The sequence below is a fragment of the Cupressus sempervirens genome, chromosome 3 (genome assembly GCF_028749045.1).
Source record: "Cupressus sempervirens isolate cs-2001-9-10 chromosome 3, ASM2874904v1, whole genome shotgun sequence".
Lineage (NCBI taxonomy): Eukaryota > Viridiplantae > Streptophyta > Pinopsida > Cupressales > Cupressaceae > Cupressus > Cupressus sempervirens.
Genome location: NC_143120.1, coordinates 122,279,873 through 122,568,230, shown reverse-complemented (window position 1 = coordinate 122,568,230; position 288,358 = coordinate 122,279,873). Strand labels below are relative to the sequence as shown.

General features: G+C 34.4%; 4 protein-coding genes and 1 pseudogene across 7 annotated transcripts; 3 read left to right on the top strand and 2 right to left on the bottom strand.

Moving 5' to 3' along the window:
* Nucleotides 1-80,566, top strand: part of LOC149565081 (protein CTR9 homolog) — a 172,429-nt pseudogene extending 91,863 nt beyond the window's left edge.
* Nucleotides 80,567-98,971: 18,405 nt separating this feature from the next.
* On the top strand, nucleotides 98,972-242,776 carry LOC149565077 (nuclear pore complex protein NUP54-like). Of its 4 annotated transcripts, none has more exons than XM_089817011.1 (9): nucleotides 98,972-99,456; nucleotides 100,298-100,351; nucleotides 100,869-100,928; nucleotides 101,062-101,172; nucleotides 140,795-140,860; nucleotides 140,980-141,066; nucleotides 241,729-241,830; nucleotides 242,049-242,180; nucleotides 242,315-242,776. In XM_089817011.1, exons 1-9 carry the CDS (start codon nucleotides 99,079-99,081, stop codon nucleotides 242,414-242,416), a joined length of 1,092 nt encoding a protein of 363 aa, XP_089673137.1. In that variant the 5' UTR covers nucleotides 98,972-99,078; the 3' UTR covers nucleotides 242,417-242,776. The 4 variants fall into 4 exon arrangements, with proteins under 4 accessions (XP_089673137.1, XP_089673136.1, XP_089673139.1 ...); XM_089817010.1 differs by having other exon boundaries at nucleotides 242,037-242,180; XM_089817013.1 differs by lacking the exons at nucleotides 140,795-140,860; nucleotides 140,980-141,066 and having other exon boundaries at nucleotides 242,315-242,534.
* Nucleotides 194,232-230,977, top strand: LOC149565080 (uncharacterized). The gene is made up of 5 exons (XM_089823335.1): nucleotides 194,232-194,319; nucleotides 194,459-194,691; nucleotides 194,807-194,959; nucleotides 195,101-195,219; nucleotides 230,801-230,977. The coding sequence occupies exons 2-5, from the start codon at nucleotides 194,628-194,630 to the stop codon at nucleotides 230,975-230,977; spliced, it is 513 nt and encodes a 170-aa protein (XP_089679461.1). The 5' UTR covers nucleotides 194,232-194,319; nucleotides 194,459-194,627.
* On the bottom strand, nucleotides 233,019-233,928 carry LOC149565079 (uncharacterized). Its single transcript, XM_089823334.1, has 2 exons — nucleotides 233,698-233,928; nucleotides 233,019-233,555 (listed from the first exon to the last, which is right to left on the bottom strand). The coding sequence occupies exons 1-2, from the start codon at nucleotides 233,926-233,928 to the stop codon at nucleotides 233,139-233,141; spliced, it is 648 nt and encodes a 215-aa protein (XP_089679460.1). The 3' UTR covers nucleotides 233,019-233,138.
* LOC149565078 (uncharacterized) lies at nucleotides 233,925-234,805 on the bottom strand. Its single transcript, XM_089823333.1, has 3 exons — nucleotides 234,508-234,805; nucleotides 234,240-234,392; nucleotides 233,925-233,932 (listed from the first exon to the last, which is right to left on the bottom strand). Exons 1-3 carry the CDS (start codon nucleotides 234,719-234,721, stop codon nucleotides 233,925-233,927), a joined length of 375 nt encoding a protein of 124 aa, XP_089679459.1. The 5' UTR covers nucleotides 234,722-234,805.
* Nucleotides 242,777-288,358: the final 45,582 nt, after the last annotated feature.

Below are 288,358 nucleotides of genomic sequence, written 5' to 3'. Positions count from 1 at the left end.
TTATAAAAGGAAGACAATCTGTTCGCCAATAGATTTTTGACAACTCTACTACGAAAGTATCAAGAAAAACACCAAATCTTTCAAATTGATAATAAATCATAATGTTTCTTCCACATAACAATGTTATACTTATTTTGCAAATAGATTTAGGTTTCATGGATAAACAAGAAGATAAAATCTCTGACCTAACTTCTATCACCTAGAAATATCGACAAAGAAATAAACCATTCCAATAAGTTCTTAGAGTCTTAGAGAAAGAAGAAGAATGTGTTGAGAATTTATGAGGTTTACCTATAGTTCAAGAAGCAACAGTAGTGGATTGACTCGCCTAGGCCCCAACAAGACCTTGAACTAACCTAACATATCCAAGCCTAGCTGATAAAAGATACACGAGAGGAGAGAGAGAGACAAAGAATTTCTTGATGAAAACTTTGAACCTTTCAAAAATCTAAACTTCCTTCCTGATTTTGACACACTAGAAAAAAGAAGGAGCAAATCTTGCAAATAGACCTACTTCTCCCTTGAAGTCTTCTTCTATATCACCTCTTGTGCAAGATTTGATTCCTCCAAAGACTTTAATACCCTCTTATATTAACATCCAACCATTAAATTTCAGATTTACAAATATGGTTGTTAATCAACCTTGGGGGAAAAATATAGATCCTCTAAACCTAGAAGTGAATCCTACTGCATTGCCAAAGAGTACAATTAAGATTTTACCCAAGTTTAGTAGTGATGGAAAAATCTCTACAAATGATCATCTGAGCACTTTTCACACAACATGTGTGTTGGAAATGTAATATAGACTTGGTGACTGAGAGGGGACAGGTGAATTGGGAACCAATAAAACTTTAAACTTAGCTCACCAATTAAACCATCACCACATAATCTGATCTAGTTACATGCATAAAAGAGTGAAAGTAATAAAACATTCATAACACTTTGACACAAGATATGGTAACCTAGAAACCTTCCAAAATAGAAAGTAAAATTGGGGTGGGGATAATACCCACAAGCTTTACAGGTGCAATTAAAAGTTGGCCTATTAAGGCTTACAATTGATCACTTCTGGTGATTTGCCCTATTAGGAGCAATAAGGATTGTTAGGTCCACTTCGTTAAATGATTTACAAACATAAAATGAAGTATGCACTACTATCATCAGAATTGTGATGGTTTCCCATCACCTAATCAACAATACCAAGAATTGGCTCCTATTAGATGGGCTTTAGATTTTTGGAGTCACAAATTGCAATCATGACAAGCTTGTGTGTCACAATTGCGATGGCTTTTGGTGTCACAATTTAGCAAAAGGTGAGTCCTAGAGTTCATTATCAAATTGTCATAATTGTGACAAGCCACTGTCACAATTACAACATCTGACATTTTCAGTCCTCTGTCACAATAGCGATGCCCTTGCTATACAGCCAACGATCATCCATCGAAAAGGCCATCATAAGTGAGACAGACTGCGATAGTAGTTTCATGGGTATGACAACTATCTATTAAATTTTTCCATCATAGTTGTGATGAGTATGAGATGGAAATGTTACTAGTGTGATGGCTAAGTTTTCACAATTGTGACAAATTGCTATAATATTAAAAAGAATTCCAAGATTTTGCATCATCTAATCATGGTTTAGTAGCTAGAACTTATATCTAGAATGTAGTTTGTAAGGCTTTTCAAAAATTCTTATCTAGATAAATTCTTGAAGGATTGATATTCTTAATCATGCTATGTATACTTTAATTTCATTGTAGGTAAAGTATGAGAATACTTTGAGAGTATGCTTTAGTGTTTATGCATTGTGCAAGCTAAGATGATAATCTAGACATCTCACTGGATGGACTTAGAGCCAATGTTTGTGGTATCTTTTAGTTGAATCCAAACATGCAATATATCATAACATATGCATATGAGGAAAATGATGTTGTGGAGGAGGACCCTTCAAACCTTGCTTCTCATGAGGAGGGCAAACCAAAAAATTGAGCAGAGAATTAGATGGTTCCAATATTCTTCCACTAGGAAAGGGAGTATTTATAGGAAGAAAAGGAATTAGGCAATCCATGAGAGGGAAGTTTGGTGGAGATATTGATGGAATATAATTCATGATGTATGGAACATAATTTATTTGTAGTTGGAATGGAGCTGGAATAATATTGTATGATATCAACGAGGTTGCATTCATTGCTGGAGGGGTAATTGGGAAAGTGTATGGGTGTGGAGGGAGAGTCATGTATTGTTCTACAAGAGGAATAAATTCTTGTGCCCATGGATTCAAATTTGTGGTCATGATTTTCTACACTTGTTGTGCCTCCAATATTCCTCCAAATATATCTTTATAAGGGCAATGATAGAACGAGAAATCTGATTTTGAAAGTCGCAGTAGGGATAAATGTTTCCAAGTGGTCTTTTAGCGGTGCTCTACCTATTTGCATGTCAAGTCCTCAATAAAATAAGGTTGCACAAAAAATGTATGTTGAATCCATGACTTCCTACATGGAGAAATAATCATGACATTAGGATTCTTATCTACAGTAATATAAAAAATTAATGGAAATGCAACACTATCTATGAAATGCTTGAGCAGAAGTAGTATCAATTGGACAACTTAGAAGAATGTCAAACACAATCTCCATGAGAGGGGCCAAAGAGGAAACTGCATGACCTACACTAAATAATGTACGTGTGTGATCAACATGGTAAAATGTATTTCTAAGGTAGAAGATAGTAATTTTTTTCCATCATTGTCTTTATAAAACATGAGGTGTAGGTCTAAACAACATACTAAAATGTATAGGACACTTAGTAGTTTTTTTTAATCATTCTCTTTATAAAATATATGTTTTAATTGGCTTCTTAGTCATGGGTGTATCCTCAAGAGTTGAGTGAAATATTTGTAATGTGACATATTCTTCAGATGTTATCCTTGTGGTATCATTCAATGTTTGTTATTTCTCATGTCTAGACACATGATATTGTGTTGTATTTACTTATCTACACATTTCCCAAGGGATCTACCACACCTTTTTATAACTTAACATTAGTTTTATAAGGTCCTTTTGATGTGGTGTAGCTTCATTCATGTAGCACAAATTTTCTCCTTCTGAAGCACACACCATTTGCTTTCCTACAAGTCTACCCAATATTGCAAACATCCTTAATTTCACAAGGTCTACTTTAACTATTTTCTTCTAAATATATCTTAAGTACTAAATATACTAACATATTATGATTATGATCTTAAAAAACTGCTTAATAACTCACAACATTATGTAGAAGATCACATGTTTCAAGAGCCCGTTGTGATGGTTCCAGTTGTTTCTATCTTGGTTCAAGTTCCTCTTCTTGTTGTTGATGGTGTTGCCAGAGCTCCTTTCCTTGGTCCTTGTGATGTCATGTCCACTCTTCCTATTGGTGTTTCAATGGGGGATATGTATTTCCCTTGCTCGTCTCTTTCTTGGAGGTTCCTCTTTCTAATATGGTTTTGGTTGCAATCTCTGTTGGTGTGGTTGTCCCTGTGGTTGCTAAGATTTGAACTCTACAAGCATGTATATTCCATCTCTGAATTAGTATGTTCTGACAAGGCTCATCAAACAGAACACAGATCAAACTAATATTCAACAAAGATTAATTAAAATCATATCACAAAGAATAATTAGAATGCAATACTCTTATTTCAGTACTTAGCCAATGGAGAAAGTGGTATCCCAAGGACTGAAAATGTCTAAATTATCATATGAAAAGGGAACAAGTGCAATATTGTGAATATCTTCTTCAAGTTTATACATATATGTTGTACTAAAGCTAAATATTTGATAAAAATCAATCATCTATTATAAGATATTAAAAAGACATATTAATTATATTAAACATAACTTGAGCTTCTTTACATCTCATACTGTAGTTATTAATTCTAATAAAAAAAAATCCATGGAAGACACTATGATACTAAACATTTAGAGTTTCTTAAGTAAAATGATTTTACTTCCATGCTTACCATAATATATATGACAATTCAGTCCAAATCCTTCAAAAAGCCTGCAAAAATAAATGAATTTAATCTATAGAGATAAGACATAAAGGCAAGTACCTACATACAAAGTATTTATCAAATGCAAGCCTTCCAATGGCCATGTTCTTTCATGCCCCTATATACAAGAATGGATGTCGACATGATAGTTATCTTTATATATATTTAAATATGTTCATATATAGAGGAATGAATTTTGATATGATAGTTGTTCATATATATATATATATATATATATATATATATATATATATATATATATATATATATATATATATATATATATATATATATATATATATATAGAGAGAGAGAGAGAGAGAGAGAGAGAGAGAGAGAGAGAGATGAATTTTAACATGATAGTTGTTTATATGTATAAATATGTTTCTTGACAAAACCTTGACAAGGAAATTTTGTTGCATTGAGTTTGATGTTCAAAATAAGTAGAAATAATTTGAGAATAACAATCACAGAAGTTGATTGAGCAATGTTTTTTCTCAATTAGATTGTGTAACAGTTTAGCTTGGATAAATATATCAGATTGCATTCAATAATCCAACATTATGATAAGAATATTAATGATTTGTTCATGAATTGAAGTGAAACAACAATCTTTATATGCCCAAGAAGAAGATTTTTTGTAATGGACCCAATGGATAATATCGGTGTAGTTGTCCCCATTAAGAATGCAGGAAGATTCACGTTCAAGAATTGGGGATTATGCTATGCAAAAGAAAGAGTCTTATAAGGGTGGATGGAGAATTATGCCCTTTATTGTGGGTAAGAAACTATATTCTAACTTTTCCTAATGCATTTTTCTTTTGATTGTATTCAAATTGAAAAGATGTAAAATAAATTTACAAACCCAAATTAGGTCTATATTTTTTCCCCAGCACACAACTTGGGCATTTATAATTAAAGAGTGGTCATTGTGGTGTTTTTATTTGGTATGAAATGAGAGTTGTGAAAACCTTGCAATGACTTGCGAATTGACCAAAGAAAAGCATGAAATATCATAAAATATTAAAATGAAAAGGAGAACTTGGCATTTGGAAACAATAATTGAAATATAAATGTTACTTGCTTTCTCCATTAAGCTTTGCATGTCATATAGAACACACAATGCAAGTCCATTCTGAAGGGACTAGTGTTTCCTACTATCAAAAAAATGAAACATAGGTTCAAGTACACAATGTATTGTGGTGGCCTTTGCTAATTTGGCCATATTTTGAAGACAAATATTTGACCAGACTTTAGGATCCTTTTCTTCCTCCCTGTAATATTATTTAACATATCACCACACTCAAAAGAAATAATGAGAATAGTTCATGAATCATTGCATACTTTAGAATGATCTAATATCATTTGTTTCCACTATTCAAATTCTTCTTCATGTCTCCTAATTTACAACAAAAGTTATCAAATGTAATCGAACATGAATGTAGATAAATAGGAACAATAGAATACCTTAGAGAGGAATAATTTGAGGTAATCTCATAGAAATCTATTCTTTTGAATACTTCATATATTGCAACTAAATTTCATAAATAAATGAGTTTGACTATGGTGTCCTTCTGCATTGCCTGAAACCAAGGGATTCACACAATTATTTGTCGTGCAATCATATGTTAATGTTGAGGTTCACTTGATTTATACAATAGTTTAATATTCTTGACTAATCAGGGCCAACCACATGAAGGTGGAAGCTCATTTGGCCCCACACCGCCCCCCACCACCAACATCTACATTTCCCATCAACATCTAAAATTCATTCATTCTATTAATAAAATGTAACATTCATGAATTATCACATGATAACATTCATTAACACATTAGTTTCATTAGAACATTCACATTAACATTCAAACATAAGATTCATTAGAACATTCAATAGAACATAAATAAGACATCTATACATAAACATTAGTCATTATCAAATAAGTTACTAAATAAGTTAAATAAGTTAACATGAATCATAACTTTTTCATGTACCATTATTAAATTGGTTGTACTTAATGTTGCTATATGCACATATGGTTTTGAAAGAAACATTTGGTGTAATTAGTGTTTATATCTGCACATATGGATTTGAAAGAAACATTTGGTGTAATTAATTTGTGTATATCTACAAAAATATTGGACATGTTGTACTTAATGTTTATATTTGCACATATGATTTTGAAAGAAACATTTGGTGTAATTAATGTGTATACCCGCAAAAATATTGGACATGTTGTACTTAATGTTTATCTTTGCACATATGGTTTTGAATTTTTTTTGGTGTAATTAATGTGTTTATCTACAAAAATATTGGACATGTTGTAGTTAATGTTTATATATGCACATATGGTTTTAAAAGAAATGTTTCGTATAATTAATGTGTATATCTACAAAAATATTGGACATGTTGTACTTAATGTTTATATCTATGCATATGGTTTTGAAAGAAAAAATTGGTGTATTTATGCCTCTTCATTTTTATTTTGTTCAAGGGAATCCCATCAATGGTAATAGAAAATAAGAGTTTATAATTGTTCAACAAAATTAATGTTTTACAAGAAAATGCACCTGAAGAATTGTTAGCTCAAAAGAAAGAACATGGTGTTGATATTAGATCTACCTTGATAAATCCTAATGGGTTGGGCTATTATTATTTGTCCCCATCACATTAACTTTGATAGCCATGCTAGAGAGGTGACCTCACCTAGTTCATCTTCATGATTGTGAGTCCCTAATCATGATCTTGGGTGCTCAAATTAATATCCAAGACATTTGCACCATAGGGCCCTATTTGATCATCATTTGAAAGGGCCTCAATGTTGACCAAAAAATATGTCTCAATATGTTTAGAGTTTTAGAGGTAATTCCATTGTGGTAGAGACTTCTACAAGGGAATGCTCCTTGTGATTATCTCATTTACACAGAAGTAGAACTTGCTTCTTCAATTCCTTTCACTTAACTCTTCACTGAAGTTATTCTTCAACATCCTTGGCTTCCATTGTTGGGCCAATGTATCTTAGAAACCAAAGCCATGTGGTTTCAACCATAATAGTGAATATGTTGTAAATAGAAAATTAATCATATTATTATCCAAATCCTTTATCTTAGGAAATAATATTGTATATAGAAAAATTTGTAGATGTAAGGAGAGGTATCCGATGAAAATCAAGAGTTTCTATAGGAACAAGTCTTTATTAAACCCCGGTGTCTGATGCTTGATGTGGACATTGGTTCTTTATTAACCCCAGGTGTCTAATGTAAGATCATCTTGGGTCTTTGAGAAATCTTGTATCAACCAAAAATATTTCTTATTTTCTGTACCACTTTGTTGTTTGTGACTTAGTCGTTGCTGCTATGGTTTCATGTTGTGTGTGGTTACCATGATGATGGGGATCTATCCTTCATCCTTCTTCTAAGAGTGCAAGTATTAATTGTTTGCATTTCTTGAGTATGAACCGTTCTTTGTGGTCTTTGTTCCTATATTTTCCTTCTAACATGGAGTGTTGTTTCTTTTGGTGCAATTTCTTATGTTAACATGACATTTTTCAAAGTTAGGATCTGAGTCCTATGACACGTGTTGATCCACCTATGAGTGCTCAAATATTTATGTTTCATTTAGTGTTGGTTTTGGTTTACTCTTCCTAGGCTAGACCTATATATAATTAAATGCTTGACTAGCCGACTAGTGGCTTAACTGGCTATATAAGAAGCTTGGCTAGAGATAGAAAGCAGTAGGGAATGATATAAAATATATAGAGAAGAAGGATAGGATGTGAATTTGGATTCTAACTTCATGAATTCCTTGCATATGGTTGAAGCCTAAAAGGCCTCACATTCAGGAATGTTGATAAACTTCTTTTAATTATTACACCGGTGTGGCTTCCAATTGCCTAGTCTTATACGGATCTTGTTTCCATTGTTTCATGTGATATTTATACTGCTTCTATGTGTAACTCTGAGCAAGGATTGTTGTATGTTTAAGTTTGAGTTTTTAGTTTTAATATACACCGTCCTTGCATCATTTTCTAAATTGCCTAAATACATGTTCTAAAAAATTCTCGTGCATAAAAGTTCTACGATGTATGTTTTTGCTCCCACCATATAGACCATTGCAACAAACATTGATGCAATGTCAAAGGGAACTCTTTATTTTCAAGATTAAAAGTGAACTCCTTTCCTAGTTTTTGATAAACTACTCTTAGGACCAAAAAATACATAGACAACAACATTCCTTGATTATGATTTCTACTATACACCCATCAAATACTATTTCATGTAGGTCCATGAAGCTTAATAATGATTTCCATACTTGGACCTAATTTAAATTGATCCATATTATATTGATATAGATCAATTGTACATTATACAGATATCTTGACTAAAATGGAAAAAAATGTGAAACAAAACCCAAAGAATTGAAAGTATAAAAGATAGTCCAAACTAACTTTTAAATAAAGTAAAATCATTTCCTATAAATATGGATGATTATCCAATAATCTTAATACACACAATACCTTCATATCTAATGTAGGGCATAAAGATAAATAATCTCTATGAGAAAAGTATATTGAAGGACAAGAAGCATTAACCATTTCTAGTGTATACTAAGGGTTTTCACCCTCATGATAGACCAAAAAAAGGGGAAGGTTTCTAGTCTAGGATGCAAAAATCCCCATGTACTATCCAAATTGATCTATTATGAATATTGATATTTTTATCATTCGGTCAATATGGTCCATGATGAAGAAAGGAAAAACTTAAAGAATAGATTCTATATGATTAAAATAATAATAGAAAACTATCATCTAACTCTAAAAAAATCAAACATCAAAGAGACTAAACTTAAAATCTATACCAGAAGATAAGCTAGAAACATAGAAAAAATGACTCTTAGTGAGAGAGAATACATTGAGATATAATGAGAAATATCCAAGGGCAATCATTTTTGAGGAGATAGTTATGTTTAGGAGTACTAGTCTCAAACATATGACATCACTAGAAATAATTACCCTTAACTATAATGCACAAGATTATGTTGTTTCTTCTAAATGATGGAAAGATAATGCTTATCTTAGAAGTTGAAGCCATGTGGTTTCAACCATATATGGTGAGTACGTTGTAAATAGAAAATTAATAATATTACTATCCAAATTCTTTTTCTTAGAAAATAATATTGTATATAGAAAAATTTATAGATGTAAGGAGAGGTATCTAATGAAAATCAAGAGTTTCTATAAGAACAAGTCATAAAGATAAGGTTCCTAATCTAATATGAAGTTTTCCCTATCAATAATTGTATTAATCCTTTGAATTGAAAGTTTCAAATTAGAAATAATTATCTTCCAACTTGAATTAGAATAGAACCTACCAAAAATTAGATTATGTGTTAAAAACCTATAATACACATGATCTAAATTATACCCTTTATTGTTCATTTTATTGTACCTAATATGATGATAATTCTACAAGAATTTGTAATCAACCCAACTAATCAACAAGTAGACCAATTTAACTAGGTTATGGCTTGTTTCTTTCTAAAAATATCCACTATGATATGTTTTTGTAAAATTTCTTGCGAACTCTACCCATTTTTTGTGGTCTGCATTATTTTTGTGCAAGATCTTGAGGTAAGTCACTTGCCATAGGTTGAGTGAGTTTTATTGTTTTATTATTTGGATTCTAGAATATGTATGCAGCTGGATCATTTTTGGTAAAGCTGATTGTTCATTTTATTGTACCCAATTTGATGACAATTCTATAGGAATTTGTAATCAATCCAACTAATTAGCAACTAAACCAATCTAATTGGGTTATGGCTTGTTTCTTTCTAAAAATATCTACTATGATATGTTTTTGTAAAATTTCTTGTGAACTCTGCCCATTTTTTGTGGTCTGCATTATTTTTGTGTAGAATCTTGAGGTAAGTCCCTTAGCACAGGTTGAGTGAGTTTTATTGTTTTATTATTTGGATTCTGGAATATGTATGCAACTGGATCATTTTTGGTAAAGCTAACTATTCATTTTATTGTACCTAATCTAATGACAGTTCTACATGAATTTGTAATCAACCCAGCCAATCAGCAACCAGATCAATCTACTTGGGATATGGCTTGTTTCTTTCTAAAAATATCTATTATGGTATGTTTTTGTAAAAAAATTTGTGAACGATGCCCATTTTTATGGCTTGCATTATTTTTGTGCAGGATCTTGAGGTAAGTCGCTTAGCACGGGTTGAGTGAGTTTTATTGTTTTATTATTTGGATTTTGGAATATGTATGCAGCTAGATCAATTTTTCTATTGTGAGATAATATGTAATAAGTACCTTAGAATAGATACTTATGACTACATAAATAGATACATGTTTAGAAGGAAATATAAAGACATAACATGTTTACAAATAAAAGGAAAAAACATTTACATATGTACCTCTTCTCACCCTTGAAAAAAATCACAGAGCAAGGGCACGTAGATCACAAGGGCATGTCATGACAATGAAATCATAGAGCAAGGGCACGACATGACAATGAAATTATAGAGCAAGGACACAATAATGAAATGTAGAGATCAAAAGGGCACAACAACCAAATGCACTGATCACAAGGGCACGACAACATTCACATCTCTCCACCCTCATTTGGGGCTCTCCACCTCTTTCATGCACAAATCTCCACAATCAAAACAAATAGAAAATGATTTATGTTGTATTTTTTTTTGTTTATGCTTGCGAGGGTGTAACAATTGTGACTCCAATGTCTCTATTACAATGATGTCGGGGAGAATTGCAAAAAAAAAATGGAAATCATCATAAATTACACCATCGTTGCAAATTGTCATCACAATTTGATCGCAAATGTTGTAGTGATGCACTTTGCTTGGAGATTTTGAATAAGACCGTTAAGTCAACCTTGTGAAATGATTTTACTGATGCACCTATTAGGATGAACCAGTGGCTAATCTCTGATCTACAACTTTGATTTGGTGAATGAGATTCCTTGAATTACAAAGATCCCTTGACTATGATAGATAAGTCACTACTTTTCCATATACTGCTTGTAGCCTTCTTCAATTTGTACTCATCTACTTCTTACTTATTCTCATACATTCTATATTTGGATATGATACAATGTATTACATATATATTAATCCACTCAATTACCTTTTGGAGTCAGCTAAAATACGAAATTCATCATAATTCACAAAGTCATCCCATTTCTATAACTCGGGTTCTGAAGATAACTTGGTGATGTTCTAAACTTGGTAAACACTATCAATACTTGATAGACTTTAGCACTCAATTGAAGTTGAAGCTCGGTCCATATTGATCACTTTGAGTAGCAAGAACTTCATCAACATTGTATGATTTAGTGAACACTGAGAAACTTGGTAGATATTGAATTACTGAGTTGATACTGCATGGCTCGATCAACACTAAATTCACTTTGTTAACACTACGATCTCGGTAGACACTGTTATATTTGTTCAACACTGTAGAGCTTGGTTAATACTAAGATCTTATTCACTTACACTGGAAAGCTTGGGAGACTCTTCTACACTGGGGCAATACTATAAACTATCTTAGATGCTCAGTAGATACTATGAAGCTCATCATGAACTGTAGTCTAATTGATCATCTCAATAGCAACTAAAACCAACAAACTAAGTGTTAAGTCACTAATAGACAAATTGACCTTAATGTCAACAATGTGGTGTTATTAGTGTATCTACTTAGGAGATAGTAGTGAAACTTTTTGTCTAGACACTCACTAATGCAACGATAGACTGGTTCAATAATTTACCTCAAGCTTCCATAAGCAATTGGAATGATATAAAAGTAGCTTTTGAAACTAGATTTAAAACTCCTAATAATGAATGCATCCTATTACTTGAATTAAGTTAGTTGAAAAAGGAAATTCATGAACCTATGAGGGAGTTTGTAGCCAAGTTCAATAGGTTGTTGCAAAGAATTCTTGTAACCTCCTGACCTAATGGTGAAAACCAAAATATTTTCTTTCTGAATGTTGTTCCACCAAACATAAGTTTAAATTTGCTAAAATATGCAGTAGTTGATCTAGCCGCTACTTAGAGATAGACAATTTAGTTGGAAGACACATTAATTACAACAGGCAAATGGAAGAGAGAAGTGCATTCATCTAGGTTTTCTTGTACATCTACTCCTATAGACCCTCTCATGTAGAGGTTAATGAATGACATGACCATGCTTAAATGACAACAAAATAAAGATGGCATGCCATAGTAGTCTCCTTACCAAAGCATTATTCAGAGACAACACAACTCGACCCATGGAAAGACTACTTTTCTGACCGCACCTCAAAAAAGGTTACAAATCAAAGAATTTCCCAAAGAAACTATATTTTCTTTTCATCTAACCATGGATCATGATGGTCGAACATATCCTAATTTGTTGAGATGCATTCAAATCAATGCAACAAGGGATGTCATCATCGGAGAACACCTAGTGGAAAATGAATGAACAAAAGCTAAAAACTCTAGATTTTATTTCTTGGAGTATGAATCTGACTTAGATAGAGAAGGAGATATTTTAGTAACATTACAGGACCCTGCATGTGTCATTCTTATGAGAAATCAAAGGGGTCAGAAATTTAACATAGGTGCTAATGTTGCTGGCACAAATTATAAAGGGAAAGATCAGATACTCAATGATCCCTCCCCAAATACCAAAAGTTCACATTTTAGGATTTTGTCTAAAATGGAATCAAACACCAATCCTTCTATCTTTGACATTGTTGAATTATGAAAATCATCCACCATCTCTATTTCCCTAGCTAAATATTTATGGATGAATCCTAAAGAACTGGACAAACTAGTTCAAAATGTGAAAAGGGAACACAGTTCTCCCAATTCAATGAACCCAATACAGCTAAAGTTCCAACAACCCTTGACAATACTACTTTCATATTTGAAGCTGCACGACAAGAATATAATAATGAATCTTGTATCCATGCAGTGGAAAGTGAAGTAGAAGAAAAGAAACCTAATTCTTTTACATCTCTTTTTTATTGAATGACCAGAAGCTTAGCAACCGCATTATAGACTTAGGAGCCTTTGATAAAATTATGCCTTCCCATGTTGCTAAAGCTCTTGATTCCCCCCTTACAATAACCTTTGGATGATGTTATTCCATGGATGGGAAACAAGTACCACCCATGTGACAAGTTAAAGATGTGCAAGTTGTTCTTGCTGCATGGCTGAACAAAAGGTTAAAATTGACAATATTGGTGTCGATATCCCTACTAACTATGGAAAAGATATGGGAGGAGAGATCAAAGTAAATTGGTTAGAGGCACTGATCCTAGGGGGCAAGAGGAGGATCAAATTGGAAACAGAGCCAAAAAATAAATATACTATGGTACCTTCTGACAACGCTAAAGCTTAGATGCTATATGAAGAATTTTAATTTGGGAATTATGTGACTCTTTCTAATAATGAACTTGAAGCAATTTCTAATGACTCTATATCAAAGAAATTATGGACAATGGAGTTTAATGGTAGTTATTCCAACTTAGGATCTTGTGCTAGGGGTAGTCATGATCCCTTTTTAAGGAGAGTCTTTTCCTTTCTCTTTCAATTAAATTTCAATAATAGTAATAATATAATGGAATACGAAGTGTTGTTGTTGGGACTACAAGAAGCCAAGTAAAAATGACTAAAAAAGTTGATAGCTAAAGGTGATGCTAAATTGATAGTAAAGAAAGTAAGAAACCAATACTCTATCAAGAATGATAGGTTAAAATATTATAGGAATTTGGTTTGGGATGAACTAGAATCTTTCAATGCTTTCTCAATTGAAGTTTTTCTTCAATCTCAAAATTTGAGCCGACTCTTTAGCAGTTTCTACTTCATTGCTCCTACCTCACTTTGCTTTTAAAATCAATGCCTATAAAATAGAAATGATATATAGACCAAGTGTACTAGATAATATTGATTATTGAAAAGTTTTTTGACAATGAATCATAGTTGAATAATTTTATTGGGTGCATCCAAAACTTTGCTAACTTGTACTTTGAAGGTTTTGAAGTAGAGGAGAAATATGTTGGTGAGAATATTAGTGAGTCTAATGAAGTGATACGATTGAAAGGAAAAAAATCCCAAAGGGATTAGTTCCTCTTGAACACCTTTTCTAGAGGAAAGATGATAGCACTATTAAGAGAGACACAACTCATATTGAAGTTTTGAAGGAATATGATAAATTTGATATCGACAAGGAAGGTAACCCCAAATGGATCTTAACTGGCAGGACCTGCTCCACAAGGGAGAAATACAATCTAAAAATAATGTTGGTAAGATACAAAGTTGTGTTTTCTTGGGGATATGAGGACCTAAAGAATTTTAGGAATGGAGAGTTCAGACATCATATACCTTTGAAACCTTATACAACACCATATTGTCAAAAACTTAGGAACTATAATCCAAAGATATCCGAAGTCATATTGAAGGTGGAGAAGATGATAAAGTCTAGAATCATCTAACCTATCCATCATTTAACCTAGATAGATAATATTGTGCTTGTAAGGAAGAAAAATGGAAAAAATAGAATTTGTGTAGATTTTAGAAATCTTAACCAGGCCAGCCTAAAAGATAATTATGCACTTCCAAAAATGGAGCATGTTTTGCAAACTGTAGCTTGATTTGAAGGTATGACAATTCTCAATGGCTATTTAGGAAATAGCCAAATAAGTGTATCTCAAGGAGACTAGCATAAAATGGCCTTCATCACACCTTGGGGCACTTATTCTTAAAATATAATGCCTTTCAAACTAATTAATGTAGGGGAAGCATTCCAGAGGGAAATGAATTCTTCATTTAAATATTTGCAAGAAAAGATCAATGTGATTTATCTGGATGACTTGACTATCTATTCCAAGAGAAGAAAACATCATTTAAGAGACCTTGAAGCAGTACTATAGAGGTCTAGACAACATGGTATAGCTTTAAATCCTAGGAAATTAGTTTTATTTGTAGAGGAAGGTAAACTTTTGGGACATATTGTTTCAAAAAAGGGGATAAGAATTGATCCTGAAAAGATTGAAGAAATTCAACAACTCTCTCTTCCTACAAATAGGAGTGATCTAAATCCTTCTATAGTCAGTTCAATATACTAGAGTTCTCAAAAAGAGTAAGACACACGTTGAGTATGATGAGTGAAAAACATCCATTCACATGGCTTATAGATGGGAAGAAATCTTTTGAAGATATCAAAATTTCCATCTCCCAACCCCCGATGGTAGTCAGCTCTAACTTCAGGAAATATTTTATCATATATTGCTATACTTTAGAACACACCCTGTCAGGCATCTTGACTCAAAGGGATGACCAAGATGAAGAAGTTCATATCGCCTTTATGAGTGTACCTCTAAAAAAAATGAGCTAAATTATTCTCAGGTTGAAAAATATGCATTTTCCATAGTGAAAGGAGTCAAACAATTCAGATATTTCATCCTACATTCACATTCAATTGTATATGTGCTAGAAACTATAGTTAAAAGTGTGTTCACTCAACAAAAAATCAGAGTTAATAAAAAGGCACTATGGATAGCTAGGATCCAAGAATATGATCTCACCATTAAACCTAATAACTTGGTTAGAGGGTGGGGATTATGTGGATTAATAGTAGAAAATAAGGAATTGATGCAAGAAGGTGCACATGTTGTTCCAACGGTCTTACCAGTCAACTCAACTAATTCTTGGTTATCGAATGTGGTGTACAACCTAACTTATGGTGAATGTCCTAAAAACTTGAATTACAAGGAGAACCACAACCTTAGATTAGAGGAGGCCAAGTATGCGATCTCACCAAGAATGTTGTACAAAAGAGGAATTGATGGAACATTCCTAAGGTGTGTTGAAAATGAGCAACAAGGAAAATTATTGAAACTATATCATTCTAATGTTTGTGGTGGGTATTTCTAATCTATGGTAATGACTTTCAAAATCCTTAGGAATTGTTTCTATTAGCCAGGAATGTTCAAAGACTCTTACTAATACATCAAGAACTATGAGAAATGTAAATTGTTCATTGGTCATCCTCAACTTGCAGCTTTACCCCTAAAACATGTGGTGATAGACAAGCCTTTTTGATAGTGGGGCATAGATTTCATAGGACCCCTAAACCTATCATCTAGTGTCAGTCATATTTATATTCTAAAAATGACTAATTATTTTACCAAATGGGTGGAGGCTATTCCTACAAAGTAAGCAAATTGTCAAGTGGTGTGTGATTTCCTAATGAATTTTATTTTTGTCAAATTTGGAATCCCTCGAAAGATAGTTGTAGATAATATCACATATTTATCATCTAAAGAAATTTTTATGTTCTATTATGAGCATGGAATATCTCTAGCTCACTCTTTAGATTACTTTCCTCAATGAAATGGACAGGAAGAATCCAACAATAGAAATTTGATCACAATAATGAAGAGATTAGAGAGTGACAATACCCAAAATTGGCTAAAGAAATTACATGAAGCATTGTGGGCTGATAGGATTACACCAAAAAGAGCTATTAGAATGACACCTTTTGACCTAGTCTTTGGAGTAGGAGCATAAGTGTCCTTACCACTGGAACTGTCAACTGCAAAATTACAATCAGTGATTGAAGATCCACTTTTTCATCACTCTTTAGAGAAAAGAGTAATGTACCTCAGAAAACTTGAAGAAGAGAGAGATATGTTGGTGGATCATATCACTGAACATTAGATGAAACTAAAAAAATATTTTTGACATGAAGATCGGGCTTGCAATTTCATGAAAGGTGATGCAATTTTTTGTGGGATATGAGAAGAGAACTGAAGGGAGCACATGACAAGTTTGATTCTTTGTGGAAAGGTCCTTTCATCATCTCAAAGCTCATTCGCTCAAATTCTTTTTTCTTGGTTTATCCAGATGGTACCCCTCTTCCCTTAACCTAATATGGGTAGGACCTAAAATGGTACCCGTCTTCCCCAGTCAGAGCCCATGTTAGTCTGAGTTTTTGAATCATCATTATTAATTCTCTGGCTACATCATTGAACCTAGTTTTCCCCTTTGATCATTTTCTTCTCCATTTCTAGAGTCTACCTTCGATAAAATGAATTGGTCTCCATAAGGTATTACTTTGGTTTAGATGTATAGAGTTGAACTCTATTGTGAAGTACTTATGGTCAAGTATTTTGAACTACTTTAAAACTCTTTGAACCAAGGTTAAAAGTAGTTCAAACCAGTTCCATCAAAAGTTTTGGATTAAATTTTGTTTTGCGGGTGAGACCTACCAAAGATGTCATCATATTACATCTGAACCAATTTGAACCACTTTGTACTGAAGTTCAAAGAGGTTCAAAGAAGTTCTAACATTGAAAATCAGTACCATAAATTAAAATCATTTGATAGGATAGTTGTCTCAAAAGTGTGAAAGGTGGCATCCTAATGATGATGTAAAGGCCTCCTTAGAATCAATACTACTGGGTAAAAATGATGAGTTGGTGGTGTAAGTGGGAAAGCTAAATCTTTTATCAAAGGCTAAATTTAGGTTTTCAAAAGTATATTAATGATGATGACACTTTTCTCAAATAAGCATTTAATAAAATGACATCATGACTTCTTGAAGTGTGTGTACTGGCCCACAATAATCTCATCATTAAAGCATAATTATTTAGTGGTACTTTCCCCTGGTATGTAAGTCTTTCTTAAGCCAACTTTGAGATTATTTTCATTTTATTCTATAAAAAATGAAGAGAAAAGCGACAGGCGAAGAAAGAGAAGTATTTTGGGTTACAGGCGAGGGTTGCAAACTTTTCCTTTCTACTTCTTAAATATCATTTTTCATCAAAGAGGGAAGATTTACAAAGCTCATTTTTATGTTGAGGAAATGAAGTTTGTTATGCACTTTTTTGGAAACACCTCTAGTCTTGAATGCCATCTACTTGTAATTTTTTATACAAATTTAATGGGATTCAAGATTGAAAATTTACAAAAGAAGTTTTCAAAACAAGTAGAGGTTAAAGGATGTCTTGAAGTTTTAATGAGCGGGATCCTTGAAGTAATCGCCTTCCCTCCTACATTGCTAAGCCCAAAATTATTCCAATATTGTCTAGATCATTATGATATAAAAAATAAGAGCACATTGAATAAAAGTGGTGAGCCCTTGCTTTCCATTAATAGGAAGACCATTTCATCTATTCTAAAATTACCAGAATCTTCCTTTGCTAGCTTTAGCCCCGCTCAATCCTTGGTCCAATTCAGAGAAGACCCTCCAAAATATTGTAATTAGATGGCTAGGAAGTGGATAGACACCTCTTATAGAGGAGGTTCAAGACTACCTAAAGTACTCACTAAGGATCACATGAAGCCTCATATATATGACTTGATAATTTTGTTGCACATGCCTAAAGGGTCAATTGATGTTCTTTTTGTCAAAGAATGAATGTTTTACTATATAGACATTGTTTTGACTAGTAAACAATTCCTTGATTGGGTCGAGTTGATAGCCAACTCATTAGGGAACCAACTTAGGCATTCACAAGCCCCCAAGAAAGAATTTTATATGTTTTCCTATTTAACTTACTCTCTTACACGAATGTGTGGTCTCATCACAATTCCTCATGAACCTTGGAGTGAAGATATAACGGTATATCAAAATTTCCCTTTGTTGAGGAAAGACAGAGTATTGGAGGATTTTGGGAAAGTGCATGATGTCTTTCTAGGAAATTTTCATCTTAACCTCACTAAACCTCAATGCAGAGGATTTCCGTAGAATCACAAGTGTTAGTTCAAAGCTATGGAATTTTCTAAATCCAGTTTCCTAGGTTCACCTACTTGAGAATAGGAGGTTTTGAGGAAGATAAAATCAAATTACCAAGGTTTTCTATGGTTAAAGATAACCTTCCTAATGAAAAATGGGAGTTTGTATTCCCAATTAAGCTTGGTTCCCTAGCTTACAATACAATGATCAATGCTTCAACAATCGAGAGTGATTTATTGAACTTCAATTTAGGATTCTATCATGAAAGAAGGGGTTTCGATAATAAGAAATTTGCAAAACTAGTTCTTGGCCTGGGAGACGAGATTCAACCAATGCATCACCTTGAAGAATTATGGGATGACTATAGCAATGAACAAGATGTCTCCAAAAAGAGATCACTCAAGGCTGAAAACTTCTCAAATTGCCTCAGTGATGTTGATCTGATTAGGATCTAGGACTATTACAGAGGAATGCTAACTAATTACATAAAGTTAATTTAAACCTTTAATGAATCAAATTAACATAATTGAAATAAGAGAACAACAAGATTAAGCTGATAAAAGAGAAATTGAGAGAAAGAAGACGCAAACAATTTGATCTCGGAGTTCATTCGTATGGACTACATCTCCGGGTCCTGCTCCAATAGGGGGACCGATCCGATTAACTCCAATATCAGGTACAATTGTTTACAAAATCACTCCTTTCAATTACAACAGCATAACGCTATTCCAAAGTACAGGACTGATCACATCTCCCTTACTCTCAGCACTTGGACGTTCTCTCCACTTTCTGAATGCTCCCTAAGAGTCTCCTAACCCCCTTTTTTATACAAAAAATTAGCCAAAATAAGGCTATAACAAAATTTACAATAATAGGTCCTTCAATTAATTTCCCCCTCGGAATAACCCTTTAGCCATTTTAAAAAGATTTGGCTTTTACCAATTTTGGGGTTAAAAATAACAAAAAAAACCTTATTTTACTAAGGTTGGCGGGATTGAGATAAGAAATAAATAAAACAATGCGCATTCTTATCTCCAAGCACTAAAATATGCGCAGTGGCGGGTAACCATTTTGAATGGCCGGTGGTGGGCGGTTCAAACCCCACCACTGGCGGCCTTTGTTATCCGAAATTAGCGGCTAAATAGAGTCAAATACAATATCGTGCATTAATATCATTGAATGTGGCTTGCGTTCAGTTGGTTATTGGCTAAGCTTTGAAGACTAGAGGTCAAGGTTTCGAATCCCATGAAATTTTTTTGCCATCCGCCGACTTGGCTAAAGAACGAGGTCATGCTGACATCATCTCCATTTATACTTCTTTGTTGATTTCAAACTGCCATATCTTTTACATACGGGCTCCAAATTTGATGAAACGAACGCCGCTAGAAATCTCTTGACGAGATCTTCAATTGAAATCCATTGTTGTGCACTTTGTAGATGATTATTTTTTTTACCTTTTTTATGATCTCCGTACTCAATTTGACCAACCTTTGACTAACTGTAACTTTTGCATATGGACTCCATTTCTGTCCATTCAAATTGCATTGGATTTAGAATTTTGAGAACTTTAACTTGATGCTGATTATTGGAGTTTTGGAGATACTTCAATTTTGACGAAAGTATCCCCCGAATCAAATGTTAAAATTCAAAATAGAAGGGCTTGTTGAAGATGATTCAGAAGTCATGGAACCAATTTGCAAATAAGTGATTGAACAGGTTCTTCTTGAGATCAATTGGTATAGAGATGAAGAAGATGACATAAACCTTAGGTCTAGGTTTATATAGGAATACATAGATAATTGGTTGTAAGAGAAAATAACCAAATCACCCAATCCGATGCAAATTGGAAAACCTACAAGGGTTTTTCTTCTCTAAATCTTTTATTTTTGACATTCCTCTTTCATTTTATGATGCAAGTTATGTTTCTATAGTTAACAAGAAGAAAGGACTAGCACCATCAAATCATCTGACAACTCCTAGAATGAGGTCTAAAACTATGCCTATGGTGTTGATCTAGACAATAGTTCAAGAGCATGATCTTATGGATTTAGAGATGGATAAGGAGGACAACCTTACACTTTTAGACAATCAAGATATGGACACATAATTGGTGGGCATTGCAAATTTGATTCAACTAGGCTCAATGACTCCCACTAGGCAATATGAAGGGGTGATAGTCACAAGCACTATTCCTCCCTATTTATCTAGCTTGGTGAACAAGAATCGTAGCCTCAAGCATGTTTTCATGCCAGTTAATGACATGGTCACCAAATACACCACTCACTCTCCTAAGAACAAGAAGGTGAAAAATAATGCTCACTTAATAAAATATCCTACCATAGCGAAAGTGGTTGTGGAGATAGCTACTTACAGACAAAAAGGAGGCACACATGAAGTAGAAGCCAAAGACTTTGAGGTTACAACCATGGAATTGGGGATCCTCTGCAGGGATATGGTTAATCATATTTTTAAATTCTCATCTAACCACATGTTATATCAGTCAGAAAAAGATAGCCAAGAGAAAAGAGAACTGAAGAGGTTGGTCATTATTATGGCCAAATACATCAACTCCTTGATGAATGTTGAAGCATTGCTCTTAATCTAGGTTCCCCAATTGTTACCCCAATTCTTCTGATAGCCAATGATTGGTCAAACAAATGCATAAAGGAAATTTATTTTTAGAAGTAATGAACAACTGTATTGGTTATGTTATAGAAGAAGGAGGTAGATTCATTCTACATTATACCACTACATATGTAGATGGGGAGGTTCTATTCAGAGAAATCCAAACCCTTATGCCTATGTGGGAAGCAGATGAAAGCCAATATCGAGTACTAGTCTTTCAAGTGCAAGAGGTTAAGAAGTATGGAATAATGAAATTCCTCTCTAAAAACCCCATGAAAACCTTGGACCCTTGCATGCTTTTCATATTGAAAAGCAACATGATTTGGAAGGTTTCCTTGTATAAAACCTCCTTAGAAGAAATGTGATCGATTGAGAACAAAATCAAGGAAATGCAAAGGGGGTCTTGAAAGACATGTAGATAATCAATCATACTGGTATTTTGTAGTTCAAGGATAGAAATGTTGATTCATAAACTTTAATAAAAAGTTTCCAAGATGCCATGTTGAAGATTAGAGACAATGAAACCCCTACTCATCAAAGTTTTACTATGGTGTCCAATGTGGAATCTATATTGTACTTGAATAGAGAACTCTTGCCCTGATAGAGAAAAAGGATTAAAGAAATTATGTGGCAAAAAGATGCTTGCAGATCAAAATTACTCAACTTGAAGAATCTGCATTGTCATATCATCTAGGAGTTTGTCAGCAACTTTCAGAGTTGAAAATTGGTTAAATAGGCCACGTCGGAGGATGATAAACTTTATGAGGAGAATTAGTTGCATAGCAATTATCTTTTTGAAGCTTTCTTTTCAAAAAGTGTTTTAACTAGTTAAGTTTGATAACTATTTTGTAAACAAGATGGTTGGGCCTCTCAAAATTTGAAACTATATATGCTGGAGCATAAAACTAATTAAGGGTTAGCTTTTAGATAGAAAAATATAGTCTTAATAGTGTGTAAAATTTTATCTTTTTGATAGTAATCAGTGGAAAGTAAAGAGGATAATTTGAATGTTGGTTTTAAGATTTTCAGCTTGAAGGTGTACATTTATATATCTTTTGATACATATTATAGTTTGAGACTTTGTATTTGAACTTTGATATGATGGTTACTTTGTGGATCATTGTGTCAATTATTATATGATATTGATTACTATTTTTGAATTATCATTTTTTGTTGTCATGTAATTTGATGCATTTAGAGTATCTCAATTTTTTCCAAGGTTCTTTTCAACTCTGAGAAAACTGCATTCCTTAGTCTTTGCATTTTTTTGTAAATTTTGAATTTATCCTCCATCCCTAAGAGTATGTGAGAGATCCTTAGGTACTTTCAAGTAAAAATATGTTTGCATGTTTATCTTTCTTAAAATCTGAATTCATTGATAATCTTATTAGAGGGAGTTGTACCTCACAAAATTCAGAGGGAGATGATTAATAAACATTTATCCAACTATTGTGAACTTCATTATTTTCTTATCCTGGGCATAGAGAAAATTATTAAATTTAATAAAAGAAAGACAATCTGTTTGCCAACAATATTATAATTAGAAATCTGGATGATAAATGAATAAAATATAGAATACTAAACATAGGACCAAAAAGATATATAAAAACAACACATGTCAGTTTGAGCATACAAAAAAATAGTGGTAGGAATGAAAAATAATAAAAAGGTCTACATTATAAATAAGACAAAGCTTTGCCTATGCATAATTTTCAGATGAGATGTATACTTTTAAAGGGTTTTGTTCCCTTAATTTTGTAAAATGATTTACAATCAATATATTCATTGGGGTATGCCCCTTTTAACTTGTAATAATATAGGACATATGTCCTAGGCTAGACTGGAGGTTTTCTTCTCCATTCTTTCCTACCAGTGCCTGCTTGAATAGAGTTAGCTATTGTAAACCTTTTCAATTTCTATAAAATTAATCAAGGCCTTGGTTGTTCACCGATTAAAAAAAAAAAAAAGGTTTGCATGAGATGCGTGGAGTAGGGTCTCATTCCTAAGAATAAATTTCATTCGTCTTCACTGAAGTGACATGAGATGTGTGTCTTATTTATTTCAAAGTGGAATCAAGTGCATGAGTTCAATAGCCATTTTGAAGCCAAGAAGAAATAATTAGACATCTAGATGATAAATGAATATGTTTATAAGAATAGACATAACCACTTCAAACATACACTATCAACGCTTCTTATTTGATTACAAAACTTACCTCTCATAAATCTGCAAATACAAAATGGAATCAGGTGTACAAGTAATTGAGTACCTAATCTTAGTATCCATTTTAAAGCCAGAAAGAAATAATTAGAAAGCTAGATGATAAATGAATATATTTTAGTTTTAAATAACATTTTTATCTAGTGTCATTTACAATCAATGTTAGATTTGCATAAATAAGAAATTGAAAAATTATGTCAATGATTGATATAAAAACACTTCATTTACAAAAAAAATTAGTAACATAAGAACATTTAAAAAAATAATAAATAATTTAATACTATTATAAAACTTTTAAACAAAAATTATTTCAAACAATGCATATGTAAAATTATTAATTGTAATCATATAATAATATATCAAAATATTAAGAAGTAAATATTATTATATAAAATGATGAACCATAATATTTAATTTAATAAGGCAAGTGCCTACAACACAATGGTGAATTGTGAGCCTATCATGTGGGAGGTCTTCGGTTCGAATTTTCTCAAGCTTAAAACATACTAACAATTAATGTAAACAACTAATAATAAATCATAAATAATCTAGGCTTTAGTCCATGCCCTATAATTTTTATTATTATTAATAATTATAGGTGAATATACCATGTGTTATATTTAATAATATTAATAATATGTTAGTACCAATATGAACCCATTTTTAAAACTTCAAGTGCAGAGTCTTGAACCACTTTGAACTGAAGTTCAAAGAAATTCAAAGTAGTTCAACGGTTCAAAATGATTTATTTTACAGGTTCAGCACAAGCAGAATTCAGAATGGCCCTAAAGGTTAAAAATGCAATGATGCAAATGCTCAATGTTCAAGCTAGAATTTGAAGCTCAAAGGTTGAAGATATGAATCAGTTTGAGAGTAAAGGTCCAAAAAGTCTAGAATTTAAGACACAAGTTCAATGAATTTGATGTTTCATAGGTTCAAGGAGCTCAAGTAGAAGCAGATTCAATGTAAAGGTTCAACAGTTCAGAGTTTAGGTTTGAAACATGACATGGTTCAAAGTGGTTCAGCAGGTTCGATGGTTCAACAATATTATATACCTCCACTCAGTCTTAATAACTTTTGACTTGGACATAATTTTCTTGATCGCTCCAGTCAAGTTGTGTGAAATTAGGATCTCTCCAACATATCCAAAAATGAAAGAAATCCAACAATGGAATAATTAGTTATGGCCCTTGCACCGAGACCCATTTGACTGTCAAAACAAATCCGCCCAACAACAAATTTTTATTATTATTTTGGACTCATTTATTCATTTTCCACTTTTCCAAATATGCTAAGATGACATTTGATTTAGTGAAAAATCTTTAAAAACTGAATGTCACAAAAATCAAAGAAAATCTATCAAGGAAGGTGAAGAGAAACAGTTTCAAGATTCAATTAGGGAAATTGAAAAGCCATGGGAAGTGAAAAGATAGTAGCAAGACAAAGGGATTCCATCTTTTCTCTCAGAGGCTGTAGAGTGTGAGCTACAATAAAGGGAGAAGTTTTCAAAGTTACGCCATTTTTTTATGAAGGCTATATCAGGTAGAGCAAGTTTCCATTTTCCTGTTCTGAACTATGTGTTAGCAATAGGAGAATTTTGATTTGTTATAGCTTTCTTTAATGATTATTGTAATTGAAAATGCATAATAAGGTCTTTGCATCTCTTATGCTTTAGGGAAGGGAGACTTGAAAGTTTATTGTATGTCAAAACTTTGAGTTTGAGCGATCCTCTTTCCACTAACTGTGAACTTTGTGTCACTTTAGTTTTCTCTAAATGTGCTTTTACCATCATTGTTTCTTGTATACATTGTCTATTTCTACACTTTCTCAAGAAGATGGAAAATGTATTTCTTGATTTCATCCTTTGTAGCATGTTGGGGTGAATGAACTTTATGTCATTTACCATTTATTTTCTTGTAATTGTTTAGTTTTCCCACATCTACTTTGTGTTTACAAGTAGATGTTTGAAATCCTTATGTGCTTTTTGGTTAAAACCACCCATAATCAATTTGTTCTATATCTTACACGAGGTGCTATACCCAATAAAATTCAAAGAAAGGTTATCAATCCAATGATAACCTATCCAACTGTTGGTGCTGATTTGTCCTCTCACTTGGGTATTTAGGATCATATTGGCACACATTTTCTTGTAGGACAATCTGTTCACTAACATAATAAAAAAGATAATTTGATATAATTAATATATTTTTAAAATAGTATACATTATTAGTAAAATATATAGTATAATGTAATCATATTATTTATATAATTATTAATTATGAAGGGCATAACTTTAGAGAAGAAATTGTTGGAGTAAAGCATTGATTTAATTTCATTTATTAAATGTGCTTTATTCCCTTCTTAAGATTTTACTTTATGCACCTTTTTCATCTCTATTTAATAATTAATTAGTAATTATTAAATAGCTTTTTCTTTTTAGGTTACCCTTTTTCTAGTTTTGATCTCCTTTTATAAGGATTGATCTTTTGTAATTTTGATTATCTTTTCCATTTTTGAAAATACATTAGCATATTTTTCAAAGCAAAACCCTTTGCCTCCTCTTGTCTTTTTCTTCTATGACAGGCTTTTGCATGTAGGTATTTGAAGGCTTTGTGGATTTGTGTTGATCAAATCCTTCATGGTATCAGAGCTTTGCAGCTTCTACATGCTTCAGTGGTGTTCTACATGATCATCTTCATTCCTATCTTCTGGGACATTCCCTAGTTCAGAGGCTTCTTCAGTCCTTCACTAGTTTCTTTCAACATGTTTTCCATCTCTTTTTGGAGTAGCATTTTTCCCATTTGGTTTTCTCTATTTCTCCTCTTTACAAAGATTTGGTTGTGCTTGGGTACCTCGTCAAGCTTTGTTTATCGGGACCCATTTCTACTTTCAGTAGTAGTTTCTAGGTTTTAAGCTACTCCCTAAGTTTATCTTAAGGGGGGGTGTTAGAGTAATTAGATATTTCCTAATTAACTCTAGTTGCTTAAGCTAAATCTTAGGCATCTAATAATTAATTAATTTTATTAATTATTATGATGCAACCTAGGTTACACCTTTTTAGGGTTTCGATCTCCTTTATAAGGATGATCTCTCATTGTAAACATTAACTTGAGATAATTCCTTTTTGATAATAGCAATCTCTTTTTTGCTCATCAAGAATGTCTCATCTATGGCTCTGGCAATTCCTACCTCCATAGATTTTTTCCTCTCTCTTCTATAATAGGTGTTTTCATGCAAGTGATTCTTGGGAGCTATGGGGTTGATCGTGCATCAACTTCAACATGGTGTCAGGGGTACAGTCTTACGATTCGGAAGGCATATCTTGATCATCCAATCTTTGATTTGGGAATTCTTTATATCATTGGAAAGCTCTTTTCAAGCTCTATCCCATGATGTTAGTTGTTTTTCCAAATTTTGCTCCAAGTACATTCTATTCAGTCTTCTGTATTTTTGCATTCTAGAGGATAACTTGGTTGTTTCAGGTCCAGGGATCGATTTCTTTGTTCTAGATGATTCATCATGACTTGTACTATCTTTTGTATTAGTCGTATGGCTTTTCTGAACTTTGTAGACACCATTTGTATTCATTCTTGCAAACACACTAAGATAAAGTGTCATACTACATATGTATTTTTGTTTCAATTGTTTGCCTTTGTTTTCCTTCTAATTTGAGTAGTGTCATCTATGAACACTCATATAGATTACTGTATTCTTGGGATTCATTATATCTTGTGCCTTATTGTACATGCACTACTCTGATAAAGTGCCATGGGGGGTTGATGTTTTGCCTTTGTTTTCCATCTTCCTTTGTCTAGTGAGTGTCCCTTCCGTGACATTAGCCTCATGATGTGTCTAAGATTGATCACCTTAGTACACACTTATGTACTCTTTTGAGCATCTTGATCATGGTTCCTTGACATGCAACTCTTTTGGCCTACTTTTCTAGTTTCCTATCACCTCACCCTTATCTGCATTAGGGGGGATTCTATTGTTGTTTCTCATGCTTCTTTGGTTTGATTGATCAACTCTTCAGGCTTTGGTGTTTGATGCCATCTGTATCTTTGAGTTTAGTTGTTTGCCTTTGTGTGCTTCCTAATTTGATGCAGATTTTAGTCTTCTCTACCCGGTTAGGTTCTATTTCAGTGCAGGTCTTTCAGATTAGCTATTACTTTTGACAAAGCTTTGCAGCTTCTACATGCTTCAGTGGTGTTCTACACGATTATCTTTGTTCCTATCTAATTGTGGAGCTTTGCCTAGGTGGAGGAGAAGCGGCAGTCAGACGTAGGAGATGATGGAGAAGGAATTTTTGGATTTTTTTTTTAGATTGATACATGTTTTGGCATTTGAAGTCTATTGATGATTTCTATCTTCTGAGGGCATAACTTCTTCATTATAGTTCCATTTGTTGGGTGATGCGACGCGCTCCCCTGCCCACAAGTGGTTAATTATGTGGTGTTCCATGTTCACTAACAGTCATGGCTTTTGGTGCAACGGTAAATGGGCCCTATAATTGGTATCAGAGCTTGGTTTTGGCCTGGTCATGGGTTCAAATCTCCTCGGTGCCATCCTGACCCACGTAAGCACCTGGTATGCGCATCGAGGGGGAGATTTTTGGGTGATGCGACGCGCTCCCCTGCCCACAGGTGGTTAATTATGTGGTGTTCCATGTTCACTAACAGTCATGGCTTTTGGTGCAACGGTAAATGGGCCCCACACCATTTTTCAATCCAAAAAAAGCATCGAAAAACTCTTTTTGAGAACTTTTCAGATTCTTAGTCTTTTCACCAGTATTTGGCACCCAATATTTTTGATTTGTATTTGAAGCTTTTTTGCTCTTATCTCATTTACACAATCTATTTGTAAGTTGCGGTTCAGTTTATTGCATTGAGGGGGGGGCATTTTTATAGTATTTTCTATTATTATATAAGTATATTAGAAAACAAAAAAAATCCTTTTCTAAAACAATGGCCAAGACCACTTCTTCTCTAGAACTTCTGACCCCTCATAATTATCACACCTGGAAGACCTCAATGACTTGGCTTCTCTAGTCAAAAGGGTTGTGGTCATGTTTAGATGTCATTTAGCCTGTTCTTTAGAGGCCTTTTGAAATCATGTAGCATCGAAACAAGATGGATGAGGCAATCAGATTGATTGCATTACAGGTATCAGATAGTTTACAATTTCATTTGGATGGGTGTAATACTCCTTTGGCTATGTGAACCAAGCTTGAGGGCTTGTTTGGTACTGTGAATGAGTTCAGGGCACTTCAAATAGAGACAGAGATTACAACACTTGCACCAGATTCCTTTCTGACTATAGATGACTTCTTGATGAAGTTTACTCAACAAAGATCCTTGTTGTAGAGTTGTGGAAAGATGAAGACTGATACTGAGTTCATCTCTTTGATTCTCTCAAATCTTTGAGGGAATTTTTAGATATTTTCTTCCACATTCTATTCCACCAAAGATGCTTTGGGGAATAGATTTTTTATGCCTTCTTTTCAGGTCTTTTGTGATCGCTTGACTAGAGAGTAGTCAAAACTTACACAGTTCGATACTATGACTGGTTCTAAGACAAAGGCATTGGTAGCTCAGACATCTACAGGAAAGCCAAAGCAAAAAATGAAGCTTAAGATAGATTCAAAAAGCAATGAGAGTTCCTCCAAGCCTCCTCCCAAATCATATGCTCAGAAATCCTCTTAGAAGGGTAATACTTCTAAGTCTAGTGAGTCTTCCTCCAAGACTAAGAAGTATACAGGTGAACCTTGCAGTTTTGTGGCAAGGAAGGACATCCAGTTTCCAAGTGTTGGAAATGTCTTGAGTCATTAGAGGAGGCCATGTAGTAGTCCAGTATTGCTTCTTTGACGCCTCCACCTTCACCTACAGGGAAAGGACATGCTCTTTTTGCATGCGCATTGTCTTCTCTAGCTTCTTGGATTCTTGATTTTGGAGCTTCTCATCATATGAAACACTCACCTGATTTGGTTACCTCACTTGATCAGAGTGTTACTACATAGATTGCAGTTGGTGATTCTTCTCAGCTTTCAGTCATAGGTTCAGGAACTATCTCTTTAGAGGGTGGTTCACTACAAAATGTTCTCTTAGTTCCAGCCATTTCTATGAACCTCTTGTCTGTCTTTTAGATTTGCCATTCAGGCTCTAGAAAGATAGTTGAGTTCTCACCACATGATGTGGTTATTCGAGACCTCCATGATCCTGATTTGGTTATTGCTACAGGGAGTGTTGATCTTCAGTCTCACTTATATCAATTTGATGGCTTTGAGAGCTCTGATTCTACAGGTGTCTCTCTCATTGCTCATGCAGACACAGTAATCAAACTTTGGCATGATCATTTTGGCCATGTCAATTATAGATATCTATAGAATATGATTACACAGGAGCTAGTGATTGGGTACCTTAGATCTCTTGTACTGACGGTGTGTGTCAAGGTTGTGCACTTGGAAAACATCATAGAGATCCTTTTCTGATAGGTGTATCCACACGTGCTAAGGCACCATTGGAGTTGATAGATATTGATCTAATGTCACTTCCCACTCGATGTTTTTTTGGTGCTCGATATGTGTTCACCTTTATTGATGACTTCTCCAGATGCACATGGGTGTACTTTTTGAAGTACAAGTCTGATGTCTTTGATTCATTTTGAATCTTTAAGACTTTTATGGAGAAGTAGTCTGGTCTTTCAGTTAGGCGTATCCACACTGACAATGGGGAGGAATATGTGAATTAGTCTTTCAGAGATTTTTGTACTGAGCATGGTTTACAACATCAGTTCTTTATTCCCCATACACCTCAGCAAAATGGGGTTGCTGAGAGAAAGAACAAGACATTATGAGAGATGGCCAATTGTATGATACAATCTCGTGCTATGAGTTCTTCATTTTGGGTTGAGGCTATCAATTGTGCCAACTATATTCAAAATCAGATGCCTCATAAGGCATTGTGACATATGACTCCTGAGGAGGCTTAGACTCATGTCAAGCCTGATGCTTCTACTTTTCACATTTTTGGTAGTGAGGCTTGGGCATTTATTCTAGATGCTCAGTGGAAAGACATGGAGAAGAAGAGCTAACCACTCATTTTTGTTGGCTATTGTGAGGATGTGAAAGCATACAGGTTGTTTGATCTTGATTCTAGAGATATCTTGTTTCGGCAAGATGTTCAATTTGATGAGTGTTATCCTTCTATGGATCCTCCATCTACAAATTCTTCTTCACTACCCAGTACTTCATCTATTCCTCTATAGGATTATGCCTCCTCTAAGGAAGATCTTGAGATTGATCCCCCTTTGCCTCCTCCACCAGATGTTCCACAAGTGCCCAAGTGGGCTCATAATATTGTTGATGCAGTTGGACCTCTGGTAGGTGATCCTACAGATGTTTGTCATACTCATTCTCAGACTATAGGTAGTGGCCTTTTGAGTCATTCCATTTTTGATGATCCTCAAAAATTTTCATAGGCAACAAGACACTCAAAGTGGGATAGGGCTATGGATGAGGAGTACTCTTCTTTGATGAAGAACCACACATAGGATCTTTGTCCTCTTCTGAAAGGAAGAAAGTTGGTTCGGTGTCATTGGGTGTACTATACCAAATATGCTGCAGATGGTTCTATAGATAGGTACAAGTAATGTCTTGTTGCAAAGGGTTTTTCACAGGTTGAGGGTATTGATTACTCCAAGAGCTTTGCCCCTATTGCTAAGATGAATTCTATTCACCTTGTACTCTCTCTAGCAGCTTCACAGGGATGGACAATTTTTCAGATGGACGTGAAGAGTGCTTTTCTACATGGAGACCTTCATGAGGAGATTTACATGGAGCAGCCTCATGGTTTTGTACAGAACTCTTCATTGGTAAGCTGGCTTAGGAGGTCTTTATATGGTCTCAAACAGGCTCCTAGGGCTTAGTATGAGAAGATGGATTCCTTCTTGCTTGCTTCACAATTTACTCGATGTCATTTTGACCCTACAATTTACACTAAGCATCATGGGGCTGACTTATTGATTCTTGTGCTTTATGTTGATGACCTCATCATCACAGGAAGCTCAGTCTCCATGATACAAAGTGTTCAACATGCATTGAGAGAGCAGTTTGAGATGACAGATCTTGGACTTCTGCACTATTCTTTGTGCCTACAAGTCATTCAGTCTTCAAATGGGATAGCCATACTCCAGTATAAGTATGCTCTTGATATGCTTCAGAGATTCAACATGCTTGATTACAAGCCTACCCTTACACCTTTTTAGTCAGGTCTTGTTTTATCTACTACTTGCTATACTCCTACAGTGGATTCCACTCTATACAGATAGCTTGTGGGTAGTTTGTTGTACCTGACACACACACATCCTGATATTTCCTTTGTGGTTGGACTTGTCTCTTGATTCTCCCATAATCCTCGTGAGAGTCATTGGTAAGCATCCAAATGTATCTTAAGGTATATTAGAGGTACAACATGTTATGGCATTCACTACACATTAGGGGATCCTCACATTGTTGGTTTCACAGATTTAGATTGGGCTGGTGACATTGATGATCGCAAGTCTACTTTTGGTTTTTAATTTTGTCTTAGTTCTGGTCCTATCACATGGTATTGCAAAAAGCAGCATGCTCACACATTATCATCTATAGAGGCAGAATATAGGGTAGCTGTATTAGTTAGTTAGGAGGTTTTGTGGTTTCGACAGTTGATGACAGATTTTGGATTTCCTCTTGATAGTCCCACCTTTCTATGGTGTGACAGTTAGAGTGTTATACACATTTCATGCAACCCTGTTGAGCATCACAGACCAAGCACATTGAGCTTCACATGCACTTCATCAGGCATCTCATTCAGGATGGTGCCTTGAGCTTGGAGTACATTCCTACTGCTGAGCAGGTTGCAGACATCTTCACTAAACCTTTTGCATCCCCGTGGTATCTTTAGCTACATTATATGCTTGGGGTGAAGGAAGTTGTCCTTGGGGGGTCTCAGTGATGAGTCCTTCCTTCCTTCTTTTTATTGCTATCTCTTTTTGGAGTAGAGTTTTTCCCACTGGGTTTTTTTTATTTCTTTATTTCGTAGAGATTTAGTTGTCATTGGGTACCTCATCAGGCCTTGTTGTCAGGAGCCAAGTTTTCTTTAAGGTTTGCATTGTAGTTTCCTTGCTCTTTCTACATTATTTGTAGCTACATTGTTGTTCATCTTAAGGGGGGGGTGTTAGAGTAAAGCGTTGATTTAATTTCATTTATTAAATTTTCTTTATTCCCTTCTTAATATTTTACTTTATGCACCTTTTGTATCTCTATTTAATAATTAATTAGTAATTATTAAATAGCTTTTCCTTTTTAGGTTACCCTTTTTTGGGTTTTGATCTCCTTTTATAAGGATTGATCTTTTGTAATTTTGATTATCTTTTCCATTTCTGAAAATACATTAGCATATTTTTCAAAGCAAAATCCTTTGCCTCCTCTTGTCTTTTTCTTCTGTGACAGGTTTTTGCATGTAGGTATTCAAATGCTTTGTGAATTTGTGTTGATCAAATCCTTCAGATATATATATATATATATATATATATATATATATATATATATATATAAACAAACAAACATTGAGAAAGAATCATGGAAATATGGAAGAAAATACATGCAAGTAGTCTACAATTGTAGAAGAAAAAATTATACTAATATAGATCCCAACAAGGGATATTATAGAAAGAAAGAGTATGGATACCAAGGTAGTTGAACTAGAAAAGTATATATCCAACCATTGGGATATTAGATCACTAAAGAGCTGCTTGAGGGTTATGTGAAAGTGATGCTAGAATTAGAGAGAGATCCTACTTGTGAGAGATGAGGCACATGCAAAGAAAAATCAACTAAAATTAGAGAACAAATTTATAATGGGACTAGGAAAAGAAAAGTTGAAAAGATGGTGGAAAACATTATTAAGGAACAAAGTATGAGTAAAGAGAAGTGGCAAAAATCCATAAAGATGACAAGTGAGATACATGCTAGGGAAAAGGTTGAAGCATCAAGAAATGGACAAATGAAGGAACCTACCACATAGAGAATTATCACACAAGGAGTAGCACCGATAGAAGACATCAAGGATGATGATGACATTGAGATTACTAAAGTACAAATTATTCCAGAGACTCAGACACCTAGAAGATCTACAACATCTTCTCTTGCATTCAAGAAGGATAATGAGCCAAATATGGAAACCAAAAGATCTAAAAGATGAGTAGTAACAATAGAGAAAAATATTCACAAGGAAACAAAGAGAACTACTAGGTAGAGGGCTAAGTATCATGGTCCTAGTTTCAAGAAACAAAAGCTTGCAGTCAAGAAGAAAGGCCCAAAGGACAAGGAAAGAGAAAAAGATGATAAAGAAGAGGTTATAGAACACTAAATAGATGAACAAATGACAACACAAAAACTTGCAGAGATGGACTTAGAAGCTGAATGAAATTAGTAGAAACTAGATCTAAATAAGGTAACCACAAGGATTAAGCATGATGATAATTTAGACCATGTAAAAAAGTTTCATTGGACGTATGATGAGGATCAATAGAGGTAACTTGAAAAATCTATTACAAACTATTTATTGAAATTTAAGAAGAATGTAGTTGAACTTAAAGGGAGTATTATGGGAAACGTTTTTGGAAAATCGGAAGAGAGAAGATTGCGAGCTATTGGAGAAGATAAAAATATGAGAGAAGATACGTTTGGAAAACTATGTACACTTATCATTTATGATGCAATTGGTGCTAGAGCACCTAGAAGATTTGAAGGCCACACAAAGGCACTAGGAATGGAAGAAGGTTTGAGGACATCTATGGAGTTTAATTGGGAATTTCTAAGGTCAATATGGCCATTTGTAATAAACATTTTGATATGGAAATTCTAGATTCCAATAGGCACTATGGACCTACCTTACAAATTTGTTTGTAAGGGAGGCCAATAGTGCCTAATTGGAATCTAAATGATTAGAGGGGTCCTAGGTAGGATAATTAGATCGTCAGAAGAAATTAGAAGCAAAATTGATAATTTAGAATCCAAGTAAAGAAATAAAACAAAGGTTAGAAATTTAAACTTTTGAATCCTAACATTTATTTAAATTTTGGAGGAAAAGTGGATCAAAGAACTTAAACAAGTTTGGAATGGCTTCTAACTAGCTTGGATCAGTTACTAAAGTTGAGGGACAACTTATATATTCGGGTTAAGGCATAGGAACAATAGGGTGATTGTTGGAATACTCTAGAATAACTGGGAAGGGGGGGTGAATTAGTTATCCAAGGTCTAGATGTATAAATAAAACTTTTCACAACTTAGTGAACCCATAAAACATTTATACTCATGCATGTATCCATAAGATTATGCAATCACTTAAAACTTGTAGGTTACTATCAAATCAACTTGCAGTAAAGTAAATCATGAATCATAATAGATTCATCAACACACTTAACATAATGATTTATGTGAAAACCAAATTTGGGAAAACCCACCAGTAACATGCTACTATTTTCACTCTTCTGAAGTGATGCCCTGTGAAAAGCCAATCCTGTTAAAGGTTACAATACACACTATTAAATGTGACCTTGTTAAAGGATTTCAATCACCCTGTTAGGATTGAGCCTTGTTAGAGGACTTTCAACCATCCACTTGGAATGTCACCTGGTTAAAAGATTTACAAATGACTGTTAGGTCAACTTTACTCCAAAGGACTTACCCTAGACTAATACAATTGTTAGAGAGTACCAGTAAGGTTTTGATCTAATACAACTTACAACTTCACTTGCAGATTATAGATCTTTGTTCAGTCCTTAATTCTTCTTGGCCTTCATACTTTGTAGCTCTAATAGCTTGTTCACCCTTCAAGCATTCATCTTCTTAAGCCTTCTTTCTTAACATGCCATTGCAAACTCTTCTCTTAGGTCACTAGATGAAGCAAAACCCTTGGCTCCTTGTCTCCCTTAGGTTCTTGCACATGACAACCTTGGTTCATGACCAACCATTCCTATAAATGGGAAATTAAGATCTTTTGCCACTCATTCTCCATTGTCCAATTTAGGCTTCAGATGGATTAGGTAGGATACAATGTATCTACTCCATATCTCATATCTCTTCTAGAAACTTCTCCTAGTATCCACTTTGAATTCACCTAAAAATAGTTTAGCTTGAAATTTGTGCAATCAGCTGATCAACCTTATCTTCTAATTGGTTCACATACTCCAAGAAAATAAACTTGTTGGTTTAGATTCATCAAATCCATGATCTTTTAAATAATGCATCAACTTGACATTATCATGCTTCTGATGCTCAACACATATTGCATTGCTCGACATCCATTGTGAAATCACTCGGCACAAACTAAAGTTTACTGGTGCTCGACATCAACTAAACTTTACTCAACATCCATTGTTGGCATACACTAGAAAAAACTTTTACTCGGCTCCAACTGATTTTCTACTTGGCTTGCACTAACTTTTCTCAACACCTACTATCCACTCAGTCAAGCTTGGTAGACAAACTTTGTGTAACTTGTTCTTCTAATCTTTCTTAGTGTAACCAACTTTTGTAACCTTAAGTAGATTATCAATACATCATATCATCACTGTCTTAACTAATTCTTGTACTTCATTACACAATCATAACTCAGCCTTTCCTCTAGGTGCTATTTTTACATCTTTTGATCAAATCCTCTTCATCAATCAAATAAGTGATAGTGCTTGAATCTTATAAGTAGATGTCTTACAGCAAATAACAGGTTTGACATTAGTGGCAAAAAAATGATTGAAACAAAAAATATTCTTCAACAATCTCCCTCTTTCAATCTAGTTTCAACAATCTCTCAAAAATGATCTTTTCAATCAAATCTCAACAGTGATATGGTGGATCAAGATTTTGTATGGATAGAAAATTGAAAGTGAAATAAAAGTAACTATTTTGCATTCTTCCTTGTTGATGGTTGTTTTATTTTTCATTCCATGACATGTTAATGAACTAATTACATTAGTAGACCTTTGTAAAGGCCTTGTGAGTGATCTAATACCCTTAATGTTTAATTGGTTTATTGGCTTATTGACAAGTTTAAGGAATTTGTTCTTTTCTTACCAGTTTTGAGTTTCTACATGGAAAAATGATCATTCCATGAATCTATGAGTTTGATCCTCATGGAATTATCATGTATTAACATGTAAACTGTGTAACTACCATTATTTTTGTAAAAAGTATTGAAGAAGTTGGTGTTTACCATATGTTTTGGTGTTTGAAGGAACATAGTCTAGTTGTAAGGGTATTGCAATAGAAATTTTATCCATTGGAGGGATAGATTTAATGATTCCATATGTTCCCACATGTCAAGGGGATGATAAATCCACTCTTGGCTAGTTGAGACGTGACTAGGAAAAGAGAGATTGAGAAAACCCTAGTTTTAGTGAGGGTTTGTGAAGGAATTTGGGGATTTTGGGTTTAGAAAGCTCATAGGCTCAAACTAAGTTGATTTCCCCCTAATTGGAAACATAAAAATGTACTAACCAAGGTTACAAATTCATAGGATGAGTATGTGATAGCGTCTCTTTGTAAAAGTTCATTAATTAATCATGAACTCTAATATATAATATATTACTTAAATAATGATCAATACATTAAGATCAGAGGTGGATTTATAATTAAATTTAGATTTCAACTTAATTTACTATTAGAGCCAAGTCTCAATTTTGTTGGGTAAGTTTCAATTTATCTAGGGTAATATTGTGATTTGAAACATTAATTCAAAAAATACAGTATAATTATATTTAATATATATACAATAGATTATAAATTAATAATTTCAAAAATTTCGTGGTCCCTTTCTTTAATGATGAACTTAGATTAAATGTACATTCTAAATTGAAATTTTTCCTCTCTTTCATGGCATTCTTATTACTTTTAGGGTCCATTTGGTTGTTGTAATAAGAATTGGGAATTAGAATTGAAAACATGAATGAGAATGGGGATTGAGAAAGGGAATAAAAAATTGCAATTCCCATCCCATTTGGTTAACTTGGAATTTGACTGGAAATATGTTAATTCAGTGTTTGGTTGTACAAAATTGAAATTGTAGTAGAGAACATGAATTTAATCTATTTAAACATTTTTTGAACAAAGAGTTACAATCGTGAAAATGTTGCCATTCAAACAAATGATAAATTGATATGTCATATTAAAAAATCTCTGAAATTGCCATGAATTTGAAACATTCAAGACGGTAGAAGCCTAGCTAAAGAAATGTTTGTCGATTGATGAAAGATTTGGATTGTTTGCCCTCTTTTCTTGATGAGTAGAGTCCTTGCTTTTTGTGAAACATCAATCTCCATTTGAAAAAAATATACAGAGCTCATCTTACAGAATGACGTAGTTTAATTCTCTATTTTTCATTTTTCGCAATGACAGAATGGTGTCCAGTGGGAGGATTTGTGCTCCTAAATGCAACCTCTAATTCTTCATCGGTAATGCACCTTCTCATATTAATATTGATGTTGATGGGTCTTTCCACACAACTACAACTCGAACATTTTGGCAAGCCGTGGAAGAGATCTTTGTCAAATCTAACAATCATCTTGATATTTTGCATCATGTCTTGTTCCTCAAAGCACAGTAAAAAATCTGGTTTATAAGCTAAAAATTCACAATGCAGAAGAAAATATGTGCAAACTGATATTTTGCTGGAAAATGCAACAGCCAGATTATCATCAGCGAAAGAGGAAGCCGACGTTATCTCTTCCCCAATCTTGAAATACTCATTTGTATAATTTTCTAAGAAAAAATCGTTGACAACAAGTAGGGGTTCTTAACAGATTTACAAAAGCAAGTGTGGTAAAAGAAAATGGGATATTGATTGATCATCTTCATAAGAGTCCAAGAATAGCGTAATAAAAAAAATCAACTCAATTTGAATTTGCTATTCATTCTTATGCTAACTAAATCAACAAACTACCATGGGTTTCAATGGACACAAACTTGGGTTTCAACTATTACTGCCCTCCTATGGCCTCTGATCGCTCTACCACGTATTCAAAAAAATATTAAATTTGGAAAAGTCACATTGAGAACAGGAATAGCCATTCCAATAACAGGTATTTTTGGGAATGGATAAAAACTCATTTTGGGGCTAAAATGGGAATACGTATTCCTATTTCCCATTCCAGTTCTACGCACCAAACAAAGAATACAAATCATATTATAATTTTCAATTACTAATCTAGTTGTATTCAGACAACCAAACAAAAGCTCAAAGAACTCATTAACTATGATTATTAATAAAAAGTAAGAATTGTTATCTTTAGAAAAGTAAGTTGTTTATATATATTTATTTTTATTTTTATAATGATATTTCTAATAGAAAAATATAAAGAGAATATAGAAACATCTTAATTATAATTTAGAAAAATAAGAGGTAACTATTTTCTTATTTTTTTATTTTTATTTTTTGTTTAGACTGCAGGAATCGGTGCAACACAGCCCCCCTATAAATTGCAGTGTGCTGATAAACTTTTTAATGTGACCGGTAGCGCTGGCGCGACACGCCCACCGATACCACGAGGACGGGGGAGACTATAACCCATGACCAACCCCCTACAACAACGATTTTTTAATTTTATTGTTCTACTAAATCGACTTATATACACTTTTGTGACTATTTATATTCTTTGTAACTTCTAAAAAGAAAGAAATTAAAAAAAAAAATTCTAAAAAATAAATTGAAAAAGTAAATCCAAAAAAGCAAAATGCCACTTGACATATTTAATATTGATTTTTGTCTATTTTATATTTGAGAATGTTATTTAACATTTATTTTAAGTTTGAATTTAAAAAACTATTGTGAATATCATTTGTCATTTTCTATTTTAATTTGACTTTTCAGTTTTATACTTTAAATATGTCATTTGTCAATTTATTTTTTATTTCCGTTTGTTAATAATTATGATTGTCAAATGACATTACATATTTTAATTTATTTTTTAAAGTTTATTGAATGCCAAATGGCATTTGCTTATTTAAGTTGATTTTTTAGAATAAATTTGTTTGCAACTCCCTCAAATTTACTTTCTATTTCTATTTGTTAATCATAATGATTGTGAAATGACATTTGCTATTTTAAATTGAGTTTTAAAAATAAATTTTGATTTTAACTTCCATCAAATTTATTTTCTATTTCTATTTGTTAATAATTACGATTGTCAAATATCATTACATATTTTAATTTGATTTTTAACAATTTTGTGAATGCTAAATGATATTTGTCATTTTAAATTAATTAAAAAATAATAATTGTCAGTAACTCCCATCAATTTTTTTTCTTTACACAAATTATTCCTTGGAATATTCTCATGTTGGATTTGCTTATGCTGTTGTATATGCCTCTCCGCATAATTATAATTGATATTATATGAGGTGAAAAACTATATGGAAAGGGTAGATGGGATATCTATACGATACGATGTAGGGTAGCCATTCCATCAAAGATTTCTATGACCAATTTCAACTTTACCCCTTATACTGTCAAGATTGTACGTTGAACTCGTAAACTCATTTAAGCCCATTCAAGTTCGTGAAAAGCCAAAAACAATTAATTTTATGTTATTTTATAGTTACAATATATCATATACTTATACATTAACCTTCTGTTATAAAATATAAATTTTATAAATATTTGTAAACAATTATATATATATTATAGATATTTGCAATATATTATATACTTAAATATCAAATTTTTATTTAAAAATTATATATAATATAAATAGTTGTAAACATAAATATATATAATAAAATGCACTTGTATGTTAAAAATACATGTTCGTTCCAAATATTTTTTTGTCCCCTTACATATCTTAACTGAATAAATTAATAAGTATTTAGATCTAATATTGTTATTATTATTATTAGTTCCTTATTTAATCGTTCAATGTATTTAAAAACTATTATTATATTTTAGTTGTCCAATGAGAAACAAATATTTTTCAATATGTTAACTTTTTATATAGTTTCAATGTTTTTACACATTCTAATTTCCCAAATTACTCATTTTCTAAAACTCTATTGGTTGTGCTGGAAAAAGGCAAGGAAGAAAATGAAATTTTGATTCAAAAATCACCCAAAAATTTTAATAGCTTGTTATGGAAGCCTCAGTAGCATCTGGCTTGTTCTAGAAGCCTCCATTACTTCTAGAAATGAATGATGGCATCACTTGCAATTGTTGTTGCACATTAAAATAAATATCATCTAGCCTGTGGCAACATAGAGAAGACACTCTTCTTAGCAATCTTTCATGGCTACCAAACAAAACTTCAACGAAGTAAAGGTTTTTTCATGACATGATGACACTAAATTCAAACAAAAAACATGGTGGATGATTTCAGCCAAGATAGTGGAGAAATTCAACCAAAAAAAATGAGGCGATCACCTAAACAATGGTACACCAAACAAAATTTCTTTACTTTCAAGTTTTTCCCTCTTAATGAAATTAGTTTATGTCCTGTGATGACTTATACAATTATTGTGTCTACCCTTACCAAACTCATATCCAATTAAATTGCGGTATTTTCAAACAATGTTGTCACGTCCAAGAGTATGTAATTGTTGGAGTCCTTCTTCGACGAAGTGTGAAAATTAACTATTGTAGTCACTGATTATTGATCTCTTGTCGTAAATGATTATTAAACTGCCAAAAAATAAATTCACAGCTTAATATTGAAAAATAACACAACTACAACTTCACCAATAAAAATATGAAAAGAAATTCACAACATAATGAACACAATATTTTTAGACAATTTTTTTTTGGAAAAACCCCTAAGGGAAAACTAGTTCTATAGATGAGGAATTATATTAAACTTCAGCAAATCAAGAGATACAAAATTCCTTGCCTCTCACTAGCAGAACTCCGACAACCTCCTAATTTCTCCCGCTAATATTCCCCACTACTATTCTCACGCTAACACTGCACCCTTGCTAACACTGCAAGACAATTTTCTATCATTACAAAATGCTTTCCCAAAAACTTGTCTATCCAAATGACCCAATGACCCCTTTTTATACTACTCTGTTAGAAAACCAATAGCCAAGATTAAATCAAATCAAAGGCTAAGATTAAGACAACTCAACAGCCAATGATAGAATTGGTTGCAAGATGTCCAAAAGGGAATCACTAAATTAGTAAATAATTATCCTTGCATAACAACCATTTACTTATTATCGGCAAGTGGACAAACAGATGTCCAAACTACCCATAACTAATGTTGTTATTTTTAGGTAAGGATGAATAGTTTTCCAAGCTACCCATAAATACTTCTGCTATTTTTGGGTCAAAAATAGCAATTGTCCAACTAACAATCATTAACACTCCCTCTTAGTGAGGAAGTTGTTTTGCATGACACCCAACTTATCTATGAAGAAGTTAAATTTGGCCTTCCCCAAAGCTTTCGTCAGAATGTCTGCTACCTGCTCATCTGTAGGTATGTATTGTAGCTAAACTCTACCTCATTGTACACAATCCCTAATGAAGTGATACCTAATATCTATATGTTTAGACCTATCATGAAGCACTAGATTCTCAGACAACTTGATGCAACTCTAATTGTCACAATGTATCACAGTAGTCTCAACCTTCTGACCAAACAAGGCTACTAACAACTTTCGAAGCCAAATAGCTTCACATGTTGCCATGCTAGCTGCTATGTATTCTACTTCTTTTGAACTTAGAGCCACAAACTTCTACTTTTTGTTGAACCAATATACAACTCCTGACCCCAAACTAAACCAACACCCTGAAGTGCTCCTTTTGTCCATTGTACTTACTGCCCAATCTGCATCAGTATAGCCTATCAACTTGATAACGTCACATTAGACATATCTGATCCCATACTCAACTGTACCACACAAGTAACACAATACATGCTTTGCCACCATCCAATGCATTCTCTTTGGTTCAACCATGAACTGAATAAGAGAGTTTACTGCAAATGCCATATTTGGCCTAATGTTGACCAAATACATAAGTGAACCAATCAACTATCTATATAAGGTGGGATCTATATCCTTTTCGTTAGATGTATCTACCTTCCTCCAATTCATGATCATGGGTGTAGATATGGCTTTGCAATCCTCCATCTTGAATCTCTTCAAGATTTCAATGCAAGATTTCCCTTTACCAAGGAAAATCTCTCCATTAGTCTGCCATACCTCCATGCCTAGAAAGTAGTGCATAAGTCCCAAATCCTTAGTCTCAAACTCTTTAGCAAGGTCCCTCTTGCAATCCTCTATGAGCCCTAGTGAACCTGTAAGAAAAAAATTGTCTACATAAAGAACAAGAATGAGAATCTCACCCCTAACCACCAAGTAGTAGAGGTTAGCATCTGCTTCACTCCTTACAAAGTCCATTCCCTACAAGTATGTATCAATGCGCTCATACCATGCTCTAGGAGTCTACTTCAATTTGTACAAGGCTTTCTTTAATCTGCACACTTGGGTCCCTTTGTTGTGTGCTACAAAGCCTTTGGGTTGCTCTATGTATACCTCCTCTTTTAACTCATCATTAAGGAATGTTGTCTTGACATCTATTTGATGGATCTACCATCCCATCTGTGCTGCAAATGAGATCATAGCTCTTATAGAAGTATACCTAGCCACTGGAGCAAATGTCTCCTCATAGTCTATTCCATCCTTTTGAGAGAACCCCTTGGCCATGAACCTCGCCTTGTATTTCTTGATGCTACCATCTACACCATGCTTTATCTTATAGATCCAACGTGATCCAACTACTACTCTATCTATTGGTCTAGGAACTACCTCCCACACATCATTCTACATGATTAAGGAATACTCCTCAACCATAGTATCTCGCCATACCTGATGCTCTACAACCTCTTGATAGCTAGAAGGCTCACTATCTACCAAATGACTAACTAATGCCACATAGTCATTGAACTTGGTTGGTTGTCTCCACTATCTAGTACTCTTCCTAGGAGCTCCCATAAACTCCTAAGTATCCCTTTGTGTATCTGAAACCTTATGGTTCCTATTGCCAACTATAGAGGATGAAATGTCAACCTCTAAATCCTCTAGATGCATATCTTGTTGCACCTATTGCTCCATACTTTGTGAATCTTCACTACCTAAGCCTACACTTGTACTGGTAATTGTACTTGAGATTTGATGCCCTTGGCTTGGCTTTGAGCTTCTGATGGCTACTCACTCTGATCATCTGTAGGCAAATATCTAGATCTCCTGAATTCCTTGTCCTCCATGAACTTGACATCATGTCTAACAATAATTCTTTTAGTCCCTGGAATGAAAATCCTATATGCCTTCAAGGTCTCACTGTAGCCAACAAAGTACCCCCTCTCTGTAGTTTGATCTAACTTCGTACATGTATCTCTAAGAATATGACAATATGCCAAACTCCCGAATATCCTAAAGTGATAAACATCTAGCTTCTTTCATATGAAAGCCTCCTCTAGTGTCATCTTCCCTAGGACCTTCTGTGGAACTCTATTCTAAATGTAGACTGTTGTAGTACATGCCTCTGCCCACAAGTAACATGGCATGTCCTAGTCATGTAGCATAGCCCTTGCTACCTCCAATATAGAACAATTCTTCCTCTTAGCAATTCCATTTTGTTGTAGATTGTAAGGAACAATCCACTCTCTCTTGATTCCTTCTCTAGTACATAACTCCCAGAAGACATTCCCTTTATACTCGCCTCCATTGTCTAACCAAAGAACCTTTATCTTCCTTCTTGTCAAATTCTCCACAAGAGCTTTGAACTCTTGGAATCAATTGAAACCCTTATCCTTGGTCTTCAAGAAGTATATCCAAGTCTTCCTGCAGAAGTCATTAATAAAAGTAACATAGTATTCATATCCTATGAGAGATTTCATCAAAATTGATCCACAAACATCTGAATGTACTAGATTAAGAACATCCTCAGATTTGGTGTCACTCCTTGGAAAAGATTCTTTTTCAAACTTCCCCAACACACATCACTTACATACATCATCATGCTCTGTGCTAACCTCTAGCACACCTATCACCATCTCACGAAGCAATTTAAGTGCTCCATGATGAATATGGCCCATCCTCCTATGCCATAGCTCTCCAAGATCTCTAGGATTATTGTTTCTCATGAGTGCCTTAGGAGTATCAAACTATAACCTATAAAGGCAACCACTCCTAACTCCAATAGTTATGGGTGATTTACAATCCTTGTGCTTAATCAACACATTTTTCCCTCTAAAGAGTACATTATACCCCCTATCCTAAAGAACATATATAGAAATCAAATTCATACCTAAACCTAGAACATGCAACACATCATGAAGTGAAATTACCTTTCCATTCTCCCTTTGAAATTGAATAGTCCCTTTCCCAACTTGGTTAAGTTTGGACAGGTTTTGAATAGATATCTAGATGTTGGTGTCCTCCTTGTAATTGGGGAAGTACTCTCTAATTCTTATCATATGAAATGATGCCTCAGTATCTATATACCAAACACACTGTGAGGTTAAGCTAACCATACAAGCTATGAGTACAAACTCATCTTCCATTCTACTAGAGAGTTCTTTCGCACTTGCTGAAGCTACCACCTGCTTCTTACCCTTCTTCCTCTCTAGGAAATCACTGACATAGTGGCCAAACTCATGACATCCAAAGAGCTTGACCTTAGAAAGGTCCTCCTTCTTCTTCTCACTTTGTGAATTCAATCCTTTCCTAGATCCCTTCTTTGCTTTCCCTTTACCTGCTAGGGAAACGTTTTCTTGTTCCACCTCACTTTTCTGACTCTTGTTGGCCCCATTGAGTGGACTTAGTCTAAACTCCTCCTGAGTGAAATTAGTCCATAGTCGATCCCAACTCAGTAAAGTATCTCATCCACTGACAACTTGAAAAAAGACACTCCATTGTTTAGTAAACCCATTTAGGGCTATTCTCACTAGCTTGTCATCACTGGGACTATCTCCAATAGTTGCTAACTCGTCCTTGACACGTCTAAGCTTGGTGAGGTAACTTGTAACATCTTCTCCCTAGTTCATCTAGGTATTCTTTAGCTTCTCTCTGAGAATCATCTTCCTATTGGTGGTAGCATTTTGGTACAGATTCAGAATGACTTACCACATCTTATTTGTCGTATCTAGCTCTGTGATATGTGGAACAATATGATCCTTAAAACCATCAAGGATAATCCTCCTCACCTTGGCATCATCCTTCTTATGTGCTACAAGCTATGTTGCATCTATTGGTATAGGTACAACACTGGTAGCATGTTCCTTGATACCATTCTCTTCCAACAATAAAGAAATTTTGGCCTTCTAGACACCAAAATTTGAGGCACCATCCAATCTATCTTGATCTCTCAAACTAGTTGAAGCCATCTCAAGGGATTAAAGCAACAATAAATCTAAAGAGATCAAAATTTCTTTCCTAAGGCAAAACTATTCTACCCTCAATAATGCTCTGATACCATGTGAAAATTAACTATTACAGTCATTGATTATTAATCTCTTATTGTAAATGATTATTAAACTGTCGAAAATAAATTCATAGCTTAATATTGAAAAATAACACAACTACAACTTCACCAATAAAAATATAGAAAGAAATTCACAACACAATGAATACAATATTTTCAGACAAATTGTCCCTGGAAAAACCCTTAAGGGAAAACCACTTCTATAAATGAGGAATTATATTAAACTTTAGCAAATCAAGAGATACAAAATTCCTTGCCTCTTACTAGTAGAACTCTGACAACCTCCTAATTTCTCCACCAATGTTCCTCACTGCTATGCTAACACTGCAAGACAATTTGCTATCACTGCAAAATGCTTCTCCAAAAACTTGTCTATCAAAATGACCTAATGACCCCTCTTTATACTACTCTATTGGAAAACCAACGGACAAGATTAAATCAAATCAAAGGCTAAGATTAAGACAACTCAACAACCAATAATAGAATTGGTTGCAAGGTGTCCAAAAGGGAATCACTAAATTAGTAAATAATTATCCTTGCATAACAACCATTTACTAATTCTCATCAAGTGGACAAATAGCTGTCCAAACTACCCATAACTAATGTTGCTATTTTTAGGTAAGGAAGAATAACTATCCAAGCTATCCATAAATACTAATGCTATTTTCAGGTTAGAAATAATAGCTATCCAACTAACAATAATCAACACAAAGTGCTCAAGGAAAGCCCACTTGATTGTTAGTGGTAGTAGAAAATCCCTCTTTAGAAATAGTAGTGTTGATAACTAAATCATGAGTAACACTTGCAAATTTATTCTTTAAGTGTTCTATGGTTCAAGTCTAAGAATATAACTAAATAATGTGCTACTAGAATCAACACAATCCTCCTGCAGATCATCAACGTTTGTTTTTTTTGTTGCTTTAAATCAATCTGAGCTTGTAATTCATTTGTGACCCTGTAGTTTATCTTTTTTATTTCTTGGTAAAACTAGATACAATACTAAACACATTGGCTCCAAAATCACTATCAGGACCCTTCTTTGAAACATTAATGCCTGTGATGGATGCCATCGAACCACTGTTAGTGCTAGAGTCTCCAAGAGCACTTGTGATGCTTTTGTAAATATGAACATAGATTTGAATACAAAAGAAATGTAGCAATTTTTTTTTCAATCCTTACAAGTCCATATTGGCAAAGCCATCCTTAAAAAGAAGGCAAATCAACGTCTTCAAATCTGGCATAACATATTTGTCACTAGCTGCAAATATATCCATTGAGAATGGTCAATTTAATCCACTATAATAAAACTCTAAAAATTAAAAAAACAAACTTACTTTTAAGTCCACAAACTAATAAAAAACTGAAGGTATTAGCAATAAATTTTTATCCTATACAGCCTAGACCAAAAGCTTCCACAAGATTTCTCCTTTCTTGCAGTCCTATGCTAAATTTGAAAAATCTACAGTTTAACAAATGATCAAACTATATTACTCCATGACAATCTTCTAGGGTAGAATTCATAGATTCTTTCCAAAAATCCATTGCTTCTAGTGCTCCAATGTAAGATTTTTTAGATTTTCCCCCATAAATCAAAAGTTGTCATATGTAGGCTGAGGCAAGGTAATGTCTTTGTAACTAATATTGTTGACTCTACATGCAAACTTGGTGAGAAGCCTATGAACCTTCAGGTAATGTTGGTAGGGCTGCCTCTATGGCTAATTCATCCATAGACAAATTGTGGGGGGCATCATTGGTTGCTTGGCTTAGGGAACCTTGCATATTTCCTTCATTTCCATCACACCTGAGCAATGGAATATAGTGGTTGACACTTCTTATAGAACCTGCCTTAGTGGAAACTACCACTATAAGGAAAAATGGGAGAAAGAAAGAAGCAAAGGCGAGCACATGAAACAATTTTGTTAAAGCCCTATAGGGGCAAGAGCCAATGCCCTTCCTTCATTGGAGATCCCATTCCAGAGCCAACAACTACCCTAGGCACATATTGATATTGAGTCCCAAATATAGTGGATGACACTTAGAACAAAATGAAAAAGCTTAATTCAAAAATAATTTCTGGTTGTATTTCTGAAAACATCATAACTTTTCTGCAACAACTCCATATACTGTAAACTGGCATTCATTCAAATTCAATTGAGTCTCTCTATTTTCATTCTATCATCTATGATAGATGCTTTCCACCATTAATTTTAGTTCTCCCATTATAATATAGATTTCACCATTTTTTGCAATGGATGTAGACAATATGAACAATCATTCATTTGAGATGCCAAATTTATAGATATCTACATTGGACCTTTTCCAACCAACAAATGGAACTTTAACTTGCTAACCTTTTCCTCCATTTTCCACCTTATTCCCCCTTGTGGTAATATCCTCCACATCTTGGGCATCGTGACACTATATTAGAATAAATGTTATATATATTAAACTATATGCTATGCAATCCAACCTATATACAAAGAAAATTGTAATACTTTACTTTTGATTAATGTTATATTTTATAAAATAATCTCATTTAACATTAACATTAATGAGAGATAAAATTAAGATTAAGATTTTAATTAAATTTAAAAATATAGTTGTTAATTTCGATTTTTTTTGGATCCAAGACCTCTCCAATGAGAGGTTCACAATTTACCAATGCATTGTAGGCTCTTACCTACTTGTGTCATTATTATTTTATCTTAGTTTATCTATTACAAATGAAATTAATAGACATAAATTTACAAATTATAATTGTTAATTTTTTTTAAAACAAGTGCCACATAGTGGCTAGTATTTGTCGATTATAGTTATAATATTTAATATTAAAATTTAATTTTAAAAATATAGTATAAAAATAAAATTGATTATACAACTTTAGTATACAAATGAAAGCAATGAAAATGTCAAAATATAATATAAATAAATAAAATAACATTTACTTAATATTTAAATCTATGCATAAATAGTAAAAAGTAAAAAGTAATAATTAACTTTGTATTAATGTCTCACTCCAAAATGGTGAAAAAAGAAAGAAATGTGAAAAAAAAAAAAAAAAAATTTGTGAAAATCACTCTTGAGTAGATAAAAAACCCTTATGCGGTAAAATTGAAATATCTAGACATGGCAACAAAACATCAACACTAGCCACAAAACTAGTTGGAAGGCAGGCACTCCCCTACATTCCAACTAGGAACAAATTCGATGCATTAATAGTTGACGATTGGATGAAAAAATCTGAACGAAAAATGGCGAAAGAGTTTAAAGCTTGATCAATTAAAGAAGAGCCTAGAACCAGATTTCCTTCTCAATCAAGGATTAGAAATTTGAAATTATACTAGTAAATTTAGGCTTGAATTTCGACGCAAAAAGGTCAAAATTTTGACAAGAGTAGGTCGATAAGGCGACCAAGCTTGTCATCGGTCTTTTTTGGTCAATTTTTTGCCACATACATTCCACATCAAAATTTTGACAACATAAAGGTCGAATTACCGACATGAATTTTGTCGCTGTCCCTGGTCCAAGCTGAAGTGATATCACCTCATTTGCCAGCGGTGCTCGTTGAAATTTTGACATAAACCTTCACAATGGTGCATCGAAATTGTGATGAATCCAATTTACATTTCTCCTCCAGTAGCATATACACGATGCCAAAGTGGGCTAGTTTTGCGTTGAAATTTTGACCAAAATATTGCATTTTTGCCGAAATTGCGACGAAAGCATTTTACATTTTTTCGCCGTTGCCATACTCGTGATGCCAAAGCGAACTAGTTTTGAGTCAAAATTTTGACCAAAATATTGCATTTGTGTCGAAATTGAGATGAAATATGTAGAAATTTTGACGAGCTATCCCATTTATTGTAAAAGCTTTGCTCTCATAGGAGCCTTCTAAACTGCACAAAACTTGATTCTAAAGCATAATTGCTCGGTGCATGAGAGTCAAGGTATCGTGCACATTTCTACCTCCACACCATTGTTTGGTTTGTCACATGATTTATTTCATACAAAATAATGGGAAGGAGGAAGAAATGTGCATGATATCCTGAGTCTCCACCGAGCAATTATGCTTTACAACTCAAATTTTGTGCAGTTTAAAAGGCTCCTATGAGACCAAAGCCTTTGCAATAATTGGCACAACACCTCTAAATTTTGATTCCTGCAGGGAAGAATAAAATTAGGAAATAATTATTTATCAGGAATGAAAGCCAATAATTTCATCTATTTTTCAAACAGATAAACATGACAAAAAAAACTTACAGTCCCAATCACATCATCATAAGAGCGCATATATAACTATAACTATGTCTAAAACCAACATAATTTACAAATATCCACAATTCAAATATTATCCTTTTATGTTTTCTTTAATGCAAAGTTTTAAGTCAACTATGTTATCACCTTGGATGTAATACCAAACTGTCATTAGGCTAAAGACTGCAGCAAAATTTACGATTTACAAATGCAAGGAGAACTACCCAACCAAAGTAGAAAATGACATGAAAAGTTAACAATCTATCAATTAACAATCTAGATGAAATATTTCTAGCAATTGAACTGTACATTATAGAAACAAAAAATTGCCTTAAAATTGACACCTCACTAGTTGTTCATCTGCATCCGTAATGGCTTCACAAAAGTTGAAAGCTTACGATTTGTCAACAACACAAAAGGCACTCGTAGTTCAGCTGCATCAATAAAACTAAAGTAATTCAATTGCACGGTGAGGGCAAGAGACTGTCAATATCGATTGTGGAGTTGCAGATAGGTAAGCCATAAACATAAAAAGGTAGTACAAGATTTTAATAGCAATTGTGTTTATTTTATTGTTTTACTGGATGAAAAATTTAGTGCTAATGTGTGCTATTTGTCTTGTTAGGTGTGTTAATATTTGATTCAGTTTAGTTTGGATCACTTTTCAGTTTATTATTCTTGCATATAGTTATTGCATTTTTTTGCAACTAGAAAGAAAGATTTAGTAAACTAACTGAACCTTTCATAAAATGATGAATTACATTGATCCTTTAGAAACTCAATAATTGCAATTAAATAGCTGAAACTTGGACATCATGTATCATTCAGGGATTGCAAATGGATTTATAAATTATTCTAAAATATTGTGCTTGTAGAAAAACACAAGAAAAGATGTGTAGTCAATAGACACTTAATAAAACTGATTTAAGTGCAAGTACTATGCAACCATTGAGAAATCCAAGTATTCTTAAGGGTTGAGGGTAGTAGGGAGGAATTATGTATGTAGTTAAGAGTAGTGCAACATAGACTGGTTATGAGGGGCACTATGTTATACAAAGTTCTACGTTACGAGCACTTTGTGGAATAAGCAATGACAAAGAATTAGGGCATCATTTTAGTATTCTAGGTGGTACTGCAAAATTGCTAAAATTGTTGCCACATGGTCTAGAGAGAGAAAGAAATTCCACATCATTCAATCTAACCTTAGTTCTCTTTTGAAACTCTGAGTGGATTTGTGTGTTAAAGCTTTGCTAGCATTGATTGTAATAGCGAGAATGGATATTCAAAGACTATTGCAATGAAGGAAGTATGCTAGTAGAGATACAAATGGTTTTGGGGAATATCAATGAAGATGGAATACAAGCCTTACGATCCTCTCAAGGTGATGGGATTGGGCCTTAAACTCATCCTGTACAATGCTTGAGCATATCCCGGTGTAGCTCCAACAAACCAACCAATTGATCCATACTGCATCTGAAACTCATACCTACAAAATCAACATTATAATGAATCATTCAACATTGACACAAGCCTTAAGAAAAATAGTGTCACAAATTATTGATTCTTCAAACTAAACCTAATAAGAAATTCCAAATAGGGGCATAAATAATTGCAATAAATTGTAGGAACTATTTCAGCGCAAATTTGTGACTTACAAGTAACAAGCTAGTCAGTTAGACAAATCATGTATTATAATTTTATGAACTTTGTTGTTCAAAATTTTGTTGTTCAATAGTTTCTTGGTTAGATCAACATTTTAAATCATACACTATGATCCATCATCAAAACAAATGAGTCAAAAATTTAATTATATAAACTTTTGCAAGAGATTTTGCATTACCTGCATTTCTCTGGGAGTTTAAGCTTCTAGAAGTTGAACCAAGAGTCACCAATTTCTGCAATGACAACTGTCTCATTTGATAGCATGGCCTACAAATAAGAAGTGTTTACTCATTAATCTATATGAACAACAACAAAACCAAGGATTGAAGTACCGACTGAACCATAAGTCATTTTATGATATGTAGTGATTCTCAATAATTTTACCTGGATGTGTTTGAATAACAATTTGACTCTAAGAGCCTCGTTTGGAGCACCTTTCAAGGGAACACCATGAGGCACAAATATATGCTAATAATTATCGAATGCCATTGTAATGTGCTTCAACTTCTTTGCGATGGCTTCTAAGAAGTCTTTCATTAATATACACCCAAAAGTAGGTCCATTTGTGATAGTTACCAGATTAGGCTACACAATTATAGCTTTCTCCTTCTTCAAGAGTAATGAATATCCCATTGAGCTATATTCATAAAAAATGGGCCCTGCAAATAAGTAAGCATCTACAAACTCAACTATTTCAGCACAGAATATAGTATCGGCTACACCCCAGTAAGTTTAGTAACATTGCATCTCGTAGTTCATCTTGCAAGAACAAGAAACTTAAATGATAAAAAATAATTCTACGGATAACATGAAAATAATTGTTAAAAGAATGAGGCCAATTTTACACATAATAACCAAAGTTTCCACCCATGAGAAAGACATGAAATCTTCTTGATCCATTTTCCAATTGTGTTTATACAATCCTAAAAATTCACTTTGATAGTTTTGACTAATTATTGTAGGAAGAATTTTATTTGCTTCATCAAATGAGTGTATATTGTAGTCTTAGCTTCTTGTATTTTTCAAGATAGTATCATTACTTGTCTAGTATTGTTCAATCTGAAAGGATGATATTGATATGTTGTTTTTCTATAACAGCCAAAACAAGGGGTTGTTAACCTTTACACAAACAAGGGATGAAAGCATAAACATAGGGCATCAACAACACAAAAAAATAAACCTTTACCTATGCACTTGCACAAAAGTCTAAGCAATGCTATTGTTAGGATTGCAACAAAGGAAACCCCACTACAACCTGTCAACAAGGCCCAAGAGTGATTATTTTAGAGTCAGCATTTTCAGTAGAATTTTGTTCAAAAAAGAAGTGGGAGTAGTAACTTCAACAACATAGGCCACAAGGCTAGCGGGCATCGCACCTGAAATACGGTCTAACATCCAAAATTATGACAAGAATGAAAGCGATAGAAGTCTAGCTCAGACCAGCATCATGAGAAGCATCAATATAATCAAAAAAAGTTTCTTCTTCATTAGAAAACAAGTCCTCAAAAGGAAAATCTAAAACAGAATCAGAAGCTCTAATTGCAAATGGTCATTTTCCACGGCCCTCCATCAAGTGACAGCACCTATCCAACACAAAATGACAATCATTAGGAATGTATCCTATAGAGATGCAATCTCTACAACAAAATGGAAAACCCTCATATTCAATGCTTCACTCGTGGCCTCTCATCAACCATGATTGAAGTGGAGAGATCTCTATTTCAACTAGAATACAAACATAGAATAGCCCAAAATTATACTAGATCCATCCAATTTTAGGAACTAGCAAAGGGAATTTCACACCATTTTCCATGTTGATGTTGAGATATAGACCTGTGCAATCCAATCTCCCAAGGAATAGACAGCACCACGTATCACCATCTTTGCCAAAACAAGATTTGTCATAAAGCGATGTTAGAATAGTTACTAAAATGGTCATAAATTATGTTGTTATAGTAAAAGAATACTTTAACTTAAGAAAAAAAACTATACAATATTAAAACATGATATTGTGCTTTAAAAACTAAAAAGGTACCTGTAACGAAGAACTTCATTTTGACTTGCTAATTGGTTGTCACTATTAACTATAAGCTTTCAGATTAAAGTTTGAGCTTCACTTGGTTTCGAGAAAAGTTAAATATTCTCTACTTAACAAGGCCAACCACGTGAAGGTGGAAGCTCATTTGGCCCGTCCCCCCCCACCCCCCCTAACATCACTCTAAATTCCCTATTAACATTTAATAACATTCAATTCATCCATTTTTGAAATATAACATTCAATCATTATAATCACATGATAACATTCATTAACATGTAAAATTCATAAACACACAACATTCATGAATAATTCAAAAGTAAGTCATTCATGAATAATTCATTAACACGATATTCATTAACACCCAATATTAATGAATAATATTCATTAACACCCAATATTAATGAATAATATTCATTAACACAATATTCATTAACAATATTCAAGAGTAAGTCATTCATGAATAATCATATCTTTTTTGCTTTCTTGCCGTATCTTTTTTTCATAAAATTTCTAAGAGGAATATCAATGTCCTCGTCATCCCCATTAACATTTAATAACATTCAATTCACCCATTTTTGAAATATAAAATTCAATCATTATAATCACATGATAACATTCATTAACACATAAAATTCATAAACACACAACATTTGTGAATAATTCATTAACACGCAACATTCAAGAGTAAGTCATTCCTAAATAATTCATTAACACCCAACATTAATGAATAATATTCATTAACACAATATTCATTAACAATATTCAAGAGTAAGTCATTCATGAATAATCATATCTTTTTTGCTTTCTTGCCGTATCTTTTTTTCATAAAATTTCTAAGAGGAATATCAATGTCCTCGTCATCCCTCTCCTATACTGGTTCTAACACATGTCTCCTCCTCATTCGTTCAGGAACATCATGAGGCCGTTGCACCAAAGGGGGGTCTACTGCAATAACAAGTACTCCATGAGTTAAATTCGCACCATTTTATATTAGTGAATTATGAGTTTTTATTTAAGTAAAAGAACTATAAATCAATAAATTAATTTAAAAGAACAAAACATAGATTTTCTTTACTTGAATGTGTGACATGATCTACCTGCTGATTAGTCTGAACATCCTTCGACACTCATTCAACACAACATGATTCTATATATCCTCAACACAAAAGGGTTACACCAAGTTCAATTAAAGATGTTAAATTGTATTAATAATTATATTATTAGTTTTAAATAACAAATGAGCACCTCCATTGATAGTACAATGCACATCAGGGGCTTCATGATGCTACGTATGATCTATGTCACGATTAACAGGCTACATTGCAATGTCATGCACATTATTATCAAATAAATTGTTGCTCAAGTATTCAATTTCTAATATATATGTTGGCATATTTACCTATGCACATGATGCAGGAGACTGTTCGGTTGGGACAATGGAAGTTTGCCGTAGGCATTCAGCCACCGCTGCATAGCCTTGCTTGAAGGCAATTTTTTTGTGTTCTTCTGTGGCCTCCAGATTAAAATCAGCACCCTGCATTTTTTTATTAATTAACAAAATTATTTTCATTTTATAAATCATTTTTCTTTTCAATTCATTTATTGCTACTTACAATGCGTGCTTTGATTTTCGAATATCCCCCAGAGCCAAGTCTGTGCTGCCCAACCTTTTCCATCCTCACCTTTGTTGCCTTTGATGTGTCTTGCAACCTATGAAAAGTTTGAAATATGTTAGATGATATAGATATAAAGATCAATACTAAATAGTGGATTATTATATGGTATGAAGGTTTTAGCATAAAGTAGCATGTTCCACCAAAAATATGAAAACAAGGAAGAAATTATAGCATCATACCTTTAATTGACATGTGTAATCATGCTATTTATCCATGGAGTTCATGCTAAGTATTTATCCATATTCTAACATGCCTCTCCATAAAATTACACATCAATTTCGACAGTCTATATTATCCATTGTCACACAAAGTAAACGATAAGCTAAAAGTTGAAACAGCTAGTAGATTTTATAGATTAAATTGTTATCCCTACATTCCACACTCAAAGTGTTTTTATCCCCAAGGCTGCAACAGGTATAAACTTGAGGGCGAATGTCAGATTTCAGATTGTTTTAGTAGCATTCCTTTTTACCCATAGTTGAAAAGTAAGTATTTTTTTGTTTTCAATTTAAAAGACATCACCTTTGTGCATCAAGTGCTTCTTTAGCCTCCACATTGCATGGAACTAATTTTATAAATGGTGGTTGTAACTGAAACAAAATCCCCACTGATTTGCTAAGATAACTAGCAACTAACAGGAACTACCTAGCATTGTTCCAGCAGAAGACTCACGACTTAAGATTTGTCTTAATCTATGCTAATTTTGATTGCTTCTAGCAGTGGAGCACCATTCAGAATGTTTGAGAAGATCAAAAACGTTACATCATAGTTTGGAGGATGTTTCATATAGTCTACATCCACAACAAATGATTTAAAAGATGACACTTGGATAGAAAACTGTTTAGATAAGCTTCAACTATTCTTAAAAGTCACACAGTAAAAGAAGAATTAAGGATCAAAAAAAATAAAAAGTCAACTTTAACACTTTTACTATAGAAATTAAGAAAATTAGTATGAGAAGGAATTGTCACAAGAACTACCAGTGGCCATTATAATGGTCTCTCCTCCCTCAAAGGATGTTCTTGTGGTTGTTGAACATCAGGGTGTGGTGCCTGACTAACTACCCCTATAGGATCAGTTATATGAGGAAATGAATGTGTGGCCAAATGTGTGAAGAACCTCCTTATAGCAATATCGTGAGAATGCTCGAAATAACAGAATACAAAGTGATAGCAGAACTCAGAATGAATCTACTGATCGCAGGCCACTTCGAGGGGGTAACCTCCTTTGAGCAAGCTCAATACAATAAATTCGTCCGTGCCCATCAAGGGCCTCAACCTATTCTTATATACTGAGTACGATCTAGAAAAGTAATACTACCTATGCATGTGGGATAATAAAATATACTCACGGGACGACTTACAAAGCATATGCGTCCAACAACACTACTCTAACAAAATAAACAGAAGGAACACACAGGTTCCTAACATCCCCTCTCCCTTAGAAAAAAGCTTTGTCCTCAAAGCTTAAGGTGTGGAAATTGTTGTTGAATCTGAAGAAGGGGTTCCCAGGTAGCATCCTCTGGTTGCATGCCATGCCACTGAATCAAGACCTCAGAGATGGAGCGAGAGCGAAGCTGGCGAGTGCGCTGGTCAATGATTGCCACCGGCTCCAGGATAATGGATCCTTCCGTATCCATTTCAGGGAGAGTAGTTTGTGCTCTGACAGTGGTACCCAGAACTTTCTTTAGACAAGAAACATGAAAGACTGGATGAATGCGGGAAGAAGGAGGAAGTTCCAGTTTATAAGCAACTGAACCAATCTTCTACAGAACCTTATAAGGCCCATAAAATTTTGGGGCCAGCTTATGACGCCCTTTCAGCTTTAGGGAGGATTGTTTGTATGGCTGTAGACGAAGAAAAACCATATCCCCAACTTGAAATGAGCGCTCAGAACGGTGTTGATCTGCTTGCTGTTTCATCCGATTACGGGCCATGTGAAGATTATTCTGTAAGGTACGAAGAATCTGATCCCTGCTGCGGAGAACTATGTCAACTGCCTGGACTGGTGAGCTGTTGGGAGTGTAGGGAAGGAGCACTGGAGGTGTCTGACCATAGACTGCTTCATATGGAGTCATTTTAGAGGCAGTGTGGTAAGAGGTATTGTACCACCATTCAGCTAAAGGGAGCCACTTGGCCCAGTGATGTTGCTGTTCGAAAGTGAAGCAACGAAGATAAGTTTTCAAGCATTTATTGACAATTTCAGTTTGACCATCAGTTTGTGGGTGATAGCCCAAACTCATCTTCAGTTTGGTGCCAGTTTTTTGAAACAGTTCAGTCCAAAAATGACTGGTAAAAGTTGCATCACGATCAGAGACAATGGAAGAAGGGAGTCCATGAAGACGAAATATCTGGTCCATGAAGATTTGTGCAACAGAGGAGGCAGTATAGGGGTGGCTGAGGGCACAAAAATGACTATATTTCGAGAGACGATCAACCACAACCAAGATCACTGTCTTGCCACCGGATTTAGGAAGCCCTTCAATGAAATCCATAGAAATATCAGTCCAAATCCGTGTAGGGATGGGCAATGGTTCGAGCAAGCCAGGAAGGAGGGTCGTTTCACCCTTGTGGCGTTGGCAAGTATCACATTCAGCCACCATCTGTTGAATCGTCTGTTTCATCCCTTTCCAAAAGAAGTTTCTCCTTGCTCGCTCATAAGTTTTGAGGAAGCCTGAGTGCCCTGCTGAAGGAGAAGCATGGAGTTCATAAAAAATAGCCTGATGTAGAGCTGGGTTCTGAGGAAGCACTAGCCGACCCTTGTATCGAAGAGAAGCACCATCCCAAGAGTAATGTGGTATAGCAGAAGGATTATTGGCTAGCTGGTGAATGATTTGAGATAAAGAAGAGTCACTGTCATAGCCCTGCTGAACAGACGCTAACCAATTGGGAATGGGCATAGAAATAGCGAAAAGGGAAGCTTGATTATCAAATGTGCGAGAAAGAGCATCTGCCACAATATTCTCCTTACCCTTCTTGTAGGTGATCTCATAATCATACCCCATGAGTTTGCTGACCCATTTCTGTTGTGTAGGAGAGGATACCCGTTGTTCCAGGAAGTATTTCAGACTTTGGTGATCGGTTCTGATGCAAAAATGACTCCCTAAGAGGTATGGCCGCCACTTCTGTACAGCATGCAAAATAGCCATCATTTCTTTTTCATAAGTAGAGAGGGCTAGATTCTTACCAGAGAGGGCTTTGCTAGTGAACGCAATAGGATGGTCATCTTGCAGGAGAACAGCACCCAATCCATTGCCGCAAGCATCACTCTCAATAGTGAAGGGTTTGGAAAAATCTGGCATCGCGAGAACAGGTGTACTGCACATAGCCTGTTTCAGTTGTTCAAATGCAGTCTCAGCAACAGGGGTCCAGGAGAAGGCATCCTTTTTTAACAAAGCTGTCAATGGTGCTGCAATTTTCCCGTAATCTTTGACAAACTTGCGGTAGTAGCCAGTCAACCCCAAAAAACCCCGAAGGCTCTTGAGAGTGTTAGGATGTGGCCAAGTTTTCATGGCATCTATTTTTGTAGGATCCACCCGCACTCCATGGTGTGCAACAATATGCCCGAGATACTCCACTTCCTCCTGGCCAAACACACATTTAGATAGTTTTGCACAAAGTTGATGATCAGAGAGAAGTTGCAAGACAAGCTCCAGATGATGGAGATGCTCAGCCCAAGTTTTGCTATATATGAGGATATCATCAAAGAAGACCAGAATGAATTTCCGGAGGTATGGTCGAAATATGTTATTCATCACTGCCTGAAATGTTGAAGGAGCATTCGTGAGGCCAAAGGGCATGACTAAAAATTCATAGTGACCATCATGTGTGCGGAAGGCAGTTTTAGGTATATCCTCCTCATTAACCCGAATTTGATGATACCCAGAACGAAGATCTAACTTGGAGAAAAAATGAGCCCCATGAAGTTCATCAAGAAGTTCATCAACAACTGGAATGGGAAACTTGTCCTTTATAGTGAGATGATTAAGTGCTCGGAAATCAATGCAGAGTCGCCATGACCCATCTTTTTTGCGAACAAGCAGAACTGGAGAAGAAAAGGAATTGGTACTAGGGCGAATAATACCTTGCTTCAGTAAGTCACGGACAAGTATCTCGATTTCGGTCTTCTGATGAAATGGGTAGCGGTAGGGCCTGATGTTGGGCAGAACACTGCCAGGAAGGAGCTGAATACGGTGGTCCTCTGGACGAGAAGGAGGTAATCCCACAGGTTCAGCAAATACACCAGAATACTTGTCCAAAATGTGTTGGAGATCGGCAGGAGTGCTAGAGACTGCTGATGGCTGCATCTGAATGGAATGGAGCTGAGCGATGACACCATGTGAATTCTTCTTAAGAAGTTTTTCCATACGGTGTGAACTGATGATGCTGAGAGACCCTGGTTGTAAGCCTTTCAAAGTGTGTTGGTGCCCCTCGGCTAAAAACTGCATCCAAAGTTCAGCAAAATCCCAGAGAATGGGGCCAAGAGTGCGTAACCATTGGGCACCCAAAACCACATCACAGCCACCTAAGGGTAAGGCAAACATGTCAGAGCGCATGTTATAATCTCCAATAGAGAGACGCACATTGCGACATTTCCCTTTACAAGGTAAAGTGCCCCCATTGGCAATCATGACTTCAAAGCTAGAGCAGGGATGGATAAAGCAATCAGCCTGTTTGGCTATTCGTGGATCAATGAAGTTATGAGTGCTACCAGAATCAATGAGTATAGTAAGAGGGATCTTCTTGAAGAAACCCTAGACCCGCATGGTTTGTGGAGTAGTGACTCCTACCAAAGCATGGACAGATATCTCTGGTGGAGCTTCTGGTGAAGGAGGTTCAGGCTGGTGAGGCTCAACCTCATCATCCACTGTTTCCTGAGCATCTACATATTCTTCCAGTTCCGGTGGAGAATCCACATCCAAGAGATAGAGATTTTGTTGAACACATCTATGGCCCCGAGACCATTTCTCATCACAATTATAACAAATCCCTTTGTCTCGCCTGACTCGCATCTCTGTTTCAGACAAGTGCTTAATCGGAGTAGTTCTGGGAGCTGGTATGACTGGAGGGTTGTGAGAACCTGTATTTCTGAATGGAACAAAATTAGATCTGGAGCGTTGTAGAGCACTAATCTTGTCTTTCGCTAACTTAGCCAACCCAAGGGCTTCCATCATTGTAGTAGGTCGAAACATTTTGACTTCTGAGCGAAGTGCATCCTTCAGACCACTGACAAAACAACTATGGAAGAATTCATCAGACAAGCCCTCTGTGTAATTAGCTAATTTTTCAAACTCTGTCTGGTATTCTCTTACAGTGCCTGTTTGATGCAGTTTAGTGAGTGCTCCTGTGAAATCATCAAAGGAACTAGGGCCAAAGCGCTCCAAAATGAGGGTGCACAATTCTCTCCACGTTGGGCCTACATTAGCCTTGATGTACCAACGGAACCATTGAAGAGCTTCATGTTCCAAATGAAAAGATGCAAGGGGGACTTTGTGGTTATCCAAAGTATTATGCAAGCTGAAATACTGCTCTGCCCTATAGATCCATCCAGTCGGATCAGAACCATCGAAGCGTGGAAAATCAAGCTTTGGTCCACGGAAATTGCCAGAAGAGGACCCAGTATCTCCTGAATGGTTTCGGCTCATGGCTGACTGCTGAAAGTTAAGACCCAGAATTTTGTCATCCAGATCTTGAAGTTTGGTTTTGAGGGATGCAATTTCCTCTTCCATGATTTTTGCTCCTGTACGCGTAACAACCATAAAGCAAGGTTTTTTTTTTTTTTTTTTTTTTTTTTGGAATGGGTAGAAGATGAGAAACAAAAACTTTTTTAGTTACGGCAAACTTGGATTTGGGTAAAACTCATATAGGAAATGGGTGTTCGACGGGTGGTGGGAGACTATCTCGGGACAAGGGAAAAAGAAAAATGAGGGTTTCAAGGGTAGGGAGGTGAAATGAGGCGAACAGTCCAAGAGGGATAAGGGAGCAAAATGAGGAATTGAATCTTGTGGCTCAGTTTGGTGGCGATTGGATGAGAGGTGAAAAAGATAGGGCAAACCCTAAAATTAGATAAATGAGGGATTTAGGGCTTTGATATGTAAAATTTGGGGTTGGGTTGCCAAGGAAGGAAGTATGCGAAATGATATTGCAGACGTTCTGCGGAAGTATGAGCAAAAACAGAAAGCAAACAAGGAAGCTACGACTAAAAAACAGAAAAATTTTTACTCTTTTTTTTTTTTTTTTTTTTGAACAGTCGACTTAGAAAAATTCACTCACAGACAGAACAACTGAAAAGAGTTATTGCAATAACAAGAGATATTAGAAGTGAGAGGAACCTGAAGGCCACGACAGAAAAAAAATTTGATGTAATTTCCACCCAGCGAGCCCAAGAGAGTGCTCTGATACCAGATGTGAAGAACCTCCTTATAGCAATATTGTGAGAATGCTTGAAATAACAGAATACAAAGTGATAGCAGAACTCAGAATGAATCTACTGATCGCAGGCCACTTCGAGGGGGTAACCTCCTTTGAGAAAGCTCAATACAATAAATTCGTCCGTGCCCATCAAGGGCCTCAACCTATTCTTATATACTGAGTACGATCTAGAAAAGTAATACTACCTATGCATGTGGGATAATAAAATATACTCACGGGATGACTTACAAAGCATATGCGTCCAACAACACTACTCTAACAAAATAAACAGAAGGAACACACAGGTTCCTAACAAAATGCTCTATGTACTAGGGAGTGACATCGTCATTCACTACATCTAGAAAGTAGTCCCACCTATAAATAGTAAGGCCACTAACATCTTCCATACATCTAATTGGGTCCAATCTAGGAGAACAACCTTTCTTTACCTCCTTGGTGAAGCAGGTGTAACTACAGTACTCCTGTGATATACTGTATTGATAGTTGAACTGTCTCTAGACATGGGTTAGCGGAAATCTCTCTATCTTCAATGAAGAATGGCCATTCAGTGGCTAAGATACCAACATGAATCCTAGCTAGGAGAAGACATCATCTTATGGCTCTATGCCTAGCCATGGTCTATAGGTAACATACATAATGTCATCCAAATGAATTAGTCTCAAATAGTTTGTCTTACCTAGTGTAGGCTAGATCATCTCTCCACAATACCAATAAATATAAATCTACAAGTGTTGTTTTTAGTCCTCAAAGATAGGAACATGATTGTTGTCATTAACTTGTGTTTTTGGCATTGAACGTGATGCTTATTACTTTTAGGAGACTGACCATTAGTAAAATTCTTGCAAAGTTTTTCAAAAAAATTGTACTTGTCATTACAATTACTAAATATCATTTATCACCTATACTACTAACACATACAATTATGGTACATGTAGTTGAGCATTACTATATTTTGAAGACATAATATAGCTATATGTGAAGTTATAAGCACACTATTTATATCTTATGTAGGATTTATGCCCAGATTGAGATATATACAGTTGTGTCAGCATTGAGATTGAGATTTATAAGCAATTGTGTTAGCATATGAATTTAGGATTTATAAGCAGTTGTGTCAGTTATATCTTATGTAAGATTTATGCCAAGATTGAGATTGAGATTTATAAGCAATTGTGTCAGCATATGAATTACATACCTTTAATCAATAGATAGATTAAATTGAGCTAGTTGAAATTGTTGATACTGAAGTTGAACCCTAAATTTGCTCATTAATGTACTAGTAGTTAATACTATTGCATATCTTTTTGGATTTTCTGGTGTACTTTCTTCTAGATTTTCTGGTGTACTTTCTTTTGGACGTTCCCTTTTCTCCTTTACATCCAAAATGAACTCATTCCAGTCACTCACTGAAACAAAGGGAGGATGCTCGTACTTTGGGTTTAGGATGAGGCTCTTTCTATATGTGTCCCTCACAACCTTAAGATGTCTAGAAGCTTTTTGTAACAATTTCTTATGATCAAAAATATTACTACCAAACTCATGCTCTATATCTTTGATGAGCTCATCTTTTAATTTTTGATCTTGGTAGTTCCACCTTTTAAGAAAAAACACAAAATTGTTAGATATAGCTAGTATAAGAAAAGACCTGAATGAAAGGAAAAATGTTGCACCAATTAATGATATGAAAAAAAATAATGGGATAAAATTAGTTCAGTTATGATGTTCCACCTTTTACATATGGTGGGCCCGAATCTTTGCAGCATGAGGTCATAAAGCCTCCTATAAAATGTATCATTTCCTGCAAAAAATGTCATGGGATAATTAATAGTAAGAACCATTAAAATGAATCATGCGAAGAATACTTTTTATAGTGAATAAAAAATACATAAAATGAGATACATTTCATCTTTTTAGTGATTTATTTCAGGGTTGGAGGATCAACTCGACCAAAATTGACCAAAAAAGAAGTTTGGAAAAAAATTTAAAATGCCTAAAACCATTCAAACTCTACCAGGGTTCTATTGCTGATGTTCTGAAACTAAAAAATGTACTGTGACTATATTAATTAGTATACCTTCAAAAAAATATATAGTGCATAATACATATAACTTGCCATGACCTTCATTTTTTGTCATTCTTAATTGATGATGTCACTGATCATACTTGGGATATTATGGAAAACAAATATTGCTAAAATAGACAGTGAAGCTGAAAGTTAGCACTCTAAAACTCTAACAGGCAATAGCAATGATGTGGGAAATCATTGAAAACTGAACATTGAATATGAAAGAAGACTCCCACTTTTGGTTCTCTATACAGAAATTGGTTAGTATCTTCTACTAAAAGAATGAAATTGCAATGTACCGAATTACTAAACTAGAGAATTACTGGTATAAACAAAAGGTTGTTGATAATTCAGATGATCCTACCAAACCACTTCCTATCATGTTTACGTCTTGCAAGAAAATCCTTATTACAATATAAAACAATATTATTTAAAGTACCTGGAATCTTAGGACATTTCAAAGGCATTGATTCATCATCTTCAATCAACAACAATGTCTGCATAGCTCTCGTGCTAGAAATACGGGTAGCTCCAGGAAATGACAGTGAATTATCACCAATACATGCACTATGATCCACATTTGGCAGAGTACCAGACGGTGCATCTCCTACCACAAAAAAAATAATACACTATGTGATGCACCCAAGATTAAAGTACATATTATCAACTCATAATTAACACAAAACCAAATATAGAAAAACAAGGATTTACCAGCTAGACGTCCCCTTGTTGCCGACATTGCAGTCGAAAATCTCATACGAGCGTCCTTCAACCTCTTAGGAGTCTCCTGCACTGGATGACTTGAACAATACATTGTTAGCAAAGACATTCTGAAATAATAAAAGTAAGAGTTAAGAAGTTTTGAATGTTTGAAATAAAAAATTCCTTCTAACTTGTCAACTAAAAGATTATTTTACCAGTGGTAGTTGGAGCTCTGCTACTACCGGCCTCACCGCGTTGTCCTTGACCAAGTTGTGGATCAGTTGCCAAAAATTCTTGTATAACAAGAATTTAGTAGTTAAAGTTTCTTACAACTCTTTAAAAAAATTGCATCAATAAAGTATTTTTTCCAATATTACATATTTTACTTCACAACATAAAAGATTATAAAATACAAATCTTTATTAAACTTTTCTTATAACTAAATATTCATTGGAGCTTACTTCATAACGATGAGCTTGCGCTCTCAAATCTGATAGCCTCTTCATCATCTCCTCAGATTCCATATTTGCCTCATCCAAAATTTTCATTGCTTCTAAATTAATTTTTTAAAATTTTTTCTTCAACATTTTTATGAAATCGAGAGTTTCAGCAATATCCTCATCAGAAGGCGTAGCTAGTGGCTCTGCACTTACTGATACTACTTTACCCTTATCCTGAACATCAAATTGTGAGAAAAATATTAGTAAAACTATCATAAAAACTAAAAAACCGTAAATAAAATAACGTAATAATATAACATTTTTCAACTATCTAATTTGTACAATTTCAAAAAGGTTTACCCTCATTGAAGAAGGGGTGGGAGTAGCATCTTGGTGACCTCTATCATCTATCAGATCTATATCGTCCTGTCACAAAGATTAAACATAAAAAAATTAGCTAACTGAAAGCAATAAACAGCAAAAAAAAACTTATTAACAAAATGGTAAATAGTACTTACACCGTAAATAAAATAACATAATAATATAACATTTTTCAACTATCTAATTTGTACAATTTCAAAAAGGTTTACCCTCACTGAAGAAGGGGTGGGAGTAGCATCCTGGTGACCTCTATCATCTGTCAGATCCATATCGTCCTGTCACAAAGATTAAACATAAAAAATTCAGCTAACTGAAAGCAATAGACAACAAAAAAACAACTTATTAACAAAATGGTAAAGAGTACTTACAACCCTCATGATAGTAACTTTGTTTGTATCTATGCGATTTAAATGGTAATCGATTAGCAGTTCTTCCCCTGCACTTATTGATTTTATTGCACAAACAAAAACTTCATTCCTCTCACGTGCCTCAAATATGCAATTGGGTTGCTTACTAGTTGAAGAAGGTCGCGTACTATTTATAAAACCTGCAATATTACCTATTGCTTTTGATCTCCCATCAATGTACATAGCAAATCTTTTACTTTGATCATTTTTTTCGTTGTATATAATTAGCTGATACCCCATACCTATGCATACTTTTTTTATACCGAACAATCTGCATCCAATCATTGTAATTGTAACATGGACCGACATACTTGAACAATTCGACAACTTTGTTGTAACCTACCTTTATCCCATCCATGGAAAATAGGCCCAAACCATGTAATGAGGATGGAGCAATGCGATATATCCTCTCATTAACACAAAAATCTGTGTTAATTGGAGGTAGCTCATTGGGTACCCATTCTTTCTCAATGTGTGAGTACCGAAAGGGCACCTTGATGTCGCCTTTGGTCTCATCATCGTAAGAACATGACCCCTCATCAGCAAGGAAAAATTGCATGCATTTATCAATCTTTTTTCTATTCTTTTAACCTCTAGTTGATCTCCCTATTTTAGTCTTACTACATGTAGAGCTTTCATCTACCAGTTCCCCATTTCCCTCATTCGATGTAGATAGATCCGACAAGTACCTATTTGGTGGGTCCTACAATCCATCAAATGGAAAGTGAGTGACAAATATAAAATGTAGTAAGTTGAAAGTGATTATACAATTATATTTCTATATGGACCTTCTTTGTCTATATATACATTATATGATTATATAACATGTCTATTTATAACATACGTGCTCAATGATAAACAAGAAGAATATAAGAAAATTATGTATATTTATTGACTTATACCTGTTGATCCATGCCATTGTGCACAATCCACACTAAACGGGTCAAATTTCCTGTAGTCAATTGATTGTTTGCAAAAAGGGCAACAATCAGACACAATATAAACATTGGTAATTATAAATAACAGATGTTGTAATCATTAGAAATGAAAACAATAAATATGTAATCAAATTTCTTGAATATGTTAATCATTTACTTTAAGTTAGCTAAAAATTACATGATACACGTTTGCTACAAATAACTTAGAAGACAACATGAACAATAGGCAACATTGCAAACATGAACAAATTTCCCTTATATATGGAATGCAAGATTGTCAATAGAAGGGGTGACGATGTACTTGTAGTCAATTGACTGTTTGCAAAAAGGGTCATAATCAGACACAACATAAACATTGGTAACTATAAATAACATATGTTGTAATCATTAGAAATGAACACAATAAATATGTAATCAAATTTCCTACATATGTTAATCATTTATCTTAAGTTAGCTAAAAATTACATGATACGTGTATGCTACACATAACTTAGAAGACAACATGAACAATATGCAACATCATAAAGATGAACAAATTTACCTTAATATATGGAATGCAAGATCATCAATAGAAGGGGTGACGACATTTGTAGTCATTGATTATCTTCTTCTTCTTCTTCTTCTTCTTCTTCTTCTTCATCATCATTGCCATCATCACCATCATTATCGCCATCATCATCACCATCATCACCACCATCATCGCCATCATCACCATCACCATCATCATCATCATCACCATCATCATCATCATCATCACCATCACCATCACCATCATCGTCATCACCATCATCTTGATCTTCATCATCTGCTTCTTCATCATCTTCAATATCTTCTTCTTCCATAACATTATACTTTATCGGCCTTCCTCTTGGATCATGTCTAACAACAAATGACCAACCCTATTTATTTGGAACCTTTGAGTAAGACACTTTCTCACATTGGCTTGAAAGAACATAGGGCTCATCTCCAACTGGCTCAAACGACCTTGTATTGATCATTGTAAATCCATTATCATGTTGAATAACCGTTCTATCTGGATCATTTTGATTTAGTTGTAACCTGTACCATTTGACGATGGATAGAACTACTTTGAAGGTGTTAAATTCACACTCAATTATATCATCCAAGATGCCATAGTATTGATTTTGATATTTTTGAGGATGTATGTAGTTTCTAGATGATATATTGGTGACCTCGAAAACTACAGTTATCCCAGAATCACAAGTTTTCTTTGTGTCATCCAACATTTTTATGCGGAATTTGCGGCCATGATAGTACATAGCTTTGTGGTGCTTGACCTGCAATTTTTGAAGTGTATGTAGATTATTTGCATCATGAGTTGATACGAAACATACATCGAGTTATGATCATTAATAAATTTCTACGTACCTCTCCACCTCTTAAACCCTTTACTAGATCAACTACCATCAGCATAACTTTGGAATCTCCATTACGATGAGCTTCTATAACCAATGAAGCAACACCTTCCCATGTTAATGAGCAACCATTTTTTTGACATCGTTCAATCCATTCTGTCATCCAATCAAAGATTGTTCACAATATACAAATGTATTGCATCCCACTCTCGACCACCTGTTTCAAAAAAATACACCAATTAAAAATAACTTATATTGAAGATTTATATGAATTAATTAACTACAATAACATCTTAGATTTACCTCTCACTTTCCTCGATCTAAATTTTCCCATCAAGTACTCCCCTTCGAATTTATTAATTGAGTTGGGATCCCAAATACGATCTACATGGATGCTTGTTGCAAACTTAGGAAGATATTTAGTAATGTACACCATGGTCTAGTATAGCATATATCCCTCCACCATAGAACCCTCGAGATTTGCTCTCTGTCAAACCAAGCCTTTCAAAAATTTCAAGTGCCTCTCAACCATCCACATTGACCTGGTTGGTACAGGTCCACACAATTCAATCTCCTCAACTTGATGTATGAGGTAGTGTTCTTGTGCATTGAAAAAAGTTGGAGGTAGACACTTTTGCATTTCACACATCAGAAGAGGAATTTTTCTCTTCCAATATTTTATATCTTCTTTATTGATTTCTTTAGATGACAACCACCTCATGTATTTTCCAAGATCATATATAACCTGTTTGACATTGTTGGCAAAGTGGTGTGGGAGAGATAGAGGTAGAATGTACTACAATATTTGTAAAATGATCTTGTCAATATTTTATAAAAGAATGCAATTGAAACTACATGCAGTATATAAATATATAGTGAATACAAAATAACATGAATTACCTTAATAAATGTATCCCAATCATGTGTTTTCAACCCTAGCCCAAATTCACTTTTATTTGATATGACATTGTTTATGTTCGCAGCAAATCCTGTGGGAAATCGTATTTTTTTTATGACTTCTTTTATAGCATTGCTTTGCTGCTATGACAATAACCAACTAAGGGCACTTGTATCAATCCGGTCTCCATTGTTATTTGGTCGAATCCCATTTTTCATTGCATGGTTGGATTCTTCAATGTCACTACAAGTTTTGAAAATTTGATCTTTGTCACGCCTTCCATCCAAGATTTTCCATAATGTCTCTGCTACATTCTTTCCAATATGCATAGGATAACACAAATGCACAATTGGGAGTTGCTCATAGTATGGCAACCTAGTAAATTGTGTAGGATAAATTTTTAGTCCTTTTGGAAGTTGGACATTGATGTCTTGACGACCTTCACAACCATCAATCACATCATCAGTAAACAAAACACAATATCGAAATATAAATTTGAAACAAAAAGCATCAAATGGAATGACATTACCTCGATGATTTATTTTATTGTATGCCAACTTCCATAGGCGAGGTGTCATTCTCTGTGGCTTTGACGTAGTCTCTTCTAGACCATTGAAAAGATGTTTTTTGATAATTTGGTACTTATGATTTCTGTGCAAAAAGTGTCTATTCTCATCAAACACCTGCTTTCTTAAACTTTTTGAATGATGAGATTTCGTCTTTGGACCACAAACTGGACATGCAAATTTACCCTTTATCTGAAGACCTACAAGATCGTGTATAATTGGATTAAATGTGTTAAATTTGACATACCAAAAAAGAGGTGTCAAGAAGAGAACATACCACAAAAATGTGTTAGCCCATGGGCATCGTGTATTGTCCATACAAGCATTGCATGAAATTGAAATTGTCTTTGTCCTATTGGTCTACAAATGTCATACATAGTAGCCCCATTCCATAACACCACCAGCTCGTCGATAAGGGGTTCAATATATACGTTGATATCTTTGACTTGGTACTTACCTAGTTGAATGAGAAAAAAACATTACATAATTATTTTGACCATTTGATGGATTAGTAATAATAAATTAATTTAGATGACCACTAAATCAAAAAATACTTGGAACAATCAGTGTGAACATTATGTGCTCTCTCTTTATGGACAACCAAGGAGGTATGTTATTGCTGATAACAAAAACAGGCGACACTGAGTAAGTAGATCTCATCTCTCCATAAGGATTGACACCGTCTGCTGCCAATGAAAGCTTGAGATTACAAGGTTCTTCTTTAAAGTGTCGCCATTTTTGCTCTATTTTCTTAAATGCCAAACCATCTGCAGGCATTAACATAATGTCATCTTGACTTCTATTGCGTGCATGGTAATCCATAAATTGTGCCAAGCTATTGCACTTGAATAATTGTTGCAGACGTGGAATAATGGGAATATGCCAAAGAACCTTGCGTGGTACCTTTTTTGTTAATCAATTTGATTGATATCTACTGATATGACAACTAGGGCATTGTGTTGCAAATTCATGCTATTTATGATATATAATATGATCGTTCGGACATGCATCTATTGTTTGATACTCCATTCCAATTTCTTTCATGATGGCAGATAGTTCTCAGTACGAGCGAGGTAGAATGTTTGATGGTGGTAACAAACACTCACCTATCAACCTACGACCAAAAATATAATTTCTTAATTTAAAGAATATTAATTGCTACACGAACCCAATGTTAATTGTAAGGGAACTACGAGTAAAATAATGAAAGAAGATGGCATACATTAACATACGTGTCATTGCTACATTGGATAAACCATTCATAACCTTCAAGTTCACCAATAGCAATACAACGGCAAGAAGAGTTGTTTTGGAGCCTTCATATAGGGACTGGTGTGCCTTCTCAAGTAAAGGTACATCAAACTCTGCATCATCATTACCATCATAATCATCATCATTATCATCTTGATCATTGTGATCATTTTGATCATTGTGATCTTCATCATCCTGATCTTCTTCCATGGTATCATTACCTTCTACTTCAATATTCACACCTACATATTCCCTCGTTTATCTGAATTGTCATGGTCCATAACATGAAACTCAAGGATGTTGATCTATATGAAAATGATGACCTTATATTAACCATGACCATGATGTCATCATCAAATCATGTCTTATGTAATTTATAAACTATTAAAATACATACCAAAGGGCGATACTCGTTTCCCCCTTCAATGTGACCATGTTGCCTACAATGTTGCTCAGTTGTTGTGATTAGATATCTTTGAGTCTTTAAGCCCTTACACATTTTGCAAGGACAATAACATTTTCCATCACCTTTTCTTTTTAAGTTAGACCACAATCTAGCAATTGTCTCCCTATTTTTTTTGCGTTGATATTGTCAGACATGGTCTTTCTTGAATGGAATGACTCGTTGGTGGAAGAAGGATGATTTGTTTGCAACCTGCAGATGGAGTAGTAAGAGGAAGACACATATAAAAAGGAGTTAGGTCTCTAAACCAAGTAGGAGTTAGGACATGCTGGAGTGGGGTCAGCCCAAGATATTTTGGAATCTTGAAGAACCTGGTAAAAGGTATCTGGAAAGGTGAAAATAAACAAGTATTTTTACAGCTACAAAGGAGGAATCAAGAGCATTATAAATAATGAAGAAGAAACTTAAATCCATACAACTTCACCTCTATTTACAATTTGACCTTTCTCCAAGTGAAATATGACAATATACAAAATTTCCAATCACATTTTCACTTTAAAAAGAACACCAAATATACCTTTGCTACAATATCTTCTTCAAATTCTTCGCTATCAGATTCTTCAAAATTGCAAGCTCCTGTGCAGAAAAAAGATGAGATGTAATAAGTAATATTTGATGGGCAATATTTAAACAAATCAACTATCAAAAAAACAATTTATGAAATTCAGTTGCTTTATTATGTACTGAAGACTTGGCAAGATGTTCTTAAGTCTATCTATAGAATGCCTCTCTGCATGGTTGTTTGCAAATAGTCTAGTATGGTGCCACTTTTGAACAACAGAAAATATCACTGGGGCTGGTAATTTGGCTCAAGAGATGCACAAGCCTGTTGACCCCACAGAACTTTTAGTTCATCATATAGCATTCAGGTGTCTTCTTTAACAAAATCCAAAGAGAATACAAACAAACTAATGAGCCGTGTCTATCTCAATTGAATAGCAAGTACTATAGTGAGTATTAGGAAACTGACCTTGCGAATAGCATCCAGTTCATAAAGTATTAGGAAAGTGACCTTGCTAATTAGTTTAACATAGATTGGTGAACAGAAAATTCATAATAAAAATCTAATTTTTTTCCACACTTGTTCAAACCATATAATGAAATGACAAAAAATGAATTGTATACAAAGACTGTATTGTAGCCTATCCAAGTTGAAAGTGAATAGATGACCTTTATGGGGTGTTGTACCAAGTGGAGCAAGTATGTGAGAGCTTGAAGATGAAGGGCTCCTATTTTGGGGCCAATATTTGGTGGTTTCGAGGTGCCTAGGGAGAACCTTTGATGCTAAGTCTTAGTTATGTAGACTTGGCGAATCTGGTGAGCTTTCTACGAGTTTGTACCTACTGTATCAGCAGCCACTATGCCCTATTCCATACCTTTAGTATTATGATTGACATCAATTATAAGTGTGCATCCAGATGTTAGCTACAATTGATTGGGGTGGCTTTTAGTGTGTATCAGTCTAATTTGACATGTGTGATGGCAGTATCAACATGTTATCAACATCTTACATTATTTAGAAGAGGTGTAGTTCAGTGGGTAAATGTTCAGTCGTTGTGGGAATGGTATTCTATGCTTTCTGTTAGGTTAATTTGTGTTGTTGCAGTAGTCTGATTTTACAATTTGAATGTTGTATCAGTTCGTTTCAATAATGTTCTTGTTATTTTGCTATATTGTAATGCATCTCACTATAATATCCCCTTTTTGACATGACATTCAATAATAAAAATAAAAAGTAAAAATATAAAAAATTAAAATAACATGTAATATAATTATAATTTAATTAATTTTAGTGAATGATAAAAATGAATGCAAGAAAGAGTTATGAGTATTGAAGGATTAAGATATAAAGGAGAGACCATTCTATGAGAAGAGAACATGAAGGAAGCAAACAATCATTTGGAAATAAATTATTATTTCGTGAGGCAGCAATGAAGGGTGGCGACTCAATTCCTTTTGAAGGGTGGCAATTCTTTTATAAATAAAATATAAAGGGAAGATCAACAGAAATTCACCATCAAATGTCATTTCATTCAACTAGATACAAAATCAGAAATCCATTCAAGAATCAATTTATGCAATCATTACACACCAATATATCAAATCAGTATTCATTCAATCATCACTATCAACATTTGTTAAATCATCAATCCTGAATCCATCAAAGTAAACCATTCAATTGTCCACCTATCATCAATTGGGAATCAAATATCAAAATAACTAAATAATCAGACCAGCAAGCAAACGACCAGTCACTTATACAGGCAAATATCAACTATTGGAGTAACAACCATTCTAGCATCCAATCATTTAAATATTTATAATTAAGACATCAATTGGTTAAGCATCCACCCATCAATCCTTCAAGAAACGATAATAAAGAGAAATCAGACAATTGACAATGATCTATCAAATACATCAAGATATCGGTTTTGAATTCTAGTTAGTACTTGCAAACTGGACAGGTTCTGGGCCCATAGGGTAGGCTAAGGATTTGAGGCAATATTTATGATACATATTCCACAAAAATTAGCATAATTGGTATAAATACTAGGTCATTACTGCAGAGCGTAAAAATTGGTTGATTAGGACATTTAGCAATTCCCGATTTGGGTACTCCATTTAAAGTTGTTTAAATTGTTTTGTCCAATGTAGGTTGATGCTTTTTAGTTTCAACATTGAAACCCAAAGTGTCATATTTGGTAGGCATGTTTGTTCTTATAGCCTTAAATTCATTGACTGTGATTTTAAGAAAAATCTATGGCGAGACTTATTTTTCAGATGCATGATGAGAAATGATTTCCACATTGAAAAGTTTTATGAGAATTCCTAGGTTCAACAGCTATGTCTTTTCTAGGGCTTATAGCATCTCTTCTTTTGAGCTTATGCAAGTGACAAAGTATGAGAAGGGTAGACTTTAGCAATGGCTATTGCTTTTGTTATTATTCCATTGTTTATTATTTTTCTTATCTCATATCTATGTTTATTTTACATTTTTTTCATTTCCACGTAAATTGTGGCCTGAGGGGCCAACCCTTTTTATATTGATTTAAGAAAAAATATCACACATAAGGGTGCATCTATAGCTAACTACTTAACATCTAGAATCATATTAACAAAAAGGTTCATATTCATTCTTAAACATATAAAATTGCACATCAGCATAGCCACCAGGGCTAGCCTCCAAAAGCAATCTAGAAAATTTCCACTATTTAGAAGGGTGACAAGAATCATAGTCCATCTTGCAAAAATCATTTTCCAGACCGATACACAGGCTTTCTCAAGAGTATAGAGAATAGCCCAAGCTTCCATCTAATTTTTAGAATGAGTACTTAAGGATTTAGAAAAGAAAAACTTAAACAGGGCTTAAAGTTCCACTACTAGTACCACTCATTCCTGTTGGACGTGGATTACTCCTTGAAAACCCATCTATATTGATTTTGAGGGAATCATTTGGGAGGGGAGACACTAACCTAAATGGTTCACTTTCTTGACTTGCTAAACTCTGGGACCAAACCTATTTTGTGAAGAAAGAGAAAAACATTGATCCAAGTGATTACCAATGTGGAGATCCAAATGAACAGTTGACTAAGATAGCTCTTGTTTCGACAGACCACCCTCTCATGAAATGTCATTCATATTATAATCTTGCACGATCTTATCATAGCAAAGGTGATTATGAAATTGTTGGCCGCTACTACATGGCATCAGTCAAGGAAAGCCAGAAGCCACAAGATTTTGTGTTGCCATACTTTGGGTTGGGACAGGTTAAATGAAATTGGGAGATCTTAAGAGTTCTCTCTCAATTTTTGAAAAGGTTCTGGAGGTTCACCCTAAGAACTGTGAGAGCTTGAAAGCTGTAGGGCATATATATGCTCAACAAGGGCAGTGAGAGAAGGCTTTGGAAATTCTAAGAAAGGCAACTTGCATAGATCCACATGATGCTCATTCCTTTATTAAGATGGGTGAGTTATTGATATCATCAGACCCCAATGCAACCTTAGATTCTCTTAACACAGCAAAGTCTCTTCTGAAGAAGAGAAGAGAAGATGTACCCATTGAATTGTTAAACAACACTGGGGTTCTTCATTTTGAGCGTGATGAACTAGAGTTGGCTCAGCAAACTTTCATAGAGGCATTAGGAAATGGCGTTTGGGTTGAATTCATCAATAAAAGCACCAGTATCAATTTTGAAGTTTTTCCTATGTGTTTAAAGGACATGGAATTCTTCCATCAACTAGAAGAAGAAGGTGTTTCACTTGAGTTTTCGTGGGATAAAGTGACAACACTATTTAAATTGAGTTTCTTTTTAAATACTATTTAAATATAATTTAAAATATGAATTTATCCATGAGAAATCCAATGAATAGGTGCTCCTGCATCATAGATGGAGATGCTGATGCAATGTATGATGTTATTGACATCCCTCTTAGCGCCCTAGTCCACCAACTCATACATGAAACCATGGGACAACCAAGAAAAAATGTTGGATTTAAAAGCTTTTTCGATCGGTTATTAGGAGCATGAACAAGGTCTGCATGTCAGATTCGAATGAAGCCCTAAGATTCATTCAAAGCCCCCACACCAATATCGACATGGAGGCTTCGAGTGAAGCCCCTTGGGACCTTCATTCAAAGATTTGGCTTCATTTGAAGCCCCTAAAATTTAGCTTCCCCACTTTCCATCTGATTTCTTCATTATGGAAAGTGGGAACCATTATTGTGGCCCTACCCAGGAACAAAATTTTATCACCTAATTTTCCTTTTGTTGACTTCAAGATCTTTCTATGAAGAAAATAAAATAATAACTAACATTTTCTATGTTTCAAACTTCTATGTTGACTAAAAAAAATCTGCTAAAATAACTTTATTTGACAAATTCCATTAAAAAATTATAACCTTTTTCAACCTAGACTTATATTAGACATTTTATAAGTTACACTAGATTAACATGTTTAAAAGTAACTACACATATCTAAATGTGTGCATTACATAAGTGTGCGATAAAAATATATATGTATATTTCAATCTATCTTGACATATGTTCATAATCACTCGTATGAAAAGGAATGTATTCAAATATTTCAAGCTCATCTTTTTCATTTGGCTCCCCAAAAATGTGCATACAAGTAACAAAATATTATAGAAAGTCAAGTATTCAAACTATTTGCTAAATGTTACAAGAGAACGATAGATCGTTCATTGTTGAATATATAAAATATTTCATATACCATAGAATAACTATTTTATAAATGAAAACTTTCATACATGGGATGAAGCATTCTGGTTGTTTGAAAGTCTATTGGACATTGTGAGCTTGCATAAAAAATATCACAATAGTCCTTGAATGCTTGAATGTTCTTTTTTCACCTATAAGTAGTGGTGAATATAGAAATAATGAGACATTTTATTTAATCTACTATATGGATTTGAAGCAAACAAAATTATTATAGCAACTCAATGCAATGGGAAATCAATATATTTAATTTAAAATTGTCTAAATGTGTTCATACAAAAACTATAAATGATTATCCCTATTTAATTGATCTTTATATATTCCTAGTTTTTCAGCTAATGACCAGCCAAATGAAGCCCATAAAGACAACAAGACACAGTTTATACCCAAATTAGCATTTTAGAATATTATGAGTGAACCACTTTTCTTTCTTTGTAGCCTATTTTATCTTGGAAATAGGATACCAAATCATGTTGTTATCCTTGATTTATAATCTTATCCTAGTTGATATTTTCTAACAAAAAATTCAATAATCTATTTAGATAACTTGTCTTTTATAGTGTTAACTCTCCAAAAATACATTTAAAAAAAATATATATATCTTCGAACTCAATGGAAAGCTCATGATTCAACTACCTCTTGTCTCCTATTGAGGTATTTTGGGGATGATATAATAAATAATTCATTCCATCCTACATTGGTAATACTTCTTATTTGGTGAATACATCATTTCATCAAAAAGACTCTTTGTGTGGTGAACCTTTAGTATTTTACCTATACAATAGATAGATCAGAAGCAACAACATATTTAAATAAACTAAATATCTCTAGAAACATATATGTATATATGTAATAATGTAAATCAAATCAATTTGGAATATTTTCAAGATATAAGTTAAATTCTCATGGATCATTTAGAAGTCATATGTCACAAAAATCTTCAAGTGGGTTACAATTTCTTATTTTTGAAAAATAAATCAAATATTGAATAAATTTGAACCTAAGATTTATTTAAAATAATTTTAAGACATATATTCAATAAAAAAATAAAAAAATAAAAGATAATAGAACTATATCATTGAACATAAGAGGAACAAAATTTCATCACTTGATTTTCCTTTTGTTGACTTCAAAATCTTTCTGTGAAACAAATAAAAAACAAATAACATTTTCTATGTTTCAAACTTCTATATTGACTACAAAACATCTCAAATAACTTTATTTGGTGAATTCAATTTAAAAGATTAGAACCATTTTCAACATAAACTTATACTAGATTTTCAATAATTTTCAAACTTCTATTTTGACTACAAAAGATCTCTTGGAATATAGATCATCCATTGTTGAATATGTAAAATATTTCATATACCATACTATTTAATCTTGCCAGGCTGTTTGAACAGCTACATGACACAGAAAAAGCAAATATTTTGTACAGGCTAATATTGTTCAAGTTTCTTGATTATGTGGATGCATATCTATGACTTGCAGCCATGGCCCAGGCTCGAAATGAGATCCAACTAAGCCTAGAATTGATTGGGGAGGCACTTAAGGTGGATAAAACCTCAATAAATGCGACTACCATCCTTGGTAACCTGGAACCGAAAACAGATGACTGGCTTAAAGCAAAAGAAACAATTAAAACTGCACAAAATGTATCAAATGGTAAGGATGCTTATGTTGACATCTCTCTTGGAAGCTGGAATTATTTTGCAGCTTCACGCAATGAGAAGAAGGATCCAGATGCTGAGGGAATACATCTTGATAAGGCTACTGAACTATAGTGTAAAGTGTTGGCTCAGAGACCTGGAAATGTCTATGTTGCAAATGGGGCAGGCATTGTGCTAGCCGAAAGGGGTCATTTTGATATTGCAAAGGAAATTTTCACACAGGTTCAAGAAGCTGCAGCAAGAAACATCTTTGTTCAGATGCCTGATGTGTGGGTAAATCTAGCACATGTTTATTTTGCACAAGGACAGTTTGGGCTTGTAGTGAAAATGTATCAAAATTGTTTGAGGAAATTGTATTTTGGCACTGACACCCAAATTTTATTATATTTAGCTCGATCACATTATGAAGCAGAACAGTGGCAAGATTGTAAAAGAACATTATTAAGAGCAGTACATTTGGCACCCTCAAATTACATGTTACGCTTTGATGTTGGTGTTGCCATGCAAAAGTTTTCAACTTCAACACTTCAAAAGCAAGAACGTACTACTGATGAGGTTCATCAAGCAGTGTCTGAATTAAAGAATGCACTTTGTGTGTTTAGCCAACTGTCAGTAGTGCCAAGCCCTCATACACATGGCAGGTTTCAAGGATTAATACAGGTCACCCACGTTGCAGCCCTATATGATTGCTTTCACAACCTGTCATCTCCGTGCATTTTTTCTATATGTATGCTAATTTGATTTAAGGAACTGTTAGGCTATGTAATTGTATGATTTGATCATGAGCAAAACTTTGTGGAATAATGAAATATGATACAAGAAACAAGCAATATGCACTATGTTTCAATGAATTTTTAAAAATGTCAAGGTTGATTTTGCAAGATGAGCATCATAGAACTTTACAAAATTATGAAGACAAGGCAGATTTTGTGTTGCTGAACAAGAAAGCATATTTCTAACTGAAGTATTGACATAAAAAGTTTAGTAACTATCCTAGAAAGTAATCTTGATGAAAGAGAGCATATTCTTAAAGTAGTGGCTTGGTAGAAATTCATTAAAAGTGTCCATTAAAAAACACATTACAGCCTGAATATGTCAGTATATGGCAGAGAGTTTTACATGGCATTCCTGGGATAATAAAATAGTAGTCAAGCCCTATTCAAGAATGAAAAAGCTTGTTATTTTCCAAGGAGAGGACTTCTATCAAGACGAATAATTAAATGTGGAGTGCACTTTGTAATAGACACAAAAGATTGCATGAAAGTTGTGAAAGGGGTGCAGAAGATGCTCACTTTTTCCTTGCAGAGTAACAAGTAGTTGGTGTTGCTATTTCTATTAGTGTGAATTATGCAAAGTAGCCAATTGCATTTGATAAGAAACTCAGTGTCAATTCATACGACATCCATTTCAAAGGAAGAAGACCTGATAAAGATAAGGCTCTTCAAGCAGTCAAAATTCTAGAACCCTACACAGTCGAGAGAAGACAGAGTGTGCAGAGTTTCCCCTAATAGTTGAGATCATGAACATAATCCAAATAGGTAGTTTGTGGAAAGTCACATAGTATGAGTGAAGAATCTAATGAGATGATAGACTGCATATCATAAAAAGTGGAAAAAAAAACCCCAAAAAAAACTTTAAAATACCATGTGATCGGAGCATGAAGGAGGTGGCAAGAACAAGAGCTAAAACAAAAGGGAAAGCACAAATGGAAGTCTACAATCATAGCAATAAGTCGCAATAAAGTTTTATTACAATGTTCTACAGTCAAACGCACCCGTCAATGATCTGTAGCAGACATGCCCTTGTGCCCTTTTTGATGGAGACCGGACTTTTTTGCTTCCCTCGTGCCAATGTTGATGGAGATCAGACTTTTTTGCTTCCCTTGCACCAATGTTGATGGAGATCGGACTCGCAGCTTCCCTCGCGCCAATGTTGATGGAGACCGAACTCGCAGCTTCGCCAAATGAAATGTGAATTACATTTTTGCTTGCCCTTTTTTTTTTGGTTTTATGTTGCTATGTGTGTCAGAATTCTGACATAATTAATTTGTTGCAATTGCGACCAACACGGGCATGTTATTAAAAAAAAACAAAATTTTTCTTTATAACGTGACCAACCAACCCATTTTAAAAACTTGGTCGCAATTTTTGGTCGCGATTTAGGGTGAAATGCACTAGTCAAACATCACTTTGTCGAACCAGCAAAAATCCAAGTGTTTCGACAAAAACCTAGAACACCCAAAAAATCTATGGGGTTCAAAACCCTAATTTGACTTCATTTGGAATGTAATGCAACCATTCAAAAATCATAGAATAATGAGAACCAATAGGAATGGAAGACCGTCATGAATAAAAAGAGAATGAGGCGAATGTATAAAAATCAGAATCCAATAATAGACAAAAGGAACAAAGGCATTACCCAATGCCTTAAAGACTAAGAAGTATTTTTCTCTAAAACAAAATACCCTAGTAGAGTAGAACTAACAGCTCCAGAAAAACAAAGTAGGAATCCAATTCTATTCCCCCGAATTTTTGAACCAAACAACATACCTATTGGTCATACCCTAGCGCAGACTTGGGATCTTGCAAATAAGCAAGAAGCTGATGAGTCTAGGCAAAAAAATATGGAATCTATCTAGCCAAGAACTAAAGCAAGATCGAAATTAGTCTATATACCACCCCATCGAAAGATGAATAACATATCAAAAAAGCTAAGTGAAGGAAAAAAACCTAAAGCAAGCAACTTTGTGGAGGAGAACTATATAGACACCATATTCATCAATAATTCACACAACGAAGCTAAATAGAAGGAATGTGCAGAAAAAGGTGTTTAACTTCACTGGAATGACCCAAATAAATATAAAGTCAAGCTGGAAAGGTATTTAGCAAAAATCTTCCAAGCATAGGTAAGTACCATATTATCTCATGATAAGCATTATTGGTTTTTACAATGTCCAAATATAGAATCTAGAAATGAAAATTTGGATTTATCAAACTATTATTACAAAGGATATCATATAGATTTCCAAGAATGGAAAACAAATTTCAACATAAATGATAATAAACATAAACAGGAAACCAAATGGATGGAATGTGTAAACATACCACTAGAACTAAATGAAAACCACATTCTAAAAAGAATAGGTCAATCTTTGGGAACATTAATAGGGTTGGAAACAAAAAAACATGAATCACATAAAATTAGACTTCTAATAATAAACAATCATAAAAACTCTATAAAAAAAGAAAATTATAACAAATAGATCAATATAAAACTTAATATTTACTAGATATACAAGAGATATCAACAAGATAATAGGAACTGATTTCAAGAAAACAACAATAAAAAATAACATTAAGAAGTTACCAAGGGCAGGCAAAAAAAAGGATAGGAGACTTGAGAAAAATAGGATAATAAGGTCACCAAAAAATGTGAGAGCCAAAGATGCAGGAAAAGCAAAAGGAGAGCAAGAAACCCAAATTGAGCATGTAGAAAGGATAGAAGAGGCAGAAGAAGGATTGATGACAAATAAAAACCATCAACATTCACTTGAAATATACAGGAAATGTCGAGATTGTAAAATGGAGTTGGATTCAATAAATGAGATTAAAAGCAATATAAAAATGATAAAGAAGCTCACTCATGACATCTTGCTATTACAAAATGAATTGGAAGACCAATACATCATAGCAGAAGAAAATCATATAAAACATAAATGAAAAGGTATTTTGGAGACTGAGGCAAAGGAGATACCAAACAACAGTAACATACATTTTACACAAGCAAAGCAAGAAATCAGCAATAACCAATTAGGAAAAGAAAACCACTAAGAAGTGGAACTAGAACAAGGAAGCATCCTAGAAAAAGATCAAATAATGAGGCAAACAGAGCAAAATTTATGCATCCTACTAGTAGACTCAACCGAATGGAGTAACATAACCATCAGGAAAAAGGCAAAAAAGAAGAGCTATAAATTCTAGTAGACACCAAGTAAAGGTAAGGACACATTCAATCAGGATGAAGAGGAGTCCAGGAAGAAGCCAGATATAGGTAAAGAGGCATCATAAATAGAACATATAAGAAAGAAAACAATTATGCAAGAAGATGAATAGGAAAATCAAGCAATGGAAGGGAAGCATTTGCACTCTTGGTGGAAAACTCAACTACGAATAATGAAATAAAAGAAACAAGGCAGGAGGATTACAGACAAAATCCATAAGCAGAAGAGGATCTAATGAATAATCTACTTATTATCAAAGAAATCCTAGCAGAGGATCCATAGTGACTAGAAGTATCAGAGATAGCAACAAAAGTAATCAACCAAACAAGGTTGGAAAGCTTGTGCTTAGCAATGAATCAAGAAGGCATAAAGACACCTATATGTGGTAAGCAAAAATAGAAAAGAGGATGAAAAAAATTGAAAGAATTGAGAGAAGCAACAAGGTAGGTAAAGGATCAAACTAAAATAAAGGAAATTTTGCAAGGAGGGAAGGGATCACCACATGGAATGCTAGGGGCCTAAATGCCCCTAGCAAGAAGCGCTTATTAAAGCATAATCTAACAACTTTTAATACAAAGATTCTATTAATCTAAGAAACAAAACTAAGTAAAGAAGAAGGTATTAGACTGGGACAAAGACTAGGAATATGGAAATTAGAATTTAAACCATCGCAGGGAGCCTTAAGAGGGTTGGGCATTATTTGGAATAATCATAAAGTTAATGTGGAAAATGCTATTTCCCACTCAAATTGGATGGGAAACAAAGTGTCTAGCAATAAAAAAAACCTACAAATGACAATAATCAATGTCTATGGACCCATAAAAATAGCAGAAAAATCAATAGTCCAAAGTGAGATAACCAACTACATCAGAACATTATAGGAAGAAAACATCATTATTGGAGGCAACTTTAATGCAATTTTAAAGAAAGATGAAAAATATGGTGGAGTTAAAACAATGCCTAGAGCTATAGAAGATTTCAAAGAATGGACAGAAAAGAATTCTCTCATAGACATTCTAGCATCTAATGGAATATATACTTGGAATAATAGGAGAAAAGACTTCAACTACATTGCAAAAAGACTAGATAGATTCTTCTTCAAAGGATAATTAAATAAGTTGAATAGAGAAATCAAGGTAGAGATATTACCTATGGTAGGATATGATCATTTTCCAATAAGAATCAAAATCAAAGAACAAACTAAACCAAGCAGAAACCCATTTAAATGTGAAAATATGTGGTTCATGGACAATTTTTTTGTGAATAATATAAAAAACTGGTGGCAAGAAGAATAATTTCAAGGATCTAAAATGTTTTTCTTTGTATCCAAACTCAAGAGCTTAAAAGAAAAAATTCTAAAATGGAATAATACACAATTCAAAAATATCTTCAAAGAAAAGATAGATATTGAAGAGAAATTGGAAAAATTAAATAAAGAAGTTATAAAAAATAGAATGAATCATGAAACCTACCAACTTGAAAAAGAATACCTATTAAAACAAGAAAAAATACTAGGTAAAGAAGAAATATTCTCGAAGCAAAAATCTAGAGAAAAATGGCTGGCAAAAGGAGACCGTAACATGAAATACTTTCATAATAGTACATTGCACCATAGGAACTATAATGTAGTGCCTGCCCCTAGTTCACATTTCTGTTATCATTGTCAATTTCCTTAGGCTGATTTTATGCATTGATTAGTTTTAGAGATACTGGATTTGCAATATTATGATATTATTTCATGTCTTGAATTTCAAATGTATCAGTTATTATTACTTAGTTGATTTCATTCATGTGTTGTTAATGATATTTTGATGATTCCTAGTTAGTAAATGCGGTTTCTTTCCTAAAAATGTTAACATGATGTCTTTAATGATGATTATGTTGTATTGATAGAGATGCATTATTATATGTACGCATTTGATCTTAGATTTGTGATTCTTATACTTACCTCATACTTGCATGTGTATGGTGCGTGTGTTGTTTTATCTTTCTGTCTGACGTGTTTGATGTGGTTAAGGGAGGGAGTCGTAGTCACCTGCTAGTCGGGATCTACACAATGAACCACTCTCCACCATTGTCTATTTAGCTTAGATATATTATATACATGTACATGCTCGTCTTTTATGCAGGATGCAGGTACCGGGCATCGACTTCCCTGAATTGCCAGGATGAGCGTGCCCTATTACATATACTCAAATGGTGAGAATGGGACGATAATGATCAGGTCCAATGCTAGCCATAGCCTAAAATACTTGTCTTGCAAGGAGGACTCGTAACAAATTGTCTACCGTTTTAAAACCCATGAGTATTTTGTGCATATTTTGTTTTGGGAGTCTTTGATGAATTTTCTATTAATTAAGTCTAATTTAATGGAAATTATTATGACATTTTAATATTTAATTATATTTAATTAATTGAGAAATTAATTAAATATAAAGAATTGAATTTGAAGATAAAAGTTTTAAGAATAAATTTAGAACGTGATAATATTTATTTAATTTAATAATAACATATTTAGAGTTCATTTTTAAATAAATGCTAAATATTATTGTTATTCAAGTTAATAAATATTTATCAAATTAAATGTTCAAAAATAAATTAAGAGGTGAAAAGATATTAATTTATGAAAAAGATCTAAGTTCGCATGAATGAGTTTAAAATATAGAAAAATAATTAAAAGATAAATATGTGCACTTAATAAAGATATTTTAAAGTGCGCATGAGATTTAAAAAGTTAATAAATTAATTTAAAAGTGAAGTCAAGTGGAAAATTTAAATAAATTAATTTAATAATTCACTTAAAGTGCATGAAGGAATAATAAAAGGATATTTTAATTAAAAAGGAAATTAATTGTGCATGAAAGAATTAATTTAATTAATTAATTATAATTTTAGAGTTGTGGAGACAGAAACCCTAAAAGGTAATTAGATTATATATTAGAGGGTTTTGGAGTCATTATTACACACACAGGTTTCAGGGAACACACTTTTGGAAGGGGAACAAAGGAATTTTTCGTAGCTTGAAGGTTTTCACTTGCATAGGAATTTTCATCTAGCTGTCAGAGTTTAGCATCAGTACGAGGTAGGGTTTGAAAACCCGTGAATACATTTTCAATTGGAAAATATCTGTTTGCTCTGTGTTTGATTGGGTGGTTGAAATTATGTCTGTCGTCTTGATTGTTTTCTAGATCTGATTGATTGTAATTAGTCTCTCATTATTTTGTAGAAGAAAATTTAAAGAGAAAATGAAATTGGTTCTCTAGATTAAAGAACTTATTGTATTTAATTTGGGTGGGTCTTGAAGTTAAAAGGATATTTAAGAATTTAAAAAAAAATAAAAAATTCGATTGGTTGTTCAAATTTTCTTTATCAGATTAATATTGAAAATTATTATTTAAAAATAAAATAGATGTTCTATTTAAAATAAAAAAGGAGAATTGGTTTAGTAGCTTAAATTTTATTAAAAATAAAATTTAAAATAATATATATTTTATTACATTTGAAGTGGATCAATTTTAATATAATAATAATAGTAATAATCAATTAAGGGAGTGTTAGAAAGAATTTTAATGAAATATATATATATATATAAAGAATTAATTAAAAATATATATATATATATATAACAATAAAACAAAACTTACCATTTTAACCCTATGGTCTTTCCACATGCTACGACTGTACGTACCTGCGTATTTAATATAGTCACACGGTTTGGGCTATTAAAAGCCTACGACAACCTTATTAAGGTTGACTGCATGGCTATATAAAGCCAGCGACTTTATAATATAAAGTGCTATGTTTATAAAAAATTTATTATTATCATTTTATTAAATTTTAATTAAATTAAACTTTTAAATTATTACATTTATATTATATTAATTTTAAATTATTAAATGTAAATTATATCAAATTTAAATTGTTAAATTTAAATCATATTAAAAAAATTGTAAACTATTAAATTTAAACTATATTAAATTTAAATTATCAAGTTTAGATTATATTAAATTAAAATTATTAAGTTTAGATTTTATTGAATTTAAATTATTATTGTTAATAAATTTATTGATAAATTTTATTAGCATATAATAATTTAGCAATTTAATTAATGATAGTAATGTGGTTATTACTTTATTTTAATTAAATAGAATCCGAGTATGTTAAATAATGGAAATTATTTAAGAAGATATGAAATGATTTTTATTAAATGACTGGAACCCTTTGTTTTCCACGTGCTTAATTGGGGCTTGTGGTGTTTTTTTTCCCCTTCTTCATGACAATTTTATTGAGTTATCTTTAGCAGGCCAACTAGGCGTACACCAAAGGCTTTTGTGATTCTTTTATGATGTTTATTTGTTCTGGATGTTGTAATGGGCTTATGTTTTAAGCTGGAAATTACATTTATGAGATATGCTTTGTGGAACAATTATGTTTACTTGGGTTGGGAGAACCAGCTTACTATCAAGTTGCTTGTTAAGGAACCGAATTTGATCTTTATGGGTGTTGTGGTATGGGACACAACTGTGGATTTATGTGCTTAGGAGAGGTTGTCTAGGTACATGACTTTGGGAGTGGCTTGCATAGGGGTCCGGGACCCAAAGTGGTTAGTGCCAGGGTAACCTAATGCAAGTTATGTAATAAGTGATAATCTAGTAATTAAAATTTATTGGGGGGGGAACACACTAAAAAGATAAGTTAGAGATATTTGACCCAACCATGCCTTGAGTGCTTGTATAGACTAAGGATGGGAATGGGATGAGGGCCTCGTCTTCTTGAGAGGGCTTTCTAGTTCCACATGTGTGATGTTGAGGGTTCGGGGTTCAGAGTAACCAGTCTAGGGTAACTCAATGCTTGAGGGTCCGAAGTCTATTAAGAGATCAGTCCAGGGTAACTCAAGCAGCCATGTGATGACATTCCCTAGTATGTAGCCTGAGTCTCCCCTGTAGATTTTTGTACCCCTAGTGGTGTACTTATTGTTGGATGTGTTTATTACTTTCATTGAGGATGATTGGTGATTCATGGATGATGTACTTTTGACATGTGGTTATTGACTTGAGGAGGATATCTTTCGTTGACTTTATCTTATGATCTTGGTATTTGGTTTATACTTGGTTTGTGTATGATGTTGGTTATGTGGAGTTGGTATTGGATTGAGAGTTCTTACTTTTGGATTATTTTATCTTCTTGAGTAGCATGTGTTACCTTTGAGGTAGTTTTGGCTATTAGGGGTACCTTGCCTAGGAATGTTTTATGTTTGATTTTCCGTATGAGGATCGTTCATTATCTTCCCTGCATGGTGGGAGTGGAAGCCTGACTAGGTAACCAGGCGGTCGGGAGGTAGTGTCTTCTTACCATTTGGGCTCCCCTTCACATTGCTAGCTGTTGGATGTTCGTTGCAGAAGATGTACCTTTATCATTCTTATTTCTTATCTTAAAGACTTCTTTTCAGATGATGTATATATGTTATCATGTATTCTGATGTATTGTATTTATTCTCACATACCCTGCGACATGTGCAGTGGATGTTAATAATTGGATGTACTTTCATTGTATTGTTTATACTTATGCATTTGCTTATGTGATTAGGTATCTGTTATTCCTTTATGATCTTGAGACATTGTACTTGGAACTTAAACTAATTAGTTTTAAATTATTAAATGTGACTCAACGTAAAGGAACCCTTGAGGAATTGAAACTAAATCTGTAATTGATTAAGTGTATTTGATGTGTATGTTCATATTGCTTCCGCATTAATGTTATCTTGATGTTGTTTAAACTTTTAAAAAAAAAATAGTTAAGTAAACATTGTAACATATTAGGTTTATTTCTCTTGGGTTCCCGAGCGGGGCGTTACATATAATAACATATAAAAAATAAAAGATAAGCAAGCAAAATCCACTGATAATCCAAATAACATAGCAAATATCTTCGTAGAACACTTCAAAGATACTCTCAATAATTATGAAGCATCCAATAGGATCATGTAGCAAGAATTGCTGATCATTACACCTGAGGATAACAAAATTCTTAACAAACCATTTACGCTACAAGAAATCAAAACAACCCTCTTTAATATCAATCCTGATAAATCTCCTAGACTCAATAGATTTCAAGCATTCTTCTTTCAACAATGTTGGGAGATAATAGGAGAAGATTTATGGAAGCACTAGAAGCAACTAGGAATGGAGGGAAACTTCTAGAAAAAATTAATCAACCTTTTTAAACCTATTACCCAAGAAAAACAAAAGTGTAGAACCATGAGATTTTAGACCTATAGCTCTCTGTAACACTATTTACAAGGTTTTCTCCAAAATGTTAGCTAATCATCTTAAAATCCTTCTTCCTAAGCTCATATTAGAAGAACAAACTGGCTTTGTACCAGGAAGATCTATCTTAAATGGCATCTCAATCGTCCAAGAAACAATGCATTCAGCAATAAAAAATAACGAAGCATGTATGCTACTAAAACTAGATATTCAAAAAGCTTACGATAAAGTGGATTGGGGATTCCTATGCAGATCTCTTGAAGCTTTTAGTTTTTCAAAACAATGGATAAACATCATCTTTCAATGTATTTTTACCCCAAAAATCTCAATCCTCATTAACGAGACACTAGAAGGATTCTTTAGTATTTCAAGGGGGATCAAACAAGGTGATCCTATCTCTTTTTTTATTTTATTTTATCATTATGGCTGAATCCTTCGGTAGATCAATCAAATCAACATATTTCCAAAATGAGATTATAGGAGTAAAAGTCACCAATAATGTAGAAAATACCACTCACCAGGAATTTGTCATTGATACAATTCTTGTTGGAGTAAGCACTAAAACAAAGATGGAGAACTTCAAAATTATCCTCAACAATTATTCTGAAGCTTCGAGCCAAAAAATCAATGCAGAAAAATTGGAAATATTTTTCCTAAATACTACAACGGAAAGAGAAGAGTATATATGCAATAGATTTGGATTCAAAAAGGGTACATTCCCCTTCAAATATCTAGGAATACACTTGGAAAAAGGGAATCAAAGAAATCATGATTGGAAACAAATACTAGAAAAAATAGACAAACAAACTGAAGCCTGGAAAGGAAAATGGCTAACCAAGGTAGGAAACGTGACAAAAATCAAAGTAGTGCTATCAGCCTTACCTACTTATCACTTTTCCTGCTTGCAACTACCAAAGAACACAAATAAAAAAATTGAAAAAAAGTTTAAAGATTTCTTTTGGAATGGTTTAGAAGACAAAAAGAAAGTAGCATTAATCAGATGGGAAAAGATATGCAAACCTAAAGAAGCAGGAGGTCTAGGAATCAAAAACCTAGAATGACAGAATGAAGCCCTGGGAGCCAAACAAGTTTGGAGAATTTATCAAGAAAGAGACAACAAATGGGCAAGAATTCTTTATAATAAATATTTAGAAATGGAGGAAAGCACCTCAATATTTAGAACTAGGAATCCCCCCAAAAGTTCGGTGGCATGGAACTTTCTTGTGAAGTGTCGCCCCCTCAAGACCAAATACATAACTCGAGATGTTGGGAAAGGAGACAAAGCATTATTTTGGGAAGATTCTTGGAATGGACATCCCCCCCTTGAAAACTCAGGCTTGAATCATAACATCATTTAAAGAACAAATGGGGATTCAAAGTTAAATATTACATCACAGTAACTCAATTCTCTACAAAAACCTCCTAGGAATGGAAATCCTTATCCAATTGCGGTTTGAGTCAGATAGATCAAGAGATCCTAGAAGAAATTATGAAAGATAGGCCGATTAAAGTTGAAAACAGGGAAGATAGGCTAATATGGGCAACATCCAAAGATGGAACTTATAAAGTCAAAGAAGGATATAAACAAATAACTAATTCATAGGAATGGGAAGCATTAAACATCCCAGTGAACCTATGTTGGGATCCAGTAGGGCTTCCCAAAGCTAGCATCTTTTTATGGGCAATCATCCAAGAAAGAATCCTCATAGAAAATAGAATAAGAAAGATGGGAATAGAAGGACCATCAAGATGTATTCTATGCAACAAAGAATTAGAGACTTCTAAACACCTCCTTTACCAATGCAAGTTTGCGAATGAATGTTGGACCTGGCTAAAGTCAAAGCTTAATTGGATAGCCCCTCTTCTAGAAAGTTAGCAAGACTACATAGCCGGATGTCCAAAACACATTAACAAAAGTGTATATGGAAAACTATGGAATATCACCCCAACAATCTTAGTATGGGAAATATGGAAAGAGAGAAACAGATGGATTTTTCAAGATAAAGAACTTAATTCACTAACACTTTCCAACAAAATTGAAGCAAATATTGTGGAAGTTACGAATAGTGATTTAAGAAAAAAGATGATAGAATAAGGCTCATTTACCGATTGGGATGCCAAAATAAAAAAACAATGGGATCTTTTAATAAATCCATGCCTAATATACAAGAAGAAGTACAAAATGGCTAGGAAAGAATGCAAATGGATACCACCCTCGAAAGGATGGAAGAAACTAAACTTTGACAGGGCCTCTAGAGGAAACCTTGGCAAAGTAGGAATATGATGTATACTTAGGGAAGAAATGGGCAAATGGATCATGAAAAGAGAAAAACCATTGGGAGTGCCGTCAAACAATATGGCAAAAATGGAAGCAGTAGAAGAAGGTCTTAAGATATGCATAAAGCTAAGAATTAAAATAATTATAATCGAAGGAGATTCACAGATAGTCCTAAACGCTCTTAGAAAAGGAAAAACTCCAAATTGGATTTTAAACTCTTGATTGGAAGTTACCTTAAAATTATTGGAAGAATTCAAAGAAATAAGATTTTCTCATATTTTTAGAGAAGGTAATAATGAAGCAGATCAACTAGCAAATGTAGGTATGTAGATGGAGAACACATATTAACTTTTAATGATAGTTAAATCACAAAATATCAATAATTAAATACTATGTTTCATGATTTCTCTAATCAACACATTTTTTAGCACTTGCCTCTATGATTACACAAATTTAGCCTCTTGAAGTTTAATCACCAAGTTGACACTTCAATGATGACCTAGAGGGGAAATTATCATCAGACAAACTTAGACATGGCGTCATTATGAGATGTTCTAGATCCTTCACTCTAGGGGTATATTAGATCATTCTTGAAACTAGCCTCCTCATGTCTACTCCCACCCTTTCAGAAATTAGGTCAGTATAGCCTTTGCATTATGGATACCAACATATGCCTATATAATGCCTTTGAGAGTAGAACGATGGCATTCTATGGTTCGGTCAAGCTAGAAAGATGGAATTGACTATTTTGACCAATTGATGACATGAGCAGGGTAGCTGTTAGTAGGGCCCTGGGAGAAGGTGTATTAAATTATGAGCATTCATGTTGAATAAAGAGTGATATATTAGGGCTTTGGATAGGATGTTTAGCTAGGGCGGTAGTAGCTAAATAGGACATTTTCAAATTAAGCCTCAATATATTTGACCCTAGTTGGTTGGTAGGATTGGAGGAAGTTTTCTTTAATATTGATGACAAGCTTAAAATTTCCTTGCCAGAGGCCCATACGAAATATGAATTAGGTAACCTCGAACTCATAAGAAACCCAAAACGCCCCTACTTGGTGATTCAAGATAACATTCTCTTTTACAGAGAATGGCCAAAAATGAAGGCAAGTGTACATTTTCTTCTACAGTGGAGAGAAATCATCGAGGACCCAACTAGAGATTGACTCCTGAACTATCTTCAAGCTTTTGACACCTACATCCACCCAGAGGTGAACTTTTTCAACTTGGACGCTATTGAATTCTACCTTCCTAACTATGACAGGTCAAGTAGAGCGAGGAACACATATGAATTTCCTCCAAGTTCAAGGGCAAAAAATCTGCAAGAAGCCACGAAGATTATCATGTTCTTCAACACACGGAGCTAGGCAAATTAACAACCAGTGGGTGTCTCAACATCTTTGCCATGTTTTCATTTTTCCCTCTTTCAAGAATATAGACTTGTAGATGATTATTCTATAGTTTATTCAAGTTTTTGAGATGTGTTTGTTACTACCGTGTCAACGTATATGTATTATTTTAGACATGAAATGATTGCATTTTGTCCCGACATTTCATATACTGTATAAAGTCAAAAAATTGTCAAAATAGGTCGTTTATTACTAGCTAGGATAGCTTTTTGGATTTTTTGGAATGTAAGCTTGTATTACAATACCTCAGACTATATTAATATGAAAACTATATTTTACAAATATTGTCTCAAAATCTATCTTCAACTGGCATGATTTCTAGCAAGAAAATCTTTAGTAGCGATTAAGTTTATTATCTTTTAACTGAAACACGTTTATTTTTTCTTGAGTTTAAAGGCAAAGATTCGACATGAGAGAACAAGATTTAATGATAATTAAAGACTCAAAGAATTAAAATCAGAAAATGGGTATATTTTTCAAATTAAAATTTAGTTTTTTCTTTTTCAACACCTCCCAATGCATATGAGTGAATACGTACTTTCAAATTTAACTACAAATGCATTTAATTAAGTCAAATATTTAAATTCTCTATTTATAAGAAAGTTAGGAAAGCATGGAACTGCCTAAATTCGGGCACTCAATTTCATATTATTATTAGATATTAAATCAACTTGGTTCCCTTGTGACTAACCCCTCTTTGGCTGTAATAATTTGGTTTTGATTAGATTTTATTTTAGGATTAACAATTAACATTGTATGGTGACTAGTTTGTGGTGTTCTTTGTAAGTAATGAAGATAATCCAATGAGGTGGCAATCCTCGGAGTATAGGAGAAATGTAAACTTTAAAATCCATCAAGAATAAATGCAAACTTTATAATTTGAGATGCCCATTTGTTTGTATTTTTACGAGGGTATGCCCCTTTGATTCATGTATAATAAAGGACTACGGTCCTAGGCTAGATTGGAGGTTTTCTTTCTCCGTTCTTTCCTACTAGTGCCTGTCAGAACAAAGACTTTTGTAATACTCATTAATTTTAATATAATTTATGGCCTTGGTCGTTTACCAATAATAATAAAAAAAAACTTTGTATTAATATTATGAATTCAAAAGTAATATTATAATAATACATCAAAATAATATTTATAAAAAATATATTTATGTAATAGTGAAAAATAGACAAGTTTCAATATTTTTTCATAACATTATGGAAATTTGAATGAGGAAGTGGATGCAAACAAATTGGCTTAAAAATCATTAGCTTTCCATAAAATCTGTCCATAAGATGTCAAATTTTTAACCAATGAGAGTGAAGAAAAAATATTGTTTTCATTTGTTATTTAAAAACTGTACACATTACTTTAAAAAATAATTTAAGAACTTAATTTTTTTTTAAATAGTTCATTCTAATTAATTAAAATGAACTTGGTTAATAACTAGTTAAACCAAACTAATTACAATACTATGTGCCTATGGACAAATACTAAAAATAAAAAAATATTATAATTATAATTATAAATAAATAGTTGCTTTTAAAAATATGATAGTAATACTTATAATTAAAATTACATTATTCCAAATAAATGTTATCCAATCATGCTTCATATCTCTTACATCTATATATCTCTAGGGCTCACTAAAAAAAGGCTGTATGAATATTGGGATCTAGGAAAAAATGTCATCCAAAAAAAATCATTTAAAAGATAAATAGTGAATAATTTCTTACAAACATATTTTTGTGTTTATTAGTTTCCTCTTGAACTTTTTGAGAGATTCCATTTAATTAAGTCGATAGGCTTATTTATTGTGGACACAATGGTTAGAAAACTGTCATACATCAGAATAGTGTCTGATGTTGGATGCTGCCAAATTGACAATTTTTGGAAAAGTTTGAAATTATGTCTATTTGATCATTGTTTGATGTGGATTCAATTCCATTATGTTGAACACAAAATTCGGTCATTTATGTTCTTAAAGGTTGTTAATAATTTTAAAGAAATCGTTATGAACGAGGATTGAGTAAGAAAGCTCAGGAAGGAATTGAGTCAATAGTGATTGCACCGGGGGCATGCAATTTGGGAAGTTAAAAAATTGGAGTTGCCTCCATGGAAACATAGAAATTTTTTCTTTGGGAGTTGGGGTTGAAGATACAATAAAAAACACATGGGAAAAAACATGGAAAACTGGAGGCAACGGATAGACTATAGAAGGGTTTTGGAGAAGTGAGTTCAATAGGAGTTTGGATAACAACACTTCTTTTCTAGGTTCCTCTTTTAATGCATTGGTAGATTATCTCATGAACTACTAAGCTTTATGAATGTCATTGCAAAATTTTGCATGATGAAAGCTCCTGTTTTCCCTTGAAACATTGTTGTGTTGCATTGAAACTAGATTAATACATATAGATTCTTGTTTAGAAAGAAGCTAATAGATATGTTAGAAAATTGATTCTTCCTATGAGAACACTCTATATTCATTAAGCTTTTTTCTTTTCTTTTCTTACTATTGCTTCTAGAATAAGAAGTTGACTTTAGCTTAAGAGTGATATTGAATTGTTTTTCCTTCACCAACTTAATGAGTTTGTCAAAAGTCTTGCATCAAGTTTCTTAAAAAAAACTTCCTTCAAGATATGGCTATGTTGTATAACTTGGATTCGTGCATAGAATCATTCACTGGTTCTGAAAATATGTTGAAATAGAATACTTGCTATAACATCCAATTGAAAATGAAATCTGAGACATTGATGGTGAATGACAGGTCAAGTCTATACACCCCCATATGTTTGAACAATAAGTCTTGTGCATAATGACAAACTTGTAACTATCATTTGGCACATCACAATGTATTGGATAATGAGATGAGGGATAAAAAATATTCCTTACACCTTATTAAAGTACAACCCAACTGAACCGTGGAATGTGTAGCAATTCACAAATTTAAATAAATAAATAAAACATTCTACTCAAACCACCACTATATTAGAGAGATGATAATGTGTTTGTACTATATAAAACATTGATGCAAAAGATCTCTTTAACAACTACTTTATGATTGTAGTAGTAAACTTTCAAACTCTGGCATTGAGAGTTATCACTTGTATATATTACCTGGCTTGAAGCCACATGTGGCACTGATAACTAAAACAGAAAACCCTATCAATAAAAAAATAGATGTTTGTCAATAATTGTGGATAAGTCTTTGCTACATGTGGTGTTCAATCCGATTGGGGTGCTCAAATGGTGTATAATCAAGCAATTATCTAACAAACTTGACCATGTTTTAAATGAACCTTTGGACTCATCAGAACCGTATGCACAAAACTTGCATTAGTAAATCCTATGTTTTTTAATTGAGCATTGTGAACAGTTTAGTAGAAGAAATGAATATCATTAGAGCTTGAGTCAGCCAAATCCTTCACAAGCCCGACAAATCATTCTTTCATGTGAAATTCAATGAGCTATATATATTATATCTTGTGTGAACTTTAGAGATGCCTCCTTTGTTCTTAGGAAAATGTGATCGCTAATTGTTTAGAAGTGAGCCCTAGAGGTTTTGTTGCATTCTTTCTTTAAGTGACAATTTTGTAATATTTGAGAGAAGAAAATTTTACAATCCAAGTGGAGATGTTTTTTTTCCAAGATTGGTGTTCATTTTCAAATGCCCATAGGGCTTCAAATGCATTAAGTTCTTAATTATAACTATTGTGTTCTATTTGAATTGATCACTTCTCAACTATTTCCAGAATTATGTTTGATGGATTGATACACTAGAGAATCAATTATATTTCATTAAGGAGAATGAATAGTCTACCACGACTTAGATATGAATATAGACTTCTCAAAGCTAGGTGTTCAAATCTAAATCTAGCTATGTGAGGTGTTAGCTTCCAAGAAGTGTTTTTCTTTGAAAAGCAACAATTTGATATATCATAGTTGCTGATAAATATTCACATGAACTGCAGTAATATTCTCATTTAGTTCAAATAGATGCAATGAATGTACAATCTATTTTTACAATACATATGATTGGATGGTGCATAATGAGGCTGTACTTATTTATGAGTCATTACTGAACATGGATTTCTTCTTCCTTGAATGGGTACTTTCTTTTAATTACATTGATCTATTGAATGTAGATAAGTACATTCTCTAATTTTTATTGTATTATATGAGTAGAGGTTTTGTTGTCATGAGTGCATTTTAGACTCCTTAATGGGATGAGTATAATACGACCTATCAGTGAGGGGTAGAAATGGATACAATGTGCTTTGTTTATTTTTGTGTAGCTCATATGCACTTACAGGCTTGCAACATTGTGTGGACTCTGACCATTGTTTGTCAATAATACAAGTCTTAAAATGATTAAAAAGGAAAACAAAATAGAAAACAAATCAAACTGTAGCTAATTTGTTTTGAATTTGAAATTTAAAAAATAATATTACAACTTCAAACCTAATAACAACTATACAAATAAAAATATTTTAAAAGTGAAAACCTTAAACCTAAATATGTGACCTAAAAATATACAACAAATACCAATACAACAAGCCCCACGTAAAACCAGTTTATTGGAAGACTTTAAGCAAGGACATGCTTATATGAAAATTCACGGTACCAAAGAATCTAAAAGTAAGTTGTTGTGCACAAATGTATCGTATTTTTATAGATTTATGATGAACAACATCCATACAATCATCACAACAATTAATAACGACAAAAAATGATTTTCCTCCTTTTGGTGCAAGTGCTAGTTATTAAAAACTATTTTCCATCTTTCCAAAACATCTTCATGTTTCTAGTCATGTTGCAAACTTAGTCATGTTAGGAACCTATGCCAAAATTCTTATATATTGAGATAATACTTGTATATTTATAATTAATCATAGCTTACAAAGTTAAATTTAAACAATCATAAATATTTTTATTTTTGTTTTTCACTATCGATTATTAGTTTATTTTAAATATTTGAGTTAAAGTAATTTGTAACATCTTTTTTTTTTTTCATTTGTGCAATATATTTCTATTTTTCATGCATAGAATATAATCACAATTAAAAGGCTGATTAATATAAATATATATTATATTTCATGCATAATAAATATGTTAAACAATATAATAATAATAATTTAGTCGATAGGCTATTTGTGGGAACTTTGTTCCTGGAAATTAAATTTTTGACAGAAAATTTGCAAGTTGGCCGAGAAAGTTGTCAGTTTGGCTGAAAAATTGAAAATCCTTACTGTTAATTATTTATTGGCAGTTTTTATCTCCCTCCAATTTTAACTCTTGTTTAGATATTTATTAGTTGTTATCTTCACTTTTAACTATTGTTTTTCTTTTTTTATATATTAGCTGTCATCTTCATATTAGCTCATGTTGTGATCTATTCATTTAACTTTTGATTTTTAAAATTGATTTAGATTTTAGTTTTTAAATTATTTTAATTTATTAGTTTAATTTTTTCTTTAAATATATATTTTTTAGTTTCTATAATTTATTTAGTCAATAGAATATTTGTTAGACAATTTTTTTTTTGTTATTTTGCTTATTAATTTTTCATAATAGATTTTTTGATGGATTTTTTTAAATGACTATTTGTTTCATATTTGATAAATTTAATTTAATTAAATAATATTTATTAATATATTTAAAAGATTTTAGTAAATATTATGTTATTTAAATTAAAAATTATTAATAATCTAATTTGTTCACATAAGACTATATTTTAAATATCCACTTTTAACTATTTTTTTCTTTTCTTATTTATTTAAAAAATAATTACTTGTGATCTCCACATTAAATTATGTTGTGATCTCTATTTATTAAACTTTTGATTTTTTAAATTGATTTAGGTTTTAGTTTTTAAATTACGTTAATTTTTTTTTATATATTAGGTTATTTTTTCTTTAAATATTGTTTTTTCAATTTCTATAATCTATTTAGTCAATAAAATATTTGTTATCGTTATTTTTAATACTTTTTTTGTATTTCTCTTATTAATTTTTTATAATAAAATTTTTGATGGGTTTTTTTTAAATGATTATTTTTTTCATATTTGATAAATTTAATTTAATTGTATAATTTTGAAATTATTGAACATGTTTCTTAATCAATATTCAAAATTTCTAAATATTGTAAATTTTATATTGATTTTTAATCTTCAACTTTTTTATTTTTGTATTTTCATTTAAAAAAAAAATTTATATTATTTAATATTCATTCTACTTTTTTTTCTTAAATCTCATCTCTTATCGACCCACTCGTTGCATGTACAAAAGCATACGACTGGTAGTAATAAAAAATATTATCATACTAATAATAATAATAATAAATACTATCGTAATAATAATAATAATAATAAATTAGTAACTAATACTGATTCATATCTAGGTCCTAAAACAGAGCTCAACCACCTTGCATGAAAATCACATTCCCATTCCGTCTCCCAAGCTCTGTTTTATGGTCCTGCACGCGCTACCCCTGTCAAATTCATTCTTTACCATTTTGATTTCTCCTTACTTGTTGAGCAGTCATGTTCGGGGGTTTTGGAAGTAGCACCTCTTCTCCTGCGTATTTCACACCAGCTACAGCATTCTCAACTGCTAATCCTTTATCAGCCACTACTTCTGCATTTGGAACCCCATCAACAATATTTCCCTCGTCTCCATCCCCATTCCCTTCTTCTTCGACCCCTCATCCTTCTTTTGGCTCAGCATTACCATCACCCAATACCAATACTCTGTTTGGACGACCTCCTTTATTTGGCCAACCGAGTGCCAATGCAGTTCAATCTCAATATGGACCCGCTACTCAACCAACATTTGGGCAACTAGTACCGCAATTCAACAACATGTCTCAGATGGCACCCATTGAACCTTCATCATTCTGTCTGCCTGATAAAGATATCCAGGTATGCAAACCTTCAATATGTAGGTCATATGCTAACGGTTAATTGTTTTACAACTCAATTGCATCGTGCTTCTGGGTTCGTCATATGAATGTTTCAAGGCAAATGTTAATTATTTTCATTTTCAAAACTTATGAATGATGTGCTTCTGGGATTTGTCCATTGAGAGTGTAATCTTTTGACCCTTTGGGTGCAAACGATGTCCAATGGACTCAAAATGACCTTTCGGTGCACCCATCTTCACTGAACTAATTTAAAAAAAAAATAAAAAAAAAAAATTTGATGACCACCTTCTAGATACACCTCCATTAAACTTTAAATTCCGATATTTTTTTAGGGGACTTGAAATGTACAGACCTTTCCAATCTACCCTCTTACCATTTTTAATGGACTGTAAACTTGGTAAATTTAAAATTGTCCCAGAGTGATCCTGGAAGCACATTTGAATTCAGCGGTATGAGTTTTTTCTAGGTCACACCAATTTACTAAATGCTAACCTTCTCGTAGAAGCCTAATAGCGAACATCCATTTTCTTCCATTTTACCTTATACATTATTTTCAAGTTTTATACTCTATTTCCTTCCAAGTCTGGCAGTACAACGGGAGTGTTGAGTTATTTATCTAACAAAAAATATCATGATAGATTTTGGAGTACGAGTAGAAAGGTTCATGTTTCTATATGTTTGTTTATTCTTTTGTTTATGAGGAAATGTTCCTGCAATTTTAACGGACTGCGAGAGCTTCAAGTCTGATCAGCTCTTTGATACCACTATGGCAAGAGTTCCTTCTTCTTTCCAGTCTTTTTGAAGGTAGACAAATAATTTGAAATTAAAAAAAATTGCAGGCAATTTTGGATTCATATAGACACGAGCAGGAGAATTCGGGCAACGATTTCAAGGTACTCTTTACTCGAAAGTTATTACGATGGATATGTAATAAGCATTTGTTAATTGCAGGTAGAAGCCAAGCAGGAAATATTTTTTTATACTATAAAATTTCCCACATTGACAATTTTAAATCTATCTAAAACAGCCTGCACAATAACTTTGAATTCATGCCAGTCCTAATAAATAAGATGAATACCCATTTAAATACCAAGCTATCCCGTTTGCATATAATTACAGAGAGAACCCTATTGCAAAATTTGAAGGACTTTGTAAAGCTTTCAAACAAGAATGTGGCGAATTTTTCTATTTGAGAATACCATGCCTCTGTCAAGCGGCCCTGTAGCTTGAAATCACGCCAAGATAATATTTTTTACAAAAGACTCATACAGATGCATAATCAAATGGATTCTTCTTCCAGCACTGATTCTTGTTAACTAAAGTTGATCTTTTCTCATGCTTTCCTTAGACTGGTTTATGAGTGCAACTGCAAATGTATTGTGATTTTCATTCTTTGTAATTATGTTGCAGGGTTTAATGTTTAGTGTGGTTGATCCATCTATGCGTGTCAAGCCAGTTGGTGTATCTGATGTAAGAGCATCACAAATTCTTCTCATTTGCTTTTGTTTTATTGATATCTGACGTATTGTATGTAATAATGCAAAATATCAGACAGAACGATGGAAATATTTTCTTTTTTGACTGTAAAGATTGCTTTCCCCAGGAAATGTGGAGAGAAGCAATTGATAAAATCGAGATTATGGACAGTCCTGATCGAGAGAAAATATGGCCAGAACTTGTACAAGGTTTTAAAGGTCTTTCAAAGAGGTTGAAGGTATGACATTTAATGTTTCTTATGGTAGTTCGTATGTTTTGAATATCTGATCAGTAGAAGTTGCATCAAGTAGCTTTTAGGAGTTACCATGAAAAGTAATTTACACAGAAAATGGATAATTGTGTCTGCAAAAGTGTTTGACTGCACACTTAAAAATATGCACGAAGGCAGAGAGAATTGTGCACGTCAGAAGCAAGTTGAAGAATTAAGAAGATTTGTTTTGACAAAGGTTGCTCAATATTTGCGCTATTTTTAATATGAAAATCCACTGAAGTATAATTGATATTGCATGAGAATCATAGCAGACTGCAAAAGAATCACAACAGGAAAGAGCATTAAAAACAGAATCTACCTAATATTAGAAACATTCTAATACCCTCCCCTAATGCTCAATCTGTCAATAACACCAATAGCCTCCCTGAATTTTACAAATTTATCAGAAATGAGAGACTTGGTGAAGATGTCAGTGGACTGCTCTAAGGTAGGAACATACAGCAACTGAATAGATTTGTCTTCAACCAGCTGACAAATGTAATGACAATGTGTTTTGACATGCTTGGTTCGTTCATGGAAGACCGGATTCTTGAACAGTTTGAGCACTCCCTGATTGTCACAGAATAGAGGAGTCGGTCTTGATTGAGGAACATGCATATCTGCAAGCATCCGCCGAAGCCAAACTGCCTCACAAGCTGCTTTAATTGCTCCTCGATACTCTGCTTCAGTGGAGGATAGAACCACTACCTGCAATTTCTTACTCGTCCTTGTGACAGCACCGGACCCCAAATTGAACACATATCCAGCGGTAGACTTACGATCATCAATAGAACCAGCCCAGTCTAAATCTGTGTAGCCACATAGTGTAGGATCAGAACTCTGAGTGTACAGGAGACCATAATTAGGAGTACCACTAACATAGCATAGGACATGCTTTGCAGCTGTCCAATGATCAGCCTTTGGCACTGTTGTAAAACGGGATATGTAGCTTATCGCAAAACTAATGTCAGGTCTGGTGGTGGTAAGATAAATGAGGCTGCCCACTAGTTGTCTAAACAAAGATTCAACCACGATAGGTGAATCACATTGAGCTGATAATTTGAGCCCGGGTTCCATAGGAGTGGGAGGAGGTTTGCAATCCTGCATTCTGAACCTGTCCACAAGACTTTTGGCATACTTGGACTGAGAAAGAAAGATACTATGTTCAGTCTACCAAACCTCAACTTCAAGACAATAGTGCAAGAGTCTCAAATCTGTCATATCAAAGGTGCAACACAAATCCTGTTTGATTTTAGTGATCAAATGTGCTGAACATCCAGTGATCATCAAATCATCCATATAGACAACTATAAACAATATATCATCACCTACATGTTTGATATATAGATTTGAATCCAACGGACTCCTCTGAAAATCATGATCAGTTAGGTATTTATCAATTTTCATGTACCAAGCCTGAGGGGCTTGTTTCAAACCATAGAGAGCTTTGACAAGTTTACAAACCTTGTGTTCCTGACCAACAACCTTAAATCTAGAAGATTGCATCATGTAAACCTCTTCCTATAAGTCACCATTCAAAAAAGCACTCTTAACATCCATCTGATGAACTTTTCAACCAAACTGAGCTGCTAAGGCAAGAACAAGCCGTATGGTACTCATTTTAGTTGTAGGAGCAAAAGTCTCCTCATAGTCAATACCTTCCCTTTGTGAGAACCCTTGAGCAACAAGACGAGCCTTATACTTGTCTAAGGTTCCATCAACTTTGTATTTTACCTTGTACACCCATTTGCAACTAACGGGCTTCTTCCCTACAGGAAGATCAGATAGGACCCAAGTGTGATTTTTCTTAAGACTTTGAAATTCAGCTTCCATAGCTTGTTCCCACTTAGGGGTACCTTTAGCCTTGGAATAGGTCTGGGGCTCATAAACACTATGAATGTTAGCCATAAGAGAAAAATTAACTGCAGGTTGTTGTTTGCTCTTATTTCTAGAAACTAATAGTTTTAACCCACTATTTGGGCCGGAGAGTAGAAGAGCCAATCCCTGGAGGAGGTTTAGGAGCAGCAACACGGGCAGGAGGAGGATCATGTTCGGGGGCCTCAATAGGATCAACATCAGGTGCCCCGGGCGAGCATTGTCTATATCATCCCTCTCATCAGGTGGTGCTAAAGGAAGAGGAACACTGTGAGGCTGTTCCTCAGAACATTGTTCAGAAGAAGACAAAAAAGGTCCTTGAGTTTCATCGAAAACAACATCACAACTAAAGATAAGATGATCAATGTCGATATCTATCAATCTGTAGGCCTTATGGTTGTCACTATGCCTTGTCATCATGAGTCTTTGACTCTTGGAATCTAATTTGGAGCATTTAGCATTAGGAATCCAAACATATGCAAGAGAGCCAAAAATCTTCAGGTGGCTGATCTTGGGCTTACGACCATACCACAACTCTTCTGGAGTTTTGTTCTTGATAGCCTAAGTAGGGGAACGATTACGAAGGTAAACAGTAAACACTGAATCTGACCAATACTTATTAAGAACACTCTTGTGTTGTAACATAGAACAAGCCATCTCAACAATCATACAATTACGATGCTCAACAACACTGTTTGCTGAGGAGTGTAGGGTGTGGTGAACTGACGTTTGATGCCATGTTCAACACAAAAATTGGAGAATGCAGTAGAACAAAATTCCCCTACATTATGTGTTCTAAGAGAAATGATATTGCAGCTAGACTTGTTTTCAACCAAAGACTTAAAGTTCTGAAATGTACTAAAAGCATCTAATTTTTGTTTAAGAAAGTACACCCACATCTTTCTACTAAAATCATCAACAATAAGAAAAAAATATTTGCAACCAATAACTGAAGGTGTATTCATAGGACCACAAATATCAACATGAAGTAATTGAAGTACTTGAGATGAGCTCCAAGAATCTCCATCTTTGAAGGGAGTCCAATGTTGTTTGCTAGCTTGACAAGCATCACATACTCCAAGATGTTGCATTTGAATCAGAGGTAGGCCAAAAACAAGTTCCTCCTGGGACAACTGAGAGAGATACTGGATGTTGAGATGTCCATATCACTAATGCCACAAAGTACTGAGAGATAAATCACGAGTTTCCATAGCTATTTTAGGAGAATCATCAATGTCAGTAAGCCGATATAGGCCATGATCCTCTAGACTAGTAGCAATAGTAAGAAAATTTTCTCGATTAATAATGGAACATTTGTGGGCACTGAACACCACATCCAACTGGGGAGAATTTCTCATGATCCGACTCACAGAGAGCAGATTGAGTGCCATACCAGGAATGTAGCATACATTGAGAAAGATGAATTGACACCCACGAGATTGTATCTGAACATTTCCTTTGCCAATAATTTTGAACTCCTCTCCTTTGCCAAACACAACTAAATCATTTTAGGGATAGAAGTCTGTAAACTAGTCATGCCGATGAGAAAAATGACGTGAAGCACCAGAGTTGATATACCAAGTAGACAAGCAGGCTAAATCAGAAGGGCTTTTAGTGTTGGTGTAAATAAGTATTTACTTATTACACTTACTTAAGTTTACTTAGGTTAATGCATTATTTTATTATTTATTTAGGTGAGACACTTAGGAGTTTGTGTACCCTCATGAGTTACGCAACTCTAATTATGCACATGGTGTCTCCAACATAGGAGTTTGCATCATTGACTGAGTTGTCATGATGACAACACAATTATCTGCACTCCTTATTTAGCACATGTTGTCTACACCACTGATTTGTGTGCTACACCATTCTAGGCTTATCGTCACATCATCGCACTTAATTCCATGCTTAATGGAGGATAACCCATATCTGGTGGACATGTGCCTAGTTGTATGACTTATCATGTTGCTGACTTCTATGCATTCTAGAAGCTCTCCTGAGGCCTTTATATATAGGCACTCCTAGTGTACTCTCAAATTGGCATATTGAATGAATATCGTCATTCTGATCATACTCTCTCTATTTTGGTCTACTGTGTGCTTGTGTTGAGTTCTTTAGTTCTTGGGTGAATTCTGGCCTAAGCCAAATTCTTACATTTAGCCATAAAAGAATAAAAAGCAAACTCCTTTTTCTTAGAATGTTTGGCAACATTTGCCTGTTGAATTGACCCTCCTAGCTTCTTTTGTTTAGAAGCAAGTCACTGACGACAATCTTTCTTCAGTAATGACACTGAACACTCTTCTGCTGAGAACTGCCTGAGGATTGATGTGAACTGCCCTGTTGTGATGATTGAGAAGACTAAAACTTAGCTGCAAAGGCTTGTTCTGACGAGGATGAGGAAGCATGGCTACCAAACTGCCGCTTCCAGTGATCCTGCTGTAGAAGTTTGGTGCACAACTCTGAGAATTTCAGATCAACATTAGTTGAGGTAATGTTGAGAGTCTCTATGAAATGCTCATAAGATGTTGGTAGACTTTTCAGGGTAATAACTACCATATCTTCTTCCTCCATCTTTTGACCAATGGCTTCAAGCTGATCATGAATGTCCTTAATCTTTGTGAGATGCTCCTGTAAGGACATACGTTCATCCATCATGATGGATAATAATTGGTTCTTTAGAAAGAATGTGTGACTCTTGTCGGATGTTTCATGCAACTCCTTCAAATATTTCCAGATGTTTGTAGCCGACTTACCAGAGGGAATTTGAGGTAACTGATCATTTGTGACAGATAGCTTGAGAAGCAAAACAACTTCTCGATTTTGATTATCAAACTTATCCTGATCTATTTGAACGGAGGTCCCATTGGGAGTGCTAGCGAAGGTAGGATGTGATTCTGTGCCTAGAACAAGCGCATCTAGACGATGGTAATCAAAGATGGTTAACATTCGTTGCTTCTAGGTGTTGTAATTGGTACCATTAAACTATCGACTGTTTTCCAGCATCAGGTTGGTCAAAGATGCCATTTGCATGGATTTCGAGGTAAATTTTAGACTAACCCAGAAAGATCCGACAAGTACCCAGAAGACTAAACAAAAAATCCAGAAATAATCTAAAGTCAGAATTCAAATCTACTGGCCTGAAAATTGAAGCATAGAAAATGAGGTACCCAGAAAATTCTAATGAAGACCTAGATAAGATCTCGAGAAACCTACCACAAATATGTTATCAAAGAATTTTAGGATCCTGAAAATTAGGGTTTAAAAAAATGGCTTGTTTAAGAGAGAACTACGAACAGGAGCCCGAAAGTTGCAGAATAGCTGCCTTTAGAGATGTGAAGGTCAACCAATTCCAAGAGAGCCCAGTCACTTGTAGAGCCAAGAGAAGTCACTTGTAGAGCCAAGAGAATACAGGTCACACTTGAAGACAAGCAAGCCACAAACATAGAAGAACAGGTCGTAGACAAAGTGTGAACGTAAGAAACTTAGAACACAGGTCCCACATCAAAATGTGACAATAGCAGATGCATGACCAAAGTGCTGTGAACGAAAAGGGCAAAGAACAAGAACTGTCCCGAAAAAAAAATCTTTGCGATTTTTGCAGTCTCTCTCCCAGAGGGAACAATTTCAAAAAAAATTGCACAGATAATTTCAGGAAAGAATTATAATTTTCTTCGAGAAAGTTTTAACCTTGCTCTGATACCATAAAATATTATGAACAGAATATTTTGTATTAAATTTACAAAGAGCCAGACACTCATATATACAAAACCAATGTTACAATAAATAACAACTATCTAAAGATAGATAGATTGCATGAGAGTCATAGCAAACTGTAAAAGAATCACAGAAGGAAAGAGCATAAAAAACGAAATCTACCTAATATTAGAAACATTCTAATAGATATCCCGTATTGTTTAAGTATTAATCTAAGAAATAGTGCCTGGTTATCATGGAAAAATGGTCATGTTCTACATATTGTAATAACTTAAGTAAACAAGCTGCATCATCCTTTGTTTTGTGTTCCATGGGCGTGTGTCACTTGGGTCCGGGCATTCCCCAGGGTTGAGGGATATCATTGACTTACTTGATATTCTAGAGACTTGGGATTTAGAAGGAATCTTCTCTTTTTCAAGATTGGACTGCCTGCTTCATTTGGTGTATATAATTAAAAAGGCAATTTGTAAGGAAAAATTTGCTAAAAAACCCCTAAAATGTGAAGGGTGGAGGATTGCCATTGGAAATTCATCAAATTATAAATATTTATTAAATTGTTGCTAGTTTTAACAACGGTCCCATCACCATCCCTTGCCATTTGTGAACCCATTCCCATCCCCTCATTCACCCATGTTAGAAACTTGTATAACCACTATCCTTAGTCCACATTCACCAGCTTATGAATCAGCTTCCATAGGTGTAATGTAAGGGATTTCTAGCGGTTCTATTTGCTGGAAATAAACTAGAAAAGAAACTGAGAAAAATATTTATCCTGGGAAAAACCCTCTTCATAAAGGACACAACCCAACCCACTAAAACTTGCAAAATCATTATCAAATAAATTTTACAGAGCTCCAGATATCAAAGTTTTCCAAACACCAAAAGAAAGAGATTGAAACAATTACAAAAATATCAATTAATCATTAAAACAATCGATAGAATTCAAGTAATCGATTGAATCATGAATGAATTGATGAGAAGTTCTCAAGAAGAAAACAAAAACTCAGTGGCCTTAAATAGAACCTCTAATAAATAGAGTTCAAATACAATATCTGAAAATATGATTAATAATAAGATTGTTTTTAAATCTGGAGCTAAGCTAAACACGATATGAATGAATCCTATAGGATATCGCACTTCCAGAATATCAAATTGATTCTATATTAGAGGACAATCCCAACGTTTCTTTTCAACCAAAATCATCATGTGCCTCTAGCTCGGACATTAATGATTTGTTATGCGAACATTGCTTCCAACATTATGTGCTTCCAGCTTGGATGTTCGCATTGCGTTAGAATAAGAGTGCTGCCTTGATTCTTAGAACACCTGATAACTGATAGGCTCCTACATGAGATGACTTCTTATCTGGCATCAACTATACAACAGTGTCTTGACTTTACTGCACTAGCATTCTCATAACTGTCGATGAGAAATATAAATTGCAAGATGTGTTGGAGATAAACAAACTTACACTTGTCTCCAATAAGTTACTGGAGTTCTCAACCAATAGGAGACATTAGATATACACATTCAACTATAGAGAAAATTGATTAATTCAATTTCAATTAAAATCAACCCACTAATACTTAGAGTTTCATATGAGCTATTTAATTTAACACTCCCTCTTTGCGAAAATGAAAATCAGCTAAGTAATCATGCATTCACTCAACATGACATCATAAGTACATTTTACTTATAGTTGAAAATCATGGAATCACTCAACATAATAGATGGAATAATTTATTTCCAACCAATAATCTTGGAATCACTCAGCATGATAGATTTGTAAGAATCATAGGTAAGCCTTTAATCATGGACTCTCTCAATGTGATGTCATCATGGACTCTATCAACATGAGGTTCACTTCCCAGAGTGAAAGAGTTATCACCTTTGGTAATGGCTTTTTGAGAATATCAGCAGTTTGTTCATCCGTGCTGATGTATTTCAGCTCCACAACCTTTCGAAGCGGTATGTCTCTTAAGTAATGAAATTTGATTTCTATATGCTTGGACTTGTCGTGAAAGATAGGATTGATAGAAATCTTTATGCAGCTCTAATTATCACGAAAATTTATTGCAGAGTCCAAGGATTCTCCAAATAATCCACTGAGAAGCTTAAGAAGCCATACAACCTCTCAAGCTGTTGTACAAGCTGCCACATATTCAGCTTCAGCTGTATTTTGAGCAACACATTTTTGCTTCCTGCTACACCAAGAAATCATAGTAGACCCAAGGCTGAAACAAAAACCTATCGTACTCTTTCTATCTAGAATGCATCCAGCCCAATCAGAATCAAAAAATCCATAAAGCTGAAGATCGGTAGAGCATGAAAACTTCAATCCGTACTTTAGAGTGCCCCTAACATATCTAAGAATGTGTCTAGCAGTGATGAGATGAAATCTTCTTGGCTCACACATAAACTGACTCAACGTGTTAACTACATAGCATATGTTAGGCCTTGTGCTGACAAGATACATGAGAGAACCAATCAGTTGTTTATAAGGAGTGCAATCAATCAAATTAGAATCAACAACAAATTCTTGAAGTTTCTTCAAATTTGCCTCAATAGGAGTCACATTTGGTTTGCAATCAAGCATACCTCTTAAAAATATCTACAACATACTTACCTTGGCTAAGAATAATCTCATTAGACTTTTGCCAAATTTTCAATCCAAGAAAGTAATGCATTAAACTAAGATCTTTCATCTCAAATTCAGAAGTCAAGTCTTTCTTACATTTGTTAATCAACTCACCATCACCAGTAGTAAAGAGATCATCAACATAAAGAACTAAGATCAGCATAAGATCATTATACCTTTTGAGGTGCATATTTGGATCAGCTTCATTTTTCATAAATCCCAAGCTCAAAAGATAACCATCGATGCGTACATACCAAGCTCGAGGAGCTTTCTTAAGACCATACAATGCCTTTTTCAGCTTGCAAACATGGGATTCTTTGTCATGAATTACGTGTTAAAAATTGGGCCCAAAAATCAAAGAAGATAACCAACAGTAAGAAAGAGACAAAACTGAAACAAAGAACCCCAAAAATAACTTGGGAAAACCCTTCTAGAATGAAGGGGAAAAACCCAGCCACACAACAATATAATATCATTTTATTGATAATAAAATTCAAGTGTACAATGCCTATCGCTTGATGTGATATAAATAACTTAAGGAGAGACTCTTCAGATTCCAACTGAAGGTCTTTCCAAATTCCCAAAGCGAGACTCTTTAGTACAATTACAATAAGAACTCTTTGAATTTCCATGCCTCAATGCATGTCGAATGACACATGTCATTACATTTAATGTTATAATTTAAACATAAGTGTCCTTTTCAATTGAAGGTAACAATAACGGTAATAATGTCCATATTTCTAGAGATAAAGATCTCTATTGTAGCTACCATCTTCAACACTCCCTCTTAGTGAGAGAGAAATCTTTAGCTGAACAATCACACATGACTACAACCAAAATGTTAATGATGAAATCGCATCCATATATACTATAAGACTTGAGCAAACCTGTAACAATTACTCATATTCATGGAATCACTCAACATGAAAACCTATAACAATTACTCATATTGATGGAATCGCTCACATGAAATCCTATAACAATTACACATATTCATGGAATCACTCAACATGAAAAGCTTTGTACGACTCACATCTAATCCTTTAATCACAAACTCTCTCAATGTGAATTGTCATGGAATCTCTCAACATGACATCCAACTTCCATCGCAGAATCTTTCAACTTGATGACATCGTGGACTCTCTTAACATGATGTTCACTATCGCATAGTGAAAGAGTTATCATAGCTGATCTTACAATCTCATTTATTCACACAAGAATATAACTAGGATTACAAAAGACAACACTTAGTTCCGTTTTAGTCTCAAATTTTCACTAATTCCATAAGCATTACAAGCATATATGATAATGAAGGAGATTCCATAAGCATTCCCTACAGGATGATATGCTACAAGAAAATGTCTTTAAAAGGTGAATGCATTTCTTAAAGATGAACGGCTACAGTGACTTGCCATAATGCAATAAAAGTATAACTTTTATGATGGAGTTTACAGGCAATGCATTTAAAAGCCACAGATACAGCATGAAAGAATAATAACAGATCTGATTTCTGAACAACATGGCGGCATTAGAAGACAAACTCAAGAGAAAACTGAATCAGCAGCATTGCTTCCGATCTGTCCATGGAAAACATATCAGCAAATACATAAGGAAAACATAGCTGATATAGCAATTTTAAATGCTGGAAATGCTCACTGATGCTGTTCAAAACTTGAAACAACTACTCAAAGACTAGAAAATATGCTATAGAGTCTAAATCAGAGAAGGGATTTTGGATGGGGCAAGTTGTAGATACTTATGTGGATTTAAATACTTTTAAAGCAGATCAAACATTTTCTATCAGCTGTGAGTAAGCTTTTTCAGCACACAGATTGTACTATAACCATAATTGGTAGTTCAAGATATGTAGATTTGCCAATATTCAAAATGCAATTGTTGTAACAAATACAAGCAGAGGAGATATAGAAAATCTCATCACAAAAACAACTTCCAGCAAAACCCATGGCGGATTCAAACAAAGAAAACCCTGCAGACGGCATTAACATTGTATATTTGACCATGGAAATACATATAGATTCATAGAACAGCAATGAAATCTAAGCAAAACCCCGAACGAGTTCCATATATGCAGCAATCTCCAACATTTTTTCATGGCGGCTTTAGACCGGTAAGCTCAACAATGGAGTTTTCAAAACCAGAATATCAATGTATTTCATGTTGCCATAAACAATCAACAAAACAGTTAGCAAAACCCTCAATACACAAGTTTCCAACCAGCAAAATCAAAATGAGAGCAAGAAAACAACCAAATCTTACCTCCATGATTTAACAATGGCGGCAACAGGTCATAAAACTTTTTTTTTGCAGCTCAAAACTCCAACATGTTTTCATGGCGGCAAGATCCAAAAGATGAACAAAACAAATGCATCCGAACAGCAAGCTATTCTTGCCATGTTTCCAGCGAGCTCAACAATGGAGCAACAAATGGAGCAACAAAAACCAGTAAAAGCATCTGAACAGCAAATGCACATGGCGGCTACAAAAAAAAAAACCAGGAAGCCCTCGTTTCTTCCTTTCTCCATTATTCTGGACCCTTCGAATGCAGATGTAAAAAATGAAAATCTATTAGGGTTAAAACATATATTGTGCCCCAAGTTCTTTTTCATTTTCTTTTGAAATTTGTGGGGTAATATATGGGATTTTTATCCCTTTTTATGGTTTTGTTTGTATTGAATAGTGAAGGGGGGTTTTATGAAATGCCTTAAGATATGGATATTTAACTTTTTTTGCATTAGTTATAATATTGTAAAGGAGAAATATTAAGATGATGAATTATAAATCATTTAATGTTTTTTCTATTTTTAATGCAAATTAAAAGATTTTATTTTTCTTCTTTGCAATAAATCTAATATTGTAAAGAATTAATATTTAATGATAAATTATAAATCATTAAATGTTAATTCTGATTTTTAACAAATGCAAAAAGAAAATATGACTCATTATATCCCTATGTCATGGTCTTTTGGAAATATCTAGAAGGTCATAGAGGTCTGGGTCGATTTTGATTTTGTCAGGGCAGTTGAAGGGTCTTTATTGCATTTTGAAGACTTTTGGGGTGGTTAGAAGTGAGTCATAGGTCTCATTATGGGTGAGTAAAGTCTTAGGAGTTATGAGACTTGATGTTTGGAAGTTTCCAACCCCTTTTTCCAGGCTTTTCTTTTTGCATTCAACCCAAGCTGGGTTTGTACTTAAGGAGTTTTTCAACTCATTGAAAAGGGGTTTTGATTTTATGCATAGAGTTTCGGTGACTACTTCTGAGTCCTGGACTATATTTTCAAAGTTTGTAATTCATTTTTGGAGATACAATACAAGTGACAGCAAGGGTGATTATGCTATTTTGGGTGTTCATTATTAAGCCTTCTTTTTTTCTGCAAATTCTGTGTGCATTTTTGAATGATTTGATAAGATAACTTGTGAATGTTTTCATTATTCCTTGTCTTTCTGTCTCATTCCAGGACCTTTGTGTAGAAAAGTAAGTTTGCTTGCAGATTATAATATGTGTTTTTATGTGAAATTAATCAAAGTGAGGTATTAGTTTATTCTTCTTTTTGTAGTTTCAGTGCTGAGACCTTATTATAAATCATTTGTGCAAGCTTTTACAGGAAGTCGTGCTTTATGTGTATTTCTCAGAGCTATATAATCCTCTCTGTCAAGTGTATTCGGGTCTTCATAATCACTTTGGTGTATCACCTCCTTTTTTTAGTCTAAGCTTTAGGTTTTAGGTTTATTTTCTGCAATTTCTTCCCTTTTCCCTCAAGTTTTTCTTTAAGTTTTAGAGGTTATCACTGAAAGATTCAATAGGAGCCGGCCTAGAATCCGGAGGTTTCGTTTCATTGTCCAGTTTCACATAGTGAAATGAATCCCATGTTAAGTAAGGATTACTGAATGTTTCCAGTTTAGTAAAGAGTGCAAATCCTGAAACTTAACATCATCAATTTACAAAAAAAATCATTTCCTCCCTCTTTTCTTAGAAGAGTAGCAAGAACTTGATCCTCCTCATAATAAGAGTTACGTGAATTTCCTCTGGCCTCCAACTTGCATTCTTCTTGAATGCAATCAGATCTTAATCTATCAAAATTTGGAAGCTTGTTCCTACCACTGATACTTTGAATGAATGATTCCGAAGAAAAAAACAATGGAGTCTCCTTTGCCGATTTTGATACGAAGAAGTTGCATTCGAAGAGCCAAGGCTCTGCTAGTGTTATTAAACTCATACATGTTGTGAAGGTAGTCATACATTTCCTTAGTAGACTTCAGCTTAGAGATTGTAGGAACTAGAGGATCTTTCATTGAATCAATAATGATCCTTTTTGCCATTATTTGATTCTTCTTCCAGGTTGCCTTTGCTGCATCATCAGTTGGCTCTGTAACTTCAAACTGCACATAATCAAGAAGATCATTTTTCGTCAAGAACCAATAAGATTCTTGACTTCCATGATACAAAACTTGGGGCTCCCTCCACTCAATCTTCAACCTTAAGGTCTTGCACCATCATGAAAATTATGAACTTATAGGCTATGACCAAGTGAAAGTTCTGGTTCAAGCTAGAAGACATGAACCTAGCTCTGATATCATGTTGGAAATGAACCAGAAAAGAAATTGAGAAAAATATTTAACCTGGGAAAAACCCTCTTCACAAAGGGAAATAACCCAATCCACTAAAAGAACTCCAGATATCAGAGTTTTCCAAACACCAAAAGAAAGAGATTGAAACAATTACAAAGATCTCAATTAATCATTAAAACAATCAATAAAATTCAAGTACCCTATTGAATCATGAATGAATTAACAAGAAATCCTCTAGAAGAAAAAAAAACTAAGTGGCTTTAAACATAAGCTCTAATAATTAGAGTTTAAATACAATATCAGAAAATATGATCAATTCTAAGATCGTTTCTAAAATTAGAGCTGAGCCAAACATGATATGAATGAATCCTATAGGATATTGCACTTCCAAAATATCAAATTGATTCTATGTTCGAGGACAATCTATGTTAGAGGACAATCCCAACATTTCTTTTCAACCGTAATCATCATGTGCATCTAGCTCAGATGTTAATGATCTGTTATGCGAACGTTGCTTCCAGCATTATGTGCTTCCAACTTGGACGTTCATGTTGCTTTAGAATAAGAGTGTTTCCTTGATTCTTAGAACAGCCGATAGCCGATAGGTCCCATATGAGACGACTTCTTATTTGGCATCAGTTATACAATAGTGTCTTGACTTTGCCGTGCTAGCATTCTCATAACTGCTGATGAGAAATATAAATAGTAGGATGTGTTGGAGATAAACCAACTTACACCTGTCTCCAATAAGTCACCAGAGTTCTCAACCGATAGGAGATGTTGGATATACACATTCAACTATACGGAGAATTGATCAATTCAGGAGATGAGTTAGAAATAATTTCAATCAAAATCAACCTAGTACTACTTAAAGTTTCATATGAGCTATTGCATTTAACACTATTAAACAAAGACTTATGGTTAAATAGGTTGGTTTGGTCTATCAATTAATGTGAGTTTGTGATACTAAACCACAAATCATGGTTGATTTGGAAGGGTTATTATCTTGGATGACATGTCACATGATCATTCAAGAGATGATATCATAGGATTGAATCTATGAGTGTTCCATCCATTTTAAAGTGTTCAAGGTCATACATAGTTTTTAGTGATTCTTAATCTTGTGTTTATTGAGTTTGGTCTTAGAAGATTCCAATTGGAGATATGATCATAGTGGAATATTCTAAAGAATTTGAAATTGTACTTAGTTTATACAATATTCACCTTTCTTTTATTAAACTTTGGGCTTTGAAGACTCCATAAGGAGATATGATCCTAGTGGGTTATTCAAAAAAATAATACAATTATGTGGCCAAGTTCATTCGCCTGGCCTATGGTGCTGTCAACTCGTATTGTCTACAATACCCCTGATCACACTTTTGAGATTTCTAGTATCTCCAAGATCATCCATCCATCTCTGTTATTTTCTGCACACACTTTCCTAGTGTGCAAGATGGCATGATGTCACCTAAGAGTTCACTAAACCCTTTGCAAACTTTTTCATCATCTTTGTCATGGTTCTAGGCATCAACAAATTGAAGAAAAATAGAAAGAAGAAGATTCCACAAGGGATCTTTACAAAACCATCTAGCAAAATACAAAAAATGGAGCCACATATCTATTTAAGCATCACTGTCAACAACTTCAGTCTTCTTAAAGTTACCTTTGGCCCTCATAAAGAATCTAAAAAGGTTGAGATTTATCCATTACCAAATCTATCCCATTTCTCACCTTCCAATAGTAAACTTCTTCCAAGGACCATTAACTAAGAAATTGGTTGCTTTGAACAATTCCCTAGAATATGAACAAAGGATGTAACATTGGATTTCATGGCGAAACAAAGAATCCACCTAGCCACTTGATTCAACTTCTAGGAGGATTCTTGAAAGTTCCCACTATGAAGGGAGACTAGAATAATATTTAGTCTCACATATTATCTTTCTCTATCACATTGCATAAGCTCTTTCAAGAGCAAAGAGAATAGCCCAAGCTTTCATCTAAATATTAGAGTGAGTTCCCATATAAGAAGAAAAGAAAAACTGAATAGAGCAGTCATGACAATATTACCAATTTTTGCTGACCCAAACTCACTACTTGAGGACTCATCCATATTAATTTTAAGGAACATGGAGAAGAACACTTACTTGGATGGTTGACCTTACTAGCTTTTTGAACTCTACAACCCAACATGGGCTTGTGAGGTAAAAAGGAAGGATAACTCCATTAAGAAGAACAATTGACGACAAGAGAAACATAGCACTGGACCAAACATAGGAGAAGTACACAACTACTACAAGAAAACTAGATCATCATTATCTAGAAAGAATAAATTCCCACAAAAGAATTTAAACTTTAACTTCACAATTAGATCAATCACAAAATTTAGTCATACTGGTAAAATACTACGTACCCTGGGGATGCATCCCCACCCGAAAAGCCAAGGTTTCTGAGATGGGGACATCCCAGAGATGGGGGAACGGGTATGGGACATCCCCTCGCTGTCCCCAGTCAGGAAAAAAATGTAGGAGACATCCCCGATACTTGGGGACTTCTAGGAGGAAAATAGAAAGGGGATGTCCAAAAGTCCCCCGACCATATTGGAGATGGCCAACTCTCCCCATTTTTTGTGAAGCTTAACTTTTAAAAAAAAATAAAAGGCTTTATTTTTTTTGTCCCTACTTCCTCATCCAATGGGCCCCACCCCTCCAAATGCCCTAAAAGGTCAAAAACAACCTCATTGTGGTTGTTTTGACATTTGTTTGGTTTTGCCTAATGTTGGAGTGTGTTGCAACATGTTGGGGTTTTCATTTTGCAAGAAGAGGACGTTGTTTTTTTGCTTCCATGGTGGCAGAGGCAAAATAGGAGCAACAATCTACTTCATTTTTCTATATTTTGTTCTCTATGTTGAACTTGAATATGATGATGAAACTTTATGGCAACCCTCTTGCCTTTGGACATATTTAGATTTCCAGATTTTTATGATATTTTTCACTGCTAAACTTATATTTAAATATTTTTGTTCACATATTGATATGCATATTATTTCCTAGGTGGCGTTCAAATGGCTTATGTTAAGGTTCTATAATGTTTAAATGACATGCTTTGTGCTGAGTTTCATATGAATAACATGTATATTTGCAAATTTGAGTGTATATTTTAAAATTTCCCTATATATATAGCCGTCCCCGTTTGCCATCCCCAAAATCGCCAAAAAAATTTGCCATCCTAGAAACCTATCCCGCCGTCCCTATATCAGAAATTTGGGGGAACATAGGTAAAATACAAGGACAATTCATCTAAAGAAACTAGAAGACACCTTTCATTTTAGCAAAAAGAAAGAAGTAGAAGGGATACAATCTCTCTTCATTCTTTGGAGATTAAAAATAAAACATTTATATCAGCTAGAATTTCTTTAATTTAAATTTCTTTAAGTTTGACCTTTGGGAGAATGTCAATCAAAGGAACTTTATATTTAATTAGGTTTTCTATTGACTAATTTGTAAGATAAGAACTATACTATTATAAAAAGCTGAAGTACACTATATATATATACCTATATACCCATTAAAAAAATTACAATGCTTATCAATGAGAAGTACAAAAAACATAAGTAAACTTGCAAAGGACATTACGAATCAAACCATAACTTCCCCTTTGGGGACATTACAACAGGTTATATAGAAGCAACAATTTGGATGTTACACTAATTCCTTCTCTTATGAACATGTTGCTGTTACAACAAAAGCCTTAGCTAAGCATAAAGGTAAACCTCAATCCACCTAATAGAAAGGGTCAAGTAAACTTCCAACTTCTTCTAAGAAGAAGAGTGTTTGGTGTAATTATTGTCACTAGTATGTTCACTTGAAGGTAGATTGCAAGAAGCTGTTGGCCATCACACAGTCTTCGTAAAAAGAGTCTCAATAGAAGGCCCAAGCTTCTACACATTCTAATCAGAAGGAGCCTACCTCCTATGTGTTTATGGCCAAATGGCCATCAAATCATGATACATCCTCAACCTGGTACATTGACTACAGTGCCTCTCAACATTTCACACATCGTCGAAATGGGTTCATAGAGTTCACGCCTTTCTCCTATTCAGTTGTTTTGGAGGAGAGGAGCATATAATTGTCAGTAAAGAAAATGTACAGATTTCACTTTGTGGGAGGGATTTGACATTTCTCAACGTGTACTTTTTCCTAGGCATGAAGCTAAATCTACTATCTGCCAATCAAGTTATGCTTAATTCTCCTTAGCTCAATGTTGTTTTTAGTGCACACAAGTGTACTTATGTTGACATGGAGTCTCATTCTACAATTGCAGTTGGCCAATATTCATAGTATTTTGAGCCCTAGACATATTCTGAGACTAAGTATACCAAAGTGGGAACATGCAATGACAACTGAATATTAGAGTCTCATGAAGATCAACACTTTGGTGTTATCCGATCTTCCAACAAGGAAGGAACCCATTGGCCTCAAATGGGTCTATAAGGTCAATTATAAGGCTGCTGGAACAATTGATAAGTTTAAGGCATGACTGATTGCTTAATGGTTCTCACAGAGGGAGGGCATAAACTGTGAAGAGACATTTTCTCCACTGCCAAAATGAATACCATTCATCTTGTCTTATCCCTTTCAGCACAATTTGGTTGGCACATCCATCATATGGATGTAAAGAGTGCTTTTGTGAATAGTGATTCATAGGAGGAGGTTTACATGACACAACCTCCAGGTTTTCAAGTTGTAGGTAAAGAGAATTAGGTCTACAAATCAGTAAAAAAATTTGTATGGCCTCAAACAAGCACCTTGTGCATGATACATCAAGATTGATAAGAATTTGGTTGATCAATAGTTTCAACACAGTCCTTCAAATTCTAATTTGTAAGTTAAGCATGTTGGTGGTTATTACAAAATAATTGGTCAATATTTGCTTGTTATTAACAGAAACCGTGACGTCTATATATACAAAAGAACAAAGTGACATTTCCTTAGGAAACAATCGTAAAGAATAGAAACATTCTATTCTAGCTAAAAGAAAGCTAAAAAAGCTAATAGATAACTATAGCTAACTAAATATTAGAAACATTCTAATATTTACAATAGATTACAAATAACTTACCATTAACTAGTAATAGAAGTTTATTTATTATCATAATAGTGATGAGGTTCTTATTCTTGTTATTTATGTTGATAATTTGATTATTACAGGTAGTGCATCACATTTAGTTGAGAAGGCCAAGCAGAATTTGTGTCGCACATTTGACATGACATATTTGGGACTTCATTATTGTCTTGGTCTAGAAGTTTGGCAAATAGATACTTCCATTTTCATATCTCAATCAAAATTTGCCATATTTATTTTTGAAAAAAAATCAGATGCAGGATTGCAATCCCATTTCTACCACTATGGAGAAAGGGATGAAGCTTTCAACTAATTCAAATTCACAAGTAGAGATGAGTCAACACTCAAACAACTATCTATCTCATTGCCATTAGACTTGACACCAACTATTATGTTGTTAGTTACATTTCTCGCTTCATGACAACCCCAAATGATGAACTTTGGGTTTGCTCAATTTGTGTGCTGCAATAGGTGAAGGGGACTCTTGATTTTGGCATTCTACATGGCAGAAGTCAAGATCCTTAACTTTTTGGTTATATAGACTCATATTGGGGAGGTTTTATTGATGATTAAAAGTCTACTTCTAGGTATGTTTTCAGTTTGGGCGTAGGTGCAGTCACATGGACTGATAAGAAGTAGTAGGGAGTTTCTCTCTCATCTACTAAAACTAAACATAAAGGAATAGTTTAGGTAGCTTGTGAGGCAATTTTGCTTTTCCGGATGTTTGCTAACTTGCATATGCCTCAAGTAGGCCTTACTCCCCTTGCTTGTGATCATGACAGATTTCTGAAGTTTGCCAAGAATCTAGTCTTCCATGAACTAAGAAAGCATGTAGATTTTCATTGCCACTACATGTGCCAGCTTGTCAAAGATGGAACTATTGGACTAATCGCCAACGTTTCCCTTTTGGAGTTGTAACATGGCTTAATTGCCTCTTGTGTTCTACAAGACTAGTGTTGTATCAGGCATTGACAAGGAGATCGTTTGGTGCAATGACAACCCTAGCTTGTAACAAGTGGTATTAGAGCTTGGTTATAAGTTTGAATCTCCTTGGATAACGCGAAGGGGGGGGGGGGGGGATTGTTGGACCAATTGCCAATGTTTCCCTTCGGGATTTGTGTCATGGCTTAACCACCTCTTGTGTTCTATAAGTCTAGTGGTTGTATCGGGCATTGGCAAGTCGATCTTTTGGTGCAATGAAAACCCTGGCTTGTAACGGGAACTATGATGTTGCAGCATGCACACACTAAGGGCAACTCTACAAACATCCTCACCAAGTCTCTCAATCTAGAAAAGCTAATCAAGTCTAGGGGGAAACTTAGTGTAGTGATAGAATAAATTTTAAGAGAGAGTATTAGAATATTTCTAGCTAACTATATTTAGCTAGATCTAGTTAATGGTCATTTGGGCCTCCTTTTTTGTTTTCTCATTTAGTTTTATTTACAAATCTTGTCTTAATTAAGACAACTTTGCATTTTTGTTCATGCTATTATTGGCATTTGTAAACTCTATTTAAGACTTAATTGATAATACAGTTATTATCCTATTTTTAATAATTATAGAGAAGTACAACAGGTAAGCTCAAAACTTTAAATATAAGTCAAATCATGATGTGACAGTTGTGTACCTTTCCCCCCAACTGAAAGGTTGACATGTGTCTACACATTTCCCACAATGGTGGTAGGGAACACATAGGATGAATTGCTATGCAGTATATGCATAATAATTATACAAAATGAAAATAAATATCTCATGTAATCAATATACGAAATACTGGTGTACATACCTTGTTGTGTAATCAATGCTGAGTAGTTCATCATTAGCTAAACTGTTGCACGCTAACGTGGTAAAATGAAAAGGTGAATGTGAAGTGGAATGATTATGAGATGATTGTGGAAAGAAGTGTAGTGACTTGAATGGAATGGTAGGGTGAATTTACTGATGAAGAATTTAACTTCCAAACAAAGTGGAAGTTTTTATTATGACCACTTGCATGTATCCAACTAGGCAAAAGGTGTCTTTTAAGTCTACATTTTGCTGCTGCAGAAAGTTCAGAGATTAGGACATCGGTGAATTGTTGCAAGAATAAGCAACTTGTTCTATAACTTCAAACTATGACCGTTGACCAGAAATTAGAATTGAACCAGATCTATTGTTGAAAGATGCACGGCTTCATTTGGAAAAAACTTCAGCTAGCTCATAGGAGCCAAGCCAATTTGGTTTGTAGCTTACCCATATTGTCCTTATACCTAGAATCATATAGAAAAACAATCTCCTATGTTGAATTTCTTCTCTCTGATGTATTTATCTTGTCATTTTATCCTCTGGTTTTTTGGACAACTTTAATGTGGTGGAGCAATTCCTTTCTTAATTCATCCAAGGCATTGAGTTGCATGGGTCTGTCCTGCTGGTGTGAAAAGTCCATATCTAGCTCAAGAGTTGTCCTTAGTGTTTTATGCTTAAATTCAATAGGCATCATTGATGTCTTCCCATACAACATTTCAAATGGTGTAAATACTGTTGCATTCTTCCAAGATCTTCTTTAATGTAGATTTTATGTGTTTACATTTAGGATCAAGTCTCTTCATGTCATGATAATCCCATGTAAATGGTTTTTCATGATTTTGAAGTAATTGCAACAAAGATGTATGCTTTCCCTCATTCAGCTTGTTATTGATGCTCAAACACATGCCTTGTGACAACTCTACTTGCTTAGTTAACTCAACCATTGAGGTCTCACTTATGTAGGGTATTTAGACTTCATGTGGCAGCAGTATATGAATCATATCCGTGCTTGCCAGAAAGTTAGGTGAAAAAAAAAGCAGGAAGAATTGTTTGCAATGGTTATAAAAGGTGGACTAAAGGGGTTCTCATCTCCTCCATAGTCATTTTGAATGATGTTAGAGAGTACCTCATCCTCTTCTTGCAACTGAAGGAAAGGATCCCTTGTTATCATCATGAGTTGTGTTACTGCATAAGCTTTCTTTGTTTCTTCTCCTATATCAGACCAAACTGGTTGTCCCAAATCAGGTTTGGGTTATGATGGTGGATACAGGGAAAATTTCTTAGCATTCAGGACATTTGAATCCTAACCTACAACCTATAAAGGCATCTATTGTAGCTGAGTAGAATCTTCCTAAGGTAGTAGGATAACGTCCTAGATTTTCCTTATGTGAAAGAATCATAAACTAAAAAGGATTTTCCCATGTTTCTATGGTCTTTGCAAGGTCTTCTACCATCCCATTGGGTTTAATTGTGGAGCTATCTGCAGGCTACAGGATAGTGGGTGTAGGACTCAAATTGGTAATATTTAAATGTTGCATGATTTCCTTTTTCATCCCATTGATGGAAGCTCCTAGATTTATTAAGGCATTTTGAAGGTTAAATCCATTAATGACAACTCCAACTACAAGGCTACCTGGGTCAGAATACTCAGGAATAGTTACCTTTCCAAGCATTATGTCTACTAACTACTCTACTGCATGAACTATCTGAGGGTCCTTTTTCTTCCTCCTAGTTTCTTTAAGCATGCCTCTTTGATTGTTTTTCTGTATATTGGGACATCTTTGATGACTTGAAACATATCTGTCTTGACACAAATATGATTCAACTGATCTATAAAATCAAAGCTTGACCCCTATTTTCCTTTGGGAACTCCCACTTGTAACCTTTGAGGGAATGATGGTACTGCATCAAGATTTTGGGATTGTTATGGCTCATTTGACTGACTTGGTTGAAGAGCTTGATTAGGAACATTATTGGACCTGTCCTTTTCTGTAGGTAACTGTATTATGATTGGATTACATAGTGTTAGTATAGTTGTACTAGACCTAAGGTGTATATCAATAATACCAACAACATGTGCAAGATACTGGTTTGAACCAGCTGAATAGATAAGCTACTATTGTGGCTTATTCTTAGGATTAGGAACAGGTTGTGTTGGATTTTGAATAAGCCTAGGTGAGTTAGCATTTTGACTTGGAGGCATTATAGCTTGGTGTTGAGGTTATAGAGGAGGTTGCATGTAACCAGTAGGTTGGTTTGGCCATTGTTGACCTCCCCTCCATTGGAATGCTCAATGCAAATTCCCTTGAGGTGGTTTCCATTAGGGTTTCTGCCACTAAGGGGTTTGGTAATTAGGCCATTGATTTTGGGGATTGTTCCAATTCTAAGGTGGATAGCCTCCAAAATTTGAAGTATATTGGGGTTGCTATTGAGCCACTGAGGCAATTAGGCCATTGATTTTGGGGATTGCTCCAATTCTGAGGTGGATATTCTCAAAATTTGAATTATGTTGGGGTTGCCACTGATTGTTAGGCATATGCATAAGGGCTAGTAAAAATAACAAGCCTTGTGACATATCTTATCTTGGAGCCCATGGACCTTCTATGAACAATGAATTTGATGTTCTCCCTCTACTGGCTTCAACTCAGTTAGTACTTGCTCACTCTCTATGTTTTCCACCATCTTGCACTGTAGTCCTTTTGTCTATAGTGGGGGCAATATTCTGCTAACATTGCTTTTGCTTCCTGATGCTTCCTTTTGTCTTGCATTTTGTCCAATTGGGTAGCCATGTTGTTTATGACTTCTTACTTGAAATCTAAGAACAACTATGTGATTTTTGTCCTTGAAACCCCATTATTTGTTGACTTGCCCATAGTAGGCTAATAGCCTCTTCCTTTCTTAACAACATCTCTAGAATAGTTCTGGCATAGTTTTTTGATGTGATTCCAAGAATATTGTGTAATATCTCTTCCTCCCATTAAATCCATGCTTCTACACAACCTTCAATTATCTCTTTGAGGAAGAGTAATTTTTGAAAATCTTCATGAAGTTGTGGTGTAGGGACTTCAGCACATTAAACAAGAACTTTGAAATATAGTCCTCGAAACTCTTATCTTCTTTTTTCTGTGTTTTGGAAATTGTTATCCCCCCTCATATCACTTCCTTTGCAATACATTTTATACTTTTGGAGGAATATTTCTTTCATTTCATCCCAAGTAGTAACAACATTCCTTCCTAAACCCATAAACCATCTCAATATTATTTCTTTTAAAGTGGTACGAAACTTGAGCTTGTGGGTATCATAGTATAGTCATAGCTTACACAGAGAATATCAAATTCAAAGAAGAAGGTATCTTGGTGTTCTATTACTAAACCATAAAACTTGGGAAGGATCGATGCATGGATATTCTTTAGGTTATTGGTATCATTTTGGTCAATCATGGGGAATCCAAAAGTTAGGTGATTAGACCTACTCCTAGCCATCCCTGCTTGCTATTACTAGAGCAAGGGTATGATCAACAGGATCTCGGTCACTTGGTTCTTCCTCTATGAAAGAGGAGGCTGTAGTGTCTAATTTGAAAAATGCATTAGCATAAGGGTTTGTTTTCCCTTCTTCCTCTTCATCCTTTGGCTAATTGAAAAGGTCACCAAGGTGGTTGTCAGGATAAGGGTCATTAGGAAAGAATCTCCCTAAGGCATTTCGGGTGCAAATTTGACCATGTGTAGATTTTTATTAGTTGAGAGATTTTCTTGCCAAACATGAATTAGTGCTCAAGGGTGCCTATTGGAACTTGTGGATGATTTTGTCTAACATCTAGTTATTTTAGCATTTTCACCCCTCTTTCAAGAACAATTAGTAGTTTATTTACATTTTCCATCTCTAGGTGTGATGAGATACAATTAGAGAATCTCCCATGCTTAGTGGATTTTCACATCCTCTCTTCTTATGGATGCCTTTTTGAAGATATGATCAAACCCATTTTCAACATTTCTTCCTCTCAAACTTGGGTGCTAACTAGAGGTGTGAAGGATTCTTAACATTGACAACTTTTCCTTGGCACCTATGAGCTAATGTTCTAGGATGCATAGTGGCTATGCAAAAGGATTTTGCACATGGAACAAATTTCCGCACCATGGTGAAGTTGACACTCTTGGGTGCTCCTGGGGGTGGATGGAGGAATTTTCATAACTTTTCTTTTACTTCCTTTCTCCTTGGATCAAAACTTGACCACTTCTTCAAGTTTTCACCTATTCTTCCTTCCCAACTTGGGCGTTGATGACCTTGCATTCTTTGGACTTATTGGCATTTTGTGCTTTTTCACTTTTTAATATTTTTCCAATGTTATTTTTTCTCTTAGGTGCTATTTTGGAGATATGACTAGCAGACATAAAGCAATCAAGCTCATATCCAACATAAAGTCACAAGTTTGCAAATACAAAACTTAGAGTCACCTATATGATGTTTTTGCAATCTTAGCATATGAGGGATCTTCTCTCAAAAGAGGATAGAGTGTCCTTTCACACTTTATTCAGTGATGGTGTAATCATAGAACACTCATCAACAATACCATATAAGAAAATTTGAGCGGTCAAAAAAAAGTTGGAACTCAGAATACTACACAAGATAATACTTTTTTTTAATATTCAAATACATAACACTTAGATAGGAGTTCAATCTCCCACGTTTTAGGAATCAAATCCTACCAATATAAGTTCTAACAATTCACGTACCTATAATCTCTCATACAACTAATAATATATATTTTCCTATATTCTAACAAACCAAACTATTATATTTAAACAATAATATTATGTTGTTTGTTAACAACTTTATAACTATTTTAAACACCTATGTGAACATTAATTCCCGACAGATTTCATGGCAGTGATTGCAACACATTGTCAAATAGTGTTTAGTTGTTATTAAGAGAAAACACTTTGGTAACTGGGTCCAAGTTGTTACATACCAATTTTTTGTCTTTTAAAGTAATCATGTAATTGCATACATTTCATGTGACGAGTAGTTAGTTAAAATCAGTTGAATGTTATGATCATGGGAAATGGATAATTGTTTGATTCTCGTGGAGATGACTTGTTAGTTGTTAGTTACAAGATAATTGAGAATGATTAATATTTTCTTTTAAAAATAAGTTGTCAATGATTTTGGTGGTTAGCCGTAATGATAATTATGAAATACTTTTGTTTACAATTGAGAAATATGTTATTATCATGGAAATATATATTTTTTGAACGCAAGAGCAGATGAAGGGGGAAGCATTGCTAAATGGGATTTAAGGAATGGGGCACCAATTAAGTCCATCGTCAGACCATCAGGTATTGGTTCTATCTTGGTGAAGGATTTAACGGCTAGGCAATAGGGTATACCTTGGACAGTCATGAGCTACCCGGTCGGGTTTTAAAACAAGAGAAACATTAAACATTTAATGACACAAGAGAACTATTACCTTCTTTTTATTTTTTTGAGGCAGTGGAGTGGTCATCAGATTTAACTCTATATATATATTGACACCATGTTATTTTTGTTTTGCTAACATCTACAAATTACACCTACACGTATATATACATATATACATGCATGCACGATCATTATATTGATAAAAAAGAATTATACGTGCTCTCATAATTACACACGCATATACATATGTATATGTGTATGCACAATTATGGGTAATTTCAATAGCATGATGCCAATATACATATATACACACACATATATGTTATATAACCTTGAGAAATATAATCTTGAAGTCTTTATTTTGGCTCCATGACGATGAGAAAATGCCACCTTTTATATTGGTCATAATTCTTATTTAAATTTTCAAATGATTTGAGGAGTTTTTGTAACCTATGATGGCTTGATCGACACTCCTTTGTAACCAATGGAGCATGTGGAAGATACTATTTCAAATCCCGCGGCTAAGGAGAAAAAGCTCTTGGTGATTCCACTTTTTTCTTTGCATATGATTTCTTTGAGTTAGTAGCAAGTGATCTTCCTTATTTATGACTCCTTTCGGAGACTCATCATCATTCTTTTTTCATATCTCAATACCGCAACTGCAGTGTTAGTCACGCCATTGTCAGTAGTACCAAAAGCTCTTTCATGTGTTGAAGCTGTGTTGTCAAACCACAACAATTGATCTCAACCATCATTTTTCAAGTCATGAAATCATTACTCAAGTTTCCTTTCATATTCATATATGCTATGTCTTTTTCGAAATGTTTTGAAAGATGATTTTCCATTGCGGAAATGAATGAATGCTATGGTAATTTATATCCACGATCATGGATGAGGATACCAGCCATAACCAAGGCTCAAGAGTGTATTGAACCTTGAAAACATAAGAAGTGTTTCTTTCTTATTTTGGTTCCTTTTATCCATACATATTGGGTGCTAACACAAACCCGCACATTTAGGCTCGGAACCAATTCCATTGTAATTATTGAGCAAACACTTGTAAAATAAATAATCGTTTATGATTTACATAGAGATGGTTCCTTTATTTTTTTATGAGGCATATGTCTGATTTATACAGAGCTATTATCCATATACAGATTGAGATAGAATTAGATTGGTGTTGATAAATTTTGATTGATAAAACTGGATGCATATACCAGAAAATTTTGCAGGATGCACCCAAGATTAGTAGAGTCAAACATAAATGGGTGAAGAGGAGAGGTATCTCTGCAAGAACAAATTGAATGTTAGTAACGAAATTTAATGAACACTTAAAACTGCTAAGACTGAGTCAGCTCATGGTTGTCCAAAGTATATCTAGTTGTCGAGTGGTGGTGATCGGGCTATTTATTTGCCCATCTAAATCCTTGGTCAAGGTAGATTAGAGACATTCTTACCGCAAATGATCACTTGAAGTCAGGGTGCTAGCTGGCAGAGGGAAGGTTGATGGAAGAATTCCATAGCCTTGTCTGTTACTTAGCTGACACTTTAACACCGAAATGCTTGGGTGGTAGGACTATGGTGCCCCAAGCCTAACCTTGAGGTAGGGACGGGCCTTTCTCATATGAGATTGTGTAGGGATATGTTAAGGTCCATGGTTGGGAGGTTAAGCCTAAGTCAATGCTTCTCCTCTTTACCAGATGCCGAGGCTTGCATAACACGTTGAGAGTTATTTTGATACATGTATGATTCCTAATCTTTGCTTGTACTTACTTTTCATGTACTTTTGAAATGCATGTTCGTTTATGTGGTTATTTATTAAGTTGCTATCGAGTGTAACTGTGGAAGTTAGTTATGGGAGTTAAATTAGTTTTCTCCATGTGAATTTGAAATTTAGTAGCTATTTTATCTTGTGAAATGAAATCAATTAATAGTTATTCTTGAAGGGAGTAATGCATATACCATTTTTTTATGTCATTTTGTTATGAAAATTAGTTATTCATTCTTAGATTATGATCTCTAAACTTCTATCCTATGAGAAATGGTATGTTACATATGGTATTAGAGCCTAGTTTCAACTCTGAAACTCGGGCTGATCACTTAATCACTAGGAGAAACTGAATTTCAGATTTAAAATGTCCCCCCCCGCAAGAAACCTTGGCACCCCATATTCTTTTATCTAATAAAGAACATGCCGAAGTATGACTACTCCTATTGTTCCACACCGCAAGATGATGAAACCCTAGCACAGGCAATGCAACAAATAAAGAAAGAAAGGGTCAGATGAACTCCTGCCAAGAAGGCAATATTGAGAAATAAACTTATCGAGGCATGGAATGCCTGACAGACTGGTCCTCTCATGATTTTTCATAACACATGTATAGGGCAAGACAAGCCCAAGGTTGAAATTGAACAAAATGCCCAAGATTAGGGTACTTGGATTGTAATTAATAATTCCTTTTTGTATTGCCCTCAGTAGAGGAAATTTTTGATGTAAATGAAGTTACAGATGTAACCAGCAAAATTTTGTTGAGTATAAGTGATTAAACAATTAGCAAAACATTTTTTGTTGTCTTTTGCATCCTATACATCTAAGTGTAAGCATGATATTGATGTAAGGAAATTATGTACGTTACAAGAAACTTAAAAAACACACACATAGGAAATATGGACAGCAATGGAAACATAGTAGACAATGAAGTAAACAATGACATCAATCCTTAGATTCCCTTAGATCTATTGCTTTAGATCTTGCAAGCCACGCAAATGAAGCTGGAAACCATGGAAAAGAAAATGAATGAAATGGTAGCCTAGGTCAGGTGAGGCCAAGAGGAGACACTCCTCACTTCCACCTAGAGCTGAACTTGAAAATTATGGTCATAGTGAAAGAGGCGCTCAAGCCTCACTCACCCAAGTTGAGAAATAGAGGAAACTAGAGATAGTTAGTGACTTGTCCTCAAATATTAAAAAGATCAAACCACCTAGGTTCCCGGGCTCTGAATCTGGGGAAGATGCAGAAGCTTGGTTAACTAAAATGGAACAGTATTTTGAAATCAAGAGTTTCTTCAAAACTTCTAAAGCAGTATGGGGAATATACCACCTTTTAGGTGAAGCAACTACTTGGTGGGGAAAAACTAAGAATTCAACATTAAGACAACTTAAGTTACATGGCACTAGTTCATCTCTATTTTTTAGAACCGAGGGTTACCCAATACCTTCTATGATAAAAAATTGTTAGACTTTCAGAACCTTAAGCAAGGGGATTTAATTGTACACAAGCATTGGGAAAGGTTCACTCAATTGCTGAAGTATGTACCCCTGTATCAACAAGATAAGAACCTAAAAGTTAGAAAGTTTGTTATGGGTTTGAACAATAGGATCGGGGGAGCAGTGGATACCCTTGCTCCATGAACTATGGAAAAAGCTCTTAAAAGAGCCGTTCATCAAGGTACAAAATAAAAAGGGATCACTCTATTTGGGACAAGAAGAGGAAAACTAGCTGGAACACAAATGGTTCAGATTCAGGGTCGCATAAGAAGCATTTTAAGAATCTCAACACCTGTAAACCAAAACACAAGGGAAATAGTGGTAAAGAGTTCAAGGGTAACTCCAATTTCAAAGGGGTAACAAAGAAAATGAAAAGAAAGGACCACCTTCTGGGTGTTTCACATGTGGTGGGTACCACTATGCCAACAAGTGCCCTAGCAAGCCGAATACCAATCAACCACCTCAACCCCCATTACCACCACAACAGACCATCTATCAACAGAGGATTCATGCAACATTGGATAATCGATAGGCATAACAACAGCTGGGTCCGATAGAAACTTTGGGTAAGATCTACGGAAACCCTAATTTCTATACTGATCGATATAGGGGCAACTGAATGTTTTATATCCCCAAAACTATTGAGTAGATTTCTTAAGAGAAATAATTTTATGGAAAAACCATGGACTATTGAGTATGCGAACCAGTCGAGGGATAAGGTAGAGAAGTGTTTGTTTGAGGCTTGGGTTGACTTTCCAAACTTCTATACATACGTGAATATGTATGGAGCACCTCTTGGATCCTATGACATTGTCATGGGTATAAATTGGCTTAGTAAACATAAGGCTAAGGTGTATTGTTTTGGTAAGACCATAGAATGTCTAGATGATTGGGGAAATTTTGTGAGCATTAAAGGAATTTTTAATGAAATTAAACCTTGCTAGATCTTAGCTATGCAACTTAAGAGATGTAGTAGAAAGGGGTGTGAGATCTTTGCAGTTCAGATGGAAAATTCAATGGAATCATAAAAGAATATTTACCTGAGTTTCGACAGTCTAGAGGATGGCAAAATTAGAGGAAAATTGAAGGAATCCTTTGAGAATAAGTATCCATACCTCAAGGAATTTTAGGATGCATTTCCAGAAGAGTTCCTGGATCTACCACCATTTAGGGTGTTCCATTCTACTATAGATCTGGTACCTAGGTCAGAACCTATATCAAGAGCACCCTACAGGATGACCACTATCGAATTAAAGGAACTTCAAATGCAACTCTAGGAACTATTGGATAAAAAACTTATTCTGCCCAGTGTCTCATCTTGGGGAGCTCTAATATTGTTTGTTAGGAAGAAGAAATGGACCATGAGATTGTGCATAGATTATAGGATGCTTAACAAAGTTACCATCAAGAATAGGTATCCACTTTCCAGAATTGACGATTTATTTGATCAGATGAGAGGTGCAATTGTATTCTCCAAGATCGACTTAAGATTTGGCTACCATCAGCTTTGCATCAAGGATGAAGACATCTATAAAACTGCCTTTAGAACTCGTTATGGCCATTATGAATTCACCGTACTTCCCTTTGGGCTAACCAACGCCATGACAACTTTCATGAACCTTATGAATAGCATTTTTCAAGATTATCTGGACAAATTTGTATTAGTCTTCATTGATGACATTCTCATTTACTCTCAAAATGAGGAGGAACCTCAAAAACACCTAGAAATAGTTTTGCAGAGATTGCGGGAACATAAATTGTATGGAAAACTATCCAAATGCTCTTTTTACCAAAAGGAAATTTAGTATCTGGGACACATTAATATTAAGATAATATCTTTAATATCTTTATTAAGATATTATCTCCTTAGTTAAATACTTTCTATAATGGTCAACTACTTGTTTGTAGTCCATCTTTCAGTCTGGATAGGAATGTTTCCTATCCTGTCTTCAGTTTTGTTTCTAATTTTGTCTTCGGTCTACGTTGTTTCTTTTAGAAACAGTTTCCTTGAAATTCTTTATAAGGAACACATTTGTTCCTCTATTAATAAATAAATCATCCAAAAATCCGTTCATCTGCCAACTCTTGAATCTTGTAACATGGTATTAGAGCTAATACTTCAAATTTTTTCAAAAATTCTATAATTTCTTTTTGAAATTATTTGCTTTGAAATTCTTGAAATTATTTTTGCGATTTCTCCAAAACCCGACTAGGGTTTTCCGTTTTTGTGAAGGATTCGTGTGTTTCCTATCCTTTTCTAGGGTTTTTTAAGAAGAAAACGTCTGTTGAAAATCACAAATCTAGTGATTTTTTCTGCAAATTGCACCCTCAAATGCATCTGCAAATCGTGAGCTCCAAAATCGCATATGATTTCAACACTCCCAACTTTCAGTTCAATGTTTTCTGCACACCACGGGCATTTGTTCCACATTGTTGAAGGGGCGTCGTGCTTTCTCTGCAAATCATGGACATTCCAAAAATAAATGCGATTTCAGCATGCAATGTCTAATGAAACTCACGTTTTCCTGCTATGAATGGTGTCGTTTTTTGCTTCATACAACCTAGCCGCTCCTCTGTGCAATCAAATTTTCCTTTTTTGGGTGTTTCTTTCTCAACAATCTGCCATGTTTTTGCAACTATCGACCTCCATAGCTGCCGATTAGGGTTTTTTTGAAACCCTAGTTTTTGACCTCGGAAATTTTTTGTGATCACATATTCTTTCTAGGTTTTTTGAGATCTCAAATGGGTCTTCATCAGATTTTTGTGGGTGCCTTCTTTTCCGTGCCTCAATTTTTGAGCCTACGTATTTGAAATTTGACTTTAGATTCTTTTTAGGTTTTTTATCAGTTCCTCTGGGTACCTGCCAATTTTTTTTGGGTCAGCTAGGAATTTGCCTTGGAATCTGTGCTTGTTGAATTTTAGTCTTGAAGTTTGTACCTGAATTCTTCGAAATGGCATTTTTGACTAATATGATGTTGGAGGGTAGTCTACGATTCAATGGGCACAATTATAACCACTGGAAGTAGCGCATGTTAACCATCATCGTCTGGATGAGCTTGTTCTAGGCACAAAGACTCGTTCGAACTCTGACCGAGTAGAACAACACAAGTTGTCGAGCTTCCTGATCAAGGTGAAGGTGCATTTTTCGCCTTCTGAATCTGTTTTTGTTTTTTGGGTTTGTTGATTTTCTCCTTAAAAATCATTTTATATTGTCTGTAATACGCAAGGTTGCGTGAGATTCTGGGTTTTACCCTTTTTTCCACAAAAATGAAGTTTTGTAATTGCAATTTGTTTTGAATCATTGCACTCTTCTGGCAAAGCTTCTTGGTTTCAACATTCTATAGATCCAGGGAGGGTCTCAGTTATCACAAAATGTTCTGACATTCGTATGTTGACCATTAAGAGAGGCTATTAAGATAATATCTTTAATATCTTTATTAAGATATTATCTCCTTAGTTAAATACTTTCTATAATGGTCAACTACTTGTCTATAGTTCGTCTTTCAGTCTAGATAGGAATGTTTCTTATCCTGTCTCTTTCATCTTCAGTCTAGATAGGAATGTTTCCTATCTTGTCTTCAGTTTTGTTTCTAATTTCGTCTTCAGTCTACATTGTTTCTTTTAGAAACAACGTCCTTGTAATTCTTTATAAGGAATACATTTGTTCCTCAGTTAATAAATCATTTGGAAATTCATTAATCTGCCAATTCTTGAATCTTGTAACACATTATATCAGCTCAAGGAATAGCTGTAGACCCTGCTAAGATCAAGGCAATCCAAAATTGGCCTATACCTAGAAACATGACAAAGGTCAGAAGCTTTATGGGCCTAGTAGGTTTTTAGAGAAAATTTGTTAGAGATTTTTCCAGGATAGTATATCCCATCACTTCACTCCAAAGGAGATGAATGAAGTTCAGGTGGACTGAAATATGTCAAACAACTTTTGAATATCTAAAGGAAAAGTTAACAACTACACCGATACTCAGAGTACTTGATCCATGTCATATCCCCATTTTAAGATAGAATTTTAATAATAATTGATAATACAATGTTATTAAATAAATAATGATAATAAAGTTATATTAAAATCAATACTAAAATATAAAACTAGGAAACAATAATTATTTAATCTATATTATTAATGAAATAATATTTAGTATGATATTTTAAATAATTAAAAAATAATAAAATTTCAATGAGTAAATAAAGAAATAAAATTAAATACAAGAGACAATATTGTAGAAAATATGTTAACTTTCTAAATAGAATTTAATAATAAATAATAATAAACACAAATAAGTTAGTAAATAAATAATATAACATAGAATAATATAAATTAACTAAATCTAATGAAAAGACAAGAGATGTTTAACAAATAGACATGACTCCTTAAAATTAAGATATAAAGGGGAGGACAGTTTATTTTAGAGAGGGGAAAAAAGAAGAGGAGAAGAGAGTTAAAAAAGGAAAAATGGAAGAGGAAAGAAATATGAAGAAAATAAGGAAGTGACTTTCTCAAAAGGGTCATAATTATAAATAGTTGTGACTCTTCAAAAATATTGTGATTATAAAATGTTGGGACTTTTCCAAAGGATTTTATTTATGAAGTGTTGTGACTTTTCGAAAGGATTATAACTATGAAGTGTTGTGACTTTTCAAATAATTTGTATTGTGAATGGTTGTGACCCTTGGAAAAGAAGAAACAAAAAATATCTATTGTCCTTTCCTTATAAATTAGAAAATGAAGAATTTTAGAAAGTAAATAGAGAGTTGAGATAATTCTAGAAGGAATATTTCATTGAAGGGAGAACTAAAGATAGAGCCACATAAACCAAGTAAAGCAGAAGGTAAGAAAGGTATATTTATAGATTATATTTGTTTAATTATATTTATGAATTTATTTATATTAATGAATCATACTTGTGGATAATATTGTGTTAACCTAAGGGGTTAGCACCATGGATATCAATGAGACTCGAAGCATGGAGCATGTGAGATATTAAGATCTCAATTGTCCAACATGGCCGAGAATCCAAGTGAACTCGAATCATGGAGCATGTGAGATATTAAGATCTACATTGTTTGCCATGGCCGAGAATTGATATCAAAGCATGGAGCATGGAGATATTAAGATCTCCATTGTCCGCCATGGCTGATAATTGATGTGCTAGAATATTTTGATGTTGTCAACATATGCATATGTGATTAGCCTTGGATAAGGGATGCCTGTTTAAGAAGAATCTTAAGGGGTGTGCTCTCGAGAAGACGACGAGGTAGCTATGAGCTAGGAAGCCCGATTTGGAGACATCCTTAAGATTGGGGTTAAATTAGAGGGTAGAATAATATAGTTAGTTTGTCATTGTTGTGATTCTAACCATTATTTTGTAGGTATTACTTGTTCCAAACTAACCCTAATAGTGGGGACATTACAATCCACAAGACCAATTCGTAGTTATAACAGATGCATCTGAGGAGGGGTTAGGAGGTGTATTGATGTAGGAAGATCAAGTTATTGCCTACAAATCCTGGAAGCTGAAAAATTATGAACAAAACTATGCCCTGCATGATCTGGAATTAGTAGCCATTGTTCATGCCCTCTAGATGTAGAGGCACTGTTTGATAGAAAGACCATTTGAACTCCAGTCAGATCACCACGACCTGAAATATATATTTACCCAACCTAACCTTAACACTCGACAAAGAAGATGGCTAGAATTTCTAGTAGATTATGATTTTGAGATTAGCTATGTTAAGGGAAAGGAAAACAAAGTAGCAAATGCATTGAGCCGGGGAAGGCATATATCAGCTATGATAGCAATAAATATCGGGTTCAGGGAACAAGTATTGCAACACCTATTCGTCGATGAATTTTGAGGCTAGCCAAGAACTTCACAGAGATCCTCAAAACCCCAGGTATGGAGATTACCAATTGGAAGAGGATGTACTTTTGAGATACAGAGGTGGGATGTATATACCTAAGGTTTCAGAAGTCCGAAGAATGATTTTAAGAGAATTCTACATAGCCTTATATTCTTGACATCCTGGGGTGACCAAGATGTTGGTAGATATAAAACCCTTGTATTTTTGAAAAGGAATGAAAAGAGAAGTAGCAGAATACGTAGCAGGATGCCTCGAGTGTTAGAGGTTCAAGGCTGAACACCGTTATCCAACAGGATTATTGCATCCGAATGAGGTTCCAGAATGGAAGTGGTAGATAATTACCATGGATTTTATTTAGGGGCTACCCATGACTCAAAACAGACACAACACTATTTTAGTAGTTGTAGATAGATTAACCAAAGTAGCCCACTTGATACTAGGTAATTTGACAGATGGAGCACAAGAGATTGCAGAAATTCATCAGAGAAATTTTTAGACTTCATGGAGTTACAGAAAAGATTATATCCAACAAGGATGCTAAGATAACATCTAGGTTTTGGAAAACTTTATTTTTCACCTTTGGGAACCAAGCTAAATGTCAGTTTTGCTTACCATCTAGAAATCGAGAGTAAATCAAGTTTTGGAAGACCTCCTAAGAGTGTCCTGTATGGATCGACAATACCAATGGGAAATGTATCTTTCCTTAGTAGAATTTTCCTATAACAACTCTTATCAATCTGCTATCAAGATGGCACCCTTTGAGGCCTTATATGACCGAAAATGCAGAACACCTGTAAGTTGGAACCAAATTGAAGATAGAATTATCATTGGGCCATAAATGCTATTAGATATGGAAGAACATGTAGTTAAGATCCATTAGAGGTTGAAAGAAGCAAATGATAGACATAAGAGTTATGCAAATGCTAAAAGAATACCTAGAGAGTTCTCAGTGGTGGGAAAGGCTCTATTAAAGGGAAAACCACAAAAGAACACTATCAAGTTCGGAAAGAATGCCAAGCTGGTCCCAAGATATGTGGGACCCTTTGAGGTGTTAGAAGTTGTAAACCTGGTAGCCTACAAGATTGCACTACCTCCAACCCTTGCCAAGATGCATGATATATTCCATGTATCATATCTTAAGAAGTATATCACCCATCATGAGCATATAGTTGATTGGAACCTTTTGTAGGTACGAGACCAAGGGGTGGTGGAAATAGAGCCGCTCAAAATACGCGAGGTGCATAAGCTCTGCTTACAAAATCGAGACATAACTTAGTGCGAGGTCTAGTGGGACTAGTATACTTAGGAAAATGCTACTTGGGAAGATTATGATGAGATCTTCCAGAAATTTCTCCATTTCTTCTCCAGGACTGAAACATTAAATTTTGTTGACTATCATTTAAAACTATGCTTTTTTTACTTAACTAGAATTCTGGTTTTTGTAAAGTTCATCGGGGATGATGAAACACAAGGAGGAGGGTATGTTACATCCCAATATTTTTTCTCTTAAAGTAATTATGTAACTGCATACATTTCATGTGACTGGTTGTTAGTTGAAATCAATTGAATGTTATGATCATGGGAAATGGAAAATTGTTTGATTCTCATGAAGATGACTTGTTAGTTGTTAGTTACAAGATATTTGAGAATGATTAATATTTTCTTTTGAAAATAAGTTGTCAATGGTTTTGGTGGTTAGCCATTATGATAATTATGAAATACGTTTGGTTACAATTGAGAAATATGGTATTATCGTGGAATATTTTTTTTGAATACAGGAGCTAACGAAGGAGGGAAGCATTGCTAAACGGAATTTAAGGAATGGGGCGCCATTTAAGTCCATCGTCAAACCATCAGGTATGGGTTCTAACTATCTTGGTGAAGGATTTAATGGCAAGGCAATGGGGTATACCTTGGACAGTCATGAGCTACCCAGTCAGTTCTAAAAACAAGAGAAACACTAAACATGTAATAACATAAGAGAACTATTACCTTCTTTTTATTTTTTTGAGACCGTGGAGTAGTCGTCAAATGTAACTCTCTATAGATATATATATATATTGACACCATGTTATTTTTGTTTTGCTAAAATCTACAAACTGCACCTACACACACACACACACACACACACACACACATATATATGCACGATCATTATATTGATAAAAAAGAATTATACGTGCTCACATAATTACACGTGTAGGTACATATGTATATGTGTACGTAGAATTATAGGTGATGTCAATAGCATCATGCCAATATACATACATACATACATACACACACACACACACACACACACACACATATATATATATTTGTGTAATATAACCTTGAGAAATATAATCTTTAAGTCTTTATTTTGGCTCCATGACAATGAGAAAATGCCACCTTTTATATTGGCCTTCATTCGTTTTTAAATTTTCAAATGATTTGAGGAGTTCTTGTAACTGATGATGGCTTGCTCAACACTCCTTTGTAACCGATGAAGCATGAAAAATATATTATTTCATATCCCACAGCTAAGGAGAAAAAGCTCTTGGTGATTCCACTTTTTTCTTTGCATATGATTTCTCTGAGTGAGTTAGCAAGTGATCTTCCTTATTTACAACTCCTTTTGGAGACTCATCATCATTCTTGTATCATATCCCGATACCGTAACTGTAGTGTTAGTCATGCCATTGTCAACAGTACCAGAAGCTCCTTCACGTGTTGAAGTTATGTTGTTAGACCATGACAACTACTCTTAACCATCATTTTTCAGGTCATGAAATCATTACTCAAGTTTCCTTTCATATTCATGTACTCTATGTCTTTTTCAAAATGTTTTGAAAGATGATTTTCCATAACGGAAATGAATGAATGCTATGGTAATTTATATCCATGATCATGGATGAGCATACTAGCCGTAACCAAGGCTCAAGAGTGTATTGAATCCTGAAAACATAAGAACTATTTCTATCTTATTTTGGCTCCTTTTATCCATACATATTGGGTGCTAACACAAACCCACACATTTAGGCTTGGAATCAATTCCATTGTAATTATTGAGCAAACACTTGTAAAATGAATAATTGTATATGATTTAAATAGAGATGGTTCCTTTATTTTTTTATGAGGCATATGTCTGATTTATACAGAGGTATTATCCATATACCAATTGAGATAGAATCAAATTAGTGTTGATAAATTCTGATTGATAAAATTGAATGCATATACCAAAAAAATCCCAGGATGCACCCAAGACCAGTAGAGTCAAACATAATTGGATGAAGAGGAGAGGCATCCCTACAAGAACAAATTGAATGTTAGTAACAAAAGTAATGAACACTTAAAACTGCTAAGACCAAGTCAGCTCATGGTTGTCCAAAGTATATCCAGTTGTCAAGTGAGTAGTGGTGATCGGGCTATTTATTTGCCCATCTAAATCCTTGGCCAAGGTAGATTAGAGGCATGCTTGCTGCAAATGATCACTAGACGTTAGGGTGCTAGTTGACAGAGGGGAGGTTGATGGAGGAATTCCATAGCCTTGTCTTCTACTTAGCCGACACTCTAACACCAGAATGCTTGGGTGGCAGGACTATAGTCCCCCAAGCCTAACCTTGGGGTAGGGAGAGCCTTTCTCATATGAGATTGTGTGGGGATATGTTAAGGTCCGCAGTTGGGAGGTTAAGCCTAAGTCAATGCTTCTCCTCTTTGCTAGAGATCCGAGGCTTGCACAACACATTGACAGTTATTTTGATACATGTATAATTCCTAATCTTTGCTTGTACTTACTTTTCATGTACTCTTGAAATGCATGTTCGTTTATATGGTTATTTATTAAGTTGTTATCAAGTGTAACCTGTGGAAGTTAGTTATGGGAGTTAAATTAGTTTCCTCCATGTGAATTTGAAATTTAGTAGTTGTTTTATGTCATGAAATGAAATCAGTTAGTAGTCATTCTTGAAGGAAGTAACGCATGTATAACTGTTGTTATGTCATTCTGTTATTTAAATCAGTTATGCTTAGATTATGATCACTAAACTTCCAGCCTATGAAAATTGGTATGTTACAAAAGTACTTTATGGTAAAGAAAGTACCAAGAACATGGCACACCATGATCAATTATTTCTTTGATGGCTTTAAGTTTAGGGTTGTTTTGATCCCTATCTTCAAGTCAATAGTTTGATGGATGATACAGTCATTCTTATTATTTACTTCGATGAGTTAATCAATTTTACAAAAAGGAACCAACAATATGAATAAAGATGACTTCAGATTTATGCTTTTCTTTTGACATAGATTTAGGTTGGATGATTACAGATTTATGCTGAACGACATGTATTTAGGTCTCTCTCCCTATCATTTAGGGTTTAACTTCTTACAAGTATGTTATGTATGTAACTTTTCCAGAACCAAATATCTAAGACAATTACTTGAGAAACACAAGCTGGTGGATTCTTAGACTCAATAGCTTCTCTTCAGTAGGTCAATCTTTTATAATATTGACCTAGGCAGCCTAATTTATTTCTTTAACTAGGTCTGACATTTCCTTTGTTGTTGCTGTTTTAGCACATCTCTTGGTAAGCACAACACCAATCATTAAGGGAAGTAAAGAAGATCTTTAGATATGTTAGAGGTACAGGATTCAGATTTTTTTGAACAACTAGTAGGTTAAAAGATCTATGGTAAGTCTTATTATGGGTGCTGTATCTGCATAAGCAAGAAGCAATAGATTGCATTCTTTAGCACATAAACTGTGTGAGACGACTTTGGCTGCATGGAGCTGGTTTGACTAAGGACAATCTTGGTTGATTTATGGGGACATCAAGAGAAGCTTACCGGAAATTTTATGGTAAATAGGGTTTGTTCCAGTTTGTAAAATAAATACGTTTTTTACGCGTGTATCAAAGTGTGCAGAGGTTTTCCATTTTCTTTATTTATTGGTTGAGAAAGTTGTGAATGAGCTGATGTACTGTCTAGCTGAAGAGCAAGCATTAGAAATGTTTACCGAAGACCTCTTCATAAAAATTAACATATACTACAAAAAAACATTGGAATAGTAAAAAATGCATGATATTCAGACATGACATCGTGCTATACAAAACTTAATTATCGGGAACGGTCTGTCATAAATTATAATCGGTTGCCATCTTTCAATTTTTTAGTTTGATGGGTTAAACAATTTTTTTTTTCTGATCTAATTGCTGAAAGCATATAAATCCTCCTCCTTTTGCATTTTCTCAGTTTCAGTGTTTTTTCCTACAAATGTTTGCATTGTTTTTTATCAATGATTAATTTATTGTGAAAATGTGATAAGACAGTTGCAAGATGAGGCATTGGCCCTTGATGCTCAAAGACTTCAAGCCACACAAAAAAGTGTGAAACTGGTGAGTCTCATTTTATATTGGAAATCAGGTCGCTCTAAATTGATTTTCTGCATTACCACGTAGTTTGGTTATGTTATGGTTCTAACATGGGATGCCTACTTGAATGAGATATTGCACAGCTTGAAAGATATTTTCAAGTGGAAACTATGCCTTGCATTCAACGTCTAAGGCAACAGGAACAATTAATACAAAGGCGCCTTTTGAGGGTGAGACTGAGATTGTCTTATTATGTTTTTGTTGTGTTTTTTTCTATATAAATGGAGCAGTTATAACAATACAAGAAGCATCAACTCCATACCCAGATAAAAGTTCCATAATAAAACGACCAAAGAAATTAACAAAGCAGTTCAACATCTAAAACCAACAAACATGGAACTATTGTATTCCCACCAATGTCATTACACTGCACTCATGCTGATCCAAATCATAGGTACAAATAAAATGATCTGCTATATTATCTGTGTTGAAGTCTTTCACAGCAGTTCAAATCTGTTCCTTATGGTTAGTTCCATTCTATCCTCCTCTGGTCTGTCAATATCACGGGTCTTCATTTATCATTTAGAGCAGCCAGTTCTTTCTTGTTTAATTTTTTTCCTTGTGGCCAAAAATTAGCTTTTTTAGCCTTCCTTTCATAAACAACTAACAAGGCCTTCCTCAAGCAAGATCAGGAATCTCTCTTAAGAATTTCCAGAATCACGGTGACCTGCAACAAAATGTTCATAACTATAAGGGTAACATGGCATTGATTTCTCAGGTTGTGCAGGAGTAACATGGCATTGATCATGGTTCAAAGTCTTGCAAATTTTTCATTAGATTTAGAAAAAATATTATTTCAAAATGCATATTTTAAAATATCAAGGCAGCCTATTACAAAATCCTCAAATTTTGAATATTCTTTTGGCACTTGGGAATAATCGTCTGTCATTTATGTCTTCTATGGAGTGATCTCTTTTGAATTTCAAACTATCAATGTTTTGCTGAATAAAATTGAATGATTCATCACTTAGGACATTTTCCTCTATGATCTCCCTATCATCAAGCTTTGCAATCTCCTTGAGGAATTTTATTTGATTCTCATAGATGGGGAGGTCATTCTTCCATTGAGCAGCCAGTATGGCCATTTCTACCTCAATATTTTTTTTTGTTCATATACATCAAAAACCTTAATCAAGAATAATCTCACCTTACCCAATTTTTAGGAGGTCCAATAATCCAAAACTAGTTCGTTACCCTTCATGGCATACAAGGAATCTACTTTTGTCTTGGGATGAGGGCAAGGACACTTGTCCTAACAACTTGAGTGGCTAGTGGATTGATCAAGTCTTTGAAAAGATGCCTAAATTGCTCCGAGTACCATTTCATTTTCTTCTTTGACTAGTGAACCTTTTGCATTCTCGACTTAATTGTTTGTGTGGCAGCATTAAATGTAGTTAAGCCACCCAACCTCTTATGCTTTCCAAAATTTATTCCCTATCATCTTTATCCATAGTAGGGGTGCCTATGTTAGCCATTGCTTTCCCTTTATCATTCCTCAAGGTAACTATTACCTAAATTTTCACTCCCTAGCTCATTTCAGGTAGAGTCATAGTTATGCCAATCAATGGTGCATTTTTTGTTAGAACAAAACACAAGACTCAGATTTGCAGCAAATTGAAGGGTTACAAAGCAACAAGGATACATATGCAATACATCATTTTGGTCATAAAAGGGAATAAAAATGAAGCAACAACTACAAAATTTACCATCAATAGTAGTGAAGTAAAGGAAGTATTTAGAAGCTTCAAATACAATTAACAAAAGTACATCTACAACAGCTGTAAAAGGAAGGAAGCCGAGTTTTTCTTGTATAAAACTTTACCCCAAGGTTTTAGATTTAAAGAGAAACCAACAAAGAGCTTCTAGATTTCTAGAAACGATAACAAGCTTCAGATTTTTTTTCTTTTGTAAGTTTGTATTGTATTTGTTTTTTATAATATTTATGAATGATAAATTATCAAAATATGGAAATTGACTTTTAAAATAAATTTTTATTTTTATTTTGTATCATTTAATAAAAAATTATTAAATTATTAAATAATTTATAATCTATTATTTTTAATGAACATTATTATATTAATAATATTGTTGAAAAAGAGCAAATACAACATGTTGACTCTTTCCAAGATGCCAATTTGTCCAATTAGCTAGATGAAGTACAATTGTTTTTGTACTTCAAGAAGTATTGCACCCGTTGGTGAAATGTTGGTTATTTTTCCATCTCCTTATAGTTGTCCATGAACATGGTTTTCATTGGAAATTGATTAGAAAAGGCAACTATTTTTCACAACCAGTAAATGGTTTTGTTTAGCATCTTGTTGCTGGTTAGGATAGAATAACTTAGTTTTCAGTTTTCCCAAAGTTTTGTCTAAGCGCAATAGAGTAGTTTAGTTGTAGTTTTCCCATTTTCAATAAGTGTTCCAAGTCCCAGACCTGTTCAGGTTATAAAGGGAGTTGCTTTGTTCTAAAAATGAGGAAAAGTCATGCTCCATAGTTGTTTTAAGTATCTACAAACACAAAGCAATCCTTTCCTAATGGTCATACATACACCTATAATTGGTGATAATGAAGTTCAATACTTCAGTGTCACAAATCATAAACATACATTCAATCAGTAGGGAAGGGTTATTTTGCATCCACAGTCTGAGTTTCAAGTTCAATCACATTTTTTGCTGACTCTATACTCAATGAACTGTTATAGGCTACTGATCTTGATGTCTAGCGGGTAGACATATAACAAATGTTGCCAAAAATGTTACCTAAATTTTCACCCCCAAGCTCATTTTAGGTAGAGTCATAGTTATGTCAATCAATTGTGCATTTTTTGTTTGAAGCAAATACAAGAGTTAGATTTGTAGCAAATTGAAGGGTTACGAAACAACAAGGATACATATGCAATACATCCTTTTGGTCATAAAAGGGAATAAAAATGTAGTAGCAACTACAGACTCTACCATCAATAGCAGCGAAGTATAGGAAGCATTTAGAAGTTTTAAATACCATCAACGAAAGTACATTTGCAACAACTATAATAGGAAGGAAGTAGAGTTTTTCTTGTATAAAACTTCACCCCCAGGTTTCAAATTTAAAGAGAAATCAACAAAGAGCTTCCAAATTTCTAGAGACAATAACAAGAAGCTTTAGATTTTTTTAAATTTTTGTAAGTTTGTATTGTATTTTTTACAATATTTATGAATGATATTTTATAAACCATTAATTTGATATTATTAAAAAAATACAAAATATAAAAATTGACTTTTATAATAATTTTTTATTTTTATTTTGTATCATTTAATAAAATATTATTAAATAATTTATAATCTATTATTTTGTGTTCCATGGGGATGTCCCCTGGGTTTTTGCCCTCGTACTTGTACCAGGTACGAAATGGGGACATGGGTACACCTTTTGGCTGTCCCTCGTGCTGTGCCAAATGGCCAATTTCGGGTACCGTCCTCGAAATGCAATTTGGTGATTCCCAGGAAACTCGGGTACAACAATTCGTACCGAGGATGCCATTCCTATCCCTCAAGTGCCATCTAAACCTCGTTCCGTCTCCTTTTTCCCAGCACACAGTTAGCGGTCAAAAAGGTTTTAAAAAAAATATTTTTGGGCTGTGTCTCCCATTTGCGTGGGCCCCACATGGACGTTAGCTATCAATAAAATAATGCAAACCCTAATTTGGCTTTAAAACACAAAAGACTCAAGTCTTTTCTTCATTTGAGTTATTTGCAAGTTGGGAAGTGGAAGAGGAAAATAGTAGTAACCAAAGAGGAGTGCATTTTGGAGGTGCAAGAGGAGGTTTTGCCTTCATTTCTTCTTCATTTGAGGTATGTTTTTTTATTTTATTTTTGTTTGATTCAAACTTTATTATTGTTTGTTGCCATTTTTCATTTTTTCCAATGACATAGAGAGGGCATGTTGAACGGATATGTTATCTCTAAAAGTTGCACCTTTGACTAAATTCGAAAAACCCAGTCACTTCGAGAAACATGGAAACACTCTTGGATAGTGGGTGTACCAGAAATAGGAGTGAATCTTCAGATTCTAGGTTGGCTCCTTATGATGCTTCACCTATTTGCTCTTCAAACATAACTTAAAACTTGGGAGGAAAAGAGATAGAAGGATAAAAAAATTAAAATTTTAAGATTAAGGTGATGCACCAAACTTGAAATGAGATTGAGATTTTGAACACAATGAAACCTTCTTGAAACAGTTCAAATATGACATAATTCTGATAACAATTTACTCATTTTGCAGATGCAACAAACTAAAGGATTCTCACTTAGGACTCAAGATGAATCAGAATAATGACAACAAATCGATACCTTTCATACAACAAGATGGAACTCAGAAAAGGTCTTCAAACAACTGCTTCATTCAAATTTTCAAAGGTTGATATATAACATTTCCATACTTGTTACAAAGCAATCTGTACTCAAACTATGAAGGATTCAAGAAGAAATCATAACAATAGCCCTTTTACCAAAAACTCATAACCCTTACAAATGAGCCTCAAGCTTATGCTTTTTCACTTTGATTGCTTCATAAATGCAAACAACCACTGGGTCAAATTCAGCCTTCGAGGCCAATTTTGAGCCCCTAAAAAGTCTTCAAAAAGTGTAAAATAGTACCCCAAAAGTCATGGTTTGAAAATATCAACATAAAGACCCCTCACAAAATGCAGTCATATCTCCAAAAAGGCTCCCGAAAGTCTCCTTGAAATGCAATAACTCTTCAACTGACTTCCCATCCCATCACTATAACTTTGGACAACTATAATAACTCTAAAAAATATCCATGCTTGACTTCTAAAAGGTAAAAATAAATATCTTATATTTTATCACACTTAACACTTATTAATAATATTTTATATATAATTCATAATTCATACAATCTAATAAATATTAATTATACTAATAACATTTATTAAGTGATAGGCTAATTCACTTTATAATATTATTAATCTAATTGATATATATTAGAAAGTAAATTATAGATTATATAGTAAGCATTAATAAGTGAAAATATTATTATGATTACAATATTTATATTTTATTATTATTTTTAATAGATATCAATTAGATTAATAATATCATTAAGTGGATCAAGAAACCATTTAACAATATCATTAATACAATTGATATATATTAAAACAAATAATATTATATAAATATTAAAATAATAATAAAAGTGAAAACATAATAAAATATTTACAATACTTTTAAAAGCTTAGGAAAGGATCCTAAGACATTAAAAGGCTTTCAAACTTGGCATATTCCAAATGTCATATTTGACATGAAAAGAAGATATCCATGAGCATGAGAAAATGGGACTTAGGAAATAAAACATTTTCCATAAAATGCAAAGCTTATTCATGAAGCTTCTAGGGTCTTTTGGTACCCTAAAATGAGTATTTGATTTTTCATTTTTAACTTTGAGGAAATGTTGAGCTCTGCTGCTGCCACTACCATGAGAATTTTAGTTGGAGTTTTATACAAATTTGAACAGCCTTTCTAGGCACTTTTTCCTGTGATTTTCACTGTTGTTGTGACCAATATCATTCGCTTCCATCAGTTTTTTACGTGCTAGGCTGCCATAGAAGGAAAAGAGGGCTTCAAATTGAAGATTTTCTTGGTGTTTGTTGGCTCGAATAGCAAGTTATTTCTGCATTTTTCTTGCTTTCGCTGTTGTTGGGACCAAAATACCATTCATCTTTTTCATTCTTTTTCTATTGAGCCACCATGAATGGAAGAAAATGAGAGTTTGAAGGTCTTCTGTCTTAAATGTTCTAGCATTTTTTGCTGGTCACCATGAAATCAGAGCTCTTGTACTTGGCAAAACACAAAAACACATTTTTGATTGGCATAACTATGGCTCTACCTGAATTAAGCCGGGGGTCAAAAATTAGGTAATAGGAAACATTGAAATGTTTTTTTTCCCCATAACTTGCAGCAATATAATACATTGTATAATCCAAGGCAAAAACATGAGTAGCAGTGAGAGTGAGGGGAGTAGTGATAGCGTGGATGTTGCCATGCAAGAAACTCATGTGTCACATTTACAAAGACTAAGAAAAAGACCTAGCGCAGCCATGGATGATTCTTCGTTTGAGCATAATATAGATGTCCTTGTGGAAGATGCAATGCCTAATCTGTTTGAGTGCCCTTCCAAAGTCCTAAAAAAAATGCCAAAGGTCCATTCGACCCTAAGATACCTCTCCTACAATTTGTCACAAAACTAGACGACAATAACAAGAAAAATTTGGGGTGTAGTAAGGAATGGAAATGCCATATATGTAAGAAACATTATTTTGGGAGCTACACAAGAGTATATTGTCATCGTTTATGGATAGGTGGGCAAGGGGTGAAAGGTTGCAAAAAAATTAAGGATGATGAAAAACATGAGGCCAATAGGTTGCATGTAGAGGGGGAGTTATTGCAATTAAGGGGTTCTATAGGCACCACACCCACACCCTCATTTACTCCTACACTCACTCCCACTAGCACTACTAGTAAAGGGAAAGGCCAAGAGAGATACCAATGTGGCTGATTTACTTAACATACAAGCAAAAGAGAGAGCTGAAGAGTCCATTGGCATATTTCTTTTTGCTCACGGTATACCATTCAATGTTTCTCATTCTTCATTCTATAAACAAATGTGCAAAGATATTTATGCTGCTGGTCCCTCATTTGTACCACCAAGAGAGACTAAATTACGCACCACTATCCTGAATAAAGAGTACTCAAAAGTAAACATTTTGGGGGAGGATATGAGAGAAACATGGATGAGTGATGAATGTTCTATCATCATGGATAGTTGAACCGATATCAAACATTGGCCACTCATCAATCTTATTGTCACTAGTACAACAGGAGCCTATTTTCTTAGAGCCATTGATTGTTCAGGAAAAAGAAAGGATACATCCTTCCAATTTGAGATTTTGAAGGATGGTATAGAAGAGGTAGGGGCTTCAAATGTTGTGCAAGTGGTCATTGATTCAACCCAGGTGTGCAAATCAGTTGGATTGATAGTAGAGAGCACCTATAGACACACTTTTGGACCCCATGTTGTGTACATGCATTGGATAACACCTTGAAGGACTTTGGGAAAATTGATTGGATAAAGGCTATGGTGTCCGAGGCTAGAGACGTGCAAATGTTTATTTGCAATTATGACACATCTCTTGCATTATTTAGGGCATTTTCCAAAAAAAAAAATTTCAAGCCTGTGGACACTAGATATGCTAGCTACTTCATTTTGTTGGAGAGGATGCTTGAGGTCCAAGAGGCCTTACAATCCATGGTGGTCAATGCAAAGTGGAATAGATGGCATGAATCAAGCACCCTAGATGGAAGACTTGTCAAACGAAGAATCCTAGATGAGAATTGGTGGACCACAATGAGGTAAGAATCTTAAATAATTGACATCATAATTGTTATTGCTGATTTAATAAAAATATTTCTGATTTAAGAACTTGCTGATTTTTTTTTAAATATGATGTTTCTCACTTGCAATTTTCTTTCATTTGCAGATACATTTACTCCTTCATTGACCCTATTGTGTAGGTCATTAGATATGTCGATGTTGACTCTTCTAGCCTTGGAGAGATTTATGAGACCTTTGATAACATGCTTGGGCAAATCAAGCAAGTTATTAAAGAGAAGAAATCTACTTTGGAGTTCTATGAGGAACATCTTAAGCCCATTGTAATGAAAATGTTGACCACTATGAACACCCCACTACATATGGCAGCCTATGTAGTCAATTTAAAATGGTATGCACCAAGGCCTAAGAGAGTGCCTCCATCTAGTGATGAGGAGGTGAGTTTAATTTATGTTTTTGATTTCTGATTTTATAATATGTTTTTAAAATTTTGATTTTATTTGTAAAGTTTATAAACTCTAAATTCTAAATTTTTGTTTGTTCAAAATAAGTGAAAGAGGGCTTCTTCAAGGCCCTTCCAAAAATGTATTATGCAGAGGATGCTACAAAAATTCGGGGGCAATGGCTTGACTTTGCCAATCTTTGTGGTCCAACATTTGGTAGACTAAAGGCGAGGACTGATAGAGCTACATTATCTCAAAGGGACTTTATTGGATGGTGGACATGGCATGGTAGAGATGTACTTGAGCTAAAAGGTCTTGTCATTCGTCTTCTCTCACAAGATGCGAATTACTTTGTTGTAGAGAGGAATTGGTTTGCATATAGTTTCATCCAATCGGTTAAGAGGAACAACCTTACCTGTAGAAAATTAGAGAAGCTTGTGGTTGTTCACAGTGTATTGTGACTATAAGAGTGATAGAGTCTTGAGTATTGACAGACTTTGGCACTATGTTGGAATGTTAATCTTGAGGATGCGTTGCAAATTGATGAGGGTGACACACCTCCAAGGCTGCTTGGTCTTCCATTGGATGGGGACTCTTTGCCTACCCCTACTAGTGATTTAGAGGAAGAGACTGGCGTTGATCTTGATTTAGATATAAATTTAAATTCCTAGAGGACAGCTATATATTTGGCTTTTTGCTTTGCAGATACTCGGATGCATTATTGCTTTTGATTATTATGGAGTTGGACATCTCATTTACACTTCTAGTATTTACTTTCATCATGTCATTTTGACTTCATGCATGATGATGATGCATTGATGCTTGGAGCCTTTGGGCATTTTTGCTAATTGTATGTGATATTCGGATATATCATATATTATATTCTTATTTTGATTTTAAAAATGTAATCTTGATAGTTTTCAATTTCCATGTATTGATCTTCTAAAATGTCTTTGAAGCTATGATTCTATGGTGAATGGTTTATCGATGTTATGATATGTATATTTGAATTATGTCTCTAAAGTCTAGTACTCTATATATAAAAAAATTTAAAATCCCCTATATTACATAGCCGTCCCCTGAGGTCCCATCCCCAAAATTTTGGCTTCGACCCATACCTGTACCAAAGACACATCTCCATCCCCTAAAATGTCCCCGTCCCAGAAACTCCGTGGAGCATAGATTATTTTTAATGAACATTATTCTATTAATAATATTGTTAAGTAGGCAAGAGCCTACAACACAACGGTAACTTGTGAGCCTCTCATGTGGGAGGTCTTGGATTCGAATTCGTTTAACACATAAAAATAATTAATTACAACAAAACTCAATAATTAATCTAGGCTTCGGCCGTGTACTGATCCCAAAAAAATAAAATGCTAAGTGATTTAATTATCACTCAATAAATATTATTAATATAATTAATTTTGTTTAAATAATAAATAATAAATTACCTAATAATTGTTAAATAAACATATTAATTATTTTATAGTTCATTATTTAAGTGATATTTATTAAGTAAATGAATTATAAGTTATTTGATAATTATTACTTTAAGTGTAAGATAAGAATTTTTTTAAATCTCTAAAAGTCAAACAGGGATATTTTGGAGAGTTATGGCAAGGTGTCGAAGGTCATATTGATGGGATTTGAAGGTCAAAAAGTTATTACTTTTCATAGGCTTTTTGTGGGATATTTTGAGAGATAAGAATGCATTAAGGGGTCTATATATTGATATTGTTGAGGCATGACTTTTGGGCCATATTTACACCTTTTTGAAGACTTTTTAGGGGCTCAAAATTGGCCTTGAAAGCTGAATTTGACCAAGGAGGAGTTGCTTGCATGAATGATTTAGTTGGATGGAAAAAATGCATAAGTATGAGCTAAAGGCTCATTTGTAAGGGGATTTCGTTTTGTGTAGATTGGGGACTTGTGATATATTCCAATGCTTCTCCTCATTCTTGCTTTATTTCTTGTAACTCACTTTGGGACATGCAAAATTATAACACCTTTGAGCAGTAATACAAACTGTATGCTTTCTCATTTTCTATTTTATTGCATACTTAGTGTTGATGCAAGTTCATGTGATGTTCTGTCCTTGGATTCCTATTGCATATTGGTGCCTTTATGCTGAAAGATACAATTCCTTGTAGGTTATAAGTTGTGTTGGTCCTAGGAATTAGTCTTAGTGTATGAGAAAATCTTTCTCCTCCTAAGGGTTGATCTTATTAAACTATCTTATAAATGTTTTATGCAAAGACCATGTTATTAGGTTGTGCACTAAGGTTCTTGTATTATCAGTTTTTGGTGTGTGTTGGTTATTTGTTAAGGCTCAAGGATACTTTTTCATGCATCACCATAGTTTAGATTTTGTTTTTGTTATCCTTCTATCCCTTTTCTGCAAATTTTTTTTAGTTTTAGGACTTAAGGTGAAGTATCATAAGGAACCGGCGTAGAATCTGAAGATTTATTCCAATTTTGTGTAACCCACAGACCTAGGAGTATTTCCATGTTTCTCAAACTGACTGAGTTTTAGAACTTAGTCCAGGTGCAACTTTTTGAGATAGCAATAACAATTAAAGTCCTTTCTTTCTTAGTCTTCTTTGAGGTGTCAACTGTGGTAATAATATCTTGAAATCTGATTTTATTTACTATTGATTTCTTTCTCTTATCAAAATTGACTGCAAGCATTGAAGGTGTGGAAGCTTAACATTTAAAGAAGGGGCCGCTGAGGTAGTGGCATTATCTTAAGCCATTTCTCCATTTAGTACCATTAAATCTTTTGCATTTTACTCATCTCGTGTCACCTCTTTCTTAGGCACTTATTCTTTAGTATGAGTCTTTGCCTCTTTTTCCCTTCTTTCCCTTATTGTTATTTTGCTGATTGGATGAATTCTGCTTGTTCTGCAGTGAGTTCCATTCTAGAATTGTCAACATTTTCCCGAGTTTCTTTATCTGCCTCTTCATCCTTATCCTTCTCACGAGTAGGATTGTAAAGCTCCTTTTCTTCATCATCCTTACCTATCTCAATTATTTATGATAGCCCTATGTCATACCCCTTCCTTTTCATCTCATATATGAGCTCAAAATAGGGTGAGCCAAAGACTTCTTTACTAAGTTCAAGCCAGGGAAGAGTTTGGTTAGGCTTAGTTTAATGGGGGGTAGATGGTTTCCCTTTTTCCTAGTAGGCTTCACCTCTTCATTAGACTATGTATCCTCTAAGTCTTCTCCATCATTTGACTATATACTAAATCTAGTGTCTCTTGAGGAGGCCACAATTGTTGTTTAGGTGGATGCTTCTTGTTTGTGGTAGTGGGCTCATGTGGTGGTGCAATAGGGGGTTTCCTTATCTTGGGTATGTTATTTTTGTTGTTCCCCTTCTTTGAGAGTTAGGCGCGTTACCAAATTTTCACCTGCCGGCTCAATTGGGCAGAGCCTTGTGTTTCAAGTCGTGGAGGTACATTTCAAACTTTCTATATCATATGCCATCCAATATTTGAGCCATTGATAACAAAGCTATTGCATTTGATGAAGCAAAGATTACAATGCAAAAGAACATACTGAAGATTCTTTTCTGAAAATGTAATATGCTTTATATTTATCAAAATGTTCAAAGGTTTCCCACAAGCTTTGAAACTAGCTAAAGGACAAATCAGAGCTTGAATTTCAAAAAAACATAAATGCGTGTGAAAAAAGAAAAGGGCATAAAGAGTCATAGGGGTCAGTCATTGCTTGAATGACTGGCTATGTTGCTGCTCGCTTTGACCATGCATGCTCTGGATGCCATACTGCTCCTGTTTTCCCACGTTCTAGTGCCAAATCCTACAATCATAACAATGAATGGAGTTAGATCCAATGGATCCAATCAATGCCTAGCCTATCTCATCATTATACGCCACACATGCATCTATATTCCCAAACACAAACCCTAATCTGCTCTCTAGCTAGTTCGTCCTATATAGTAACAGATATCTCAGCTTGTTAAAAAGAGACAAAAATACAAATTTTGAAATAACCAAGGCGCTGAAATCTGAGAACAAAGTGAAATATTGAGAAAATGCAACAGCCAAATTCATTTGAAGGCATTTGCAAGTTATCAAATTATTTATGCATTTAGCAGTCATAGATTTGATCAAAATATCCAAGGAATTTCAAAGTGATGAGCAGCAATGTTTTTGGTATGTCATATAACAGCAGTGATAGAGTAATGTCATCACCAAAAGCACAAGGAAAGGAGTAAATTCGTGCATTCAAACTCATAGATCTGAACAATAAGTTGAGATATTTATTACATGGTAATGCCATAAAATTCGAAGTATGCAATATAAATGCATGTAAGCATGAATGGTTTTCATTTTAATGTCACAATCTGCAGTATAAAGAGAAAAAGATCATATGGAAATAAATGTAATGTCCCCATTTTAGCAGTTGACCAAGTGTGTGTGCGTTAGCCTTGTTCTACATGGTCCCGAGGGCTAACAAAGGGTTTAATGGGATCCTGGAGTGTTTTGGCCTAGTCATTTCCAGTTTGGGCCAAAACGAAGTTGATTTACTCAGTTTCAGGCATACTTACTATTTTTAGTACGTCGGCAGGACACAGTGCAGGTCAATTTTGGTGATTGGATTCGATACTCCTCGGTGAGAGCTTTCCGATGAGCTATCACTCGCATTATTCGGAGTCCGATTGCTAATACATTTTAATGCCTGAAGTTTTATTAAAGTAACGTCTAATTTAATTGTAAAATATTAAAGTGTTACTTTAATATTTATTTTATGGTGATGTGTACCCAAGGGAGACATAAGGGGTATTTTAATATATGTTTTATATATTACACATCTTTTATCCCACATTACCCATATGAATTGAGCGGACCCTTGGAAATAGAATAAAAGGAAGCATTTGTGGCTTCATTAGGCAGGTTGAATATGAGAAGAAATTGGTGTGTGAGTTGCAGCTCTGTTCTTGGCATTTGAGGATGTTTATCCTCTCTTGTAACATTCTAGACGTCATTCCCTTGGGGTTTGGCCTTTGGAATTCTTTGTTATCGGCTTCATTATCAGGCAGTTTAGTTGCATTTCTGGCTACAGGCGGATTTGGTATTTTGCTCATATCTTTTTCACTACTTGTCCGACGCTTATGCCGCTTTGAAAGAATGATATTACAAAGGTAGTGGACTGATTGAAGGACAAAGTACTGTAGCAGCAAGTTCGAAAGCATGTGCTGGAGTATTATGTCAATAATGCTGAAGTAATTAGTGAGTTGATAAATCTGCCATGTATTTGGTTTTATGAATTCTGAAAATAACATTTATTTGGTTGTAGTTCATTTCCACTTTTGCATATTATTGTAGTTTCTTTCTTGTTTATGTTGTATGATACCAATTCCATGCACAAACACAACAAACAAATAAATGTTTGATTTCTGGAGTTATAAGGGGTTTAAAACATTAAACGGAGAAATAAGAGGTTGAATGCAAACTGTTTGACATAATTCCTTTCAGCAATTCGGTTTAATTTTTGGGACATTTAGGGGTGCCCATTACAGTGGTATCAGAGCTATAAGTCCTGCCATCCTGTGGAGGTCTTATAGGGAATTTGGAATAGCCAGATAGAGGGAAAAAGTGTTTGATGAAATGTCAAAACACTAAAATCAGAAATAAGTAAAAAACACAAGCTAAGCATTTATGTTTGAGCATGCGACAGGGGTCTTATAATTTCCGCGATACCAGAGCAAGACAAAATGGGATTTCAAACTTGCAAAGCAAACAGTCTAGTACGTCCGTGCAGGTGGACATTGAATCCAACCATACAGACATAGAGGAGAAATTCTTTGATCAGGACAATAATATGGGTGATCGAGATGACAGGAATACAGGATTAGGCGGAGGTGGAAATGCTGGTCCAGATCAGGGGGAGGTACTGTTCAGACAGTTACTGGATACATTAGAGCAGGGGCAGCGTATGCAGCAGGAGCAGAATAGGCAAATGGACATGATGTTGCAGCTCATGGCTAGACAGATGGGTGTCAATATTAATCCAGGTGATGCCAACAACAGAAACAATAACAACGGGGGAAACAATAACCATGGAGTCCAAGGCAACAACAATGGTCCTGAGAATAACATTAATGGTAATAATGGACATGTCAACAATGGGAATGAGGCTGATAACTTTAGACACGTTGCACGCCCAGCGCAGACTGCGAGCTCGAGACCTCTTCTACCCACTTTCCCACCCAGAGATCTGGTTCAACCAGTAAACGAACTGCAGATTACCGAGTTACAGGATCAGTTCAGGAGGGACTGGGAGGCTAGTGGACCGGAGTTTTAGGCGGATATTTCTCTTAGAAATTATATGGACTTGAGGATGAGACACATGCCTAAAGCAGGAGGGAGGAATCAAAACTTTGAGCTGAGGAAGAAAGTTGGAAAACTTTCTTTACCTTATTATGATGCTTCAGGGAAGATGACTGCACAAGCTTGGGTGCAGAAGGTAGATACATACTTGCAGCTAAATCCTATGCCTGAGGAGGAGGCTATCAAGTATGCGGCTATGCACTTGGATGGCGTTGCACATGAATGGTGGCATCATGGCATGGTGACTTTGGGGCATAATCAGATTACATCCTATGAGGAATTCACCGAAACATTGATTGAGAGATTTGACACTAAGGATCCCGAGTTACATTTCAAGGAGCTAGCACAGTTAAAACAGTCAGGTTTTGTGGATGCTTACATTACCGAGTTTCAGTGCTTGTCTGTACTTGTTACTGATATCTCTCCTAGGAGATTGGTGGTGTTATTTTGTGATGGTCTTGCTGATCCATTACAAGGTTGGGTGAAGGGACATGATCCACTCACCTTAGCTGAAGCAACTAAAAAGGCACAAGATTTAGCCCCTTCGGTATACAAAGGAAATAACCATTCAACAGATTCTTCCTACCGTAAGGACAAAGACAAAAAACCGTTTCAGAAAGAGTATAGCAAACCCAAAGAATGATCAAAAGGACTAGACAATGAAACCTTGAATGAACTTCGAAAGAAGAAGCTGTGCTTCTATTGTAGAGAGCCTTGGGACTTATCTCATAAATGTTCTCTCAAGGATAAGGAAAATTAAATGGAGTATTTTTCAGCAGAAGAGTCAAAGTCAGAAGGGGAGGATCAGCACTTCGATTCAGATGAGGGTAACACTATAGAGGAGAGCAACATTCCTAAGGATGATAGATCGTTGGCACGCTTGACAGGGGCCCAAAAGGCAATCACATTTAAGGTCAGGGGTACTATCCAGGGGCAGAAAGTGATATCTCTTATTGACACTGGGGCTACACATAATTTCATAGATGCATAGTTGGTAGCCAGGAGAGGGTTACAGACAGAGGAGCATGATGGGTTTAGAGTCATGGTGGCTAACAGTGATAAGTTATTATGCACTCAGAAGATATCTAATCTTCGCATCAGGTTTGGAGATGGCTACGAGTTGGAGGATGAGTTCTATGTTGTGGATATGGGAGATTATGATGTCATCCTCGGCATGACATGGATGGCTTCACTAGTTGAGTTCACACTCAATCTAGCGAAATTGGAGATGAGATTCCAGCATGAGGGCAGAACTATGGTACTTAGAGGACTTTCAGATGGAGGTTGCAGAGTAGTGTCCTTGAGGAGAATGGAGAGACTTTTTCGTCATGATGACATAGAGTGGGCGGCAGAGTGCTACATTATGCCAACTTCACCAGAGCTACAAGAAAAGAGTCATCCACCAAATATCCAGAAGATACTTGATAGACACGCTAAAGTATTTAGCGATATTCCTCATGGGGTTCCTCCTAACGGAGGGATGGAACATGTTATTGAGCTCGAGGAGGGAGCCAAACCAGTTATGATTACTCCCTATCGTCATCCTAAGAAACACAAGGATGAGATAGAGAAGGCGATTAAAGATTTGTTGGAGATGGGGCATATCAGGCCCAGTAAGAGCCCCTTTGCTTCAGTAGTAGTATTGGTAAAGAAGAAGGATGGGACGATGCGCATGTGCATCGATTACAGGGCACTGAATAAGAAAACAATTAAAAACAGGTATCCCATTCCTAGGATTGATGAGCTGATTGATGAGTTGCATGGGGCATGCTTCTTCACCAAAATTGATTTGCGATCCAGATACCATCAGATCAGGATGAGAGCAAAGGACATTGAGAAAACAGCCTTCCGATGTCACTATGGCCACTTTGAGTTCATGGTTATGCCATTTGGTCTAACCAATGCACCTGCTACATTTCAAAGTTGTATGAACTAGGTATTCAGGAAGCAGCTGAGGAGATTTGTCTTGATCTTCTTTGATGACATCTTGGTCTTCAGTAAGACTTGGGAGGAGCAGTTACATCATCTGGAGGAGGTGTTATCTATTCTGGAGAGAGAGTCATTGTATGCCAAGGAATCTAAATGTGAGTTTGGCATGATTTAGCTCCTTTACCTTGGGCATATCATTAGTGCAGATGGCGTTTGGGTTGATCCCGAAAATATTAGAGCTATTGTAGAGTGGCCTACTCCCACAAACCTTACACAGCTTAAGGGATTCTTTGGTTTATGAGGTTTTTATAGGAGGTTTGTTAAGGGATTCTCACAGATTGCTACACCCTTGACAAATCTTACCAGGAAAGGAGCCTTCTTGTGGACAGGGGCAGCACAGAGGTGTTTTGAGCATTTCAAGCAGGTAATGTCTTCATGTCCAGTTCTAGCTCTACCGGATTTCACGAAGCCTTTTGAGCTTCATTGTGATGCATCAGGTGATGGGATTGGAGCAGTATTGATGCAGGAGAAGCATCCCATTGCATTCGAGAGTAGGAAGTTCCGGGGAGTTGAGAAAAGTTATTCTATCTATGACTGGGAGATGTTGGCCATAATGCATGCATTGGCCAAGTTTCGATCATATTTGGTAGGTGGACGTTTTGTGATCAAGACTGATCACAACAGTATTAAATACTTCATGAGCCAGCGTGATCTTAATGACCGGCAACAAAAATGGGTGACTAAATTGCAGGCTTATGACTTTGACATAGAGTTTGTCAAAGGTAAGAAAAATGTGGTGGTTGATGCCTTATCTCAGAGACCTCACTTATGTGCTCTGGCAGAGATTTCAGGAGATTGGAGAGATCGGATTATAGCAGAGTATGTCGGAGTTGCTTGGGCTTCTGGATTGATTTCAGGTACCATACAGGATGATCGCTATGAGGTGATAGATGGATTGATCAGAGTTCAGGACAGGGTTTATTTGATTCCGTCATCACATTTGAGAGAGGCGATACTGAAGGCATTTCATGATGCGCCCACAGCTGGACATCCGCAGGTCTTTAAGACCTACAGGCAGATCCGAGAGCGGTTTTCATGGAAAGGGCTCAAGGATGATGTTTAGAGGTATGTCAGGGAGTGTGTGGTTTGTCAACAAAATAAGGGAGAGCACACATTTCCTGCAGGTTTATTACGGCCCTTGCCCATTCCTGATAGGAAATGGGAAAGTATTTCAATGGACTTCATCACTAGTTTACCATGAGTGCAGGGAAGGGATTGCATCTTTGTGGTGGTGGACCGCTTGACGAAGTTTGCTCACTTCTTTGCTATTCCGTCCACTTACACAGCAGCACAAGTGGCAGATCTTTTCTTTAGAGAGATATTCAGGTTACATGGGCTACCTAGATTCATTGTCAGCGACCGAGATAGTAAGTTTATGAGTGTTTTTTGGCAAGAGTTGTTTAGGTTGTGTGGTACAGATCTTACACCTAGCACTAGTTATCATCCGCAAACAGATGGGCAAACAGAGATTGTGAATAAATGGGCGGAAGGATATTTGAGGAACTATGTAACTACACAACAAAAGGCTTGGATCAGATGGTTGCATATGGGAGAGTATTGTTATAACACCACTTATCATATGTCCATCAAGATGACTCCTTTCATGGCACTCTATGGTTATGAAGCACCTAGCTTCATGGATTTAGTTTTGGGGTACAGTAGAGTGCCCAAAGCCAAAAACTTATTGCTCAAAGAGAATATACAACAGGCCCAGAATCAACAGAAATTGTATGCTGATCAGCACCGAATAGAGCGTAGCTTCGAGGTAGGGGATATGGTTTACTTGAGGCTACAACCATATAGACAGTCATCGCTCAAGAAGAGCGGAGCTGAAAAGTTGAAACCTAGATTTTATGGTCCCTACAGGGTAATTCGCAAAGTGGGCAAAGTCGCCTATGAGCTTGAGCTTCCAGAGGGCAATCGAGTGCACAATGTGTTTCATGTGTCTAGGCTTAAGAAAGCCATTGGTCAGAGTGTAGTGCCTTCTGTAGATTTACCCCCTTTGGATGAGGAGGGGAAGCTTGTGTTAGTACCCGATGCTATTTTGGACACTAGAGAGAGGAAGCTTAGAAACAGGATAGTGAAGGAGTATTTGGTCAAATGGAAAGACCTGCCGGAGGAAGATTCTACATGGGAGAGTGAGCAGGTTATTCAGCAGGCTGGACTGAGATTGCTTGAGGACAAGCAATTTCAAGGGGGGCGGACTGTAATGTCCCCATTTTAGCAGTTGACCAAGTGTGTGTGCGTTAGCCTTGTTCTACATGGTCCCGAGGGCTAACGAAGGGTTTAATGGGATCCTGGAGTGTTTTGGCCTAGTCATTTCCAGTTTGGGCCAAAACGAAGTTGATTTACTTAGTTTCAGGCATACTATTTTTGGTAAGTCGGCAGGACACAGTGCAGGTCAATTTTGGTGATTGGATTCGATACTCCTCGATGAGAGCTTTCCGATGAGCTATCACTCACATTATTCGGAGTCCGATTGCTAATACATTTTAATGCCTGAAGTTTTATTAAAGTAACGTCTAATTTAATTGTAAAATATTAAAGTGTTACTTTAATATTTATTTTATGGTGATGTGTACCCAAGGGAGACATAAGGGGTATTTTTTATATATTACACATCTTTTATCCCACATTGCCCATATGAGTTGAGCGGACCCTTGGAAATAGAATAAAAGGAAGCATTTGTGGCTTCATTAGGCAGGTTGAATATGAGAAGAAATTGGTGTATGAGTTGCAGCTCCGTTCTCGGCATTTGAGGACGTTTATCCTCTCTTGTAACATTCTAGACGTCATTCCCTTGGGGTTTGGCCTTTGGAATTCTTTGTTATCGGCTTCATTATCAGGCAGTTTAGTTGCATTTCCGGCTACAGGCAGATTTGGTATTTTGCTCATATCTTCTTCACTACTTGTCCGACGCTTATGCCGCTTTGAAAGAATGATATTATGAAGGTAGTGGATTGATTGAAGGACAAAGTACTGTAGCAACAAGTTCGAAAGCATGTACTGGAGTATTATGTCAATAATGCTGAAGTAATTAGTGAGTTGATAAATCTGCCATGTATTTGGTTTTATGAATTCTAAAAATAACATTTATTTGGCTGTAGTTCATTTCCACTTTTGCATATTATTGTAGTTTCTTTCTTGTTTATGTTGTATGATACCAATTCCATGCACAAACACAACAAACAAATAAATGTTTGATTTCTGGAGTTATAAGGGGTTTAAAACATTAAACGGAGAAATAAGAGGTTGAATGCAAACTGTTTGACATAATTCCTTTCAGCAATTTGGTTTAGTTTTTGGGACATTCAGGGGTGCCCATTACAATAAAGGAGCTTTCAGATTCATGGGAAAGACGCAACTTTTCTTTTTTTCCTCAAAACATATTTGCCTAATATCTCCAGATCTGAGAAATGAATAAATATTATGGTTGCAGCCAAAAGGTAAAAGAGAATGAAGATATTTTTCTTCATTATGATACAAGAAATTTCCAGATTTTTGAAAAGAGGTAAGAACCATATTTTTTCTTCATTTTAATACAAACCTCAGATTTTGTAAAAAGGGAAAAGATTAGTAGAAGCACAAAGCATATCATGATAAGATGAGGAAAATGAGTAAGGAAATGTCATAATCTTCAGCCAAAAATGCAGAGATAGATCTGCTATTCAAACCCAAAAGTATGCATTAAAAAAATGGTGCTTTCCAAGTGTTACTAAATTTCTACACATGTTGAAATTTAGTTTTGATTGCAAAGGTCTCATACAATTACATAAACATTTTACATCTTAATTCAGTTCGTGCATATTGAGATCAAGTTCATTTTGTGCCAAAAGACTAGTTAATGTCCTTGTATTATTCATCATAATAATACAATTGATAGTGACAATCATTGAACAATGAAATGATTTAAAAGATGAAAGTAACATGTCTCTCACACAATTGACTGTGAGAGTAGCCCCTAGACTGCTGCTACGAGTTCCTACTTTTTGAAAATAAATAACATGATAGAATTAAAGAGCAAGGAAAGGGTCATGGGCACCAGTCATTGCCTGTAATGACTGGTTGAGTTGTGTCTTCTTTTTTCCTTCTGATTGCTGTCCCGCATCATGTTCCCTCCAAGCTTCCAAATCTTGCATCATAAGAGGGAAGATGTTAGATCCAATGGATCTAAGCAATGCTAGTATCTCACCCTTCCATCACTTTCAAATTCCTAAGATGCTACGCATTTACATGAAATAAGAACACATACCAACAGTAAGGGAAGCAAGCAATCATATCAAACTCTTTATTACTAACGTGTTTGTTCACTGTGCAGCATCCTATTTCTAACAGATACGCAAATATAACAGTAGGCTCCCACAAGAGTTTTTGAGCCCGACGTATTCATTAGAAACAAGACATATGAGGCTGGTCAATTTCAGGCCTTAACATTTATACAATAGAGAAGATAGCAGTTAGAAGTAACCAAGAAACGTGATGAGTACAACTTCAGGACCATCTAAAGATAGATTTGAAAGAAAGGGAAAATTGAAAGAAGAATCAAAGGAAGATACCAGATATGCATACAAGGTGTTTTTTATACATCCAAAGATACAATGATATGTAAACAAGTGGAGAACCCTTTCAGAAAGTGACCAGCAGTGTATATATTAAAAATGCAAAGTTATCAACAGGTAGACGAAACAGTTTAGAAATGCATTTAGGTTCCTATGCTTGTGTAATTTATATTTGATAATGTGTTAGATATCTTTCACATCTAAAAATAACAGAGCTACAGTCACAAAATAAGCGAAAGAAGCATAGCGTAAATAAGGAAAGTTTTAGAATGAATATCAAAAAGCATGATTGTTGCAGTTGACAATAACATTTAAAGTTGCTGATCTGAATGGAAGGAGAGATATAATTGTAATTCAAATGGTGTCACCAGCAAAGGTCATTGTCTAAACATATGGTTATGAATAGAAGACAAGGGTTAGAGCTCAGCCTTTTAATAGAGTCAAAGAGACACAAATACAAAATCTGAAATAACCAAAGCATTGAAACCTGATAACTAATCAAAGCATATAGAAAATGCAGCAACCAAATCCACTTGAAGGCAAATATTCCAAATCAGGTGGTTTATGATCACGCACAAGTAACAAAGGATATTCGAAAATGACAAAGTATGGATTGGGCTACAAAAGCTTTAATGGTACTGATGCAGATGACATTCTGTGTCATTAAAGGTATTCACATCTCAAAAATCAGATCTTTGAACCAAATTATATGCTGCTACAATGGCATTGTTTCTAGCACTTCTAAGTCTAGAGAATGAGTAATTGCTTTTATGATAATCAGAGGAGAGTAACTGCTACAAAACGTAAAAAAAACATTGATGAACATGAAGCATGCAAGTATATGCAAAGAATGATAGAGTACATATACAGATCTAAAAAAATAAAAGCATGAGAAAGAGACGTGTATCTTGCCAACAACAAATAATGCAATCATTCAACATTGTCTCATAGCAAGGCACATAAAGTTTTAGAATTTTCCTCCATGGCTGCAAAAAGTTACTTCAAAAAGCCAAACCATCATATTGTCATGGAAGAGGGCAACTGATAAGGTTATCTCCAAAACCAAGAATGAAACAATGGTGAAAGATGGAGATAGAATATCAAAGGAGCAAAGCTACAACCTGTAGAGATCTTACTATATGAATTTTGCTAGACATAGTGAGATCGGAATACATTAAAATGCAAAGCTCTATGTTCGAGCATAGATAGATCCACTAAAAAATCTATGATGCAAGACAAAATAGTAAATGCTTGCAGTAAAATTCAATCAAGGGAAGGAAACAAGTTTTTCTTATTTTCTTTCAAAGCATCCTTGCCTGGCATTTCCAGATTTTGTGAGAAGAAAAGACTGAAGAGATTTGTGTCATACCACAATGAATTTACTGCTGCAGCAAAAATGTGCCCAGAAAATGCTCGGGTTCGAACCCTAGAGGCTCCAAAAAAGCTTTAGCGACTTGTTCTCTTTTCCTTTTACAGCGGCCATCGAATGGAAAAGAATAGATTTGAAGGAAAAGGCAGAAGAAAAAGGGGCAAAAAACACACAGCAAGATCACCTTTCTTTCATGGAAAACCATCATTTTCTTCCATCATGGCGGCCCAACAGGTAAAAACAATGAAACAAATGAATGGCTTTTGTTTGCAGCAATAGTGAGATCACAAGAAAGTGCCTAGAAAGTCTAGATTTGAACCATAGGGTGTCATCACACAGGCTCCAGCAAACCCTCATTTTTTGTCATGGCAGCAATAGAGCCTTCTCCAAATAATGAAATGCATTAATGTAATTTTAGGGTTTTCATTTACTTCTAGAGGCTTCCTCTTTCAATTGGCATTTTGTGAGAGATATTTTTAAATATATCCTAAGTCTTCTTTTCCTATCCCGTGGATGTCCCTTACGAATGCCTGACATGGCCTTTCAAAACATTACCTTTTATAAGTTATATGGAATACCAAATATTCTTGCCTAGGCTTATTAAGGTAGAACGAATATTTTAATCTTATCACTTTTAAATATTTATTATACTATTTATTATCTTTATTTTTATTTTTTATGTATTGATTATATTAATGAGATTATTAAGTGATGGTTTTAGAGTCACACTACTAATATCATTAATCTAATCAATATTTAAAATAATAATAAATAATATAATAAATATTTTCATCCTTTGATTCTTATATCACTTATTAACAATATTACATAGTCTATAATTCATTTATCTTTAATATATGTTATCAATTGTATTAATAATGTTATTGAGCGATTTAACTTATCACTTAATAATACCATTAATATAATAATCATTTATATTATAAATAAATAAACAAATAAAGAATTATGGATTCTTTATTATTATTATTAAATCTGATATAAGTATCAAAGGCTTTTATTATTCATTTATCTAATAAATATTTTAATATTGACTAGATAAATGAATTACTAATCATTTTGTGATAAAAGATTAAGATATTTTCTTTAGCTTTAAAGTCAAAGCACGATATTTTGACAGAGTTATTGGTTAGTGAACTTATTACATTTTAAAGATTTTTGGGAGTCATTTTTCGGATAAGATTGTATTTATGAGGGGCAATTATGATGATATTATTAGGCCATAACTTTTGGGCAATTTGTACCCATTTTTGAAGTCTTTTTATGGGCTCACAAAGTGCCTTTTTGACTGAGCTCACCCAAGGAGTGGGTATTTTGCATTTATGATGCAGTTGGCTGTAAAATGCATAGGTATTGAGCTTTGGGCTCATTTGTAAGAGGTTCTGATTATGCAAGTAAACTTTTGTGATATATCTTTGTCCCTAGTATTACTTTTGCAGGATTTTGTATCTCAGTTTGGAAATTAACTACATAGTGACTGAATCTCTTGGAGTAAGTCTTTTTACAGTTTTAACCTTCTTTTCTTTCTGTATCTTTTTGTTCAATACATGATTGATAAATATAATCTGTGAATTTATCATTCCTCATTATTTTGTCTCAGCTAGTACCTTTTTGTAGAAGTATATGTTATTTGGAGGTCATAGTTTGTGTCCACAATATTGTTAAGTAAAAAATCTTTTTCTTAACTATTATTTTTAGGAGTTGATTGTGAAATACTCATGCAAGCCTACATAGAAGAGAAGTTTCACTTGCAAGATATAACCTTGCAAAATTGAAAACAGTTACCTATTGTGTTGTCATTTTTGGTGTATCACCTTCCCAGTTTATAAGTTCTTTTCATTTTCCTTCTATTTCTTTTCCTCCCAAGTTTTAAGTTTTTTTTGTTTGAATAGAAAATAGGCAATTATCCTTAAGGAACTAGCCTAGATCTTAGAGATTCACTCCTATTTCTGGTACACGCACCACCCATGAGTGTTTCCATGTTTTTTCAGAGTGATTGAGTTTTAGGATTTGGTCAGGGTGCAACTTTTAGAGATAACACCAAGTTCAAAATGTTCAGCTAAAAGCTTCCATCAAGGCACCATAAATGGCAGATTGAAAATGAGCAAGGAAAGATCTGTTGTAGCAGCCAAAAATGCCCAGTAAATCCTTTTTCTCATTCATGACGGCACGTCTAGATTTGATAGTGGAAAGTGCTCGTAATCAAACATGAAATTGCAGGAAAAGACACAGGAAGAATGCCCAGAAAATGTGCAGAAAATCTCCATATTTTCCCAACAAATGTTATTGGTTCTTCTTCCCATGGCGGCATGCTGGAAAGTGTAAGTAAAAATCCAGCAAGACCTCCATTCTTTTCCTCTCAAACCCTCATCTTCTCCCTTCCATGGCGGTGGCTCAAAGCAAGGGCAAAAAATGAAATGATAAATGAAAATAGTGAAGGGTTCAATCCCTAATATTTTCCCCAGCCATGTGATGTGAAAAAGAGGCAAATTTGCCTTGTAAAATATTTTCTCAAAAGCCAACCTATCATGCAAATGGGAAGGAAACTTATTTTGCCTTCAACTCCTTTTAATTTCTTTCATCTCCTTCATACTCACGTGAGTGATTTTTTATAAAGCGAAGAGTCAAAATGGTGTTTTTTGCCCACTTTATAAATGTAAGCAATATTAATTGAAGTGATGAAATTATAAATCACTTTATTAATGTTTTTCTTTAAGACCTAAAAATATTATCATTATTTTTATAAAATAAAAATATTTAATATTTTTAATATAGTTTAATATTTTTAATGAAATTATTAATATAATAAATATATAGAATATGTTAATATTAATTGAGTGATTTAATAATCATTTAAAATAACATCAATATATTTAGTATAAGTTATTATAATTTCTCAAATAAATATTAAAATATATTGAAAATTATTATCTATTTTTATGTTTTAAAATTGATAGATATTTTTGGTAAGAATGGCAAGGTGATGTGGTGAAAGTCAGTTGAGGAGTTATTAGATTTCAAAGAGTTTTGTGGGTCTTTTTGGACATATGACTATATTTATGAGGAGCCTTTATGATGATATTATTAGGCCATGCCTTTTGAGGCCAATTGTACACTTTTTGAAGAATTTTGAGGGGCTCAAAATTGGCTTTGAAGGTTGAATTCGACCAAAGAGTGGTTTTTTGCATTTATGATGCAGCTAGGTGTGAAAATGCATAAGTATGAGCTTGAGGCTCATGTTGTGGAGGTTCCAATTTTTATGCAAATGCAGTTTTTGAGTGATCTCTTTGAGTCCATGATATTTTTGCAGATTACTTTGTAACTAGTTTGATGAATGTTATTGTGCTACCTTTGGAGTTTGTATAAAGGACAATTTGGAAGCCTTTTATGTGTTCACTTTGCTGTGTAAGACAATGATTTGATGTAATTTGTGTGATTTGTTATAAATCCTTGAGTTAATGTCTCAATTTTAGCATCTACAAATGAATTTTGGAATACCCATATAGGTTGTAAGTTGTGAAATTGTGCTTCATTTCAGGTTGTTAACTGTGAATATTATTATTCTTGTTAGCATTTTGTTTGAAGCCTATCCTTCTTATAAAGCGATTATATATGATTTTTTTATAACAATATTGTGCTAGTATCAAGCTGTTTAAGAGAGCCTTCATCGTGCCAGTTTCAATAAACTTCTCATTTCAATGTTTTGGTGCATCACCTTAAGTTTCAGTCAAATTTATCATTTTAGTAATTCAATCTCATGCAATAAATCCTTCTTACCCTTTTCCAACCAAGTATTTTACATTTCTACGTCAATCTTTAAGTGAAGCATCATAGGAATTGGTCTAAACCTGAAGAGTTACCCCAGTTTTGGGTAATCAATAGATCCAGGAGTATTTCCATGTGTCTCTGAGTGACTAAGTTTTAGGACTTGTTCAAGGTGCAACTTTTAGGGATAACAAGGCTTATTGTGGATCTTCCATGATAAGATTTAGTGAAAGAATTTGAGAGGGAGTCAAAGTATTCCTCTTTTGACAAAGATGAAGTGCACCTTAAAGAAATAGAGGTGAGGAGAAAGTGAATTTTGACTTGAAGCAAGTTTGATCAATGCAACCCAAGTGGCAAACAAAGAGATAAGATTGAACTGAAAATGAGAGGGGATTGAATTGGACACTTAAGAATTTGGATTGCGACTTAAAAATTTTGAGAAATTGAGTGCAAGAAATAATTGGAGTACAAGTCAAGATGTTAAGTTGAAGTTAAGTATGGATGCAAAAATTTTGTGACTTATTGAATGTTGAATTCATGGTTGAATCAAAGTAGAGGTTGAATTCTAACCTTCCTTGTGGCTTAGAGCCCAAGAGCATGTCAGAATAGGTTAGATTCCAACTTGCTCCGAGGCTTCATAGATTACCCCTTCGAATCATGCTTTCTCCTTGCATTTTGAAAGATGATGCTTATGAATTGAACGCTTTGCGAGAAGTGTGAAACAAGTCAAGACACGATGAAATTTGAAGAGCTTGAATGAGGGATGAAGTGAATTGAAAAGAAAACATGTGATTTTGATCAAGACATCAGCTGAGTTTGCACAAGAGTTGGAGTGAAAAATGAAATTAGAAGTGCTGATCAAAGGAAGAAGAGATCAGATTGAAATCATATTGAGCAACAAATAATAAGCCAAACATAGGTGTAGATGATTTTGTGGACAACCTCAATTTTGAAACTAAATGTTTTAGACGTAGCAATTTACGTATAATATTGTATTGAGTTTGTTCAAACTCTTTCCAATCCTATTGATTGCTAAACAATGGTGCCATGTGATGGAACCCTAATTTTAGTCTCCATTTTTATGAAGACTGAGCAAAGATGGGAAGACTCCTTATATGGAAGAAAAGAAATTGAGGAAAAAACACAATCAAACTCGAAATTGATCCTATTATTCAATAATCAAAGATTATGTACAAAGAGCTTAAAGCTTGAGTGGATTATCAAAACAATTTAGATATTACCAACTCCTTGAGAGTTCAAGCATAGTTTTCTTAATTCATACAATACAATCAATACTCTAAGTATCTCATAGATAATAAATAAAAGATAGAGATGACAACAATGATTAAGCACTGATCATATGCCCAGTATCTAAACAGATATATAATTTTGCTGATGTAGAAGTACAACGATCAGATTTAGATGCAATAATTATAGTTGCAGTATAATCATCTCTTGAGTATTATTGATGAAAAATACTCCTCACAGTCAGAAGAATGCAATGACCTTTTCTATGCTGAAGTTGCACTATAGCTTTTTCTATTGCCCAAAATCATCTCTATATATTAAATTGTTGGCAAATTAGTGGTAGTTGTCAATGAAGAGGAAGTGTAAAGTTGCAATTAGAATCTCATATCCAGCCGTCCAAGCACTTATCATTCAAGATAGATCATATATGGAAAATAATACACTCAACATAAATTGAAAAATACTCAAGAACACCCGTCAGATTACTTGACAAAAACCTTATTTGTGTATGCAGATCTGAATTTCAGGTATTTGGAAGAAGCTGACACAAATAAAATACATTGAACCATATGGATGGTGCCAATGAAGGCAAGGGCTGAAATATATAGTTGAATGTGCATCCAAGCATTGAAGGCTAGAAAGAATGCTCTCCAATCATTTACTATTGAGGCTCCTCTTGGTGTGTCTGATTAAACACTACCATAGAAAGGATATTCTCAGATTGGAGCTTTTCAAAATCATAAGAGACCTTTAGTCCAATCAACACTAGCACCACAATAGACTCGAAGAGAATGACATAAGGACAACAGTGAAGAGGAGTATCGGGTTTCTAAAGCCACGTCTAGGGTGTCATCCAGCGAAACATCAGGATGCATGTCGTCTTTATACCACAAATGGGGCAATTGAAACAATAGTCTGGAGCTGCCGAGTATAGGAAGTCACGAGATAAGTGTGACGGTCGATTTCAAAGCATGTGCTGATACCAAAATCCTAGTGAAGTAAGGTTGTGTTTATTATCTTATGCATTCACGACAATGAGATAAGCTTTATGGAAGACATTGGCCCTAGTTCAAGCATATATCAATGAACAGAACCTGAGGGGATGACTTCCGAAAATATGCCCGAAGAAAGTGTTTATGGCATAAGAAATGGTCAGGGGAAAATGATGAGGCACATGCGTGCGTCCAAGAATGATAACCGCAAATGCTTAGGTTGTGCGAGAATGCTTATACATATCGGAGTTAAATCGATGAAGAAATGAGTCTCATTGGAGGAGTTCAATTTTTCAAAATGATCGCCAATGAATTAATAATAATTATTCCTCAAAGGTTTTTGTTAACAAAGGATTAAGGAGAATTATTATTAAAAGGGTACAATCATTTATTTTCAGTTATTTTTAATAATATGACTTTTCACTTTGAAAAGTCACATCCCTATCTTATTAAAATATAAATACGGAGATACTCAAAGGAAAATAAAACAATTCAACATTTGGACATACATATCAAAACATTCACATCCATAATCTCTTAGGAGAAAGTATTTTATATTTTATTATTGTATGGAGGAATAAGGGGCTCATTATGACTTTGTAATAAAAATTCTATTATTTTATTTTAATAATAAAATAAAATGTTCTTTATTTATAATTAAAGGCGTGGAGATTTAAACTACAAGCGAATCGTCCTTTGTAATTATTTTCTGGAATTCTGTATACAATTTAAATGTCGGATAAGTGGACATGGTGATCTAGCATTTAAATTTGATCATCACAGAGTGTGAAGTATTTAATTGTTTCTGCATCTGTCCAATTTGTCTCCCTACTAGAGGAGTTAAAATCAATCCAGACTAATTTAAGATTGCATAATAATTGGTCTATCGCATCTTGATTATTTAATTGTTGGTAGTATGAGTGCTTAAGAACTTTATGAAGTTGTATGTAAAAATTCACTAAAGTTGACTCTATTGCCTAGATGAGCAGAGGCATTGGTCTTTCTATTATTGAAATCATAAAATCTACATTTTCCTTCCTACAGGCATCAAATTTATTATTATTCAATTATACAAAACATTCAACCATTATCTAGCATCCAGTTTTTATTTTAATTGAGTTTGAGGACCTTGCCAGCTGAAGAACTCCAGAAGTTTAAATTCGCTATAAAAAAGCCTTGAACCAGACAATTAGTGTTAAGGTGAAGGTTTACCTGCCTGGGTGTAGCGGAGCCCGAAGTGCAGGGGAATTGAGAAGTATTCTCGTTCATTGGCCAGAAGTGATTGAGAAGTCCTATTGGAGAAGTGGCAGGCTCTTGGATTTCCAATCTATGGTTTTGGGAACCAACACCATGAAGAACCCTTTTTGTTGTCCAATGAAAATCCAAATTGAGATTGACTTGTGAACAAATAATTTTCACAACAATTGAGTGTAATCATTACGCAACAAGATGGCAGGAAAACACTTTGATACCACTATAATATCCCTTGCAATTCGGAATTAATTTTTTTTGATTTCTTGACCAGAGAATTTTGTCAAAAATTTTGCATGCAAAAAACATATTGTTAATCTAATTTTTGATTCTTGCTAAATTCGAAACTTTAATTGATAACAATAGATACTCTTGCAAAAATTCCAAAATATCTAACAAGTAAAGATGGAAGTGTTTTTTTGGTGTTTTTTCAAGTGTATGAGCATTGATTAAAGATTAGAAAATTTGCATCTACAACAATATGACATTAGGACAAACACCCACCATACAAACTTCAATGATATTCTAATCCCTTTAAAAATGATAGTTGGCTGATATAAATGAGATTGTGAATGCTTCCTCAACTGAATTACTAAATCCCTACAAATTCCCTAAAAGTATTCAGATCTAGCTTTAGGACAATGCAAAATATAAATGGATGGGAACATGGAAATTACCCAAACTATTTGTATGTTACTGTAGTTGCGGTATTGTTGTAACAATGTTGTAGCGACGACATCGTAGTAGCGACACTATAGCAATATCATTGTAGCAATAATGTTGTAGTAGTGACACTATAGAAACAACATTGTTCACCTTCAGTTGTGGGAAAGTCTCCCAATCCCTTTTGAAATCATTGCTCAAATATCCCAACACTACTGTAATATCGCTAAAAAAAATATCAAACTTATTTCTTCAATCTTACTCCCCAAATCTGGCCCTAGGCCACGAACTTGGCACAATGAAAAGAATGTTTTGTCTTCTCCAATAGTTGCAAGCCTTTGGAGGATTTTTCACCACCTCAATTATGCAAATCAATCAGAGTGTTCATTCCCAATGACCAATGTAGAAAAGAGTGTTCATTCCGAATGACCAATGTAGAAAATTGCAGAAATCCTTGCCTCTATAAGTTTTCAAGAAAAGTAGATGACAACACATTCAATATCCAACAATGAGGCTTTCCTCCCTATTTTGTTTTTCCCCCAAGAGGTTGGCCTCCTAGATAAGATAAGATAATAATATTAATGTCCACAAAAAACCAACAAGGTTTATGGGACTAAGCATACAAACATAAGAGTCGGCCAAAGCAGAAGCACCCAAACGGTGACTGAGAAGAAACAAAACAAGAGAGAAGACAAGGTAAGGACTAAAGGTCCTTCCTTGTCACAAAGAAATCAGTAATAGAAGAAATAAAATAATATTTCAATTCACTTTCTTCACCTTTTTTCATAATAATATTTAATTTCACTTTAAAGTAACATTAAAATATAATTAATTAAAGTGCAAATAATATCATAGGCTATAGGATGTCTATGACTGCAGTAAGCCTATAGCCGAATATGTTGTTTATGTGTTGTATTGATGACAAGTTTGTCATTGATGTCAACATATATGTTTATGTTCATGACAAACAAAGTTTCTATACATCGTAGAGGTTGGATTGGTGTTACATCCCAATTTTTGACCTAGCTTGAAATATAGCTGTTGAGGTTTACATAAAGTCAGTTGGCAGTTTAATTTGATATAATCTGGCGAAATGGTAAGTTAGTTGGTGGTTATGATTTCAAGTGCCGATGACATGTTAGTTGATCGTTAATCATGAATTCATGGAATTAGGATGAAAAGTTAATTGTTATGATTATTTATGATTATATAATTTATAATTTAACTACGGAAAAATTCCTTGTAGGGAGCATGTCGAAGGGGTGGAAGCATTGTCAAAAAAGAATTAGGTAGGGTGTCACCATCACTGGGCAGATAGATAGAGGACCTAGCGACTTGGAACATAATACATCTGGGGAACCACAAGTTATTTTAATAAATAGTTTAATTAAAATAATTGAGTTATTTAATAAATAATTTAATTAAAATAATTAAATCATTTATAAAACGTATCTTAAAGGGTTTAAAAATTATCTTTTGTCGTAGTATTTTTAATAATTGTTTATAAATGTTCATTTAAATACTATGTTCCCCCAAGTTTTCGATACGGGGACGGTGGGGGACGACGGGACGAGTTTTCGGGATGGCAAATTTTTTTGGCGATTTTGGGGATGGGGGTGGGACGACAAATGAGGACGGCTATATATATATAGGAAAATTTTAAAATATACATTGAAATTTGTAAATATACATGTCATTCATATGAAACTAAGCACAAAGCATGTCATTTAAACATTATAGAACCATAACATACAACATTTGAATGCCATCTATGAAATAATATCTGATTTTACTATTTTAGTACCCAATTGTCAAAATGCATATCAATACAATATCAGAGAACATTGAACAATGAATATTACGTTATTAACAATTGTCAATATCATAAGACTCATAATGATAAGCATGATAAATCTGAAAATCAAAATCAAAATATGCCCAAAGCTATAGGCCCAAAGGGTAGAGGGCTGCCATAAAGTAATAAGTATCATATTATCAATGTATCATAATCATGTTCATGTTCAACATAAAAAGAAAAACATAGAAAATGAAGCAGACTGTTGCTCCTATTCTGCCTCTACTGCCATGGCATCAAAATTAGAGTCCTTCTCACTGTCATCCTGCACAAGAAGAGTAGTCTCATCTAATGGAACCCCAACCAGTCTTGGTGCTGTGTCATCTTCATCTATCTGGGCCACATCCTCAGGCTCAACATCCCATCGTAAAGCTGGTGTCTGCCTATACTTTGGAGTCTGACGATTGACAAGTTGAAGAGCATGATGCATTGTCACTAGCTTCTCCGCTCTTTTAGAGGTAAGTCTATTTCTCTTGATCGTGGATATATGAATATGTGGACCAATTCCTCTCTGTAGTTGAGGAACTAGCAACTTGTGAAAGGAGGTGACTGGCAAGTATCTTTAACTTAGGTGTATCTCTCCCATGCCAGGTGCACCATCCAATAGGATCCCTCTGTGCCAAAACAACTCTATCCAACCTTACTTGTGGCTTACCCAAATTTGGGCCACGAAGGTTGGTGAAGTCAAGGAACTGTGTACGAAGAGTAGAGGCATCTTGAGCTGAATACATCTTATCAATTGCTCTTGTGAAGCCATCCAAAACCTCAGGATCATCACATGGGAGGCCCCTTCCACCCAACTGTGCATACCATTTGGGATTTAGAGAAAAAGTTGCCATATGAAGCGGGGTATTCATCATGTTCCACCTTCGCGTCAAAATAGGCCTAATATGCTCCTCATAAAAGCCCAATGCAGGATCCTTTGCCGCAACAATTATCTTAATCTTACCCAACATGCTGTCAATAGTCTCATAGATCTCTGTAAACTAGGAGCATCAGTATCAGCATATCTAATGACATCAACAATGGGTGCTATGACAGAGAAAATATATCTTCAAGATCAAGATGCCAACAAAAATAAAAATAAAAATTAGAATTTTAAGAATTTTAAGATTATTAGTAGGAAAATCAGCAAGCAAAAGACTAATAGTAAATTTAAAAATCAACTTACTTCATTGTGGACCACCAACTCTCATCAAGGATCCTTTGCCTCACCACTTTTCCTTCAGAGGACTTAGAATGAGACCATCATCCCCACTTTGGATTCACCACCATCAATTGAAGGGCCTCATACACCTCAATCATCCTCTTCATCAAGATGAAATATGTGCAATACCTATAGCAACAATTAAAAATTAAAAATTTAAACTTAAACATTAATGATTAAAATTTAAAGCTAAAAGCATCACATCTGATGTAAGTAAACTTATAAATAATTTTTAAAAATAATTTAAAGTTAAGACAAACTAAAAGTAAACTATAATTATAATTGATATACCTTGTCTTGGTTGGTTTGAGGAACTCCTTTTTAGAGAAGGACCTGAATAGAGCAAGTGAAGTGTGGTGGTTGCAAATAAACATTTGCACTTCTCTAGCTTCTAGCACCGCTTGTTTCGCCCATTCAATCTTCCCTATGTCTTCAATGTATTGTTCAAAGAATGAACACAACAAGGGGTCCAAAATATGTTCCTATAAGCACCCTCTATCATCAAATCAACTGATTTGCACACAGGTACAAAATTTGTGATAACCTGTACAACATTAGAGGGCCCAATCTCCTCTATGACATTTTGCAAAATGGTGAACTAGAATTCTGCATCCTTCTTCTTTCCTGAGCAATCTATGGCTCTCAAAAAATAAGAGCCAGCAGGGGATGTGACAATGATATTGATGAGTGGCCGATGTCTAACATTGGTCCACCCATCCATCACAATAGAGCAACTTGTCCTAACCCAAGTGCATCTCATATCCTCAAATAAAAAAGAAACCTTTGAGTACTCTTCATCTAGGATAGTGGTTCGTAGCTTATGCTCACCGGGGGGTACAAATGAGGAATTCATGCTCAAAATATCTTTCACCATTTGTTTATAATAATTGGAATGGGCTGCATTATATGGGATACCATTAGCAACAAAGAATCTACCAATGGATGCCTCACACTTCTCCTTTGCCTATGCATTAAACATACTTTCCACCGAGCCCTTCTCACCACTACTCATCTTTCTCTTCCCTCTAGACCCAGCAGGGCTGCCACTAGTACCAATGGTGGATGAAATATGCCTAGATGATTGTGAGGGAATGGATGGTGATGTCACTGTCAAATTTTGCCCCTCCATTTTAGCCTCTAAGTGCAATTTTTGACATTCTAATTTTTGTTCATCAGTTAGGTTAGGACAAGCTTTGACTTCTTGGCATGAAACACCTAAAAAATGTGACTTCACTCTTGTATAGCTGCCCCTAAAATCATTAAGACAAACATGACAATCCCACACCCTAGTCCCTCCCGAATCTTTTTTATCTTTTTGCCGAGGTGTGACATATTGGAAAAGAGGTTTTTTCCTATTGAAAGGACCCTTTGCAAAATTTTTTATAATGGCGGAAGGGCATTTAAACAAATCAGCTTTAGGATCGGGTTTTTGCCTAGTGTCACTACTAGCAACATCAACTCCTACATTTTCTTCTTCACTAATACTACTTGTACTCCTACTACTGCTCATTGTGTTTAAATATGCAATTGAATAGATATATGAGCTGAAACAATGAAAAAAAAAACAAAAATCAGACTTTGCAAGCTGCAAATTTATTAAAAAAATGATAGATGGAAGCACAGAGTTTTATACTTACTTGGTGGACAAAATAGAAGATCAAACCCTTGTTCAAGCTCTTGGAAGCAAAAAGATTACCTCCTCTACTTGCAAAATGAAAACTCCAGCCAGTTGCAACATAAAATGAAAACCAAACAATTGTTAAAACAACTTAAATGTGTGGAGTTATATACATTTTAGGGTTTTTGGAGGAGTGGGGCCCACTAGCCGACCAAGAAGGAGGCTTTAAAAGTTTTTAAAAAAAATTAATGTGCATACAAAAAAAGGGGACGGCTAGCCGTACCCAGTACGGTCGGGGGATGGCTAGACGTCCCCTTTCCGTACTGGGTACGGCTGGCCGTCCCCTTTTTGTCCCCCCCACGTCCTTGAGTTTCCAAAACGTCCCCTGAAAAAAAGGTCATTTGGGGGCGGCTGGGGGACATCCCATATCCATCCCCTCGTCCCCGAAACGTCGGGTTTTAGGCCAGGTACGCATCTTCGGGGAACATAGTTTAAATATAACCATGATTTGGCACCATTATCATTTAATAATTTAATAGTTGTACTTTATAATAATGTTCGGATTATAATAATTGTATTATTATAATCTTCGAATTTTAATTTTCCAATTCTTTCCAACTTTTTATTCTTTTCTTTTTAGTCAATTTAATATTTGGAATCCAAATGGTCATCTTGATTTTCGTAGGGATTTTCTTGTAATTGATGGAAGCCATAGAGTCGGGCTCTTATTATTTATTTAATAAGTGATGTTGCTTATTAGTTTTTAATAATTAAAAATAACTTTTTAAAAACTTTGTATCTTCTTTTCTCTCTTTCTTGCCTTAATTGAATTGATTAAAAATTTGAGTGATCTTTGTAATTGTTGGGTAGCCGTACGGTCGGCTCAACATTTTATATGCAAACCTTGTCATATCTTAGCAATTTCACCTTTTGTTATGACTTTCTTCTTACATTCTAGTCAAACTGACAATCCCCAAGTTTGAAATCCTTTTGAACTATGTGTTGTATCGGGAAAACTCGGTTTTGAATCCTTCTTGTTGGCAGTTCAAGCCCAAACCATTTACCTAGGTTCTCAGATGTGGAAACCAGAGCAAGGAAGATGTTTTTACCCCAAGTATCCTCCCATTTCATATTGCTTAAGTCACGTAAGGATTTTGAATACAATGTTTTTCTTCCTGAACTTTAACATGATGTTGAGTCGGTCATAGGTTTAAACCTATGCAGGTTTGGCATACGATTTTCATTGTTATTGAAAGTATGAAGCCATGTGTTTTTCTATTCAGCCCTTTTAATTTATTTTGTAACGGATGTGATATATAAAGCTAACTGTAGTCATTCTAGATTTTATATATATAATCAAGTTTAAATCGACTGCCATAGCAATGATCCAATTATGGAATTGTTTCTTTTACCATAATATTCAAATATGTATTATTCTGTAGATCTTTTTTTGAATGACTTTCTTTCTTGATAAAAGATAATTTACAGTATGGAATATTGTTTAAATCTGAATTAAATATCAAAAACACAGTACAAAGGAAATTCACCAGGCTGAGAGCTAGAATAGGGTGAATAAGTTACAAGACATAACAATAAGGATAATTGTTAAGGCACCAAGGAGTCACCGGCCTGAAGGCTTGATTATGGTGAGGAGGTGTAGATGAACCTATTAAAAAGAAATACAAGAATGTTGACATTTTGAGAACTCTTTAGAACAAAATTCTAGAATATGAAATAATAGTTGTATGTAATCTTTTTGAATAAATGAAAGAGCCGTCTGATCCAAGAATCTCGAATACCTGGGACTCACCTAGCTATGGGACTCACCTAGCTGTGAAGCCAAGATGATGGGTGCTGAGGTAAGAAAAAGGAATTCTCAATAGTATGAATCAGTATCAGTTTTTGGCAATTCAATATTTATCATTTAATATGAATTAATTAATAGCTCATGCTCAATTTTGTAATTGTGATCACCTATGCCAAGTTATATAGTGAGTTAACTACTAGTAAGCCCAGTGAATGGTAAGATGACCCCTGTCAATTCCGAGTAGGGAGGGCCTTTCTCGTTAGAGATTGTGTGGGGATATGTTGTGGTCCAAGGTTGGGTGGTAAAGCCCCTGACAATGTTTCACCTCCCTCAAGATGTCAGATATGCGTCAGACAGAGATAAGCCATGCATTCAATTGTTTATCTAAAATAGGTATTATCATTTTTGTTTATGAGAAGGTAAGATTAAATTGAAGTATTTCATTGTTATCATCATTTTACTTTCATATATATATTGAATATAAGTATATATCTAATCTTCAGAAACTGTCACAGATAAGTAATGGGAAGGAAAAGAAATCCAAAGCCCTAATTGGTTGGGTGACAGTTGGAACCTTAAATGATACAGTGGTATTGAAAGCCCTAATTGAATCCATAGTCATGGAAGCCCTAATATGAATCCATGGTATTGGAAGCCCTAAGTGAGATAGCGGTATCAGAAGCCCTAAATGAACCAAAAGTAAACAATGCCCTAATTGATATAGTGGTATGAGATGCCCTAATTTAAAATATAGTGGTATTTAATTATAATTATCATTCAATTTTAGGATAGCGGTTTTTAGATGATAGTTGTCATATGCAATTGTTATAGTGTATTCGTGGATTAACTCAGGTGGTTGCAGAAGCATCCCTAGTTTGATTCTAACTCACTTATCCAAGGTATGTGGTTTTCAATTTCTGTAGTAATTCCATTTGATGGTAATTCAAATTTTCAGTTAAGAAATTTTGTATAACTGTTTCTAACATTAAATCTTATTCATATGAACATGAATGATATAATTGTCTTCTTATGAAATGAAGCTACAATTGTATTCCTTGAGAATGTTGAATGATAAATTAGACTCGGGAAATCGGGATGTTACAATTGGTCAACGAAGTTGGGATATAATAGGTTAAGCGATATGAGCTTATAGTCATCTTCAGGAATGTTTTCAAATACTATAGTTGTGTTTGCGTAGGTTTTGATTAAGTATTGCATAAGTTATAGATCATTTTGCAAAGACTGGTAGTAGACTAGTGTGCATAAAATAGGCTGCAAATATTTGGTTATATCTTATAAGAGAGAGACTGAATTAAGGTTAGTGAGCTTAGATCATGGTTGAAGACAATGCTCGTGATGATATGTTTGTGTTAGTACATCATAAAGATCACTTAGGGAAGGTCACTAAAGTGTAACGTGCAATATGTTCACTAGCAACTGACTTTGTATTGGGAATTATTTTGGAAGTTGTAAATTGTAAAATAACGTGTGGAAACCTTAATGTAATATCCAGGGATATTTTTAGTGGCTATTATTCGCCAATTGGCTAATATGTCCTGATTGGGCTATAGAAATTGGCTAAAAAAAACACCGTATACTAGTTGATTAGTTTGCCCAAATTTATAAAATACTCATATAGTGGGCGGAACATTCGCCACTATTATTACGTAATTTTATTTTGGTAGTCAAGTTCTTCGTCCATATTTCTCTTTAATGTTTACTCTTATTCTCCACGAAATTAATTGAGTGTCTCTTTCGACGATCATCATTTGCCAAATTCCCATTTTCCTATGTGAATTTTTTTTTTATGAGTGACATTGTACTCCACAGACAACTTACCTTGATACGTGTCAACATTCCGGTGACTACCTCGATAATTCTTCTTCCTTCAAGAAAATGTTGGCCGAAATTAAACCTCAGCCATTGATCTTGGATCATTAGATGGTCTGAGTTCTCAAATAATACATTTAACATAATTACATTTCAAAACATAATTCGCCATCAATATTAATAATTTTATTAAAAACAAAAATTATAATCGCCATTATTTTATAAAAATTGTCTAAACTATTAAAAAATTCGCTACCAAATATCCATCGATTGACGCATAATTCGCCAACACTATTAATTTTTTTTCACCCAAATGACATGTGATTCGCCACAATTTTATAAATTTTGGGAGGGGGGGGGGGGGGGGTTCCTTAAAGTTATCCCTGGTAATATCTTAAAGAGGTCCTATGTAACTAATTGTATATTGGGGAAGCTCAAAAGGCTGACCTAATTATGACTTGAGTAGGGTATATAGGAAGATGTTTTGGTTGGCCAAAAAAACCATCATTATGTATGTTATGTATGCGATTAGTTGAGAGGTGAACTTAAAGGGAAAATTGTCAAAAAGGAGCAAAGCAAAGATAGAGTTGATTAATGGTGTTGAACTTCAAACAAATTATATTGGCAATTGAGTTGCAATTTTGGTCAATTCACTCATTCGATTTTTTTATTCTGAAGATCTGTTGTATACAGTTGTTGAAGCAATTTGGACAATATGTTTAGTTGTCTTCCCTCATGCTCCTAGTAGGGCTAGAACCTTTTGACAAGGGTTCAAAGTCTCCTAACAAAGACTAATGTACGATTGTATTGTATTTGGCTCCTAATAGGGTCACATCCTTTCACAAGGATTATTGCATAATAACACATGGACACTTGCCACCCCCCCTTTCCCTATTGTAATGTCCTCGTCATAAAATAAATATACTCATTTAATCTTTGTAACGGGCCGATTGATTTATTTTATCTTAGACCCATTTTATTTAGTTTTCATAGTTTGTGTCGCCGTTGGCTAACTTTGTACACCCTCGGAAAGGTTTTCCCGATGGGTATTTAAGCGCGGCTTGTAGTCAGTTCGTAGGCATGCTTTTGGATTTTATCTCTTTGTACTATGGATTCCTGTTGGAGTTCGACATTGTTCGCCATTTTGGAAGTGGATTTGGCCTGCACGGTTTCAGTGGGATTCAACCCTTACCCTATTCCGTTGGTATTTGTCAATCTGTACTTTGCAAATTGTGAACTTAATTGCATATCTATTGCTGTTGACCAATTTGTGGACTCTGCATATGCGAATTGTGTGGTATTTCTGAGTGGTATCAATTAAGTTGTATTTCTGTTCTGCATTTAGCTCTGGAGGCAACCGTATGACCTCTTTGGCTCCTTCCAGCTAGTTCCTCCATTTGTACGGCTTCATTCTGGAGTAGTGTACATCATTCCAAATTCATTCTATCTACCTACTGTTTCACCATTCAGCCATACAGCCTCTAAGGCCTTCCCGTACGCACATTCCCTCTTCCAAATCATATCTGTGCACTTTTCTCTGTTCCTCAGCAAACCCGTTCGGATTGGACACCATACATCTAACTCCATCACCATACAAACTAAGTCTATCACATACGGCCTCCCTCCCATACGATATCATCCCGTATAGTCATCATCCTCCACTGTATGCCAACTTTGGAGACTTCCGTACGGCATTTCATATTCATTGGCTGGAGCCAACTGTACGGTAATTTCAATCACCATACTAACTTAATTATCACTGTACGGCTCAAGTTTGCACCGTATGGCCTATAATAGACACCGTACGCCCATCGTATTCTCATTTGAACACCAACACTGTTGTGCGGCTAACACAAACGGTCTTCCTGGTTACCGTACGAACATCATAGAGCCGCAATCGCATCCATTTTCAAAGCTCTAATCTGGCCATTGCTAGCCGGTCCATCACAGTGGTATCAGAGCCTTCAATCTTGCCAGCCTATGGACAGTGAATGAGAGTTTATAGTCGGAAGAGGACACATTTCGTTGATCGAATGGTTGAGGAACGGGAACCAACTGGCGCCGAACTTGTGGCACTTCTGAGGGAACTTGCCTGGAATCAGTCGGAGGAGGACACATTCCATTGACCGAATGGCTGAGGAATGGAACCAACCAGCACCAAACTTGTGGCACTTCTGAGGGAACTTGTCCGAAATTAGGCACAGATCACGGATACGCAGCGACTCATGGAGGAAACCCTCAAGAAGTTGGCAGGGAACAAAATATCTGGTGAACAAAATGGGCATAGCGCGGATTCAGTATCGGGTAAACCACACCCTCAACCAGCGTGCTCTCGACCTTCCATGCCGACTTTCCCACCATGAACGAAAGCACACCATGGGGAGAGACTACCAACTTTCAAAGAGATAAGAGAGGACTAGAGAAATGCAAACCTTGAAGAGGATATTTCCTACAAAGATTATGTAGATCTGAAGATGAGATACTCGGGAGGCGAAAATAAAGGAGGATATTTTAACGATGATCTCAGGAGAAAATTGAGTAAGGTGAATCTGTCTCCTTTTGACGGATCGGGCTCCATTTCAGCACAGGCGTGGGTGATGAAAGCCGATACCTACTTCCAGCTGAATTTGCTGCGTTGCACTTAGAGGGTGTTGCACACGAATGGTGGCACCATGGCACTATCATGCTAGGGCGTGATCAAATAAAGACCTATGCAGAATTTACAGAGAGATTAATAGAACGATTTGATGGAAAAGACCCCGAGCTCAATTTCAAAGATCTGGCACAATTGAGGCAAATTGGATCGGTAGATCAGTTCATTGTAGAATTTCAGAGACTTTCCGTGTTGGTCACAGATATCTCTGAAAGGAGGCATGTCATGCTCTTTATGGATGGGTTGGCAAAACCACTGAAGGGTTGGGTAAAGGGATTCAATCCATCAACCCTGTCAGAAGCGATTAGTAAGGCCCGAAGCATGGCATCGTCGTGGACATCATCTTCATCATCTTGGAGTTACTCACATCCGAAACAATTGGCGTTTCCGAGGGACAAACATCCGCCCAAGAAGCCGTCATTGGATGAAGCATCCCGACAAGAACTCCGAAGGAAAAAGTTGTGTTTCAATTGCAAGGGACCTTGGGAGCTTGGCCACCGATGCCTCAAGAAAGGGAAAATTCATTATATCGAGGTAATGTCCGATGAAGAAGATGAATAGGAGCAAGAGGCAATGCCAGTGGAAGATATCCAACCAAGCGGTGACACCAACTTGGCCAACTTAAACGTACGGAGAGGATTTCTACCTTGGTACAGTGCGGACGACCCATTGCTTTGGCTGGCAGTCCGAGGTGCATAGTTTTCCGTGTGTGGGGTACCCTTCAAGGATAGAGGGTCACGGTGATGTTGGATAGCAGAGCTACATTGAATTTCATAAACTCCTCTTTGGTAAAGCGAAGAAATCTTCCGACGGAGGCACACGCAAGCTTTTAGGTCAAGTTTGCTGGAGGAACATTCCTGCACTGCATGCACCTTGTTCTTCAGCTGAGCATCACGATGGCAAATCATACAGTGACAGAGGACTTTTTCATAGTGGACCTTGCCAACATGGAAGTCATTCTTGGCATATAGTGGATGGAGATGCTTGATGAGTACACTCGGAGTTTCAAGCGAATGGATTTCACTTTCGTGGTTGACGGAAAGAAGGTGGTCCTTTGAGGGATGGCAAATGAAGGTCCGAAGGAAGTTTCCTCACATCGGATGGAGGCAGTCTTGCAACACAATGATATTGAGTGGGCTACGCATTGTTTTATCTCGGCGGAACCTATGAAGGGGCACCGAACACCTACATAGGATGATGAGCTTCAGGATATTTTAAGTAGGCATGAAAAGGTCTTCATGGATATCCCTCTTGGCATACCACCGCATCGGGGATTTGAGCACATAATAGAGTTGGAATCAAGGCCGAAACCTGTCATAACCACACCATATTGCCACCCCAAGAAGTTCAAAGATGAGATTGAGTGGACGATTCAGGAGTTGCTTGAGAAGGGATGGATCTGTCCCAGTTCTAGCTCGTTCACATCATCCGTGGTGTTGGTCAAGAAGGACGGAACATTGTGCATGTGTGTGGACTATTGCGCACTGAACAAAAGGACAATAAAGAACAGGTATAGTTGAGCTACTGGATAAACTACATGGTGCGGTCTATTTTTCATAAATAGATCTCCATTCTAGATACCATCAGATTCGAATGAGGGAAGAGGATGTGGAGAAAACAGCTTTTCGCTACCATTACGGACACTATGAGTTTCTGGTCATGCCATTCGCTCTGACCAACGCACCTGCTACATTCCAGTAATACATGAACTGCATCTTCAACAAATAGTCGCGTAAGTATCTATTGGTATTCTTTGATGATATTCTTATTTATAGCAGGACATGGGAGGAACACCTAAAACATTTGAATGAGGTTCTGAGTATCATGGAGGAATAGTCCTTGTTCGCCAAACAGTCCAAATGTGAGTTTGCGACGACAAAGATATTGTACTTGGGGCATGTCGTCAATCAATACGGGGTTCAAGTGCATCGGGAGAAGATTCAGGCTATCCTTGACTGGCCTCCCTCGAAATCACTCACGGATTTGCAAGGGTTCTTCGGGTTATGCAGTTACTACAGAAGATTTGTCAAAGGTTTTTCTTAGCTTAGCGTGCGTTTAGTAGATCTGATGAAGAAAGGGGTTTTCCAGTGGAACGAAGAAGCACAACTCACATTTGATAAACTAAAAGAAGCAATGAGCACTTGCTCGATCCTGGCACTACTTGACTTCACTTGCCCGTTCGTTTTGGAATGTGACACATTCGGGGTGGGCATTGGAGCGGTTCTGATTCAGGACAGACACCCCATCGCCTATGAGAGCAAGAAGCTTACACCAGCAGAATGCCTATATTCTATTTATGATAAAGAAATGTTGGCCATCGTACATGCACTGACCAAGTTCTGACAGTATCTTGTTGGTGCCAAGTTTGTTGTCTATACGGATCACAACAATCTTAGGTATTTCTTGGAGCAACGGGACTTGAACGAACGACAACAAAAATAGGTAAGCAAAGTTCGGTCTTTTGATTTCGACATTGAATACGTTAAGGGAAAAACAATGTTGTTGTAGATGCCTTGTCCCGAAAACCCACCATCTACTCGCTAGAACAGATCTCAGCTGATTGGAAGGCATAACTATTGGTAGAATATTCCAAGAATACGTTTGCCTGTGAGATAATGGATGGTCACATCCACGATGATCAGTATAGGGTGGTGAATGATATCATCTATTATAAAGATCGAATCTACCTAGTGCCAGAATCCAAATTGAAGCAGAAGATCCTGAAGGAAGTGCACAACTCCCCTCTGGCTGGACATCCCAGCTTCCTTAAAACCTACAAAAGTATTCGGGAGAGATTCTCATGGAAGGGACTAAAAGGGGACATGTTGCAGCATGTGAGAGAATATACTGTTTTCCAACAGAACAAATCCGAACACACTCTTCCTGCCGGACTGTTATAGCCTCTACCGATTCTCAAACATAAGTGGGAAAGTATATCAATGGATTTCATAACAAGTCTTCCCAGGGTGAACGGAAGGGACTGCATCTTCATTGTAGTTGATAGATTGACAAAGTACACTCACTTCTTCACCATCCCCTCGGACCTTCAGGCTGCACGGGTCGCCGAACTATTTTTCAGAGAAGTCTTCCATCTGCACGGGTTACCCTGAAACATCGTTAGCGACCGGGATGGACGCTTGTCAGTATCTTCTGCACAGAACTGTTTAGGATGGTAGGGACTGAATTATCACCAAGCACGAGCTACCACCTACAGACGGATGGCCAAATTGAAATCGTGAACAAATGGCTTGAAGGCTACCTACGAAACTACATCTCGGTTCAACAATGCGCGTGGGTAAAATGGATCCATCTCGGGGAGTATTTCTACAACACCACATATCACATGTCGATCAAGATGGTGCCGTTCAAAGCTCTATACGGGCACAGTCCACTCTCCTTCATCGACACAGTTCTAGGTGACAATTGCACTCCAAGGGCGAAGGATTGGCTTCAGGAAGGACAGGACATTCTGAGGAGCTTGAAAGAAAACATGCAGCAGGCACAAAATCGATAGAAGGTGTATGCGGACAGACACCAGATAAAGAGGAGCTTTGAAGTGGGGGATCTGGTCTATCTCTGACTTCAGCCATACCGACAATCTTCATTAAAGGGAATAGGAAAGGAGAAACTGAAGCCGCATTTTTATGGTCCCTACCGCGTGATCCGTCGCATTGGTGAGGTAGCGTACAAACTGGAACTTCCGGAGATTAGCCGCATTCACAATGTCTTCCATGTTTCTTGTCTGAAGAAGGCTATAGGGAAAAATGTCACAGTCACTACCGACCTTCCATGAGGAGGGAAAGCTCATTCTAGAACCGGCCAAGATTCTCGAGGTGCATGAAAAGGTCCTGTGGAACCGCACCGTGAGGGAGTACTTGGTACATTGGCGACATCTACCGCTAGATGACGCAATGTGGGAAGGCGAACACATACTCTAGCACTTGGCACTGCACTTGCTTGAGGACAAACAAATTTTGGGATGGGAGGACTGTAATGTCCCCGTCATAAAATAAATATACTCATACAATCTTTGTAACAAGCCGATTGATTTATTTTATCTTGGACCCATTTTATTTAGTTTTTGTAGTTTGTGTTGCCATCGGCTAACTTTGTACACCTTCGGAAAGATTTTCCCGATGGGTATTTAAGCGTGGCTTGTAGTCAATTCGTAGGCATGCTTTTGGATTTTATCTCTTTGTACTGCGGATTCTTGTTGGAGTTTGGCATTGTTCGCCATTTTGGAAGTTGAAGACCTTCCCTATTTGGTCTGCATGGTTTCGGTGGGATTCAACCCTCACCCTATTTCATTAGTATTTGTCAGTCTGTACTTTGCAAATTGTGAACTTAATTACATATCTGTTGCTGTTGGCCAATCTGTGGACTCTGTGTATGTGAATTGTGTGGTGTTTCTAAGTGGTATCAATTAAGTTATATTTTTGTTTAGCATTTAGCTCTATAGGCAACTGTACGGCTCCTTCCAACTAGTTCCTCCATTTGTACGGCTTCATTTTGGAGTAGTGTAGGGCATTCCAAATTCATTCTATCCGCCTATTGTTTCACCATCTAGCCGTACGGCCTCTAAGGCCTTCTCGTACGCACATTCCCTCTTCCAAATCATATTCGTGCATTTTTATCTGTTCCTTAGCAAACCCATGCAGACTGGACACCATACATCTAGCTCCTTCCTCACCATACAGACTAAGTTTGTCATGTACGGTGTCCCTCCCGTACAATCATCCTCCTCCACTATACGCCAACATTGGAGACTTCCGTACAACATTTCATATTCATTGGCTGGAGTCAACTATACGGTAATTTCAATCACTATACTAACTTAATTATCACCGTACGGCTCAAGTTTGCACTATACGGCCTGTAATAGACACCGTACGACCATCCTATTCTCATTTGAACACCAACACTACTGTACGGCTAACACAGAGGGTCTTCCTGGTTACGATACAGACATCACAGAGCCGTAATTGCCTCCATTTTCAAAGCTCTAATCTGGCCATTGCTAGCCGGTCCATTACACCTATGTCCTAGAGACGGGGATGCACTGAGGACTTGGGGACCCTATTCCTCTGTTCCTAGTAGTGCTGCCAGATTCTGCCACCTCCATTGAGGATGATGGGATGTCCTGGTGTTGACTATTTGCTGATTTGATTCAATCTTCAATGTCCCAGTTCAATGCAATGTTCAAGTATTTACTCTTGTACATCTTTATATCCTATATTGCAATACATTTTTTCTAAATGGAATTTTAAGTACTATATGTATAGTAAATACAACATCCCTGTTCCCCTACCACGGTCCCCTTGCCATCCCCAAGTTATGGCCCCTCTATACCCCCGTCTTGGAAATTTGTCCCGCTGTTCCACTGTCCCCTCGTCCCCCCATCCCCTAGGGTGGTGTAACTATTGATTATTTATATTAGTACACTATCTTGTGGGTTCCATCACCATTAGGGTTTTCCCTTTGATCAAGTGTTTCGCTAGTTAACAAATCATTGTGTTGTTGTGCATATTTTATCTCTTGGTGTTGCTCACTGTTTTGGTTATAGTTGTGTTGGTGGACTTTAAGAGCATCAAGTCCTTGTTGATAAGGAATCTTGGCAACTTGAGGAGATCCATGGCATTTAGAAAGGAAAGTTTGAAGTTTGATGGAGAGAACTATGACTGGAAGGATAAGATGAAAACTCACTTGATCTGCATGGGTATTGATTACTAGATGATCACAAAGTCTCAGAAGGATGTTAAGGAAGAAAAGGATGTACCTACTTTTACTACTTAAGAGAAGGAGGCCTTTATGTACAACATGTATGCTAGAGAAGCATTGATCTCTGCACTTCTAGAAATATAATTTGTTGAGGCAAAAGTTCAACAACTTTCTTTTGATATTGGACAAGGTTAGAAGCACTTTATGAAGGAGATAAATATGCAAAGACGTCTAGGCTACAAAATTGGAAAACTATGCTTGAAAATGCAAGACTACAAGAATATGAATCAGTTAGGTCATATGTTCAAAGGATCACTGAGATTGTTGCAAGCATAAAAGGTTGTGGTGGAATTATATCAAAAGATGAGGTATGTTACAAAAATTTTGAGATATTAACTCCTGCTTATGATACTAAGGTGATTGCAATAGAAGAAGTCATTCCAAATATGTCATATTTTAATAGAGAAACTTTGATTGAAAAGTTGCAAGCATTTGAATCTAGATCGAAGCCTAATCTACCTAGATATGAGACTATTTTTATAGCTAGTGTGCATAAGGATAAAAGAGTACTAACTAAAGGTGCAAGCACTACTAGTGATTATGCTAGAGAAGAGAATGGGCAAAAATGCAAGGAAAAAAAAAAATATTGATGAGGTTGTTTTATTAATTGTAAAGTTAGAACCTAATGGTAAGAAATCATTTGCTTGTTAGCACTACAAAGACACGGGTCATTTTTCATATCAATCTCCTAATAGAGAGAAAAGTGAAACCTAGAAGGCCTTACAAGTCAAACATTCCAAAAGATTTCTTTTATGCTAGTGATGATGCATTTGATTTCAAAGAGATCAACTTTGTAGATAGTGATGATGAAGATGAGATAGGATTTGTTGCTATTAAGGAAGAAACTCTTGTTAAAGAAGAAAAAGCACTTGTATTACATGTAAAGAAGCAAAATTCTGATTGGATTATAGATAGTGGATGTTCACATCACATGACTGGCTATTGAGAAAAGTTTGTTGAATTTGGCAGCTATGATGGTGGCATAGTCAAAGTTGGTAATAAAGAGAAAATTATCTATTACACTTGATGGTAAAACTAACATAGGATATCTATTTTGTTGATGGATTAAAACATAACTTGTTGAGTGTTGAACAACTTGTTGATAAGGGATATCTTTTACAATTCATTAAGAAGACAAGTACAATCAAGAACAAAAATGCTAAACTGATCGGAACAAGTACAAGAACCAGAGGTAATGTCTTTTAATTGAATCCTGCTGAAATAAGTTGTCTAGTTTCTAGAATTGATGACAATTGGTTATGATACAAGGGATTTTCTCATATAAACTTTGATAACAATGTGAAGATAAGTAATAGTAATTCAATAAGGGATTTGCCAAAGATTATGAAACCTTCTAACATGGTATGCAAGGAATGAGTGATGGATAAATAGAAGAGGCCATTTCCAAGCAAGATATTCACTACATTAGAAAAGTTGGAGATTGTTCGTACAGATTTGTGTGGACCTACATAGACAAGAACATTCTATAATGAAAGGTATTTCATTCTTTTCATTGATGATTTTACAAGAATGACGTGGGTAGCATTTCTAAGAGAAATCATAAGACTTTGACAAATTTAAGGTATTCAAGGCTAAAGTTGACAATGAACATGGTTTGAGAATCAAATGTTTAAAATCTGATAGAGGAGGAGAATTTACATTAAATCGGTTTAACATTTTTTGTGAAGACAATAGAATCAAAAGAAAGCTTTCAGCTCTTGAAACACCACAACAAAATGGGATAGTAGAAAGAAGGAACAAGTCAGTAAGTGAAGCAACTAGAGTGTTGATGCTAGAAGGGAATGTAACACATATCTACTGGAGAGAAGAAGTTACTACAATAGTATACACTATGAACAAAGTTCAGATCAGACAAGGAACTGGTAAGACATCTTATGAACCTTGGTTTTGGCATATACCTAGTGTGAAATATTTTGGAGTCTTTGGAAGCAAATGTTGTTTCAAGAGAGAAGATGATATAGGGAAATTTGATCCTAGAAGTGATGAGGGTATATTTCTTGGTTATTCTTTAAAGAGGAGCATATAGATATTATAATCAGAGACTAAGAACAATAGTTGAAAGTGCAAATGTAAAAGTTGATGAAAAGTTCAAGATACAAGAAATAATAATTGATTATGATTCTGACAATAAAACTAGTACAAATCAAAGGGAAAATAATCAGAATATAGAACAAGAGCAATTCTTTGAGATGGATAATGACATATAGGTACAGATTGAGGATCCTAGACAAGAATATAGAGAAGAACAAAGAACACCTAAGTACTGATGAAGTATTATCATTGATGTCATAAAAAAATATCAAATAGAGATAAGAAATGCATAGAGATGAACTAATAAATAAATGCATAATGAATAAGCTATATATATCAAACATATGTCAACAAGATGAAAATATAAAGAGTTTGTTGTATTAATCACAAACAAACAATTCAAACGATTTAAAGTCACTTCAGTTTGTTAACAATATAGGATTATAATCAGAATGTTTACAGACTATACAAGTACAACAATGATTCCTCACAAGGGTGATTCATGGGAATTTGCATTCAGAAATACATATGAAATAGCCTCACCGGATAACTAGTGAATATAATTATATAAAATCTATAGCAGATAAAACATCATTATTAATATATCACATTCAATCAGACATCAACATATATTTAAGATGGTAATACAAATTCATATCAATCGGTATTGTGCAACCACATATTTGCATCCAGCGACTACTGTACAGATTGAACTATTGAACACTGGAAAATTTATCAATCATTGGCAAAGTTTGAGAAGGGAAAAGCATCATTGGTAAAATTCAAAAGGAAGACAGCGATAAAAAAACCAGTTGCTATATGGGACAGCGATATAATGTACAGTAATCAAGGGGATCTGTATAGCATTTGAAGCATCTTGTACCCAGTCAAACATTTCAGTACTGTCACAATGGTAAAAAATTATCAAGCAAGGTCAGAAGGATTATTGGATGATTTTATGCAGAAATAAGGTTGAAGGACTCCTAGATAGCATGAATTAGATTATGCAGTCTTAAGATGACTATCCATGATGATTGGATTGAGATAAAGACAACGAACTCATTGAGAGTCATAACAATAAATGAAAAGATGGATGGACAGCAAGATAAAAGACATCGAATGGACAATAATTATCGAGGAAGCATAGTATCTATTCAAACATCTGTGGAAGAAGACATAAGCAAGTAAATGAAAGGTCAAATTCCAAATGGATGAGTGTCTGTAGTAACATTCACGATAGAGTTTGAATTAAAGGATGCATTTAGAATTACAACATTATACAAAAACTAGAGATTGCGACACAACATCAATGATAATGGAGAAATCAAAATAGTGTCGTCATTTCTCAAGGTTAAGTCTAATGGAAAAAACAAAGATATATGCCTTGAACTGAATAATTTGAAGGTTGGGAAGTTACATGGTGAAATAAAATATGATTATATGCAAATGAAAATTACATTATTCAACTTCATCATCTACCGCAACATGAATTGATTAGATGCTCTAAATTATTAAAGCAACCTAAAGTATATCAGTAATGAATTACAAACTTTTAATTTAACTATCAAAGGTCGTCATTTTTAATTTTAATAAGTCTCTTTGATCTAAGAGACATACCATTTCATTAAAATGTAAAGATATAAATATTAAATTCAATATTTTGAGAGAAGCAAGCCAGCAGACTGAGAAGAGTAAGTGCAAGATAAAGCAATATATATATATATATATATATATATATATATATATATATATATATATATATGTATATATATATATATATATATATATATATATATATATATATATATATATATGTATATATATATATATTTATATATTTATCAGTTAATAAAGGAAGTAAGAGGGATCTAAAAGAAGAATTTTTATTTGCAAAGTTAGAAGGCTGACACAAAAGGAAAAATATATTTTCAGATTTTAAAAAAATTATATCCATCATCAGGTTGAGTAAGAAACTACGCAAAGGTGGAACTTAAGATTTTTCATCGGCAGTGGGACTAGGTGCTTCCAATGGTTAGGAGCCTACAAAGTGTGGGAGTTGCAGCTTCCAGCGGGTTGGCCCTCATAAAAATTGAGGTTGGAGCATACAAAATATTGTAAAAATCAAAGTTATATAAAAGCAATTAACTTCTTGTGGTTTTATCGCGCATTGGGTTTCCATGTAAAAATTATATTATTGTGTTCATGCTTAGTTACCCGGGTTCGTCATTTTGCCTAGAGAACCCTGCCTGGGTTCGAACCATTTTGAAATATTGGTTCGATTCGAGCAAAATGCGACCAGGGTTCGAATTCCTTGGGGGTGGTTCGAACCTGGGAAAATTTCATTGCCTAGATCAAATTTTAGGCGAAAACCAACAAATTTGTGGTGTTGGACAACTTTATGACATTTTTATAAAAAAATTGATAATGCTTTGAGTTTTGCAGCCCTAAAAAGTGAATGTAAATAGGTTATTTTGGCTTCTAATATCAAAAAGAGCAAAGAAATTGGTGTTTGTACATTACAACTTGTGTCTTCTCTTGCACAATACTAAAGAATACAAAGAAGGGGAGACAAAGAGATGAGATGTAGATGCAGAGTTGGCAGACTTGGATGCTTTTACTTATTGGCTTACAATTGAAGGCTTTGAAGATTTTGATGCCCATACTATTGTTGTTGGTGCTGATCCCATTGGCCTTAGCTCTATTGCTGAGTCAACTAATGCAGAAGGACTACGAGAAGAAGAAAAAGAAGAAGATGAATATTAAAATTGTATACATTATGATTAGTTGAAACATGAACTTGAAACAACGATACTTGAACTTGCTATTGTGATTCATGGATCATGATTTACTTTTAATATTTTGAATCTTTGATATTGAACTTGTAAATTTTAAATTGAAATATATGATGGTATGATCTTGATTCATAATCCTATGATTAAAACTTACATGTTTAAAGTTTATGGCTATGGTGTTTGAAGTTAATTGTTTGATAAAAGTTTCAAATTGCCAAATTTGTTATTATACTGATTCACCCCACCTCTTAGTATAATTGTGTGCTTTTCAATTGGCATCAAAGCTGGTTCTTTCTTTAAAGCCTAACCGCTTGAAGGTAGATGTAGATTCTAAAGAGCACAAAATGGGTGAAATATTTCAAAACAAAACATCAATGTTTGATGGGACGAATTACGCTTACTAGAGTATAAAAATGGAAACTTATCTAACTGCTATTGGATTTGAAGTTTGGAAATCAATGCTAGATGGTTATAAACTGCCGCAAAACCATAGTTCCAAAAATCGCCATGAAATCGCCGAAATCGCGATAAGATTCATGGCTACCGATTTTTTTGGAATCGGAAATCGCTGGTGGCAATTTTTTCCTGTGAATCGCCTGAATCGCCAAAATCGGCGATTCATGGCAAAAATCGCCAAAATCGCCATCGTGAATCTCCAAAAATCGGCCGCGGCAGCAAGGATAGAAAGTTCAATTTAAAAAATAAAACACGTTTTTTATTTGCTTTCTAAGTTGACTTTCCTCTTTGTTATAACCCTAAAGAGCCTTCTATTTGCTTAGTATGAGTAGAAGAGAGGAAGAGTGAGAGAGAAGAAGAGAAAAGAGAATCCATAGGTTTCCAACCGGCAAGAAGGAAGAGCACCAAAGAGATCAGAAGTCCATCTGGGGAGGCCATAAATTGCATTGGGAGCATTAAGGAGTCAATATCAACACTCCTCAACTCATTTGCAAGAGGTAAGTGTTGGTTTTTTTTTTGCATGTTAGTGTAGTATGCATTTTTTGTTCAATTTTTTTAGTGTTCATTTGCAAATCTTGAATGTTTTTTATTACTACTAAATTGCAAACTAGGGTTTGTTGTTTTGTAGTTTTTGTTTATTAGTTGCAAACTTTGATTTTTTATATGAATTTTTTTATTGCAGCAGCCCTTTGCTTTCATTTTCCAATTTCCACAATGGGTAAAAAAGATGAATGCTGGAAATATAATGAAGAGTTTCTTGGGAGAACCAAATATCAAACAAAATGTATATTTTGCAAAGAAAAAATAAATTCGGGAGGTATCTATAGATTGAAATACCACATTGCTGGCATACCTGGCCATGATGTCACAGTTTGCACTCATCAAACCGCTGAGGCAAAATGCTCTTGTTTAGTGGCATTAGAAAAAATTGAACAAGACAAGTTGACTAAGAAAATGCAACTTGAAGGGTTAAGAGGTATTGGCTCCTGTGCTCCCACATCCGCAACCGCATCTACATCTGCAAGTGCATCTGCATCAGCTTCCGCATCCGTAGGTTGTGTTGGAGAGGGTTCTTCTAGGCCTCCTTTTCATCCTAGTGCTAGTGCTCATGTGAGTGTTAGTGGTAGTCGGTCTCATACTGAGAGAGAGTCCAACACCAACCTATTGCGGCCTAGAGTGCGAAAAACAGAATGGATAGTTACTTTGTGCCCCGCACTACTCCTGGCTCCCAACCCACGCTTGAGGGCATGGGTTTGAACAAGGAGATTCATGATGCTGCTAGAAAAGAGATTTGCAAATTCTGGTACTTTTGCAACATTCCATTTATTGCAGCCAGGTAATTGATTCTTTTTTCTTTGTTATCTTCAAAGTTAAAGTTAAAAGTAAAAGTAAAACTTTAATTATATCTACTTGTTTTATGATTTTTGTTTTTGACATCTAAATTTCTAATCAATATCATTATCTATTTGTGACAGGACTCCTTATTGGCAGAACATGATAGATGCAGTTACCATTTGTGGTCCGGGGTTTAAAGCCCCAACTGAAGCTGAGTTGAGTGGATACCTCCTGGAGGAAATGGTTGAGGATATGAGGCATGAGCTTGAGGACAACTGAAAGGAGTGGATCGAAAAGGGTTGCACCATCATGACTGATGGTTGGACAGATAGGAGGGGAAGAACACTCCTCAATTTTCTTGTATCCTGTGGAGGTGATTGATCATTCTACTTTCCTACATACATAATTTTGAATCGTGATTGACTATTTCAAATTTTGATTTGTTGATTGCTAATAGTAATTATAATTCGTTGTTTTGTTACTTGTAGGATATACCATGTTCCTCAAATCCATTGATGCTTCTGCTCATGTAAAAAATGCCACATACTTATGTGAGGTTATTGAGGAAGTTATAGCAGAGGTGGGGGAACAACATGTGGTGCAAGTGGTGACGGATAATGCAGCAAGTTATGTTGTTGCAGGTAAACTTTTAACTTTTTAAGTTTTGAAAATAAATTTATTTGAATTTTGAACTTTTTCTAATTCTAACTTAGAATTTCTAAGTTTTCTAAGTTCTAACATGTTTGAAATTTGAATTTCTAATTATCTTAAAATTGTTGTAGGCAAACTTTTGATGGAGAGGCACCCCACCATATTTTGGTCCCCTTGTGCAGCACACTGCCTTGACCTCATGTTGGAGGAAATCGGCAAACTTGAGTGGGTCAAGTCATGTGTGGAAAAGGCAAAAAACATATGCAAGTTTATTTATAATCATTCATTTGTCCTTAGCACAATGAGGAAGTACACAGGAGACAAAGAGTTAGCTCGTCCAGGGATCACAAGGTTTGCCTCTAATTTCATCACCTTGCAGTCCTTGTTGACATCAAGGGATGATTTGAGGAGCATGTTTGTTGGGCGGGAGTGGATTTCATCTTCCTATGCTACGACCACTACAGGGATAGATGTGGTGGATTGCATATTTGATGATGATGGTTTTTGGAAACCTGCTAGAGAAATCCTTAAGGTAATTTTATTGCAATTTAACATTTAATATTTTACAGTTTACTATGCTAATTGTTTAATGATTTAGTTTTACCTTAAGTTATATTATTGAATTATTCTATGTTTAAGTTTTGACTCAAATTTTTGTTTTACTTTATATGTAGGCCACTGAGCCCCTTGTATCTCTCCTACGAACTGCTGATGGGGAGAAGCCCTCTATGGGCTACATATATGAGGGCATGGATAGGGCCAAGGAGGCCATTAGAGCTCAGTATGCCCCTATTTGGGACATCATTGATAGGAGATGGCAGAATCAGCTCCACAGACTCATCCATGTAGCAGCTTACTTTTTGAATTCGGCATTTCGTTTCCGTCCTGACTTCAAGGCGGATGAGGAGGTTCTCACCGGATTATATACAGTGATCCAGAGGTTGAGTACTGATGAGGATAGCAGTGCTGCAATTATTGAGCTTGATAAGTTCAATAATAAAGAAGGGCCACTTTTCTCTAGCAAGGTAGCCATAGATGCTCGGGAAACAATACAGTCAGGTAAAAATTAAATAATATATTCAATGTTCATGAATCTAGATTCTAAACTTAAAGTTGATTATGTAATTTTAGAGTTAACTTGTAATTTGTAATTTGTAAATGAGACTAATTATTTTTATTTTCCCTTATTTCAGATAGATGGTGGCAAATGTTTGGGGCCAGAACCCCAAAACTTCAAAAAATTGCCATTCGTATTCTAAGTCAGCCAAGCAGCGCTTCTGGATGTGAGCGCAGTTGGTCCATGTTCGAGCACATCCACTCAAAGAGGAGAAACAGGTTGACAGTACAGAGGTTGAATGATCTTGTCTTCATTCATTACAACCTCCGTCTCAGGATCAGACAGATTTTGGGCACTGACTCCTCTTCGATCATTCTGGAGGAGATTGGTCCAGAATCAGAGTGGCTCACAGAGGTTGTAGATCCAGTCTTCACTGAGGAAGACCGTGCGTGGATTGACCAGGTGGATATAGAGGCTGAGGCAGCTAGAGCACGTTCTTTAGGCATTGGTAGACACACACGTGCACGCACAGACACAAGCCCTAGCGACATTCGTGAGCCCATCTTATATGCGGGAGATATGGCTCGACAGTCCTCTAGGACCTACATTAGACGCCTTGCTACTAGGCAGACTGGATACTTAGAGGCTGAGGCTGAGGCTGTAGCCGAGCTTGAGGATGATGTTGAGGATGATGATGACTATGAGCCTGAGGCTTGAGCTGGAGCCTTGTTTTTATATTTTGTTTACAGATATTGATACTGAATCATTGATAGGCATATGTTTCAAACTTTCATGGATCTTCATCTTAGATTCTTACATAAATTTATGATTTGATGTCTTATGGATCATCTTACATACATTCTATGATTTAAATCATTATGATCATTTGATTTCTATTTACTTCAGCTAGCCTACAATTTACATTTTAGATAACATAGTTACATATGTGATGGATTTTATGTCCCATGTTTATGTATGTTAAGTTTTAACTTCTATTTGATGATGTTATAGTGTGCTTAAGTTATATTCAATAAAGGGTGCATGAAATAAGTTTTAAATTGTTAAAATCTTTAAATTTAAAGGGTTTTTTCAAATTTGCCGATTCATCACCGATTCATTGCCGATTCATGATTCGATTCGGCCTTGCCGATTCCGATCCGATTCCGATTCACGTTTCTTTGCACAAAACCCACCAACACATACACCCAAAAAGAGAAAATGTGAAAATAATGCTAAAACAAAACATGTAATTCTATGCAATCTTGCCAAATCAGAACTTGCAAAAATTATGTGCTATAAATCTGCCAAGGATATTTGAGACAAGTTGAAAAATGTTTATGAAGGAGCTGATAATGTAAAGAAAAACTACAAACTCCATTGAAGCATATTTGAAAGCCTCAAAATGAAAGATATGAGAATGTTGCCACTTTTCTTGATCGTTTAGATGAAGTCATCAACTCAATGAAAGCCCTTGGCAAAGATGTGAAGGAACAACTTGTAGTAGAAAAAATCTTAAGATCATTACCTATGAAATTTAATTCTAAAGTATCTACAATGGAGGAAAGGACAAATTTAGACACTTTGAAAAAAGATGAATTACACAAGATCCTTACCACTTATGAAATGAGAATCGGAAGCAATGAATTGAAGAAGGAAATAGCATTTAAAGCATCTAAGAAGAGTAAAAGAAAAAAAGAAAAAATCAAGTGAGAGAAAATAGTGAATTAGAGAAGGAGATGCTTACTTTAGGAGAAAGCAAAAAGGGAAAAATGAAAAATACAAAGGAAAATTCAAATGTTTTAACTGCGGAAATCTAGGTCACTATGCATCCAAACGTCCCTTTAACAATAGTGACTCCAGCAAAGATGAAAAGGAAGCTTTCAAAAAGAAGAAATGGAATAAGAATTACAAATTTAATAAAAAGAAACAATTTCAAAAGAAGAGTAAAAAGAGTTTTTACTCCAAAAAGGATAGTAGTTGTTCAGATGAAGATAGTGAGGATTGGCCAAGTGATGAGGAGGATGAAGTTCTCTTTATGGTTGAAGCCAACTTAAGTGACCATCATGAGGATGAAGAAGATGAATCTTGTGATGAAGAAAATGACATTGATCTTGAAGAACTCCATTATGCATATAAGGAAAATATATTAAAAAAGAAGAAAATAGCCAACTATAAAGCTGAAACTGAGAGGACACTAGAGCATCAAAAACTCTTGGTAAGGAAATAAAACAAGTAGTAGACAAGATGACATCCAAAACATAAGAGTGTGCCAAATTGGAACTAGAAGTTGAAAAATTAAAAAAGGAATTCGAGGAAAGCACTATCAAACTAAAGAACAGTATTAAGTTTGGAAAAAGTTCAGAAATCCTAACTGATATCATAGATAGTCAAAAGCCCTCTTCCACCAAAACAAGAGTTGGTTTCAAAAGAGATTCAAATAGTAACAATTCCTTCGAAGGATTCATCAAAAAAGGTGATAACATAGCTGAAAATAGAACATTGAATGAGGAAAACAAACTTAAAGAAAGTGATGTTCACAAACCTCACTATAAGTTCCATGGTTACTTTTATTCTTGCAATCATTTTGGGCACAAAGGAATAGAATGTAGAACATCAAAACAGCATATTAATGATTTGAAAAGTCCATATCATAGACAATATTTCTCCTACACCTTCAATGGATATTGTATTGTTACTCTTGCAACAAGTTTGGTCATAAAGTATTGAATTGTAGAAACAAAGAAAATAACACTTAAAATTTCAGAAATAAAAAATCTTTCGCTCCGTTGGTTGATCTTGATATTTTATGTTCAAATTGTGATGACTTTGGACATGCTGCTCACCAATGTAGAACAATGTTTCCTATAGATCTAGCAAAGAAATTAAATCCTCCTAACAAGAAGGTTTGCAAAAAGAAAGAAAAGACATTATTTGTTCCAATAGCTCTACATGCTCACAATAAGAAAGATAGATGGTATGTTGACAATGGATGTTCAAGACACATGACAAGAGACAAAAAAAATTCATTTCCTTTAAACTAATTAGTGATGGATCCATAAAATTTGGTGATAGATCAAAACGAAAAATAAAAGGAAAAGGAACTCAGTCTATACCATGGAAAATCTAAAACAAAGGATGTCCTATATGTGAAAGGACTAAAAGAAAACTTACCAAGTGTAAATTCAGCTTTGTGATCAAGGGCATAATGTAAAATTTCATCCTAAAGGTTGTGAAATTAAGAAGGATAGGAAATTGATAGCTAATGCTAATAGAATAGCAAATAACTTATGCATTCTACAAGAGATGAAAAATGAGAATTGTTTCTTGGCTTAACAAGATGGGAAATATCAAAACCTACAAACACTGTTTGCGAACAATTTCAAGTAGAAAAGCAGACAACAAGCACATTCAAAACAAAGGAGTACTCTACAATGTACATCAAAGCCACTTGAACTTGTGCATTTAGATTTTTGTGGACCGACCAAGACAAAAAAACTTCGAGGAGAGAGATATTTCATGTTATTTATTGATGACTACTCTAGGATGACTTGGGTAGCCTTTCTAAAAAAAAATCAGAAGCACTTGACAATTTCAAAGCCTTTAAAGAGCTAGTTGAAAATGAAATGGACACAAAAATAAAATGTCTTGAATGGATAGAGGAGAATTCACATCACAAGAATTTGATGTGTATTGTGAAAAGAATGGAATTAAAAGACAACTTTCAACACCTAGAACTCCTCAACGAAATGGAGTTGTTGAAAGAATGAACAGGATGGTTCAAGAAATGTCAAGGGCAATGCTAAATGAATCTAAGATAGCTGATTTCTTTGGAAAGAAGCAGTACGTACAACAGTCTACATTTTGAATCATGCAAAAATAAGAGTAAACCATGATAAGACACCTTACAAATTATGTAAAGGAAGACCAATGTTAGTCAAGTATTTTAGAGTCTTTGGAAGCGCATGTTATATAAAAAGGGATGAAGATGGCTTGGGTAAATTTGAAGGTAGAGAAGATGAAGGAATCTTTCTTGGATATTCATCAAAAAGTAAAGCATATAGATGTTACAATAAAAGACTTCACAAGATTGTGGAAAGCGCAAATGTAAGGACTGGTGAAGGGTTTGAAAAGATAAAAGAAAATGCATAAATACCAAGTAAGATTCAAAATATGAAGAAGATGAAGAAGAAATTGAACAAACACCTTTGAAAGCAAAAACTCCTTTAAAGACACCAACAAAACTCCCTTAAAGACACTAGAAAAAACATGCTCAAAATTTGTCTAAAGAAATCATTCAGAATACTTGGTAATAGGAGATCTAGAAAAGGAAGTCCAAACAAGAAGAAAATTATATGTACACTCTTCTTGTTTATCAAAAATAGAACCAATGAACTTCAAAGAAGCAAATGAAGACCAGCATTGGGTAAAAGCAATGGAGGAAGAATTGAATCAAATCAAAAAGAACAATACTTGGGAAATTGTTCCAAGACCAAAAGATAAAAATGTCATAGGAAACAAATGGGTGTTTTGGAATAAAATAAATGAAAATGGAGAAGTCACAAGGAACAAAGCAAGGCTTGTTTGTAAAGGTTATGCTCAAGTAGGATTGGATTTTGAAGAGACATTTGCTCCAGTTGCAAGATTGGAAGCAATCTGGATGTTCCTAGCATTTGCAAGCCATAAAGCATTCGAAGTTTACCAAATGGATGTAAAATCAGCTTTCCTAAATGGAGACTTAGAAGAAGAAGCATATGTCAAACTACTTGAAGGATTTACATTGTCAGCAAAAGAGGATAAAGTGTGCAGATTAAGAATAAAACTTTACGAGCTAAAACAAGTTCCAAGAGCTTAGTACTCTAGAATGGATAATTATCTTCAAAATCAAGGTTTCAAAAGAGGAATAAATGATCATAATCTATACATCAAATCTGAAAATGACAAACTTTTGATAGTGGTTGTATATGTGGATGACATAATATTTGGAGGAAGTGATAAAATGTGTAAAGAGTTTTTCATAAACATGCAACAAGAATTTGAGATGTCCATGCTTGGAGAATTATCCTTGTTTCTTAGATTGCAAATAGAGAAAAGAAGTAAAGGAATATTCATTTCTCAAAGTAAATATATCAAATAAATGTTGAAGAAATTTGGAATGGAATATTGTACTCTTGTTGGCACCCCTATGATTATTGAATGCAAGCTTGGTAAAGAAGATGAATCCCCAACTGTAAATCAATCCCAATATAGATCCATGATTGGAAATTTGTTATATCTAATAGCTACAAGACCTGATATCTTGCAAGTTGTTGCAATGGTGCCCTGATTTCAAGCAATGCCAAAAGAAACTTATGTTCTAGCAGATAAAACAATATTTAAGTACCTAAAAGGCACTATGGATCTTGGTATATGTTATCCAAGAGGAAAAGACTTTTCACTCACAGCCTATAGTGATGCAAATTTGGGAGGGAATATTGATGATAGGAAGACAAGCGGAGGTGCAAGAAACAAGGTTCAGTAACTCTATTTACTGCAAAATCTGAGTATGTTGCAGCAGTAGCGAGTTGTACACAAGAGCTATGGATGAAACAAACTCTAGGAGATATCAAGATCGAATTTGAGAATCCCATTCCAATATTTTATGATAATACAAGTGCAATCAGCATCTTGAAGAACCCAATCATACACTCTTAACAAAGCACATATCAATCAAATACCACTTCCTAAGAGAACAAGTACTTGAGAAGCAAGTAATGTTGGAGTACATCAATACAAATAAGAAAATGAAAGATCCCTGATGGATGCCCTTGCTAATCTACTGTAGTTTTTAAATTAATAAACTATATTTTCTTGTGATTTCTTTGATGGTCTTTGAGAATAGACAGAAGTTGTAGAAGGTTTTGTTTTTGTTTTGTGTTTTTTGATAGTTTTCACAATAGTAATGAATAATGAACAATAAACATGAGAGGAGATTGAAAATAAATAAGAGCATAGAGTCAAATCAGAATTGCTATAAATCGTACCAGGCAGATTTCTGATTTATAAAGCCAAATAATAAATCCAATGCAGTTCCAAGGAGCTTACATCCAACAATGATGCTAAACTACTGCAAATGGCGGCCCTAAGACTGCAAGGAATCACGTCCCAGCTGAAAAAATCAATCTGCAACGCTGAAACCATAAATCTGCAACCTGAATCCACAATAAAGAATGGCGTACTCTATCCTTGATAGCAATGCACACTATCTGAAGAATCCAATGCCAATAACTGTTGAGGGCTACGTCCCAGCCAATCTAGAACCTAGGGTTTGCGTCCTAGATGAAGAATTGCTCTCTCAGAGCCAATTCACAAAAAAAAGTTTTTCAATATGCAAAAGATAATAAGAAATTAGGTCTCCATCTCCTTATATCCCCTTCCAATTGTAAATTGAACCCTAAAGGGAAATTACACTTTGTCCTTTAAATAAAATATAATAAAATAACATTTTCCAAATTAAAGTCATCCATGCTATAGGAAAAACATTACTTTATTAAAATTTCATAGCTGAAGGCACCAAAAAGTCTACAAATAGTAAAAATCATGTATAATAATTCCAGACCTTTCCAACGAGCTATAACACATAGGTGTACCTGATCAACTGAAGCCAAAATCCCCTTATTACTCCAAAATGGTTATATTATTAACCTTATTTTAATTTATTTAATCACCAACTTAGGAAATATTTAAATATATTTAAATATTTCTCAAATGGTCCCAAAAGGCCTAAAATGATCAATCAAACATGAATCTGACCTTGTCACCTGTCTGTGACTGATGCCGAACAAGATGGGTCAACTGGCAGTCCATCCCTAAAATCTAGGGATGCTCCTAAAAAGTAGGAGATTGCCCCAATCAACCAAAATTGAGTTCCAATGACTCTCCCTACTGTGTGCACCTCTGAGAGAACTGTCACTGAACTGGGAGTTCCTCCTAAAAAATAGGAGATGCACTCTAAGTCTCCAAAACGTTCGTCGAGGTCTCCAAATGCCTCCTAGACCACTCCTAGTCAATCCTTACAAATTAGGAATACATCCTAAATTGTAGGAAACTCTTGTCTACTGCTCCAAACTACTTGAGAAGCTCATGCATGACTCTCAAAGCCCCTGGGTTGGTTCCCTCTATGCTCTGCTGGCCTATGGGAACCAGATAATAGACCAACCTCACTAGAAATGTTGTCACTAAGGAAGGGCAAAAATTGGGGACATGACAGTCCTCCCTTCCCAAAGATTGCTTGTCCTCAAGCAATGTCAATCCAACTCCACAAATATTAGGCAAGTCCATACCATAACCAAGAATGATCCCAGGGTCCCAAGCCATCCTGGAAGGTTTGTAGTTCCATCTTCTAGAAACACTGTCCTGCACTGCACCCAAACAAGTAACCTCTTGAAAACCCACTGAAGGAAGAGCAATCAAATACTGTACCAACTCTGTCAACTCCTCAATGAATTGCTCTTCGAAAGAACCAAATTGGAATACTAAAGGTGGAAACTCTAGTAAGCCTACATTGGCTTCCACATCCTCAACTATTGAACTGCAAATCCAAGTGATTCCAAGATTCCAAATCCGCCTCAAAAGGGAACCACCATGCTGATGCTTCGTCACTCTGATATAAATATTAGTGAACCACAAGTTGTGAAGCAATTCATTAGGATCCTGAAGCACCAATGTATCAATGAGACCAGGGCCCGGATCCCAAACCAAAATACCAAATGTGCTGGATGAGATGAAGAAGTATCTCAACCGCACTCCATGAAACATACATACAATGATGCAGACCAGCAAGGTGTGAAAGTGAACTTCCATAAACCAGTATTCCAACCCAAATGACTACCTAACAATGCTGCTATAATTCTGACCAGCAACTCGAATGATATCATAGACGTCATCATATCAATGCCAAACAACAAATGTCCCAAAGAAACACTCCTCAATGCCCTCATACTGAATCATGGATGTAGTCAATGCCAAGTCAAGTAGTAAATGATTCCAGCTTGGACAGCCACTTGTCCATAAGGAATCGAAGACTATGGAATCACCAATCAACAAGGATACCACTGCCATATCAATGGATGTAGATGACAAACTTGAAGATGAAGTATGTATGCCATCATGAGAAAAACTAAAGCATGTGTCATTTGTACCCAACATTGTAGGATTATCAATTCCTAAATCCCATATCGATCTGAGAAATGTTGCTCCACCCAACCACTGTGCTACTCTGATGTAAACATCTGTATACCAAAAGTGAAGCAACTCAATATGAATCCACTGAAGAAATGCCCAACACATGTTGATACCAAGATCCCAAATCTTTGCACTGACACATCCCTCTCACATGTTGATACTCATTATGTTGTTGTTGTGAAACTGTACCTCATCTAACCAACTAAGAACTTCACTACAAATGAAGCCACAATTACTACCAACAACCAATGCTGTTAGGAATTCACAAATGAGCCAATCATCGGCAAGGAAAGTTTGTTGAATACTTTTCCAACTCTTCCAAACAGCTGCTGCAACTTTACCTATATTTTCACAAATTAGTGTGCCTTCATTAAAGGTTGTTAAGTAAATGTTTTGTTTAACCATGTAACCAATGATGTCCCTTATATTTTGATCTTGAAAGCCCAATGTAATAATTAAAAAGTCTGAATCTTCAATCAAAAGGTACATCGCTGTCCTATCATATGGAAGAGGTGATAAACCCATTGATGATTGAGAGATGTTTCTAATTCTCAACAAAGACAGGCTCTTTGTGGCTGGTCCACTAGGTATGCAACTTAATATGTCATCAACTCTTGGTAGAGAAGGATCAACTTCACACTTGAACACCCCAACTTGAATGTAACGAACCCAAGGTTCAAAGTTTGACTCATGAGATGAAAGAGAATTGTTGTTCAAAGTCAAAAAATCAGAAGTATGTTCATACCTTTCTACAATGTTTTTGCAGTCTTCTCTTGCCTCTCCTTCCAAGGTAGGTGACTCCTCTAAAGGTGCTGGTCCATGGGGTGTGTTCAAATGAATATAACATGTCCCATTAACTGCCTTAGCTGCCTAAAATCTGATCCATACCTCTATCTCCATAACTGATATGTTTTCCATTACTAACAAACTCCAAGGTGTAGTATGCCAAACAAACCAAACATTATCAAAATGCAATATCTTCTTAGTAAGCAGCCTCTTAGTCTCCCTAATCATCTCTTTAAGACAAGATGCTTCATATGATCTTAACAATTGTCCTTCCATTGTAGATGATGCATGACTAACCAAATCAAAATCAATAATGTTCCATTCCACACAAATGAAAATAACACTTGTGGCTGGTCCATCAAGTGTGAAACTAATATCATCATTGTTTGGAGCCTTTAAGGGGCTCTTTAAAAGAGGAACGTCATAAACTTCATGATGCAAACTAGACCAAATTGAGTTTTCTAAATCATAACTCTTTTCCTCTTCACACATCTCAACATGCTCTTCTTGTGGACTTACCTCAAGAAGCTCTTCCCTTGTATGCTCAACATCCTCACTTTCTTCCCTTGAAAGAAATAAGGATCTAATGTATGACTCTCTTTGTCTTCTTGCATTATCAAGCTGATTGCATCTTTCCTTGACCTCTTGTAAGTGTTGTCTTGCTTGGGCAGCAAGCATCTTGGCCTTCTTAGCTCTATGTGACCATCCATTGCACGTCTCTTGAGCCTTTTCACATCTTCCAAGGTGGGGTAAACACAATCAAAATTTTTGTGGTTTGAATCCACAATATAAATCTCATGTGCAACACACTTAACCTGAGTACCATCATAGGAAGATTCAACAACCTCATTACCTTCATGTGAAATGGATGATACCACATGACTAGAGCTACTATTGCAAAAATTAGAATAGGTATCAGACCTTGGAGACATGCTTTCAGCATCCCTAATGGACTGATCCATGATTGTAATCTCTTCCATTTTGTGATCAACTTGATGAATCAATGGTGTGCTATGTGTCGCTTCTTGATCTAGAATTATTTCTTCTTTAGGAATCCAACATGATGACTGATTTTTGTTTTTCATAGGCTGCAACTCAAATGATAACACATCTTCATGCCTTTCTTCTGCATACTCTGCAAGTGACTGATCCATTATGGTGTTTTTATCATGAACATGGATAGGTTGACACAAATCTTCTTTCTCACATGAAAACATATCATCAACTATGGCATGGTATTCCTTTTTTGTAAGCTTAACCTTATGACAAATTTTTGGATGCATGTCAATGCAATCTTTGAAATGAAAGTTCTCCCTAACATATTGAGGAAGAGTATTATACTCCTCAAGTATGCTAATTACTTTCATTTTCCTGTCTAGTGGCAATGGATCCTTTCTAGTAGAAGATGATGATCCACTAGCATGTCCAAATTTCCTTGACATAGAATCATTGAACTGCTGCAATTGAAGCTTGAATTTTTGTTGTGACTGTTCCCATTCTTTCCACAGGGTTATATCTCTTAACAATTTTGTCATAATGAACTATCACGCTGACCAACTGAAACTAACATGCCAGAGCAAAAATCGACCCTGTACTGTTAATATGAATTATCAAAACTTTTGATCCAGTACCCAGATGCCAAAATGAATTATCAAAATTTTTTAGCCAGTACCCAGATGTTGAAATGAATTGTCAAAACCTTTTATCCAATACCCAGATGCCAAAATGAATTATCAAAACTTTTAAGCCAATACTCAGATGCTGAAATGAATTATCAAAACTTTTTATCCAATACCCAGATGCCAAAATCTGTTGTGACAATTTCTCACAAACCCTACAGGCTAGCAGGATGTAGGCTCTGGTACCACTGAAAGATCCCTGATGGATGCCCTTGCTGATCTGCTGTAGTTTTTAAATTAATAAACTATATTTTCCTGTGATTTCTTTGATGGTCTTTGAGAATAGACAGAAGTTGTAGAAGGTTTTGTTTTTGTTTTGTGTTTTTTGATAGTTTTCACAATAGTAATGAATAATGAATAATGAACAATAAACATGAGAGGAGATTGAAAATAAATAAGAGCATAGAGTCAAATCAGAATTGCTATAAATCGTACTAGGCAGATTTCTGATTTATAAAGCCAAATAATAAATCCAATGCAATTCCAAGGAGCTTAAATCCAACAATGATACAAAACTGTTGCAAATGGTGGCCCTAAGACTGCAAGGAATCATGTCCCAGCTGAAAGAATCAATCTGCAACACTGAAATCATAAATCTGCAACCTGGATCCACAATAAAGAATGGCGTACTCTATCCCTAATAGCAACGCACACTGTCTGAAGAATATAATGCCAATAACTGCTGAGGGCTACGTCCCAGCCAATCCAGAACCTAGGGTTTGCATCCCAGATGAAGAATTGCTCTCTCAGAGCCAATTCACAAAAACAAGTTTTTCAATATGCAAAAGATAATAAGAAATTCGGTCTCCATCTCCTTATATCCCCTTCCAATTGTAAATTGAACCCTAAAGGGAAATTACACTTTGCCCTTTAAATAAAATATAATAAAATAACATTTTCCCAATTAAAGTCGTCCATGCTATAGGAAAAAATATTATTTTATTAAAATTCCATAGCTGAAGGCACCAAAAAGTCTACAGATAGTAAAAATCATGTATAATAATTCGAGACCTTTCCAACGAGCTATAACACATAGGTGTACCTGATCAACTGAAGCCAAAATCCCCTTATTACTCCGAAATGGTTATATTATTAACCTTATTTTAATTTATTTAATCACCAACTTAGGAAATATTTAAATATATTTAAATATTTCTCAAATGGTCCCAAAAGGCCCAAAATGATCAATCAAACATGAATCTGATCTTGTCACCTGTCTGTGACTGATGCCGAACAAGATGGGTCAACTGGCAGTCCATCCCTAAAATCTAGGGATGCTCCTAAAAAGTAGGAGATTGCCTCAATCAACCAAAATTGAGTCCCAATGACTCTCCCCTATTGTGTGCACCTCTGAGAGAACTGTCACTGAACTGGGAGTCCCTCCTAAAAAATAGGAGATGCACTCTAAGTCTCCAAAACGTTCGCCGAGGTCTCCAAATGCCTCCTAGACCACTCCTAGTCAATCCTTACAAATTAGGAATCCCTCCTAAATTGTAGGAAACTGTTGTCTACTGCTCCAAACTACTTGGGAAGCTCATGCATGACTCTCAAAGCCCCTGGGTTGGTTCCCTCTATGCTCTGCTGGCCTATGGGAACCAGATAATAGACCAACCTTGCTAGAAATGTTGTCACTAAGGAAGGGCAAAAATTGGGGACATGACAAAAAATAGCAGATATCTTCACAAAACCCCTTCCAAAGGAAACCTTTGAGTATCCAAGGGAGAAATTGGGGGTAGTGTCTCTTATCAATCCACTAAAAGATTCATAACAAGCATGTGTTCAGGGGTGTCATGTGCCCATTTAAGATATAATTTTAATAAGAATTAAATAAATAATGATAATAAAATCATATTCAAGTATAAAAATAAGAAATAAATATTACATATGTAATATATTATCAATAAAATAAAATTTAGTATAATATTTTTAAAAATTAAATAATAATAAATTTACAATGAATAAATAAATAACAAAATTAAATACAAGAGATGTAGAAAGTATGTTATCTTTCTAAATAAGATTTAATAATAAGTATAAAATAGATGCGTAAATAAATAATATAATATAAATTATCTAAATCTAATAAAAAGTCAAGAGAAGACTTAAAGAAGGATTATTAATGGAGGAATGGGAAGAAAACAAGTCACTTTTTCAAATATTTTCAATGATGAAAGCATGTGACTCTTTGAAAGGGTTGTGATTATGAATGGTTACGACTCTTCAAAAATATTTTAGTTATGAAATATTGTGACTTTTCAAAAGGATTTTGATTATGAAAGATTGTGACTTTTTGATAGTATTGTGATTATGAAGTGTTGCAACTTTTTGGTAGTATTATGATTATGAAGTGTTGACTTTTCAAAGGATTTTGATTATGAAGTTTTATGACTTTTTTCAAAGGATTGTGATTATGAAGGGTTGTGACTTTTCAAAAGGATTGTGATTGTGAAGGTTTGCGACTCTTTAAAAAGGACATGAATGATAAATAAAATATGGGAGGATTAAAAAACAATTATACCTAAGAGAGTTGAACTACATCAGAGTAAAGAAAGTAAAGAAACTAAACTAATATATATTGAATGTTGGAAATCGAAGTAATATATATTCTATGAAGGATTATAAAATGAAAAACTAAAGGGAACTAGAGGCGTGTTCATTTGATATGTTTATTTCATAATTAAATATGAATCATTTGGTAGATAAAATTATCAAGATCAAGGATTGAGATGAGAACTTTATAGTTCTCATAAAGATCAAGTAAGAACTTGGTAGAGGGCATTCATTAGAATGTCGAGTTTCTTTTAAGAGAACTTAAACATTAGAGGACATTCATGATTAAATGTCGAGATTCAAAATTGGAACCCAGAGAGAGAGATTGGTAGAGAATTTCTTAGAGACAATATATATTGTAGTGGTCAAACATATGCATATGTTAGAGATAAGAGACTTGGTTAGAGGTGGGATCTCTACCATGTAGTGTTACCAGAGATCCCAAAGAGGCCTGAGGAAGACGTTCTTAATATGATAATTACCTAATCGAGATACAATTCTCACTAGAGGGTTAGGTGGTTTGAGAAGGATCTCTTTTGAAGGATTAGGAAAGGTAGTATGGGTAGTATTTAGATTAATATTTACTTAATCTAATATTTTTAATATGTTTCACATGCAACTTTTTTATATTATATTGACAAATGGTTGCAAGTTACAACATTCAAATTTAATCTAGAAGAGGGGACATTATAGGGGGGGCTATTCTCTAGCCCTGGAGACCCTTTTCCATTGATGTCAAAAGGGGAGAGTTTAGAGAAAAGGGAAGCAGAAAACTAAGGGGGAGTCTTGCACTATCATAGATCAAATATTTGAGAAGTTGGCATCAATCATAAAGGGGGAGATTGATGAAGTATTGTCATTGATGTGAAAGAAAAATATCAAATAGAGATAAGAAATGCATAAAAATGAACTAATAAATGAATGCATAATGAATAAAATATATATATCAAACATATGTTAGCAAGATGCAAATATCAAAAGTTTGTTGTTTCAGTCACAAACAAACAATTCAAAGGATATAAAGTCACTTAAGGTTGTTAACACTAAGTGATTATAATCAGAATGCTCATTAGACTATATGAGTATCGCGACCATTCTTCACAAGGGTGATTCATGGGAATTTACATTCAAAAATGCATATGAAAGAGCCTCATAGGATGACAAACAAATATATAAATATATATATGTATAAAATCTGCAGCATATAAAACATTATTAATAATATATCTCATCCAATGAGACATCAACATATATTGAAGATGGTAATACAAATTCATATCAATCGTTAATTTACAACCACATATGTGCATCCAAGGACTATTGTACAGGTTGAAGTATTGAACACTGCAGAATTTATCAATCATTGTGTAATGTTCGTGTCATAAAATAATCATTTAATCAAACCTTTGTTAATGGGTTGATGAATTTAGTATATCTTGGACCCAATTTTATTTAATTCTTTCCATAGGTAGGTGTGGCCATTGGCTATCTTTGTAAACCCTCAGAAAGTTTCTCCAACAGGTATTTAAGCACGACATGTAGGTAGTAGTTAGTATGCGATTTGGATTGTATTTCTTTGCACCACAGATTCCTATTGGAGTTTAGTATTGTTCGCCATTTCGTGTAATGAAATAGCTTGCACAATAGAAGAAATAATATGAAATATTATATAAATACTTGATAATAACTAAGAGTAATAGGCCACTTCGAGGGGGCAACCTCCAAATATCTCCAATAAGAACACACTTCACAATATATGATCTTGAAATAAGACTCACAACCTCCTCTATATAACTAATTATGCTTAGGTAGAGTAGACACAACCCTACATAACACCTAGGCTGACCTACCTACCTAAATAATAATATAATAATGATAACATGATTTAACTAAGGATTAAGATAGCCACAAGTTTACTATTCATAACCCTATATACACCAATATTAAGGGCATAGCATGTCCCTCTCTTGAAAGAAGCATTGTCCTCAATGCTAAACAAGTGTGGTTTCTTTTGAATGAACTCCTCATCCTCCCATGTGGCGTTTTCAACTAGTAAATTCTTCCATTGGATGAGATACTGAGTCAAGGTTCTATTCCTCAGCTTCTTTGTGCGTGTTTGAAGAATGCACTCTAGTTCCAAAATTATTCTTCCTTCTTCATCAAGTTCTGGTAGTACTATTTGAGTAAGAATATTCTGCCCAATTACCTTCTTCAAAAAAGAAACATGAAAAACTGGATGTATCTTTGTTGTTGGTGGCAACTCAAGCTTGTAGGCAACACTACCAATCTTTTGCATGATTTGGTATGGTCCATAATATCTTGGAGACAACTTATTATTCTTTTTTTGTTGCTTCATTGAGATTTGTTTATAAGGCTGCAATCTCTTGAAGATCTAGTCCCCAACTTCAAAATTTCTTTCACTACGATGTTGGTCCGCTTGTTTCATTCGATTTTGTGCCATAGCTAAATTCTCCTTGAGTCCTAAAAGTACCTGTTGTTGATGAAGCAAGTGGTCCTCTACTGCCTGAACTCTTGGTGACACCTTTAATGATGATGTGATGGAAGGAAGATGATATCCATAAAGTGCAAAAATGGAGACATTTTTGATGAGCTATGAAAATAAATATTGTACCACCATTCTACAAGAGGTAGCCAATCTATCCATTGAGATTGTTTGTCTCAAGTGAAACAACGTAGATATCCTTCCAAACATTTATTAACAACCTCAATTTTCACATCTGATTGAGGATGATATGAAGAACTATGAGCCAATTGAGTACCCAAACATAAGAATAAATCTTTCCAAAAATGACTAGTAAAGACAGGATCATGATCACTAACAATAACCTTAGTTGTACCGTGTAGCTTTTGGATATTCTCCAAGAAAACTTTTGCCACTATACTTGCTGTAAAAGGATGTGATAATGCAATGAAATGTGCATATTTAGTGAGGCGATCAACTACTACCATGATGACATTATGACCTTTAGATTTGGGAAGCCCTGTGATGAAATCCATGGATACCTCTTCCCAACATTGGCTAGGAATAGATAAAGGCCGCAACAGACCTAGTGTCTTAATTGTTCCCCCTTATTTCTTTGATAAACCAAACATTTAGCCACAAATTTTTGAACATCACCTTTTAACCCTTGCCAAAAAAAATCTTGCTTGACCTGATGATATGTCTTCAAAAATCCTGAATGACCACCAATTGGGGACTTGTGTAGCTCTTCGAGAATCTTGTGTTTAAGAGTGGAATTCTTGTAGAGATACAAATGCTCTTTATACCAAAGAATATCCCTTTTTAAAAAAAACTTATCTGAACTACTAGGGTCACTTTTTATTTGTTGGATGTGATTACTTGTTGCAATATCATTTTGCCACTCTTCTTTGGCTTCTACCACCCAATTTTATTGTAATATTGAAAGGGCACACAATAAGGCTTCATCTTTTTCATCCTTCCTGGAAAGTGCGTCGGTCACAATGTTTTCCTTCCCTTTCTTATATACAATTTCAAATTCATATCCCAACATCTTAGTGACCCATTTTTGTTGCTCTTCTTACGATAGTCTATTCCAAAAAATATCTTAGGCTATCATGATCTGTCTTAACCTTGAAGTGTTGGCCCATTAAGTAAGGCCTCCATTTTTTAACTGCATAAAGGACTGCTAGCATTTCCTTCTCATAAATAGGTTTGAGTTGATTTTCACCTTTTAATTGATGACTCTCAAAAGCAATTGGTCGACCTTCTTGCATGAGAACTGCTCCTATCCCATTTCCAGAAGCATCACATTCCATAATAAATTACTTGGTGAAGTCTGGAGTTGTACACATAGCCTTCTTCAATTGCTCAAATGATACATTAGCAGATTCATTCCAATGAAAAGAATCTTTCTTCAATAGAGTGGTAAGGGGTGCTTCTATACAACCATAATTCTTCACAAATCTTCTATAGTATCTTGTCAATCTCAAGAAACCCCTCAACTTCTTAATAGTTTTTGGAATAGGTCATTCCATGATAGTCTTAATTTTGTTAGGGTCCACCATTACTCCTTCATGTGAAACTATGTGTCCAAAATACTCCACCTCCTTAAGACCAAAAGCACACTTGGATGGCTTAGCATAGAGTTGATGATCTTCGAGTAATTGTAATGCTTGATCTACATGTTGCAAATGTTCTTCCCAAGTCTTTCTATAAATTAATATATCATCAAAAAACACTAATACAAACTTTCTCAAGAACTTCTTAAAAATGGAATTCATCAAACTTTGGAATGTAGATGGTGCACTGGTAAGACTGAATGGCATCACCAAAAATTCATAATGACCCTCATGAGTTCGAAATGTTGTCTTGCAAATATCTTCCTCAATCTGAATTTGGTGATAACCCGATCTAAGATCTAACTTGGTAAAATACATAGCTCCATTTAATTCATCTAGAAGGTCATCAATGACTGGAATTCGAAACTTATCTTTAATGGTGTACTTGTTGAGCACTCATAATCTGGGCACATGCACCAAGTTTCATCCTTCTTATGCACCATCACAACATGTGAGGAGTAAGCACTTTGGTTGTGCCTAATAATTCTTGCCTCTAGCATTTCCTCAACAATTTTTTCTATCACTTTTTTGTATGTGTGGGTACCTATAAGGCTTGATGTTTGGTGGCCAGCTCGTTGGAACTAGTTATATGGCATGGTCATGATCCCTCTTAGGAGGAAGTCCTTTAGGCACATCTCCAAGAATCATTAAGTGACGATCAATTATTGCTTGTAAATTTGAATGAATAAGAGTATTAGATTGAGAGACTTCTAATGAACATAGCTGGGCCACAAATCCATTCGTACCTTTCTTAAGAAACTTTTGCATTTGATGAGAGCTTACCATCAATGGGGATTTTTCCTTCAATCCCCTTAGCTCCACTACCTTTCCTTTTGATTGAAATCACATGAATAGTTCTTGGAAGTTCATCTCAATTGTTCACAATGTAGTAAGTCATTGTACTCCCAAAACAATATCTGCTGCACCCATGGATATCGCATACATTGGGGTATCAAGTCGATAATCTCCCATGGATAATTTGATGCTATGACACTTCTTTGAACAACTAATTGTGCCCTCTTCTGCAATCAAAACCTGAAACTTTGGGGCTGGATATATAAAACAATTTAGAAGAGTTGCCAACTTTTTGTTGATGAAATTATGAGTACTACCTGAGTCGATCAACACTGTTACATTCTACTTCTTTAAGAAACCCACTACCTTGAGAGTTTGTGGTGCACTGAACCCTGAAAGTGGATGACAAGAAATGATTGATTGAGAATCATGTGATTCCTCACCTGACTCCCTATCCTCCTCTGATTTGGGCTCATCCTCTTCTTCCTCACTGGGACCTTCATTATAGAACAATTTCTTTTCACTACATTTATGTCCTCGACTATATTTGCTATCATAATTGAAACACAACCCTTTTTCTCTTTTCTCATCAATTTGTTGTGGAGTCAACCTAGTAGTTTGAGGAAGTCAATATAAAAGACTCATTTACTGAGCTGGGACAAAACATGCATAACTCATGTTGAATGTGATCCTTGAGACCACCCAAGAATAAATCATTCAAGTTCTCCTCTGTAATTGTATCCACTATTAAGGATAGATTTTGGAATTTTTTAAAATAATCCATAACTGATCTTGTTTGTTGAAGCTTAACAAGTTGGCTAAAGATGTTTTTTGTCACACTATTGCTATATTGTGCTTGGAGTTCTTCTGTAAAAATTGACCATGATATAGTGAGACCCTTTTTCCTCCTATGAGTACAAAGTCAATGATACCAAATGAATTGATCTAGTTCTAGATATAAGGAAGCCATTGTGACCTTTTGTCCATATGGGATTTGATGTATTTCAAAAAAAATCTCCATTTGATTTATCCATGTTAGAGGATCCTTGCCATCAAATTTGCACATATCCACCTTCGGAAAAAAATTCGTAGATCTCGTAGGATTAATAAAATTTGTCATTATTAGTCGACTTGAAGGTTTCACCTTGATTGCTTGAGAGCTCCTTGTTTCATTCATATAGGTGCTTATCATGCTTTGTATATTTGATATATATCCTCATAGGTCACACATAACCCTCTTAACCTCTTCCTTGAACTTACTAAGTTCCTCATTGGGATTGCTGTCCTCTGTTGCTTCCCAATCTTGATCAGAGGATTTCCTCAGTGTGGTAGCATTCTTTTTGCCTCTTGTTGAAGGCCCCATCATTATGGAAAACAATATTTTTGAAATAAATCACACAAATGAATGTAAATTCTCTAATTTATTTATTTATTTTTTACTGTAACTTACTAGCACCAAGATACCCCTACTCGGAAAAAATCCCCAAAAAAATTAGCAAATTTGTTGCCTTGAGAGAGAATTTTCTTAATTTTGCAATATCTTGCTTTTTTTTTTTCAATTTCTCCACGCTTTGAATTTAGGCTCCTCTATTATGTATTCAAAAACTCAATACAAGTTATACTCCAATTTGGCAGGATGTGAGAGATATGAAGATCTTAATAAATTGTGTAGAAATAGTAATTGTGCAATAATTTTCTCAAATTTGCTCCAATTCCTCTAAATTTTGGACTATAGTTTCTTTGGTATGGTCTTCAAAAACCCTTTAAAAATCTTTGAAAAATTTGCTAAAATCTGAAAGTTATGCTCTTCCCAAAATCGCCCCAATGTTGAGAAAAAATCTTGCCTCTATGGTGCCAAGATCATGCTTTGATACCACTTGTAATTAAATAACTTGCACAATAGAAGAAATAATATGAAATATTATATAAATAAGAAATAATATAAAATATTATATAAATAATTGATAATAACTGAGAGTAATAGGCCACTTCAAGGGGGCAACCTCCAAAAATCTCCAATGAGAACACACTTCACAATATATGATTTTGAAATAAGACTCACAACCTCATATATACCTAATTATGCTTAGGTTGAATAGACACAGCCCTACATAACACCTAGGCTGATCTACCTACCTAAATAATAATATAATAATGATAACATGACTTAATTAAGGATTAAGATAGCCACAAGTTTACTATTCATAACCCTATATACACCAATATTTAGGGCATAGCATTTCGAAAGTGAAAGGTCTTCCCTATTTGGTTCTCCTGATTTTGGTGGGATTTATCCTACACCCTATTCCATCTCTATATTACTTGCTCGGATCTGGCGAGTCCGCACACCATTTTTGTTTGCAAATGCATATATCTGTGTCTCTCTTTGATTGGTTTTGAATACTTGTATTGGCATTATTTGATGTTTCTACCAAATATAATCAACTTGTATTTGTAGCTTACAGTATGACTCAATCCGTGGCAAACAACCCTTCATCATTCACTTGACTATACTCAACTCCCTTCTATATAACTCCCAATACCATTGTACGTACTACAAATACTCAGGCTATACAACCTCCATTTGTAGCTCACTATTCTTCCCCCTAAACACAAATTTGGTTCATCGTACAGTCAACTGAAGTTACTGTACAAACTTTCGAAGTTATGGTATGGACTTCCCAAGCTACCGTACCATCTCCCTAATTCACATTGTACGGACTTCAAGCTACCGTACGACTTTCTCTCAACTCACATCGTACGGCCTAAGAAGACACAAAGCATCGCTAAGTTAGTGAATGGTTTGTATGCCATTGCATCATCACCCCCTTCTACCTCCACTATATGAACATTTCCACCATATGGCCAGCTTCTGTGTTGCCTATTGTACGATCTATTTTGGTGTCTAAGGTACGAAGCATTATAGTGGTATCAAAACCAGTGATTCTGCCAACTTGTGGAAGTGAATGCAAGTTTATATCCGAAGGAGAAGGCAAAATAACCTTGGTAGAATGGTAGATCCTCAGGATCCTATGACAGGACTCATGAATCTTTTAAGAGAGTTGAGCAGAAACCAAATACAAATCAACAAAACCCAAAGGCTCATGCAGGAAACACTACAAAAATTGGTCGAGGGACAAGGTTAAACTCTCAACCCTCCTCTCGACCCTTGATACCCATCTTCCTTCCAAGGACGGAAGCACCAAGCAAAGAAAGAGAGCTCAGTTTTTAGGAAATGCAAGAAAACTTCGAGAAGATTGGAGGAACACGAATATGGAAGGTGATATATCTTATAGAGACTATGTTGATCTAAGAATGAGATATTCAAGTGGGGGAAATTGTGGTTATTTTAATGATGATCATCGGAGAAAGATCGGAAAGGTAAACTTATTACCATTTGATGGATCTGGAGCCATTACTGCACAGGCATGGATTTTGAAGACTGAGACCTATTTCCAACTCAACCCGATGCCTAAAGAGGAAGCAATCAAGTGCACAACACTCCATCTGGAAGGAGTGGCACAAGAGTGGTGGCACTATGGATTGGTCACTCTCGGCCATGACCAAGTAACCTCTTATGTCGAGTTCACTGAGAGACTCATTGATCATTTTGATGGGAAGGATCCTGAACTAAACTTCAAAGATCTAGCTTAGCTAAAGCAATAGGTACGGTAGACAATTATATCACTGAGTTCCAAAGGCTATCAGTACTAGTCACAGACATCTCTGAAAGACGACAAATCGTGTTATTCATGGATGGATTGAGAGAACCTTTGAGAGGCTGGATCAAAAGGTTCAATCCATGCGCACTCAACGAAGCTACTAAGAAGGTGCATGAAATGGTTGCATCTTCCTCCAAAACTCACATAGGTATGCCAACACCATCCCCACAAGAAGAAAAAAACAAGGAGCCAATTCAGAAAAAACCTTCGTTGGATGAAGACTCTCGGCAAGAGCTTTAGAGGAAAAAGCTTTTTTCATGTGCAAGGAACCATGGGGACTAGGTCATCGATACCTTAGGAAGGGAAAGATTCATTACATCGAGGTGTTTCTTGATGATGATGAAGGACAAGTACCTATAGTGACTAGTGAAGAAATTAACCAACAGGAGAGAATAAATGCCCTGATACAAAAAGGGGGTTCTATCGCTACCCTCACTACAATGGCTGGAAGTAGTATCTTTGGGGTTCGTGGCACACTTCACAAGAAACGAGTCACAGTCATGATTGATAGTGGCACCACACTCAATTTCATCAATTCATCTTTGGTCACTAGTAAGGGCTTGTAGGCAGTAGAGCATTAAGGATTTGAGGTTAAGGTTGCTAGAGGAACCTTGTTACCTTGCACTCATGTGATCCCATGGCTAAAAATTTCCATGGGAAACTATACCTCGACAGATGATTTCTTTGTCATAGATTTGGTTGATATTGTCATATTGGGCATCCAATAGATGGAAGCTCTTGACTAGTACACCCAAAGTTTCAAGAGGATGGACTTTTCATTCGAGACGAATGGCAAGAAGGTGTTGTTAAGAGGAATGCCAAATAAAGGATCAAGGGAAGTCACAATCAAGAAGATGGAGGCCATTTTTAAACATGATATGATCCTAGATGCTACAAGTAAAAACATGATAGTCAACACTTTACCCAATTCCTTGGATAATTGGCAGGCCAATTTATTGGTCAAGTACTCCAAGAACAATTTTGCATGTCAGTTGATGGATGGCTATATACATGATGAAAGATACCAAGTTATTGATGATATCATTTACTATGGTGATAAGATCTACTTGGCACCTAACTCGAAACTGAAGAAGCTGATTACAGAAGGTTTCCAAGAATCGGATTTGCATTTTCTTGAGGACAAGCAAATTTTGGGACGGAAGGATTGTAATGTTCCTATCATAAAATAATTATTTAATCAAACCTTTGTTAATGGGCTGACTAATTTAGTATATCTTGGACACATTTTTATTTAATTGTTTTCGTAGGTAGGTGTGGCCGTCGGCTATCTTTGTAAACCCTTGGAAAGTTTCCCCGACGAATATTTAAGCACGGCATATAGGTAGTAGTTGGTATGCGATTTGGATTATATTTCTTTGTATTGTGGATTCCTGTTGGAGTTCAGTATTGTTTGCCATTTCAGAAGTGAAAGATCTTCCCTATTTGGTTCTCTTGGTTTCGGTGGGATTCATCCCTCACCCTATTCTATCTCTGTATTACTTGCTCGGTTCTGGAAAATTTGTGCACCATCCTTGTTTGCAAATACATATATCTGTGTCTATCTTTGATTAGTTTTCAATACTTGTCTGGTATTATTTGATGTTTTTGGCAAATATAATCAACTTGTACTGGTAGCTCAGAGTATGGCTCAATTCGTAGTGAACAACCCTCCACCATCTATCCAACGACACTCAACTCCCTTTTGTATAACTCCCAATACCACCGTATGGACTACAAACACTCAGGCTATATGATTCCCATTTGCAAGTCACTATTCCCCCTCCCCCCCCCCAAACACAAATTCTGTCCACTGTACAATCAACTGAAGTTACTGTATGGACTTCCGAAGTTAGTGTGTGGACTTCCCAAGCAACCATACTATCTCCTTAATTCACACTGTACAGATTTCAACCTACCGTATGACTTTCTCTCAAATCACACCGTATGGGTGAAGAAGACAGAGAGCATCGGCTAAGTTAGTGCATCATCTGTACGCCATTGCATCATCACCTCCTTCTACCTCCACCGTACGGCCAGCATCCATGAAAATTACACATTGGCAAGTTTGAGAAGGGAAAAATATTGTTGGTAAAACTCAAAAGGAAGACAGCAATAAAAAAAAAACAACTGCTGTATGGGACAGTGATATAATGTACAGTAATCAAGGGGATCTATATATAACATTGGGAGGATCTCGTGCCCAATCAAACATTCCAGCACTGACACAATGGTAAAAATTATCAAGCAAGATCAAAAGGATTATTTGATGATTTTATGTGGAGATAAGGCTGAAGGACTCCCAAAACACATGAATTTGATTATGTAGTCTTAAGAAGACTATCCACGATGATTGGATTGAGATAAAGACAATGAACTCATTGAGAGACATAAAAATGAATGAAGAGATGGGTGGACAGAAAGATAAAAGCATTGAATGGATAAGGAGCAACAATAATTCTAGAGGAAGCATAGTATCTATTCAAACATCTGTGGAAGAAGACATAAGCAAGTAAATGGAAAGGTCAAATTCCAAATGGATGAGTGTCCACAGTAATATTCATGGAAGAGTTTGAATTAAAGGACACATTTAAAATTACAACATAATATGAAAGCCAGATATCCCAACTCAGAACAGATGATGATGGAGAAATCAAAATAGTGTTGTTGTTTATCAAGGCTAAGTCTAATGGCAAAGACAAAGATATATGCGTGGAACTGAATAATTTGAAGTTTGGGAAGTTACGAGGTGAAATAAAATATGCCTATATGCAAATGAAAATTACATTATTCAACTTCATGATCCACAACAACATGAATTGATTGGATGTTATAAATTATTAAAGCAACTTAAAGTCTATCGGTAATGAATTACAAACTTCTAATTTAATCATCAAAGCTCATCATTTTTAACTTTGAAAAGTCTCTTTGTTCCAAGAGACATACCATTTAATTAAAATGTAAAGATATAAATATTAAATTCAATATTTTGAGAGAAGCAAGTTAGAAGATTGAGACAAGAAAGTGTAGGTGCTTCCAGTGGTAGGAGCATAAGTGTGGGAATTGCAGCTTCTAGCAAGTTTCTGCTCGTAAAAATTGAGGTTGGAACCTCTTGTAGGTTGGAGCCTACAAAATATAGTAAAAGATCAAAGTTGTATAGAAGAAAATAATTTTTTGTGGTTTTTTGAATTTTTCCCACATTGAGTTTCCACGTGAAAATTGTGTTATTGTGTTCATGTGCATAATTGTTCATTTCAGCATTTGAAGTTAATTGTTTGATAAAGATTTCAAATTGGCAAATATGTTATTATACTAATTCACCATCCTACTTCTCAGTATAATCGTGTGCTCTTCACTATAATCGTATGTTGCAAGGAATCACCCCAATGAACAGATAATTGGCAGTACAAATAGAGGAGTATTAACAAGGAACAAGGTAAGAGAAGAAATGTATGATATCAAAAGTTGAACCAAAGACCATAGATGAAGAATGCAAAGATGAATACAAGATAAAAGCAATGAGAGAAGAACTTGATCTTATAGAGAAGAACAAGAATTAGGAATTAGTGTCTAGGCCTAAAGAAAAGAATATTATTGGTACTAAACAGGTATTCAGGAACAAGATGAATGATAAAGGAGTAGTAATAAGAAACAAAGAAGAATGGCACAAAAAGGGTATTCACAACAAGAAGCAATTGCTTGTGAAGAAATATTTTCCCTTGTTGCAAGATTGGAAGTAGCAAGAATGTTCTTAGCATATGCATCTAACAAAAACTTCAAAGTATAGCACATGGATGTTAAGTCAGTATTTTTGAATGGCGATCTTGAGGAGGAACTCTACATTAAACAATCTGATGGTTTTCCACTCATAGAAGACAAAGACATGGTTTTAGACTAAAGAAGGCATTATATGGATTGAAACAGACACCTAGAGCATGGCATGCAAGGTTAGAAAAACATTTATTAAGTTTGGGATTCAAGAAAGGTAATGCAAAAAGTAACATGTACTTAAGGAAAAATTCAAATGGATTACTAATCATTGTTGTATTTTTTGATGATATTATTTTAGGAGGCAATCACGAGGCTAGTGAGAATTTTTTTGAAGAAATGAAGAATGAGTTTGAAATGTCTATGATTGGTGAAATGAAATACTTTTTGGGATTGCAAGTAGCTCAGAGTAAGGATGGAATTTTCGTATCACAGACCGAGTATCCATAGGATTTTTTAACAAGATTTTTATTGGAGAACTATAAACCAACTGGAACACCTATAGTTACAGGATGTAAAATATCAAGAAAGGGTGAGTCTTCTAGTGCTATGCAAACAAGGTGCAAACTAGTGATAGGAAGATTGCAATATCTAAGTCACACAAGGCCAAACATAGAAAATGCAGTTGGAAGTGTTGCAAGATTTTAGGCAAACCCTAAAGAGACACATTTAGCAACAAAGAAAACAATTTACAGATATTTGAAGGGAACATCAAATTTTTGGTTATGGTATGATAGAGTTAATGATTTTACTTTATGTGCATGCACTAATGCTGATTGGGCAGGTAATATTGATGATAGGAAGAGCACAAGTGGTGGTGCATTCTTTCTAGAAGGAAGATTGGTTTCCTGACTACGAAAGAAACAAGATTGCATTTCTCAATCTATAGCAGTACCATAATATGTGGCAGCAGAAAACCATTGTAATTAGATAATATGGAAGAAGAAAATGCTAAAGGATATAGGTATTGAGTTTTCAAAACCTATTATACATTGTAATAACACAAGTATAGTAAACATATCAACGAATCTAGTTTTACACTCAAAGACAAAACACATTGCTATTAAGTATCATTTTCTGAGAGAAAATGTAGCAAAAAAGGAAATCAGATTGGAATGTATCAGTGCAAAAGAACAAACAATAGATATCTTTATTAAACCATTGGCTAAGGATACATTTGAGTACCTTAGAGATATGCTTGGGGTAATGTCCCCACCAATTCAGAGTAATTGATGCAAAATTGCATCGGTCTAGTACAATTAGAGCACTATTCATACATCTAGATTGGATGCTTGATGTTGCTCCTATGGGGGAGTGGTCACTTTGGGCAGAGTTAACTCAAGAAATCTTGTGAATTTTTTGGTATAACAGTGTCTGTTGGTACTTGGTGGGATCCAACGTAGGTACAATAATGAGAGCTCTTCAGATTCTATAATTGGCATATTGACACCTTTGTCATTGATGTCAATGGGGGAGAGTAATACATGAAAAACTGTAAGGGAGAGTAATACCTATGGGGGAGAGTATGCAAAAGAGAGAGTATGATATATCAAAGCATATATAAGATGAATATGTTGAGGATATTAGGAAAATTGAGAGATTGTTCAAGAAGTAGTATATGTTTAGAAAATCTTTTTGAGTTGATGTTTTTTTTTTCATCATATGTTGTCATCAATGCCAACGAGGGCGATTGTTGGGATTACAAAAGTGGTTCATACTTGGATATGTTGTTTATATGTTGTATTAATGAGAAGTTTGTCATCGATGTCAACATATATGTTTAGTGTTCATGACATATAGAGTTTTTGCACATCGCAAAGGTTGGATTGGTTAGTGAAGTTGGGATATAAGAGGTTAAACTATGTGAGCTTAGAATCATGTTCAAGAATGTGTTCAGATACTACATTTGTGTTCGGGTATGTTTTTATTAAATATTGCATAAGTTACCGATCATTTTGTGAAGACTGGTAGCTAACCAATGTGCAAAAAAACAAGTTGTAGATATTTGGCTATATGTTATAAGAGAGATGGAATTAAGGTTAGCAAGCTCAGGTCGTGGTTAAAGACATGTTCATGTTAGCACATCTTGAAGATCACTCTGGGAAGGTCGCTGAAGTGTAATGTGTGATATGTTTATTAGCAACTGACTTTGTATTAGGAATTATTTTGGAAGTTGTAAATTGTAACGTAACGTATGGGAACCATAATTTAATATCTTAAAGAGGTCCTACATAACTAATTGTATATTGAAGAAGCTCGAAAGGTCGACCTAATTATCATTTGAGTAGGGTATATAGGAAGATGTTTTGGTTGGGCAAAAAAATCATAAATATGTATGCAATCAGTTGATGCGAACTTAAAGGAAGCTTCATTAGAGTAGAGCAAAGAAGAGATAGAGTTGATTGATGTGATGAACTTCAGAGGAGCTGCATTGACAATTAAGTTGTAGTTTTGGTTAGTTCACTCATTGAGTTTGTTATCCTGAAGATCTGTTAAATACAATTGCTAAAGTAATTTGGACAGTGTGCTCAGTTGTCTTCCCTCATGCTCCTAACAAGGCTAGAACCTTTTGACAAAAGTTCAAAGTCTCCTAATAGGGACTAATGTACTGATTGTATTGTAGTTGGCTCCTAATAGGGTCACATCCTTTCACAAGGAATAATATTTATATTAGTACATCATCTTGTGGGCTCCATCCCGACCAGATTTTTCCCTCTAATTAAGGGTTTCCCTAGTTAACAAATCATTGTGTCATTGTGCATGTTTTATCTCTTGGCATTGCTTGCTATTTTGGTTAATGAAGTTGGATTTAATAAATTGAATTTAATTTTCAATTGGCACACAATTGATTCACTCCCCCTCCTCCCCCCCACCCCCCCCCCCAAGTTTTTTGTTGGTAGACTTCATTTTCTAATAGAAATTCCCCACACAATCCTCTCCTCAATACCTTGGTCTATGAGGGTCCAACGATAGGCCAAATTCCATTAAATTTGAGGACTGTTGAGAAAGGGACATTACAATATTTGGTATGTTGATAATGACCTAGGCTTATGATGAAGGGTGTGCCCCATAATACCACAAACACATAACAGAAATAGAGAAACAAAAACATTTTGTGAGATCAAAATATGGACATCTTATTATCTCCAAAAGTATGGATAAGATTTTAGAAATGCAATCTACAAAGACACATGGATGCCTTCCTTACAATATTTGGTAAGATAGAGATGTGAACCATGACCCATAACTGCCCTACACAACCTATGGGCCTTCCTTATATAGGCAATTTTCCACTGCCAAGGAAGGTTCTAGACATTCGCCCTAACCTTTGAGGTTAACCAACCATAAAATTGTATTATTTTATAACATAGAATCGGCTCAAAACAATTACAAATTATTAATATTTGGATTTTCAGCTAGCCCAACTTCCAGAGACCATAACTTACAAACCGTTGACACGATGGCTATTATAACCCCTTTTGGAAATGACAGATTTTTTTCTACATTGGGCAATTGTGCAAGCGTTTATTTGCTAAGGTTTGACCTCATTTCGGAGCCTCTTAAGGCCTTCAAAATTGAGCTTAAAGTTTTTATATCAAAATTTCATATAAAAAATCTGCAATAGCTTCAATACATAAGATATGGTAATGAAACTCGTTTGACAGACTGATATATCTAAGATGAACCTCCATCTATGAAATTAGAAAATTTTGAGTTCTTATGACCAACTTACTAAAAATAGTAAGCTTTCACAAATAACAATTTTGCTTTGAAACAATCCTTATTGAAAAGACAAATAGAAATATTTTTGGGTGATGCAACATTGCCCTTACACCCTAGATGCTCCTACATCAGCACATGACTCGATATAAGAGTAAGTTTTTGACTCTCAAAAGCATAAATGGAGAGGTGAGATTTAGTGATAATTCATCAACCAAGGTGGTAGGTAAAGGCACACTTCTTTTCAATGATGGTGAGACTAAAGTTGAAAATTTTATATGTAGGTGGTCTAGAACAAAATTTATTGAGTGTGATTTAGTTATGTGATTTTGAACATAGCTTGATTTTTAGTTCAAATTTTTGTAAGATTAGTAAAGATCGTGTACACACTAATGATGTTGGTAGGGCAGCTAACAATTTCTATATTGTTGATGATGTTGATGTTAAGAGTGAAATATGTTGTTGAAGTGTGATGTCTTTGTCTTGAGATAAAACTTAATAATAAATGCTCATTAAATAATACAATTTTAATAAACAAATAATTGTTTAACAAATAAATAAATATTTAGATATAATCATGATGTAAATAAATTAATGTTATTAAACTATTAAAAATTTTATTATTAAAGTAATTATATTATGAACATAATACTGATATACTATTATATAAAACATAAAAAAAATGTAATTATAATATATACATAAGTAGTAAAAATTAAATAATAAATAATTTAATTTAAATGGAGGCAATTACATATTGATAGATCTACTAAGCTACTAAAAGATAAGATACATATTGATACATCACAATCAATATATTAATTATAAACATTTACAATACTGTTAGACATATCCATCAAAATGAAAAAGGTCACGATGGGTGAAGTGGCACAAGGGTTGTAAGATTCCAACCACAAATAATATTGAAGAGGGGATTAATTAGAGGAATGTCTGTGAATATAATAACTAGTAATAAAGAGGTGCGAATACACTAATGAGACGCCACCTTTAACATCAGAATTGCTATATATGAACGGTGGAAAAGAACAGTTTCCGGAATGATCATCCAATCAACACCTAGAAAATATCTAGTCAACAATTACAAAAACTGAGAGATCGAATGAGGATATTTATGGTGGTATATGGAGTTTGATCCTCGATTTGGAGACAGCCAATGAAAGTTGACTATGTTAAACAAGAACTTGGACAAGGAAATAGTTCTTCCTCTATTTGACATTGATCAGTGTAATTATTCTTTTATTTATTTAGGATATGGGAACATCCAGCATCATCATCATCATCATCGGAGAGCCATTGTCGCTAATGGTGCATGTGTGTGTGATCTCTATCCAATCTCACCAATCTGATGTGAGTATCAGCGACGGGCTCCTAGACCACTTGGTTCCTCTGGGAGAGCTAACCGGAGTGAAGAAGGAAGTGATAGGCTAATGAAGGGACATAGATCTAGAGGGAGAAAAATCCCAAAGAGTGAGATCCCGAAGATGGAAGGCCTCCTGGAGATAGAGTGCAAGGCATCGGTGATCATCATACCTGAATAAGGATGGGGACTTGTATTCTCTCAATAGGCAATATAACCTCCCTAAAATATCATTGTAGATCGGACAATAGAACAGGAAATGGATCTCAATCTTAGCCACACCCATATTACAACACTGACAAAACCGCTCATCTCTGCTAGTCTGGTGATCTATCTAGATTCAAAGCCGGTAAGAGCCAACTTTGAAAGAGCCTAACTGGATACGTAAGGCATAGGGCCGCTGCCAGGAATAGTAGGATCAAATAATAATACCATCCTGAATGTCAATATAGTGCTCTACATAGAAGGCCATACGTGGTGGAGGTCCCCGGCGGGTTGACGCAAGTCACATGAATAAACCTCTTGTAGATGTCCATCCTGGTAATCTCATTCAATTTCGACTAAGGGGGGAGGAGATGAGCGAGAGCGTCTAGGGAGCATTGAAAGGGAGGGAGGTGGTAAATACCAATACCCATGGAGAAGGGAAGACTGGAGGCCTGAGCATACCAACATTGAGTGCGACCAATAAGGTCTGAAGTTGCAATCGAAGCTGAGGAACAGTACACCAAGTATCTAACATCAATAGAGTCCAAAAAGGCCCTGAGTTTGTGAAGTAACCAAGCCAAATCAAAGATCGTGCAAAGTTTGAAGGGATGAGCAACAAACTTGGCCAAGATAATACTAGTAGTAGTAATACTGGTAAGAGTAGTTGACTGACAGTGGATGAGGCGTCGAAGAAGAAGAGTTTGAACCCTATCCACAAAAGTCCAATCAATGGCCAATAGGTAGGGACCCCAGGCGATCAAGCCATAAAGGACAGTAGGTCTAACCAGGGAGTCTAAGATATACATGTAGACTTGGTATCCTGGTAGTGGCGTCTAAAGCACTGTCTCTCAAGTAAAGCAAGTGAACTTAGCCCCTTGTTACCTGCGACATCATGGCTGGTCTCAAACTAGAACACGGCCCAAAAAACCTAATTCCCAAATAGGTGTAGCTAGGAGTCATCTTGATCTCGGTCCCTCTAAAAAAGAAGTGGAGATGAGAGGTTTTCAAGAAGTTGAAAACCATAACCTAGATCTTACCCAAGTTAACCACCAACTATCGAGAATCCCAAAAGAAGGCCAACCTACCCAAAAGATGTTGTAACCTATCGAGGGAGGAGGACAAGAGCACCATGTTGTCAACAAAGAGAAGGATGGAAATCAAAACCTAGTGAAGATGACACTCATCCTCAGGAAGAAAGAAGCTCCTCAAATAGGACTCAAGCTCATCAATGCATATACCAAACAACGTAGGAGAAAGTGGGCAATCGTGCTTGACCCCAATAAAACTCTAAATGAAATTGGAGAAGCCTAGAGGAGTCCTAATACGACCAACTACCCTCTCACAAAGTCTAATGATGGCCATGAGTAGAACCTCTGAGATCCCAATATATTTGAGTTTAAAATAACACTGACGAGGGGATGGAATCAAAGGCTTTGGGAAAATCTACAAAGCACTAGTAGATTTTCCGAGTAGTGTCGAGCCTCCTCAATGATGGCTCTGAGGGTGAAAATATGGTCTGTAGTTAGAAAATCTACTCTGAAACCAGCCTGGCCTCTGGCCGTGCAACCTAATATAACCATCTTGTGAGAATAGTATGCAAAACTGTGGCATAGAGTTTGGCAAAAGTATGCCAAATCATAATGGTCTTATAATTGCCTGGATTATAAAGATCAATTATGATAAGGATAATAATAGAATATATAGGATTAATATTGGAAGGGTGTGATTAATGATTGTTAAGAAAGAAGAGTTATGGGACATATATTTACCAAACGAATTATCATTCTTCACATATAATATAAAAATGCATTACAATCATGTATAAAAGGGAGATCAAATTTGACACCATTGAATGGAAGTACGAAAGGTGTATATCTAAAACATCATCAATCTCTAAGATGCAAGTTAGTATATTAGATCATGTCAAGTGCAAGAATTAGATGTAGTGTGGATATCAAAATAGTTGTCTCAGTATTCCAAGATATTCAATAAGGGGACATTGTAGTGGCCTCAGCGCATGATTCTGTGGGGGAAGCTTCCAGATAAGGAGTTGTGAAGGCTTTCTTCGAGATTGAAGTGTTGATACATGATATTACAAATCTATGTCAAAAATGTGACACAAGATCCTTTCTCAAATAAAAATCATGGTAGTCATGAAGAAGCACAAGTTAGAGATAAAGATACTAATCAAAGTGATGTTGATCTTACCTATCAACTTTAGAGTATGCCAACCTTATTAAGAATACATTAGCATATGATGAGTTCACATTGCGACCAAGAAGTATATAGATATTACCATGAAGGAGTGGGAAGCCAATAGAGCTTAGAAGATTTTCAACCATAGCCACGACAACAACCTAACCATTTGGTAATGTATAAATTTATTTTGATTATTATTATCAATAGACATCTAAAGATATAAAATAAGGGAAAGAGTGATAATTAAGGGAGAACTGTCAGGGCACTCTATTGTAGTAGCAGTCAGGGAAACTTTTATAAGGGCATCCTATTGTGTTGTAATTTAGGGAGAAACACTAAGGGCACCCTATTGTTAGTACCTTGTTGAGGTTGCAATTAAGGGAGAATCACTAGGGCACCCTATTACAGTAGCATGTAAGGGAGAATCGCTATGAGGGCACCCTACTCCTTTGTGATTATGGGAGAACCACAAGGGTGCCCTATTAGAGAAGAAGCTTGGGCTGCAATTAAGGGAGAATCATGAATGGAACCCCATTTTAGTGATAGTTAAGGGAGAACCGATGTAAGGGCACATTATTGCATTGTAAATGAGGAAGAACTTCTAAGGGTACCTTATTTTAGAAGTAATTTAGGGAGAAGTGCCAAGGGCACCCCATTATAGTAGCAGTTAAGAGAGAACAACTAGTAGGGCACCCTACTAGTAACACTGTGATTATGGGAGAACTACTAGGGCACCCTAGTAAAAGGTAGAAAGTATATCACTAAAGGCCTAGAAGAGATACTTAAACTTTTAAGAAGGATGGATATGCCAAATTTTGGATAACCATAAGGCCTTACGAAGAGATAATCATAATAAGATGCTAAATAGATTGAGGACTATTCTAGAATGGCCATATGGTAGCTAGAGCCCTAGGAGACCCTCCCCAAAGAGCTTGGAACCCGATTATAAACTCTCATTAAGGATTATTTATCAAGGCTCATCATGGAACAAGCGAAAAAGGAAGTGCTACAACAAATCAAGATAATTATTATCTTTTCAAGTTGTTCAAAAATTGAATAATATGATGAAATGCCCAAATTGATAAATTATAATTATGAATGTATTGCAGTTCTTACCTCAAATTAAAATTACTATTTTAGGATCATTGGATTAGATATCAACATAGCAAGTCACCACTTACATTGGAGATTGAAATTGCTTGAGGACAAGCAATTTTGGGAAGGGTGGACTGTGATGTCCCCATCTTGAGATAAGACTTAATAATAAATGATCATTAAATAATAAGATTTTTATAAGAAAAAAATTAATTAACAAATAAATAAATATTATAATATAATCATGATGGAAATAAATTAATTTTATTAAAATATAAAACAATTTATTATTAAAGTAATTATATTATGAACATAATACTGATATAATATTATATAAAAAAATAAAGTGTAATAATATACATTAGTAAAAATTATATAATAAATAATATAAGTTAAATTGAGGTTATTACATATCAATACATCAACAATCAATATGGAAATTATAAACATTTATAATACTGTTAGACATATCCATCAAAAGGAAAAAGGTCACGATGGGTGAAGTGGCACAAGGATTATAAGCTATGTTCCCTGGGGACCCGTACCCGGCCTAAAACCAGGAGTTTCGAAAACGGGGACGTCCCGAGGATGGGGGAACGGGCATGGGACGTCCCCCAGCCGTCCCCAAAAAGGGCAAATTACCAGGAGACGTCCCGAAACTTGGAGACAACTGTTTACTGCATAGGTTAATTAAGAAATGCACACAGATGATGAACACAAACAACAGAACTCGTTAGATTATTCGCATATTCCATAACATTACATTATGCTTCCTTAGATGAATGATAATTTACAATGATCTTAGACGGGATATAAATACTATCCGCGAACCTTCGCGAAGGAGTCCGTTGGCCACAAACATTATGTCTGCTACAAACTATTTACCCGTTGGCTACAGAATACAGAAACACCGACGACAATCACCCCGTCAGCTACAGAAACACCGACGACAATCACCCCGTCGGCTACAAAAACACCGACGACAATCACTCCGTCGGCTACAGAAATATTGACGACAATCCAGTCGGCTAACACCATCCCCCCCCAAAAAAGAAAAGTTGTCTCTGGACGACAATTACAAAATATCTGAGACAAATTAACAAACAAAATATATTAACAAAGTGACTACAACAAGATAAATCTGCTTCTGTCACATCACTTCCACATTCATCTCGTGCCTGTATCAGTCGTGAAGTGTGACTAGTTGAGAAGACTTGAAGCTGTTGTAGACATGGAGTGTCTGTGTACCAGAGGCACTGGGAGTAGGTGTTGGCCGAGAGGTTGTCTTGGTGGATGCGTAGAGAGCTCGGGAGGAGCTGATCATCCAGTTGGAGGCAGTGCAGCGACATTTGGCTCAGGGTATCGAGGAGTTGAAAACAAAAAAAACAGCACAGGTGGCTATCAAGGTCATTTTCATTAAGGAGGCAGTATTGTGTTAGCAGAGGCTACAAGCACGGGACGAAGGTGACAATGATGTGTCAGAAGCAGATTTATCTTGTTGTAATTAGTCCATTAATGTATTTTGTTTGTTAATTTGTCTCAGATATTTTGTTAGTCATCAGGAGACGACTTTTCTTTTTGGGGGGGATGGTGTCAGCCGACTAGATTGTCATCGGTGTTTCTGTAGCCGACGAGATGATTGTCGTCAGGGTTTCTGTAGCCGACGGGTAAATGGTTTGTAGCGGACATAATGTTTGTGGCCGATGGACTCCTTCGGGAAGGTTCAACGGATAGTATTTATCAAAGAAACGTGAATCGGAATCGAATCGGAATCGGCAAGGCCGAATCGAATCGTGAATTGACAATAAATCGGCAAATTTGAAAAAACCCTTTAAATTTAAAGATTTTAACAATTTAAAACTTATTTCATGCACCCTTTATTGAATATAACTTAAGCACACTATAACATCATTAAATAGAAGTTAAAACTTAACATACATAAACATGGAACATAAAATCCATCACATACGTAACTATGTTATCTAAAATGTAAATTGTAGGCTAGCTGAAGTAAATAGAAATCAAATGATCATAATGATTTAAATCATAGAATGTATGTAAGATGATCCATAAGACATCAAATCATAAATTTATGTAAGAATCTAAGATGAAGATCCATGAAAGTTTGAAACATATGTCTATCAATGATTCAGTATCAATATCTGTAAACAAAATATAAAAACAAGGCTCCAGCTCAAGCCTCAGGCTCATAGTCATCATCATCCTCAACATCATCCTCAAGCTCGACTACAGCCTCAGCCTCAGCCTCTGAGTATCCAGTCTGCCTAGTAGCAAGGCGTCTAATGTAGGTCCTAGAGGACTGTCGAGCCATATCTCCCGCATATAAGATGGGCTCACGAATGTCGCTAGGGCCTATGTCTGTGCGTGCACGTGTGCGTCTACCAATGCCTAAAGAACGTGCTCTAGCTGCCTCAGCCTCTATATCCACCTGGTCAATCCACGCACGGTCTTCCTCAGTGAAGACTGGATCTACAACCTCTGTGAGCCACTCTGATTCTGGACCAATCTCCTCTAGAATGATCGGAGAGGAGTCAGTGCCCAAAATCTGTCTGATCCTGAGACGGAGGTTGTAATGAACGAAGACAAGATCATTCAACCTCTGCACTGTCAACCTGTTTCTCCTCTTCGAGTGGATGTGCTCGAACATGGACCAACCGCGCTCACATCCAGAAGCGCTACTTGGCTGACTCAGAATACGAATGGCAATTTTTTGAAGTTTTGGGGTTGTGGCCCCAAACATTTGCCACCATCTATCTGAAATAAGGGAAAATAAAAATAATTAGTCTCATTTACAAATTACAAATTACAAGTTAACTCTAAAATTACATAATCAACTTTAAGTTTAGAATCTAGATTCATGAACATTGAATATATTATTTAATTTTTACCTGGCTGTATTGTTTCCCGAGCATCTATGGCTACCCTGCTAGAGAAAAGTGGCCCTTCTTTATTATTGAACTTATCAAGCTCAATAATTGTAGCACTGCTATCCTCATCAGTACTCAACCTCTGGATCACTGTATATAATCCGGTGAGAACCTCCTCATCCGCCTTGAAGTCAGGACGAAAACGAAATGCCGAATTCAAAAAGTAAGCTGCTGCATGGATGGGTCTGTGGAGCTGATTCTGCCATCTCCTATCAATGATGTCCCAAATAGGGGCATACTTCTCCTGCACTCCTGCATACTGAGCTCTAATGGCCTCCTTGGCCCTATCCATGCCCTCATATATGTAGCCCATAGAGGGCTTCTCCCCATCAGTAGTTCGTAGGAGAGATACAAGGGGCTCAGTGGCCTACATATAAAGTAAAACAAAAATTTGAGTCAAAAATTAAACATAGAATAATTCAATAATATAACTTAAGGTAAAACTAAATCATTAAACAATTAGCATAGTAAACTGTAAAATATTAAATGTTAAATTGCAATAAAATTACCTTAAGGATTTCTCTAGCAGGTTTCCAAAAACCATCATCATCAAATATGCAATCCACCACATCTATCCCTACAGTGGTCATAGCATAGGAAGATGAAATCCACTCCCGCCCAACAAACATGCTCCTCAAATCATCCCTTGATGTCAACAAGGACTGCAAGGTGATGAAATTCGAGGCAAACCTCGTGATCCTTGGACGAGCTAACTCTTTGTCTCCTGTGTACTTCCTCATTGTGCTAAGGACAAATGAATGATTATAAATTAACTTGCATATGTTTTTTGCCCTTTCCACACATGACTTGACCCACTCAAGTTTGTCAATTTTCTCCAACATGAGGTCAAGGCAGTGTGCTGCACAAGGGGACCAAAATATGGTGGGGTGCCTCTCCATCAAAAGTTTTCCTACAACAATTTTAAGATAATTAGAAATTCAAACTTCAAACATGTTAGAACTTAGGAAACTTAGAAATTCTAAGTTAGAATTAGAAAAAGTTCAAAATTCAAATAAATTTATTTTCAAAACTTAAAAAGTTAAAAGTTTACCTGCAGCAACATAACTTGCTGCATTATCCGTCACCACTTGCACCACATGTTGTTCCCCCACCTCTGCTATAACTTCTTCAATAACCTCACATAAGTATGTGGCATTTTTTACATGAGCAGAAGCATCAATGGATTTGAGGAACATGGTATATCCTACAAGTAACAAAACAACAAATTATAATTACTATTAGCAATCAACAAATCAAAATTTGAAATAGTCAATCACGATTCAAAATTATGTATGTAGGAAAGTAGAATGATCAATCACCTCCACAGGATACAAGAAAATTGAGGAGTGTTCTTCCCCTCCTATCTGTCCAACCATCAGTCATGATGGTGCAACCCTTTTCGATCCACTCCTTTCGGTTGTCCTCAAGCTCATGCCTCATATCCTCAACCATTTCCTCCAAGAGGTATCCACTCAACTCAGCCTCAGTTGGGGCTTTAAACCCCGGACCACAAATGGTAACTGCATCTATCATGTTCTGCCAATAAGGAGTCCTGTCACAAATAGATAATGATATTGATTAGAAATTTAGATGTCAAAAACTAAAATCATAAAACAAGTAGATATAATTGAAGTTTTACTTTTACTTTTAACTTTAACTTTGAAGATAACAAAGAAAAAATAATCAATTACTTGGTTGCAATAAATGGAATGTTGCAAAAGTACCAGAATTTGCAAATATCTTTTCTAGCAGCATCATGAATCTCCTTGTTCAAACCCATGCCCTCAAGCGTGGGTTGGGAGCCAGGAGTAGTGCGGGGCACAAAGTAACTATCCATTCTGTTTTTCGCACTCTAGGCCGCAATAGGTTGGTGTTGGACTCTCTCTCAGTATGAGACCGACTACCACTAACACTCACATGAGCACTAGCACTAGGATGAAAAGGAGGCCTAGAAGAACCCTCTCCAACACAACCTACGGATGCGGAAGCTGATGCAGATGCACTTGCAGATGTAGATGCGGTTGCGGATGTGGGAGCACAGGAGCCAATACCTCTTAACCCTTCAAGTTGCATTTTCTTAGTCAACTTGTCTTGTTCAATTTTTTCTAATGCCACTAAACAAGAGCATTTTGCCTCAGCGGTTTGATGAGTGCAAACTGTGACATCATGGCCAGGTATGCCAGCAATGTGGTATTTCAATCTATAGATACCTCCCGAATTTATTTTTTCTTTGCAAAATATACATTTTGTTTGATATTTGGTTCTCCCAAGAAACTCTTCATTATATTTCCAGCATTCATCTTTTTTACCCATTGTGGAAATTGGAAAATGAAAGCAAAGGGCTGCTGCAATAAAAAAATTCATGTAAAAAATCAAAGTTTGCAACTAATAAACAAAAACTACAAAACAACAAACCCTAGTTTGCAATTTAGTAGTAATAAAAAACATTCAAGATTTGCAAATGAACACTAAAAAAATTGAACAAAAAATGCATACTACACTAACATGCAAAAAAAAAACCAACACTTACCTCTTGCAAATGAGTTGAGGAGTGTTGATATTGACTCCTTAATGCTCCCAATGCAATTTATGGCCTCCCCAGATGGACTTCTGATCTCTTTGGTGCTCTTCCTTCTTGCCGGTTGGAAACCTATGGATTCTCTTTTCTTTTCTTCTCTCTCACTCTTCCTCTCTTCTACTCATACTAAGCAAATAGAAGGCTCTTTAGGGTTATAACAAAGAGGAAAGTCAACTTAGAAAGCAAATAAAAAACGCGTTTTATTTTTTAAATTGAACTTTCTATCCTTGCTGCCGCGGCCGATTTCTGGAGATTCACGATGGCGATTTTGGCGATTTTTGCCATGAATCGCCGATTTTTGCCATGAATTGCCGATTTTGGCGATTCAGGCGATTCACAGGAAAAAATCGCCACCAGCGATTTCCGATTCCAAAAAAATCGGGAGCCATGAATCTTATCGCGATTTCGGCGATTTCGGTGATGTCATGGCGATTTTTGGAACTATCTATTTATATCCCGTCTGGGATCATTGTAAATGATCATTCATCTTATCAAGCATAATGTAATGTTCTGGCATATGCGAATAATCTAAAGAATTCTGCTGTTTGTATTTCCATTGTTTGTATGCATTGATTTATTTTACCCGTACGGTAAACAACTGCTGGGAAAAAAGGGGGGATGGCGGTACGGAAAGGTGATGCCTAGATGTCCCCCAACTGTACTAGGTATGGCCAACTTTTAAAAAAAAAAATTTAATGCAAACAAATTAAAAAGTGAATATTAAAAAATAATTTTAAGGCTCCTTACTAGGTCACCGAGGTGGGCCCCACCCCTCCAAATCTAGTAGAGGCAGAATAGAAGTAGTAGTCTACTTCATTTTTCTATGTTATGTTTTTTATGTTGAACGTCAACATGATTATGATACATTGATACTTATTACTTTATGGCAGACCTCTAGCCTTTGGCCGTATATTTTTAGGCATATTTAGATTTAGATTTTCAGATTTATCATGTTAATCATTATGATAATGTTCATTGATAATGATATGCATTTCGACAATTGAGTACTAAAATTGGATATTATTTCCTAGGTAGCATTCAAATGTGTATGTTATGGTTCTATAGTGTCTAAATGACATGCTTTGTGCTTAGTTTCATATGAATGACGTGTATATTTGCAAATTTCAATGTATATTTAAAAATTTTCCTATATATATATATATATGTATATCTGTCCCCCCTTCATCCCCAAAATTGTCAAAAAAATTTGCCATCGTGGAAACCTGTCCCGCCGTCCCCCACCGTCCCCGTACCGGAAACTCGGGGGAACATAGATTATAAGATACTAGCCACAAATAACATTGGACAAGGGATTTATTAGAGGGATGTCTGTGAATGTAATAACTAGTAATAAAGAGGTGTGAATACACTAACGAGACAATCTTTGACATCAGAATTGCTATATATCAACAGTAGAACAGAACAGTCAGGGAATGATCGTCCAATCAACACCTAGAAAATATCCAGTCAGAAAATATAGAAACTAAGAGATAGAACGGGGATATTTATGGTGGAATATGGAGTTTGATCCTGGATTTGAAGATATAATGAAATCCAACTGTGTCAAACAAGAAATTGGACAAGGCAATAGTTCTTCCTCTATTTGACATCAATCAATATAATTATTATTTCATTCACATAGGATATGGGAACATCCAGCAACTATTTCATGTAGGGAAAGCATTGACATTACTCAGCTTTGTCTAGGACAGCATATAGAAAACTGATAAAAATAGTATGCATGTGTGGATATGTTCAGCCAGTCAATGATTTGAAATGGACAAGACAATAAATGATCTCGTCAGTCATTTGTAATTTGTAAACACAGTCAGAAAAGATAAAGAATGTCACAGCCAGTAATTACGCTACTGAGAGGACAATTTATATCTCCAAGTCAACGATAATAATGTCTGGATAACTGTCTTCAGATATAATCGACAATCACAGATACCTTTCCAACCATTAATATTCCTCCAATGTTCAATTGATTCTTCATATCCGGAAGAGATATTATATCAGCAAACAACAATCAAAAAGAGACACAACTAACATCAGAAATTATCATCATTAATATCAGAAGAAGAAATACAGCAAGGGATAAACAATAAGACTAACAATTTCCTTATCAGTAATGTGACAATCTATTTTAGACAAGATTGACATGTAAGTTATAATGAGAGTACTGGCAAATGAAAATAATAAGAAAATTCATTGTTAGGAAAATCTAAATAATCATCCAACTATTGATTAGCAAAATATTTATGTATAATGATAAGTGATCCTTCTTGAGTTATGAGAAAGTACAAAATTAGTTAAACATTATTTATGATCAATAAGTAGAAAAGATATATTACTCAATTTTGACAACGATAATGAGAAGACATCATGATTATTTTCCACTCATCATTAAGAAGGTTAAAGTAATAACCACCATTTACATGTAGATAAAGATCAATTATAATAAGAATAATTATGGAATAGATAGGATTAATATCCATGATTTGGCAACTGTCATTATTAAATTTGCGGAAATTCCAAAGGAGAATTTGAATTTGGGTTTCAAAACCTTGGATGCATGATGGATACAAATATTTGGGTTTTGGTGATTTTGGTGGTTGTTAGTTATCAGTTTTGTTCTCTACATTTGCAGATTTGCAAGAAGCTTCTTCAATGGATTAAACTCCATTGAAGGTGAAAGCTTGTGGAAGGAGACCCACAAGTATTATATGAGGAAAGGCCAGAAACCCTTGTTCATAAAGGACGTGCTGATTCAGAAGATTTCATTAGGGCTAAAGAAAATTTGATGGATTGTTTGTTGCTTCTTTTCCAGTTTCCAAGTTTATTTTGGGTGTTTGTTGTGTAATTTTCAAATGCAGTTTTGTTATTTTTCTATTGTATGAGGCTTATGAATATGTTACAGCAGTATGCTTCTGTTCTTGAGCCTATAATCATTCCTATGTATTATTTATTTCATTTGATGTGCAAACTATTTCAGTTGGACAAGTCTGGAGTAGATAGGGTAGCATTATTTTGGCATAGCTTGGTGATTTGGGTTATGAATTTTGGTATGTGAATCCATAGTCAAGCTTTCTTTATAAATCTGATTTTGAGACCTGTTATATGTTGTTCCGTGTCAGAAAATGAATGCAATAATGTTTATGGAGAGTTCACTCAATGGTTGTCTACTTTGTAACAAGACTAGTTAACTAGTTTGGATGTTTTCATTGCATGGTATGACTATTTTCAAATCAAATTTCCAGTTCTGACTTATATTTCTGATTTTTTGAGGTTAAGGATATTACACAGTGGATATGATTACTTTTATGGATGTGGAAAGCTCTATGATGGTATTGGTTTTTGACAACTATCAACTTCTGCCCCCACTCCTCCAATTCACTTTAGCAGTGATTACTGATTTTCAAGTGTCCAATATGGGTCAGCAAAGAAGGTCATAAAGATGCCCTTTAAACTTATATAATCCATCTAAATACAACGAATGCTCTTCAGAACTGCTGTGATCTACACTATAGAGCCAGTCACCTGCCCTAGGTTTTATACAATATGAAATCAAGGCTGCGATTGGGTAATGGACTTGTGTGGCTCGCAGAACAGAGTCAAATTAGCATGTACCATCAAACCCTTTTCCAGTAGCTACGCCTTATGATATGTGTGATAATTCACTACACCTAGAAAAGGATTGAGGTGGCTCACCCAGTCAGTAATATGATATGAGATAAGATAAGATAAACTCTTAAGTTTATAAACAAGCACATCCAGATGCCAGATGAACAAAAAATAATTTTGTGACATTCATTTATCAAATTCTCCTTGTGCTGGCACAACTATTTGAAAATTCTGGTGGCTCCAAAACCATATGAAAACCAATAAAGTAAAATGTTTGACGAGTCTGAAAATCCTGAAATGCAATTCGTTGATGGCAATAAATTATTTTCTTGTTAATCTTGATTGCCAAGACCTTGAAAATTTGCACAAATCTCCGAATTAGCTCAACATGCAAAGCCTATGTGGAAATTGCCAGTGCCATAGGTGAGGGTTTTCATCCTCATCTCCAGAGAAGAGAGCCAACAGGGTTTTCATCCTCCTGGATCTCAGAAATACGGCCAAGGGTTTTTCCCTTGGATGTGAGATCAAACAGATTCAAAATGAAGAATGACAAATGAAATCATGATAATGAAATGAAGTTAGGCACTTCCTTGATCGTGAGTTATTTAAAATTTTGTAATCCTTTAATAGACTGTGATGAGTCATTTTGTATAAGGAGGTGGACCATGGGAAATGCTTTCGAACATATTGTAAAATTCTTTTCAATACACTGGCATTTGGTTAGTTTTTCAATATTGACGATGTTTTCTTTGTTCTGATACCTATTTTACTAGGTGTGATTGAATTGGAATGCTAGTAAAATTCATTTCTAACCCAATAAAGATCTAATATTTTATAATGCCACTTAAATGATTCAAGCACACACGTAGTAAGTCTTTTGTCTGTTCTCTAATTTCTCTACCCTTTGGCCCAATAGATTTGACACTGATCTGAATTGCATAAAATTGATCAAATTTCTTAGACGTGTTTTCATTTTCTTCATAGTAATGATTCTGTAGCAAATTAATACAAATCTTTTTAAGTCCATTTAATTTGATCAAGTAAATTTGCATTTCTCTCACACCATCAGTAGATCCATCTTGTGCAAAATTCAAGGTTCTCTGCTACCATGATAGTAAAGTGTACACTGTATATCTGTATACTTCTTGAGTAAATTCACCTTAAATAGAACTATAGCAAAACACCCTATGGACTCGGAGCCAAAAGTGAGGAGAGGAGACACCCTTTTGCAAAGAACTAGTTTTCTCTTGTACCTCCCTGAGAGATCCAGGCAAAATGATAATCTGATGCCCTGGGATCATCTCATTATGATAAATCCCTAAGGTGCAAGGCTGAGAACCCACAATGGAGATCAATCCATATTCTTGTGAGGGAGAGCAATAAACCTCATGGGGATGTCTCGCTACCCCAAGGACAGTCGAGGGACATCTCAGATGTAGATGGGAATATCAAGCCGTGTTGAAATGTATCCCCGACACAAATAAAGATGAAATATGCATTCCGTGCATACTAGAAATGCTTTTAGAGACATGGATATGGGGTAAAGGGCAAAGACGTGTACTGTGAAAAGCTGATGTTATATTCTACCGAGTGTTTAATTGTTACAAGTGCTACATTGAATTATACTTTAAGTAAAATGTAGGGTACGTGCCAAAAAGATGTTTATTTTGGTCTATTCTTGCATTTAATGAGGGGGAAAATGAATGATTTTTTCTCTTGGATGTCTGCCTTTTTTTACACATGTTTCTGGATCATCGCAGTTTTGCACCTACAACCAGGGCAATTGTAAATATCAAAACTGAGAAACTATTTTGACAAACCCAACTATGAAGACAAACCTAGTAATTAATTTGTCAAGAATTGTTTGCTTATTTTTAAGTGTTTGGTAAATGTAGTTACAAATCTGATCTGGTCCTGATTTTTTGGCTTGGAGGGATTTGTCCGTTGATCTAGATTTTCAATTGCTAATTTGCTATAGAAATTTTCTAAACACTAGCGAGAATTTGGATTTCTGATTTTTTGACTTTCAGAATGAATTTGACTTTTTGAAACTAGAAGCTTGTGGCTTCGAAGCAGAGAATGAAGAGAAACGAATCAGTTTCATACTAACCCCTAGCTATATGTCTGGTTTGCTTTTTCTTTGCGGGTCTTCCAAAAAAAGGTGAGGGTATGTCCACGTCTGTTCCTTTGTCAATGGTAAATGGGATAAACTTTCTCAATATTTCAGTCCATTTTATTAATATTCTGATTTTTCCTTTTGATGATTATTTGAACTTTTTTTATGGTTCCTCGTGAAAGTTGGGCAGTGTCATTTTGATCTACTATTGTCAAAATTCAGGTTATGAGGATGGTCGAGGCTCTGGAAGGATTTGCTCTTTTTTTACCAACAGAAAAAGAAGAAGCTCTCTTGGGAGAAAAATTAATTGCACTTTCTCGACAAGTAAGTAAATGATCATGTACAGCTATGATAAAATTGCATTTTTTATTGACGTGCATTATCATGTTAAAGTTCAGTCTATATGGGAATCAGTAGAAAATCTGAAATACTCTAGCAAAATTTACAGCCGGAAATGATGATATTAATTTTTTCATAGCTTTATAATATATATTTGATGTGGAAGCTGAACTTTGCTAATCTACAACCAGTTCCAATGTCAGGGAGCAGAATCACTGAGGAGGGTACGTGCACTTTCATCAATAAACCAAATGCAAGATCGCCCGAGAGGAGCTGCCACATTGTCTCTTGAGTTGGAAAAAATTGACGATCAATGCCTGGGTGAAATGCAGGAGGTTGAATTCTTGTTGAACAGAAAAAGTAGCTCTTTTTGCAGGCATTTTAATAAGTGAAGGAATTACAGTGGTATGGATATTTTTTTGTGTTATCAGTATCCAAGATTACTGACTTCTCATTTTTAAAATTGCAGGTTATAAACCAACAGACTGATGCCATTTCTTGCCTTGGCAATTTGCTAAACACGGATATGAGAAATTTGCAGATTATGAAGCCAAATGAAACAGACATGTGAGGTGGATCCCTTGAGAGTGTTTTGACAAAACTTTGAGTGAATAGAAGACTGGGGAAACAATTCAGTGGATCTGGACGACTCTTCATGGAATTGCCAATCTTTTCCATTTGTTGTTTTGATCCACGTATGATGTCTTTTCCTTTGAACAAACCAGTCAAGTACTCTGCACAAATTTATCTGAGTCTCTTCTGTAGAATTGACGGTAATCTTCTCCCAACTTTAATAAATTTTTGTTATAATCAGTATTTAATTCTGACAAACATAGAGAGATCAGAGTCGTTTAAATTCTGCCCTTAAACTTCTCACCTATAAGAGGTCAACTTCAATCTATTCAATGCCAAAACTAAGTGATTTTTTATCTTTTCTTTGTAGCTAGTAACGAATGTACCGTGTGTATGCTGTATCGACTCACAACATAATGTTTCGATGGTTCTATATTCTATTAGTTAATTATTTTAAACAATCTAGGATTTCCTTCAATGTATCATGATTTTCTTCTGCTGGGTCAAATATTGTGGGAAAACTCTAATCTCTGCTAGTCATCCTTACTTTGTAGTTAATCCAATCTAAAGAACCACCCTTGATTTTCATATGTGCAATAAAATTTGCCATTGAATCCACCCTGGATCTGTAGATATCCCCATTATACTGTATTAGCATTGTTTTGCTCGAAACAGGGTAGTACATCTGATATGAATACCGCCTGCTAGGTTCTTCCACTGAAAATAATGCTCACTTAATATAAACACTTATTCTTATCTTACCATCGTCCTCTCGTACTCGCTACCTCTCAATTGGCTGAAAGGAAACAAATCTTAGTTCAAGAGAATGATGCACCAGTACATCGCAATTATACTACTGCCAAGTCTATAAGGCTGAACTTGAGCAAGAAACTCAAACTCGAAAGTGAAACATTAATCTCAATAGTTAATTAAGCTAGGGTTTTGACCTGTAATATCCTACCTGCAATGTAACTTTTTTAGCTCAAATTTTGCATTAGACATTTAGGTTTTCAGATTCAAGATAAATATTATGCTTCTAAAAGAATCTTTGTAGATATTAACTAGTCTTTTATACTCAACAAAGCAGATGCTAGAATAAAAGTTAGCAATAGGTAACCTAGCTGGAAGGAAAATCTAGATTACCAAGAATTACAAGGAAGTCATTAGAGGGTGGAAGGAGAGGTACAATGCACTACTTGACTAGATCAGCTTCAGCAAATCAAAAACCAAGTTTTGTAGTCTTAATCCCATTGTGTTAAATAGGAAGGTGGTGTCTACTCTAAAGTGGATATTACTAGATTTGATTGAGGTAGTCTTGTAGAATTGAATAGCAATTCCCTGATGAAATTCTTTTAAAGGGGAGGCTTCATCACTAACTTTGTCGTAATCTCTTTCAATATGCTTGTATAAAAATGGTCTCACGATCTCTTCTAGTATGTTCTTATAAAATTAGTCTCGTGTACTAAATTAATGTTCATTTTATGATAACTTAAAACATTACTTTGCCTTTACTCATAATTTTCTTTTTACTTTTACAATATAACAACTATTTTCTTTACAAATATATCTAAAGAATGTACATGTTTATAAGGGAGTAAATTGTTTTCAAATAACATTGCTTGGCCAAGTGTTTGTAACCCATTGGTCATTTCAAAATTAATGACAATTAACTTTCAAATTCAATAAAATGTCATTAAATTTTTACATAATTGATTGTTATATGAATGTATGACTAGATTTGATTGAGGTAGTCTTGTAGAATTGAATAGCAATTCCCTGATGAAATTCTTTTAAAGGGGAGGCTTCATCACTAACTTTGTCGTAATCTCTTTCAATATGCTTGTATAAAAGTGGTCTCATGATCTCTTCTAGTATGTTCTTATAAAAGTAGTCTCGTGTACTAAATTAATGTTCATTTTATGATAACTTAAAACATTACTTTGCCTTTACTCAATTTTTTTTTTACTTTTACAATATAACAACTATTTTCTTTACAAATATATCTAAAGAATGTACATGTTTATAAGGGAGGAAATTGTTTTCAAATAACATTGCTTCGCCAAGTGTTTGTAACCCATTGGTCATTTCAAAATTAATGACAATTAACTTTCAAATTCAATAAAACGTCATTAAATTTTTGCACAATTGATGTGTTATATGAATGTATGAGAATAAATCAATTTTGATATTATTATAGTTAGGAGAAAATGACAAATTAAAATAATAAAAAAAATATTCAAATCTCTTCTCTTCTCGTAACGAAATAATAAATGCTAGGGTTGCTAATTATTATTCATACTAATTTGCATATGCACTTAACCTAATAAAGGCTAGGGTAACTCCAAATAATTGTGCATGACAAAATAAGTTTTCTTTTATTCAAAGGAAAAATGCATGTCTATTATATGTTTTAGGTATAAGTTTCTTTAAATACATGTTATCTCTTCAATTATTCTTAGAGGACTCTATACGTCAAAGTAAAATGGGCCCTTTTTCAATTCAAAGAATATATTTTCAGACTTATGACCTTTGAATAGACTCAATAAGTTATACTTTAGAAATTCTTTTGAGAAAAAAACTAATATAAGCATGAATATGGATCTAGAGTGTTAGTTATGTTGATCTTATATCTTCAATCATGAGCCTAATCTAACAACATGAACCTTTCTTAATGCAATTTGTTCTTGCAATTTTATAGTTGATTTGACAAGTGCTTGTTATAGAATTCCATCAAAACAATGTGTCCAAATCTCAAGCACTTAATCAATAATAAATGGGAAAATTGGGAAATATGGACAAGCTTTCAATATCATTGACCCAAAACTATAAGCCTAAACTTGGTCAACACAACTTTTGGTTATGTATGTACCTTCACTCTTCCAAGGTTTTCTTTGACCATCACAATAAAGGAGTTCACCTAGTTAAATCAAACATTCAAATTTGGCACAATAATTTATCTTACAAGATTATTCATATGGCTATAGTTAGCTAGTCAAGGATGCTACATCAATGTTTCATTTAGACCCTCAAATGTTTTTTGAATAGAAAATATTTTGTCGTGGGAGAATTTGAGCGATAGGATGAACTTTCAAATGGAATCTCAAAATATCTCATCAATGTGTCTCCCTACTTTTCAAGAGACCACAATTACAATAATATAAGTATATTATGTAAGGTGCACAAAACATATTTCTTGACAATCCCCACATGTTATCTACATTGCATAAGGAGTTGAACAAAATACAAATTAATCACTAGTAACAACCAATGCCATCCATGACTTTCCTACAATTCATTTTTCTTATGGGATTCATTAAAACATCACTAATATATTTCAATGTATTATTCACCATCAATTTATTATGATCTTCCAACATCTCAAATGCATCTAGGTTTGAACTTCATTTAGACACGTACTTTGAAATTGATAACTTTTTTTTCTAGTATCATCAACCAAGGAAAAAGGGCAAGCCACACAAGCTTTCCCCACAAAGATAGGATGTTGTATAAAAAAAGAAAAAGAAAAAGAAAAAGAAAACCTACGTGTAGTCCAAGCCAATCAAACATAACTAAGATTTCCCTTTCATCGTTCCTTTATGGGAACAAAGGGTCATATTAAACAAGGACTGAGAAGACTTCGATTTTTTACTTTTTATTATTGTCCATCCCTCTTCTGCCCTAGCAACAAATTTCTACCAAAAAATCAAATTTGAAATATAAAAAACCTCATCCTAGGAAGGCATAGAAGATCCCAAGGAAGGACTAGTAGTAGTAGGAATCACATACATCTAAGAAGGTTGCACATACTTAAAGATTTGACAGGGCCAACACAAATAACACAACTAAAAAAAGTATGAGGAAGAAAAGTAAGACGATAAAGAGAGCAAGTGCCAAAACTAGTAGTTAGCAATGAGACACCATTCACCTGATCAAGAAGAACACTTCCAATGGGAGTAGCAACAATATAGACAACAATTCACCTAGAAAAAAAATGCCTAATGAAGGACAATCATTAGTAGCAACATATGGAAAACTTTAGGCAAAATCTTCATAAGTGTCATGAGAGTTGTCAACCACCAAGTCCACACTAGAATCAACAACATTAGAACATGGAAAACTCTAGACAACTGCCCAAGAGACAGATTTCTTCCAAACTGTGTAATGTTAAGAAGAGACCCCATTCTGCCAAACAATTTTTTCTTTGTTTCCATCTTGCATTGCATTGACACATGACATATCTTAAAAGATCTAGGACATATGAAAGGGTTGCCCTCATAGTCAAGTGGATGAATCCAAGACCTCGAAGAAGAATCAATCATGATCTCAACAATGAGACCTTTAGACATCCTTATCAACCAAAATGCAAGTATAAGTAGAGTGCCTAATATCAAGAGATTCATTAGCAATCATCAGAAAATCCCCAAGAGCCTCACCCACTTCCTCAAGGATGGAATCCAACCATAGATGAAGGGGAAAGTTGGGAAGCTTCACTAGAGAGAAATCCTACTAAATAGTTCTAACAATAGATTGAAATAAGAATGTCAAGGTTTAATCATCAACATATGCTTATCATCCGAGTTAAAGAATACAAAATCTTAGTTTGGTTTTCCACAATCTCAATTTTTGCAATGAAGTAGCCATATATCATTGAAATAATGTAAGTCGTACCTGATAATATTGGTTCCCAATTTTGGGAAACCCACTCGTGCTATTGAGAAAAACGTGTCCACAAACCTCTAAATCTACAAATAAGAACATAAGAAGAAAAACATAAGTTTTGTTTGTAGCCGCCTCCTCAACCTTCAAAGAAATCTTAAGGGCAATAGGAGTACAAACAAGAATAACTTTCACAGACAAAGACCCCAACAGAAAAAAAATTCCAAATAGACCATAATGCCCTAGCAGATGACAAACAACCAGGAAGAGATCCAAAGTCAACAACAAAATCCCTTGTAGCATATGGTGAATCCCTAGCAGATAGGGAAACCCTAGAAGACAATGTAGTACCACCAAAACTACCCTCAACAATGCCATATTGGGAACCCAGTCTAGATCTAGAGGAAGCCCTAAAAGTAGAAGATGTCAAAACCCCAATAGGATGCACAACCCTATCAGATGATGAAACCCCAACAGATGACAACACCCCAAAAAGAGAAAAAACCTTGACAAAATATAAACCACCCTCTATAACTTTGGATCCACTACTTGGAAAAGTCCTAATATCATATGATAAAGCTCCAAGAGATGAAAAAGCTTGAGGAGACAATAAAGATCCTACCACTTGAACATCAAAAAGTGAAGCTCTTGAAGATGACAAAGGAGGAACAACCCTAACTTTAGTCATTTCTTGATTGTTATTCCACTAATTTATAATGACTAATATGGCAATGAAGATTGTCATTATAATGGAAGACAAATTTGTGAGTGGTTTGGACATGTAAAAAGGAGTTTGGATTTTAGAAAAATGCTGGTGAATTGATAAAACCTAAGTGATATTCACTAGGTCCCAACAACCTTGTATGAGAATGAATGACCCAACAAGGGAGCTAGTGATCTAGTACACTTGGTAGTGACTTTGCATATGGGTTTTTGGGATTTCTCACCTCATGTTTCTAATGCTAGCCTAATTTATGAAAATCATGGGAACAAATTGTATGTGCTAACATATCATCCCTAGAATTCTAAAGGGATAAAGAATGTTTTCCCCAAGGATGATATATTTTTGCCTCAATTCATGAGAAATTATGGATTGTATATTTCTTAGGCACAACAATGACTGTGTTGTGTGTAATGCATGAGAATATACAACATAAGGTTGCTTGGTACTACTATGATGGTGTTTGTAGGGTCATGGAGGAGAGGGAGTATGGTAATGAATGTCCATTGGGTATGTCAAGGGTTGATCTGCAAAAACAGCGGCCTGAGAATAGTGATATATAAAACATAACATTGGAAGCTAAGAAAACTTAGAATGTACAATAATAGGTAGATTAATAGGTCATTTTTGTAAAAAAACAAGTTATGCATGATAGAGTAATATCGTTAAATTTTTTTTAAAAAGCAATTAAAATTTATTATTTTTAAAAATAATTTTTAATAAGCTATATAGAAAAAGGATGACTTTATGGGACTCATTGAGGCATGACAAAGAAGTTGCATGAATGAAAGAAAGAAAGTCAGCAAACAATAACCATGTAGTTAGCTATGTAGCTTCAAGCATTAGGAGTTGCTCCCAACAAGATGGTAGTGCAAGATTATTTAGAGAACCAAATTTTGTGAATCAAATTTTAAAGAAAAATGAATCAACAAGCAGATGTAAGAGAATAAAAGTTGGGAATAATCAATAATTGTAAGAAATGATTTTATAAGAGAAGGAAATGACTAATCAAGGTAAAATATACTTAGATTAGAAGATTGTGAGTATAGGAACTATCTAAGGAAGTTAGACTTAAACAATTGTTCACGTTATAAAACTTTATAAATATTACTACAAATGTGATGATGTCCTAGTTGAGATAAGTCCACAAAAATATGGGGAATTAATAAACGACAACTTCAAGATAATTGAAAAAGAGATTAAGGAAATAGGTTTAAATAACACATAAGCATGTTATAACTATGGATGCTAAAATGGGTGATAGCCCATGGCTATACAGCCACGAAAATGCACTTCCTTTACATTGCTTTTTCTAACTTTCTAAAAAATTAACTAAGTCCTCTCCTTCATATGAAAGTGCATTTTCGTGGCTGTATAGACATTGCCCAACATATATACTAGAAATTTTGAAGTATTTAATTTTCAACTTGATGGGACTATAAAGAGAAAGACATGTAATATAAAAAATAAGCCACAAAGAACAAAAACAAAAATCCATGAAGTGTGATGGCTTATGTTGGTTGGAATGGCGATGATACTTCAAAGAATGACGACGATGATCCTTCTAGATTCTTTTAATGGTTCTTGGCATGACTATGTAAAGATCATCAAGAAATCATATATTATTTACATTAAATAGGGCATCCATTCATAGCAAAAACTAAAATTCGAACATTAATGGGAATAAACAATTTTGTCTCAATCATATAGGAAATTACATACTTAAAATTTTGTTTCTTCAATCACTTTCAAATGGTCTTAAAGATAGTAAACAAGGTGGTTCTATGGAAAAATTGGCCCTTGCAATTCAATATCTTCCATTAGGCATTTTCAAAATCCTTAGTCCTTATATGCCAACACATAATAGGGGTGCAAAACAAGTCACAAAAATACACAAACATAATATGCCAACACATAATAGAAATCAATCTTTCAAATTATAGAATAGCTCTATGTAAAACATTCCGTAAAACACAACATATATCATACACAATGCTTATCAAACCTAAGTAGAATTATATTTTTATTGTTCTCAATCAACAAGCACATGGAAGATATCATTTTTGAACATTATAAAACTAAATCTACATTAGTTTGTGGCAATTTATTAGGGCAATATTGTACACTTGCAAAAAAAAAAAAAAAAGGGCTATTCTCTTGGTTTTTTTTTTCCAAGGCCGACATGTAATTATTGTAGCCCTAGTTTTGTAAGCGAAAAAAAGATTGTATAAAATGGCTTAAGGTTATGGGTTTAATGATGTCTGATGAGATAGTAGTTTCTTGAGGTGGTATTGAGATATAATGGATTACATATTGTAATAAAGTTGTAATCACTGGATAATAAAAATATTGGACTCATTATTTGGTGGATGTAGCCCAGGGATTGGGTGAACCACATAAAATCTTTGTGTTTTGTGTGTTTTATTATTTTTTGATATTGGACATATTTAAATATAATTATTATTTATGTCTTGTTAATCCTAACAATATACACTGAATTAACATATGCTCTCAACCACAATTTCTAAAACTAAATACTCATTTCCTATTATTTACTTTTCAAGTATGTGTTAATTTATCATGATTTCACTACACTAATGAACATATCTCAATTTAAAATTCATCCATATACACATATTTAATTAAACTAAACTTATCTTTCCTTCACAAACATATTTCATAAATTTGATTCTCAAATACTTAATCTATCACAATTTCACTACATTAATGAATATATATTCATTTAAACTTCATCCATATACATTTATTTAATTACACTAATATTCTTTCACAAACATCTTTGAATAATTTTGAGGTAGAATCTCTTTAGCTAATTCTGTCTAGTGCACAATCTCACACTCATCTCTTATGGTACTAGAGTCATGCACTCAACAAGACTTGACTCTTTATAGCTCATTTAGGACCAATCAACTACACTAACAAGAGCTCTAATAGAGCTTGAGTCCCTGCCTTTTAGTTCAATGGTTAAGGTATAGTTATGAATAGGGAAAAGTATTAAAAAATAGATCAACTCAAGTATCAAAATTTTAGGATTAATGCTATTAAAACAAATATTAGTTAATCAAACTTCATCTAAGAAGAGGAGGGTGCATGTGAATCATGTTTAAATTTATGTTTATATCATCTACCCCTTTTTCTCATTGGTTGTTCTTAACTTACTAGGTTATTATTATTTTTCTATGAGAAACAAGAGATGCAAAGAATCAAAGTTCCTACCAATAGTGTTATGCATGTAGAGTTAAGATTACGTGAAATTAGTGGATTAAGGCATTACCAATTAATTTTGAATGCATGGTTGAAATATTTTGATAGAAAAATGTGTTGGATAGAATTATGCTTGACAATATTCCAAGTTTGTCTAAGTTTGAGTGATTTTTATTACTTCCAATAGAAAGGAATTCACATACACCCACCATTTATAGTTGTGCCACTAGCGGCAACTAGTAATTTCATTTGGAAAAATCCTTTGCCTTACTGAAATTTGCATTACAATTTCCAACAATTAAGAGACTATCATTGTTCTAAAAAACATTCCATGAAGTATAAAATCTAGATCCTTTTAGGATTAATTGTAGAACAAGAGAATGCATGTAAGCTATGTAGTTGGATAGGCACATGAAAAATTATGATAAGTCTCAAAATGACAATTATGCCATGCATTCATAGTAAATCTCTCCACTATCCAATACAATTCGAACATCAAAAGGGCTTGGACGAGAGCATAGGTCATGATGCAAAAAGTAATTGTGCTAACCTTTTGGTTAGGAATGGTGCCAAGAGACAATATTAATGGTTTTTGCAAGAAACACTTCCCTTTGTCATCTTGATGATGGATCATTGAATGCAATCCAAAATGTTCATGTAGAAAGCATTGATAGGTTATTATTTATTCTAAAGGAATACTATATTACTTAACCTTAAGAGATTAAACAATACAAAAATTTAGTCAAAATGTCGTACCATTGATCTTGCAAATCTTGTGAAAATATTTTGGGTAGAGTAAGAAACAACCGCCATTTGAGAACTTACAAACTTAATGCAAGAGGACATCTCATTCCATTAGATTGTTTCTTGCACCACACGAGGTGCAATGGGTTAGCCAATTGTGAGATATAGTAAATATCTATGATGAAAACTTATAATTTGAAACTATACAAAAAAATATGGTAGGGGTGTTACAATGTTAGTTGGAATGATGTCCAATATTGTGCAACACAATACATTATCATAGGAAAATATTCACTTCTCAAATGTGGGTCATCTACTTTGTTAATGCATCATGTAGAGGATAGTTTTGATGATAAGCATGAAATGTGAGACAATGACGTGTTAGTTTGGAAAGGGAATCTTTCTTCTTGTAAGATGGGACAATTTCCTACTATGAACCATGTGGTTTGTATATTCTCCCTCCATTTCTAAAGAGGGTATTGAACAAGTAGTTCAAATAGAGTTTGTCAAAATATATCAAAAGACATGTTCCCATGCCACTACCTAACTTATTTTGGTAATTAATAGTTGCTCAACCTTTTAGGAAATATTTGTGAAGCTTGTGCATTGAAACATGGGGTAATGATAAGGGAAGAGACAATTGTTTGTAAAAAATGAATTAGAATTAGAATCTAATTCTTACAAAAAAATTATTCATATCCAACACTATCATATGTAGATATATATTCAACACTTTTGTATAATAGAGTTGCTTAATGTGATATAGATGCATTTTAAAGTACTTTTTAGGTTAATTTTTAGTTTCAAATATTCTATTATTAATATGATATATAGTTTATTAAAGTTGGGAATCATCTCATATATATATATATATATATATATATATATATATATATATATATATATGTATGTATGTATGTATGTATGTATGTATGTATGTATGTATGTATGTATGTATGTATGTATGTATGTATGTATGTATGTATGTATGTATGTATGTATGTATGTATGTATGTATGTATGTATGTATGTATGTATGTATGTATGTATGTATGTATGTATGTATGTATGTATGTAGATAGTCTAAGATAAATTTAAATTAGTAAATATAATATAATAATCTAACTTTTGGTTATATGCTAATACTATATACAATTTTTTTTTATATTGACAATGCGAGGTTTTGAACTAATGACCTCTCCAAAGGAAGCCATGTCAATTCACCGTTGTACTGTGGGTGGCTCTCATATACAATTGTTATTTATTAGATTATTTTACTAAAATTGAGTTTTGTTTGAATTAACTTTTCACTTTTATATTTGTTTCTATTTCAAATGTAAATAATCCAAAAATACCTACCTCACATTCCAAAAATATCAACTAAAATGTCCATTATCAAAAATTAAAATTACAATATAGACAAGAGCTCAGATAGCACAAGTCCCTACCTATTGTGGTTGATATTTATTATTGAAATTTATATATGTTTAAATCATAATATTTAGAAAATCAAAGCAAATTACATGTTGTATTAATAATAATAATAAGTTAGTTTAATTTAGTAGATTAGTACTTCATTAAGATAAAAAATTAATAATAAAGATTTAAAAATTATGATTGTAATTAAAAGATTAATTTAGTATTTCATATTTAAATAGAGTAGTACTTTTTAAAGATTAAAAATAATAATAATAAAGATTTAAAAAATTATGGTTGTAATTTTTAAAAAAAAAATATATTTAAATAATTTATCATTAAAAATAATTTTATTGTATTTTATTTAAAACTAATTAAATTTTAAATATTTTAAGAATGATTTGTTTAATATTAAAAATTATTTCTAATTTATTTGTTAGTATATTACTATTTTGTTTAATTTTATTTAAATTTAAAAAAATTAAAAATATATTTTATCTTTAAGCCGATAGGCTTATTCCTAGTAGCATTGTGGCCAAAATGTTATGACTTCTCGGTGTTGTTGCATACCAGAAGAGACAATTTTAGGGTTGTTTAATCGATGATTTGTATTGACTGAATGATGCCTATTGTGTTCATAACCATCCATAGTATTCCTGTGGCTCCATCATTCTTTTTGGATCAATGCTGATAGCATCACCACATTCTGCCTCTACTTTCTGACAGCCACCACGTGGCTCTCCTCAACTTTGGCCGTCGTGGGCCTCCTGCAGATCATGCCACCATCCTCATTTTCCAAAAGGCAATTTTTTTTTGTCAATTTTTTAGGTTTACACCCATCATTTGATTTTGTTAATGTTGTTGGTTATTGAGATAGACTAAGTGGATTTGTAGCAGACTTTAATGCTAGGTAGGAGGCAAAGTGAAACACATATTTGCAGACTTATTATTAATGATGGAGGAGAATTGCGACGAGTATGATATATACCTCTTCATGAATCGAATGGAGTGGGGAGAAAAAATTGTTTAGCTTTTATCTTTAATTATATCTAATCTTGTCAGCATTATCTAACTTATTTATTTAATTTAGTTACAATAAAAAAATTTAAATTAAATAGGCAAAAGCCTACAACACAATGGTAACTTGTGAGCTTCTCATGTGGGAGGTCTTGGGTTCAAATTTGCTTAAGACATTAAAAAAAAAATTACAATAAAAAAATAATAATAGATCTAAGCTTCAGTCATTTACCAATAAAAAATAAAATAAAATTTAAATTTAAATTAAATTATAAAATTGAAAGGACATTTTTAATAGAAACACATTCCGATAAAGAGAAAAGGCACTTGGGATATAGTATGCATTTCAGTTAATAGGAGGGAAAAAGAAAGACATGGCTATTAAAATGGAGAAATATTTCGATAAAGAGAAAAGGGACTTGGGATAGAAAAATGAACGAGCCATTGATCAAGTATATGAAAGATAATAGAAAGACATGGCTATTAAAATGGAGAAATAAACTTCACTTGTATATAAAACATCATGATCATATATCATACAAGGACCGATAAAGTATAAGAAAAGGTAATGTAAGTTACCATCACTTATGTTACCTATATTATAAAGAGATTAAAATAGAGTTTTAAATCAAAGTTTAATACATAAAAATAAAGTGATTAAAAAAGGCATCCATGAATATAGAAAAGTGTAGACATAAGAATTAAAAAAAATAAATGTACCATTTATATTATGGGGAGAATATAAAGTTATATAGATCTTATTCTCACATATGAATATAAACATTTTTAGAACTTGTATATTTGTTGGTGAACATATATGGTGTTAGGGGATAACCCTTATATATATTTATAAGAGAAAGAAGTCAAAAATATATTCACAAGTTATGAGAAAAATCTAACATCCTGAGTGGGAATTAGAAGCATGTTAAGGGTGAATCCCAAGTATGAACATTACAGTGGTACCATAGCAACATTCTTGCCATCTTGTGGAAGATAGATAATGCAAGATAACCAAACAACCCAAAGATAATTGGAGAGAAGGAAACTCACTACCACCATGAATGAACAATTAAGCAATGAATTAAGGACCTTCATGGAACAAATAACTCTACAATTAATGAAATCAATGGGAGAGATGTAAATTCTAATAATTCTAAGGATAATCAAAATAATTTATTCAGGTAATTCTCATCTAAGACGATAAAACCTTCCCCTACCCCCCCCCCCCCCAAGAAAATTAAAGGGAAGAAGAAATGGAGGCAAATAAACCATCAAGAGATAATGTAGAGGAGATATTAGAAGCATATTTAAGATTAACTCCTAAGTTTGGAGACAATGTATCCTTTAAAGATTATTATGACACAAAAATGAAAGCTAAAACTAACCACTAGAGGAAGAACCCGTGAGATAGAGACCTTGAGAAGAAAATTAATAAGATTAATCTACTTGATTTTGATGGAACTCAAAAAATTCTAAGAAAATCTTGGATAGAACAGTTATTAAATAATGGAAGAAAATCTAATATATAATTAATGCGGAGGGTAAAGGGTGATAGTGTGATTGTATAAATGTTTTTTTTACAGGCTCTTGCCTATGAGTGTGTAAATGTCAACAAACACCTTTCTAGCTCAAATTTGACAACTATCTACACATCAAAAGTTTAAAAATTTATTATAAATATAATATAATGTTAAAAATAATTTAATAAACAAAACATAAAAATAAATATATGATTCATTAAAATTATATGTTTTGAAGATATAGATAGTCATATTTTTATAAATTAAAATATAAAACTAAAGGTGAGTACCAAAAACAAATATAGATGCAGGGAAACATATTTTTTTTGGGTGTAGTATATTAAATTTCATGTATTTTATAATTGATATATTTAATTTAGATAACTATACTAGTAAATTAATTTATCAAAAAATATGCTACAATATACAATTTTTATATTTTTGAACAATGTTTCAATAATTTGTTATCTTCATAATAGAAAATATCAAATACTAAAACATCACTTAAACATAAGATATATATAATACATTATTAAAATATATTAAATTCTAAAATACAATTAGTCCAACCTTAAACTCTAACCTAATCATAAGTCTAAAGCCTAAGCCTAAAAATCATAAACCTAAAATCAAACCCAACCCTCTAACTATAGTGATATCCAAAATTTAAAACCTCACCCTTGTCATACCTTAACATTAAATTCTAACTCTAACCTTAACCCTAACACTAATCTTGATAATAACTCTTACCATGATGATAATAATGTATACCCTAACCCTAAAAGTAATCTAATTTCTAAATCCCAAACAGTCCTTGAATGTTAACCCCCTAATTCTAAATTTTAAATTCAAATCTTAACCTTAAATACCAATCTCTATATAGACTTGTTTCTTTTAATAAAAAATTTTAAAATTTAAATATGTAAAATGACAATTAAATTAATAAAAAATAGATAATATAATTAAATAAGAGTAACTTTAAATCATAATAAAGATGCACTTATTGCTCTATTGTAAAACACAATATTATGATTATCTATATGACTGTATACATTGTTTGTTATTTCTATACTATCAATCATTTCATCTCTCATTCTATTTAAGGTTGTTGATAGAAGTTAGTAAGCTATCTATTTTAATTAGCAAAACTAATTAAGTTTAATATTAAGATTATAGTTACAAGAAATATTTTGATACTTAATAAGTAAAATTAAATTTACCATTAAGTTCATAAGCATAAAAAATGATAATGGATATTTATATACATGATAGATGGATACAATGAACAATTAGATAGGAGCAAGATTTTTTAATGGAGTTATTGGCGAGATTACTGATATCATTTAGAGGCTAGGTTGTAGGCCATCAAGCATGCCCATGTACGAGTCATCATGGTTGGAACCATGAAGATCCTAAATGTGTACCAATAGTACAGCTTCAGAAAGTCAGAGACAATTCTAATCACCACATCCTAGGCTACCACCACACATAAATCCCAAGGGCTTATGCTAATTTTTTTTTTTGGATATTGACACAACTAATAGAGTTAAATTAATGGAGGACTCCCTATTTGACCCACTTTCACCTTTGGAAGATACTCCGAATTGCAAAGTAATCCTTATGAAATTGTATGAAATTATTTCAACTACACAAAATAATAAGAAATATATGTTCTATAAAACGTTTTTACTATAATTAGAAAGATGAATTATAATGAGAAATATGGTAGTAATTTTTTAATAACATCATCAAAAGTATACAAGACTATCAACTCAACCCTTGCACCCTTCAAAGGTGCAAGTGCTAATTATGTACTTATACACCTATAAATTTGAAAATATGGCCTACAATAGTGCTTCCTTAAATCTACTCCCGAGCTAATCAATTGAAAGTAAAATGAAACCACAAAATATTTATTGTTCTTTTTTTCTTTTCATTCATTAATACATTAATAAACTATATTAAAAAATATCATGAATAAAATACATGATAAATTCTAATAAGTTATTTCTATTACAATTATAAATTTACTAATTAATAATTAAATTTATTATGTAAATCTCAACTCAAATTTAATTGTAAACTTAACTAATATATAAAGTATATATAGGTAATATTCTAAACTACATAAGTATATTTCAAAATTTAGAAAGTAGAGATAAATAACAAACAAGAGACGCATTGGTCATAGTTCCTATCGAGAGTACAATGGAAATGAAATAATAAGCTTGCATAAATGTAAACTATTTTTATAATATTGAAGGTAATGACTTATATATGTTAGAAGAAAAAGAAAATTTTAGAAAGTGCTTAAGGTAATGAAAAATCTAAAATTGGTTCGAGAATGGATACTTCCGATTCAAAATTTTGTAGCATTGACAAGTACTCTAAATTTAAATAATATTTAAATGTGAGAATAATAAAAAGAATAAAAATAAGCATCTTCAAAACATTATAAAAAGATTTAAAAACTTAGCATATAATGTTAAAATGATTAAAAATAATTGATAATAATAGGTGGAATATAATATTTTGATAATGCAATTATGATTAACTATACTATTGTTACTAATTTTTTTTATATAATTCAATATTTCCTTTAAAGTAAAAATAGTTAAAATATTATGCCAAATTTTATAACAAAAGGATTAAGTACTTATACAATTTAGGCCCATCAATGGGTCTAGATGATTATGAGATAATTAAAGGAAAATAAATAAATGTATCCTCTCAATTCCAAAACAAACAAAAAAATAAAAAGCGAAAATATCCATGTTAAAAAATAATTAGTTAAATTATATCACTAATGCTAATGGTCACTAGCAATGAGAAATGGTTTATAAAACATGTTAGCAATAAAATATTGCTATTTTAGTTGCATAACAAGCATAAAATTAAAGAGAAAGTAAATCAATGAGTGAATCAAAAGTTAAGGTCTGCTACAAAAAATTGGGGAAAGCCATGTGTACACTATTTGGACAAATGAAAGAGTATGCTTGAATATGAACAATGGAGAAGGCAGGTGTTATGTTCTACAAATGCCACTTGAAAACAAATTTACCTTCATGAAAACATTGTAACTCCATAAAATACATACTCATTAAAAGATTAGTGCTTCTCCGAATTACTACCATAAGTAGTTTGCAAAGTGCATTCAGTTGTATTCCTCCACGGGCATGACAAAATGAGTTAAACAGAATGGAAGAAAATACGGAGACAAAAAATAATATATGAAGAAAAATGGACAAAGTGTAGCTAAAAATTGTTCTTAGTTGTTTGCTACTTGCAATTACTCTGTCCAATCTACAGTTCAATTGGTGTTTGCCTGCAACAATTATGTCGACTATAGGATTGTATGCTAAAATGTTAAAATAATATGGCGACAAAAGTTTAGTGGTGCATAGAGGTGAGGAAAGAAACAATAAGATAGAGTTTCTTTTCACAAATAGGGAATGTGGTACAACTTTCTAGTAATTACCCCCATAAGGTATTCAAATGATTTAAGAAACATGTAGTGCAATTTTTTTAAAAAAAATTGTTAAAATTAAAACTTAATGTATTTTTTCTCTGCTTTGAATTAACTTAAAATTTGTTAGTTCTCTGAATTTTGGGGAGGGAAATTTTGAATATAGTACAATTTTGAGACCCTCTTCAACACTATTACTTTTACGAGCAAGACATTGTATTCTTTTGAAGCTACATTTCTCAAGTCTATGAACATTGAAAATCCTTTAGACATCATGGAAGATATTGGCATTGGGATAGGCATATTTCCACAAGATAGCAACATGAAATCAGATTAAAAATGACAATTACAGGGAATGCAAAATATTTTGTTTGCACAAATAAAAATATTAAAGACAAATGAATAGAAAAATAGATACTCAAAACACATTGTTCAAATAAAATGGAGTAGATTTGAAAGCCAACCTAGTTGAAGCTGAATAGCGGTTTAAATTTTGTATTGTGCACAAAAGATCCACTATGTGAAGGCTACTGCAATCTTATAAAACATCCAGTTGGTGTCCCTGCCATAGCCATGGTTCATGCATTTCGTTGGAGCAAATTCCTCTCCCCCTCCTCTCCATAACAATAGGGATGTCTGTGTGAACAATATTCTTCAGCCATTATTCAGCTACCATGTCATCGTAGAAATTGGGCAGTGCAAAGCTTTTTTTCAACCATGGTGAGAAGCAGGAATAAAGGGTGCATCACTGCCATTTTAGAGCCTTTAGGGCTTCCAACTTGAGAATAAAGGGTGCATGACCGTCATTTTAGAACCTTTAGGGCTTCCAACTTGAGAAAAGAGAAAGCGCACAACAACAAAGAGTTTCCAAAATTTTCGGTAGTTTCCAAAAAATTTCGAAGTTTTCCATTTTTTTTCATTGTTATAATGTTAAGAAAAAATTGTATTTTCTGTAAACGAAAATTATTTTTCTGCTTGCTTCGTCCAATGAAAAATTAGATAAACTAGATTTTTCAATTTTCAAAAATAAACATTTATATATAATCATAATGTTTGTTGCAGAATGAAATATAATACTTTGCGATTGGTCCATCAACAAAGTCAAAATAACAAAATAGATTAAATGGATGCAATAGTTACTGCCTAATAAGGAATCTTGAATTAATGAAAGAATATAATCCAAATATAACTTCATTTAATATAAGGATCGTTCCTTTCTAACTTCTAAAATAATTTAAGTTAATAACGCTTATGAGAAGAGTTCCATGTAAAAGCTCGTACAAAAAGGAACATAGTGTAAGTATGATGCAAGGAAACACTTTCCAAGAAGCGTTTTATAGAATCAATGGCTTGTGGAAAAGCTAAAAGAAAATTGCTGGAACAGATGATGCTAACTTAGGGAATTAATGATGGTACTCCAGACATGGCGTTGCTACGTTTCAGAGTCCGATCAACATTGAGATTATTTTAAAATTGAATGAAATATATCTCTGGCACAACTTTGGGAAGGCTTCATGTGATGCCTAAAAGTGCAACTATCATTCTAAAGTTACAAATCGAATACTTAGCTCTATAACTAATTGAAAACAAAAAGCTCCCAAGAGAAATAAAATAACAATCCAGTTAATGAATTGAGCCATGGAAGTATTATCTGACAAGAAAACTAGAAAGGAAAAGAAGGGAGGCGCAGTGTCAAGCTTTCAATACATTCAATCTCAGGAGGTGACGTAGCCTCGAGCATCAAATGTTATAAGAAAACTAAGGGAGAGCATTCCAGCATTATTGGTGCACGGTTGGTGCATCTTAATTTGGAGCAAAATCAATTCCAAGCTCAAATTTGAGTCACTTGGAATTTAGGAAATCTTGTAAATAAATCTAAAATTGGTGTAAATATAGGCATCAGGGGAGTAATTCCACAAATCTCATGAAATCTAAATAAATGAGAGAATGGATTTGTCATCCAACAACCTCTCTCACATCATTCCATCTGCGCTTGACAATCTGTGTTCTTGTTTGAGTAGCCATGCAATTGTTTGACAGTCTGTGTTCTTGTTTGAGTAGCCATGCAATTGTTGCACATTCTCTTGTGTTTTCTTTTGTTCAGAAGCCATTGCCCTATTTCTGGCATTCTTCCTCCCATCTGACAAAGTTGCAGAGCACCCAAAATGTGAAAGAGTAGGAATTGAAAGAGGCACGACCACAGGGGTTTATGTATTAGGCAACTACTTATCCCAGCTCTACCTCTACCTATTGGTTTGACAATCCAATGGAGTTTTCTTGAAACAATCAAATGTTCCAAGAGATTTGTAGAATTTTATTATTGATATTTTTTTAATTGGAAAAATAAAATAACCCTTGGCAAAATTAGAATTAGCCAATCAGAATAAAGGAATTTATGACTGAAAAATAATTAAATAATAAAACACTTCAAAAATGTCTCCAAACCTTACAAATTTAATATTTTTTAGTAGGAAACTAATTAGCTAGTAACACCAGGGACTAATAATTAGAATTGAAAGTCTTATTAACACAAAAATAAAATTACAATATATATAATTATAATTATCATATTATTTATTAAAAAAAACCATTTTATATAATATAAAATATAATACTATTTAAAATTTATAAATGTCATAAATTTTAAATTTTAAATTAGTTATTTCGAAACTAATTAAACTTTTAAAAAGTAATTAATAAACTATATTTAAAATTTTATTATTTTTTCAACACTTAAATAGAACGTGTACATTTGATGAAAATTGGAAAAAAGATGATAACCCACAATCTTTTAAAAAATGTACAACATATTATTTTTGTTTAAGCTGGTGACACTAATAAAAGTTCACTGGTTAATAAATGCCCTCTACAATGTGCATTGCAAAGAAAAGAATAAACAATAAACATTAATGCACATTTAATGCAAAGCCCTAGTGATAGTAAATTTTCTAATTTTTGTTCGTAACAAATATTCTTCTTCTTGTCTTTTTTTTTTTATCATAGCCAATACAAATTGGGATAAATAGTTTGTTCTTAATTTTAAAAATAAGTAAGAATTATAGATTATAATGAACATTAGAACTTAAAAAAAAAAAATCCCCGAGATCGTGCCCTAGGTGATTTTGACGGCGTGGATGCCCCTCAGACCTTGGCTCTAAGCTGAAGAGGTTTCAAGCACGAGTGGGCCCGTATCAAGTTCTTAAAAAGTCTATGTGGTGGCCTTCACTGGTTGATAGCTCGCAAGCTTCATGCCTCGCTAGGCTGTCTCGCAAATCTGAACCCTCGATCAAAAAAAAAAAAAACATTAGAACTTAAATAATTCTATAATTTGTTTGGTGGAACTAATTGTAGTTTTGTTATTAATGAATGCAATAGTTTAGAGAGCTAATAATATAGATAGAACTCCCAATCTTGTATGAAGTTATTAACATGTGCCTTCTAGATTTTTCTTGACAAAATTGTGGTTCTCTCTTCTTTGTAGTTGAAAAGTCATATTGGTTTGTTAATTTTAAAAAGGATATGTGAATTATGTTTTAATAGATTCTATTTATTGATAAGTAGGAGATAATTTCTACAACAAGTCAAATTGTGATATTGCTATCAGGATTTAACTGTGTGATTTTGAGTCAAACTCATTGACCCATGTTTCATGAGTAGTGATTCAATATGAATCCATCTCTCATGAGAATAAATGGAACACTTAGCACTTATTGGATCTAGGTGATGCTCATGAGCGTGAAGCACCGAGACTTCTCGAGAGGTCACCCATCCTAGTACTACTCCAACCTGAGCGCGTTTAACAATGAAGTTTCCTCCATGGTTAAACCCAAAGCTTGCAACCCCATTTACAAAACCTTCACCAAGTGTTGTGCCTTATGAATCATTCATTAGAAAGCCTCTTAAGCTCATCAATTGATAAGTAGGAGATAATTTCCATAGCAAGTCAAATTGTGATATTGCAAGTTGAATTGTGATATTGCTATCAGGATTTAACTGTGATATTGCAATATCACAATTTGACTTGCTATGGAAATTATCTCCTACTTATCAATTGATGAGCTTAAGGGGCTTTCTAATGAATGGCTCATATGGCACAACACTTGATAAAGGTTTTGCAAATAGGGTTGCAAGCTTTGGGTTTAACCATGGAGGAAACTTCATAGTTAAATGTGCTTAGGCTGGAGTAATACTGGGATGGGTGACCTCCGGGGAAGTCCCAATGCTTCACCCCTGTGAGCATCACCTAGATCCAATGAGTGCTAAGTTTTACATTTATTTCCATGAGAGATGGATTTATATTGAATCACTACTCATGAAACATAGGTCAATGATTTTATCTCAAAATCACACAGTTAAATCCTGATATAAATATCACAATTTGACTTGCTATGGAAATTATCTCCTACTTATCAATTGATGAGCTTAAGGGGCTTTCTAATGAATGGTTCATAAGGCACAACACTTGGTGAAGGTTTTACAAATGAGGTTGCAAGCTTTGGGTTTAACCATGGAGGAAACTCCATAGTTAAGCGCGCTCAAGCTAGAGTAGTACTGGGATGGGTGACCTCTTGGGAAGTCCGAGTGCTGCACCCCTGTGAGCATCACCTAGATCCAATGAGTGCTAAGTGTTCCTCCCGGGCAGTCTCGATGCTTTACCCCTGTGAGCATGACTTAGATCCAATGAGTGCTAAGTGTTCCATTTATTCTCATGAGAGATGAATTCATATTGAATCGCTACTCATGAAACATGGGTTAATGAGTTTGACTCAAAATCACACAGTTAAATCCTGATAGCAATATCACAATTTGAATTGTTGAGGAAATTATCTACTACTTATCAATTGATGAGCTTAAGGGGCTTTCTAATGAATGGTTCATAAGGCACAACAATTGGTGAAGGTTTTGCAAATGAGGTTGCAAGTTTTGGGTTGAAACTCTGTAGTTAAGCACACTCAGGCTGGAGTAGTACTGGGATGGGTGACCTCCCGGGAAGTCTTGGTGCTTCAGCCTTGTGAGCATCACCTAGATCCAATGAGTGCTAAGTGTTCCATTTATTCTCATGAGAGATGAATTCATATTGAATCACTACTCATGATACATGGGTCAATGAGTTTGACTCAAAATATACAAAATTGAATGTAAATTATTTGATTAAAAAATTTATTTTTTTTTAATATAACTATTTATAGACTATAAATATGCTAGCAAACCATAAAGTAGGTACATTAACTATTGGTCAAGATGATTCAAGATAAATGCCAACAATACATAGTCAATTTGTCTTTTGTTTTTTTTTCTTAATTTTCACATACAAAAATTTACATTAACTTTAAGAAATTATGCATAGACCAATCAAAAATTAAATTTATTACAATCTTACTACACTAATGAACATATCTTGATTTAAACTTATCCATATACATTTATTTAATTACAATCAGGCTTTATCTTTCTTTGACAAGCATCGTTCAAGAATTTTCCAATCCTCACAACATTCAAAATCGAAATTGTAGTTTTCGTCTGATAAACATGCAATTTTCGCGTGCAATTAAAAATATAATAGCCACCCGAAAAGTCAAAGTGCTCTTCCATCACAAATTGAACACTTGGTATTAATTCCGCCTTAAAAATGTGAAGTCGGTGAAATCGTTTTTATTATGTTCCTTAATTATTATGGGGAGCTTGATACTTATCCTCCGCCTAAAGGATATGGCATCCACGTGATGACCCTTACCTGTCTAATAACATTTTTAATATATATATATATATATATATATATATATTTCAATGTTTTTAAAATCTATTCCGACAAATTATATCACCAATGTCATGTGAATGGGACCACTAACTCTATTATAAAATAGACGTTCTAGATAATAGGTTTACAACCTAAACTTAATGTCAACCTCTTCTTTAAGGATTATGAAATTTCTTATTAGGGTCTATTTGGTTGTAAGAATTGTCGAATGCAACATTCATTTATGCTGGGATAAGTTCTCTTCTCTATTTGTGTATTCTTAAAATAAGTTTTGGAATATCATTTGAACTTGTTTGATTGACCTGGAAGAGGAGTCAAAAAATGCATATTCTATGTTTGGTTGCAACAATTAAAATAAGAATTAGAATAATTTTTTTTAACAAGAGCTCTTTGCGAGTTGGAGTCCCTGCTTTTTGGCAGGGTATAAAAATGAACTATTAAAAGGATTGGTAGTATGTAAAAATGAACTATTAGAAGGATTATTCAGGAAAATTGCAATTGTCAATTTGCAAGTACATTGTTTAAAAAAAAATACTATGTGCAAGTATTTTAAGTTAGATGGTAAAATTGCAATTGTCAATTTGCAAGTACATTGTTTTAAAAAAAAAATATGTGCAAGTATTTTAAGTTAGATGGTTGGTTTGTAAAAATTTAATACTAATGACAATTTTATTTTTAAAAAAATATTCAACACCTAACCCTTAAAATGTGGAACGATGACATGAAATATACATAGCATGAAGGATTCTTACCATTTTCTACTTAATTATTATTGTTAAAATCTCGAGCTCATGATCTATTTTGCTATTATAAAACCCTATCATTTTATCTAGCAAGGGTAATTCTTCCCTTCATTTTGTCACTAGCGATGCTCATTTACTATGCCAATCCAATCAACTGGTTAAATGAGTTTTTACTGTTGTTGAACCTTTTTTTAACCTCTGATTCAACTAGTTTTCCATTGATTACACATATTAAAAGTATAATCTTTCTTTCTTTTTGTCATGATCATTGTATCTATGGGACAATTGTACATATGAATTAAAAATATCTTATTGCAAAGGACAATCAACTAACAACTTACCAAAATATATAATATATAAATATTAAATTTAACAAATTGAATATGGATACCAACATAAAAAGGTGTCTGTTGAAGACATCTTGCTCTCATACATTTTTTTAAAAATATTTTTTGTAATTAAGGTGGACATCATTTATAAAAGTCTTAATATATTTGAAGTCTATAAGAATATACTAAGTTCTTCTTCTTGACTAATGAAAGGTTCAAGTTACATTTTCAAAGATTCTAGTATATACGTGTATGGGAATATGAAAAATCTATCATCTGAAATCTTGATATAGGCATAAAAGAATATCTATTAAAAATATTTTGTTCTTGTAAGTTAATTAAGAAATAATTTTCTTTTATATTAAAATAAATTATCATAACATCATTTTTAAAAAGTCTTAATAATCTTAAAATTCATAAGAATATATTAAATTGTAGTACGCATGTGAATATAAAAAACAATAATAACAAGATAACTACAAAACAAATCCAACAAATATGTCAACAATTTACGACATTAATAAATTAACTACATAATCATAAACTATACCATTTTTTAACTAACAATACAAGCCTTACTAAAAATAAATAAATCTAAAAATAAATATCAGATTTCCAATATATTATTATAATTGCTTCATCCTCTTTAAAAATCATATAATATCGTCCTAGAGTGTGGGAAAGCTTAAACATAATCTAGTTTAATTTAAAATGTGGAAGGATCTTAAGAACTTTGGAAATTACAATTTTTTTAAAAATATTGAATAAATTTACATTAAGCATAAAAAATTAATAATACAAAATTAACTAGAAATTATAAAACAATATATTTGCCATTTAAAAATATTAATTGAACTATCTAAACATTTAAACTATAAATTGCATTTATTCTTCTATCTAAAAAAATTTAGAAAAAGATGTTAGTAATTGTCACGTAGAACTTAAAGGTGAGTCCATCATGTTAAAAAAACACTGGCAATATTTGAAATTAGAAAAAGTGACAACAAAATAAATAAAAAACAATGACAAACGACACTTGTAAAGAAACCCTAGTAAACAGCCAAATACAATTACACAGTCCCTTGGCGAACTCTTTGTACGCTCTGCGCCGCAAATTTGGAGGTTGCTTATTACAGAGCATCCAAAAATGTCGTTATATTTAGCGGGCTTCTTTTTCTAAAACCACAGACAAGTTTAGCAATGTTTTCTTTTGCAAACTGCTCGTCCTTGCTGTAAAAATGATGTAACAGAAGTTGATAAGATGTCTATGGTTCGAATCGCGAGGGCTCAGCTTTGTCTTCTTTAAATAATTTAAATTTTTATGTTTCAACGTATCTGATGAAATCATGTTTCTAGATTATTTATAATGATCTGTATCAAAAGTTGGAATAGTAGATCCTTGTTTTGCTGTTGAAGATTTTCGTGGTTATGTTTGTGTTTGAATAACAGGTTCTTTTCGAATCCAATGGAGGTCAGCAGCTGTATTGTGGAGAATTGGCCATGGAGATTCGCGCGGTTAACTTTCCAAAAATTTTTTAAGAAATGAGATTAGATGTGACAATTCATAAATGAATTTTGACCAACATATTAATTGCATTCTTATCTTTATGATTTTTCTTACATTTTCCAATTCAAAAAATAAAATATATGCCCAGGAAAATAACATTTAGCCAATCAGAAAACCAGATTTTTGTTCTCATAAATGAATTAAAAAATATACAGCATCAAAGGTAGGGACTAATAATTAAAATTTATTTTTTTAGTTTGATAATATTTAAATAAACAAGCTTTTTAATTTATAAAAACTGGCTTGTTTATTAATTTTTTAAAAGACAAATGATTTTAAGTAGCATGTATTTTATTTTTATCAATACACAACCTTTGAAATTCTTTGAAATTCAAACAACATATTATATTATAAATTTTAATTTTAATTCTCAGTCAAATCAACTTATTTTAAAATCATATTCAATATTGTTTATAACTACTTAAATTTTAAGTGAGATTTTTAAATATTTATGTTTATTATTTAAAAAATGAAAAAGTTAATATTTTAAATTATAAATATTTGATAGAATATTTTAAAATTTTAAACATTAAATATAAGTATAAATTTGAGTATAAGATCAAAACTATGTTTAAATATGTTAAAGAGAATTAAAATACAAATAAGTTAAGGTCATCAATATGATATTTAAATGATCTTTCAACATAGTTTTAATTATAAGGCTAAACAAAATTTATTTGTAAAGATAATTTTATAAAAGTTTTTAAAAGATATGATTTTTTTTAATCATTTTTGTTATTTTTTTAAAAAATCACATATAAAACTTTAAATAATGTTGATTTATATTCGAGCGACAAAATGCAATGGAGTGGCAAAGTCACAAACCTAACAACCCATCAAATTGGGTTTATTTAAAAATTGGAATAAGAATAAGGTATTCTTATTCCATCTTTTTTAAGGAATTCCGCTATGTTCATTTTGGGTTCAAATTAGGATAGATAAATTCTAATTCTAATTCTAATTTTGTATTTTGTAAAATGCAAGTATTTAGATTTTCCTATTCTCGTCTCATTCTTGGAGGCAAATGGTGCCTTAGATTATCTCCCCTATACTTCATTGCAACTTTGAATGCATCTTACACATGGCTACATTAAAGCCAACAAGATTTAAGGGTGTGTTATTTTATTTTGTATGTGCATTTTATGTATATACAACTTACCTTTATGTTTTCATGATTTCTTATTTTTGTTTCATTACTCCATGTACTATGTAGTCTCTATTTTTCTTGTATATAAATTTGTGGACCTATTCCATCTTTTGATCTTTAGGTTTCCTTTCCTATTTTGAGTTGTTTGTATTTTTATTCTATGTATGATTAACATAGATCAGGATTTGGTACCACCATTTCCAAAAAAATTGTTTAATCTTTCATTATGATAGTAGCCCACCTTTATTGATGTGTTCATTAATATACAAAGGGTTGTAAAGTGCTTTTTATTATTAGTTATTTATATTAAATTAAGGCAAAGTTACAAATAATAATAATTACACTAGGTAGTTGGAAGAGAGATACATTGCTAATACAAATCAATACAATATAAATAGAACATGACAAACCCCTAGAAAAATATGCCAACAGTTGGCATTACAATGAGAGAACATGACAAAACACTTTGCAAAGATCCACATGGAAAATACTTAGTTCTAAAATGTTTTTATTGAAGGGGGTATATCTTACTTGTGAAACTTTGTGGGAATTTTTTTTCTATTATATAATGGTGTTCAATATTGTATGCTTGTATTACTTTATTGAGTGGGTCTCTTTTCTCATTCTTCATAGATCTTGTTAGTAACTTTTCATCAATATTAGTGGATTTTCTTCATTTTTCCACACAAGTGATTATTATAAGATTTGTATTTAAAAATATGATGAGATAGTCTCACCTTTTAATAATATACATAGGGAACTTGCTTCATTAGGTATTGTTGCACCTAACAATTTCATATTCTTTCAACATTTCATGATAGCTTTTATCATTTGTTACACTCTTACTTCCCTCTCTTAGATAGCTTAGTGACATGCATTTATGAATTTGGGTTACTTATTTGTCCTAATGGTTAGATTTATAATTATCATACTCTCGCTACTACTAACGATGTGTTTCTACATGATTATTTTTGTTCGTTATCTTATTTCTTGTATATGTTTTATGACTCTTTGATAGTGATGACATGATTTATGTAACGCCCCGCCAAGGGATCCAAAAGAATTAACCTAAAGTTTTACTAAGTTTGCTAAACATTTTTTTTTTTAAAGTAAGAATGTATAACATACACATCAAACACATAGTAGTGGAAGCCATAATATGTAATCATCAACAACCATACATAATAGGTTACATTCCTTAAGGATCCCAAGATGTTGAGTCACATTTAAATTTAATTAATTCTAAGTCTATCAACTACTACATCCACATGAAAGAATAATAAGAAAGTCCAATGTCCATATAATATACATTTGTTCCGAATGCCTCTTGGCAAATTAATTCGGAATGCTCAATCATCCACTGTACATGTCACAGGGTATGAAAGGCTTAAAAGAATATACATATGTAAAAAAATAAAGATACATCATCCTCAAATCCATGATACAAGTACAATAAAATAAATGAAATCATTCACCATACATGATACATTCATACATCCATAATGATCCATGAACAGAATGAAGGTAAATGCCAACAAAGAATACTCCAGCTACGGTGTCTCAGATGGAATCTCAATGGTAAGAGTAAAAAGCACTACCACCCGACCATGTGGAACCTAAATGGTCCACTCCCACCGTGCTGAGGAGATAGTCTCAAGTCCCAAACAGGATATCAAAACACAAAACACAAGTACTCTCTAAGTTTGAGAAAACCTAAAAGTATACTAACTCAAAGGTTCCAACATAGATAGACATCTAAACCCAGAGGCACACAAGACATGTAGGAAACCTACTATGCAAGCAAAAAAGTGTCATCACATGAATCACATTGGAAGTTACCCAAGCAATCCCTCAGGAATCTTGGGTCCCCAGTAATCCTACGGCCACTAGTATCCTCTCATATTGACGAGGCATACTATGGAATGCAAGGTCGCAACCAAGTGTTCTCTCTACCCCATCCTAGTCTATACTAGCACTCAAGGCATGGGAGAGAACATACAGTTATCTTATTAGGTTCATTTAAGTCAGTATTTAGGTGAGATGTTTTCACTTATTAAAAAAAAAAACTTACAATGAGTCATCCCCAGAGCCACTTCGAGTCTCCCGTCCCTCATTACAAGCCACTTCTCGAAACTACACATAGATAACCTACCTTAGGCTCATGAAATCACAAAACACAAAATCACCTCAGTGCTATTCAAGCGACTGGAAAGCATCAAAAGATAAACCACAATAGTCACATCAGTTCTCCACGAGAAACTGGAAAGCATCAAATAATAATCATAATGATCACAACAATCCTCTATTAGCAACTGAAGGCATCAATGATAAGTCACAATATCCATCGGTTCTTAGCAAGCAATCAGAAAAACTATCCCAAAATAAATCACAATACTAATCGAAGAATCCAAAATGGTTAAGTCAAAACATGTCACAACATGACATCATAAAAAAAAAATCACTTAAAACATCTTAGCTTCACACAAGGAAACTGGAAAGCAATATCATTTAGTAAATACAAACATGGCATAGAGCATATCAACACATCACTGTGGTTGAGTTTAGAAAGATTGAGACTAAAACTACATATCATCTCAATCACATAAACCCCCGGGCCTTTGGTCAACATCTAATCAATCCCCAAAAACCCCCAAACACAAACATCATATATTAAAACAAAATGTAGGTATCAAGTTTTGGTTCGATTTGAAAACATGTTAATCAATGAGGTTTCCATTTTGTTTCAAGGTATGTTTCAAGTTCAAAAGATTTCTAGATAATCCTATAGGTTGACCCATTTACTTGTTCAAATGAAAATACGATTACCCTCCCATCATATTTTAAAACAATAATTCTATAATTTTACCAAATAGTATTCATCATTAATTAACTTTAATTTAATTAATTTTAATTAAAGTAATTAATAATTATAGGTCTAAACACTCATATTAATATCTTCATTAATTATCAATTTATTAATATTTAACCAAAAGCTTATTAATAAATTAATATTTACAAAACTATATTTAAAAAGCATTAATAGTTAAATTATTAAGTGTTAATAAAACTATTAACAAAACATTATAAATAATAATAAAGTTGATACATTAAAAATAGTATATATAACACTAAAATCCTTTATATATATATAATATTAATTCAAATAATAATTAAAAATTTAATATAACTTTAGTGCAAAATAACAAAATTGAATTCATATGGGATGGCATGTAAAAGTTTTAATTAAAACAAAGTAAGCGATTTAAATCGCTAACCTACGACACTCGTACGTTGCTCAAGGACAACTGTTGCAAGAATAAAGTTTTTAAATAAATTTATTTATTTTATAAACTTTATACATATACTAAATTTAATACACAATTCCTTTCAAATATAATTTTATTTATTTTATGAAATTAATAATTATTTATAATTTATTAAACTATATATATATATATATATATATATGTATATTGAGATTTTTTTCATCTTTATTCCAATAGAGCAAATAATAACAACCATCCAAATTTAGAATTTCATCCTTAGATTCTACCATTTCCTGATTAAATCTTATATTCTTTGATTTAGAAACTCAAATTTTTTTCCTGATCTCTTTTCTAATCCCTACGTATATAGAAGATTAATTATCAAGCATCTGTTAATTTTCAATATTGGAATGTTTAAACTTTCATTACAGAGAATCTATAGGCACGAAGAAGACAAGAAGTAGGAAAATTGCGTAATTAATCAGTGATCACAAGACCCTACTTGATCCTGATGCTAATTCTAAAACCTCGAAAAACCTGTGAGAGAATTCGCTCCTCTCAATAACTTTCCTCTGAAACACTTTCCTAAAATTCTCCTTCTGAAATTCGTTGCCAAAAGATGTCTCCCAAAATTCCTGTCTCCCCAAATTTTTTTCCAAATTTGATCTCCCTCAAAAATGAACCCCCAAGTTGTGATAAAGAGTTTTCTCCTCAAATCGGGGCACTAATTGTGCGTTCACCCGAGAGGACTTCTTGTTCAACTGAGTTAACTCTAAAATTCACTTGTATTAATCTTTGCTTTATCTTTTAATGCACATTAAATGAATTATTAAATAACTTAATTTATTTTTCCTCTTGACTTCTATTTTAATCTTTATTACTTTTAAACCCATGCACACTTTATGAAATTACAATAACATTATTATTTTCACTTATTTTATCTTTTTAATTAATTTCTTTTATTTTCAACTCATGCTCGCATCATGCGATCTAGAAACTTTAGTAATTTAATATTTTTCAACTTTTAATTTATTTTAGAAACTTAATTGATAGAATATTTAATTAACTTAAATAACAATAATATTTATCATTTATTTAAAAATGAACTCTAAATATATTATTATTAAATTAAATAAATATTATCACGTTCCAAATTTATCCTTGAACTTTTATCTCCAATTTTAGTTCTTTTATTTAATTAATTTATCAATTAATTAAATATTAAAGATATCATATTAATTCTCCATTAAATTAAATCATTAATTAATCTTTTTTTAATTAGACTTAATCAATAGAAAATACATCAAGGACTCATAAAGCAACATACGAAAACGCATCATAGAAAAACACATACTAAATCAAACAAAAGGGTTATAATTTTGAAATTACATCATCTGATGCATTCGGAGGGTACTTAACTCAGATCCTTGTCCTAATATCAATTAGGACAATTGGCTAAAGGGTTTCGGATTTGGACTTAAGAGTTTATCTCCCCTCTCTTACCATTGAGATAATGCAATATGGTACACTCATCCTGGCAATTCAGGGAAGTCGATACCCGATACCTGCAACCTACATAAAATCCATGCATGTATAGACACAATATTCTAAGCTAAAAAGACAATGGCAGGAAGTGGTGCATCGTGTAGATCCCGACTAGCAGGTGACTACGACTCCCTTCCTTAACCACATTAGAAACACCATACATAAAGAAAACAAACACGCACACCATACACATGCAGTATGGGGTAAGTATCCATAAGAAAGTACATGTGATAATAAACCATCTAACTAATCATCATCAATAACTGAAAACATTGAATAATCATCATATATGCATGAAATATAGAGTACCAAGTAATCTCATCATATAATCAACTAAGTCTGAAATAATATTTGAAAATCTGAAAGTAATGCTACTAAATATCAAGTATAAAACTGGCCTAAAAGAGTTTGGCAAGGATGACTGAAATGCGACTTAGGGGCAGGCACTACAATTTACATTAATGGCTCTTCTTTCATGAAAACAATATAATTTGTATTCTTAATGTTATTTTTTTGTGATTCTGTATTATACATATTTAGTGATACATTTGATTTATAACTTTCTTCATTTTTTAAAAATCAAAGTCTTAATGATGATGTTATTATTTATCACATGGTGTTGCAAAAGATGGGCATTATTTAGAATGAACAAAATGTTTGTAACAAACATAATATAATGAAATTAAATATATGTATTATTCTTCACAATGTTGGTATTATTAGATACCTATGAAAATGCATTTAATAGAAATAGAAAGGATATCATAAAGGTAAATAGTTTGTATGTCATTAAATTTTTCATTTATATTATGGTTATATAATTGATGTTATGTAGACATTAATTGATAAAGATTTGCTATTGTTTAATTGACGTCACGTTTATATTCCTTTCACTTTTGGATCTTATATATGCTCCCATACAATATTTCACTTTCAATCCTAATATTTTTTGTGAGGGTATTGATCTTGTTTGAAACAACAATTGGAACAATTGTTATGTTGTCATTGATGCCAAACCTTACTAGCAAGACATTTACTAATAGTGTAGAGTGCCATATAAGTTGATTGATGAAGAGGATTTGAAAAGAGAGGCAGTTGTTGGAAATACAAGAGGAGTAACTAAGAGGGGAGGGATGAATCAGTTACCACTAAAACAATTCCAAATTTTTTAGATCTCAATAAAAACTTTCTTTTAACTCACAACTCGGTTAGAACTAGATATTCATTGTAACTTGGTTAAGAAAGCAATCTTAAGATAATGATGTTCATTAACCTTTAATAACTTAGTTGCTGAAAGATAAAGCTGTAGAAAATAACATAAACACATGACACACCAAGATTTAATGTGGAAACCCAATTTGGGAAAACTACTAATGCAAATAGTTACAACTTTTTAGTCTTCTGAAGTGAGCCCTGTTAGGAGCCAACCCTATTAAAGGTAACAAAACACACTGTTAGGTGTGACCCTGTTAAAGGATTTAAATTAGCCTATTAGGAGTGACCTTGTCAGAGGTCTTAAGACACTTCAATCTAGAAATGTCACCTAGTTAGAGGATTTACAAAATGATTGTTAAGTCAACTCTATTAAGAGATTTCTTCACCACCACAATTGTTAGATAGTAACAATGATTGACTTGATTAATGAAGCAAAAAGATTGTAGATTCAAATCATTATTTTAGTTTATCCTTTGGATCCTCCCTAATCAAAATATTCTTTGCAGCTCCTTGGATACTCTGCTCTAAATTGGATATCCTTCTTTATTTGCATATTATCTTCTTCTTCTCTTTCTCATATTTTAATCCACGACTTGACCTTTCATATATATGAAACCCAATGTCAAGTTAGCTTGAAAACCCTTTTAAATAAAAAAATAACATCCACTGAGTCAGCTTGCATAATCCAACTAATAGATAAAACTAATTTGTTGAAGTTTGGCTAAAACTGGGTCACTCAGCTACCACTGAGTTTCTTGGTAACCGACCTAACTTGGTTTACACTGAAATCCTTTAGTAACTAACCTAATTCGGTTATACAGGAATTTCTTAACTTTCTCAGCTAATACTAGAGTAATTTGAACTTGGTTCCAACTAAAAATACTTAGTTAGAGTATAACATTTGTGTAACATCAATGACAATATACAATTGAATAATTGTTATCAATAATCTCCTGCTTTGGCATTGATGGAAACAACACATGTCCTTAAGAAAAGAAAACTTAGACCAATCAAATGATATATAAGATTTTAGAATATCCTTAGTTTCATTTTGATTCTCTATTCATCCATGAGAACTCCCTTTGCCATCTTATCTTCAGACTCCATGAGATCAAGTTCTCCCTCTTGTAGATTACTGGCTCTGATTCTTCTCTAATTACACCAATCTCTCTCAATCAATATATGACATGATTCTCTCCCTCTTTTATATCAAATGCCAAACACTTGACATAGTGATTTTACAATGTACCTAATGTACTAATTCATATGTAATGAGCTCTAATTTCTTTGCATCAATTTGATAGATCTTCATAGTAGTTTGGTTGATGCATCACTAATCTGTACTCTAGTGAGCATTAGATAGGGGAATGACCCCTAGCTTTCCTCTTAGATACAAAAATTCATCCTTAGGTAATGGTTTGGTAAATATACCAACAACCTTCTCCTTTATGTTAACATATTCCAATCTATTCTCCTTATCTTGAACTAATTCTCTCATAAAATGATACTTGATTGCAATGTGTTTGGTCTTGGTGTGCACCACTGGATTTTTCTGATTGCACTTGTGCTATCATAATAGATAACCACTGGATCCTTGATTTCTTCTTTCATTCCCAATAATAGTTGCTTGAACCACATTATGTTGGAGCAATTAACTTCTGCATGAACATATTCTACCTCTGTTGTAGATTGAGAGATGCAATTATGCTTCTTACTTGTCCAAGATACTAACCTCTTTCCAAGAAAGAATGCTTCTCCATTGGTGCTCTTTCTATCATCAATGCTTTCAGCCCACTCAACATCAGTAAAGGATTTCAACCAGAAGTTCCCTCCTTTCTTGTACCATAGACCATAGTCTTCAATGCCTTTTAGATATCTCATAATTCTTTTGATTGCCATCATATGATTTTTTATGGGATCTATAGAGAATCTTGCAACTATACCAACTGCTAATGCAATATCAGGTCTTATATGAACACCATACTAAAGTTTCCCTATCATAGATCTATAGGTAGTCTGATTTACCTCTTTTGAATCATCATTCTTGGATAACTTATGTCCATTAGACATAGGTGTTCCAACTGGTTTGGAATCTTCCATTCCAAATGTCTTCAATATCTATTATTTCTGCAACTCGACTTCTTCTAACTAAGATTCAATTAGAACTATTTCTAACTCAGGTTACACTAGATGCAACTTGAGTTGCACTGGTTGTGACTTGGGTTGCACTAGCTACAACTTGATCTCTTCTATCTAAGAGTCAGTTCCCACAATCTATGACTCAAGTTCCTTTGGATTGTAAATTTAGATCATTGTTCTAGTTTATCCTCTGGATCCTCCCTAATTAGAATATTCTTTGTAGCTCCTTGGATACTCTGCTCTAAATTAGATATCCTTCTTTATTCACATCTTATCTTTTTCTTCTCTTTCTCATATTTCAAACCAAAAATTAACTTTTCATATATATGAAACCCAATGTCAAGTTAGCTTGAATACCCTTTCAAATAAACAAATAAAATCCACTATGTCAGCTTGCATAAACCAACTAATAGATAAAACTAATTTGTTGAAGGTCAGCTAAAACTAGGTCACTTTGTTACCACATAGTTGCTTGGTAACCGACCTAATTCAATTTACACTAAAATCCTTTGGTAATTGACCTGACTCAGTTTATACAAGAATTCTTGAACTTTCTTGGTTGATACTGGAGTCTTTTGAATTTGGTTCCAACTAGAAATGCTCAATTAAAGTATAGCATTTGTGTAACATCAATAATAATATACAATTGAATAATTGTTATCAACAATAACTAGATGGACTAGTAAAGTTGTTGAGTGAAGAGGAGCAAGTATGTTCAAATTACAATAGGCACTTGATTAGTTAGTCTTTGACAAGATAATGCATTGTTTAATCATCATATGAATTTAGGAAGATAGTTAAGTTGGAGTATAGAGAGTAGAGTTGAAAAAAGTGAAGAGGCATAGCATTGTCGAGTATCAATTTTAATAGGCTAATGAAGCAGGAGATTAAGGAACTTAAGAGATAGACCAAAAAATATATTAGCCAAGTGTTAGTTGTGTCCAAACAAGGTGAACAAGAAAATGTAGTAGCGAGAGAACATAGTGAAAACTGAGTGAGCCAATGTAAGCTGAGTGATGGGCATAATAATAGAGACCAAGTGATCTAGTGATGACCAAGTAGACAAACACAATGATGACTAAGTGTTAGAAAAATAATAGTTTTTGAAAGAATCAAGATTTGAGGCTAATACAGTTGAATTTTAGGATTGGTCAAAACACGTGAAAGATAAGGATTGATGAGATGACATATTTAAAGCAAGAATTGAGTTTTTTAAGTGACCAAAGGAAAGGATTTAAGAGAAGTTTCTAAACATGTCAAGAAAATAGGACACAATGATTGATAGATTCATTGAATATTATCAAACCCAAAGATCTACAGTGATGTTTAAGCGACAAAAGATCAAAACTTCATATTTAAGGAGGGATAAGAGATGTTTTCTAAGGTTGGCTCATTATTGATTGGAAAATTTTTGGAGAACCTATGAAGAACAAAGTAGCAGAGGTATAGTGGAAGATTGGTGAATGTGATTGCTTGAAGGGTTGCCAAGTAGATCATAGATGGAGACTATAATGAAGTTTGGTCAATGGACCAACAAAAGAGCCAAATGGAGATCCAAATTTTTAAAGTGAGTTGTATCTTAATAGATCAAACCTAAATGTTACTTTCTCCATTATGGCAGTTAAAATATTTTAATCAAGGTTGACTTTGCAATCATTTGTAAGTCCTCTTATCAAGGTGACATTCTAATGGAATGATCCAAAGTCCTCTAACAAGGCCACTCCTAACAAGGTGATTAAATCCTTTAACAAGGTCACACCTAATAGTGCATTTTGCAACCTTTAACAGGGTTGACTCTTAACCGAGCTCACTTCAGAAGAGTGAAACAATGGTAGCATGTTACTTCGTAGTTTTTTCAAAATTAGGTTTCCACATTAAATTCTAGTGTCTTACATGTGTGAATGTTATTTTCATATGCATGTTATTTATTGATGTTTATTTCTATTAGTTGGCCACATACTAAACAAAAAACTAAGTGCTAAAATGAATAAGTGTATTTACAATTAAGTTTCTATATTGGCTGAGTGAGTTTATGAGATTGAATAAGTTGTTTGAAGTTGTTAAAATTTTAATTGGTACATTTGGACCAAAGGATAACTTATTCACCCCCTCCCCTCAATTATTCTAAATATTCTAATAATTGGTATTATAGCTCTTGGTGCTCATAAGGAAAGTTTGAAGGGACTTAAAGCTAAAGACCAAGATGTACAAGAGAGAGGTACCTAAGTTGAACAAAGATAACTTCCCAGCATGGCAACACTTGATGAGATTGCATCTTTCTAGAGTTGGAGATTATGCACTATACTATTTGGACATTGAATACATTAAAGTGCTTAGACCCATGACAATTGAGAAAATCAAAGAGAAGAAGGAGCATAATCAAATGATGATAAATCTGGCATCTTCCCTAACTTATGTTGAATTTGATGATGTGAAGGAGTGCGCTACGACAAAGTAAATATGGTACAAGTTGGCACATATTCAAGGAGGTGACAATAATGTGTTGAGGGCTTAAGAAGGAAGCATGAGAGACAAGTTTGATGACAAGAGAATGAAAGAAGGAGAGATTGTTGCACAATATTTTGGATGAATCAAAGAGGTTGTGAATGCTATTCGAGGAGTTGGAGGAGACATATCTGATGAGACTATGATAAGAAAGGTATTGAGCACTTTACTCCCTAGCTATGCAATTAGAGTATCTGCAATACAAGAGCTGAGATGTACACTTGGTAATGATATGACCTTGGACAGTGTAATTGGTAGACTCGGGGCATTTGAATTTTCAAATTTTGATAACTACACACTGTAATACCCCAAAATTAGCTCATTGCCATGATACCAATTCTAGTCTATTTTTGACCAATCCTAAAGTCCTATTCCATTAGGCAAATTCTTATTTGGCTACTCGCTACTTGACTTAATTGTCAAATGCAGAAAACCCTAATCTACATTCATCATGCTTATTATTTAATTCTTATAGTATTTACTCATATTAGTCACATTAAACCTATTGATTAATATATAATTTAATTACTAAGTATTTATACTTTAATTAAATTAAATTATATCCTAAGGCTAATGTACTATGGAATTAAATTTATTTAATTTAATAAATGTGCCTATTTTAATTAATTAAATGAAATTATTTAATTAAATGGAGTACTTACTTCTAATTAATTAAACAAAGTTATTTAATTAAATGGGAAGCCATTCCTAATTAATTAAATGAAGTTATTTAATTAAATAAGAAAAGTGTCTCTAATTAATTAAAGGATTATTTAATTAAATAGAAAAGGTAATTATGAGAGTATATCTCATTTTATTAAATTAAATATCTCACCAAAATCTCTTTTCAGTTCAAAAAGGGAAATTTCCAGTTCACTATTGATAAAAAAGGAATTAAATCAGTTAACTCCTTATTCTACTCAAATTAAATCAATTAACTCCTTTTTCTACTCAAATTAAATCAGTTAACTCTCTTTAATTTGGGAATCTTCCTTTATGACTGAACTTCACCTTTAATCCTGACTATTGATTGAAATCGATCTCAACCGTTGATGGATTCCAGGAAAGTCTATTTAAGAGGACCTCATCTCTTTATTTTGAGAGAGGATGAATTTGTAATTTGCATCAAATTGCTGTTGGAATTCATACTCGCATTTGCTCACATTTGCTCATATTTTGCATACATCTTGCATTCTTAGTTTAAATTCATTTAGCATAATATGCATACATTTTAGCATAGCTTTCTTTTACATGTTCTTAGATTAAACGTGCATATTCCATTCTAGATTAATCTACATTCTCATATAGATTAATTTCATTTCTTAAATCCTTCGTTCTTAGAGGATCTGGTTGCTTAAACACCTCAAATCTGAGGATATCTAACAAGCAATTCCCTTTAGATAGAAGGCAATAGGTCGCCTTGCCGGCTGATTTTCAGATGAACAATCCAATGTTCATTCCGAGATGAATCCGCAAATAAGGACCATGTTGAAGTGTGTGTGTTAGCAGAGGCCGCATATTCACGCATACATTTCTGGCGCCCACCGTGGGGCCGAGAAAATCAATTTTTCTGGCCTCTTTCTACATTTTTTTAATCATTTTTTTGTTCTCTATCTATACTGTTTTGTACAGATTCGAGAATCTTCACGCGAGACTGTTCATTTTCACATGAGGATCTAGAATCTTCACGCGAAGATTCTTTCCATATCGCACGAGAAATCACATGAGTGCGTGAAACTTCGCGTGACACCTGTTTCGTCGCGTGGGCTGAATATAATTTTGCGCGGGTCGTAAAAATTCTTCACGTGGACTGTCAGGAATTTTGCGCGAGAATCTTTTGACAGAGGCTATTTTTGCATTGATTTTCGTGTTTTTTGGTTTTCTGCTAACTGCTCACGGTTTCTAGTTTTTCTGTGTTTTCTGATTATTTGGAACAACATAATAGCGATTTGCGGGACAATTCGAAAAGCGTGATAAAGTTGCTAAAAATAGGTAAAATGTCTACTAAGCACGTTGCAAGGATTACCAGGTAATTCTCTTTGACTGATAACCCTTCATTTGGAGCTAAAATGAACATCTCTTGTATCAAGCTTGTGTGTATTTCCTTCCATGTTCTCATTTTACAAAACATGCATAATTTGATACTAGGTTGTGATCTCTATTAGTTTCATCTAGCAGGCTTAGTTATTAGTGATAGATCTAATTAGCTATCTTGGGTTATTGGACTCGCTAATCCGCCAACCCCTTGTTTCACCTTGTGGTTGCAAGATCAGCACCACGTTAAAGGGGAGGGGTCTAGAGGAAAGAAGCATTAAATGCTCCACAAGGAAACCCTTTTGTGCTTTCTAGAACTCACTAGTTTTTGAGTTGTGGACTCATTTTGGCTTGTGTGAGGGGTTAAATGTTCCACATCTTTAGACTCACCTCGCATTAGTTAAAGCGTTAAGTGTACTGCCTTGTGCTCTTTGATTACTTTTGGATAGATTTGCTTTTGGGAATTAACATCTGTACACATATAGTAATTAGACCCCCATGAACACTATTCATGAATCTTGAGAGAGTGGGTTCCTAGTGAAACTCCTCTCTAAGATGGATTACTTATAGGTGGGGAGGATACTTTGAGCATCTCGTAGATAGATGAATCTTCAACTTGTTGATTGAGGCATCCTTTCTCCGGAGAGGTTGATAGATCACTAGGAGTTGATATCATAGATCTTTAAGAGATACTTTTAGTTTAGCGTGTCAGATTAATCTATCTGCTTTGATTGGGCTAAAAGTGAAAAGGTGTCAAGACCTTGAATATAGAAGCTAAATCCCCTTGTGGTACACTATTGTGAGTCGGTCACCTTTAGAGAGGGTTAACCGTAGCAGACAATCCCTCTATAGGGCAAACTATGTTGATGGAACCTCAAGCAGTAATAGCCATTTTTGACGTGGTAGTGACAACTGCTATATAAATGTCTTTGTGGAAGAAATCTCCATGCGTGTGGCTCATTGTGGGTTGTCAGATCTCCCCAATAGCTCTTGAAGATTAAGTTCTCAGACTGTGTTGAAACCTCTGTGCGCCAGGATTGGAGGTCACCCCTATGAGTCATAAAAGTTACAGAGTCAAAACATTACTAAAAACCTTAGAGAGGCCAATTTTTCATTTTCTAGGAATGTGTGCAATGATTGTAAAACTCTTTGTAAACACACACAAATAGCTCTCCTAGGGATTAGCACAAACTAAGTCACTTGATTGTTCATGCGCAAGGTTGCTTTTGCCCTTGCTTATTGTTTTCAGATGTGCTTGAAATCACCCGCTTGCTATTCTATGTGCCTGTTTATTTGCTTGGTTACTAAAATGATCAAATTTAAAGTCTAGAAACTTTGTCAAAATCAGTCGCTATTGTGAAACTATTCTGCCTTTTCACGTGAAATCATTTGGGTCTCACGCAAAATCATCTAATACTCACACGAAATTAAACTTCTGTTGTGCATCTTCGCACAATCCTGTGAACTTCTTCATGCAAAATTAAATCACTGTCATTGAATTTCACGCGAGACAGAAAACTTCTTCCCGCAGCCTGTAAAACTTCTTCGTGCGACCCATAAAGGTTTTTCACATGAGATATTGTGTCAGCATTGCCAATTTGGGTCTGTTTTAGCTATCTATGGCCTACACACTATCTTTTTTTGCGTCTGTTTATTGCTCTCTATGTGCAAATAGTCTTGAAACAGCAACACTTCGCTTAGCTGAAGACTTGTGTCTTATACCTTGACTAGTCTCGTCTCATAAGTAATTTTGGTCTTTTTCTTAATGCTTGTCATACTTTGTGTCACATTAGTCATAATCTCTGGCTATTCTAGCCTTTAAATCAGACCATTTGTGCCTTAGTGAACAACATTCTTGCTATTATCTTGTCCTTTTTGAGACTCAGTCTTAGGGTAGTCCTTGTCCAGGTTCTAGCTTCTTGTCCTTGTCTATGACTATCACAACCAGAAGCGACAATGTGTTTTATCTCGATAACCTTAGACGTGGTCATGCTAGAGGTCGTAATCATGGCAGAGGTCGCTTACCTTTCATTATGCAATCTGTATCCAGTTTGGCTAGTGAGGCATCTTTACGATCTCCCTCACCTGCCATGTCATCTCGAGTTCAACAAACATTTTCCAATTTGCAAAAAATTAGGAATCCTTTTTACCAAGAGGATACTGAGGCAGGTAGAGGTCCTACATTCTCAAACATGATGTATGAGCCTTTCTTAGAGACCCTTTTGAAACAAAAAATACTGAAACTAAACACGTTCCTATAATGACTAATCGTGAACCGGAACATGGTAGTCATAGTCGATATCAAGAACCACCTAGGGATGACAAAGAGAAAGAGAAAGACTATGAAATTGACGAGGAAAAAGAAGAGGTGGAAATCCTCCTTGAACACATAGCAAAATTTCAAAGAGACAAAAACTTTTAGAAGGTCATGGGAATCCTAATCAACGAAGGGAAAGAAAAATACTTTCTCAAACTTGCCCAAGAGGGAGCAAAGTTACCTTCTCATTTCAATGTAGAAATCATTGTCAAAACTGAAGAACAAACTGAGACTTCCAAACTCCAAAAAAAATTGAAATTATGCAAGACCAATTGGCTCAGATGATGCATGAGAAAGAGAAACCCACAAAGACATACACATTGGATGCTCTTTGTTCATTTCCATTTGACAAAAGCATAAATATATCGCCTTTCCCACGAGGTGTAGAACTACCCAAATATGACAAGTACTTTGGTACTACTGATCCCCAAGATCACTTGCGAGAATTTGGTGCTTTGTCTTTGGAGTTTATACACAATCAAATGTACCTCATGCATTTATTCCCTAGAAGCCTAGGTGGTCAGGCTTTGGAGTGGTTCTCACATTTACCTCCTAGTATCAAGACGTTTGATGAAATTGCCAATTCATTTGTTCAGCAATATTCTCATAACATTCAACATCTTGTAAATATTCAAGATCTATGCAACCTTAAATAGAAGGTTGGTGAGCCTTTTCTCACTTTCCTCCAACGGTGGAGACAACTATACACTAAGTATTCCCGTAAAATCCCAGAAACAGAGAAGCTTGACATTTTCACTAATAACCTCTTACCTGATTTCGGGTATAGAGTCCAACTACAAGGTCCACGTACCTTTGAAGACATGATTACATAGGCTATCCGTATTGAAGAATTTATGGTCAAGAAAGGTGAGCTCACTCTTTAGAGAGACACAAAACAAGGTTCTACTTCCAACAGGGATAAAACCAAACATGTCAACAAGAACCGAGAAATTGTACATGATGGGGTTGTTGACAATGTCACACCCAAACCTGCTAAAATGACATTTAATCTCACAGACTACCTCAAAGTGGCCAAAAATGCTAAGAAGCCTCCCCCTGACAATAAGACGTCTGGGAACAAATCGAGAAACTCATGGACAACACGACCCAAGAGAGAGTATATGCCTTTGGGAGAACCTTTGGATGTGGTTTACAAAACATTACTACAACACAAGCTTATCTCACCAATGGATAACCATTGTCCCTATGATCCACAACCACATCCACCATGGTGGAATGAGAACTCATTTTGTGAGTATCACCAAAACAAGGGACACAACACCAGCAACTCTATAAACTTGTGTCATAAAGTCCAGGACATGATTGATGCTGGTGATCTTGTGGTAGATGGACATAACAAAAACTCGGACCACAAGGTGTTCAAAGAGCCTTTCCCAACTTATGAAAAAGGAGAGACTTTGAAACCAGAACCCTACAATAAGGTCAACTATACATATTCCAATGATGACAATGTCATTCACATGGTTGAACCTGTAGATTTTGAATATTGCGACGTTATTACCATAAAGGGCAAGCAAGATAATGACAAACCCAAGACACCATTTGTCTTGAGAGGCCCTACTCCTAATAAGATGGATAATGTGTCTTTGCAACACTGTGCTAATGCTATTACTCGCTCTAATGCGAAGTTGGTGCTCAAAGGCCCTGCACCTCCTACTTCAAATCTTGAACAACACAAAGACAAAGCCCTTGCTGGTCCATCTGGTAAAGGTGCAAAACACACAATGAAGTTGATTGCAACCAGTTATAGTGTTCTTGATCAGTTGAAACAAACTAATGCTCAGATTTCCATCTTTGAGCTGCTTAAAATCTCACCTGCTCATAGGCAAATTCTGGACAAAGCCTTCACTGAGGCAAATGTTCCTCAAGATCTTGATCTTGAGCAATTTCAATCCATGGTAGGTCACCTGACCTCACCTTATCTTATGACCTTCTCCGAGGAGGATGATAACTCACTGAATCACCCACACAATTAGCCTCTACACATTGAGGTTATGATCCACCAGACACGTGTTCATTGGGTACTCATTGACAATGGCGCTGGCCTAAATATTGTCTCTGCTACTCTGCTTAGACAATTGGATTATTCTGAGGACTCTGTTGATCATTGACAAAAGATCACTATTAAATAATACGATGAAGTGGAATGAAAGTCACTAGGTCTTGTGGTTTTACCAATTCGCATTGGTCCTGTTGAAAAGGATGTCACCTGTCAGGTGCTTGACATTCCCTTAGCCGACAACATTCTGTTAGGATGACCATGGATACATGAGATGCACGTTGTGCCATCCACATACCACCAATGCATCAAATTCCCATTTCATGGTTTCAAAGTCACTATTCCTGCCACTACTAGCTACACCTGCAATATGCTCAAAGCTATTGAAACTTTCGTCCCTGCTAACCATGAGTCTACCGATTGTCATGATAATAAGCTGAAACAAATTGAGCAGTCATTCAAATTGAAAGAAAATAGTATGGGAGAGTACCACATTGAACCAATGCTATCATTAATGTCTCTCCTAGAGTCCCCTCGACATTTTGGGAGACCCTCAGAGGCAAAGAAGCCATTCGTGTTGACACCTTAGACCAAGTATAATGGTGCTTTTGTTAAGGCTACAATTCCCTTAGAAGATGAAAGTGAAAACAAAGCCATTGATGCATGGCTTTACAAAGAAGAGGCTCCAGTGGACCTAACAGAACAAGCTCGAGAAATCACTCCTAAGAAATATGGACTTGGTCTTAAGCTTATGAAGCGTTTTGGTTACAAGGGAACTGGCCCTATTGGGTGCAATAACAATGGCCTAATTGATCCTATCAAAGCAAAAGCTCAAAGCAATAGTGATACAACTGGCCTAGGCTTTAAGAAGGTTCCTTTTCATCTGGGATCAAATCAATTCATCCCCAAACCTAAGAGTTCATCTGAAAATGAGTCACAAGCTGAGTCAGATACTCAAGAGGAAGAATTTGATGATGAGGATTCCTACCCTTATCCTATTCCTTATGATCTCACTAAATTCTTTGCTGAGCCAGACGACTTTGTGCCACGTGTTAGCACTGTGGATGATACTAGTGATTCTTCTGAGGACAATACTGAGCAACTCAAATATCATTCAGAAAAGGGAGATTCTAGTCAATCATGCCATATTGAGTATTTGTGTAAGAATCTAGAGGTTGAAGGAGAGTATGTCCCTATCACTGTTGGGGAGTTCTATAGTCTCTCACCATGTAGCACCGACTCTCATGAATATGAGTTTGACAATCTTTCAGAAGTTACTACTGATAAAGACATTGACCAAGTGCATGCCTATGAAAATTGTATCGAAGTGGGTGAAACGTCTAGGGTTAGGTCACGGGGGTCTGATCCAACTAGTGTCCTAGAGTCGTCAATTCCTGACGTTAGTATTTTGAAGCGTTTGAATACACCTATGGATGAGGTTGCCGTGGGTCTCGAATTGCTGATCCATGCACTTAATGACTATACTATGAATGCAATTGAACCAGCCACTACTCTCTCACTCGCACATCCCGAGCTTATAGACTGGAACCCCAATGCATCTAGCGAAGTCCCCACATGCCAAAATGACTACGCTCTCGCCTATTACCTAAACGCTATTGAACCTGTAATGTCTTCCACCAATGAGCAGATTATCAACATGACTGAGGCTGACATCAAATATCTTAGTCACATAATTAAAAGGAAAAAATGCAAGAGGTCTGATGGTGAAAATCACATTGTGGCAGTGTCGGATCCCAAAAAAGTAAAAACAAAAGACGTATCCAAGGGTGAAAACCTCTCTGAGGTGCCCGCGGATGAGATATTTGATGTCCTTCCCAATCACTTTCAGGAGAGATCATCAATGTTAATAGAGCCGATGCAGCCAATTAACCTGGGCATAGAACAACATCCTCATGTGATACATCTAGCACAACCATTGTCACCTGAAGAGAAGGAACAATTCATTGCCTTTTTCAAGGAAAAGAAAATAAATTTTGCTTGGACATATTCTAACATGCCAGGATTGGATCCTGATCTTATCATGCATCACTTGTCCATAGCACCAGGCATCAAACCGATTAAATAGAATCTTTGAAAAATGCACCCTCATGTTGCATTGCTTGTTAAAGTCAAATTGGAGAAACTTCTAAAGGCTAGTTTCATCCATGCAATTGATTATGCTAAATGGATATCCAATATTGTTCTTGTTTCCAAGCATGATAAATCTATCAGAGTTTGTATAGACTTTTGTGATCTTAACTTGGCATGTCCTAAAGACAACTTTCCACTCCCTAATATTGATATAATCGTTGACATGACGACTGGGTATGAGGTGTACTCACTTATGGATGGTTTTTCTGGATACAATCAGATAAAAATAGTGCCAGAAGACCAGGAGAAAATGACTTTCACATGTGCATGGGGAACCTTTTGTTGGAATGTGATGCCATTTGGTTTAAAGAATGCTGGTGCTACATATCAATGGGTTGTTACTACAATTTTCCATGACATGATGCATAGAACCATGGAGGACTACATTGATGATACCTTGGTCAAAAGTGCTAAACGCAATAATCATCTATGAGATTTG

Bases quoted from the DNA above. Each gene is read 5' to 3' on its own strand.
- LOC149565077 (XM_089817010.1), top strand. From the start codon at position 99,079: ATGTTCGGGGGTTTTGGAAGTAGCACCTCTTCTCCTGCGTATTTCACA. The intron at 100,352-100,868 runs GTACTCTTTACT...ATTATGTTGCAG, and splicing joins ATTCGGGCAACGATTTCAAG to GGTTTAATGTTTAGTGTGGT. The intron at 100,929-101,061 runs GTAAGAGCATCA...TGCTTTCCCCAG, and splicing joins AGCCAGTTGGTGTATCTGAT to GAAATGTGGAGAGAAGCAAT.
- LOC149565080 (XM_089823335.1), top strand. From the start codon at position 194,628: ATGACTGATGGTTGGACAGATAGGAGGGGAAGAACACTCCTCAATTTT. The intron at 194,960-195,100 runs GTAAACTTTTAA...AAATTGTTGTAG, and splicing joins AGCAAGTTATGTTGTTGCAG to GCAAACTTTTGATGGAGAGG. The intron at 195,220-230,800 runs GCAAAAAACATA...GCCTAAAACCAG, and splicing joins TCAAGTCATGTGTGGAAAAG to GAGTTTCGAAAACGGGGACG.
- LOC149565079 (XM_089823334.1), bottom strand. From the start codon at position 233,928: ATGAGGAAGTACACAGGAGACAAAGAGTTAGCTCGTCCAAGGATCACG. The intron at 233,556-233,697 runs GTAATTTTATTG...CTTTATATGTAG, and splicing joins CTGCTAGAGAAATCCTTAAG to GCCACTGAGCCCCTTGTATC.
- LOC149565078 (XM_089823333.1), bottom strand. From the start codon at position 234,721: ATGATAGATGCAGTTACCATTTGTGGTCCGGGGTTTAAAGCCCCAACT. The intron at 234,393-234,507 runs GTGATTGATCAT...TGTTACTTGTAG, and splicing joins TTTTCTTGTATCCTGTGGAG to GATATACCATGTTCCTCAAA.